This window comes from Podarcis melisellensis (genome assembly GCF_964234715.1).
Source record: "Podarcis melisellensis genome assembly, chromosome: 7".
In the NCBI taxonomy this organism is placed as follows: Eukaryota; Metazoa; Chordata; class Lepidosauria; order Squamata; family Lacertidae; genus Podarcis; species Podarcis melisellensis.
In genome coordinates, this window is record NC_138539.1 from 87,705,363 (window position 1) to 87,993,720 (window position 288,358).

At 44.7% G+C, this 288,358-nt stretch overlaps 2 protein-coding genes across 5 annotated transcripts; one reads left to right on the forward strand and one right to left on the reverse strand.

The window, feature by feature from the left end:
* Positions 1-1,981: 1,981 nt before the first annotated feature.
* Positions 1,982-142,633, forward strand: NRG2 (neuregulin 2). 4 transcript variants are annotated; one of them, XM_081917802.1, is made up of 11 exons: positions 1,982-2,443; positions 77,311-77,482; positions 84,657-84,775; positions 101,574-101,694; positions 112,669-112,727; positions 121,088-121,111; positions 132,495-132,597; positions 134,145-134,268; positions 135,769-135,896; positions 136,533-136,757; positions 139,050-142,633. In XM_081917802.1, the coding sequence occupies exons 1-11, from the start codon at positions 1,984-1,986 to the stop codon at positions 139,699-139,701; spliced, it is 2,187 nt and encodes a 728-aa protein (XP_081773928.1). In that variant the 5' UTR covers positions 1,982-1,983; the 3' UTR covers positions 139,702-142,633. The 4 variants fall into 4 exon arrangements, with proteins under 4 accessions (XP_081773928.1, XP_081773929.1, XP_081773930.1 ...); XM_081917805.1 differs by lacking the exon at positions 1,982-2,443 and adding an exon at positions 54,972-55,162; XM_081917803.1 differs by lacking the exons at positions 112,669-112,727; positions 121,088-121,111 and adding an exon at positions 112,328-112,404.
* Positions 142,634-147,012: 4,379 nt separating this feature from the next.
* On the reverse strand, positions 147,013-198,907 carry PSD2 (pleckstrin and Sec7 domain containing 2). The gene is made up of 15 exons (XM_081917778.1): positions 198,454-198,907; positions 185,511-186,099; positions 184,135-184,623; positions 180,569-180,763; positions 174,738-174,818; positions 171,447-171,559; positions 170,722-170,780; positions 167,232-167,321; positions 166,275-166,318; positions 159,833-160,023; positions 158,786-158,856; positions 153,307-153,464; positions 151,896-152,040; positions 150,589-150,732; positions 147,013-148,621 (listed from the first exon to the last, which is right to left on the reverse strand). The coding sequence occupies exons 2-15, from the start codon at positions 186,056-186,058 to the stop codon at positions 148,400-148,402; spliced, it is 2,550 nt and encodes an 849-aa protein (XP_081773904.1). The 5' UTR covers positions 186,059-186,099; positions 198,454-198,907; the 3' UTR covers positions 147,013-148,399.
* Between the last annotated feature and the right edge of the window lie 89,451 nt (positions 198,908-288,358).

The following is a 288,358-nucleotide window of genomic DNA, read 5'->3' on the forward strand; positions in this document are numbered from 1 at the left end:
CAAAGGCCACAGAAAAGAGGGGTGCCTCCAGCATATGGAGAACTTTGTACCATGCAGGTGCTAGACACACCTTTGTGGGGAAGTGGTTCCGCAATTTAGGGGTTGCCACAGAGAAAGTCCTCTCCCTGATTTCCATTCCCCACATTTCTGACTGTGGCAGAACTACCAAGAAAGCCCCTAAGAAGGTTGGTAGGGATACAGACAGTATTTCAGGCATTTGGGGCCTAAGTCATTTTAGGGCTTCATATTTTCACATAAGAGCATCAAAACATATTCCAAAGAATTAAGAAGTTACCTTTTCTTGGATCACTCCTGTTGATAGGATGATCTCTCAGCATCTTTCTCTCTGAATCTCTCTCTGAGGTCTTCATTCAGCAAGCAGAGATGTATGTTTCTTTTACTGCTGGCAGTGCTTCTAATCTAAATTCAACCTAAGTGTCTGGAGACACAACCAAAGCAGCAGAACCCTGCATTCCATTCTCGCTGTGGCTTGGTATGTTGAGCACTGGAATCGTTCTGAGACAAGGATGCCCCCATTTTGAGATATTCTAATAGTCAGAGGCTCTTGGGCAATGAAGGGAGGCAGTGCCAGCTTTCTCAGAAGCCAGTAGCAAGCCTTGGCCTGTGTCCCCTTTGGGTGCTCCCAGGCTGGTGCTTCCTGTGGGATCAGGGTTCCTCATGCACAAATCTTTCTTTCATCGGTTTTTATTTTGCAGAGTCCACATGACATTGCTGGCATCAGAATGCCAGCCTACATCACCCCCTCCCCCTAAATCTGGGCTGGGCGGCCCAAGACATTTTGGCACCTGAGGCAAATCACCAGGGAAGAAGGACTGAGCCAAGATCTACACCAAAGGCCATTGCAGGGGCACACATTCTGCGTCAGGCTCAGTGGAAGCAGCGCCCAGGAGGCAGCCCCCACCATTTCCTCCCTGGGAGTGGGAGGAGGCCAGTAGCATCTCCAACCACTGAGAGCCTGCTGTGGAGGCAGCAGGGGGGGGCAGTCTCCAAGGAGCACATCAGGGCTTCATGGTGGGCCTGGTCTAGGTATACTCTTTCCAGGGGAATTCCCATAAACATTTTTTTTTAAAGTAAGTAAGTAAGTAAGTAAGTAAGTAAGTAAGTAAGTAAGACCTGTTGCCAACCTCCCTTCGCGACAGGTTCAAGGCTGGTCCTCGAACTCCCAAAGTATCCCGCTGGGTTCTCATTCTCTGGTCGATCAGCCACCGAAGCCCAAGAGAATCTTCGCTTGCCCGCAACAGATGCAGACACGCGGGATCCTTTCTCGCGCGCTTGGAAGGAAAAGCCCCGCGCTGCACATCTCGCCCCGCCAGCGGCTGCCGGCGCCCCCTCCCGAGGCCTTTGCGGGGCTGCCGAGCCGCGGAAGAGGCGCCCGCCGCGGAGAGACGGCCAGGGCTGGCCCGCCCCCCGGGGGGCTCCCGCGCCGCCGGAGCAGCGACGTCCGCCGACCCCGGCGCGGCTCCGCCTGCCGGGCGGGCTTTTCTACCTGGCGGGGAGGTGGCCGTCGAGGGGGCGCCCGCGGAATCCCCGCGGAGGGAGGCGCGCGGGGGGGGGGCTGGTGGGGGCGGAGATGGGGTAGGCGCGCCCTCCGCCGCCCCGGTGCCCGGCTCTCGCTCCCCTGCCCCGCCGCCCTCCTCCTCCTCCTCCTCCGGCGCGGGAGCCCCGAGGGCAGGGGCGGGATCCGCGGCCCCTCCGCCGCTCCTGGCCGGTCCCCCCCCAGCTTACGCCGCTTCCGGTTCTGGCGCTGGAGCCGCGGCGGCGGCGGCGGCGGCGTCCCCCCATGGCCTGGCCAGATGCGGCAGGTCTGCTGCTGCTGCCTCGCGGTGCGGCGCCTGGGCGGCGACGGACGGCTCAGTGCGGCAGCAGCGGCGGCGGGCGCAGGAGCAGCTGGGCGCGGCGCGGCGGCGGCGGCGGCGGCGGAGGAGCGGCCTGGTGCGCGGGCGGCTCCGGGGCTGCCTCGGCATGCGGCGGGCTGCGACGGCGGCGCCCGGCTTGTGCGTGCTGCTCTTCGGCGTGTCGCTGGCCTGCTACTCGCCCAGCCTGCGCTCGGTGCAGGACCAGGCGTACTCGGCGGCCGTGGTGCTGGAGGGCAAGGTGCAGGCGCTGCCCGCCGCCGCCGCCCCGACGGGCAACGGGAGCCGGGCCGAGGAGGGCGCCGACGGCCCCCCGCCGCCCCCGCCGGGCATCCTGGTGAAGGTGCTGGACCTGTGGCCCCTCAACAGCGGCGGCCTGCAGCGCGAGCAGCTCATCCGCGTGGGCTCCGCGCCCGCGCCCTGCTCCAAAGTCAAGCGCAACCACCGCTACATCTTCTTCCTGGAGCCCACCGAGCAGCCGCTCGTCTTCAAGACCTCCTTCGCCCCGCTCGACACCAGCGGCAAGAACCTCAAGAAGGACGTGGGCCGCATCCTGTGCGCCGACTGCGGTGAGCCTCGAGGGGGGCGTGTGGCCCAGGGAGGGGGCGGCAGGTGCCCGACGGCCCTGCGCAAGGCCGGCTATTCCGGCGGCGCTCCTCTGCAGTGCTGCATTGGCGAGCGGGGCGCAGCCGGGGAGGGCGCCCGGGCGCCTGTCGGGGCCTCGGCCTCCTGGACGGGCGCCCTGAACCCCGCAGCCGTCCTTGAGGGGGCGGGTCGGGTGGAGAAGGAGGCCGGGGGCGCTGCTGCCCGCCTTGCCCCGGGCGCCCCTCTTGGCGCAGGCTGCGCTCCGTTGTGTAAGGCATCGCCAGCAGCAACTTTCTTATGTAAACAACGCCCCCCCCTCTGCTCCCCCATCCCTGGGTGTTAAATGGCTCCATTTGTTGCTTTGAGCCGCTTCGCGTTTCTCCAGAGAAAACAGCTGGCCTGGGGCAGCCCGTGGCCGCGTCTTTTGCGGGGAAATCCTTTCTGCCGTCTTTCTTTCTGAGCGGAAAAGGGCGCTTCTTGGGGCGCGTGCTTCTGCTGCAGATGCTGGTTTGCCGCTCTGGAGTTTGTGTGGCCCCGGGTTTTGCAGATTTTATGGTGCATTTCACAGGAAAGTTTGGATTTTGTCAGGAGCCACGTTTCTTTTGCTTGTGAGGCTGGCAGGGCAGATGCTGGCTCCTCTCACTGAAGAGCGAAGAGGTCTCTCTGCTGGGTGCAGGCGATTAAGGGGATACAACTAAGGTGTTGTCGCACCCCACCCCCTTAGGGTCAAGGAAGCGCCTGAGTTAGGGCCACAACAGATGCTTAGATCTAGCCTGATGAGGTTTTTTTTAAGCAACCAGGCATTGTGGACTTCCAAATTTGGTTAGATAGAACATCAGCACCGGTGGAGTGAGGCTTTAACCCCTTTCACTCCTTGCTTTTCCTTCTCCAACTCTGAAATGATGTCCTCTGATGCAATGCATGCCTGTGGCAGACAGAAACATTTTCTAATGCAGATAATTTATAAACTGCAGAACATTAGAACATTCTTCCCAAGTAAAAGCCCTCTGTGCTTCCCATAGCCTCCTTTTGAGCCTAATTATTTTTTTGTGCTTCCCTTTAGGGGTTTTTCTTTTTTTTAAGATAAAAAGTGTATATTTAAAATGATCATCTGGAAAATGAAGCAGTGGTTCATATTTGTATTTTTGGGTGGCCTGTTTTACTGTGTGGTTCCAGGAATGATTGTGGTGTGAGCTGACTGGCCGTAGGTTGGCAGATTTTTCTGAACTATCTAACCCCAGAAGCTCAAGGCAGTTGAAATAACAGAAACTCCTAAGTAATGGATTGTACAACTTGGTTGCACATGTGTTGACCTGGAAGCAAGGGACTGTAGCTTAAAAGGGAACTGACATATTCTAAAGCTGTAAGTCTATGCATGCTTAGTTGAGACGGTAAGCTCTACTGAACAAAGTGCGTCTTACTTCCACGTAAACATGTGTTGGCTAGTTTGGATTGGATGGCTGATTTAGCTTCATTCTCTTTTAATCTAAGGAAGCCATGATGAAATGAACAGGTTTTTAACCAAGTAATAGAGAATTTCTGGTTCTCCTCTTCAAACTTGTCCAGTTCAAGCCACAATATAGCTTTTGGTGGCTTAGGTGCCATTTATTTATATACAGTACAGTACTGTAAAAAAATGTAGATACCTCTTGATTTAGTAGAACCTCAAAGTGACTTTGATAAAAGTGCTAATAGGGTTGTTTCCACTCAGCTTTAGGACTGTCTTTCCTGGGAAGAGGCCTTCCTGCACAGACATTCACTGTATATGTCAGGTGAAAATGGCTTCATGCCGGCCAGTCCTGGGGTGCTCTCTGCCCCAGCTGCTCCCATTCACTTCTCTTTCTGCCTTGGGATTTTGGGAGGGGGACAAGGAAGTCTTGGGTTTTTGAGTTGGTTTTATTGATGTTTCATTGTGATCTTCTTATGCAAATACTTTGCTTAGAAAGTGTATAATAGTTTGAAGGGCACAATCAAATCAAAATTAATCAGTGTCAAACATTATTCCATTAAAGCAACGGGCTGGACTGTTTACGATTATTGCTGCTTCCTGATATTTAACTATGACTTTTCAGTACTTATATTGTTCAAAGTGATTAACACCCACAGTCTCCATAATTTCTCTCCCCTGAACATCTTTGCTATTATGAAATTTCAACATACACTCTCATGAATAATACAGAATTCCCCGGGGACAATCTTTATAACATAAAGAATGTATGAGCAAGCTGTTCTAATTGACAGCACATGGGCATTCATTGGGTTAATTGGATCATTTATTCATTAAGAGCTTTGTAGCATGCCAGTCATACAGATGTATGTAATAAAAGTTCTCCTCACCCTTTTTTACCTATATACTTCCAGAGTTAGTACTTTGCCATACAAGAGAACTGATAATAGCAATTAAGATGGTTCTTCACTTAATAATGATTTTTAAAAGTTCCTTTGGAGTTTCAGTTGCCAGCAAGGAATGAAGGTGAATATTAATACTCTGAAGCTGATGAATTGTCCATTAGAGACAGAAGTCATATATGTGAATGTTTCGGTTCCCAGATATAAGTTTTGGCTCTGGATATCTGATTGATTAATTTTGTTCTCTGTGATAGAGAAGGAATGTTGAAGACCAACATTTCCCATCGGGATCTGTGGCAAGCTTTTATAACTGGAAACGGTTGAACTACAGCAGGTACCCTGAGAATAAGTCATCACTCCTCTTTTTCCATGCTTCTGATTAGCTGAAAGTTTGGCATATCCATCCGCTTATTCACAAAAATGCAGCAGATAAAATTAAGAAAGCCAGTGATAGATTAATGTAAGAGGACTAAAAATTGGGGGACACACCACCAACTAACACATTTTTTCCTCTTATATTAGGAAAGGGCTCATCCTATGCATTTTTAATCTGAGAAATCACAAGTTAATTCTGCGAAAACGGCTCAGTGTAAAAGGAAGTTTATATTTGCACTTTAACGGTTTGAAGGAATGCCTTCTAGCTAAAACACTCTGTGGGGTTATCAGGAGCACTTTCTCAGCACAGCCATGGTGCAGATTGCAACATCCCCTCCCTTTTATCTCGCACTTCATTATAAGGTGAATTGCTGTAACGGGCGTCTTCTCTACCCTTGAACCAGTGGAGTGATGTTCACAGATGCCTATAATTCTGTCCTGCTCAGGACTAGACCTCCTCAGAAGTCATGGGATGTAGGATTCATTGCTCATTTGAACATTGTTCTGGATCCCACAATCCTCTTGTGCCAGGACGAAGACATGTTCTCCTATTATATTAAATGATGCCATTATAAAATAATTGGTGCATTTGGATGTTTTGAATGCCCACAGCTTTGCTTATAGTGTTAACCTATTTACTGTGCTGTCAACGTTTATGATCTCCTTTCTTGGCTGGGGCCTGAGGCTGCACAGGTAACACTCAATGTGGGGTGGGAGAGCAGGACCATGGCCAGCTCACTATGGAATGGGGTAGGGCCAGCCAGGCTGGCTGCAAGCAGAGCAGGACCATGGTCAGCTCAGTGTGGAGCTCAGAGTCATGGCACTCAAGAGCTAGTGTTCCTCAAGCAATCATCTGGAGTCAGTGGAGAGCCTTCCTCAGTCTCTACTCTCCAGATGTTTTCTGCCCATGGTCAGAGATGATGGGAGTGGTAGCTAAAACATGTGGAGAACACCTGGTTGGGAGAAGACTGTTTCAAGTAGTTTTGCTGTCAGATTGGTGTTTGAAGCTCCCCTTCCCCACACTGGGGGAATTGTTGGTGCTTAAAATAGATGTTCCTCAGGTGCTACCTTTTACAGACCTGGGCAGGTCACTGCCCCTGAAGGTAGTGTGATAGGGAGCTGCCCCTGGGAAAGAGTTGGAGGAGAAAGGTATGGACTGCCTGCTATGGCTACACAGGTGAAGACATTGCTGGCTTCTGGGATTTTTTCTCTCCTGGGAGTGCTAGGAGGCTTAGGGTCTTCTAGGGAACTTACCAGGACTGGTTTCTGCACTCAGTCTCCCCCTCAGAACTTCCCTCTGTTCCAACTCCTGGGCCAGATCATCATGAACTCTGCTATGTGCAGCCTTTGTGTCCAAAGTGTTGAGTAGTTCTCAAGCAAACTCACAAGAATCTTTATTGCCTGGGATTTTTCTTGTAAAATGTTACAAAGCAATGTTGAGCAGACCCCAGGGGAGATCTTGTATTCCTAGAGAGAATTGGGGGCGGGTAGTATAGTTTTGATCCAGGGCTAAGTCACCTTTTATGGTCTGGCTTCTTTTCAGGTCCAGACCATTTCTGCCATTCTGTTTCTTGTCTGTCATGGTGATATGCAGAGGGAAGTCATGTGCATTTGAGGTACATAGAGGTGATGCTATGGGCTTCTGCATTTTGTGCGCCAGTGATTTTTGTGCGCCAGGTTTGACAAGAGCCCCACGGGAAGGCCTCAGAAGATCTTGCTGGAACCCAGAAGCTGCTGTAGCCACTTCCCCTTACTTCTCAGGCTGCAATGATGCCCGTGGGTGGCATTGACACATGCCACTTTGCCCCCATGATTGAGGGGGCCGTGCGATGTCAACACGCCATGTGCACACACCCTGTGGCATGCGCGCATGACATCAGCATGCCCTGCAGCATGCTTGTGTGCATGGCAGGGCATGTTGGCGTATCATGCAGATGTCCTGTGGCTTGTGTGCGAGATACGCGCATGCCCCACGGCATGTGTGTACAGCCACCACAGAACTTTGTCATGCATGCCTTTGCATGGGTGGGTGGGTGTGCCTGTAGAGTTGCCCCTTGCTGCCTGCCTCAGTCTGCCTCACGGACAAGCTAGGCCTGCTAGTGCTGCTTTCTCTGCCTGTGTTTGCATTGGTGGAAAAGTGGAGTTTGGGGTGGATGATATACTTGCAGATTATTTGTTGGCAGCCAGCTGTGTGCCCTGGTTGCAGGGTCTCTTTTTGCTTGGATTGGTTTTGCTCTTATGGTTTTGTGGCGCCTCTTCCCTCCTCCCTCACCCACCCAGCAGCCTTTTGATTTAAGATGCTTTTGAAGCAATACAGAGAAACAATATATTGTTATCCATGTATTTTTGAGATTATTGCTGCTGCTGGGGCATGTATATGTGGGTGGAGCTGTGAAGGGATGGGGAGGGCTCTGTGAAGCCTTTCACAAAGACACCCATTTTCCAATTTTAATTTTTGGGTGAAGGAGAAGGAAGTTTGCAAGGAGCTGCCTGAATTCTTTCACATTTTACCTTTTTATTTCCTTTAGTGATGAGGGGGATTGGACATTCAGAAGCAATCACACACGTGTCTTTAAAACTTTCCTATTTAAGGATCGAGGGATAAAAGAGTTAGAAATATAATGCACCTTTCATTCAAGGCACTGAGGTGCACTACAGAACCCCCCCTTTCCCTGTTTCAGCCTCATGACAACCTGTGAGGTAGGATGCACCAAGAGAGCATGACTGGCCCAAGGTCACCCAGGGAGCTTCCTGGCTGAGGGGGGGTGTTTGAAGCTGGGTCCCCACAGTCCGAGTCCAACACTCTAACCACTACACCACACTGGCTCTCACAGGTATCCAAAGAAACCCTACAGATACTCTCCAACCCCCCTCCCTACCACTCGGGGGGGGGAATTATTTGTGTCCTCTTCAAGCCAGACACCGAGAGCAATGAAAATATTCAGAGAAGTGATGTGATAAAGTCACCCTGGACAATTTAAAAAAAAAAGAGGGGGGGGGGTTACATGTATACCTTGGGAGTCCCATTGCCTTCTAAGGGAGAGGCAGATCCAAAACACACAAGGGATTGTCTTCCTCTTTATTTGTGTTCTGCCAACATTGAAAACATTTATTTTTAAACAAACTGGGCTGCAGGCGAGGTGTGGGACAGCTTGATCACCCTGCATTTGGGGGCCAGGATAGGGATTTATTTATTTATTTATTAATATAATATTTTATTAAGTTTTAAAAATAACAACATACAGAAAAAAGAAAAAACACAAGAAAAACACAAAAAATACACAAAAGATACACAAAAAGAAAAAAGAAAAATCCCTCTTTTTAAATTCTCATCTTTGATTCACCTATTTTCCTGACTTCCTCACGCCTCCCTTTTTTGTATCCCTTTTAAAAAATTGTTCAGCAAATTCATATCCAATTAATTTATCTGTTATCAATCCAATCTTATTTTTTTCCCCTTGTTGCTAGAACCCCTTCAGTTCATTTCAATGTCATCAACGTTCAAAATTTTTTACAATATTTCTGTAAATAAATTTTAAATTTCCTCCAGTCTTCTTCCACCAACTCTTCTCCCTGATCTCGGAATCTGCCAGTCATTTCCGCCATTTCCATATAATCCATTACTTGCATCTGCCATTCTTCCAGAGTGGGTAGGTCTTGTGTCTTCCAATGCTTTGCGATGAGTATTCTTGCTGCTGCTGTAGCGTACATAAAGAAAGTTCTATCTTTCTTTGACACAGGATAGGGATTTAATGTCGCCCCCAAAGTGACAAGATCCCAGGATTGTTGAACCTGTGGCTTCAGCAGCAACCCTTGGGCTCTCCCTTTAGTTGACAGGAGGAGCCTTGGGAAGCTGGCAACACGAAACGAGGCCATAAAAGCTGTGGTGGCAGCCAGCCAGGGCCGGCCCACCCAAGAGGCAAGCTGAGGGGACCGCTTTGTGGCAGGATCCACAGGGGCAGTGTTGATCTTTCCTTTTCCTTTGTTCCTGATATTGATATTCATCCCCCCCCTTCCCTGGTGGCGAAGGGTGTGTGTGCCATTTTGTGGTTTGCCTCAGGTGCCAAAATGTCTTTTGCTGGCCCTGCAACCAGCTGTGTTTGCCTCATGGATAGTTTGAAACAGATCAGGAGCTAACATATCAGAATAAATTTACAAAAGCCTATATGCCCAGGATACTTCATACTATATGAGAGGGAAAGTTTAGAAAGGTTAAAGTTTTGTAAGAATTGTGAAATGTATTAAATATTAGACCTTTTAGGAGTTGTGACTAATTCTCTGTAGAAATCTGTAGCCTGATGATGCTACCTGTCCAGTCATGAGCAATCTTTAACAATTCCTCAGTTAATCAATTGAGCATTACAGTCCTTTACTTCCCTCCACAACAATTACCCAAATACTTTATATTTTTAAATAATGCCTCTAGATCCTGTTTTTACTGGAAACTCCTCCCTGGATTCATGTTCTCCTGAAAGATTATTGTTCCTACTGGTACCAGAAATACCATGATCTGGGAATATTTATTTGTTGTAGGTTTCCCTCTGGAGAAGCCTGGGGGGGGGTGGAGGGGGGAGGAGAGGATGAAGCTCTGTCACATCTACTGGTGTGATGTTGGATCTTGCCCAGTATTTCACAGGCACCTCATGCAGCCATCCTTTAGGCCAGAGGTGGCCTGGCCATTTCTGGCCTGTGCTCCAAATTCCCCCTTGGGCAATGCTCCAGGGGCCTTTTGCCAGCAGAGGGTGTGGCCAGAACATACTTTCCCATGCGCATGGGGCAACATGTGCTGGGCACACAGCCACCCCTCCTCAGAGGATCACTTGAGCAAATGATTGATCAGATGCTTAAGGAGTTTTTGCATCCCCGTTTGGGTTCTAGTGCAGGAGAAGAGGCAATAACCGTGCCACTTTTTAAATATATATTTACTTTTACCCCACCTTTTTCCCTGACAGGGACTCAAGGCGCCTTACAGACAAAAATACCAGCAACTAAAAACATTGGGGAAATAAACAGTCATTTAAAACTATTAATTAAACATTGATTGAATTAAAACTATATAAAGTATTAAAAACACAAGGGTAATTACAATAAAAACAGCACAGCACTAGCCCTTTCATTAAAACTTTCTATGTGTGGTTCCAAAGACAAAGGAGAAATGCCCAACACGGGTTGGATTTTCCTTTAAAAAATATTTAATTTCTCTGAGTACATACTTACATCAAAAATTAAAAGACAGTTATACAAGCAACTTCTGATTCCCAAGCTGACAGGTGAATAACTAGGCCCTTCTTCTGACATGCTCCCTAAGTGTTAAAATTAGATCTGGCCCTTTTATCTTGACCTGCAGATATTTTTCCTCTTTAGAGCATGTCTAAAGTGTCAGTGATCTTCTTTATATATAATGCTAAACCATAGTTTAGTGTTATGTATATGAGCCCCTAGAGCAGCTGCAAGGAGGTGGCTGCAAGCATTCATTTCTGTTCTCAACTAGCCACAACAGAGCTTTCCAAACTTTTAAAGTTGGGGACACAGTTTATGGACATGCATCATTCTGCAACACAATAATTCAATTTTGCATCATTTCGCAACACAGTAATTCAGTTTTACTAGCAAACCAGAGGTTAGGAGAGCAAGGAATGTTATGTGACACACCTGCACACTGCAGCCAACACACTAACGTGTTGCAACATACAGTTTGGAAAGTTCTGAGCCACAACATGACATTTTAACTGAACTGGGAAATGTGGTTAGAATAAACCAGGGCTTTTCCCCCAGCCGGAACTCAGGTGGACGCTATTGCCATTATAAGAGAACAAGGGAGGCGTTCATGGTGAGTTCTGGCACCTCTTTTTCTAGAAAAATAGCACTAGTTTAAATTGTGTTTTATCTGAACAAACCAGGGTCAGGGACTGTAGTTTGATCTTTGTTCAGATAACCATGGTTTAAATTAACTGCAGTGACGCTTTGTCCTCATTCAAGCAAAACAACAAACTGCAGGTAGTTGAAGATGGAAGCTGATGCTTCCAATTTTGTGGTTGTGCTGGAAGAGGAGCAGGGAACACACAAATGGACACCCAGTAGCGCTGCGCTGAGGGACAGCCTTCTCGTAGGGCAGAACAAACGGACTGCCTCAGGCAGCAGATGCTGAGGGCAGTGGTAGCCATCTCCCAGGCTGTTCATAGAATCATAGAGTTGGAAGAGACCACAAGGGCCATCGAGTCCAACCCCCTGCCAAGCAGGAAACGCCATCAGAGCACTCCTGACATATGATTGTCAAGCCTCTGCTTAAAGACCTCCAAAGGAGACTCCACCACACTCCTTGGCAGCAAATTCCACTGTCCAACAGCTCTTACTGTCAGGAAGTTCTTCCTAATGTTTAGGTGGAATCTTCTTTCTTGTAGTTTGGATCCATTGCTCCGTGTCTGCTTCTCTGGAGCAGCAGAAAACAACCTTTCTCCCTCCTCTATGTGACATCCTTTTATATATTTGAACATGGCTATCATATCACCCCTTAACCTCCTCTTCTCCAGGCTAAACATGCCCAGCTCCCTTAGCCGTTCCTCATAAGGCATCATTTCCAGGCCTTTGACCATTGGGGTTGCCCTCCTCTGTTCCTTCTGAGCCCTCTAGCTGTTCGTACTTGTTGCTTGCCTGGGCTGCTTGGTTGCCTTGCCTGATCACCTTCTCCCAACATGTCACAGAAAAAAGTGGGCAATGCCCCTTCCTGAGTAAGCAGCCTTCCCTTCCCACCCCACCCCCTCCAGCAGGCACTGCTCTGCTCACACAGTGCATTGTGATGCCACTGCATTGCAGCATTTGATGAAGCAGGCAGCAAACAGGGGCCAGGCAGTGCCTTGGTGTCTTACTCACCACTGGGGGAGGAATGGGCTTCTCCCCTCTTGATGGCGTTGTCTGTTTCTAATTTGGTGGAAAGTTGTATTTCTTTTTTTTACATATAATCCTGTGCAAGGGATGTAGGCTTAGCTTCAGTCAGGAAGCAACTTAGTCCACTTCAAATCATAATTGCAAGGGAAAATAGCTTCCAATTTGATTGGCTGTTTCAAGCAGAAATACTGTAGGTTGGTCAGTTAGAGATTATTGGTTTGGCAGCACACATTTCCTCTCTGTTGCTCTAGCCTCTTGGATTCCCTGTACTTCTGTGACATGTGGCTGTAGTTTCTGCCTCATGAGAGTTTGCAGCCAGGATTTCTGCTGAGACTAAATTTAACTTTCCTAGCAAATGCTGTCCATGTTGCAGATGGATGATGCCCTGTAAATTGAGAAGTGGAAGGCCTTTTGTAGCACTGCATATTATCTATATTGCTTTGCAAAAACTGCATTTTCATTGTATATTATTTGCTTTTATTAGAACTGGAAAACATGCTTTGTTAGAGAAAAATGACCGAGTTGAGTTTCCAGAACCTTCACATCAGCTACAGGTGAGAGAGATAGGAAAGACCAAAAGAAAAAAACTTCTGAAATATAAATGTTGCTTTGAAAAGAATTGGAAAAGTCTTCATGACCTTTTTCAGAATGTGGAATATAGACAACTGAATAACAGCTTCTGAAAGACACAAAGTGACAGGAACCCAAGTGGAACAAAATAAAATTGATAATTACAATACACATAGACAGCTAAAAATGAAAGCACATGTGGATATATGTGTATAAATTAAAGGATTACAAAACACAAATACAAAATTTTCCAAGCTGTAGCTGCTATATACCAAAATAAATAAGTTCTTCAACATTGCAGATAATAATTGATGCAGTCTCCAGGATTGCATCTCATGTCCTACTTCTTCTGATCACATTGGATAATTGTTCATGAATGGCAGACATTAATCCCCAGGTTATGTTTGTACATCTATGCAGTCCATTTTCTTCACTTGCCTGTTGCATGAGTGAAGATCTTAAGTGGTTCTGTCTGGTTATGGTGATGGTTGCCTTGCAGTCACAAAAATGGGGTGACTACTTTTGCACTGTCGCCTGTAACTGCTCTGAGTGAAAGCCATGGCTGCAGCAACTGAAGTCTGGGAAACAGAACTGGAGTTTCAGGGAGGTTTGGCACAAGTAGGCAAGCCCCCCTCCTTCTATTTTGGCAAAAGCAAACTCAAAACCTGAATGCCAGTTCACCTTAGTATGCGATTCTTGTCCTTTGGCAGCTGAATCAGCAGTATTGATGCCCGTGTTGTTTTTTCTTCCTGTAAATTCATTGCTATACCGAAAGGAGCTGACTATGACTTGCTAAAAGATAGGGCATGCCTGGGGGGCATGTCAAAGAAGTGGATCTGGTTTGAACAATCTCCTCCTCCTGTCACTATGCAGACTTTAAAATGTAGTACATTATATTGAAAAGGGATGAGGGTGGCGCTGTGGATTAAACGACAGAGCCTAGGACTTGCCGATCAGAAGGTTGGCAGTTTGAATCCCTGCGACGGGGTGAGCTCCTGTTGTTCGGTCCCTGCTCCTGTCTACCTAGCAGTTCAAAAGCACAAAGTGCAAGTAGATAAATAGGTACCACTCTGGCGGGAAGGTAAACGGTGTTTCCGTGCGCTGCTCTGGTTTCGCCAGAAGCGGCTTAGTCATGCTCGCCACATGACCTGGAAAAACTGTCTGTGGACAAATGCCAGCTCCCTCGGCCAGTAAAGCGAGATGAGCGCCGCAACCCTCGAGTCGTCCATGACTGGACTTAATGGTCAGGGGTCCTTTACCCTTTACATTATATTGATACTGTCCTGCATCAACTTCTTGCCTTTCTGTGGAGATGATGGAAGTGTGACTTTCTGTATCTAGCTTTAATTTTGGAATCAGAGCAGTGCCATTAATAGATTAAGTAGTGGCATTACAGGCCCTCTTATATTCCTTCTTGACTAGGAGGAGCTAACAGCAAACATGGTGAGGACCAGGCTGGATCTGGAAGGTTCTTCCCTGAGGAGCTGCTGTTCTGCATTTTGTCATGTGGAGCAGTGGTTAGCAGTTCTTCACAGAAGGTTCTTGACTGTGGGACTGTGCCTATGTCATTCACCACATGGGACCAAGGTCAGCAGTCTTTGACAATGGAGGAATCTGGAAGTCCTTTTGTTGTGGTGGTCTGTTTTGTCATGGAGCTGAAATACAAAATAATTAATTAGTTAATTTTGACGTCATTTCCCTGGGGGTACAAACATGGACAACCATAAGTGATATTCGCTGATGTTTTTGACTTGGTTGTCAGTGTCATTTTGATTTAAATACGCTGTCCACAGTTTTCCTATCAGGACATATTCTCAGGATATTCAGACACCCATCTTTGACTCCCAGGCAAATGAGAAGCATGTCTGGAAGGCCTTGGAGGTGTAGCCAGGTTTAGAGTCACAGGCAGAACGCAACTCGTTAAGCCACACACATCCTAAGCCACTGACAGGAACTATCAAGAGAGACAATGGGAAATAAAAACGCGGAAGAAATATGAGCTGACTCCTGCTCAAGCTGCACATTACAATCAGATGTAGGATCTTTCCTCCACCCCATATTATTTATTCACTCGTATTTATTTAATGCATTTATACCTATTTTGCAGGGAATCCTGCCCTTGTGAGAAGGCCCATAGAAAATGTTTAAAACATAAAAACACAATAGCAAAAAAAATAATAAAATACAATTCCATAATTAAAAGCCATCACCACAGGCCAGTATAATAATATATAATGCAACTCAAAATATGAGAGCTTGAGGCAATTTCTTTTTCATGCACAGAAAATGGATTCAACATGGTCCAGCGCAATGCAGAACAAACTTTACAGTATGTGATGGACGTAAGAAGAAGAAAAGACTCGTGGGACTTGCAGTTCAGTTCATCTAGTTGGGCCTTCGTGTTTGTGCTCAATCTTGAGTCGGTTGGTTCTGCCCACTCACAGGACCTGCATTCTGTTCCTCTAATGTGCAGAGGCACTGCTCTGGCAAGTTTTGCTTCTGGTGAAGAGACAGGCTGGCATTTCACACAGCAATTGGTACCATGGAGAACCTTCTCTGTACTGTTTCAATTTTCCTATCAGCTACATGTCTCCTTTTCTTCTCTTTTCTCCACTTTTCATTTCTTTAGTCCCCTGTTATCTACTTTGCATTTCCTTATGTCAGTCTTTGTGTGTTTATTTTCCCCCTGTCAAATCACATACTGATTGGCAGTGGCCCTTTGTTTTAAGAGCGCCTGAAAACAACCTCAGGGATCAAACAGCCTTTGTGTCCCATTCGCAGGAGCATCACTGGTGGTTCCCTGAGTTGGCCAGGCTCATTTGACAGCAACAAGAAACCAAGCCTGTTGTGTCATCAGCCCAGTCCTGTGCAATCCTCTGCCAAGAGAGATTCAGCAGGCGCCTTCTGTGCCAACTTTTAAACACCTGCTGGAAACATTTCTACTCTGCCAGGCCTAGACAGGCAATTAAGAGAACATCCTTCCACAATGGTTCATTGATGTCTGTATTTAACTTTTTCAATGGGTTTTCGTGTATGGTTTTATTTTATTGCTGTAAACTGCTTTGATTTTTTTTTAAAAAATGATGCAGTGGTATACAATTTAATTAATTAATTAAATAAGGCAGCAAGCTTAATGCACATGGCTGCTGATGTTGCTGTGCTGGGAAGGGTCGCAGTGCCACAGACTGACTCTATTTGGGGGGCACACTGTGGGAATGGGCTTTGCTAGCTGCCAGTTCCATGACCCAGCTTGACCCTGGTTCCAGTTTCCACCCTACTGTTCATTCCAGCTGGATACCCTCCCAGCACTGACCCACATGGAAAAGAAAGGAGCTTGTGGAACAGAAGTGCCTGAACTAAAGGAATGAGGGGGCATGTGAGTCAGGATGGTGGAAGGAGCTGGGCCTTTTCACCCAGGCTGAGCCCTAACACTGGATGTTCAGATGCCGCATGTAGAAGGGAGAGAACTCTGAAGTGACAGGGAAGTGATACTGAGACGGTATCTCAGCTGTGCTAAACGTTGTCATGGCAACCTGTGCCATGGAGGGCGGAGGCTTACATGATAGCAGCTTTTTCAATACAGAAGCCTTGTCTGGGTTGTCACACTGTTCCATTTCTCCACACCAGAACTCAACTTCTTAAAAGTTTGTAGAACAATGGATTACAGTCCATTCTTAGAGCACTCCTTACAATACAGTGGTACCTCCAGTTACAAACTTAATTCGTTCTGGAGGTCCATTCTCAACCTGAAACTGCTCATAACATGAGGCGCATTTTGCTAATGGTGCCTCCTGTTGCTGCTGCGCTGCTGGCACACGACTTCCGTTTGCATCCTGGGGCAGAGGCCGCAACTGGGAGCATCTACTTCTGGGTTAGCAGAGCTTGTAACCCGCATCGTTCACAAGGGGGACGGTACGTAACATGAGGTTCCATTGTACTGAAGACTGTTTCAGATGTTAAGGTCAGCAGAGGCGGCCTTCTCAGTAGTTCCTATGAAGTTTGGGGTGGCAGCAGCCCAGGAGAGGACATTCTGTGTGGCAGTCACCAAGTTGTGGAAGTTTTCCCCACTTCCACAACTTGGGGGAAGGCGCCCTTACTGTGCAGCTTTTGTAATATGCTGAAGACTTACCTCTTTGGAATAGTTTTGATACCCGAGAGATATATTTTCAGGGCCCACCCTATTCCTGTTTCTAATGTTCAGTTCTGCTGGTGTAGAGTGAGCACAGAATTTCAACACCTGGAACTGCCTCAATATAGCTTTGCTGGGCTCTGTTGAAAAACAGCTTCTCCATGCAAACCAGGAAGTGACCTCTTCAGACAACAGAATGACTCTTCTTTTCTTATCTCTGCAACTGCGATCTCCTGGGTGATGTGAACACCATTAGGCAGCAAATGTGCATTACTCCATCTGTTTCCCTCCTTCCCACCCCCATTGTGTGGCCCTGGGAGCTGGCAACCCATGCTATGCCACTGCCTGGGACTGCTGGTGAAAGGAAGGTAATACAAACACAAGCAACAGCCATAACCTCTTTCTTACTCTTCCTCCTCTTCTGGAACCATGGAATTGTAGAGTTGGAAGGGACCTCGAGAGTCATCTAGTCCAACCCCTTGCAGTGCAAGAATCTCAGCTGAAGTATCAATTACAGATGGCCATCCAACCACTGCTTAAAAACCAAAGAAGGAGAAGCCCCCACCTTCCGAGGGCAGTGGTGAATTTGAGTACTATAGTGCCCAAAATTTGTCGCACTCCTCCAGGCCTTATGTTGCCTTCCCAAATACAGGTAAGGAGGCACCCAGCTTTGGTAAGGAAGCGTAAGGGCTCTGGCAGGGTCCTAAAGCCCTCCACTTCCTTCCCAAAGCTGGGAAAGTGCTAACTAGGCTTTGGGAAGAATGTGTTATTGTAAAGCACCAAAGCTGCTGCAAGCAAAGGCTCTAGCAGCTCAGGCAGCTGCTTGTGGCTGCAAAGCCAAACAGGATGTTTGTGACTGTTGCCATGGAAACAAAGGGGCAGTCCATTCTGTACTGAGCACTGGATGTTAGCTCAGTGTGTGTGTCATATGACCCGTACTGGAAGTACATGGGTGGAGTCTATTCTAACTGCTATGGAGTGCAGACATGTTTTCTCTGTACTGATATGAAAGACAGGAATAAAAGATGTAAATAGATTTCTGTCTGCTTCTTTCCCCTCCCTGGGGGACACCAAAGGGGAGAGAGGAAGAACGGTGTGTTCTTCTCACACATCTGAGAAGAATCGCCGAGACCTCGGCTGCTTATCAGCAGTGTAGCAGCGGGGAGGTCGCCAAGGAATATCTGCCGGTGCCTAAGCTGTGGCACATACCTCTGACCATGGCAGAATTCCAACAGAATGAAGGAGGACTCTAGGACCCTGTCAGAGCCCTCACACCTTCCCTGCACTTTGCTTACCAGGCCCTCTCAGCGCCCAGTACATGCACACTGTTCACACAGCCCTAAATCTGTCCCTCCTGAAGCTCTGACTGTCAGGAAGTTCTTCCTGGTGTTTAGTCAGAACCTCTTTTCTTGTAACATGGACCCACTGGCTCCGGCCCTACCTTCCAGAGCAGGAGAAAACAAGCTTGCTCCATCTTCCATGTGACAGCCCTTAAGGTATTTGTAGATGACTATCATATCTCCTCTTTTCCAGGCTAAACATACACAGCTCCTTCAAGCAGTCCCCGTAAGGCTTGGTTTCCAGACCCTTAAGCATCTTGGTTTCCCTCCTCTGCACATGTTCCAGCTTGTCAACGTCCTTCTTAAATTGCGGTGCCCAAAACTGGACACAGTATTCCAGGTGTGGTCTGACCAAGGCAGAATAGAGTGGGACTATTACTTAACTTGATCTGGACACTGTATTTCTGTTGAATAGCATTAGCTTTTTTTGTTACAAGTATGGCAGCATAGCTTCTAATTTCCTCAGAGAACTAATAGTTCAGGAGGAACCCAGAATAAAGGCTGCAGAAACATTCTGAAGTACCGTAAATTACTAATACAGAACACTGTAGTAATGTCTGCCATTCATTACTAATACAGAGTAACCAGTAGATACAAACTGAGGGAGGTTGTTTTCCTGGGGGCCTTGTTCTCCTATTCTCAATTGTCTGCTCCTCCATTTGCTTCCATGATGTAGCTGACAAAAACCCAAGCAGTCTTGGGTACTGTGCTCAATAGAAGGTTGTCTGGGTAACACGGCTCATTCTCCTCCATTCCCCAGAAAAGAAGGAAATATGACTGAACGGTACACACTCTGTGCCTAGAGGAAGTGCAAATTGTTTTTGTTGCACACTTTCAGATCATACATGTGTGCAAGAGCATTTCACAGGTAAGGAATGGAGGGGAGGTTAGTTTCCTGCTGATGGAATATTTCAGCTGAAGCTTCTCTTTGGACACCCCAAGGTTATTGGCTCCCCAGTGAATAGGAAAGGTACTCTTCCCACACCAGCACTGTCACACAGCACTGAAGTTTCCCTTATTCAGTTTATGGCTTCTCTTTATCTTTCTTTTGTACACATGTGATGTTATGGTTCCCACATCCTGTGTTTTCTACCCTGAGATTCCTGAATAGGTGGGAATGTACACAACATGTCCCCCATTTTGTAGACCGAATACATGCCTGCTCTTTGAGGGCAAAACATGCAAAATGAAAATAGCCTTCTGGAGCAGCTGTATGACATGCCCAGAGCAAGAACCAAACCAAAGCTCCCCCCCCCCCGCAGCCCATTTGCGTTCAGTGACCTGGCTGCATGACAGACATGCCACCTCCTTAGCCCTGGCTTTAGTGCCTTACGTATGAGAGTTCTTCTAATATGTTCCTTCCTGGCAGATTGTTGGGCCACCTCCAGTGTGGGTCTGATGATTCTGCAGCCGCTCTTTCAGATTTGGCATGGGCTTTCCATCCTGCTCCTAATATGAAGGGATGAAGTGACAGCTCTGAGGCCCACCTGTCAGGGTCTGCAAGGGCCCACCTGGTCCTGCGTTTACCAGCAGGGCAAGGGAAAGAGCCTCTGCCCTTTGGCACTGATGTCCAGCCTAGGCTGGCAGGCCCCAGCTCTTGCTGCTTCCATTCCTCCCTGCTTTCATAGATCTCTCCTTGTGCTAGGTAAAAAATAAGCCATTGAAGGAACTTGGCATGGGATGGCTGGAGTGGTATTCAGAGGACAAGGAGTTGCTCGGACAAGGTATTAAAAAGCAACACCTGACAATCAAATTGCTTTGCTGTACTGAGCAATCTGCTCAATGTTCTTTTGATTTTTTAGGTAAAGGGGGCAACTGAGCTAGGCCATTCATGCCTTCTGGCTCAATTCTTGCCTCAGAGCAGGCATGAGTCTTGTTCTATTTCTGCAGGATTTTGCTGGGCTAACCACGGAAAAATGAAGCACACTTTAGAGAACTGTGCTCCGGCAACTTTCAGGTTTGTCTATAGTGATACATCATATTGGGGTGGGGGCATACCCTCCAAGGGTCCTGATTTTCCAGGGACAGTCCTAGAATTACAAAAGCCATCCCAGTTTCTAATTTAATCCCGGAATCTCCTGGTTTTCCCTTTTCCTCCCCTCCCCATCTCGATTGAAAGTGGTGGAGAGATGAGACACTCCAGCTCCTGTCCTTTTTGGAAACGGGAGACTTTGCTGTGTGTAGGTGCAAAAACTGAGTCCTGTTTATACAAAAATAAAATATCTGCACCGAATGAAGGAAATGGTGAAACTGCCATACAAAGCCTTTCCTATAATTTTGAAGGAAAATGTAACCAATTCACTTTAAATTCTTCAGCAGCCAGCCATTTTTAAGGAAATGTGTGGAGTGTTTATTTCTTTGTTGTAACTAGAGCCTTACACTACAAGCCTTTACCTATCTACTCAGAAGTAAGTCCCACTGTATTCAATGGAGCTTACTCCCAGGTAACTGGGTAAAGACTGTGCAGGCTTACACTGTAATCCTAAGCATTTTTACACAGAACTAAGTCCTACTGAGTTCAATAGGATTAACTCTCTGGTATGTTCCTGATCATTCATATCGTTATCCCGTCTTTTTCCCTGACAGGGACTCCAGACAGCTTACAGGTAAAATTATATTTCATTCCATTGATCTGTTTATAGTGTTGTACATGATCCCTCCCCTCACACATTTTTCCTTTACAACAACCCTGTGAGGTAGGTTAGGCAGGCAGGTGGTAATTGGCTCAAGGTTAGCGATGTATGTGGCTACATGATGTCTATGTGCGTGGCAGATCAAACGCGGGAGAAGCTTCCTGATGTAGAATAGAATGTCCCTACTTTCTTCAGAGAAACGTTGGCGGGTATGGGTTGGGGACAAGGGTGTTTTGCCTTTTCGAAACTGCATTGGTGGTTATGAAATACTCTCCACAGAAAGCCTTGCCTGGTGCCTAGCTTGATGCAGTTTTGTTGTCATACCAAAGCCTTTTTAGTCTCCCAGGCCTTTTAATTGTGAACTTCAATTTCTTCTTATTATAGGATTTTATATCCTGCTCTGCCATCTACTGGTTTAACATTTTATTGTTGTTGTTTTACATTTTCAACAGTGGTATTATTACATCTTTATCTGCATTGTAAAGCTTCTGTGGGAGCTTTTTTTTTAAGGCAGTCTATAAGCAGCTTCTATAAATATATTTCTAAATAAAATGCTCTGAAGTGGCTTGTCATCATAAAAATAATACTTGAATTATAACACAACGAAATGGCTGTTCTGATTACGTATCAGCACTAGGTGGCAGTGTTGCGCTCACCCATTTTGACAAAGCTGGTTATCCTCCAACAAGTGTCCGCAGGGCGAACCCACTGGCTCTCCCATCTGCTCTCTCTGAAATAAATGGGAACAGGTTTGCCACACTGCAGAGTTTCTGTGTCTTCCCCTCCTTTTTTTGAAGTGCTCCAGTTCACTTACAACATGAAGATACCATCAGTCAACAGCTATTTTAATTAAACTGTCTTCAGTTGGCTCTTCAGTTAGCCCAGTCCTATAATTAAAGGGAATTTAATAAACACTACAAAGCCTATTTAATTTTTCTGTCTCTGAAACTAAAGCTGAACTTTCCCGACCTGCTAGGAGCTGAGAAGCTGGCACCCCCCATTCCCACGTCTTGTTGCTTCTGCCGCGCTCTCCCCCCCACCCAACCGCTGCCTCATTGCGCTCAGGTGGAAGTAGAGAAGCCTGCTGTTTTCCTCTTGCCCAGGGCTGTGGCTCTTGATGGCAGAAGCCAGGCACAAGCAAGTAGGGCGCACAATGTTTTTCACTGCAGACATCCTCTTTGCTCAGCCTGGCCCTGAGGGGTGTTTGCACTGAAACTTTCCCAGATCATCATGCCAGCCCAGATAGCCTCCCTTCTTGTGGCTGGGCGGCTTCTCTAGCAGGAAGGCCACATTTTTCAAGCACTGGATATGCTGAGGGGATATCTTCGGCCTCGGTCCAGTATACCTGAAGGAGCGTCTCCACCCCCATCATTCTGCCCGGACGCTGAGGTCCAGCGCCGAGGGCCTTCTGGCGGTTCCCTCATTGCGAGAAGCAAAGCTACAGGGAACCAGGCAGAGGGCCTTCTCGGTAGTGACGCCCGCCCTGTGGAACGCCCTTCCAGCAGATGTCAAAGCGATAAACAACTACCTGACATTCAGAAGACATCTTAAGGCCGCCCTGTTCAGGGAAGTTTTTAACATGTGATATTTTACTGTATTTTTGGTTTTTATGGAAGCCGCCCAGAGTGGCTGGGGAGGCCCAGCCAGATGGGCGGGGTATAAATAATAAATTATTATTATTATTATTATTATTATTATTATTATTATTATTATTATTATCTTTTCAGAGATAGGGCATCCATTGCTACCTGTAGATCAGGGGTCCCCAAACTAAGGCCCGCGGGCTGGGTAAGGCCCAAGGGACTCGTTTATCCGGCCTGCGGTGACACCTGCCGCCTGCTCTTACTGGCACTGCGCTGTGCGGCTGCCCACTTCCAGGTCGGAGGTGCACCAGAAATAGCTTGTGTGCATGCGCAAGTGTTATTTCCGGCACACATCCGGGTCAGAGGAGGCCCGTGCACATGCACACAAGCTATTTCCGGTGCTCCTCCAACCCAGAAGTGTGCCAGAAATAGTGTGTGCGCACGCATATGGGCACGCACTCCCCCGCCCTCCGGCCCACCGCGCAATCAGCGCTGGAGACACCGGCCTGAGGTGCAGTAAGTTTGCAGACCCCTCCTGTAGATGCTATGCCCTGACATCTTGTCTGCAGAGGGCAGTGGTCAGAGACAGATTTAGGGACACAGAGTCTTGGGGGTGTTGCCGAGGGCGCCACAACTATACTTTAGAACGGAGCATGAGAGGAGGGGGGCAATGTTGGCGTTGCACAGGGGGCTGCTGAAGTTTGAAACCCCAACATCTGTCACTTCAATGGTCCCTTATTAGCACATATGTAGCTGCCTCTCGTGTCATATCATACATGCAACCTCAAACCGATGGATCAGTTCAAGTTCTGTGGTTCTATTAAAAATAGACTCCTCAACTTTTTTAAAAAGACCCCTCTGTATCAGCGTGGTATGACTGATTCTGTGATTCTGTTTTAACACTACTAGAAATAAGAGGGCAGGTCTTCATACTATGCAGACATATGAAACTCTTGATAGTTTCAAACCACAGTATCTTGAATACCATATTTTTTGCTCTATAAGACTCACTTTTTCCCTCCTAAAAAGTAAGGGGAAATGTGTGTGCGTCTTATGGAGCGAATGCAGGCTGCGCAGCTATCCCAGAAGCCAGAGCAGCAAGAGGGATTGCTGCTTTCACTGCGCAGTGATCCCTCTTGCTGTTCTGGCTTCTGAGATGCAGAATATTTTTTTTCTTGTTTTCCTCCTCCAAAAACTAGGTGCGTCTTGTGGTCTGGTGCGTCTTATGGAGCGAAAATTGGGGTAATCATTTTCAGGCTGCTTCTAGTCATCCACTCCCTAACTATATTATTTTGTTTCCTCATTATTGTTCTTTTACACTTGTACCCGAGCTAGAGGAGGGAGGGGGCTGCCCTTTTTTCTTTTATTTTGGGGGCTGCATTCTTGTTCTATTTGTTTTCTATGTGTTATTCTCTTGATATTGAGTAGAGATCTCTCTTTAAAAATAAAAATAAAAAATAGACCCCTGCAATTACTGAAGAACAGTCCCGCGACTGTTTTGAGGTGTTTTGTTTCTTAGCTGACTCAGTTGGGCTTCTTTGGGAGTCAGAATGTTGGGATGTCACCAATTTGTACCCACACCAAATAAAAATGAGACGAGACATTTGTCATTGTGCAGACTATGGGCTGTATTCAACCAAATAATTGTACAAATATTTGGAATGACTTCCACTTGTGCAATAGAACCCCCCACTCGCCTTGTCATTCCTACATCTGCTGCTCAGGGTTGGGAGAAAATCCAGAACCAGTTTTGGGTGCAGTGGGGGGCAGGCGAGGTCCCATTTCACAAAGCAGTAGAGATCATCCAGCATGCAGAGTTCAGGCGCCCCACCAACTCCTGTACCCTGCCATGTGGTTTTGTGTCTGCCACATCTGCAGTGCAGCTCAGTTCTCTATAGGGAGTCAACAGTATCTTCAAATCCTCAAGAACAGGAGGCTCTCATTTGTTTTTCCCCTTGCCCGAGAAATGCCAAGTTCCTCTGGCAGTTGGCCAGATTCCCTCCTTAGTGTTTGGCATTGCCGGTAGGTCCTGCAAATAATAATTTTTAAAACCCTCAAAGTAGCAGGCTCTGCTGCTTAAGACCGGCTCAGATGGATCTCACATACATAGATGCTATAGTACTTTTGTTTATAAGTCTTCAGCTCTGTTCTGGAAAAACACGACAGTATGCCTTAAAAAATAATTAGAAATCTGTAATTTATTAATTGACAGATTCCTGTGGTGATTAGTCAATTATTATTTTTCTTACCAAAGTTGCTATGTGTGTGTGTCCATATAGCAATATATGTCATGACACTTTATAAAGGAGATATCCAGTCCCCTCAAATACTGATAGTTTCAGGACCTACCTGAATTTTGCATGAATTTCTTCCACTCACTCATTTGGTGTGAACCTGCAAGATTTCTCATTTTCTCAGCCTTCTGATCTTTGGAGAGATTATTGTTTTTTGTTTTTAGTCAGATGGGGGGGGGGAGCCCTCTGGAAATAGACACCCGCCCCTCTCCAGTGGGAGAGAGAGGAGGGGTGTCAGAGAGAGAGAGAGAGAGAAAGAAAAGGGGGTGACAGGTCCCCACAATTGACTTTGTCTCTGCTCACTGCCAGGATGTGACCCCAACAGAGTATGCTCAAGGCAATGTAGCCCTCAGTGGATTCCACTCCCACACCAAATTCAGACATTTAACATAAGGTTGCCAGATTTTTTCCAAAGAATCCAGGGACACTTTGTTTTGGAAAAGAGAAAAAAGGGTGTTTTTTAAAATAAGTTTTGTTTTTTTTTAAATAAGAAGTAATATCCTTCCTCTGGGCCCCGGCCTGCTCTCTTGGAGTGCTAGCCACCATGGAATAGTCTCGGGTTGGGCCTGGGCTCGGTCACATCCCCTTGCCCACCCGGTGCTCTCCCACCTCTCCTCCTTAGTGGCGGTGGCAGTGGTGCGGCAAGGTCAGGGTTCTCCTCTTTTTTCTCCTTCCTCTTTCTCTCTCTTCCTTCTCCTTCTCCTCTCCTCCTCCTCCCTGTATTGGCTCCGGGGTTTTCCTGGCCCCGGAGCACCACTGGGCAGTCGGCTGGATGGCCGGTCGCTCTCGCTCCTGGCTCAATTTGGGTTGTGGGGGAGGGGGTCCAGCGGTTCCCCCTCGGCAGTGGCAGCGGCAGTCTCAGCAGCCCGGAGCCAGCCTGGTAGCACAGTGGGCTCTGGCTGGCTTCAGGAGCTGCCCGTTGCCGTGGCGCCCGCCATTTTGCCTCTTTGGAAGTCCCCATATGATGTGTCTTGTGCCATTGAACCAACCACGCAACATTCATTCCCTACTAGTAAATCTATAACACTTAAAATATAAATCCGGGGACATTAAATGAAATCTGGGGAAATTCCGGGGACGGATTTTGTCCAGGGACAGATTTGTAAATCCGGGGACTGTCCCCGGGAAACGGGGACGTCTGGTAATCATACATGCTTTGGATATGTGAGGGCAAGGAGAGCCAGGAGGCCTTTTGGGCCTGACTTTGATCCAGAAAACAGTTCTGTGTAGGAAAGGTCCTGGAACATAGCATTTTCTGTGGCTGCATGTTAGATCTTCATGGCTCAGGATTTCCAAGAGATCTTCAATTCACAGGGCTTTCTAAATGTGAAGCAATCCTCATAGTAATACATAGCTTTCCTTACTGTCTCACCTATAAGTAACAGTCATCCTAGCCTTGGAATTCAGGAAAGTCTCTCAGACATGTGCTGAGATGGCTGGTATCAGACACAGGTTATAAACTAGATTTGGCAGGGGCCATAAACCTCTTTCTTTCAGGAAGACGAAGAGGCGTCTGGTGTCAGGCTGACACAAACCATTTGACTGGGAACCGATTCCATCCCCCATAGGCAGGTCCTTATAGCTGCATTAAAATACAGAATGGCTGATAACAGGCCCTGTTAATGTTTATTGGCACTTGGTTTTCCTTTGCACCTCTCCTCAGACAGATTTGGGGTTTTCCCCACTGGGTGCCATGAGCCTATCAGCGAGTTCAGGCTTGTATGGAGTGCAAGGTCTTTGCTACCCTTTGGAATGTGAAGCTCTAGTGACACAACTTTAGCCCTGGCCTCCTTCATTCTGCAGACACTTTAATTTTTTTAAAATCAACCCCCCTTTTCTGCTGGAGGGAAGTGTTTCAAATGGAAAGGACCACAGAATGGATTTTGCATGTCATACTATACTACTGACTTCAGAATTTTCATTTCCCACTATATATGCATGGTTTGTTGTTATAGAAATTCCCTCTGGCTCAGTTTGACCAGGAAACAGGCAAGAAAAGCAAAAATGGAGGGTAGTTAGACTAAGCCTGTTGACTGAGGGAGGGCAAAGAGCAGGGAAACTGGTCGAGTGCCATTTGCTAACCACCCTGGGACTCTTGGTTCAGTTCCATGCTTCATTTTGGATAGCCACTGCCATACCTGGGAAATCACAAACCCTCAGTGCACCTCAATGTGAGGGTTATGGAGACTTTTCTCTTTGGGGTTGTCAAGGCAAAGCAGAAACACCCATAATCTGCCTGAGGCACATAAATTAATTAAATCTGAATTCAGATGACAGAAATGTAGGTATGGTTGGATCATAGCCTGGTGTCTGGAGACCATCTAGTCTAGCTTCCTTTCACTCATATGGAGCATGTGAGCAACAGGAATAAGAAATGGGGCTAAAGGAGCCTTTCAGATTTGGCTTCTAGAACTTCTACATATTGCAATAATGCTTGCATCATTTGCAATAAGGGAACTGCTCTGAAAGCTCTCATGGTGCCTACCAATCAGCATGTTTGATAATTGTGGACTTCTGATGCTCATTAATGGTTTGGACAAGCAGTCAGCATAGATCTGGAGGGGTCAGTAGAATATTCTCCTTTCTGGAATGGACAACATTTCCATAAACCAATGGCAATTTGTTTTTGTCATTTATTAAATTGAATCAAAGTGCTGAAGTTATGCAGACCATAGCAAGTGTTTATATTGGACAGCATTCTGCAGATGCCTGAACCTATGGTTGTCAACTGTACAAGGAATTTTGCTTGAGTAAGAATTAGGATCAGAGCCTTCAAGGTTTTTCATAAACCTCTGACATACCTCTGAACTCTCCTGGTCATTTTTCTCTTCCTTCACAATAGGCGGGTGTTAGATTGCTCAATAAAGCAAGATGTATCTGCCTTGATGAAAGGAACATAATTTAGGATTTTAATATTATTCTTCCCTAATCTGTGCACTCAGTAGAAACAAAGCAAACTCAGTTTGGACAAAAATGTGGTGCTAGGTACAATAAGACAAGCACATGCTGATTATTCTTTAATTTTGATTTTCCAAGGAATAATTCTTACATTGGATGGGGAGTTTCCACACCAGTATGGTATACTCCTGGTGGCTCTTGCACAGTGATTTCCTTGGGGTAGCTGCAACATGTCTGTAAGAAGCATTTTCCGTCACATTTGTGGGGGCTGGTGGCCAGGATGGTGCAGGTGGCCTCAGAATTGAATGCGCTGGGTCCCCCTTCACAACCTCCAGCCCCAGCTGTAGCTGGGAAGGGACATGTCCTTGTCAGAATTCTTTCCCAGTCATTCCAAAGCTGTTTCTCTTGCAGTACTCAGTGAAGTGACTCCCCCTTGAAACATTCCCTCACAGCCTGCCATATTGTTTACTTCAGGCAGCTGCTACTGTCTCATAATGACCTATTTCAGAAGTGAGAGAATAAAACCTTCACATTAAGAGGCATTGAGAACCTCTGGCTCAGTTAATCTCCCAAGCACGCCAATTAGCTCAGAAAGGACAGGGGTTAAGCACATGGGTTTACACAGTATCTCCAAGAATTCTGTCCACATAGTCAAGTTGTACAAAGTGAAATGCATTCATGAAAACTTGATAAAAATGGTCTAGAGTACCATCCAGGAGCAATTCACCCTGGAGTCCGAGACAGAATGAGCGCAAGCAATTGATCTGCGAAATGTCATGCAAACTGCTCATACTGAGTACCGAACTCCCTAGGGGGCAGAATGTCACAAGCCTCCTCACCAGCTGAAGTAATTCGCAGAACAGATATTGTGCAGAAGCAGCGATAGCAAAACAGAAAAGGACCGGAGGATGGTCTTGCCACACCAACACTCCAGCTGTCTTCCTTGCCACTGCGTCACTTTCAGCTCTTCAAAGAACCATGGAACTGACCATGGACGTAGCCAGGGTTTTTTTTTGGGGGGGCAGGCTTTTTGTTGGGGAGGGGGGCAGAACCACAGTTTGCTATGTATTTTTATTGATTTTTATTAATTTAGGGGGGTAGCTGCCAGTGGCGTAGCGTGGGTTGTCAGCACCTGGGGCAAGGCAAGTAATTTGCACCCCCTAACCCGTGGATTTGCGCCCCCTAACCCGTGGATTTGCGCCCCCTAACCCTAACCCCCAGAAGTTGCGGCCGGTGCGGCCGGCCCCCCCCTGCACCCCCCACGCTACGCCACTGGTAGCTGTCCCTCCCTGCCCGTCCTTGGCTACGCCCATGGAATGGACTGACCGAACTTGAGTATGCAGGAGAGCATTTGGGAGTGATCTTGCCAACCACCCAGGTCATTTCTCTACCCTAAAGTCGGCCAGAGCTTCAGCAGACCCCCCAGACCAGGCAATGCAGAGCTCCATCAGTCTCCCAACCGAGTGGATTTGTCATGTACTTGTCCATGAAAGGAACTATTTTAATTATTATCCAAATTGAGTCATTGAGGGGCAAGGAGAGGCAGCAATCCCATATGATTGTTTCTAGCCTTTCCTGGCTCCCACTCATGGACAGTATTCAGACTCTCAGCTTGGTTCTTGCCAAAAGCTTTATTTCAAAATTCATCACACTGCCCAGACATACACCAGGCTGCAGATTGCATAGATCAGGTTCAGATGTACATATAGTGCCATCTAAGGTACATGGCTAGAGATTAATGAAGAGCGGCATGGGCACAGCCATTCGCATGGTGATTGTCCCAAGCAGCGGGTGCTCCTGAGCATAGACTGGGTCTGGTGCTGCCATCACAGTCAACACTGTGATGGAGGAAGAGACAATGTGGCCCACTCATTGCCCGATTAGGTCTCAGGTGCCTCCCCAGGGAGTGCATCGCTGACAGGAGGCTGTGCTGGAGTTGTGTCAGGCAGCTCTTTCACCACAGTAGGAGCATTCAGTGGCAATGAGGTGGGAGCCCTCCAGAAAAGCCCACTTGGTCCATCCCCAGGTGAGCATCCAGGTGAGTGTCTTCCAGACCAGCAGGCCCTTCCCCAGGATGTGGCTCCATGTTCTGGCCCCAATCCTCCCCAGCCTCTAACCAGCCCTGCCAAGAAGTCTTCATGATGCACAAACCTTTTATAAAAGAATGGAAATGGTTTATTGAATATTAACAAACAAATTGGAAACAGATAAGAAAATTGGCAGGATTGTTGCAATAACCTGCAGTTTTATAAAAGAGTATAGTTTTAAAGTAGATGTATGAGTAAGTTATAGGGACGCAGGTGGCGCTGTGGGTTAAAGCCTCAGCGCCTAGGACTTGCCGATCGAAAGGTCGGCGGTTCGAATCCCTGCTGCGGGGTGCGCTCCCGCTGCTCGGTCCCAGCGCCTGCCAACCTAGCAGTTCGAAAGCACCCCCGGGTGCAAGTAGATAAATAGGGACCGCTTACTAGCGGGAAGGTAAACGGCGTTTCCGTGTGCAGCTCTGGCTCGCCAGAGCAGCGATGTCACGCTGGCCACGTGACCCGGAAGTGTCTCCGGACAGCGCTGGCCCCTGGCCTCTTGAGTGAGATGGGCGCACAACCCCAGAGTCTGTCAAGACTGGCCCGTACGGGCAGGGGTACCTTTACTTTACCTTATGAGTAAGTTAAGTTAATTTGGAATATGCAGAAAATATAAAAAATAAATTTAAGGAACCGCAGAAAGAGGGGGAAGGAAGTTGAGTTTTGAAATGTTAAAATGATTGTAAAATTATTGAAATGTATAAAACTTGAAAATCATAAAAAGAAGTCTCTGTGACAAATGTATTTTCTACTTCAATAGTGATCCTGTTCAAGGTGCCAGGATGAAGGGTAGTATACAAATTTAACAAATAAATTAATTTTAAAATGTTACTGGCAGAAGTGCCTATCCATTGCACAGGTGGCAAACCACCTGGATAGAAAGCAGCCACTACTAACTGCATCTTTAACACACGTAGGAATGTCGTAGTAAGATGTTTTGGGTATCTTAAAGCTTGCTGAAGGTGTCTCACTGTCTGCCACGGCCTTGAGGAGAAAGCAGGTGCAGACCATGAAATAGTGTTACTGCCAAAGGAAGAGGATTACAGAGCACACAATAACCAGCTCACAGGGGAAGGGGGAAATGGTGTGGTACAATTTCTCAGTCTATGCTTGAGAACCATCTGCAGCAGCTTCCTAATTCCTGTGGTTTTAAGCTTGTTTGATGTCATAATTGTATGCATTGAAACTGTTTAGTTAAGAGTTGTTAACGTGATTCTCTAGTTTTGAGAGTACAGTGGTACCTCAGGTTACAGACGCTTCAGGTTACATATGCTTCAGGTTACAGACTCCGCTAACCCAGAAATGTTACCTTGGGTTAAGAACTTTGCTTCAGGATGAGAACAGAAATCGTGCTCTGGTGGCGCAGCGGCAGCGGGAGGCCCCATTAGCTAAAGTGGTGCTTCAGGTTAAGAACAGTTCCAGGGTAAGAACGGACCTCCAGAACAAATTAAGTTCTTAACCTGAGGTACCACTGTATTGAAGCCATTCCAGTTTAAAATCCTCATCAAGTAAAACATTTACTGAAACAATGATTATTGAGATAGGATAGCTCAGTCATTAGAGCATGTGAGTTAATCTTAGGCTTGTGGGTTCAAGCCCACATTGGGCAACAGATTCCTGCGCTGCAGGGGGTTGGACTGGTTGGCGCTCTTGGTCCCTTCCAACTCAACAATTCTGCAGTTCTGTGACTTCTCTTTGTTGTGTATTCCTGGATTTCTGCTTCTTCTGGAAAACTGGTAGATCAGCCTTCCAATAGAGGGCCCTGCTTCCTAAACACTGCACTCATGTGCTCAGAAGGCACCATTCCAGCATGTCAGAACCAACATGGCAAGGAAGTGTATTGGTGTGGAGAGGAAGTTCACCTTTGGGTTAGAGTCCTGCTGAAGAATGAAGCAGTGGGTTGGATAAGAGACAGCACTCCTCTGCCCATCACCACTGTTTTCAGACACTTAACTCATGTTCTGTGGTGAGAAGAGCATCACAGAATCTCAGTTAAAGCATGCAAAGCATGAGGTTTTTTTAGAGCAATGTACTGATGGAATGACTGAGTGCCACGTAAAAGAAAGCCTCCAAATTTCAAGCTCTTGTGCCGGCCATGGGTCATGGGAGGGAACCCCAGCTGGATGAACCGGAGACCACATAGACCACGAGATAGGTTAATTTGTTTTCTTATGGCTAAAGCCAGGAGTCCTTCAAAGTCCACCTCCCACCCCCACACTTGGATACCTTTTGAAGATTTAAAAATAACATATGATATCAGGTTCTTACTCAAGATGCTTTTCTGTTTTGTCCACTGGCCAGTGTGAATTATTGCTCGGCTGCTTGACCTGTGGAACCCCACCCCACATTTTTCAGACTTTGCCATCATTCCCAAAGCAAAGTTGCTGGTGAACCTTCAGATGAAAGTGGCAGAGCCAACAGGTGAGGAGGAAGAGGAAGAAGAGGCCAACAATTCCCACCTGAGTGAAAATGATATTCATGTGAATGGAAATGGAGGTTTGTATGTGGCTGCCTTCGGACAGGTAGATGAAGATCATACCTTTTGTAAAGGGAAGGTCTGTACTGTACACTGGTCCTTCACAAGTACATCATAGCACAAAACAACGATATGAAATACAAGCACTATTCAGTAGTAAATATCTTGACTTATTTTTAGGTTATCAAGACCATGGGCTACAGAACTGAATGGAGCTGTGCAGACAGAGCCTCTAACAGGCGCACTAGAAGGAGTTCTGGCAACTGCAGTTGTCATGGAGAGAAACATGCCTGAAATGTATGTGAGAATCATCAGAGATGCACCATTACACGCTCCGTTGCACCTACAAAATATGCTTATTACCGTAATTGATATTTTTCATTGTATTATCGTGATGAAGGTTTTTTATGTCATGGACTCTGCGTAAAGATATCTTGGAGCTGTGTGAAGATCTGAGCATTTTGAAGAGTCAAGATGGAGTTCAAGAGCAATAGACAGCTGTTGCAATTCTATTTTGTTCCAACTTGCGTACCACACAGTGTCCCGCAGTGCAGTTTTAATGCTGCTGCTTTCTACATCAAAGTGTGACTCTTTGACATCACCTGTTCCACAGGTGTGCCAAATAACAGCAGGTTTTATTTACAAAATGTGTAAGTGCTGTCTTACTGTTAATGTAGCAGTCATTAAAAATAGTCAGCATTTGAGGGATTTTTTATTTGAACCCCACTTTTTGATATGCATTGAACACATTTTTAAAAAACATTGCTGAAATGCCATCTACTGCTGCAGCATAAAATGGATTCCACAATGTTCCCCCTGGCACTAATGTTTAATTGTTTATTAACACAATTTTAATAGTACAAAGCAAACCCCTGTACATCTCTTAGAGGACACATGGGGAGTCAAAAGTAAAATAAAAAAACAAACCAAAACATTAATCTGTCATCAAAACCCATTAGGAAGTACAGTTGTACCTTGGTTGTCGAACAGAATCCGTTCTGGAAGTCGATTCGACTCCTGGAACCATTCAAAAACAATCGGAACCCGAGTTGGACGTTCGGCTTCCAAAGAACGTTCGCCAACTGGAACACTCACTTCCAGGCTTGCAGCATTTGGGAGGCAAAACGTCTGAGTCACAAGTTTTTCAGGATCCAAGGTATGACTGTATGAAAATTCAAGTCCACAAGGTTGATAGCAGCCAGAAAGTTTTGTATGCTGTTGGTATATGCATTTGTATTTCCCCTTTGCTTACGTAAACAGCATTAATCAGATGCAGGTCATTTGTTAATTTTTCCAGCAAAGCAACTTGCCAAACCGTCTTGTACCAATTAGCTAACATGGCACCATTGAGAGGATTGAGCAATGTTCCGCCATTCAGACTGGAAAACAACAGCAATCAGAAATCCCCTGTTTATTTTTATTCCTTTTTCTTGATTTTTAATGTAAAATTATATGCTTTTCTGTGCTTAAACAGAAATATTTATTTTAGAAAGGGAAGCTTAACTCCTATGGAAGTTAATAATATGTAGAAAGTTTATTATGATCAAAGTTTACTTTTTGTTTTCTATGAAACTAGAAACAAAAAATAAAAGAAACATTAGAATTTTCAAAAATCTCAGGTTTTATTATTGCAAGTTTACACATTGAGTGCACACCTGAAATTAAAAGGAAACAAGCTTGCTCCCTCCTCCATGTGACAGCCCTTTAGATATTTGAAAATAGCTATCATATCTCCTCTCAGTTTTCTCTCTTCCAGGCTAAACATACCTAACTCCCTCAACCATTCCTCATAAGGCTTAGTTTCCAGATCCTGGATCATCTTGGCTGCCCTCCTCTGCACACGTTCCATCTTGTCAACATCCTTAATTTGTGGTGCCCAGAATTGGACACAGTATTCCAAGTGTGGTCTAACCAAAGCAGAATAGAGCGGGACTATTACTTCTGGACACTATACTCCTGTTGATGAAGCCTAGAATAGCATTAGCGATTGTGATTTTTATCTTGTGAACTGCCCTGAGACCTCTGGGTATAGGGAGGTATACAAATGTAAATTTTCATCATCACACTGTTGACTCATGTTAAGCTTGTGGTCTTCTAAGACCACAAGATCCTTTTCACATGTACTACTAGGAAGACCTCATGTCTTCAAGATTATAAACTCCATCTCCAACTCCTCGAAAGATTCCATCAACGGTGTCTCCAAAAATTTACTTGGGAAAACAGGCGAACTAATACCAGTATACTGGAAGAAGCAAAGATCACCAGTGTTGAAGTGATGATTCTTCAACATCAACTTCGTTGGACTGGTCATGTTGTGTAGTTGCCCGATTATCGTCTTCCAAAGCAACCACTCTATTCTGAACTTAAAAAATGGAAAGCGTAATGCTGGTGGTCAACATAAGAGGTTTAAAGACTGTCTCAAGGCAAATTTTAAAAAACGTAGTATAAACACAAAAAATTGGGGAACACTTAATTGCAAGTGCTCGAATTAAAGAACAGCTTTTACCAAAGGTGTCATGGGCTTTGAAGACATTCAAACTCAGGACGCAAGGGAGAAACATGCTAAGGGGAAGGCACACTTGGCAAATCCACACTGTGATCAACTCCGGCCGGGAAACCAATGTCCCCACAGTGGAGGGACGTGTGGATCCAGAATTGGCCTCCACAGTCACGGACTCATTGTTAAGACCGTGTTTATGGAAGACAATCTTACTCGGCTTCAAGTGATCACCAAAGAAGAAGAAGAAGAAGAAGAAGAAGAAGAAGAAGAAGAAGAAGAGGAATGATGGAAGCGGACACTCAATTTCTACAAATATGTATTTATTGTTTTGGGCTCAGTTATTTATGTTTCTAATTTCTGCCTTGTGATAGGGAGTTGCCAGATATGTTTTGAGACCTCAGCTAACTACAAATTAATAGTGGCCCTGGGATATCAATGAGAGCAGGATGATGAGTTGCCTTCCAGGATACAGCCAACTTGCAGTTCCAGGCTGGTCTCTCACCACTTCCATCTTCAAACACAGTGAAGATCTTACCCACGTGGGACATGCAAGGTCAAATGCTGATAGCTAAGGAACATTGCTGTCTTGATGGACAATTACCACATTTCTTTCTCATTGGTATTGATTAATTAACAGCACACAGGAACAAGCAGGCTTCAAAACTTTCCTGTTGTTGGCTGGTCCCAAATTTGTAAATGACACAAAACTTCAGCTTTTATTTATTTAATTTTTTAGAATACACACCATGCTTTTCACCACATGTCTCAAAGCAGCTTACAAAAAAGGAAACTTTAGTTTTCCTTGTCCAAAGCAAGGAAAAATGCGTTTTTGGGCAGGGTCGGTATTCATCCCTCCTGGGTGAAGTCCTATCTGCCATGACTCTAACCCAGCAGCATTTAGATGCTATTCTCAGCCTGGCATTTTAAAAAGCCTTTAAGTCCAATTCAACAAACTACTAACACTGCAAAGTAGAGAAGTTAGAATTATTTCTACCTTTTTGGATTTTTTTTAAAAAAAGTTTTACACTGTGGCAGGGTAAAAATGGGCAAACTGTTTTGGGGTACATGCTTGCAGCTGGTAGCTGGACAATTTTTTTCTTCTTTTCTGCTGATTGTCATTGTTCTCTCCCACAATGCCCCCAGAATGAGATTACATCAAGGCACAGCAACATGGTCCCAAAGGTTTTGGGGTTTTTTTGGGGGGGGGAGAGATAAATGGTAAATATGCCCCTGAAACTGCTTGAAGACTCTGTCACTACGCCTTTCAACCAATGTCAGCGACTGGGCTCAATAACTGGTTCTGCCCCAACTGGGCTAGGTGACTGGAGCACTTTCAGAAACCATCCAGTCCTGGAAAACAGGTCCCAGTGCACTGGACTCACAACTGTGCATTGTGAGCACCAGACTCAGAAGAGTATAAATAATGCGGAAGCTAGCTGTGAAGCATAACTTCTTTTATTTCTAATAGCTACTACAAACTAAAGAACTACCGGCTTGCTTGAATGTTACATCTCCCACTAAGCCATCTAGTCACTACTTAGATAAGACTCTCTCCACACACAGAGTATGTCAGGAGCGGAAGAGTAGAAGAGCAGTTTCCGCCCCCTCCTTTCTCAAAACATCAGATCAGGAGATTCTTGCAATGGGAGGGGGTGAAAATATCAACACTCTCCACACCCCATTTGAGGCTTGAGTTCTATATTTAATGTGGAAAATACCTAATAGATAGTAAATATATTCACCTCCCAATCGCATACTGACTCAATTTCAAAACTGCATCTCTTTAGTAAAGAAGAGACTCTTGCACATCAGGAAAGGTTAGCTACTACAGTACCAGACATTGCTGACACAGCAAAACCTTTGTGGATGCCATTCTCCTTTGCATCACATTCTATAGCAGTGAATTCCACTTTATGGCTACAAAATATGGTGAGGAGGACACCATGTAATGATGGATAAACTCCCCTTGGCTCAGTCTGAAATTGGCTTGGCACCCAGAATGCTGAAATATCTGGGACTTGTAACCAGAGTTGCCATGCTGACAGCATCCTTTCATTATATAATATTAAATTGTTCCTAAATGAAATAAAACAAATCCATTCTGGAAACTAATCAGAGCCCAGGCAGAGCTAAGCAAACCTCCTTTGTCGTCACCAAGTGTGAACTTTTATAGGCTCCATAAAACTCCAGAGCACCGGAGGAAAGGGAGACATGCAGCCCTCAAACTGACTGACCCCTAAGTGACTCACATTTTATACAAAGATATTTCATATGTACTCTCTGTCAGCCTTCCCTTTCTTCCAAAAGTGCCTAGCCCTTTTCAGCCTGAGGGCTGCATGGTGGGCCTGGCCAACTCACATTCTAGCGCATGCAGAAAGACAACACACACAGCCCTTCCATGCTCCCCAGGGCCACTGTGGTGTGCTTGCAGCAGTGCCCCTTCCCTTTCCCTTTCATTTTAGAAGGGCAAAAGTCTTGGTCCTAAGCATTTTGCCTGGCCATCCTGCCTGACCCAGGCTACCTCCGCTGCGCCTTTAAAGCTGCTCAAGGTTCCTTCTGGCTGCACTTAACTTTGTTTTCCTGGAACGGTCAAATCACATCAAGCCTCACTGAGTGCCATGGGGAGGAAAATCACTTCCACTCCATTGTTCGGATGATGCCTCTAAAGAGGGCATCCTTTCCCTGACTATAATGGTGCTGAGAGGTTTAAATCTCTCTGCCCAGCCCAGCACTATGACATTCTCTTCTTCTTTCTCCTCTTCTTCATGGAGGAGAGAACCTCTCACCCGCTCCGATGTTTCCTGAATTGACTTGGAACAGGATGACTTCTTGGGTTATTAGGTGTGTGGTGGCTGCAAATGCACCATGTCTCAGGACACGGAAGAGACAGTGGCATGGTTCACACATAATGCTAAGCCAAACCATGGTTTAACTTGAATAAGCAAATGTGCGGGTTCCAGGGTGAAGCTGAGAGTGCAGTATTCCTCAGCCAGTCCTGCTGCCGCCCCACTGCCTAGGGCGAAGTCGCGGCTTGGCTTGGCGACAGGTTCGAAGGTGATTTGTTAAACAACAGGCAGCAATACAGTAGTACCATTATGCAGGCTTACTTGGAAGTAACTTCCACAGAGTTCAATGAAGCCTACTTCCAGTGGTATGCATATAATTACTAAGGAAGGCTGCTGTTGTGTTTCTGAGTGATGTCACCAAGACAACCAGTTTTAGGAACTGAGCATCACAGTCTGGAATGAAACTATGAAACTACATCAACCGTTCAAACGACCCACCTTGGCAGCGGATCAATGATAAGTGTTTCACCGCCTTGCCTGCCGGGCAGACTTAAGCACAGAGACCTGATGAGGTTCCCTGTAGTTCTCTTTGGTTTAATTATCTAAATAATAGTGCACTACAGACGTTTGTGGTGTCGCTGTGTGTAAAGTCTCTTGCCATTCTAATGGAGCAGCTGTGATGTAATACAAGAGGGGGCAGAGGCTTGGCTCCTCTGCTGGTGGACTTGGCTGAGCAGCCTGGATGTCAAAGACAGGCTGAAGTGCAAAGGAGAGGTGAGTATCAGGGAGCCAGTGTTGTGAAATAGTTAGGAAAGGTTAGGTAAAGCAGGGAGAGCCCTGGGACAAAAAGGACAGCACTTTTAAACAAAGACTGGCAGAGAACGCAGGGAGGGCTGCAAAAGGAGGAGCTGGTGGGTGGGTCAGGAGAAGCGGCCGGGGGTGGGGGGAGAGGAGGCTTCTGAAAAATATACCATTTACTTTAATTTCAGACTGATATTTTTGAAGCCACAAAAACACTTTGAGTGAATCATTTGCCGCTGTTTGTTGCATGCAATAGTATCTTGAGGACCCTCTTGGATTCTGGGGTTGTTCTTTAGTCGTGTAGTTATTTCCAACTCTTTGTGACCCCATGGACCAGAACACGCCAGGCACTCCTGTCTTCCCCTGCCTCCCACAATTTGGTGAAACTCATGTTAGTAGCTTCGAGAACGCTGTCCCACCATCTCGTCCTCTGTCGTCCACTTCTCCTTGTGCCCTCCATCTTTCCCAACATCAGGGTCTTTTCCAGGGAGTCTTCTCTTCTCATGAGGTGGCCAAGGTATTGGAGCCTCAGCTTCAGGATGATTTGATCTTCTTGCAGTCCATGGGACTCTCAAGAGTCTCCTCTAGCACCATAATCCACCTGGGGCAGGAACCGGCAAGCCACTCCAGTATCCCTGCCAAGAAAACTCCATGGACTCTAGGGTAGGGGTTATAATTGAGGTTATAATTGAAGTCTTTTGACCAAAGTAACATGGCCAGGCTCAGCTGCCAGCATCGTTGCAGGAAGCACAACTGAATCTTAGCAACTTTTTGGCAACACTGACATACCTGCACTTGGGAGCTGCTCCAAATTTATGCTTAAATTTCTAATTGCACCTGTAGATCAGCCAAGCCTTGTGTTAACTCTTCCTGTGTAATTTTTATTGATGTTCCTTTGCTGGCGCCAGGCTGTCCCTGTTCCGCTAGGCTTAGATGATTCCTTAAGGAACCCAGCTTGGCAAGACATGGAGCATAATGAAATGCCCAAGGGACTCTGTAGCACTACTGCTTGGGGAGGCGGGGCTGCCCTATGTGGGAGGCTCTGCTGCAGAAAAGAAGGGAGGAGAAACCTGGGGAAGATGGAGCGAAAATGCTTGTTGTGCCTTTCTGCGTGCACTCCAGGGGTGGGAACAGTTTTCTATCTCCCTTGACGTCTCTCTGGCTGTCAAGCATTAAGTGCAAAACACTGTATGCATGAAATATACACTCCTTTTTATGAGTTGCACGACTCCTTACTCAGAGGAGCCCTGACTTCTAGGTGGCATCCTTAAAATAAAACTGTGTTCTGTGCAGTTCTGCAAAATTTATGCAGTATCTCCTACTCCAAACTCTTTTGGACATGTCATAATCTTCCTGAAAATGAAGGCTTCATTTATTTCAGTTTGCCTTCTCCATTTGCACTCATTTAAACAAAGATGAGTTGAAATCTAGGACACATCTTGCATCTAGGGGACAAAGAAATGCATGTCTGAGCAGAATGTCATCCCAGCTCCTCCCTTGGCAATAGCAGACCCTCCAAGTTTTCCAGGCACAGTCCTGTATTTACAGAAGCCGTCCCAGTTTCTGATTTGGTCCTGGAATGTCCTGCTTTTCCTTAGGGTGTCCTTATTTTCATTGGAGAAATGTTGGAGGGTATGGTAGGATGTCCGTATTTTCATAGGAGAAGTGGGATGGGATGGAGTTATGTGACCCTCAAGCCAAGGAGATAAGCAACTACACAACCTTTAGAAGACATCTGAAGGCAACTCAACGCACATCCCTCTATTTCCTACTTAGAGTAGTTCTTTTACATTTATGTAGTTATGCATTTTGGTCAGTATTCAACTAACACGTTGTGTCAGTGCAAGTATTTATGCTTGTGCAACAGAGCACCCTCCCACCTTTTCATTCTCTCTAGCGTTCTGTGTGTCTTCCCCAAATCTGCTTGGGCTGTTGTGTTGGGGGAACTCCTGGAACAGATTTAGCAGGCATGCAGGGGAGAATTGCATCAGAGAAATACTTGCATTGGCGGGACCTATGAGTTGGGTACCTCTTTGTTTGTGTGCCACCTGCTTACCAGAAATTGTCTAGAAAAACAATATGTGTTGGTTTATCAGATGTCATGCCAGAACAACTATACAATTATTTTATTTATTTTATTAATTCAGCAATATTGATGATTGTAGAAACAAATTCTAAGCAGTTTACAAGAAGTATTAAGATTATAAATAAAAAATTAAAAACTTTTTAAAATAATTAAAATTATCAGTAAAAGAGAATAAAACACACCAACATATATGTGTCTGGATAGGTAAAAGGTAAAGGTACCCCTGCCCGTACGGGCCAGTCTTGCCAGACTCTGGGGTTGTGCGCCCATCTCACTCAAGAGGCCAGGGGCCAGCGCTGTCCGAAGACACTTCCGGGTCACGTGGCCAGCGTGACATCGCTGCTCTGGCGAGCCAGAGCTGCACACGGAAACGCCGTTTACCTTCCCGCTAGAAAGCGGTCCCTATTTATCTACTTGCACCCGAGGGTGCTTTCGAACTGCTAGGTTGGCAGGCGCTGGGACCGAACAACGGGAGCGCACCCCGCCGCGGGGATTCGAACCGCCGACCTTTTGATCGGCAAGCCCTAGGCGCTGAGGCTTTAACCCACAGCGCCACCCGCGTCCCCTATGTGTCTGGATAGGCTTGCTTAAATAAAAATGTTTTAAGCAGGCACCAGATACAGAACAGCAAAGGCACCTCCCTGATGCCAGTTCCTATGTGTATGGGATACCAGGCTAAAAGATCCATTTATTACAATTGTGTAGGATTGCGTAGCACTTGTAGCAGTGCCAGTTCCACAGTTAAACAATCCTGGGCACTGTAGTTTACCCCTCGCAGAGTTACAATGCGCGGCAACCCTTAACAAACAACAGTGCCCAGAATCTTCAATGCAAAGAATGTGCTTCGAATGTGCTTTAAAGGTGTACACAGGTGTACACAGCTTAGATTTGGGTAGCCAACATCTGAGCTCTTGTGTGGAAGGACACTCTACAATGATTGAAAGGCTTGAAGAATACTTTGACACTCAAATTGGTACCACCACGAGTTGTCATGCTCCATAATAAAGTTGATGTTACTTATCTGTCAGGCCTTCACAGTTATGGAGCATATGTATTTAGGCATAGCATTATGTGCTATGTAATTGCATAGCATTAAATGATGTTTTGCTTCTGGAACTCTCTCCTCAGAGATGGGACCAAGTATTTTTTTAAAATGTGCTTGTGTCACATACTTTATTATTTATCCAGGGCTTTTACTTTGTCATCCGCATTTAGGGATAAATTGTTCTTTAGGAGCCTGTTTTGCTGTTTTTAGTGGGCTGGGGCCCAGGTACTGCACAAAGCATATACAGCCTTTTCTCTTGTTGCCCTGTTGTTCGAAAGACTCTGTTGCAACTGTGAGCTAGGTCCATCTGCAGTAGGGCTGCCATATTTCAAAAATTAAAAACCAGGGCACCCTGAACGTTGCTGAGCTTTTTTTTAAAAAAAAAAAACAAATGGGAAAAACCCCCACAACACATGCAATTTTTTGATTGACTTGTCAATGGTCCATGACAAAGCACCGCCTTTCAGAAATCCCCCCCTGGACTGCAGCCATAATCTTCAGTATCAAACCATACATTTCCCAGAGTTCTATGGAAAGAGTTCTGTGAGGGCAGTAGGGTCTTCTAGCAACTCTCAGAACCCTTAACAAACTACAGCTCCCAGGATTCTTAGAGGGAAGCCAAGGCTATTCAAAGTGATATGATACTGTTTTAGAAATGGGGTACTGGACTCCAGCGTGATGATCACAGATGCTACAACTCATTTCTCTTGGCTTCCTTCCTTCCTTCCTAATATGCCATTAGTGGCAAGAAAACTGCTATCTATAATTGATTGTTTCCCCAGCCTCAGAATAATTTTTTCCAAATATTATTTTGTTATGAACTGTTGTAAGGAGCAGAAGTACAAAACATGCACCAAAATACACCACAGTCCTAGTTTCTGATCCCAAATCTCCCTGTCCACAGCTCAGCCATTCTAGCCATGAAGCCACAAGGGAGATGAGCTGAAGGATCCTCTCCTTTGGCTTGTCCTCGTCTTTCCTACTTGGATAAGTTAAGTGCTGGCATTGACAAGACTTGTTGATTATGTGGGGAGGGCACAGAGTCCATGATCCCTTTTTCTTGAAAAGTATTAAGCATTGCCAGAAACAATTCCCCCCCAGACTTTTCACTCAGTGTGTTATGACTGGCTGAGTCCTTCCGCCACCATCAAAGAAGTTATTTAACAACTTATGTCAATCCCAGCTTTTTTTCTTTTTTTGTTTGTGTGTGTAAACATTTGCTTCCCTGTTCTTCCTCTAGAAACTTCTATATTCTTCCCCCACCCACTCCTGTGCCCCATTTTGACCTACCTGTCCTTGTGCCAAGGACAAGACTCAGCCTTGCTCCAAGAACCATATATCTTGCTTGAGTCAGGCAGACCCAGGCAGCTGTTTCCCTGACCTGGGGAGGCATAGCCCAATGAAGGTTGAAAAGCCCCGGATCAAGCTACTCTTCTTGGAAAAGAACCAAGTACAGGGGTGGGGTGAGGTGCTGGAACTTGGCTCAGATCTCAGGCTCAGGACTCATTCTGGGAAGGGATCACTCGCGGATGGCACCCGTATGCTTGCGTAGCCTTACATGCCTTCATGTCAGGAGTATTATAAACATCCTTTTCCATGCCCCCCCCCCATGTTTTGCTCTGGATGATGCTGGCTGAAGATGTCCACGGTGGGCTGGGTTCTTTCAAAGTAAGCTGGCTGGCGTTGCCAAACAGCTGCTTTGTGTCTGCAGCTCATTGGAGTAGCAGGACTTGTGCTTTCAGCGGCTGACAGGTCTTGGTTAACAACTCCCTTCTTCTTTTGTAAAAATGGGTTGCGCAGCAGCAAGTTTAGGCATGACCCATATTTTGAAAGAGGAATTTTTTTTTGTTTCTCCTGCAGTTTCATGAGAAAATCCCACTCTGAGTCAATAAACACAGAGGCTTATTTTCTGCGCAAGGAGGCAGGAAGTTTGTGTTGTGTGGGTGTGTATGTATATAGAATATGGATGGGTACATCTGCATTGCAAAGGGTACTTAGAGGGACCTCCAGGCTTACATAAAATTAATCTGGGATTATTTTTCTGAAAGATACACAGCACCTCAGTGTCCTGCTTCATCAGTACAATTGTGCTCTTTAAAGCAAATGTAATTTGGGTGCAGCACATAGACAAGGAATCACTTTTTAATACTGTATTTGTAACCTAGCCTTTTAAAAGGGGAGATTAATATTTATCTTCACAACAATGGATGGGACATTGGAATCTCTCCTTGTGTAGATGAGTAACCAGTTATCACCTATAAGTCCTATGTTTTTGAAATTTGGGGGAACGGCAACTCTACAGTTCTTTTTTTAAAATTATATTTATTAAAGTTTTATAGACAGAAAAAAGTTACAGAATAAAAAAGAGAAAAAATAAAAATAAAAAGGTACAAAAATACAAATGAAAAATACAAAATACATGAAAAATAGGAAACAATTAAAAACAGATCAATCTTTTCATGTCTTATATTTCATTTACTTATTTCCCTGACCTCCTCACACCTCCCTTTTTTGTATTCCAGTTCACATGGTTAATTCAGCAAATCCTTTCCCTCTTTGTTTTTATCTTAATTCTATATCTTAACATATTAAAGCTTCATATTTTCATCTGATTATCAATCCATTTTTACATATTCTTTTAACCTTGTTGCTAAACAAGCCGTTTCATTTCAATCCAACATCATTTTAACATTCATTAATTTTACAATGTTTCTGCAAATAATCTTTAAATTTCTTCCGATCTTCTTCCACCAACTCTTCTCCCTGGTCTCGGATTCTGCCAGTCATTTCCGCCAATTCTATACAGTCTATCACTTTCATCTGCCATTCTTCCAAGGTGGGTAGATCTTGTGTCTTCCAATACTTTGCGATGAGTATTCTTGCTGCTGTTGTAGCGTACATAAAGAAAATTCTATCCTTCTTTGGCACCAATTGGCCGACCATGCCCAGGAGAAAGGCTTCTGGTTTCTTCAAGAAGGTATATTTAAATACCTTTTTCAATTCATTATAGATCATCTCCCAGAAAGCCTTAGTCCTTGGGCACGTCCACCAGAGGTGAAAGAATGTACCTTCATTTTCTTTACATTTCCAACACTTATTATCGGGCAAATGATATATTTTTGCAAGCTTGACTGGTGTCATGTACCGCCTGTATATCATTTTCATAATATTCTCTCTTAAGGCATTACATGCTGTGAATTGCCTACAGTTCTGACTCTGTGACATGGCCAGGTCCCTAGCGTCTCTAGCTAAAATGGTCTCAGATAGCAGGGTAGCGGGGAAATGCTGGATAGCTGCTGCTGGACAGTACAGACAATACCCAGCTAGATGAAATAATTGTTTGACTCCATATAAGGCAGTTCTCTTTGTACATACAAACTCAGGTCCTCAACATGGGTGTAGTCGGGGGGGGAGGGGGGTGGTGGCAGGGGCAGCTGCCTCCCTAAATCAAGTAAATAAATTAAAATACTTAACTATGAGTAGAAATAATCAGAATATTTGAAATGTTTTGACAGATTTTTCTGAGCACTTGGGGTCAAAAGAAAGTAATCTAAAACAACTGTTGTTGAGACATTTCATTCTGAATCTGCTGTTCTGCCCTCCTCCCCCCCCCCCCCCCCGGATAAATCCTGGCTACACCCATGGTCCCCAAGATCTAAATTCAGCACTGTCCCTGCTGACAACAAGGGCTAAAAATAAATGAAAATTTGAAAAAGAAGTCATGTATAGATTCCACCAAGTAATTAACTGTGTAAGAGCAATGCGATCAAAACCTGGCAAAAGATCTGATTTGAATCCCAGTAACTGCATACTAAAACAGCCACCAGCAAAGAAAGCTTGATAAAGACCACATGTTTCATCCTAGTGGTGATGCTAATCATGCTCATACATTGCTATTTTAGTGCCCAGAAAGTTTCATGTTCGTCACACCAGTAATTTTATGACAGCTTTCCCCAACTCCCTGGATCCTTTTAACTGGAGCTCCTACCAGCCAAAGCCACCATAGCTATACTAGGGGGAGTTGATGGAGGCTGTAGCCCACATTATCTGGGGGCTGCCAGGGTGGGGAGGGCTGCTTTATAAAAACCCAGTAATGAAAATATGTTCATACATTTGCATAGAAGACTGCAGCCCAGGTATCGTGCCAGGAATGTTCATGTCAAGGAAACTTCACTGCTGTCTCCACGTTTGTTTGGCAGTTGCAGCAGCCTTAGAGTTGCCAGTTCTCAATGCTAAAAGTAAAACTAGAAGCTAGAGGAAAGGCTGTATATGCCTCGTGTGGCCTTTGGAACAGCAAGACCTTTGAAGCAAAGAACCTTCTCTGGGATCAGAGAGAGATGCTTACTTACAAGTGTGTATAGTGTATGCATATAGTAGTGTATAGTAGTGTGCCGAGTAAAAGTGAACTCTGCTAAACAACTGTTTAAGCTAAACTGCTTGACTGAAGCTTCCATTTGAGGGTGAGGATCCTGCCCCATTGGTAAGGTCCAGCTCGGGAAGTGCAGTCACTGAGGGTATTGATCTGGAGGTCTTGAGCGCAGGAGGACTGTGGTGGTTGTACCCAGTTTCAGTGGTGACATGGTTCAGATCTGGCATCTATGCAGATTGTGCTATTTGCTTTTGGTTCCACTGACCTCCTGCTCTCCAAGTTGGTGTTGACGTTACTGCTAGATGTCTGAGTCACGACACCGGTTGCCACACTGTAGCAGGTGCAAGAGCACAGTTGAGTTCAGGTGCACTCCCATGCTGCAAACCTGATCCCTCTGGAGTGGGAGTGGGGAGTGAAACTGTCTACAAGAGGCAAGTACACACCTCTTGAATTTTTAGGTGCTTAAAAATAAACATCAACTGAAACTCATGCATGCAGTTTCAACTGGATGATGCCTTGAATAGCTCTAGCTTGGATTTGAAATCAATAGTGGCTTCTGTTGAGCTTTCAAGAGTATTCTAAGCAAATCCAAAATTTGGCATCCCTGTAGAAAATAATGGTTCCAACAGCACCTGGCACTCCTGTTATCTTCTAGCATCCTGCATTCAAACTGGTAGTATGGCTGTTGATGAAAACCTACAAGCATGACTAAGCACTCAGATAACACCAGGTGCACCATCGGGGATGGGGTGGGGCCAAGTGCCCCCCCATTTTTTCAAGGGTGGGACAAGGACCCCTAATATCCTGCCGCCTGTGGCAGGCCTTCCCACTGCCCCATTGGGCCGACCTGTGGCAATGGCAGTCCCCATTGGGCTTTCCCATGGCCATGATGGGCCCTGTCTAGCCTCCCCACAGCTGTGGTGGGCCCCGTCTGGCCTCCCTGTGGCCGCAGAGGGCCTCATGGCCTCCTCCAGCCATGTGAGAGCACACAAATGCATGCTGCCCCCCCCCCCAAGTTGGGTGGCACCTGGCGCCTGCGGAGGGCACAGAACCTGTTAGGCATCCTGCAACTTTTGAAAATCTGCATATAAATGCATGAATGAAAACTCATTCTGTTTTGTGTGTGCTAACAGAATCATGATCACTAGCACCAATTCAAGTCTGGCATGCCTTATAGATTCGTTTGCAGGCTACCTTATTTCTCTAAGACCTACAGTGGAGTGCTGGGACCACAACAGGGCAGGGAGGATGTGTTCTTACACCCCTAAGGCCCTTCTGTCAGTAGGATGAAATAATGTAATCAAAACCTGATGGGAAATTTGAGAGCTTTGATACATTGAAGTCTGTTTGAATCCCTGTTCTCAAACAGTCTAAATTTCTGCAGAGCCCTCTGCGAGGTGACTTAGCCCTGCCTTAAAACATGCTTGACACATCCTGCCCAAACGACATGGTATTTAGAAAGGGAAAACAGAGCCCTAAAAGCACTTTCAGGTCCAAGTGAAGCACAATTAAGGTGTAAAAGGGCCTGCCTGTTAACTTCCTCTGCCACCCACACATAAATAGCTCCAAGGAGCATTTGGTCACATAACCACTAGGTTTGCAAAGGCCAGTTCTCATGTAGGAACATGCAGAAGAATTTGCATGAGGAAATTAGGCAACAAGCGATGAGAATCACCTTTGTTTTCCTGCTGCTGCTGCTAAAGTCTGCCCTGCACTTCTACTCTAAACCCTGCCAACTGTCCATTATGTGGAGCATCCGTAGTGAAGACAGAGATGTAGAGAAGGCAGAGGAGACTGAACTTAAGAAAACACCTCTTTCTGACAGATCCACACTCAAATAAAGAGGGATGGCAAATACAAACAGCAGTGCAAAAAGAAAAACTAACTGCTAAAATAGTAAAGGTTCTATGCATAGGAGCCAACTCCTAGGGGCTGAGGTTCAGCCTCCCAATGAAATATTTGAGAGGGCTGCTCCTCCCCAAAGTTGTTGGGCATTGCCACTCAAATTGCATGTGCTGCATCTCATGATCAATTAGGCGGGGGCTTACCTGCCCCCCTATTTTATTCAAGTTTCAATGCAAATGGATGGTGAAGTTTGAGTACAAAATCCTAAATCAAATGTTGACACTAGAGCTGTTCTCATCTTCCTGCATGTTTGGGACCTTTATCTGTAAAAGTGTGTATGCAGTTTTTTGCCAAGTGGATCCCAATGACTGAAAACAGCTGCACAGTTCTGAACCATTGTTCCTTATTACGGTACACTCACAGTTTGCTTAACTGTGCAACTATGCAGCTTGCACACTTGAGTCACTCCTATTTCTTTCTATGCCATTGATAATCTTCACAGACCTACTTTGAGATGCCTATCTGTAATTTATAATCTGTGACTTTCACTTCAAGACTGGAATTTCATTGATATCTGCAGCACCCTGTTACTGATTTTAGTCTGCACTGAAAAGGAGACACAGCAACCAAGAGTTTTGCAAGCTGCAACTTGTCTGATTCCTCAGCAGTGAGAGTTTTGTTATGAATGAACTGCATGTAATTGAATGGTACAGGATCATTAATTAGGTGTTGGTGCTAAATAATGAAACTACTTGAAAGATCCCAAGGGGCACATGGGCAATAGTCCTTAGCCTTTCCAGTATGTACAGGAGAAAGCAACAGAGTCAAATTTATGTAAAATAACATGGTCTCATGACACATGACTGTAAAAGTCGCTCAGATTCAGAAAGACTCCACTGTGGAAGCAAGGCTGGGGTGGAAGAGTGCTAGAGTACTGTCTGGTCAAGTTGCATGGGATCAATTCTAATCTGTTACCTCTGAGAATGTGGACAGGCTGATTGGACGAGTGAAACCAACCACTTGTCTCCTTGATCCTTACCCATCCTGGCTCATAAAAGGGAGCTGGGAAGGGCTGGGCTATGGGCTCTGCAGCGTGGTGAATGTTTCTCTCTGTGAGGGAGTCTTCCCAGACCCACTAAAAGAAGTGGTTATTAAAACCATCTTTGGACCTGGCCAATATGGCCAGCTATTGCCCAGTCTCAAATCTTCCATTCTTGGGCAAGATGATTGAGCGGGTGGTTGCTAAACAACTCTAGGCACACCTGGAGAATGCAGACCATTTGGATCCTTTCCATTCGGGATTCAGGCCTCGTCATGGACTGAGACTGCCTTGGTTGCGCTGGCTGATGATCTCTGGTGGGCTAGGAACAGAGGTGAGAGTTCCTTCCTAGTTCTGCTGGATCTCTCAGTGGCCTTTGATACCACCGACCATGACATCCTTCTGGACCGTCTAGAGGGGCTGGGAGCTGGGGGCACTGTTATGCAGCGATTCTGTTCCTTCCTCCTGGGCTGTGCCCAGAAAGTGGTGTGGGGGATGAGTGTTCAGACCCCTGGGCTCTCTACATGAAGCCACTGGGAGAGATCATCGGGGGTGGGGGTGGGCTGGGTCTTCAACAGTATGCGGATAATTCCCAGCTCTATATCTCCTTCAAATCAGAACCAATGAGGGCAGTGAAGGTCCTGTGTGAGTGTCTGGAGGATGGATGGAGACTAACAGATTGAGGTGAAATCCTGTCTAGACAGAAGTACTGTTTTGGGGGGGACTGGGGGCAGGTGGGTGTGGAGGACTCCCTGGTCCTAAATAGGGTAACTGTGCCCCTGAAGGACCAGGTGCACAGCCTGGGAGTCATTTTGGACCATCAGCTGCCCATGGAGGCGCAGGTCAATTCTGTGTCAAGGGCAGCTGTCTACCAGCTCCATCTGCTATGTGGCTGAGACTCTACCTGCCTGTCACCAGAATGGTGCATGCTCTGGTTATCTCCCGCTTGGACTACTGCAACGTCATCTACGTGGGGCTACCTTTGAAGGTGTCTCAGAAACTACAACTAATCCAGAATGTGGCAGCTAGACTGGTGACTGGGAGTGGCCACTGGGACCATATAACACTGATCCTAAAGGATCCCCACTGGCTCCCAGACTTTTAGAAGACATCTGAAGGCAGGCCTGCATTGGGAGGTTGAAATATACTCGGAGTCCTGTAGTGATTTCATGCTCTTTATTGCAGCTTGTAAAACAGTGAATGAATTGCCCCCCCAACCTCATGCTGTTATATACATTATTTACACAATGAGTCCTGTCTGGTTGGCTGATTCTGCTTCCCTCCTGGAGCCTGATTAGTCTTTTCCTGCAGGCCAATCAGTTGTTGCATTCTAGGATCCTACCTGCCTATTGTTCTAGGATCCAAGCTTAGTACATAACAGAGGTCTTTAATGCTTGGTGTTTTTATTATGCTTTTTAATATGCTATAAACTGCCCAGAGTGGCTGGGGAAACCCAGCCTGATGGGCGGGGTATAAATAATACAATTATTATTATTACATGACTCATGATATAGTGAACAAATTCTTCACCAGACTTGCATTAAAATGCAAAGGGAGTTAGGGATGCTGTAAATGTGTATAACCTGCACAGTAGAATGCACGTGTGTATTGTATACATATTGCAGCTTGGGTGAATTAGATTGAAAGAATAACTTACAGTTTCTGGAGTTCAAAGGCTTTATTCATGCAGGAACTGTTTATAGGATGAGCGGAGATGAGAGAAAGATATTGCCAGTATCTCGTCTGGAAAGAACACTGAAAAAATGGCTCCGCTTTTAGGGGTGGAGTTAAGTTAGACAAAGCAAAGACTATAAGCAAGTGCTGGCTAGATTGCTACATAAGCAGTGTCCTCTTGTGGTTTAAATTAATTCATGCATTAACTACAAACTCAAATGAAAGAAATGCATTTACTTTACTCCAACATATGTAAGCTAATGGGAGACTGTTTTTTGCATTTTCAAGATACAGCATGCAGCCACATGCAAATGCACAAAACCATTTTGACTAGAGGCTGCAGTAGGAGGAGAGAAGCAGCATCTGTGGCATGGTGTACCTTTCACCCGCTGAGACTGATGTGTCACCTGCAAACCTCTTCCGGATAGATAGCCTTCTCATAGGTATCCATGCTGTGAAGGTCCAGATTGGACAACTGCAGTGCATTGTATGTGGGACTGCCTCTAAAATTGCCAGGAAACTGCAGTTTCACCCCAAATTCAGCTGTGATTAACTGGGACTGATCAACGGGAATATATTATGCTAGTTCTTCAGCTGCTGCGCCATTTCTGAGAAAATTTTAAACTGCTGGTGCTCGCCTTCAAAGTCCTGCATAGTTTGAGACTCAGGTATTGTTTATTTATTTATTAAATTTCTTTCCTGCCCCTCATCTGAGGATCACAGGGTGGTTTACAGCGTCCTTCAGGTATCTGCTCCCACCTGACAGGGCCCATTGCAGCCGCAGGAGGGCTCAACAAGGCCCACTGTGGGCTTGAGAAGGCCTCCTTGGGGGGCCTCAGCCCCCCCATGGCATCCCTTCAGAAGATTATCCTTGCCAAGGCAAGCTGTGTGAGAGGCAGGAGTGGCTAAGAGTCCACTGCAACAGCTGAAAGCTTGTTCACATCTCCTAGCACTGCAGAGTCTCAAGTGATCAGCAACAGACACTAAATCCCTACCTAGAATTTTAGAATTCCTACTCCCCTAATACAGACCTGGAAGTCGATGGAAAGGTGGTCAGGAGCTATTCAGGCTAACTCAGAAAAGCACATACAGTCCAGGCATACTTTATCTCACCTGGCAAAGGTGCAGCTTGGATACATAGAGTGAGAGGAGACAAACCTGACTAACAGAATATGTTGAGGAAACCCACCCTTTGTCGAGGGGGGAAGGTTCTTTGAAGTAGAAAGGTGTCACAACCCTATCTTGGTGAAAGATCAATCTTTTGAAATTCCAGTTCTAACAATGAATTAAGTTAATTTGCTGCTTAACCCGGAGGGGGGTCAGGGAGGGAGGGGCTAGCTGAGCATTATTCACACCATCAGCAAATATTGCCATGGATACTGAGTCAGATGCCTGGAAGGAAAGCTTCCACTTGGTTATAAGCAAAAGTATAGAATAGGCGATACTAATTTCAGTTGATGTTGAGGAAAGATAGTGTACAGTGCATTTACTACGGCAGGTTCAGAATGCTTATCCTTGCCTTATTAATCCAAGGAGAGAACCCACATAGACAGGGCAGGTTTGGGGTTTTTTTAAATATGTGCAGTGGTTTTGGCAAAGGGGCCCTATTCCAACAATTACTAGCTATCATGTCTAGCCAGAATTTACACTGACATGTGCTGACGGATTTTGTAGCAGAAGGCAAATTCATATGTTTTGGGCACCAGGTACTTTAAGGATGACTTTCTCCCAAATGAACCTGCCTGCCAGGTGAGGTCATTATTAGCTGAGGGCAGCCTTGCTTTGGGGCATGTTACCGGACCCAAAGGACTGGCTGGTAGTGGTGGTGGAGGTGGAAGCTGCAAGTTGGTGGGGCTCCTCAGGGCAGCATTGACAGCAGCAGCAGCAGCAGCAGCAGTCCAGTCCCAGGCAGAAGGCCCTCTTACAGCAGTGGTGTGGGGGACACGTGGAGAGATGTGATGGGTGGTGGATGGATGGGAGGTCAATGTTCTCTAGAATGTTTTCTAACGCTTAACACTATGCACAGCTTAATATATCTGCAGGAAATTACCTATGTGCACACCCCTAAATTGAACATCCTACCCCCACCTGGAGATCCACTAGCCAGATACAGCAGTGTCACTCCATATTTAATACTTCGGGGAACTAGTAAGATCAAAATGTTGATACTATTGTAGCGCAGGAAATGTATACAGTTCACCACTCTCCTCTGTGATGGACCACCCATGCCTGGAGATCCACATGGTTTCGAGAACTCGTTAGTGGGTTTTGTAGAAGATCAAGGCAACAGCTCTGACGCTGCTCTAGTGGTGGCTTGGAACAGGAGGAGGACTAGGGTAATTGAGGGGATCATTTGATGGTGTCCTCTTCTCCCACCTCACAGGACTGTTCCAAAATGTCTCCCCCCAGTTTGCCCTGAGGCAGGGAAAGCTGTGTTGGTTGACCTTGCTTAGGAAGTATGGTGAGTTTGGGAAGCTTCCTTCTTTGGAGGGGAGCGTGAGCACTGTACTTAGCCAGCCCCGTCAGCCAGTAAGAGCATGAGCTCTGCTGGCAGGGACATGACTAAGCAGGAGCTGCCCCCAAAACGCATAATTATAACGTTTGGAGTCTGGGAATTAGTTTTGACCCAGCCCTGGGTTTTTTGTTTTGTTTTGTTTTTTACAAGCATGTTGCTGCACTGGGAGCTTTCTGTCAGTTTCACTTGCTGTGCAGGACCTGCCCCTTCCTGAACACAGAGGACCTTACAATGCCATGCATGCTTTCATAACCTCCAGGCTTGATTATTATAATGCACTCTACAGCCGGCTGTCCTTGAAGCTTCCCTTCCTGCAAATGCTGCTGCACACCTTATGGATGAGAGCCATCACAAACACATTCAGCTGGTTGTGTTCCAACGGCACTTACTGCATACAAATCGGATTGGATTCAAGGTGCTGATGCTCACCTATCTCTGGGTGATGCCTCTAGATTGTTCCCCCTGCCAATCCCTCCTTCCCCAGGCCCTGCTTTGAATGCCAGCTTTACTCAGTGAGATGCAGGCTTTGGGGCTGTGTACATAGTCCTGTTTACTCTGCACCCAGTGCACTCCCACCACAGGTGAGTCGCAATGCTGCAATGTAGTTTCTTAAGAAATACTGTGTTTTGATGCCAATTTCCTCCAACCGGTTTTGATCTGATTTGAAAACGCAAGCCATAGGAAGACATCCATGCCCCCTCTCTGGTATGGACAGACTGTGGGCAACTCAGAAACACATCCAGCCACATTGGCGTGTACAGCAACGTGCAAATGTGATTTGAGGCGCAGAGCAGAGTGGGGTGAATGCCCTTCCTGCATTTTAAGCTGGTAATGGGTACACTGCCTTTGAGTCAACTTCCCCAGGCTGTGGGGTGAGGGGCCCACAGAGCTTCACAATTTCTCATCACTACAGACCTTCCAGATGGGGTGCAAAACACATCGCTTCTTTGGGGCCTTCAGGTCAGCCGGATAGTTTCCCTTTTCAGCGCTGTTTTTAATTTTTTTTTATCTGTTTCATTCATTTTGCCTTTTTCATGCTGCCTGAAAAAGGCAAGCAAATTATTTTAATTATAAATAACAAACTGGAATATCAAGTGCATGTATTTTCTGCAAGGCAACCCTCAGTACAGTATCGATAAGGAGGGGCAAAGTTTTGCATCTGGTGCGGTGGTGGAGAGTAGCTGTGAAATACTAGCGCCATTTTCTTTTTCCAGTTCTGCACGATTTCCTGGTTTGCTTTGGGCCAGGGAGACCATATGCGCTACTTTGCAGGTAACAGCCGCCAATGTGAAAGGCTGTCAGAGAAAAAGACCCCTGTTTGTAGGGCTGTCTGCTCCAGGTCTGGTTTGAAGCTAAAGAAGCCTGGGTGGGGCTCGAAGGTTCCCTTCCACAGTTGGCACCTCTCCCAAGGACTGAGAAGGGGCAAAGGCCACTTTGCCATAGCCTTCCCACTACAGTGACATGTATGCATTGAAATTACTGCATTCAGAATCTTAATTAATTATAATAAATTATACCTATACATACACATTTGCACCTCCAAATCTGTGTACTTTTTCACTATGTGTAAGTGGCCTCTTTATTTTAGGTGCCAGTAAACGAGACACTCTTAGATTACACAGAGAAAAGTTTATCACTTGAGGGAAAACGCCTGAAGAAGAACCAAGAATGCGTTAAAAGGAAAGGCTGTTGTGGGAAGTGCCTTCCTGCACTGAGTGCCCCCATTTTGGGAGAGGCCATTCAGAAATGTAATTGCTTCAGTGCACTTCCTATATCACCTGTGGGTCTTGTGTGTATCATTCTGTGGCATACAGGCCACAGAAGGAGCAGAGCATAGAGGGGAGCCCTGAGTTCTTGCTGCTTCCTCTATCACACCTGCAGTATTTCAAGTGAGCCGTGCACTTGGGAGCCGCTCATGACACAGGAGGAGTTCCGATAGTGCTGGCCACCTAATTTCTCCATGCATCTCCCAGGCCCCCCAGGCCACAGAGCCCAGGCCCCATCCCCATGGGATCCTGCGGCCACTTAGGCTTGCTTCATTACTCCACTGTCAGTTTTGCTCTCTGCAGACCTTCGTTCATTTTCAATTCCTTCACACCCAGCCCTGCCTGCCTGCCTGCCTGCGGTCCCTGGCACTTCTGTCAGACAGCTGGGGGATATGAATGGAAATAGTTAAAAACCGCACTTCTCCACCCAGAAGTGGGTGTTGCCTGTGTGAGAAAACTGTATAAGAACAGTAGGAAGTTTCAGCTGGTGAGAAAAACCTTGAAGCAGCACTGCTGGGGCATTTACATCTGGCAAGAATTGCCTTTTCCTTGGGACTGTAAATATACTGCCTGTGCAGGATGTCTGAGAAGAAGAGGAAGGGCAGAGGAAGGGGCAGAAAGAACAAAGAAGGGGGGACAGAGGAAAAAGAAGCAGGCCCCACAGAAGGTACTTTCCATTTTTAGCACATTTTACTGCATCTGAACAAGAGAGCTTCTGAGCTAATGCAAATGTACCAAGATACGGTTTCTGTCTCCTTCAGAAATACATTCCTGGACTATTTAAAAATAGCAACAAAAAACTAATCTCAGCAGGAATCAAGGCAGGGTGTTTTCTGGAAATATCCATGGTCACGACTCATAAAGTGCTGATGTGCTGATTAGAACGTTTCATGCAAATAGGCTTTTTCTTGTGTAACATCCAGAAATTCCCTGGTGTAGCAGCTAAAGAAAAAAGAGTGTTTATGAGAGACAGAAGCAGTAATAGACCAAACATGACCCAAGTAACTACTCTTGTCAATGCAATTGTTTTCACAAATGATGTGCTTACTATAATTCTAAATGCTTTGGTGTAATCATTATAACTCCAGATTGTTCTGATCTGGTAATTTACTGGTGCTGCTATCAGATGTTGACTCTCAATTAGAGGGCTAAAGCGGCAAGAGGGTTGTGCGTTCACTGAACGTTTTCAGTGATGCAGAGAGAACAGTTGTGCAGCCTTAATGCTTCCTTTTTTGCCACACAAAAAACAGAGCAACAGGTTATATGGTTCAACAATGCCAGTTTATTTAGAAGGAAAATTTAAATTAGTAAAGATGCAGCAACAAGCCCCTCTCCATCTCTCTCCACACACTTGAGTGATGATCTTTTGAAGCAATGTATCGGTCTGCTGATCTATCAAGCTAATCATCTGTCTACACACACAGAAAACAACAATATTAGATTGGAATGGTGAAATAGTTTATTACTCTCCATTGTTGCTATATTTTTAACTTTCCATTCTTACTAATAGTTGCATTTGCAACACATGGTCTTCCCTATTTTATCACAACATCTCTGTGTTGGCTTGGCTGAGAGAGAGTAACTGTCCCAGGATGACTGAGTAGGCTTCATGACCGAGCTGGGGCTACGAAGCAGTCATGCTCCTTGGGGTCTCAAATTTCAACAGCACCTTGTGCGATGAACCCCTTTTTTTCGAGAAGTAAAGTACTGGTTGTGGCACCCCCTGTGTCCCCCACCCCAGGCTCCAGGCTCAGTGTGACTAAACTGGATCCGCCTCTTGTATGAAGTTGGATCTTCCTCGTTTTGAGTTCAAGACTGTATCTGCCACGCCACACTGCCTCTCTATTTTATATTTCTAAGCTCTCATCAGGTCATATCTTAGTGAGACTCTGTATGAGCCCTTTTGCTTTAACTCCCTCTGCAGTTCTCCCCAGAGCATAGATGCCTTTAGAGGGTTGCTCACGTCCACGTTCCTGCTCTTGTTTCACTGAGGCTGAAGAAGTGTAAGGGCAGTAATAGTAGCCACATGGCATGTGCTATAGGAGAATAATAGACACACCACAGCAGCTGCGAGTGTGAAATATGTGAAACTTCCCTCCAGTTCTCAGCCCCCACATGGTGTTCATAAAACATCAAACTTCCAGAGCGCTAGATTTTGTGTCATGCACTTCAGAATTCTGGGAGTGAGAATATTATGAATAATCTAAATGCCCTTTAGCAAAGGGAGGTGGTTTTTATTTTAAAAAAAGAGGATCAGCAGCTGTGCTAATGCCTAAAGTGGAGGCAGAGAGGAGACATTTATCAGCTGCAGAGGTGACTGGATTAGATGAAGGGCAGCGTGGCATTCTTTGTCTCCAAAGGAGCTGTGCCTTCCTTGTTCTCTGCAGGCATCAAGAGCAGGATTAGAAGGAACAGACAACGAAATATCTAACTCTGAGTCAACTAGATATTTTAAAGGTGGGGAGTGCCTTCTTCTTCTTCTTCTTTTAAGGAGAACTACCTTGTTTTGCATTTTTAGAATTCTCAGTCCCCTGGAGTGTGCTGTTGTTTGATGAAGGTCCCTTTGCATGTGGATCATTTGGTAAAAAACAGATTATCTGCATTTATTTCCTTCTCCCCAGCATGAAAATATTTATTTTCCTTGCCAAAGAGTGAACACCTGGAGGAGAGGAGAGTTTGAAGGATGCATATACAGGAGTGCCATAGGCACAAAAGACCAAGCATCACTGATCAGATATTGACAGAATATTGCCACCTCTAGCCCCCAACTAAAGCCGCCCCAACCATGATCAATGATCTATAGTCCACTATGGACACTGAACCCCCCCCCCACAGGCCTTGCTTGCAGAAAGCCCCCTAAAGAAAGCTACTGATTAGCTGGTCACATGCCTAGGCCCATGTTGCCTGCATCTCTGCTTAGGTCACGCTGTCCCGGGACCTATTCATGTCAGTCACAACATCCAGCTCATAAATATGACTGTTTTTTCATTTGCTTTCAACTCCACCATTTTATGATTTAATGATTCTATGAACATTCAAAGAGGCCACAAGGTGCTTCTTCTGAGAGCCGCATGCCAGTGGAGGGTAGCGCTTGCGGGGAAAGTGAGTGGGGCCACTTGGAAAAGTGGGTGGAGCAATTGCATTTGACACACATTTCTCTATTCCCATTGATCCCCTGCTGGTGAGGCTCCCGGAAAAGCAAAAATTTGACCTTTTCTGTTAGGCAAAGATCATAAGACAACCCGGATGATTGCCAGATTCTATGTACAGATCTGTAGGCGCAGACCATCCCCCAACCCAAACTAGTTCATTAAGAAAATCCCCAAACTCTGTTCCATGGGTGACTTTGGTTCATCTCTCTGTGGTAGCTTATCTTAAAGTTTTAAGTGACTATATGCTTATCGCATTTATAAATTTTAAATTTATTGCTGTACATTGTTTTAAATGTTTGCTTTCCTTCTGGGATTGTACCCCCAAGTGTGTTTTATAAGCTGGTCTCCAACTGTAATAAATTTATCTATCTATCTAGCCTATATCTGGGCATTTTAAGCTTGTGCCAATCAAGGGCACATTCCAGCCGGGCAAAAGCACTCCAGCAGGATGTGAAACAGGGCCAGTGGCTTGGCGAGAAGGTGTGGGGGTGCTGAGCAGAGCCCTGGGGATCGGGTAGAATCACTGCAGCAATTTTACAATTATTTAAGTTTTAAAATAATGGTCACTACCCTTATTTTTTCACTTCATTTGCTTCTAATCTCAGTGATTAAACACACACCCAAACACCAACCATATGTATGTATGTATCTATGTATATATATGTTATCTATCTGGTAACTTAGGATAGCACTTCTGATGAAATATACTCCAGGCCCAGACCCCCCCAAGTGTCCCTATTTTCCAGGGACATCCTTGATTAAGAGAAGCCATCTCAGTTTCTGATATCGTCCCAGAATGTCCTACTTTTCCTTAGGATATCCCTATTTTCATTGAAGAAATGTTGGAAGGTATAGAGTTATCCAACCTCCGAGCCGTCTGAAGGCTATCCTGTGTAGGGAAGGCCTTATGTTTAATGTTTTATTATGTTTTTATATATGCTGGAAGCTGCCCAGAGTGGCTGGGGTCACACAGTAAAATGTGTCGGGCATAAATAGTAAAATTATCATTATGGAATGGGACGTCCCTATTTTCACCAGAGAAATGTATGCAGTCCAGGAAAACTACCCCATAAATGTGTTCGTCTTTAATGCACCACAAGGTTCGTTAATTGTTTTTGTTTGCAGAAGATCTCTCTAATCCTTTTCAGGGAGAATATCATTCAGCTCTGGCCTTTGCGTTATGTTGCTAGATTAACCAATGTGGTTTATACAGGTAACATGTTTAGTTCCCATCTATTATTCTGTCTCTTGGAGCAGGGCCTGCTTTCCTTTCTGGCTGACAGGCACTTGTGTTCTCTTCCTTGAGCAAAGCAGGCTTTTGATCTTTTTATGCCTGAAACAAAACTTAAAAATTACATCCTCCTGCTCTGCAGCTTCCTTTTTTTTTTTAAGTGGCACATACATTGTTTCATCATCATGTTATTTCATGGGAATGCTGGTGTAGCCTAATAACTGCTGGCTTTAATTTGAATGCTAGATGTTTAGTGCCTAGGAGCAAAGGTGTTCCATAGCTATTGACAGACCTTTCCTCCATTGATTCCACCAACCCTTTTTGGTCCGTAAGAAAAATATACTCCCAAATGCCTGTTGCTTTCAAGTTTGCCAGAACTTTTCATGTGCCTCATTTTGGAACATTTTGGTTGCCCCTAATAAAGGTGTTTCCCAACCCTTCCAACTCTACAATTCTATTATTCTAACTGGGGATTCTGGAGTTTTGGTCATTTTAGTACTTCTTTGTATTGTTTTCCAGCTCTATTATACCCTTTTTGAGAGCAAAACTGTACATAGTGTTATGAGTATGGGAGTGGGGAGTAGGCAGAGACCCCTCTGAACCCTGGATCCAGCAATAGTTCAAAGCTCACCAAGCCTTCTAATTCTGGGAACTAGCCATACTAGCTTCCTGGTGAGGGGGTGAGGGATTAAGGGGCCTGGTGGGAGACAGCAATTGGGTTGGGTCCCCTCTCTCAAGTGAAAAAAGCAGAGTTGAGTTTGGGCAGTGAGGTGACCTAGATGTAAAGCAGAAAGTTGGAGAAAGAAAGTCAGAGCAACAGCTGAGAGCAATGTTTGCCTTCGGCTTGAATCCAAGGCTGTGGCTGTGGAAGAAACAAAACCATTCGGGGGTTTTAATGCTGCGAACCCCTCCATCACAGGCTCAGGTTGTAGATACGTGTAAATAAACCATATAGCATACAGACACCACAGCATCCGCTGTACCACAGACTCTTGAGTAAATGCCTGGAACCCCTGGAATCTCACACCGCTCAGAGATTGGGCAACAATATTTCCCCTTGTGATAATATAATGGCATTGTGACAATGGCTGCATCGTTTTCAAACAACTTCCTAAATCTGAACTATTTTCACTGCCACAGAACACTGATTTTCTAAGTGAGCTTTCCACGATGACTGCAAGATCTCTTTTCTAAATAAGTCACCACCAAACTAGTCCCCAAGCATGTCCATCTCTAAACCTCTTCCAGAGTACTCTAGTAAAACAGAACCAAAAGCAAAGAACATTGCCTGGTGTTGTTAGCAAGATCAATATCTTATTTACCCTCATCCAGACAGATTTTTCATCTTCACTCTGGTGTGAATTTAACATTTGTAGTAATGTGTATGTTAAATCCACAGCCTGTGGGAATGTAAGAATACAGCCTTGTTTAAACAAGACTGTGGGTGGTGATCTATCTTATGTGGTGTTATGTGGCATTTTTGTGTGCTCTGGCTTCCATCATGGTGTCCCATTGTGCCAGAAGCGGTTTAGTCCTGCTGGCCACATGACCCAGAAAGCAGTCTATGGACAAACGCCGGCTTCCTCGGCCTGAAGCCAGATGAGCTCTGCACCCCATAGTCAAGTTTGACTGGACTTCACCGCCCAGGGGTCCTTTACCTATTAACCTTCAAATATTTTCCAGGGAAACCATCATGCTTGGGGAAGTTGAAGGCACTGATGCATTTTTTGTAGAAGCAAAAAATGGTGTCTGCCTGCGCGCACATAGGCAAATTAAAAATGAATAAATCAGTATCTGAAGGGTGCAACTAATAAGGAAATGAGCCAACCTTCTAGAGAGACAAGAGCTGATAATAATCACTCAAATACTTTTGAAGGGAGGAAATAGTGAAATGTGTTAGAAGTGGCATTTCTTAATCTAAGCAAATTGCCTGTACTTAGAGTGCTCTAGCTCCCATATTGTTGAGATTATTGTATTTTTGTTTAAATAGATCTTTTGCATTTTGTGTCATGAAATGGTGAGATTTATTTTAATGATCGGTGCTTGTAAATTATAGTCCTCCTAGATTCTAACAAAACGCCAGACTGGTGGGCCATAATGCTCCATGTGCTTTCAATGCTACCATTTTTTGTTGTTTTTTTTAAAAAGCAAGAGAAAATATCTGCCAGAGTGCCTCCTCCCCTCCGTTGCCAGTCAGGATGTTATGATCTGCAGGAAAGGCTCCTGTTATTGTGCCAACTGCCTTGGAGGTGCTGGGAGGTGCCCAGGAGAGAACCTCTGTCCTGCTCCTCCTCAGCGGGAGAACTCCCTTCCTGTGGAGACGCACCAGGTGCCACATCTTTGCAGCTTCAGGCAGTTACTGAAGACACACCTCTTTTCCTGGGCTGCCAGTGCCTTCCTATGGCTTTGTTGATATGAGTTGTATTTTGGAGTGGGGCTTTTGTTTTTATCTATTTGTATTGTATTTCTTTTTCTATGGTTTATGAAGGACAGATACCAAATATAACTACAGTGGTACCTCGGATTACAGACGCTTCAGGTTATATATGCTTCAGGTTACAGACTCCGCTAACCCAGAAATAGTACCTTGGGTTAAGAACTTTGCTTTAGGATGAGAACAGAAATCGTGCAGCGGCAGCAGGAGGCCCCATTAGCTAAAGTGGTGCTTCAGGTTAAGAACAGTTTTAGGTTAAGAACAGACCTCCAGAATGAATTAAGTTCTTAACCCGAGGTACCACTGTAACAACAACAACAGCAGCAGCAGCAGCAGTAGTAAGTGTGTGTGTGTGTGTGTGTGTGTGTGAGAGAGAGAGAGAGAGAGAGAGAGAGAGAGAGAGAGAGAGAGGCTAAAGGTGCAACTGTAGAGGTTGGGCACGGCTGTTTTAGGATGAGTGGACATTGCTACCTTTGCTCACATCCATCCTTTGCTGTTAAAATTACCATCACCATCATTTTTACTCCACCTTTTTCTCCAAGGAGCTGAAAGTGGTGTACATGGTTCTCCCCATCTCAATTAATCCTAACAACCCTGCGAGTTCGATTAGGCTTACACTTGCACCTCCTTTTCCTTTCTACCCTTCTCATAATTTAGATTGCAAGTTCCTTGGTGAAAGAAGTAGCAACTGGTGTAGATCTCTGAGCCCGGGTTTTATATGCTAACCAGGCCTCCCTCCTGCCAGCAATCATGCTGCAGCATTCTGCACTAACTGCAGCTTCCGGATCAAGCGCAAGGGAAGCCTCAGATAGAGCGCCTTGCAGTATCCAGTCTTGAAGGAATGGCCCTAGCAGTTGAACCATGCCCTTTCCCAGGATACTCTATTTGTCTCTGGGAGAACTTTTCCTAAGTTTTCATTGAGCTATTTCTCCTCCCTAATGTGAATTAGAGTTTGTTCTGAATAAAATGGTTTAGGCATCCTCTGTGTAAACAAAAGAACATGTCTTTCACATACCTTGCTCACCATCTTGAGCAAGACACTCAGCTTAACCTTCCCTGCAAGGTTGTTTAAAAGAATGAATAATATGGATTCATTCTAGTGTGATCCCTGAAAGTGTGAGAAACTACAGGAGACTTGTAAAGGCTCTTGTGGTTATGTGCCTAATGTCTGGTGGGGCCTTTGTGGGTCAAAGGAGACTAGCGCCTGTTGGAGAACCATTCTAGATGTGGCCCCGGGGCAGTTCCATTTGTTGTGTCCACATGTCTGCTCTGTTCCTGCATAAATCAAGGGGGTTGGGGGGTTTCTAATGAAAACAAACAAAAGGGGCTTACAGGTGATGGGAATACCATGAGAATGGAGCAGAAATGTGAATAACCAAACATGTCCACATCTATCATGCCTAGATCCATCCTGATTTTCTGGTTGTTGCTCAAATGACTCTTTTTCTCCCCCCCCCCATTTGTTTCTTTAATTTCACAGCATTTATTTACATAGAATTTCAGAATGCCCAGATTGCTTCATATTCATTTCCTTGTTGCATCCATTTCAACTGCTGTGGAAAGTAGGTCGGAATTATTATTTCCATAATGCAGATGGAAGAGGCAGGATTAGGCAGAATTGGCTGCCTTAGGACTCACTTCACGGCAGAGGCAAGATTCAGACCGGGGACTTCACTTTCTTTCTTAGCTACTGTGCAACTTAGCTCTCTAGAATCTTGAATTTGACTTAAGTGAGGCTGGAATGACAATGCCAGATTAGGCTTGAAGATTCCTCAGGGTATTGATGACAGGATTCAGAAGGTTAAAGGAGCTTTAAGATGATCTACACTTTTGTTGATCTTCTGATACCTGCATTATGGATTTCTTTTGCCTGCAGGCTGAATATGAGGAATGTAGCTACATTTTACTGTGAAGCGGAAATGATATTTTACTGTCAAGTTTTTACGATTCTGTACATGTGCCTGGACTAGAGTTTCCCTGACAAGCAAATTTAATCTCTAAAATAAAATTTCAGGTTGCTTCTAGTAGAAATTCTGCATCAGATACCAATCATGGATTCAGAACAATATGGGGAACCTGCTCAAGATCCAGGAGTAGTCATTTGGGCTTAAAACTATTACGTGAAAAGTATGGTAAAAAATAATAACATAGACCAGGCTTCCTCAAGCTTGGCCCTCCAGATTTTTTTTGGCCTACAACTCCCATGATCCCTAGCCAGCTGAACCCATCTCACTGCTATCATGTAGGGGCTGGGGAAGGAGCTGGCAGGTGAAGGTGTATTTGGCTGGAGCGTACCAAAGGATCAAGACTCTTTTCGGTTCATTGGAGAGATGCTTATGCCTCCCTGTTCAAAATCCACTGGCCATTGTGTAGCAACCTTTTTTATTTTGGGAGAAGCACTGGAAGAATGTGTGAAGTCTATATGTCCCTTTGTTATTTTCCCAAGAGGGATAGGGAGCTTTGTCATTGGTAGAGATCTTTCCTTACATAGCTTTCACACAAGTTTCTAGTCCTGGGCATCCCTATGCAGGCTGGCGGAGTTTGGAAACAAACAGTTACAGAAGATGTTACGGCGCTGGTGAACAGTTGGTTTGGCTTTGCTGCAACCAGATCAGTAGCAGCTAGTGGTAGGGGCATGTTTCAACCTGATCACCTTCAAAAGTTGTTAGATAATTTATTAGATAATTTTTCATATTCTTTGGTTTGTTTTTGACGTTTGTTTTGTTATGTTATTGCTCACGGCTTTGGGCTTCCTTTTGGAAAAGCAGTGAACAAACATGAAATGAAAAGCTCTGAGTTCCTCCTTTTTTACATAATAGGGAAACTAACCTAAAAAGGAAAGCATGGGTTGGGATAAAGCAGATGGATGCTGTTCAGAAGAAATGAGTCAGCCATGGTATGCTTTGCCTCGGGCCCTAAGAAACAAAGGCAGGTCCGGAATAGGAGCATGTTGAGAACGTGGGTGCAACTGTTTGGATAGAAATGAGAAATAGGATCAGTCAGGGTTTTTTAAAAAAGCATTTCCTAACTGACATAGCAATCTTATACAGTAAGCCTGCAACTTACGCAACTTACGTGTGCACTGAGCTTTATGCATGTGGCAGCGAATAAATAAATCAAAGGGAGTGGGGCACTCAGGAATAATGGCTTTGGCAATCCTCCCTGCCATTGAACCCAATGGGTTTTGACTTGACGCAATTTTGCCTTTAGGCAGGATCCCTGGAATGTAAACCCTGTGTAAGCTGCGGGCTTTGTGTACTACCATCGCAACAGGGCCAGAGATAAACCCCTGTGACGTCACTGGAACGGTCACCATATCCAAAGTGTGCCAAGTTCAGGAGGTGGAAAATAGGAGAGTGGAAAATTCTTGTCTGCTGATGTTTTCATACATAATGGTTACTTTAAAGTTGCAATGTTTTGGCTTTTGGAGTGGTAGAGTTCAGAGACAAAGGATATTGGGGGGCTGTAGCGGAGGATAAATGTTGGGTGCTTCAAGACTGTTGCTATTTGGGCGTGGGACGCAAATCACATACTGGCAAATTCAGCTTCTGCAATCAAAGTTGATTTGGAGCTCTTGAACAGGCAACCCAATTCTCCACAAAATTTGGCTTTTTAAAATAAGAAAAGTGACACGGAAATGTACTAGAAAGTACTTGATGCAACATCGTAAATCATCTATGCAAACAAACAAATTAGAGTGAATATGCAATAAGCAGGTTACCTGGAAGCAACTTTCATTCATTTTAAAGGACTTCTTTCCCTCACTTTCTCCTCTAGCTCCCTCTGCTGATTCTTGTTTACAGTACTTTTCCTTCCTTCAGTTTCATGCCATTGCCACGTTTCCAGGCAGCATAGTCAGGTTTTGCTGGGAGTTTTCTCTTAAGGTAAGAACATAAACATAAGAGCCTAAGTAGAGCCTGCTGGATCAAGGCAATGGCCCACCTGTTCTCACAGTGGCCAACTAGAGGATTGTGGGAAACCCGCAAGCAGCACATGAGCAAAAGAGCCCTCTCCCTTCCTGGCCTTATATCAGGGCCCCTTGGTGCCACGGCCATTTCCATGACTAGCACTGCTAGCTGCTGCCCAGCCATCTCCAGATGACCCCTCACATGCCCGGGGCTCATTATGGGATTCCAAGATTGGAAGATGATGCTTTGGAATTGCTAGCCTAGCAGGTATACTAAGCAAAAGCAGTTTAGTTTATTCAAAGACCTAATGAGGAGAATGAAAATGTCTGCCAGCAGTCATCAAGTGCTTCCCTTAGGAAATGAAAAAAATGGGTCTCGTGGTTTCCTTGGCATCTGCCAGCAGAGATCAGAGTGAGCCGGTGCTGTTTTCCAAGGCACTTGAGTTAGGAGCTGTGAGAAACTCTGGGCATCTTCACACAAAATGGAATATAAGCTGCCTAAAGCACGAAGCATATTAGACTCCATATTACGTTTTGTATTTTATGGGAATTCAGAGTCCATAATTACCTGCTAATGGGTTCCAGCAGGATTGGGATATGTCTGGGTAAGTTTAATATCTAGCTATTCTCCCCTATGAACTTAGATTGGATGTTTTGGCACATATGTTAATGGGAATGGAAGGAGGTGGCATTCATCCCACACATGACGTACTCACTTCCTTCACTCAGACAAATAGAGAAGGTAGGTATCCATTCCTCCACCATTACCCGACAGTCTTATCTGCAGAAACACTAGTTTCTGGACCCAAATGATACTGATTAAGTTAGACCCAGTGGGAAGGAAACCCTGTTCCAAAAATTTCCAAGTAAAGGTTTATTGGCCCTCTAGCTTAAATCTACACAGCAATCTATCTCAATATATTATCTCAATATATTATTATTATTATTATTATTATTATTATTATTATTATTATTATTTCTAGATGAAAAGGTATAAGCCAAAATGTGAACTCCCCTAAACAGCATGTGTGTGACTGTGTAAAATCCCACCTTTTTCACTTCACTACAGGTTTACAAGTTTTGTGAAATTTCTCTTGGCGCTTATGTCTGATTTAGAAGCTCAGTTCCTAAATCTATTCATAGGGAAATTATCCTTATTCTCTCTTCCTATATCAGCCAGGACTTTTGCTGGCTGCCCTATGAGCAGAGACTTGCAGGCTGCTAGCACTCTGCTCAGCTGCAGAAAATTCTGTGCTGAATTCTCCTCACTGTCCTTATGTAGCCTCTCTACCAATCTTCCCCGTAAACCAGTGAGTCAGCTCTTTGGGGCAGGCTATACAGTCATACCTTGGATCCCAAACGCCTTGGTGCTCGAACGTTTTGGCTCCTGAATGCCACAAACCCGGAAGTGAGTGTTCTGGTTTGCGAACGTCCTTTGAAACACGAATGTCTGACGGGACTTCCGTATTATTATTTTTTGACTTGGTACATATGTGTGTTTGCCCCTCTTAATTTTAAAAGTTTATATTTATTGTGTAATTAGAAGCATTGTGGTCTTGTGGTTGAAATGCATGTGATATATGAACAAACTTAGAAGCTTTAGAAAACTTCGTTCTGGTTTATGGTAGTGGATTTGGAGTTGTAGATGCTCAGAACTGTTGTTATGAGGCATAATAATAAGGCATTTTTGAGTGCCTTCAAGCAAATATAACACATTTCAATATGTGTTATAGATTCAAATAAAGGATATATCTCATTGTATCAAATAGCATGTGACTAGTAATTTGTGAGAAATTATAAAGGCTATTTACATAAACCTTCCGCTCAGTTTGATAATAATGTTGTCCTTCCTTACTTGGGAGTGAGCACCATTGAGCTGAAGGGGAGTCGCTGCTGAGCAAAGAGGCAGAGGATCAGGCTGCCTGGGTTGGCTCTGGACATTGAAAAGAGGACGCATGCGTGACTTGTGCTTCCTCTTTCCACAGTTCCACATAATGTCTAAAGTCGTGCCTCCTGCTTCTTCCCCATTAGGCCATCAGGTGAGATTCATTTTTTTGTGTTATTTTATGGCACTGTCTAGGAATGACTTTCAATCCATCTATTACTAATATAGCACAATGCTTTACATTGTGACATTTTAAAGTCTCTTTCCTGCCCTGAGCAGTTTCCAATCTAAATTTCAGCAGAAGGGAGGCAGCTGAGGGAGGGGTTCCCAGCAGAGGGAAGAGGGGGCAAGGAGATCAAGAGGCTGCACCTACAACCATGCACTTACACATATTTAGGCTTTATTTATTTATTTTGAACATTTATAAACTAGCCATAATTTTAAAAAATGGATTTGAGGGTAGTATACAAAGAATTTTTTTTTTTAATATGCCAGAGTTCTGGCTTCTAAACCATTTTCAAGGACAGCCTCAAGCATTTTATTATTAGTTCAACCTGGAGGTTACCAGATCATGAGTAATGGAGATCAGCCTATCTCTGTTTGGATAAAAAACTGCAGCTGATCCAATTGCACCTTTATCCAACTCTGGTCTCAATGACATGGGGTTCCTTCTACCAACTTGGGTTGGCTCCAGTTGGTAAAAGGTACCCCATGTCATTGAGACCACTTGTATCTGAAGTGACAGAGTTGGATCAAGGAGCATCTCTAAGCTGTGTACCTGCTCCATTCAGAACAGTCAATACACCAACTATCTTACTGTGGAACCACAAACTCACAGTGCATCCATCTCATCAGCACTCAGCTTCAGTTTACTAACCCTTTCTCAATGCATTCCTGACTCCAGACAGCAGCTTATAGCTTAGCACTTTCACAGCAATGCTGATGATAAGAAAAAATAAGAGCTGGGTGTCATAGGAGTGTGTATTGGTCTCACATTTGGCTGAGTACTTGTGCATTTTATTTTATTTTTTGAAAATCTTATCTGTTTATGAATTGCTTTGTTCTTTTCCCACCTTGTTCTTTGTTCTGGGTTCTGAGCCGCTCTCTATAAAATGAAGCTCTCTGTTGCTCTTCCGCTATAACAGGGAATTTAAAAAACAACTATTACTTTCCACACTTTTGACCAAAGTGGGTTAAATTTACAGGCCCAGAAGTCTATATGCCATTTTCATTTTCTGCCAGAATTATTTTCAGAATGACAGGTATTGTGATTCTCCGGCAACGTCAGACTTTAACCTTTTGGGGTAGGAACAATAGGAATTGCAGGGGGTGGGGAAAAGAGCAGGGAGCCCACGGAAAGACTGGAATTGGGAAAAAGTCACACACATCCAGCATGACCTTGTTGCCCCAAAGACTATTGGTGGTGGTGGCGGCCTCTTCACTGATTTGGGGAGATCTTGTGAGAGAGATCTTTAAATATTGACTTGCATGTGGGAGGGATGGTGCAAAAATCCCAAGGGAACCCTGGGATGGGGGGAAATGTCACTCTGTTGCCCAAGTGTAGTTGGTGGGGTGGACAGGCTTCTGCCCCCCATGTTCTTTGAGAAGATACAATGGAGATACAAGTACCCCTCAGCCAGGACCTTGTTACAGAGTGGGCTTCTGCCCCTCTCCCCACATATTCTTGGGGATACAAAGAGGAGCTCGCTATTAACACACACAGGACCACATGACAAAAAGACACAGGCTTTAATACTTTCTCCAGATCACTGTGATTGGAGTGCCTTGGGAAATAATTCCCTGTGATTAAAATCTAGGCCTGTCTGTCTCCACTACTTTTGTCTCAGCCTCTGGTCATTCCCCCAATCAGGGGGGACATAGTGGATTTAAAGACCCAACTAATCTTCATACTTGGTTGGTATGAAAGATGGACTTGCTTACTGCACAAATCCACTGGAGAAAAGTAGTTCTGAAAATCATTCTTCTAAACACATTCTTCAAAGTGTATGTGCAGCTGTCTGCAGGAGTGTTGTCCCAGTCATCACTTTGGATGTGACACAGAAGTGTAGAAGGAGGATGAATCACACATGCATCATTTTTAGCACTTCCAGATAATGTCCAAAGCAGTTTGCAGAAGGGACATTGTAGAATATTCAAACCTTGTTTTTCTTAATTATGTACAAGGTAGAAAATATATAAACACTGGGAGAACATTCCTCTCTCTCTCTGTGCATGTCCATGTGTGCATGTGTGTGTGTCCATGGAAGGAGCTGAAGGCAGCTTATTTCCTTTTCTATCCTGGTGTTTTTACAAAAGTATCTCCCCTCCTATTGACACTACAGTTGCCCATATTATGTAAGGAATGCCCATATTATGGGATGCCAGGGTTCAGTTCTGCTTTGAGCCATTAAGCTGGGTCTCTCACACTCCGTGAGGGTAAAGGAGTGAGAATACACATCCTTGAGTGCTTTGGAGAAAAAAGCGGTATACTGATGTAAAGTAACAAGTAAATAAATAATAAACTCAGTTTGAGGTCTTTTGTAGCAGCCTTCATATGAAAAATTTAGTTAGAAACTTCATAACCAAGGACCAATAACTCACTCCTATCAGTTTAGATGGAATGGTGATTTAGGTTTGAGAGCTCTTCTCTTTCCTTCTTTCTTTCCATATGTACACTTATATGTAACTGTGTACAATGAGTATTGCTACTATTACTGATAAATGTAATCTGCATATAAAAAAGGTAAAGGACCCCTGACTAATATCCAATTTATATGTATGTACAGTGGTACCTCAGTTTAAGAACAGTCCTGTTTACGAACGATTCAGTTTACGAACTCCTTAAAACCAGAAGTAGTGTCCCGGTTTATGAACTTTACCTCGGTCTAAGAATGGAATCTGAACGGTGGAAGGGCACCGGCAGAGGGAGGCCTCTTAGGGAAAGTGCGCCTCAGTTTAAGAACAGTTTCAGTTTAAGAATGGACTACCAGAACGGATTAAGTTCGTAAACTGAGGTACCACTGTACAGGAGTAATGAAGTGACTGGCTAATGTGCAGAACAACCAGCCATTGTGCATTTTTCTGTGCCACATGGAGAATGTACAAATAATCTGTCCATGAAGAGGGAATCGTGCAGCCTTCCCGGTCAACATACATAATTCTCCAACAAGCCTTGGGGAAAATGCATATCTGTACATCATTTTACACATTCAAAATACATAATCTCCAACAAGACAGGGGAAATCTGCATATGTCAACAGGATTGTGTGCATTCGCCAGGCATTATTAGGATCTTTAGGTAAGCTGGAACAGGAAACTTGAATGGCAACTCATTGTTGCGACATATTTAACTGAGATGACTCTATAATTGTATAGGCCATGGCTGTTTTCATTTACAAGATTCCCATATATGGGAACAGGGACTGGAATCCTATACATACCCCACCTGGGGTACTGTGTCCAGTTCTGGGCACCACAATTTAAGAAGGATATTGACAAGCAGGAATGTGGTCAGATGAGATTGACCAAGATGACCAAGGGTCTGGAAACCAAGCCTTATGAGGGATGTTTGAGGGATCTGGACATGTTTAGCCTAGAGAAGAGGAGACTGAGAGAAGATAGAATAGCCATCTTCAAATAGCTAAAGGGCTGTCACACGGAGGATGGGGCAAGCTTGTTTTCTCCTGCTTCGGAGGCTAGGACTTGAACCAATGGATTCAAGTTACAAGAAAAGAGGTTCTGACTAAACAGCAGGAATAACTTTCTGGCAGAGCTTTTAGACAGTGGAACAGACTCCCTCAAGAAGTGGTGGGTTCTCTTTCTGTGGAGGTTTTCAAGCAGAGGTTGCATGGGCATCTGGCATGTATGATCTAGTTGAGATTCCTGCATTTCAGGAGGGGGGGGTCAGGGTCCCAATTCTACAATTCTATGATTCTGTTGATTCTGTGATTCTGTACCTTAGAGAAAGTCTTACTGAACTCGGTGTTACTTACTTCTAAGTAGAGATAGGATTGCACAATGAATGGACTGTCTAGGAAACAGGTCAAAACGGTGGGAAGTTTACTGAAATGTCAGGTTAGTGTGCTGTAGCAGTTTGGGCATTAGACCAGCTCAAAAATATTTGTTCATTTGACAGCTTTACCATCTGTCACATAGTTACTTTCAAAGAAATAATTAATGTTGGGTTTTTTTGGCGGGAGGAGGACTTTTTAGTCATTGGTGGTTTGGTACTTTTGCCACTTACAAAAACAATTAGGTAACTTATTTTTAAAGTATGAGCTTAACTTTCAAATTGTAATAAATTTACATGTTAATTATTCCCCGAACAAGCTTTTAACCTGGAATATTAGGGTTAGCCAAGAATTGCACACTTTTTAAAAAAAATGAAACAAACTAAGGCCTTTTTTAAAAGTACATTCTTAAAGGCAGTTGTTCAAAGCGGGGCTTATTCATCACACATTATCAGCATCATGGCTTCATGGAACACTTGGCAATATTTGACCTGTCCATTGACCAGAGTGCCCTAATATCTAGAATCCTCTGGTTTGCCTCATTGCAAATTTAGGGCTGTTGCAGAAGATACCATTTGGCAGCTCAGGTTGCAGTCCTGTGAATGTGTCATGGAACTCAGTGAAACTAACATGCACAGGGAAATAGGCTGCAAAATAATCAGGAGGATAGAGGGACAAATTCCTTTGACATAAATGTTAAAGGTCTGTGGGTTGTATCCCATGCTAGGTCCATTAATATTAGTGGCTGGAATTCAGGGCCTGCCCAAGACATTTTGGCACCTGAGCCAAAGCACTAAATGGTTCCCCCGCCACCACCAGGGAAGAAGGGCTGAGTGAAGAAGAGGAGGAGTTTGGATTTGATATCCCGCTTTATCACTACCCGAAGGAGTCTCCAAGCGGCTAACATTCTCCTTTCCCTTCCTCCCTCACAACAAACACTCTGTGAGGTGAGTGGGGCTGAGAGACTTCAGAGAAGTGTGACCGGCCCAAGGTCACCCAGCAGCTGCATGTGGAGGAGCGGGGAAGCAAACCCGGTTCCCCAGATTACGAGTCTACCGCTCTTAACCACTACACCACACTGACATACAATGGAAACAGTGTGTGTGTGTGTGTGTGTGTGTGTGTGTGTAAGTCTAATCAACTGTAGCTGATGGTTGAAGTTGGAATCAAAGGCTGTCAGAGGGGAAAGAGGTCTTGTCTGAATTATGCTGGGCAGGTGCAGGGCCCAGGAGACCCCAGAGAGGAGCCCCCATCATTTCCTCCCAAGGGGTGGGAGGAGACCAGCAGCACCTCCTATTCACCAAGAGGTCACTGTAGAGGTGGCGTGTGGAGACGGGAAGGGGGGCTGCTAAGGATGAGGCAGATCCAGCCTCCAAGAAGCATGCTGCAGTTGTTGTGGCTTCTGTGGCAGCAGCAGCAGCAGCAGCAGGCAATGCATTCCCTGGAGGTTGCCAGGAGCGTAGGAAGGGGCGGGCGGGGAGGTGGACCGCCCTGGGTGCCCTCACTGAGGGGTCTGACATTCAATGCGCTGCCCATCCACGACTCCCAAGCCTACCCCAAGCCGTTGGCATTCCCTCCTTCCCCCTTCATTTTGACAGCTTGGGGAAGACTTGGGAGTCATGGGTGGGCAGCGTGCTGAATGACTTCCATGGGTGACTCGCTTCGCTCCCAGCTGTAGAGCATGTGCACCACTCCGGGCACCCAAGCACCATGCCCCCCTCAGGAGCACATCTGCCCTGGGCAGCACCCGCCCTGGGCAGCCTGGGCATATGCTCCGCTGCTGTCTGTTGCCCCTGTGAATCCAGCCTCCCAAGGTGGTCACCTCATCTTGCCTCATGGGTTGGTCGGTTGAAATTCAATGTTACTCTGTTACAGATTTTCTGTCCTCACACGCATTTCAGTTTGCCAGGTGGAACAATTCCCCTTGCATGCTGCTCTGCAGGTTCTCCCAATGTCCCCAGGCTGGGGGGGGGGGCATGCAGGGGGAAAGCCCTGTTGCGCAGGGCATTGTGCAGGACTGCTGCTGATGGGGCTCCTTGGGTGAATCCTGCCCAATGGCTCTACTCTGAGCAGCAAGGTGGATACAACTCTGGTTTGGTTTTAGTTTCGAAAGAAGGCAACAATTAAGAGGACGGCAACATCATAGTCATTTATAGCACTATTCACATTTAATGAATTGTGTAGGGTTAAAGGAAAAGTTATTGTCATTTTTGACTAGGGCACCCAGTGAAATTTTCTGGCAGATGAAAGGAAGCACATCTTCACACAGTGCCTAATTAATTTACAACACTCACTCCAGTAGCTCGGGTGGTTGTTTCTAGGCTTATCAGTGGTTCTAAGTCAGGATGGCTGAGGAGAGACCTCAACTCTTTCTGCATATCAAAAGGAATGTGTCTAGATACATGGAAGCAGCCTCTTTTGTTGTTCATTAGGAAAGCAAATGCAAATCATCTGGATCATGCCTCTTCCTTGCACCGCATACCCGTTTTTGTCCTGAAAAAGAAAACGCATCTTCTTGAGTTCTCTGCATTCTTTCTGCTGGGCTGCTATCCCTTGGGTATTGTACATTATTTTTTGAGCTTTGCGGACGTGCTCAGGGCTGTTGCTAAAATATCTGTGTTTGTATTGATTATTTGGTAGGCTTCTGAATCTGCGCTGCTCAAACAGGAACTTACATAAGCTTTCGTATTCCCCAGGGTAGTTGTTTTCAGTCAGACTGAGCTGACTTTTGCCTGCACTGAGCTTTTGGGTTTCACAGATTCTTCTTCAGGACATTGAACAAAGCAATAAATAAAATAATAATAATAATACCTAAAACATATATTTTTTTTAAAAAAGCATGATGGTGGACCCTGCCTGACATTTGCCTGAAGTTTGCCCTGCCTGAAGTTTGCTGCTGCTGATAAATATAAGATGATTTCCATCCTTGATACAGTTCAATCTGTCCTAGCAAAAATATTTATATATTAATATTTATATATGTTCTAGCAAAAATGTAATTCCTATATTTATATATGGTTTTATACTAAAACATTCCCTAAGTCATTAATAAAATTAATAAAGATCATAAAGCATTCAGAAAAACGCATACATTAGTGAAAATAAGAAACAAAAATGTATTAGGGAGAATTGCTTGGAAAGCTTGCATGTTTGGCAAGGATGGATAAAATGCTTGTATTAAGGAGAATTTCACACTGAAATGCTGATGAGAGCTTTTAAAGATAAATAAATTGAAAATTGATATGGAACTGTGGGGAACTGAATTTAAGATTGGAAGAATGATTAACAGAGAATCCCAAACTGTCAGATTCATCCATCCCTACCACTAAGAGATACACAACACACAGAAATTATGTCTTACATCTGCACAAATCATACTGTGCCTACCCTTCTCTAATATCACTAATTCCATACCCCCCTGTACCTCATACACATCCGTAAACACTCCATCTATTTAATCACTCCAATATTCATTCTCTCTCCAATATCTTGTGCTCTGTCACCAAACCACTATCACCAACCACTTCTTCCACTCCACTCTAAAATATGCTGTAAAACACCAGGAGACAGTGGAGCACTTCACTTACAGAACCATATAAAGTATCAAAACAAATTTCTCCCCATCCATCACACAGATGTACTATATGCACCCTGGTGCTCCTTCCTCTCTTCCAGGAGAGCCCTCAGGCACCTTAGCCCATCACAGCAAACAGCTAAACTATGGGATAAATGGTGGCCACAGACTTGGGGGGCTTTAAAAGAGTAGCGGACAAATTCTTGGAGGAATTTGCCTCTGAATGTCAGTTGCTGGGAAGCACATGAGGGATGAGAACCGTTGTGCTCAAGTCCTGTTTTCAAGTTCCCCATGCTTGGCTCCTGTGAGAACAGGATGCTGGACTAGATGGGCCTGATCCAGCAGCCTCTTCTTATGCTCAGGAAGAACTTCCTGAGAGTAAGAGCTGTTTGACAGTGGAATTTGCTGCCAAGGAGTGTGGTGGAGTCTCCTTCTTTGGAGGTCTTTAAGCAGAGGCTTGACAACCATATGTCAGGAGTGCTCTGATGGTGTTTCCTGCTTGGCAGGGGGTTGGACTCGATGGCCCTTGTGGTCTCTTCCAACTCTAGGATTCTATGATTCTTACCCTTTTAAAAAACCCATTCTCAAGAAATCCTCCCAGGAGTTCTGCAGTCTAAGGTATATTGACATTTCTAACATTTTTATCTACGGTACGTTTTGGAACTTTTTACTACTTCCAGTACGTATTTTTATCATTTTGAAATTATTTTGTAGTGATTTTTAACTATCTTAGGGAGGGTGAGACAAGCAAGGCACAATGTGAATTCTAAGAATCTGACACTGTGATTGCCACTCCGAAAATATTTTGGTGTATGGTGGCCTTTAAGTCTGGTAATATCTTGAAGCTTAAATACTGAATTTGGCAAGACAGGGGAGAGAGGGAGGCGGGTGGCGCTGTGGGTAAAACCTCAGTGCCTAGGACTTGCTGATCGTATGGTCGGCGGTTCGAATCCCCGTGACAGGGTGAGCTCCCGTCGTTTGGTCCCAGCTCCTGCCCACCTAGCAGTTCGAAAGCACTCTTAAGTGCAAGTAGATAAATAGGTACCGCTTTATAGTGGGAAGGTAAACGGTGTTTCCGTGTGCTGCGCTGGTGCCGGCTCGCCAGAGCAGCTTCGTCACGCTGGCCACGTGACCCAGAATAGCGCTGGCCCCCGGCCTCTTAAGTGAGATGGGCGCACAATCCTAGAGTCGGACACGACTGGCCCCTTATGGGCAGGGGTACCTTTAGGGGAGAGAGAATGCATGAACAAAATTTCCCTCATTTGGTCTCACAGTTGCTGCTCCTTCAAAAAAAAAAAAAAAAAGCAGACTAAGCAATATGTTTTGTAAGAATATATCTTAGGCAATGCAGAATAAATAAAAGGAAGGTCATGCTAAGATAACTGACATCAGTAGCATGATTATTGACTTTTGACATGCTCTTTGGCATTAAGACAAATGAGGCCTCCATAATTTCAAAAGGAATTTTATTAGTAAAGTTTTATTAGCGAAGAGTAATTATCAGGAAGCTTGCTATAAGCCTCCTTTCCTTATGTGGCAGTGGCAGGTTGGTTGAGGAACATTTGAATTTGTGCATCCCTTCCTGGTGCATAGTTAGCTAAATTGCTACAAAAGCATCCAGTAAAGGTCATAGGCACAGCCGCCGCCGCCGCTGATACCTGATGGTCTGGACTGTTTATCTGGTGATGTTGTAAAGAGGCATCTAATTACCTAATTGCTGGATTTCTGCACTCTTGCGACCCAGAGCCCTCCTTGTTTATCCTCTTTCGCAGGCAGACTTTCCTTTGGGGGTCCTTTCTGCTATTGTTCAGTATGGAACACTGTCATTTGGAAAAGCCGAATGACCTTCTCAATTCCCAGTTACTTTCTCTACGGAGATGTGCTTTAGCATTTTCCCACTTGGCAGCAGCAAAGCTACTATATGGTACGTTCCCAGAATGAATAGGCAGGCACACGAGCATTAAAGAAACCCCTGCAGTGATTGTAGCTGAACTGAGAGGAAGAGAGTCCTCCTCCCCATCTCTCCCCTTCCTGTAGCCAAATGCTGCCATTCAGATCTGCACAGGCTGTGCAATCAACAGCATGTCTGCCAACAGCAGCAGAGGTAAGAGGGAGAACGCAGCGCAGGAGACTGTAGCAGCAGCAACGCCAGAACGAGGGCAGGAATCCTTCTCGGAGAAAGCCCTGCCTGAGTTGATGCTGCTTCCCACTTGGATGTGATGTGCATTTGTGTCTTTTGCGCATTTGGGGAGGAATGAGTGCTGTCATCCATGCTTAAGGAGAGTGGGGAGGTACCGGAATGAAAATGTGCAGAAGGAGTCAGGGGTGGGAAGTGCTGTAGAGCCTGAAACTCAAGCATCTTTTTATGCCAAATGCAAAAAGTATGAAATGCAGCTGTACTTCCATGCTTTGACATTTGGGGTGGGGGTGGGGAGAGCCTTCCACTGTTAATGATGACTTGTAGTTTGATAAAGGATCAGCTGCTCATGAAATGAAGCCTTTAATAAATCCAAAGACTTAGTGGTCAAGAGCAAGACTTGTGTTGTTGGTTTCTAACACCATATGCGGCTGGAGAGATCCAGTGGCGATCTTAATAGGGCTGCTTTTTCTCTCTCTTTGCAGCTGTCCGTCCAAAGCTCAAAAAACTGAAGAGCTTGAATGTGGAAGTGGGAGCAAAAGTTTCTATGAAATGCGAGGCAAGTGCTGGAAATCCCCAGCCATCCTACAAATGGTTCAAAGATGGCAGAGAACTGAAGAAAAGCAAAGATATTCGCATAAAATATGGGAATGGAAAGTAAGTACATAACTGCTTCTTTTCACCCTAAAAAATGAAAAAGATTTAATGTGTTGTTGATATAAATGTCATCTTACACCTCCATTATTGGGGGGGGGGGGAAACCTGGGTTAGCTAGATGATTTCTAAATAGTAGTGATCAGGCTGAAGTCTGTTACTTTGGTGAAAGAAATGCATTCATAACATGCTCAGACATGCTTGTTCTTATTAATGTCAGTGTTTTAGGGCTCAGATTCAGCATTTGTAGCATTCTAGAGCTCAGAGAAAGAAGTTTATCCAAGTTGAACCTGTTGCTACATATTGAGAAATACCAGTCTTCCTATAGTTTGCTACATTATGGAAGTTCTAGAGCAAGAAAGGTCAACTAAGGAAATATTTTTAATCATATCCCTTAGAAGTGGTGATTAAGCTGCAAGGAAGATGGCATAAATTGTTCATTAGAACAAAACTGAACTGTAAGTCTGACATTTGCTCCTGGTGTTTAACAATAGCCTTCTAAAAGCATGGTAAGGCCATCTGATATTGGCAAAACTTTATGTGGTGTGTCAGTTTGGGGACAAAAATAGGGAAGAGGAGCCAGCTCCATACGTACAAATACATCTTCCTTGATATTGTTTTTGATGTGTCTGGCCCTTGACTAATTATAGAATCAGAACAGGAGAGTTTGAAGGGACCCTGATGGTCACTGGGTTCAACTCCCTTCAATGCAGGAATCTCAACGAAAGCATCCATGGCAGATGGCCATCCAACCTCTGCTTAAAAGCTTCCCAGGGATGAGAGTCCACTGCCTCCCAAGGGAGACCATTCCACTGTTGAGCAGTTCTTAGTGTCAGAAAGTTTTTCCAATAAAAGAAGAAAAAGGAAAAAAAAGTTTTTTCCTGATGTTTAGTCAGAATCTCCTTTCTTGTAACTTGAAGCCATTGGTTTGAGTCCTATCCTCCAGAGCAGGAGAAAACAAGCTTGCTCCATCTTCCATGTGAGATATTTTAAGATGGCTATCATGTCTCCTCTCAGTCTCCTCTTTTCCAGACCCTTGATCATCTTGGTTGCCCTCCTCTGCATACATTGGAGCTTGTCAATTTTCTTCTTAAATTGTGGTGCCCAGAACTGAACACAGTATTCCAGTTGTGGCCTGACCATGGGCGTAGCCAGGATTTTTGTTGGGGGAGAGGCCTTTTGTTGGGGGGGGCAGAATCTCAGTTTGCTATGTATTTCTATGGATTGGGGGGCAGCTGTCCCTCCCTGCCCGCCCCCCTTGGCTATGCCCATGGGTCTGACCAAGGCAGAATAGAGTAGTACTATTACTTCCCTTGATCTGGATACTATACTTCTGTTGATGCAGCCTAGAATAGTGTTAACTTTTTGCTGCTGCATCACACTGTTGACTCACGTTAAGCTTGTGGTCCACTAAGACTCCTAGACGTTTTTCACATGTACTGCTAGTAAGCCAGGTGTCCCCCATCTTATAATGTGCATCTGGTTCTTCCTGCCTAAGTGCAGAACCTTACATTTGTCCCTATTGAAATTCATTTTGTTAGCTTGCGCCCAATTTTCCAACTTGTTAAGGTCATTTTGAATCTCAGTTCTGTCTTGGTGCTTTTTATACCTATATTCCCCACAAACATGGGCCACATGTCATCAGGAATATTATTTCCTGACGGTATCACAGTATATCTAGTCATCACTCTGTTACTTGATACACATTCACAGTTACTTCTGCTTTTAGGAGCACATCCTGTGGGCACTTGCATGATGTAAGGTAACATTTTCATGGCTGACTTAGAACAATGGGTTCTCAACTCTTCAAAAGCCTCTCTTCTGCTTAAGTTACACTGACAACATCTTTAATGCATGGACCCATGAATGGGAAGCACTTGAGAAGTTCCATCAGGAGTTCAGCTACTTTTAGCCTGACTGAGCCTAAAATACTGCACACTGCCTTTTGGGCAGTGCTGTTCAGTGGATATGTGTGCACCACCTTATGTCTGAAACCTATTGACCGCTAGACATATATTTCTTTCTTCTGGCTTCTACCCAAAGCATACCACAAAAGCCTCAGTCTACAGCCAAGCCCTAAAATACAATCAAATCTGTTATGACTTGTCAAAGGGAGACTCACAACCTATGGATTTACACCAGGCATTTATTAGACCCAGCAAATGAAGTGCGGAAGCAGGATTGATGGCCCAGCAATGACCTACTACTAGAAAGAAGAGAAAGTTACAAAACACCACTTGTCACCTATAGCTCCCAGCTAAAGTATCATTAGTGACCTACAGCCTGTTCTAGAAAGTGGTGCTTCGTTCTCACAGACTTTGAGTGACAGGCCTGATCTTACCTACAGCCACCTCCCACAACCTCCAGCAACAACAGGCTTCATAATGGAGACACAAAAGGTCCTCCTACAGGAAAACCAGAGATCATTATTTCCACCCAAGCACACTATTACAAGACCTAATCATGTCAGCCTTGAGATTCATTCATCAGCTCATCTTCACCTGTCTTTCTGCATTCTGCATAGGGCAAACTGGTTAAGCATAAAATAATAAATAAACACAGATTTCACATAAAAAGTGGTAATACTCAGAAACAAAAAGGAAAACATTTCAACCTATCAGGACACTCTGGAACGGGCCTTAAGGCTGTGATTCTTGAACAAAGGAACTTCAAAGGAAAGCTAGAGTATCACAGCTTATCAAGAAATTCAGTTCTATTATCTGTGTCCTTAATAGGGATCATACTACAGGGGCTAATTAGCTGACCAAGGCTACTCCGAAGATACTTTTGCTAATATCACACTGTGAATGGTCATTGTCATTATTTTTACATTTACACTTTTGCATTTCATTTCACTTTGATCTCATGGCTAACTCTCTCTCTCTCTCTCCCCCCCCCCTCCACCCAGCATTCCATACATCCAGTAAAGTAGCACTATCAATAATAATTCTACACCCAATACCTTAATTACTGGTAATTCAGACAGTTAATATGGTTAGCCGTTGTCTTGGAATTTGTTCCAAACCGTTGCAAATAAAACATTTTCAGGGAAACCAAACTGCTTGTTTACAAAGCTATTGTACTACCAACTTAACTGTGTGCTTGTGAAACAGGGATCACTTATAAACTCCATCTCCAACTCCTCAAAAGATTCCATCAACAGTGTCTCTGAAATTTTTTGCATATGACTTGGTAAGGCAGGCAAACTAATGTCAGTATTGTCTTCCAAAGCAACTACTTTATTCCCAATTTAAGAATGGAAAGTGTAATGCCAGTGGACAACCAAAGAAATTTAAAGATGCTCTCAAGGCAAATCTAAAAAGAAGTACTATAAACACCGACAACTGGGAAACACTGGCCTATGAGCAGTCCAGCTGGAGAATAGCCTCTACCAAAGGCGTCATGGACTTTGAAGAAGAAAGAAACTCAGGATGAAAGGGAGAAATGAGCTAAGAGGAAGGCACGTTTGGCAAACCCTCACTGTGATCAACTCCCTCCTGGAAACCTATGTCCCCACTGTGGAAGGACGTGTGGATCCAGAATTGGGCTCCATAGTTACTTACGGACGTTAAGACGGTGTTCATGGAAGACAATCTTATTTGACTACACGTGATCGCCTTCTTGGCTACAAGAAGAAGATGTGGGCTGTCAGACATTCGTACAAAGTATCTTGAAGTTTCTTGTGAGAGCCAGTGTGGTGTAGTGGTTAAGAGCGGTAGTCTCGTAATCTGGGGAACCGAGTTCGTGTCTCCGCTCCTCCACCTGCAGCTGCTGGGTGACCTTGGGCCAGTCACACTTCTTTGAAGTCTCTCAGCCCCACTCACCTCACAGAGTGTTTGTTGTGGGGGAGGAAGGGAAAGGAGATTGTTAGCCGCTTGGAGACTCCTGAAGGGGAGTGAAAGGCGGTATATCAAATCCAAACTCTTCTTCTTCTTCTTGGGCTTTATGAAATCTGGCTTTTGCTTAACACACTGTTCCACCTTCCCACTCAAAGTGAAATTGGGACTGGAAGTATGAAGCAGCCCAACACATGCTCTGCTAATTGGATCACCAATGCCAATATGTTTGTGATATCAGCTGCTCTCCTGCTTTCTTCCCTTACACATACCCCCATCATGAAAAACGGCAGCCTGTATGTCTCACAGTGTTGTCCTTCCATAACGTCTCACCATACCTTGAATATTACATGCTGGGATCAAACAACAGGAGTTGTCTGCCGCCATCATGTCCTGACTGTGTGGCTTCCAAAGGCATTCTGCAAACAGAATGTTGAACTGGGTGGATAATTCTAGTCTAGCAGAGTCTTTAAAAACAACACAGTTTTTGTCAACCAAAATTATGTAATAACTAGAATAGTGGCAGTCATGAAATTTTGACCATTGCCTATTACAAATGCTTGCCTGAAGTTCTGATAATTGAAAACTTAAAATAGTGGTTTTTAAGGCCAGTTTTAGTGACATTTTAAGGCCAGTTTGTGGCGAATGCCACATGTTATTTAAGACCCGTGTGCTTTCATATTGAGCAGCCTTCTCTGTTTCCTATTCCTCAAGCCCAATGAGTTTAACATCCCCTCCAGTAATGATGTGCCGTAATGGAACTGAGTACAGTGTTCTTCAGAAAGTAGCAATTACCTGTTTGTCAAATCTTCTCCTTTCCCATCAGTTTACCACTTGCACAGCTTCCTGGCGCCACTGGGCAGGGGAGTTGTCCTTTTCAATGAATGTTTGCCGGAGTTGAGGGGAAAACTCCTTACTTGTGAGCTGCATGTTCTGCCACTAATTAGCAGCAGGCAGAGGCAAGCCTGTCTTGCTCAGAACAGAAGGAGATTTGGGGAGGAAGATATTTCCTTCTGCTCAGTTTAGCAGGAATTATTATGTTATTACATTATTGCTCAAATCTTTTGCCATCTTATTCACATTGTAATTAGCAGAATACAATGTGATTAAGGTAGCAAAAGAGTTGAGCAATAATGCAATAACTTAATAACTCCTCTGTCATTGAGTACCACCATAGTTTTAATGATTAGTACAGCGAGAAAGGAATACTTACTATAGCAAATTTGAGTTATATACATTCACTGTATGCCCTCCCTAGAAACCTCAAGCCAGTTGAACCAGGACTCCCTCTTAACCAGACTAATTATTAGAGATTTGTTCTGTACACAGTTAACAAATCTGACTGTTTTCATTTTAACTGTCATTTTTTCAGAGGTGAATTTTTCATTCATATTTAGTTCATTCCTTTTTGTTTTTTCCATTGACTCCAATGGGATACCCAGCCAGTCTCCTTGGGTGTTTTCCACTCAAATTGCTATTGTAGAACTGCAGCTAATCAAAGAAGGGGCATTGAGTTTGGATGGATGCATTGTCTCAGGACATGGCAATTCTCTTCATGGTTGTGTTCCAGATTATTCCCATTTCCCTTCCTACCTAGCTGATCCCACCCACTTGGGTCAGTCTATTTCTCTCATACCCCCAACCCTTATCCCATTCATTTCCTCCTCATGCTCTTTTGGTTGTTTGCTGATGACTGGCAATGGTTTCCTCTTCCTTATGGCACTAGCATTAAAGAGGTGGTAAAATCTGCTAATTTCCCCTGTTGCCCTGTTGAGTCACAGTGACATTTGGACCATTGGGATGAGGGACACAATGACCGTTCCCTTCCTTCTGTTATATAAAATTCACCAGGTGTTAAAAGTCAGCCAAACAACAACAACAAAACCAGAACAGAAGTAATATTTATTTTATGCACAAATGAAACAGAAACATTCTGAAATCATAGGCAAATTGCTGTAAAGCACTATTAGGGATAGAAATGTCAAGCATGTAGAACAGCAGGACTTGTGAAAAATCAGCATGGTTTCTGCAAAGAGGAGTCTTGACTCACCAATGTTTTTGAATGCTTGGAGTCAACACAATTTGACAGACATTATATACTTAACTATCTACATGTTTTGACCATTTATTTCCTTTTGAAAGTTCTGATGAATTGTTGGGATAGCTCTTATTTTTGTTTTAAACTGATCATATTCGTAATAGAGGGAAATAAGCAGTGGAGTTTACCAAAGGTCTTTCTGGGAGCAGGTTCTGAATAGCAGGTTCAGTTTACATATTACCATCAGGACCTGTGGTACCAGACCTGCAGTCAGTCAGTTGGAAGACCAGAAGTAGAGATGGGTTTGTAGCTCAGGTAGAGCCAAAGCCAAGGACCAGAAAGGTGAGGGTCAACCAGAGAGGCCAGAGGCAAGAATATACTCAGGTCAGCTAAAAGTCAAGGTCCAGAGCAGTGAACAGAAATTTCTGCCCTCTAGAAGCCGCTGTTGTGAAGTTTTCCAAATTTGGTACTACATTCACAAGTTTGTAAATGCATCAAATCCCAGAGCCCTAGTCAAGCATTAGGTTTACTTGCTTTCAGATGCTGGCTCCACTTCTGACCTTTGTGCACTCAGCATTCTCAAGTGGGATTTTGTGTTTAGTTGCATGCTTAAAACCCCCTTCAAACCTGCATGCTGAATGCATGAAGGCTGACAGTGCAGCCATCAACAGTGGGGATGATGGCAGGTGGGAGCGGTATATATGACCCATTCTTTGAATGCAAATAGACCTTAAGGACATCACCAACAGGTATGTTATTGTCAGGGAACTGACATTGGAGCCAGAGGTGGAGGCAAGGCTCCCAAGCGATGTTGGAGAAGGGCCCAGCAGGGAGAGAGGGAGCTCATCGGCTGGGGAAGGAAATCAGCGTAACACCAGGGATAAAGGGGGGCAGTTGGGGCAATCGGCGAGGGGGCTCCAGGACTCCTCGCTGGAGACCAGCGGGGAGAGCACGGGTCCTCCGCTACCCACACCCACCCTGCGCAGAAGACTTCCGTGCAGAGAAAGTAGGCGTAGACTTGGCGTCAAAGAACTTCTTTGCTGGAAGAAGTTCAAGAAACGCCCACTGACGGATTCTGCTAGTGACTGAACAGCCACGAAGTGAAGGGCTGTCCAGCCAGAAAAGATTTAACCAGGCTACCTAGCCAGGAGTGGCAGCAACTTAAGCATGAGCAACCCCATATAACCATTACAGTTATGTAGAATTCTGATTCCAGAATTTGAAGCGCCCTGATGTCTCTGGTCACAGCTTAATGCCTTTCTCCTCTCTGTGTCTCACTCCTATTTGTTTGTTTACTTTGCAGAAAAAATTCCAGATTGCAATTCAATAAAGTGAAAGTAGAAGATGCAGGTGAATACACTTGTGAAGCCGAGAATGTGCTGGGCAGAGACACCGTCCGGGGCAGCCTGAATGTGAAAAGCGGTAAGTTACAGAGTTGAGCCAAAATGATCTATTTAGTTTAAGTTTTGCTGTTGCTATTGTTGAAGGGGAAACATTTGAAATTCCTCGTGGTATTTTATTCTGTGAAGCTCATGAGACCTGGGAACCAGAGAGAAGTGCTGTCTCTGAACATCTCTGAGCCTGACCAGATCTGTGAAGCTTCCCAGCCTAACTGAGCTAACTAGACCTGGATATAGTCACACATAGTGGCCTGGACTTGGATAAAAACCAAGAAACACTTTTGATCTCCATTTGATTTTTATTAGCTGTTTGGTGCAGCTATTGACTTGAAAATCCAAACTGAAAAAAGTTCTGCCCAGCCCTAGTTTCTTTGTACCTGCTTGCTGGTTGTTGCCTTTAATTCCTTCTACATATAGAGGGGGACATAAGAAGATCCTGGCTGCTGGATCAGGCCGAAGGCCCAACTGCTTGAGCCTCCTGCTCTCACCGTGGCCAGCCAGCCAGATGCCCGGGGGGGGGGCAGCAGCAGAGCCTGGGTGCAACTGGACTTTCCTCATTGTGATTCCCAGCTGCTGGCATTGAGAGACATCCTGCCTTTGAGAGTGGAGATGGAACACAGCCCTTGAGGCAGTAGCCATGGATAGCCTGATCTGCCATGAATTTGTCCAGTCCTCTTCAAAGTCATCCAAGTTGGTGACCACCATTACCTATTCTGAGAATGAATTGTGCAGTCTAAATGTGCTCTGCATGAAGAAGTGCTTTCTTCATAGGGGAGTTTCCCCATCCCCTTCATTGGTTGCATTTCATGAATCTTTTGGGGGGTGAGCTGACCAGAACTGGACACAGCATTCCAAATGTGGTTGCATCAAAGATTTGAATAACAGCATAATGATGTTGCCAGTTTTATTTTTTAGTCATTGATTTCTAGTATGGAATTCACCTTTTTCTCAACTTCCACACACTGGGTCAAAGACTTCACTACAAACCCCAAAGTCTTGTTCCTGGTCAGCCACGGCCAGTGCAGACCCCATGAGCAAATATGTGAAATTAAGGGGTTTCTCCCCTCCTTAATGTGCATCACTTTACACTTGCTTATATTGCAAGCTTATATTGAATTGCATTTAACATTTTATTGTCCATTCAAAATAACTTTTTGCTTTAACCTCTCTGAAGAATTTGGTATCATCAGTAAACTTAGCTTCCCTATGGCTTATTGCTGTCTCTAGATGACTTATGAGCAACTTAAAAAAAACAGGTTCCAGTATCAACTGTGGGAGGTCTCTACGCCCTTCCATTGGGAGAACTGTCCTCTTATTCCTCTTATTCTGTGCATCCCATTTCTTAGCCAGTTACTGATCTACAAGAGGACCTCTCCTCTTACTCCATTGTCACAAAGATTGGGTGCCACCCCCACTTTCTGCTGAGCAGTAGCAAGATTCTGGGGGGGGGGGTTCCAAGCACTCACTCAGAGTTTGTGCTCTTTTGGAGAGTTGAAGATGCTGTGGGGACTGTCATAGCTTTAAGCAATATGTTTTTTTCCACCTATTTACACCTTCAGTCTGCATGGAGGGAGTCCAGATCTTACAGCATGGTCTTCTCAAGTAAGGCTTCTTCCTCCCTAGCAGTGCAATCCTGGAGTCAAAGTAATCTCTCCCAGCCAGCTTGCCCAAGATGGATCTCTTCCTTTGTTCTCTCCTTCTTCTTCCCAGCACACCTTGCTAAAGCCTCTCTTTTCCTGTCATCTCTCATGTACCCCATCACCCTAGCAACTTCTGCCTTCCCAAGATTCCCCTTAGATGGTCCATCAACACTTTTTGCCATCTTAATGCCTCTATCCCAGGTGAGGTCCTGGCTTGGGAAGGAGGCTTAGCCTGCATTTTCCCACTGGCCTGCAATCTTCCCTTCAATACTCCAAATAATCAATATCCTACCATTTATTAATTTTTAGGGGGCTCCCCCCAAATCTATGACACCATGACTGCTAAGCTTATACAGGAGTCTTTTGTGGGGTACTTAGTCATAAGACTTTTGGAAATCTAAATACACAATGTCCACTGGATCACTGAAGGAATGGGTTTCCCAAACCCAAAACTGACTGTGCAGGCATTTTTAAACTGCACCAAAATCCCCATTTCTCCTTAGCTAAAATGCATAAACTTTAGCCATTGAGCAAATGCACAGCTCTCTCCGTTATCAGTTTGACGGCAAGACTGGCCTTGACTTTACCAGTAGAACAGACACAGACATATCTTATGTTCTGACCACAAATGATGCAGAGACCCAAGTCTGGGACTAACGCCAGAGCATGTTCTCGGAAGTAGTGGCCTTTTGCTCCAAGATAGGAGTAGGAACAGGAATATTCTTTTATGGTCAGGAGTGCAGGAAGGAAATCCCTTTTATGGTTGAGAGTACCAGAGCAGGAACATATGTGATGTCAACCTGCATACATAGGCTGACGTGGTAGGAAGGAGGGAGAGGGTGCCTGGAGGATATAAATACTGCATGAAACTTGTCGTTTCTTTGTACTTGCTGTGGACTCACCACGCAGGTGCCTTCTGCTATCCGGAGAGCAGAATAAACTCTTTCTTTGAACCAACCTCGGTGTCATTTTGACTTCCTTCCTCCTGTCCCAGAGCAACGCAGACCCAATCGGTGAACTCCAATAAGGGTACATCACCTCTGTCTATATGCTTGTTGACACTCTCACGGGTGTCCAAAGATACATACATTAAAAGCATCTTATACCACTTTAACCCCTTCATGGATCACTGCCTTGCCGTGGCGAAGGGGCTTGAAGAACTCAGAGAAGCTATGAACTATGCCGAGCAGGGCACCCAAGATGAACAGGTCATAGTGGAGAGTTTTGACCAAACGTGATCCACCTGGAGGAGGAACCGGCAAGCCACTCCAGTATCCCTGCCAAGAAAACTCCATGGACAAAGACAACAGGCATATAAAAGTTATGACGCTGGAAGATGAGCCCCTCAGGTCGGAAGGCGTCCAACATGCTACTGGGGAAGAGCGGAGGGCAAGTACAAGTAGATCCAGAGCTGATGAAGCGGCTGGGCCAAAGCCGAAAGGACGCTCAGTTGTGGATATGCCTGGAAGCGAAAGGAAAGTCCAATGCTGTAAAGAAAAATATTGCATAGGAACCTGGAATGTAAGAACCATGAACCTGGGTAAGTTGGAGGTGGTCAAAAATGAGATGGCAAGAATAAATATTGACATCCTGGGCATCAGTGAACTAAAATGGACGGGAATGGGTGAATTCAGTTCGGATGACCATCATATCTACTACTGTGGGCAAGAAACCCGTAAAAGAAATGGAGTGGCCCTCATAGTCAACAAAAGAGTGGCGAAGGCTGTACTGGGATGCAATCTCAAAAATGATAGAATGATCTCGATACGAATCCAAGGCAGACCTTTTAACATCACAGTAATCCAAGTTTATGCACCAACTACTGGTGCTGAAGAAACTGAAATTGACCAATTCTATGAAGACTTACAACACCTTATAGAAGTGACACCAAAGAAGGATGTTCTTCTCATCATAGGGGATTGGAATGCTAAAGTAGGGAGTCAAGAGATAAAAGGAACAACTGGCAAGTTTGGCCTTGGAGATCAAAACGAAGCAGGGCAAAGGCTAATAGAGTTCTGTCAAGAGAACAAGCTGGTCATCACAAACACGCTTTTCCAACAACACAAGAGACGACTCTACACATGGACATCACCAGATGGGCAGCATCGAAATCAGATTGATTATATTCTGTGCAGCCAAAGATGGAGAAGCTCTATACAGTCAGCAAAAATAAGACCTGGAGCTGACTGTGGCTCAGATCATCAGCTTCTTATAGCAAAATTCAAGCTTAAACTGAAGAAAGTAGGAAAAACCACTGGGCCGGTAAGATACAATCTAAGTCAAATCCCTTATGAATACACAGTGGAAGTGAGGAACAGGTTTAAGGATTTAGATTTGGTGGACAGAGTGCCTGAAGAACTATGGATGGAGGCTCGTAACATTATACAGGAGGCAGCAACGAAAACCATCCCAATGAAAAGGAAATGCAAGAAAGCAAAGTGGCTGTCCAATAAGGCCTTACAAATAGCGGGGGAGAGAAGGCAAGCAAAATGTGAGGGAGATGGTGAAAGATACAGGAAATTGAATGCAGATTTCCAAAGAATTGCAAGGAGAGACAAGAAGACCTTCTTAAACGAGCAATGCAAAGAAATAGAGGAAAGCAATAGAATGGGAAGAACCAGAGATCTGTTCAAGAAAATTGGAGATATGAAAGGAACATTTCGTACAAAGATTTCCATAATAAAGGACAAAAGTGGAAAGGACCTAACAGAAGCAGAAGACATCAAGAAGAGGTGGCAAGAATACACAGAGGAATTATACCAGAAAGAAATGGATGTCCCGTATACCCCAGGTAGTGTGGTTGCTGACCTTGAGCCAGACATCCTGGAGAGTGAAGTCAAATGGGCCTTAGAAAGCACTGCAAATAACAAGGCCAGTGGAAGTGACGGTATTCCAGCTGAACTATTTAAAATTTTAAAAGATGATGCTGTTAAGGTGCTACACTCAATACGCCAGCAAGTTTGGAAAACTCAGCAGTGGCCAGAAGATTGGAGAAGATCAGTCTACATCCCAATCCCAAAGAAGGGCAGTGCCAAAGAATGCTCCAACTACTGCACAATTGCACTCATTTCACACGCTAGCAAGGTTATGCTTAAAATTCTACAAGGAAGGCTCAAGCAGTATGTGGACCGAGAACTCCCAGAAGTGCAAGCTGGATTTAGAAGAGGCAGAGGAACCAGAGACCAAATTGCAAACATGCGCTGGATTATGGAGAAAGCTAGAGAGTTCCAGAAAGACATCTACTTCTGCTTCATTGACTATGCAAAAGCCTTTGACTGTGTCGACCACGGCAAACTATGGCAAGTTCTCAAAGAAATGGGAGTGCCAGATCACCTCATCTGTCTCCTGAGAAATCTCTATGTGGGACAAGAAGCTACAGTTAGAACTGGATATGGAACAACTGATTGGTTCAAAATTGGGAAAGGAGTACGACAAGGCTGTATTTTGTCTTCTTGCTTATTTAACTTATATGCAGAATTCATTATGCGAAAGGCCGGGCTGGATGAATCCCTAGCCGGAATTAAGATTGCCGGAAGAAATATCAAGAACCTCAGATATGCAGATGACACAACCTTGATGGCAGAAAGTGAGGAGGAAATAAAGAACCTTTTAATGAGGGTGAAAGAGGAGAGCGCAAAATATGGTCTGAAGCTCAACATCAAAAAAACGAAGATCATGGCCACTGGTCCCATCACCTCCTGGCAAATAGAAGGGGAAGAAATGGAGGTAGTGAGAGATTTTACTTTCTTGGGCTCAATGATCACTGCAGATGGTGACAGCAGCCACGAAATTAAAAGACGCCTGCTTCTTGGGAGAAGGGCAATGACAGGCCTAGACAGCATCTTGAGAAGTAGAGACATCACCTTGCCAACAAAGGTTCGTATAGTTAAAGCTATGGTTTTCCCAGTAGTGATGTATGGAAGTGAGAGCTGGACCATAAAGAAGGCTGATCGCCGAAGAATTGATGCTTTTGAATTATGGTGCTGGAGGAGACTCTTGAGAGTCCCATGGACTGCAAGAAGATCAAACCTCTCCATACTGAAGGAAATCAACCCTGAGTGCTCACTGGAAGGACAGATTGTGAAGCTGAGGCTCCAGTACTTTGGCCACCTCATGAGAAGAGAAGACTCCCTGGAGAAGACCCTGATGTTGGGAAAGATGGAGGGCACAAGGAGAAGGGGGCGACAGAGGACGAGATGGTTGGATAGTGTTTTCGAGGCTACCAGCATGAGTTTGACCAAACTGCGGGAGGCAGTAGAGGACAGAGGTGCCTGGCGTTCTCTGGTCCATGGGGTCACGAAGAGTCTGACACGACTAAATGACTAAACAACAACAACAACAATACCACTTTAACAGTTACGACTTCTCCCAAATAATCCTACTTCATGCTGTTTGAGAACTGTAGGTTACTAATGGAATTGTCGGGGTCTCTTAACATCTATTAGCACAGTTCCATGATTCTTTGGGAGAAGCCATGACTGTTAAAGTGATATAAGAGTGCTTTAAATATATGCTCTGGATGTATCTTTAACAAGGTTTTCTATCAGTTTTCCAGGAACAAACATCAAGACTTGAACTTTTCAGGTTCCCACCCCCAGATCCTTCTTTAAAAGTTGTTGTTACATTGGTCACTTCAAGTCCTCAGCTGATCTTTTAGGGGCAAGTTACGTGCTTTTATTAGAAGACCAGCAATTTAACATTTGAGTTGTTTAAGGACTCTCAAGTGGAGTCTTAAGATTACATTAAATTGAAGCCTGAATCAGTTGTAAAACAGGAAACTGAGGGGAGGGGCTCTTGTTCCAGCAAGACATGCTTTTCATAGTAAAAAGAAGACACAAGTAAATAAGAAAGGAATATTTATATTTACATTTTGCTCTAGTGAAATTCCAAAACATTTTGGGCTATTCAGTGATTGTATAAGTTGAACTTACGATGTGGGCCAAGCACCATCATCCTCTTCATGAAGGCATCAAACTTTTCTCAGACCTCATGACCCCCAGCCCTTATCCTGGGGCACGGTGGGTTAGTACGTTTGACTGTTAACCAGAAGGTTGATAGTTCGAGTCCACCCAGGGACAGCTGTGGACAGGATTCATGCCTTGCAGGGGGTTAGACTAGATGATCCTTGGGTCCCTTCCAACTTTACAGTTCCATGATTCTGTAAGTCCGAGATCTAGCTGTGGCAGCACCAGCATGCACAAGTCCAGTATTGCTCTCTCTCCTTTTCTGCAGCCCCCTTTGAGCACACCCCCCATGTGGATATATATTATGAGATCTTTAAGATGAATACAATCTTAAGAGCAAGCCTCTCAGCTTGTTCAGTTCTACTTCATGCTGTTTGAGATAATTAGCAAAGATTTGCAGTACATATATGATTTAATAGCTCTGCCATACATTTGGAGATCCAGCCTAATCCTTTGGTGAAGGATCTCCAACTGAGATCCAAATGAGGCTCACTCCCTAGTACCGGTAAGTGTGATTAGGAACGGAGACAACATCAGAGAATGGAGCCTAATGATTATAATACAGTGGTACCTCGGGTTACATTCGCTTCAGGTTACAGACTCCGCTAACCCAGAAATAGTACCTCGGGTTAAGAACTTTGCTTCAGGATGAGAACAGAAATCGGGCTCCGGCGGCGCAGCAGCAACAGGAGGAGGCCCCATTAGCTAAAGTGGTGCTTCAGGTTAAGAACAGTTTCAGGTTAAGAACTGACCTCCGGAACAAATTAAGTACTTAACTGAGGTACCACTGTATTAAGAAGTCTGTGAGAAAAGTGGACGGGTGTTAGTTTTTCATCAGCGCTCCTGCCCAATTTTATTCATCTCATTAAAAAAAATAAATTTTTTTTTATTAATTTAGATTTTCAAGATAGCCTACAAAAGAGAACCATAAGACACACAGAGAGAGACAAGAGCAAAGAAGCTGCCTTGGAATTGTTCACCCCCTCATACAAACACTCCCAGCAAGCCTTACATTTTAAATCTTTCCTAGCGTTGGAAGTAAAGCTGCTTACTCAGAAGTAAATCCAATTGATGTTTCCCCTTAGCAAGTGTGCTTTGGGTCACAGGCTGGGGGGGCGGGGTAGGAAAAACTGTTTGCCTTTCTCAGCCCCTTTTACTGTCTTAACTGCACCTCAGTAGTTTTGGTGAAGCTGGATTTTACCACAGATCTCTGGTTTTAGCTTTGCCATGCGTTCTTTAACCTACTTCCTTTGGCAACTTCCATCATCTTATTTATGTTCGGTGTATATTGAAATATACAGTCCATCATTTTTCCTCAGTCACCTTTAAGTCTTTTATGGCTTATTGCCTGCCAGATAGTACATTATATGGGACCACTTTTAACCTCAACCATGCCAGATGTATCTCCATTTACAACTTCATAAACTAAACCATTCATTCTGGTTGACTCCTCAACATTTCATTGGAATGTTAAAAATTCTAATTATCCATCTTTATCTCCTTATTTGAATAAGAAAGTCTGGGATGGTTCTGTTGTCTATTATTCCTGATGCTGTCCAGAAGATGTATCCTTTTTGTAGAAATAGTTTTAAGCTACAATGATAATACTGGGATCTCCATTTCTCAACCACTCCTTAAATGTTTCTTCTACTCAATCACACAAATGGCTTAACACTCACAAAACTGCTTCAGATATCACATGCCCGGCAAGGATTCTTCTCCAGTTCTAACATATGTAGCTAACTTTACCATTATCTTCCACTCTGCTAATGGGGTAGCTTGCTTCTTCTTTTTTTTACTGCTTTCTTACCTTAATTTCCCTAGGAACAATGAATGCACCCCAAATCTTATCTATTTCAGAATCTAAATTAGTTGTAATAGAAGAAAAGTGTAAGTACCCCTCCCCCCAGATGCTTTCTTTTAAATATTTTATAATTTATTTTGCTTTTACATCTCTCCGGACCTGTTCTTTGCAGCTTCCACAGAGCCTTCCCCCAAAAAGGATTTGATCATTAGTTAAGTGTCCACACAGGGGTGTTTACTACTTATATCTCTTGACATCCAAGTGGTTACTTTACTTGGCAAATGGTCTTTAGATGCTGTAGCACCCAGTGACTAAACAATGAACATTGTTTAAACTGCCTGCACAAGAGTAGTCTGTTGGCATTTATGGTACTCCTCTAAAGGGACGATTTGAGAACTGCACTTTTAAGCTCTTTTTCAGCAAAAACATTTTTATTTATGGAAGTAAAATCTGTTTTATCCCTTCCTTGCATTTTTAAAGATAGCCTCTCCTCTGCACCATAGCAAGGAACAAGCAAATAGAGCCAACACAGTAATTCAAAGAAGGAAAATGTAAAGAAAAAATCCCTTCATATATATATAAAATAATAAAAAAAATATAATTGTATAATTGTTTCAACACATTTTCATCATCATTTTCCCAAACCCCTAAACCCAAGTGAATAAATTCTGTAAGGAGAGGGAAACATGTTTCATTTATTAGTGAAAGTATTTTCTTTCTTTAAGATAGAAAAAATGATGTAATTATACATATGTTTTCATAAAGATTGTTTTAGATGTATTGTTTTCCAGGAGTGTTTTTAAAAACAGTGCAAAATGAAGTTGGATATTGTCACGGCCACCCAGGACGAGTCCCAGCTCACAAGAGACCTCACTCCGTTGCAGTTTATTTACAGGAAAAGTTTATTGAAGATTTCTGCTTCTCGTACAGTTCAGCATCGTGGCCGTACGTCTGTCACGTTAGACCGCTGAAGTCCCCTCTGACTCCTCCCCTCTTCCACACCAACTTAATAGCCTGGCTCTAGACCACCTCTTCCTCTCCTTTCTTTTCCGCAGGGTCTTCCTGCCCCCCTGGGTTCCCTCTCTCCGTGACTCGCCTGAGGCTGAATCCTCTGCCGCCTCTTCCCCCCTCCTTCTGGCTTTAGGGCCGGGCTCCTCCCCTGAGCTCTCTCCACTTCCGCGCGCCTCTACGTTTGAACTTGGCGCGCGTACGTTGCTGCTGACCTTTCTTTCGACCGCTACACCACCCCTTGTTCTGCTCTGCACCCTTTCCGGCTGAACACCTTGCTCCAACCCCCTTTCTCTGTTCTCTCCTAATCCTGCTCCCTCCGAGAGGCTGACGACTCCACCCCCTTTACTCCGTTCCGGCTGAGACGCCTCTTGCTGCGTCTGTCTTCCACTCGCTCTCCGTCTCCTCTGTCATCTCCTCCTCTCTCCCAGAAACCCTGACATCCATCCCCCCCTCGAAGCCCCCCCTTCCCCCCTCCCGCTCGCCGGGTGCAGGTTGAGGAAAACGTGGTTCTTCCGGGGTCGGTTCAGGATACAAGTTGTCCACTTCAACGTTCTCCTCTGTCATCTCCGTATATGTGTGTTCGAACTCGGGTTCCCCACCCACAGACCTCACCGTCCCTTCCTCCATCACTGCTTCTCCTGGCGCTGCCTGCCAAGGACCTACCATCCATCTCTGACTCCATGCCTCCCTTGGCTGATCCACCCACCAACAAGGGCCTGTCTCCTCCCCCCCCAGTCTCGGATCCCTGGTCGGGCTTGTTTCGGGCGTATGGCCCTCGGGTGAGGAGAAACCCTTGAACGTGCTGTCTGACAAAGTGGGCGTGAAAAGCCAATCGTCAAAATACTCCTCGGGCATGGGCTTGTGCGGAAAAAGTGCATGGAACTCCTCCTTCAACAGGGGTTCGTCCAACGCGTAACCCGACACCCAGCTATTGGCAGAGGCCGGAGTGCCTTCCCTGGCTAGAAAATATTCAACTCCCTCCTCCCCCCATCTCGAGTCCAGTATCTCTGTGACCTCGTTAAGAGGTTCTGGTCTTGGCGATTCCCCCCCCTCAGGCGCCCTCCTACGTGGCTCTGGGAGTGCTCCTGACTCTTGAAACCTGTGTGGGGTTTTGTAGGGAGTGAGCACCGACCTATGAAAGACCGGGTGCACCCTGGAACCCTCCGGAAGGGCTAGACGAAAAGCCACCGGATTGATCTTAGCCTCAACTTGATATGGCCCTAGCTGCCTGTGTCCTAACTTCTTCTTGGCCAATGACCTGGCCGGCATCGCGTGGGCTGCTAACCACACCCAGTCCCCAATCTGGATGTCCTCTCCCGCCCTCCTGTGCTTATCGGCCTGCACCTTATACGCCTGTTTTGCCAGCTCCAAATGCCTCCGCAGCTCCTCGTGCACCTCTTGCAACTCCGCTGCAAACTGGTCGGCATCTTGAGGCCCCCCCCCTCCTGGTGCCGCAAATCTCGGGAAGGTTCTGGGATGACGGCCATTGTTCGCGAAGAAAGGCGTCACCCCGGTGGATGCGTGTTTCGTGTTGTTGTAGGCGAATTCAGCCATCGGCAGATAGTCCACCCACGCCGCAGGTCGCTGGTTGGCGTAGCACCGCAGGTACTGCTGCATGATCGCGTTGACCCTCTCCGCTTGACCGTTGGTTTGTGGATGTCTCGCCGATGTCAGGTTGATTTTGACGTGCAAGATGCCCAGAAGCTTTCGCCAGAAAGTGGAAACAAACTGGCGCCCCCTGTCGGACAAGACGGACTGCGGAAGTCCATGCACTCTGAAGACGTGATCAATGAAGAGCTTTGCGGTCTGTTCTGCCGTCGCCACCTTGGCACAAGGGATGAAATGCGCCATCTTGGTGAACAAGTCCACCACCACTAACACCGCCGTCTTACCTCTGGAGCTGGGCAGGTCCGTAACAAAGTCCAACGCTACCCTCTCCCACGGTTGCTGCGGTGTCTCCAGCGGTTCTAGCAATCCCGCCTGCTTCTGGTGCACTGGTTTGGACCTCTGGCAGATATCACACCTGGCGACGTAGTCCGCCACCTCTCCTCTCATCTGGGGCCACCAAAAGTCTCTAGCCACCAACTCCATCGTCTTCTCTTTGCCGAAATGGCCTGCACTAGGGGCGTCATGCAATTGTTGCAGAACCTTGGCTCGAAGATCGTCGGTGGGCACGTAAAGGGCACCCTTACGAGTCAAAAGTCCATCTTGCAATTGGAACTCATCGTTGTCTCGCGACCCTCCGCGTAGCTCCTCCATCTTGGACTGTGCAAACTGATCCCTTTGCAACGCGCGTCGCACCGCGTCCAGGTCGACTGCGATGGTAGCGCACGTCCACGCCTGCGGTGCGAAAATGTGCTTTGCTGCGATTGGAGCTGCTTCCTCCAAGTATCGCGGCTTTCGGGACAGCGCGTCTGCAATAACATTGGAGTCTCCCGGGATGTATTCTATTTTGAAGTCGAAATCCGCAAAGAACTCCGCCCAGCGCATGTGTCGCTGGGTCTGTAACTTAGCCGTCCGCCAATACTCTAAGTTCTTGTGATCCGTGCGGACTTGCACCGTGTGCTTGGCTCCTATTAAGAAGTGTCGCCACGCTTTGAAAGCTGCATGAATGGCCAACAACTCCCTGTCCCATATGGTATAATTGCGCTCCGTCTTGCTGAGCTTCCGGGAGTAGAACGCACCCGGTCTCCAGTTGCCTTGTGAATCCTCTTGCAAAAGGACGGCCCCAACCGCTCTGTCTGACGCATCGGTCTCTACCCGCATGGGTCTGCCGGGATTCACGTGGAGCAGCTGCTCTTCGGAGGCGAAAAGACCTTTAAGCGTCCGGAAGGACCGCTCCGCTTGTTCGGTCCAGACGAACTTCTTCTTCTTGGAACTGAGGGTGTCAGTGATAGCCGCCGTCGCGTTCGCAAAACCTTTAATAAACTTGCGGTAAAAATTGGCAAAGCCGATGAACCTCTGGACCTCTTTCCGATTTCGAGGGCTTTTCCAGTCCAACAGCGCTTGAACCTTAGCCCTGTCCATGGCCAGTCCCTCGTCGGACAACTTGTAGCCAAGGAAATCAACCTCTCTGACATCAAACTGGCATTTTTCCAACTTGGCGTACAGCCTGTGGTCCTTCAGCCTCTGCAGGACCTCCCTCACGTCCTTATCGTGATCCTCCGGCGATTCTGAGAAAATCAGGATATCGTCGAGAAAGCAGACACACTTCTTGTAGAGGAGACCTGCTAGCACGTGGTGCATAAATGCTTGAAAAACGTGGCTGCCATTTTGGAGACCGAAAGGCATGACTCTGTATTCGTATGTGCCCAGAGGGGTGAACATGGCGGTCTTCCACTCATCTCCTTTCCGGATGCGGATGAGATTGTAAGCTCCACGTAGGTCCAGCTTGGTGAAAATCTTGCCCCTCCTGACGGTCGCTAAAAGGTCGTCAATCTTGGGCATGGGGAAAGCTTTGGGCTTAGTCAAGCTGTTTATGAACCTGTAATCCACTATAAGCCTTTTTTGGGGCGTGTTTTTCTTCTTCACAAAGAACACAGGGCTGCCACCCGCTGCTTTAGATTCCTGGATGAAACCTCGCTTGAGGTTATGGTCTATGAACTCCCGAAGCTCTTGCATCTCGTCTTCCGACATGGAGTACAGCTTGGCAGCAGGCAATTGCGCCCCTGGCACTAAATCAATCGCGCAGTCGTAAGGTCTGTGAGGCGGCAACTTGTCAGCTTCCTTCTCACAGAAAACCTCCAAGAAGTCCTGGTACTTGTGAGGCACTGTTTGCACCATACCCAGATGCAACTGCTGCTCGGCTTCTCCTCCCTGATCGGTCTGAAAGCAATGCTGAGCACAATACGATGAACAAAAGGTGATCTGCCGCTGGTACCACGCAACCGCGGGACTGTGCCTCTCCAGCCAACTCATGCCTAACACGATGGGTGTGTCCGATAAGTGGGTGACATTGAAACTAATAAGTTCTCGATGGTTGCCAATCTGCATCATCATGGGAGGGGTTTGCTGCACCACTTGCCCCCCCAGCAACTTCCTGCCGTCTACCGTGACCACGTTTAGAGGCGTCGTTGCAGGCAGGAGCGCCATGTTGTGCTGCTTAACGAACTGCAGTCCCACGAAGTCGGCGTTGCTTCCCGAATCGATCGTTATTGGAACCTCGAGGAGTCTCCCATCAGGCAACTGGAGTGTTGCTGTGAGCAGAACTGCCGGTCTGGGAGGCAAAGGGTCCACGCTCTGCAGTGATGCTGGGGGCTTGTCTACAGATCCGCCTGGCTGAGCCCCAGTAGCTCTGCTTCCAGCCAGGCACTGTCGTTTCCCTGAAGCTGCTCCCCTGGTTGCACCTCTGCTGTTACAGTTGCCAGTGCTGCAGTGTGCTTCTGGAGCCTCTGGGGGCACTCTTTCGCCATATGGTGCGCACTGTCACAGATGTAACACTTCCTGGTTCCTCTAGGAGGCTTCGCTTTGGCTGCACCAGGGACAGGGCTCTGGGATGGCTTCTGAGCCCTAGCACCACCAATCTCCATCGGCTCCTCGCTGTCCTTCCCCATTGGCGAGGGGTGCGCACGGCTGAAATCCCTGTGCACAAAAGGGAGAGCCCTCGCTTGCGCACGCGCTTGGGGCCCGTCCTCCTCGTGCCACGGACGTCCCTCATGTCGAATTCCAATAGCTAAAGCCCGTTGCACCACGTCTTCTAGGGTCTGGGGTCTGTCCCCCCTAGCGATCTCATCCTTGATGGGGGGGCTCAATCCCTCCCAAAAAAGATCTCTGACCGGCTTACTGTCCTTTGGCCAATCTAAGGCGGTGAGCAATGCAAAAAATTTAGAGTGGTATTGGCGCACAGTCGCTTTCCCCTGCCTCAGCCCGTGCATTTGACGGCGCGCAATGTCCACATCCACAGAGGATTGAAAACAAGAATCCATCGCTTTGATGAACGCAGTTGAATTGCGACGGGCCGGTCCATCTTCGCGCCACAGATTGCGTAGCCAAGCCCTGGCCTCCCCATGCAGGTGCGAAACAATGAACCCCACTTTCTCCTCCTCATCTTTAAAATCGTGACGGAGTAAATGCAGTGCATATACGACGTCCGCTCTGAAATTGGGATAGTCTTGCAAGTTGCCATTAAAATGCGGAACCAGGGCACCCCCCCTCCGTCCAAGCGCAATGCCCTCCGCTCTGGAACCTGGGGCCCCCGCCCTGTCCGCGTGTTCCCACCTTGCCTGCAAATCCTGGCACGTCTTCTCCAAGTCGTCATTCTTCTTCTGCGAAGCAATGACTGCCGATGTGAGAGCGGTAACCTGATCCCGCAGTGCAACCAGCTGCTCCTCAGCGCTCATGGCTGCTCCCGTTCGTGAGCTTCGCAAAAAAAATTTTTTGCTTTCTGAGAGGGGACTTACTGTCACGGCCACCCAGGACGAGTCCCAGCTCACAAGAGACCTCACTCCGTTGCAGTTTATTTACAGGAAAAGTTTATTGAAGATTTCTGCTTCTCGTACAGTTCAGCATCGTGGCCGTACGTCTGTCACGTTAGACCGCTGAAGTCCCCTCTGACTCCTCCCCTCTTCCACACCAACTTAATAGCCTGGCTCTAGACCACCTCTTCCTCTCCTTTCTTTTCCGCAGGGTCTTCCTGCCCCCCTGGGTTCCCTCTCTCCGTGACTCGCCTGAGGCTGAATCCTCTGCCGCCTCTTCCCCCCTCCTTCTGGCTTTAGGGCCGGGCTCCTCCCCTGAGCTCTCTCCACTTCCGCGCGCCTCTACGTTTGAACTTGGCGCGCGTACGTTGCTGCTGACCTTTCTTTCGACCGCTACACCACCCCTTGTTCTGCTCTGCACCCTTTCCGGCTGAACACCTTGCTCCAACCCCCTTTCTCTGTTCTCTCCTAATCCTGCTCCCTCCGAGAGGCTGACGACTCCACCCCCTTTACTCCGTTCCGGCTGAGACGCCTCTTGCTGCGTCTGTCTTCCACTCGCTCTCCGTCTCCTCTGTCATCTCCTCCTCTCTCCCAGAAACCCTGACAGATATCAAGCTTTTTGCCATTTTTTAATGAATGCATATGCATGTCAGTAATGTAAAGATGAAAAAGTCGTGAATTAACTAAGAAAATGGAAGTTGAGGCAAACTGCATGTCGTGCAGAAGAGCAATAGAGGAATTGAACAATTAAAAAATCACACCTCTTAATCCTGCCCTGCTTGCATATTTCTTCTTGTGTCCTGCATCAGATGGTGCCTCCAAACAAATATCATTCATACATACATACCTATACATGATTTTTGTCTACAAAATGAAGTTACAGTGACAGGAATTATTGCCAACTCTGAATCTGAAGTAAGAAACTGGAGTCTTTTGGAACTCCTGGAAGGCACTTTGTATAACTGCACCCAGGTGTCATGGTGGCTCTAAAAGGACTTCACACAGAGCACACCTGAGTGACTAAGTGACACTTTGACTTCAGCCTGTCATGGGCGACAATACAACTTATGTACACTATCATTATTGTAGTGTTATCTGGAATATGTTTGTTCGTTTATTCCCTCTCTTGGAATGGGGTAGAATGAACAGTGTGACAAGATGGTACAATTGTCTGCGATGGGTGGATGTTACTGTTGGGGCTTAGTGGTCAAATTCTTGCGTTGTGTTCTTTCACCTCCACACAACGACTACTGCCTCCCAACCCATATATTTTTAAGAGTGTGAGTCTGTGGCTGCTGTGTGAGACATGCTGCACCCCTTTGTATTTATCACTCAGTTTCTTGAATACCCTACAAGCAAAGTAGCTGCAGAGATGAGGGACTTAGACATGCCTGATCAAAACATTCATGAAAAGCTATGGACACTCAGCTTGCTTCTCTGGGGCAGCAGTGGTTTCCAGGGCTCTCCAGATGTTGTTGGATACCAGCTCCAACCATTAAAGAGGTGGTAAAAACCAACCAACATGGCCATTGGTCCGGGATGGCACCTTCCCAGGGCAATATAACCCTTCTTGAGACTCCCTGGGGAGAGTATGGTAGTGTCGGATGGTGCCATCAGAGGGACAGAGCCTTCTTAGTGTTGGCATTCTCACTGTGGAATACTCTCCACAGAGAGGCTCAACAGGTTCCTACTTTGATTCCATTTTGTCCCCAGGTGAACAGCCTCCATCGTGATATTATTTTATTCTGCTCTTTTAGATTTTGCTGGTTTTAATCTTCGGTTTGTATGTTTGAACTGTGTAATTGGTTGCTGTTACAATGTAAGCAGTCCAGTGGTTTAAAGATGGAGTAGAAATCTCCACAACAAATAAAGTCATAATTGTGGCCATGGGTGGCTCTTTTAAAACATTTCATTCTCACAGCCACTTAGCCCAAGAAGTACAAATGGCAAAACGAGCATTTAATGTGTGTGTTTTTTCTTCCCCCAGTCACTACAACTCTCTCCTCTGGGCCTGGACACACTAGACAATGCAATGAAACAGTCAAGTCCTATTGCGTCAACGGTGGCGTGTGCTACTACATTGAGGGCATAAATCAGCTGTCCTGCAGGTAAGTGAACAGATTTCTTTTTTCCTACACAAAAGAACCCTTGGAATCCAAGAGGGTAAGTGCTCTGTGCAAGAGGACAAGGTGTGACATTGCCTGATGGTCCCTTGGCAATGACTAAGAAGAGGAGCAGGCTTAGCTAACGGCTGTTTCTGTGGCGCCAGGCCATTTCCCCCATTATCCTTGGTGTCTTATGCACCATCAGCACTATAACAAAAGTGCACCTATGCTGGATGTAAAAGCAGCATCTCTCTCTTTCTCTCCCCACTCCCTTCTTTCTCTGTCTGCTGTCTTCCAGATTCAGGTAGGTAGCCGTGTTGGCCTGACGCAGTTGCAATAAAATAAAATTAAAAAATTGTCCAATAGCACCTTTTAAGCTATGTTTGTTCTGGTATAAGCTTTCGTGTGCATGCTTATACCAGAACAAACTTAGATGGTCTATAAGGTGCTACTGGACAATTTTTAATTTTTAATTTTTTCTTTTATTTTGACTGCTGTCTTCCAGTTTCTTCTAGTTGCAGGGAAGGATCATCCATTCTACTTTTCTTCGCAATTTAGAATCAATATTTCACGGTGCAGTTTGGCAATTTTAGAGTGTGAACTTAATTGCTTTAACCCAGCAACCCCCCTATAGATGGGTATATTTACTTTAAAATGGGATTAGCAACCCCTACTGGGTTTGGGGTCCCTCCTGCTCATCCTCCCCCAACACCTCAGACACTGTCATGAAGAGACTGTCATCTTCCAGGGTAAAAAGCCTGGATATTACCGGTAATAGGCCAGTGTCTACCATTATGTCAAAGATGCCATCAGTCAGCAAAAAGGGATGCATTTCATACTTTTCCATTTCTTGTGGTCCAAAGTGAAATAAATAATCATTTAGTAAAACCAGAGCTTCATTTTCTGGGTGCAGAGAGTGAAAATCACATAACTTAGAGGGCTATATGAGAAGAAATTATAGATACAGTATTTGCCTATAAATGACTACTTGCTATAAAGGCAAGTAGGAAGTGAAAACTGGGAATTTTGTGTGGCTTCTAAAGGTTGCCTAATATAGACCTTATCACAGGAAAGGAATGTTTTTTTCATTGCTAGTTTCCAATGGTAATGGGCCTATATTACACAACCAACACCATGGGTATTCTGAAGAGAAGGTTTGTTGAGAGAAAGGACTGTGGAGATTGCGGTTGCAGTCCTATGCACACTTTCCCAGGTATAAGCCTCACAGAATACAGTGTGACTGTACTTCCAAGCAAACATGTGTAGAATTGCCCTGTGAGCCACCTGGGAAAGCTGACAGGTTACAATCCTTTGGCAGGACATTAATCAGGATGGTTGTTTCTGCTTGTTGTGCCGGGATGGACAGTTTTCCCTCAGTTACTGGGATGCTCACCTCCAAACTTTGCCTCCATTCATGTTTGTGGCATTCTCCATTTCCATAACAGACAAGACAATTCCACATGCCTTTTCAACATGTCAAGAAATCCTTTTGGTTATCTAGGCCCATTCCATCTCACTACCATGAAGCAGTGCCGATGCAGTTGTAGGCGGTTCTGCCAGCTTTAAGTATAAATATACGTAATTACAGTATGCAAAATCTAGATGCCACAACTGGCTGCGTATTTCAGCCCATGCAAACTACGGAACTGGGTGCTGGTAATATTCTGTATAGACCTGAAAACCATTGCTTTGTGGCAGAGCTGGTGCTATCATGAGGTACAGTATAGCTAAATTGGTAGAGCGTGAGACTCTTAATCTCAAGGTTGTGACTTTGACCCCTGTGCTGGCCAAAAGATTCCTGCTTTGGACTAAAAGACTAGAAGACCCTTGTCGTCCCTTCCAACACTACAATTCTATGATTCTAAACAGGTACAAATATTTAGTTGACTAGTCAGCTTGCTATAGCTTCCTCACCACCTTGAAAAACTAAGCCTGCACAGTCCTTCCTTGCCTTTTGGAGGGAGAAGAGGAAGAAGGGTCTGAGCAGTTGCTGGAGGAGAGAGGAAGAAAAACAGGCAGGTAACTAGGGTTCCCATACGTCTGGAATTTCCTGGGCATAACCGGAAGCAGTGTCCAGGCAGAAATTGGCAAAAATGTCTGGTAAAATCCGGACATATGGCAAGCCATGTCAGCAGTGTCGTTTTTGCCAATATTCCTAAAAAGCAGCTCAGAAAGCTCAACAACTTTTCACTTACTGAAATATGGCAACCCTACTAACTGCATCGCTGTTCTATCATTCTCCTGTTTGCTTCCTGGTTTGCCTGAGAGAGAGTCTTTTGAGGTTCCTCTCAATTTGGGGAGACTGTGCTCATTTGTGATCCAGTCAAAAGGCGTTTGTGCTTGCTTCAGTTGGGACAGAGAGAGAATCTGAAGGAAGCTGGATTAATTTCTGTGCTGGTGTACGTGGGGAAGGCTTGAGGATTGGGCTGAAGTAGTAAAACAAAATAAGGTAGAGCAAAATATTTTGGGGACCAGGAATGAACGTGTGTAGTGTGTGCAGGAGAGAGAAAACTTGTAACACTACGGCATTTTTAATCAGATGTCTATTTTTGGAATCCTGCTCTCTTACTCCGTTTATATATCTTACAGAAGGCAAAGAAATGCTAGGCATTTTTATTTTTATTATTATTGTATCTTAAGATACATTTCTTTCTGGGAATTAGTAATTTGGGGATTTTCCCTAAGTACACAGTTCAGAAATTTTGGGATTCAGTCTCTTTACTTTAGTTTTGTGTTCCTTTTTGTTGTTTGCAGTTGGTACTAGGTAGTTGTGCTCAGCTCAGCTCAGCTCTGGAAGAAGATTATCCTTGGCTCTGATAACATTTTCAACTCTATTTGACTCCCTGCTTGTGGAATTACTATTATTTTTATTACACATTTTTATCTCATCTTTCCTCCAAGGAGCTCAGTGCAGCTTACAAGGTTCTTCCCCTTTCCCCATTTTATGTTCACAGAAGCTGTAGGAATTAGGTTAGGCTGGGGGACAAATAAGCTTCATGGCTGAGATTTGAACCTTGGTCTCTCCCCATTCCTAGTCCTTTGGGAAGAGGAGGCAGGTGACATAGTAACGTAGATGATGATGTTTGCTCTCCCTATTGATCTGAAACAAAGTTATTTCTTCAAAGTCACCTCTGGGCACATTCACTAACCAATCTTTGCAAATTGCTAAATTCTTTGCCACAATGTTCATCTCATGGCAGGAAGAGCTATAACTCAGCTTTACTCAAGCTAAAATACAGACACTTGCTCTGCAAGCAGTGTGACCCAGTGTCCCCATTTTAGGCAGAGTTTTCTGTAGATGTGCTAAGGCTAAACAGAGAAGGCTTTTCTTATATATTTTCCTCTTTCTACTCTCATTTGTCTCTCAGCGTAACTTTATGCATTTCCTGCAACTTCCTCTTTCCTCCTTTCACGCTTAAGTTCTACATTACTCTTTCCCTCTCCTCTTATCCCACTTGCCAGTTTCTTCCATCCTTCCTGATACTTTCTTCCTCTATCATCATCACCACCACCACCACCTTTCTATCTCCCTTTCTAATTTCCTTCAACACTTCCTCTCCCTTTCCCTTCAGAGGAGGGAGACCTCCTTCCCCCAATTTCCCTGCCTCCCAGTCACCTTTGCTCAGCATGTCAGAAGTTGGTGTGCTGGCATTGGTCCAACCAAAAGGCTGCTAGAGGGTGGAGCAGGCATGTAAGAAGGTGCTGGACAAGCTGTGGTACTGAGGCCCAACTGAAAGTGGTCCAAGGCTTGCAGCAAAGTTGGGCATGACTTGGGGAAAATGGCCTGATGGGTCAAAGTAGGGTCTCTACTTTGGTCTTCAGGGTTGAGGTTCACTGCCGATCAAATGAACAAACATCATTGTAGGCATTAAAAAACTGAAAGGCCTTTTTACCTCTGCAAAAAATGATCCCCAAAGACACAGAGTACTTCCCTACTGTGGCATACCCACCAGCCTATCATTAAAAAGATCATAGAAGTGTTTCCTATACTCAGGCAGTCACAATGAAGGCCCATACAGCTCCTGCAGAGCCCCTTTACCTGCATGGTTTGATTTCACACCATGGAGTAGGCAAGGGATGATGTTTCACCTGATGTCCACCACCCACCTGTCAACGTGGCTCACAGTGATTGTGGGAGATCAGGGTCCAGCTCACTAGCCGGATCCAATTTCCCACCCTTGGCCTTCTCATTAACATTACATTTTCTTGCACTCTCTCTCCCTCTCACTCAACTTAATTCGGATTTATAGACATTATTACCTAGTAGGAGTGGCCTAGTCTGTTTTGCTGCCTAAAGTGAAATGGGAAGATGCAGCAGCATCACTGAATGATCCCATATTAGTTGGGAACACTGAATAAATCAGGAATCAAGAAACAAATAAATCAGGAGATATTGCCCTCACTTTGACTTTTTGTCTTTGGTGATATCATCATGAAGCTGACTGTGTTGTGTTGTGATGTCACCCTAATCATTGCATGATTCCTGATTGGCTGGGATTTGCCATGTGATCCAGGAAGGTTGTATAATCAGAAGGGATAAGTGATGTCAAAGCAAAAGTATCTGGTAGAAAACAAGACACTGACTAGGACTGGATTATTTTCACAATCAGCATTTTTTTTGGGGGGGGGGGGACTTCTATCCCTGTCCTCAAGAATCCGTATTTCTGGCCTAAAATTTAAAACAGAATAATATTTATCACAATTTTACTCCATATACCCATGGATTTTTAGCAGAGATCGCCAAAAGAGAGAATTTCTGACAGGATATTTTAGCCAAACAGACTTCTTGCTGAAATACATTTGACTTTCTTCCAATGTGTATCAGCTGTTTGGTGAAACAATTGTTGCAGACGTGTTGACTGATGGCAAAGTAGCTTTCTTCATACTAACTGGGCACCTGAAATGATAGGATTGAGGTATGAAGCTGGCTTTCTCCCTGAGACAAGAATATATGAAGAAAGATAAGAGTTCTGTGACACTGAATGGACATTTATCCCGTTACTTGGTTGGCTTTCACTGAATAACTGTAGCTCATCTTTCAGGGATGGTTTTGGCCACTGTTTGAGGAATGAATGTTGATCTCTTTCCTTGCCCATCCCCCTGCTACCTCCTTCCCTTTCTTGCTTCCTGCCCATAGCTATTGCTATAGTATCTATTTAAAAAATTGGGAAAATCCTGAAAAATAATAAATTCAATATTTTCCATTGATGATGTAAGAGAATGAAATATTAGAAGGTCTGGAATTGGATTGTAGAAGATAGAGTTTGGGGATAGCTGCTGTTGCTTAGAGACTGAGAACTGCTTTGGGGTTGGGCTCCCTGCCTGTTAGCTACTTAACTTACATAAAATAGACAACTGTTACAAAAATACCATAAGTCTCTATTGCTGTATTACCCAAAGTAAGCTACCAATGCAATTGTATACATGCCTACTCCAGCTGGTGGTCCCACTGGGTTCAATGGGGCTTACTCCAAGGTAAGTAGGTATAAGATTGCAGCCTAAGTGGCTTTCTAAAACTCAAACTCCCCACTAGTTGGAGAAAGAAACTTGGAAACACCCAAATATTCCATTTGCTGCTTCTCTAAAATTAAGGAAGAATATTGCTCCACAAATAGATTTGTGGGAAAGGTATAAAACACGACTGGCTTTATATAAACTAACATTCCAGCCATCCAAGTATCTTTATTGTTGTTGTTGTTGTTAAATTGACTTACCAACTATCTGAATGCTCACCTTCCGTTATGCTAATTGGCCTCTATGGAGCAGCTGGCTGCCTGGGGGTGGGGGGGTCGCTGGTGAGTTGTCAATAGCCTCCCATCATGCTGCCATGGATTTCCTTGTAGGCCACAGGCAACATCTTGAACGACCTGGGATACTCTTAAAGTAAAATTGCCATCAAACCTCCTTCTAAAACAAAATTCAAAATTAATTTCATTAACTTTTTTTGAACAAAAATAATTTCAGTTTTCAAATGTTGCTTAGCAGGTTCCATATATCTCTCTTGTCTGGATTTTCCCTAAAGAGACAAAACAGCCAAGGAATTAAAAACAAAGGCACTCAGTTGCAGCAATGCAGACGCAGCATTATTTCATAATCTGATTCCCCCAATCTGACACAACCATAATCAAAAACAGGGCAAAATTACTGTAGATAATTTACAGAACAACAACAAAGCAAAAAAAGCAAAAAAAAAAAAAAAAGCAAAGGGAATAGAGAAAGATACACTTCGCAACCATCCCAGAATTAAGGAAGCCATCCCAGCTTCTGATAGGAACCTGGAATGTCTTGTTTTTTGGTCCTGCTCTCTGGGGTGAGTCATCTGGCTTGCACTAGTGCCGGACCAAAAGATGCTCATTTTTAGGTTCCACACTCTCGCATGATTCACCTGTCTCCCACAGGATCTCGGGACCAAAAAACAAGCGTCCTGATTTTTCTCAGTGGGATGTTGGAGGGTATGGAAAGAGAGGTTGTGTCCCAAGGGGCTTATAGGAAAAACAAATGTTTTGGGGGTGAGTGAGAAGCAAGGGTAACCAAAGGACCAACAATAGCGAGAAATGGAAGAAGTGAATAAATGAGATGCATATGAGCAAGTGATATCTGTTTTGGCTTTGTTTCATTGGAGGATGAGGACTAAGGCAGTAAACCAAGTGCTTTGAAGAAGATGTAGATTTTTTAAGAAGAATCTGAAGGAGGGATGAGTAAAATATCTTCTGACTCCTCCGATCCCCAAGAGTCTTGTCCTCCTGATCATGTGTCTAGTCAAGTTTCAACTGTTGGCTTTACACCACCCTTTTCTCCCTTGGTCTTGCTCTCCAAATTGCTCTGATCAGTCGCTAGGACACTGGGGAATGGACTACAGGTATATGACATCTGGGATTGTATGCCTGCAGTGATTCTGGTGAATAGGTTCTCACTTCCCATTTCTCACATACTGTCACAGCTGCTTTGTCTAGGGATGCAAGAGGAACTTTATATCTTGAAAATGAAGCTGTTAATTTAGTTCAGGGAGCCCTTAACGTGCATCTGAGATTTCTTAGAGCTAGAATAATATAAGAGAACCTCCTTCCTTATAACAGTAACCAAAGATCAGTTTTTCAAAGCCAAATTCTATTGTTTCACTGAGTGACAGCACAGGGCTTCTCTGCCAGTATGGATTGTGACTGGAACTTGAATATGCACTAAATTTTGCATGCTATTAAATAAAAAAATAGAGTTTTGCTCCTTCCAGGTTATCCTTTGCCCAGATCCTTTATTATGCAGATCAGAGACTTCTGTATTTCCTACACAATCTAAATAATAACCTTTAAAAAACTAGTTTGTACACAAATGATCAAAACAAATGGAAATATGAGAAAATTATTCAGGAATCTTCAGCAATATTTGACTTTATATATTAATTGGTTTAAGAAAGGAGAAATTAATTTGGACCAAAAGCATAATGGCTAACAACATAATTCCTCACTTGATGAAGGAAAAGTTTGCAGAGATGTTTTTCTAAATGCCAATGCCTTTTTAAATGCCAATGCCTTTTTAAAACAATTGCTTCCCCCACTGCTGCTTCTTCCCCAGATTGTGCTAATGGGGACTATAGCTTGATTTCTCCAGGTGGAAATAAATTCATAGCTAGAGTTTGTTTGTCACTGATTGGAGTTAACTTACCAATATGAACCTGGGGAAAACAATATGAGGGAGCAGCAGTGGCATAGCGTGGGGGGTACAGGGGGGGGCGGCCGCACCGGGCGCAACATCTGGGGGTTAGGGAAATCCACGGGTTAGGGGGCACAAATCCATGGGTTAGGGGGCGCAAATTACTTGCCTTGCCCCGGGTGCTGATAACCCACGCTACACCACTGGGGAGCAGCATCTGAATCAGGAAAGTCCATGCAAGACCCAGACTGATGCCCAGATGCAGTGGTGGGTTGCATGAGGGAAAATAAGTTGAGTTTGACTCCTGGCAAGGCAGAGCCTCTGAGGGTTTGTGGTTACCGTACCTCAGATATAGGCCAGCTGCCTGCCCTGGATGGGGTTGTATTCCGCTGAAGGAGCAGCTGTGTAATTGGGCCTCGCTCTTGGATCCAACTCTGTTGTTAGGAACACCTTCCACTAGAAGTGCAGAAGCAGTGACTGTTTTTCTGATGGGATGGCTTGATCACAGTAGTTCAAGCATTGGTAATTTCAAGATTGAATTATTATGATGCACTATGTGTGGGGCATCTCTTGTGGTCGGTATGGAAGCTGCAGTTTGTGCAGGATGCTGTAGCTCGATTACTGACGGGAGTAAGATCTGGCCAGGAGCAGTAGTGCCTCAACAGGGGGCGGTGTGTGTGTGTGTGCTTTGCCCCGGGTGCCATGTCTGGGGGGGTGACAAGAAGGCACCCCATGGGGGCTTGTCCCGTGACGGCGGCATGAGCAGCCATCGTGCCGCTGCAGCTGCATGTGGAGGATCCTCTGTTCGTGGCTGCAGCTGCGAGCAGAGGATCCCAGCGCAGTTAGCAAACTTCTATGTACAGCGCATGTGCAGTGTCATATGCATGCACTGTATGTAGCGACGCCGCACATGTGCTGTACATTGCGGTTTGCCACTGGCGCCGCTCGAGCGCCATACTGTGGTGGGATCCCTCCATCGCCGCTATAGCCGCATGTAGAGGATCCCCCGTTCATGACTGCAGCTGCGAGCAGAGGATCCCAGCACCAGCCGTATGGCACTGGAGCAGCGCCACTGGCAAACCGCTATGTACAGCGCATGTGCGGCATTGCTATGTACGGTGCATGCGTCGTATGTAGCGATGCCTGTCATGCACCCTATGTAGCGATGCCCGCCCTGGGTGTCACAACGCCTTTGCCCCTGGCCAGGGGATTACATCTGTGCTCAAAGATCTGCACTGGCTGCTGATTTGCTAGGAGCCAAAGCTCAAGGTCTTACATGTAGTATATAAAGCCCTTAATAGCTTGGGACCAGTTTACTTGAAGCATGGCTTTGCCCCCTGTGTGCCTCACTCAGATCTATGAAACTTGGACTCTTGCAAGGACTGCACCTTACAATGTTCACTCTACATCTGTAGGAAGGTCAGCTTTCAGTTTGGTCCTCTGGACCTTCCCACCTTCATCATGCTGTTGTAGACAGCTTCTAAAACCCATCTTGTTTTGGCAAGTCTATTTGGACATGTAAATGAGCTACGAATACCTGTTTTAAAGTTTTGCTGATTTTTATTTTTATATTGATAATTGTTATATTGTCTTCTATGGTAGACCACTTGAGGATTCTTTAATAAAACTGCCAGCTTGTACATTATTCTAAATAAAAAGAAATATGGGATGGCTTAGTACAGTATAAACACTCTCTGAAAGGCAGAGAAAGACACACGATCATCCTGTGTGCTATGAACTGTTACATCCAAACAGTACAGAAATGACAACTATTGCGTAGAAAGTGACTTCAGTCCCTTTCCCACCTCACGGAACTACAATTCCAGTGGTCAGTCCCTCTTCTCAGGGAATTCTGGGAATTGTGAGCAGCCGTAACACACTACACTTCCCAGGATTCTCTGGGGGAAGCTGCGACTGTTTAAAGTGGTATGATTTTGCTTTAAATGTATAGTGAAGATGGAGCCTTAGAAGTAAATCCAGCATGATTTTTCCAGGCATTCTGGGTTTAAAAGAACCGGGTACATGCAGCTTTGCCCACTAGATGAACGGGTGATGTTAGCTTCATTCCTTTCCAGTGCTTGTCCAAGGACTGCCTTTTCAGTTATTCCAGAGCTATGCATTGCAATCCTGTGCATATTTACTTAGAAGTAAATCTTCCTAATTTCAATGCGACAGCTCCCTAGAAAGAATGCACAGGACTGCAGCCTTGTGGTTAGAAGATGTGTATAGTCAAAACACGGGTATTTCCCTCCGACCATGTTGTAAGAGCATTCTCCTCCTCATTTGCTCACTTTGGGTTAAAGAAGATGACCTTTTGTTTTGCTAGATAGTGTCTTTTTGAAGAGATGCCTTTAGGTTTGTTTTCCTAGTCGGCATAACTTATTTTCACTTACTTATACTTTCCATAGCCAGCTAATTGTATTGACAGGTTGAAATTAGCATCAAACAATCTGAACAAGATACTGACAGTCCCAGAGATCATGACTGTATCACACATAAGGAAGAAAGATGAAAAATTGGGAACAGCACCCCAATGTTCCCCAATACAACACGTTTAGAAATGGGGGGGGTATTCAAATCCCTAGGCATGGACTAGTGGGCCTTCTCTTTTTTTCTCAAGGCTGAAACCAATTGCCCCCAAGGAGGCCTGTGCAGGGCTGGGGGTAGCTGGGTACACTTGCCCCAGGCTTCGGAGGGCTGAACTGTCCGGACTCCCCCACCAGGGGCCTGCCAGGCTTATGCTGTCCCGCCCTGGGCTTCAGACAAGCTCTAGCCTGCATATAAATTAGAAGAATAAAGCCTTCAGAAAGCACGGGGAGGGAAAAGGAGCTCGGTAGCCCCCATTTGACACGGCAAAGATTAGATCAAGGTGCCTTACATTAGCTGCTTTCATTTTTTTTAATTCACCGCTTTGCACTTTTATTTCTAAGCCTAGCCTCAAGGATGATGCCAGCCTTGTTCTGTGATTTGTCCCCTTTTCCTCCTCCAGATGTCCAAATGGATTCTTCGGACAGAGATGTTTGGAGAAACAGCCTTTGCGATTGTACATGCCAGATCCTAAGCAAAGTATGTTTGAAGAAAAAAATTGCACCATACTACTTATAATCTCCTGGGTACAGCGCTGGATTTAGAATGGCATAGTGAGGGTGTTCTTTTGAGTTAAGATCTGGGTTAAGGTTTAGGGTTGCAGGTAAGGGACCAACCCCAGGCACACCAGAGGAGAAATCTCGAAAGGGAGCTGATTTGGCAGCAGAAAGAGCCTCGTTTCAGTCTGTTTGGATGTCATGCTATCTTGTTTCTCTCTCTTTCTGGTTTTCTTTCTTTTGTTAGGTGTCCGAACGAATTCACAGGGGACCAGTGTCAGAACTTCGCAATGGCCAGCTTCTCCAGTATGTCTCTTTCCACTTCTCTCTTTCTCTGTTTTTATCATAACACACTGTGTGACACCTTTAAAGCAGCTCTTTTCTGAATAGGAACCTTCACTTTCCTGCTTTGTGCTTCAGTTGTTATTGCTCCTGATTCTAATCTGAACAGAACTCACCACTGATGTATAGTTCAGGCAAAATCTAAATGCAGCAAGGAATGAGGCTGTGTACGCATTGTCATTTATTCTGGCTCCAGTGTGCTCCTGAATCTGTGCACAGGCAATATTACCCACAATGTAGAGCTATCCTGTAGCTGGTTGAGAAATAATGCTGTTTGATGCATTTGGTCTCAACACAGCTTAAATCTGAAAGCAAAACGTAAGCCACATTCACTTCACATTTCAGCTGAGGTGTCTGTGTTTGTGAGAGCAATTGCTCATGTGTGTGCTTCATGAATAGAAATTTGGGGAAAATTTACCGGGGCTGGGAAAACAAAACAGGTTAATGAGCATTGAGTGAATACATCCCTACCTCACCTCTCGTGTGTACAACAAAATGCAAAAGCAACTTGAAACACAGTAGGAAGGAAGCAACTGCAGCAGGTTTTAAGCTGCTAATGTGTACATAGCCTGAGTCCAGTTAATCTGTGAGCTGCCCTGAAAGTGTCCAACCTGCAAGGAGGTCATTAGTTCATTATGTCACATAGCATAATGCAAGGGGATCGTTTTTCTTGCCCTCAGAGCTATAACAATTTGGCAATTAGATGAAGATTGCACCTAAGTCTGAACTTTAAAAACAAGTCCAGTTTTATTCTAAGGGCACTCCATGATGGCAACAGAGGAAGTGGCTGCCGCTAAAAAGACATGGAGAGAACCAGAATTCTCTGCTGTCATCAATTGACCCTATAATGTGTCAGCGTTGCCGATCTGAGGACTATATGATGCCATTTTGTTTCAAGACAATGACACTATTAGTGACCCAACCTGTAGCCATACCTGTGTTGATCCATCTGTTGCCAAATGCCTGCAAGCTAGCGTAAATCCCTTGTGCCAACATGGGGACCCTGCAGCTCAGTACCATAGAGCAGCGATCCACAGAACCAGGGCATCCTGTTATTTGCTTTTCCAGAAGTGTTGTTCACTATGAAATATGGGTAGGTGGCTGATTTTTTACACAATTTTGGAAAAAAATTAGAAGTCTTTGCTTTCAGACCCAAATTTGATATTATAGTTGATACCAAAAAGTTGGGGAAATGTAGGTAACAACAAAAACAAATTTTGAAAAAAGCATGTTTTGGACCTTCCAGTTTCACCTCTGCTGGATTTGCTGCTCAACGCCTTAAATGGCACTGCAGCCTATCACAGCCTGCCTTGCATGGTAAAGTGAGGACTAGGTGGAAGGGTAGCAATGGCTATAAAGGGAGGATGGCCGGAGAGCATACTGCCTGCTGCACAAGCTTGTGTATCGGCTTCTACACGAGGAAGTGCACTTTGGAATATTGAGTTTCAGGATGTGGCCTCCGCCCTCCCCCCATTTTTACTACTGGTGGTTTTTAGTGGATTGGGGGGATATAAATGTTTAAATAAATGATATTTTCTGCATACATGGCTAATTTCATTGCAATGCAACCTTCGAACAAATGATGCTTAAGAACAGTGATGCTCTTACTTTTAAGAGCTTAGGATAGGAATTCCGGCCATATAAGTTTTACACTCTGTCATAAAAAGTATTCAATAATCTGAGCCTTATGAGGTTTTGTAAACTATAAACGAAAACAAAACAAACACAAAACCCCCCAAAATAGTTTTAAAGTTCCAACAGAATACTTGCACCCATGCAAGTAAACATGAGTCTAAACATATGCATGTTTAGTTGGTTCAGTCGTCATATGCAGGACTATTTTTTTCTAAATTCCGCGGCAGTTTAGTTCAATGGGGGAGCATCTGCTTTGCATGGAGAAGGTTCCAGGTTCAGTCTTTGGCATTCCTAGGTAGGGCTGGGAAACCCTCCCCTCTGAAAACCCTGGGGGCCCTGCTACTGCCGCTCACGGCAGACAAACCTGATGGATCCAGGGTCTAACCCTCTGCACAATCTCAGTCCAGGGAGACTGGGAAGTTTTTAAATGAAAAATTAGGAGAATAATTTTTCTCTTACTTGGCCAGCCAAGAAGGAAAAGTGGAAGCTTTGGAAAAATCAACTTTTTTAAAAGAGGAAAATGAAAGATCCCTAAATGAGAGGGATCCCTATTTAAATGAACAATTTTGTCCCCTTTCAAGTTACAGACAGGAGTAGCGTTCCATTTATTTATTTGTTTTGCAATGCAAAGCTAAAGAGGAGTTTGCTGAAATGCAGGAGCAATGGTAAAAGTAACATTTCCATAGCAGTTTCTTTCATACAGCAATTTATAGAACACTGTTAGAGGTTTTCTAATATTATACAGGATGCAGGAAAATAAAACTTGTGGATTATGTGAGAGGAAACATAAATCCAAAATATTACTTGAAGGGGGGAAAGAATGAACCTTGATTGTTCTCTAAACCTTGGACAACCATTTCATTTAATGATTGTTTTATGAAACTGCTTTGCAATCTTTGTTTCAACATGAAGCCTCGGTTTATGGAACTGTAGCTCAAGGAAAGCATTAGTTAACAGTTACTTCAAAATATTTTAAAGAGGTGATCTAGTGCAACATCTTTCTAGAAGTGTTCAGTAGAAATGTAAATGAGAATGTAATAAAAGGAGCAAGCAGGTAAAATAAAAAGCCTCTTTCCTTCAAATATCAGTTAACATAGATTATAATGAAGCCAGAGACAACAGGTAGGCTTAATAGACCTGGTGGTGGAGAACCTTATGAAGAAAAGGAGGGCCATATTTGAGTTTCCTTAGACCACAGTCTGACTAGTTTACACACCTACATGGAGAAGGCTAGGACATCATTCCATAAAACAATTCATTTTAGCACACCCTTGTTTTCATCAGAGAAATGTTGGAGGGTATGCATTTAGCTATCACATATCTTCTGTGTAACAGTGACCAAGCCTTTCTGTATTTTTATCATGGCCCACATAGTGCAAAGAAGAGCCAGAAGATGCTATCTTTAGGCATGCATGGTCTAGAGAGGGGGGTGGGTTCTTTAAAATCATATTGTGGGAAACCTGGGCTCGAAAGAGGGCTTTTGCATTCCAGCCATGTACCTCCAGATGCTTTCTTGTTAAAATTCAAAAATCACAATTTCCTTATGGTTGCCCCGGGAGGTGCTTTGAGGTGCCTCAGTTTCTCATATTAAGCCCCCAAACAGCTGTTTCTCTAGCACTGCAGTGTGTTTGTTAGGTTAAAAGGTGTCAAATACAGAGGCTGATTAGTGTAGTAGATTAAAAATAGGGCTCTTTGTTGGAAAGATCTGTTAACAATATAAAATACAAGAAGACATTCCTAATAAATTATCTAACCCATAGAGGTAGGGCCCAAACCTTGACAGATTCAGAGTTTAAAGTCAAATCAGGACAAGAAGCAAATGGCCAACCGCCATACCTTTAAAGCATATTTAATCAGAAAACAGCAAGAGCAGACTAGAAATTATCTCCAGCAGCAAAATCTCCAAAAAAGCCAATAGAATCTGTAAATGATTTTCCCACTACTGGTCTAACCAGTTCCCCTCCAGTGTGTTTGTAGGCAAATTGGGCAGCGATCAGCTAAGCAGCAGGGGAAGTGGTAGTTATCTTCAGGTAGATTGTGTCCTCCCTAAAAGAGGGCACATGTTGCGGTGAGACCTGGAGACCGACCTCCTGTGTTGTAGGTGGGTAAGATTGGATAGCCACAACACCCGATTGGTAGGTCCCTTGATGTTGGGTTTAATCTGGCCAATGGGGCACAGTCCAAACAGATCGAGGGACCTATATATACCCATGCATGTGACCCAGAGCTTCCTCTTTCAGCTCATGCATTTGGAACACCAGCCCACCTCTCCCTACTTTTAGGGCATTTTTTGCAATTGACCTTGCTATGCTGTCATTTGTCGTCTGTCATTGGGACAGGGCCACAGCAGGAATTTTCCCCACTTGGCTGTTGCCATTTGGGTTTCACCTGCCGCATAGCAAATCATCACAACTTGTAAGCTTGCAGATAGGCACTGGTTCAGGTGATAGGGATGGGAGAACCGTCTTGCCATTCCTATGTGAAGGGTATTCTGTTACAGGAATCCAGGGACTCAGCTGGTTTGGTCAACCCCTGAGAGGGGGTTGTGCCCGTACCTGAGTCCAGGGGAGCATCTGGAGGGTGAACATAGTCTGTTCCTGGCTTTTCGCCTTCCCAGGTGTTTACCTTTGGCTGACCTATGCTGGTGCCCTGGGTCAGTGCTGCCTGCAAGGGTGCAGGGAGCTAGTTGAACCAGAGCCTATGTAGCCACTCACTTTCTGTAATCAATAAAGTTGTGGCCTAAATTCTGCCAAAAACCAAAACTAAAATTTGAGTCAAATGTGTTTTTATTTAGGGGGGAGGTATCTGGGTCTGAACACGCAAAAGCAAACACCTTACTCTTCATCAGTGAAGCGCCTATACAAATAGCAATATGCTCCTGGGTAACTGCACCCTGAGAATGGAGGTCTTCCACATGAGTGTCATCTGTTAAGTGCTAAGAAAGATGACTGGGGCTGAGAAAAGAAGATAATGTGAAGGATAAGTTTTTAGTGAGCAGAATAACTGAGTTTGTACAATGCATTCAATAGTTATGTGGCACAGACAACTTCCCAGCGTATGGGTGAATTTGTAAGCAGTTTAAATTTTCTTTTAATCTGAGGAGGGGTTGATTCCATAATTTATTTATATTTTGAAAAAAGAAATTCACAGAGTTATGTAAGCCCTCTGAAGGAAGGTGACAAAATTTAACTTCAGTAATAGCTGTAATTTGTTGAAAGCATTTCACACACATTGCCTGAGTAATTTTCACATCAAACCTATATATGGTAGGCCATTTTATTATTAGTCCTGTATGATCCCTCTTTTATTATTGACTTCAGAATTGTCGAATAAGCCAGGAAGAGTGTCAGGCATACCATCCAGTCTGTTATTGTTAAAATTAGGGTCTTAAAGCTGAGGAAGAACAGCTTGCAGCAATGCTGGCTTTTATCGTAGATGGGAAATGGAGTGAATCTGTGGCAGAGATCTGAAAACAAAAACCAGCAGAAATTACTTGAGGAAGGGAACCAAGCCACAATATGGATTTAGCATATCAAAAGCAATGACAAATCTTAAAGATAGGAAATGGAGACATACCGGTATATGACTTGGGTAAAGTAATCTTGCTCTCACATGCACATAGCATCTTTCCCCCCTCTTCCACCATGAAGTAGCAGCAGCCGCCGCCCCTCCCTTCTCCCCTATCTTGACTGTGTCCTGGTAGCTTGGGTCAGGGGTTTCCCTTCCACACCGTTCTTCTCATAGGCAGCTGGCTCACTGATTCTTATAACATTACTATTATACATTAATACAGATCCATTTTGTAAATTGCCAAGTACATTGTTTCACAGGCAAAAATAAAAAGGTCCCTGCCTCCAAGGAACTCTAGGCTCTAAAGGATCCTCTCAAGTTTCCAGTGTTTGTCATTCTAATGGAAATGTTCCAGACAGGGATGGAGCTGTGATGCTCTTCCTATGAGGATGCCCTACAAGAGAGGTTTCCTCTTTCCCCAGGCTGTATCCCAGTGCCTTGTGGTATTGGCTCCCTATTGAAGATTGGCTCCTTGTTTGGTTTTTCTGCAGTCTGAATGTATCCTCAGACCATGTTTTTCAAACTTTGAGTCAGGGTCAAACCTTCTTGAATCATTGGGATTCTTTTTCTCTTTTAAAAAACCCCAAACAACAGCAGTTTTGTGAAGAGGGTCAAGGCTTCCTCAAACTCAGCCCTCCAGATGTTTTGAGACTACGATTCCTATCATCCCTGACTAGCTAGGGATCATGGGAATTGTAGGCCACAAACACCTGGGGGGCAGAGTTTGAGGAAGCCTGGAACCGTTAAACACTCCTGCACATGCCAAAAGTTCAAATCATTATTCCTCCATTACCCACCCAACCCCATGACTGTTGTTAATTTTTAAAAGAAGGAGAACCCCCAGTATGGGACTCAAATATTTGCTTAACATCACTATCACTTCTGGTTTGATACTTAGACTTTTGTATTTGCTTTTAAGGTTGTTAAAAAAAATACATCATTCTTCATCTCCCTGCACTTTAAAACTTGGGAAGTTCCCTATGGCCAGTTATCAGAGAAGACATGGAATGGTTGAAATACCCTGATCAGCCAAAAAGAAGAGGAAAACATCAGATATCAATAAGCATCCCAGGAGTTATATGCAAATAGCCTGGGTCACAATCTGTAAAAGCCTGAGGAGAGATGGCTGGCTGGTGCTCAGGATGCTGCTGAGACTTTAGCTTACCTAAAGGCAGGAGCTTGCTTGTGGTGGCCCCATCTTAATTGATATGATTACCAAGGGGCTTCAACAAAATGGCCAGCATTTACTCTCTATGTCCACTTGCCCCAGGTTTTCCTTAACATTCAAACTGAAGAAGAGTTCTGGAGAACTCAAAGGTTTGCCCACTGTGATTATTGGATTTGCTAATCAGCTGAAATTACTGTACAGTGGTACCTCGGGTTAAGTACTTAATTCATTCCAGAGGTCCGTTCTTAACCTGAAACTGTTCTTAACCTGAAGCACCACTTTAGCTAATGGGGCCTCCAGCTACCGCCGCGCCACTGGAGCACGATTTCTGTTCTCATCCTGAAGCAAAGTTCTTAACCTGACGTACTATTTCTGGGTTAGCGGAGTCTGTAACCTGAAGCGTATGTAACCCGAGGTACCACTGTATATGATTTTTATGTCTCCTGTGTGCTGGGGAGTCAATGCAGTCTTATTGGCCACTAACAGAATTTAAGTTTAAAAAAACAAGCCTTCAGTCAGGAATAGGACAGGGAATAAAATGGATTCAGTTTGCATTTAAAGTGTTTATCAAATTTGCCCTTTCCAAAACATTGTAGGAACTGAAACACAGCCATCCATCAAAATTCTCTTTTATATGAAATATGCTATGCAGTTCTCCAACCAAACAACATTCACAAATATGTGTACATATTTGTGAACAAAGTGCACATAAACATTATATTTGTGAAAATAGCATACAAAAGGTCATCAAGTTAGATAAAATTGCTTGCAAAAAATTGTACATTAGTCAAAACTGCATGTTAAAATGTGTTTATGGGGGTGCACTAAAATGCTGAAGAAATTTCAAACCTAAAGGAAAATCACAAATTGCAGCAGAAATGTGGAAATATGAATTTAAGATTGAAAAAATGAAAAATTGAGAGAACTGAGATTGATAGATTCTGCCATCCCTAGTCGGGAACATTGAATCTGTACTTTCATATCCTCTACTTTCTTTTCCTTTCTCCATTTTCTGTATAGGTTGAGTTATTATGCACAAATAATATTAGACTATACTTTTTATTCTTTCCTTTGGGCAATAATTATATTTCTGGGCATAATTAATTGCCCTTTTTCATTTCTCCTGTTGTGTGGATAATGCAAACTCTTATCCCAAACCATTAATGTTTATAAGAGATAACACTATTTCTTAAATGATTCTTGGTGTTCATAAATGATTTCTTAATTTAGTGCAGACTGTGGAAAATGCCTTACAGCTTGATCTTAACCACATTCACTTGGAAGTAAATTGATTTCAAGAGGACTTACTTTGAAGTAAATGTGTTTAAGATTCAGCTAAAAATGTCTTGCATAAATTTCATTTCGTTGCAGATGTAACGGTATGTCCTGTTATGCTTCAGTCCTTCAGAAGTTGTTCATTTAAGCTGCAGTCCTGTACATGCTTACCTGAGCGGAAGTCACATTGAACTCAATGGGACTTACTTTTGAGTAGACATGCATAGGATTGTATTGTTACTGCTATATACTGCCATAGGCATGTGTGGCAGTAAAGAAGGGTTGTATACATGTGCAAATCTACTACCTCAATGTTGCAACAATAGTGAGAAGGAAAGATCTCTTTAGCAGGAATACACCTATACAGTACTTAAATAAAAGTATATGTGATAAATGCCTATTCTAAAATCAAATTCCAGGTGCCAATAGACATGCTTGCTTTTGAAAAAGCCCTTATTAATTACCATTGCAGATCTATCTCGGCATTCTTTTATATGGAATGTTTTAAAAATAAACTGGTGGTGACAGTTCTGTATGCTTTGATGCTTCTCTTGTGATTTTGAAAGCTGATGTATTTTATGGGTTTTTTTAAGTATTTTAAAATATTTGGTAATCTCTCCTACCAACCTGTTTCTCTTTTCTCCTTTCCTTCTCTGTTCTCTTTCTGCACTGGCAGAGCACCTTGGATTAGAATTAAAGGGTATGGACTCAACCATTCATTTGTTAACCAGATACCATTACGAGCTGCTGACAGTCCTTCATATTGTATTTTGATAGCTTCAGTGGGATGGTTTTAAAAATCAGCTGTTCTGTTCCTTGTTCTGGCACAAATTGGGCCAAACATAATACCTAAAATTACACTAAAGGAATTAAATCCTAAATAATCTGCATGGGTTTATTGCAGCACTTTTCCCACTCACCTTAGTGGGAAACGTGTCTACCTCAGGTGACATTAGTGGGCTGCAGAGACTGGTCTTTGTCACTTTTCACTTCCGTGCTCCATTATGTTTGGATGTAAACTGAAAAATTGATCGTGTCATTCTGGAAAACCATTGGCTTGTATAGTGGGAGCAGTGGACAAACACTCCAGTAAGGAAAAGGTTGGTGTGAAAAAAATTAGGAAGTTGAAGCAATTCTACAAAGCTACCCTGGCTCTGAAAAAATAAACATGGAAAAGTCTATTTTTATTTCCCCCTCTGCCTCACTCCATTATATTCCATGTTCATTTGGAAGGAATCAATTTAAAATGATAGAGCTAGGTAGGTCACGAGGACTTGCCCAATGTTGCAGAACTACAATTCCCACCGAAGATGACCAGTGGCCAGGGATTATGGAAGCTGTAGTTCAACAACATCTGGAGGACCAAAGGATCCCCATCTCTGAGGGAGGCGTATGTTGAAATGTAAGGCCCCATAGCAGCCCGGTCCTATTTCACCAACACTAGCACTAGGTTTAGATGAGTTCCCCAACAGCTGTTCTGAATATGATACAAAATAAAGTAACACCCTGAGGTGGTAGGTTTCTGGGCTGTACCGCTTCCAATTTCAAGTAGAGGGTATATTTAGCCTTAAAAAAAATACACAATTCACTGCATATACTGGATTTAAGGCCAAACTACATATGTAAGAAGGGACGCGGGTGGCACTGTGGGTTAAACCACAGAGCCTAGGACTTGCCGATCAGAAGGTCGGTGGTTCGAATCCCCGCAACGGGGTGAGCTCCCATTGCTCGAACCCTGCTCCTGCCAACCTAGCAGTTCGAAAGCACATCAAAGTGCAAGTAGATAAATAGGTACCACTTACTAGCAGGAAGGTAAACGGCGTTTCCGTGCGCTGCTCTGGTTCGCCAGAAGCGGCGTAGTCATGCTGGCCACATGACCCGGAAGCTGTACACTGGCTCCCTCGGCCAGTAAAGTGAGATGAGCACCACAACCCCAGAGTTGGCCACGACTGGACCTAATGGTCAGAGGTCCCTTTACCTTTACCTTACATGTTTAAGAGAGATTTATGAAAGACTCTTCTAACATACATTTTCTGCTGGTTGTGTGTAGTAGCAGGCCAGGGAGGATTGGGTCCAAATAGTGGCACTGGGGAAGAGAATATCCAACCTTTTTTTTTCTCTGAACAGTTTTTGTCATCTAAATGGTCCTCTTTAGTGAGGGGATAAAATACACTTTGGGTCTTAACACCTTAGACAGAAAATGATGCTGAACCTTTCTCTCCAGTATGCTAGTTTCCTATGTGGAAGGAGAATTTTGTATGGGGAAATGTCCAAAAATCTCCCCCATCTCCAAGTGGTACAGGCCAGAATTCTATCACCCCTTCACAGTAGCCTTCACAGAGCGCATCATGGAATAGTGTGAAAACACTTACTGGACATGCCCTTTAAAGGTTGAGTGTTCCATGTTAATGAGAACTGCACATGCAACTGGATTCCCAGCTGTACATGCATAGAGACCCTTTCTCACTAATGCTTGATGCTGGGTTGTCACTGCTGGGTGTGTTTTGCCTATGTGTGGTGGCATTCATTGCATGCAAGAGGGGCTAGTTTGAAACCCACCCACCGCTTATTCTGCATCATCTGTAGAATGGCTCTTGGGAAGAAGTACCGTACATGATCCCATTGCCAGAGGGACTGCGCTGGGGTCTGAATGTATAAAAAGCTAAACTTGGAGCATATCAGCAGTTTCTGTAGGAGGCTATAAAGCCATCTCTGATTATTATTATCAGCCCTGTAGTCTAACCAATGATCTGCTTCCTTCTTCTTTCCCCATTCACTCAATATAATAGCAAAAATAGCTTGTTGTGTTGGCACATTGCTGTAGTAATTTCTGAGAAGAAACAATTTCCCACGCTTAAACTTAACAAACAGGAAAATGTGCTCACACGTATTCAAAGCTAGATATCGTATCCCAAACATCTCCCTCTGAGTATCCTACTTGTTTCCTATGATCTACTCGCTTCAAGTGAGGTTTATGAGGCTGGTTGAAAAACAAACAAACAAATCCTTCTACATATGTCAGGGCTGGGAACCTCCCAGTTTGGCGCATGAGGCTGTTTCTCCCCAAATGATACCCTCTGGCCTCATATCTGATGTCTTTTCCCATGGGGAACTCAGTTGCACAGATGGCATCCCTAGCTCGGTTGGCCTTGGGAAGAGTGAGGACAAGGCAGGGTGAAGCAGCGATACCCAAACACCCAGCAAACTCCTGGCTATCGGGTGCTTGGGTGGTGTTGGCCAAGGGACCTTGATAGGCAGCTGGGTCATATCTGTGCTTGATGGACACAGAGGTTCTTGGAAGCACCCTCAAGTCCCCTTCCTTCTGCCTTGCAGCTGTTCTAAATCCATGCTCCACAGGTTTTCACATATTTCCTCCTCCTCTTGGCTATGTAGCACTGACACACGAATGAGGCCAGTGAAAAATTATAAAAGCATAAGAATATAGAAAGGGAATTACTATAACATCAGGTGTCTTAGAAAAGCACATGTCTTTCAAGCCTCAATGACAGTGAAAACCAAATGCTTGTGTTCAGAGAAAGTTTATAATAATACTTTCACTTGTACGAAACATGGACCTTAGTCCACAGTGCTTGGTTATCATTTACCCACACAATCAGTTTGCAGGACAGCCTATCTAGGAAAGAGCGGCAAGCGCTTTCCAGAAAGAGGGTATATATAGCACTAGTGAGCCTTGGACACCCCCCCCAACCTATTCCTGTATGGAGTGTTTGTCCATGTTTCCAAATTACTACTGAATCTTGCAAAATTTCATACTGATAGCACCAAATGGACCTGTGTGAATTCATTAACCACAGTACATTCTCATCAGGTTCCTCTTTGTGGTGGGAATAGTAATAATAACAGTTCATAGGGAACAGCTACCTCCCACCCGATACATCTGCTGACAAGAATGCTGTAATTGAAGGGGAAATGTGCCTACTTATGTATCAGACCATAATTGTCCATTATCAGGAGATCCACTTCTGTGAACGAACAAACTTTATGTAGAAAGTGGCCTTGAATTGACAGTGTTCCTGAATCAAAAACTCTTTGAAAAGACATTTGGAATTGAGGATTTTTGACATCCCTACTTAGCTTAAACTTGTGTTGCTTTTTTAAAAATGTATTTCTTTCTAGGCTCACTGTTATGCAAGAAATATCTTTTGCCATCCTGCCTCTTCTTTTCAGCCCCTCCCCCCAGCCATGTGTGTACCTGTAACGCTCCGTGGATGACATTTCTTCACATGCACGCGATTTCCTCTTAACAAATTATCGCACAAGATAATTTGTTATTTTTTAAAAATCACATTCTAGCACATGCATGAAATTGTTACTGGACCCTGGCTCAAATTTCTTACAATTTAAGTGGAATTTCGAGTTGCTGTTTACATTGCCTCATATTCTCACTGTACAAACCTGTATAAGTTTACATGTTATAAATTGTTTCATAGCTAACTATTTTTGCTGAACATTAAGGTCTCTAATTTCAAATGAAACTTTGTGATTCCAAAGTATTGTCACTACACAGTAATAGATATAACAACAAATGAGATTTGCAGCACAGGCCTAGACATGTCTACTCAGAAATAAGCTCCACTGAGTTGAATGAGACTTAGTCCTCCATGATTTGTATAGGATTGTGGGTGCTGCCATCAAATGTTTGATGTTGTAAATGGATGACGACAGAATTTTCATGCAGGTCTCAAATGGTGGATTGATCAGCTCATACTGGCTGCATTTCATGTCAGAGATTAGGATTTCATGTGAGAGAAATAAGATTATGGAGAAAATTATTACCTTGATAGTTTTGCTCCTCCAGATAGTTAACAATTCACTGTTGAATTCAAGAAAATTCCTAATAAATCTTGGTGAGGACTTAATTTTATCACTAGGAAGAGTTATATTCACCAATCTGAGAATCAACATTTGAGTTTTTTTCCTTCCTTCCTTCCTTCCTTCCTTCCTTCCTTCCTTCCTTCCTTCCTTCCTTCCTTCCTTCCTTCCTTCCTTCCTTCCTTCCTTCCTTCCTTTCTTTCTTTCTTTCTTTCTTTCTTTCTTTCACATCCTGCCTTATAGGAAACAAACAGATCCTCCCACAGCAGTCTACAATAAACATCAACCTATGTTGTTGCTGCTGCTGTTTTTAAAAAAAACTCACAACCAAGAAACAATATAAAACTATTAAAAGCCATCAGGATCCTTACCACCAGGCAGCTGGTGGTAGAAAAGCCTTGTGGGGGTGAGATAAGAGGGGGGTAATCCCAGTTGGAGCAGATCTGAGGTTGTGGTCATGGAATTTATTTTATTTCAAAGCAAAGTTAAAAGAACAAGATCACTAAAGAAATAAACTCACAGATAAATTATTGTATTAAATCTGGCTACTTTTGCAGAGTACCAAGATCCGTGGGTACAGCACTCAATAACAACACTCTCTCATAGTAAGACTTGTTAGCTATTTGTTGTAGCTGTGAAGAACAAATTTTCAAACTTTTAGAAATTACGCTAAATACGGTGAACCGTGTACCAATATAAAAGTCTTCAGTGTGCGCTTTCTTTCTCTCTCTATATATGTGAAACTTCTTCCATCTAGGCAGTCTCAGCATAGGGTTGTTCAGGGAAGGAGTGTTTAAATGTGCAGCATGAGTAACAGACTGAAAAAATTCCTGATGGGCAGCCTTTCTGTTTCTTGCAGCAAAACATGTTCAAGGCTGGTTCATATCCTCTAGTTTCTGATGAAAGCAATGTGAATCTTAGGTCTTCTTTAAATTGGTAGATGCCAAGGTTGGAGCAGCCTGATACCAGTTCAGATTTCTGGTGTCTATGATATAAAGTCAAAGGAGATGCTCTGCATTCTAAAACCATCGTCTGCAGTACGTTCATATGCCTGTCTAATATTGCAAAGTGTTGAAAATTTAGATGTGGCTCAGCTGCCAGGGCCCTTGCTGAGATTTCAAATTGTAATGTGGGAGTGGCCTGTATACGCTTCAAGAGAATTGGATCCCCCCCCCCCAATATATTTAATTAGCTAGTTAATTTATAGACCACTTCATGTTTCAGCAGAAATCTCTTAGTTCATGTATCACAAAAAAGGGGTACTTAATCTGTTCCGGAAGTCCGTTCTTAAACCAAAGCATTCTTAAACCAAGGTGAGCTTTCCCATAATAGTGGGGGACTCAATTTACAAATGGAACACACTCAACAGGAAGTGGAACATGTTTTGCTTCCTAGGCAAAATTCACAAACCAAAACACCTACTTCCAGGTTTGCAGCGTTCTTAATCCAAGTTGTTCATAAACTAAGCTGTTCTTAAGCCAAGGTGCCACTGTATTGGTATAAGAAATCAGTAGCTGAAGGTGGCACTGCTCACCTGACCTCTCTCTGGCTGAGTCGCTGCTGTATTCAGGTGTTATGTACTGAGTCGAATAGGATCCAAACTGCAGCAGTCTGATTGGTCCTAGAACAATAGGCTCCAAAAGGCAGCAGTCTGATTGGTCCTAGAACAATAGGCTCCAAAAGGCAGCAGTCTGATTGGTCCTAGAACAATGCAGCAGTATGATTGGTTAGCAGGAACCACCCAATCATGCTCCAGATAGAAGTGAATCCACAACCTGATTGGCTTACAGTAGAATTCCGGAATTAGCCAATCATGTGCAGCCCATTGTGTAAATAATGTATATAAAGCAGATACTCTGAGGGGACATTCATTCATTCCTCCTCACCACTATGAGCTGAATAAAGAGCAGGAAATCACTTTGCGACTCTGAGTATATTTCATCAGGGATGGCAAGTAGGCAGGGTGAGGCCAACGTGGTACAAACACCATGACAGGAGCAATGGATTGGCTCCAGCAGCGCATTTGTACTGCACCAACCTCTCTGCCCCTTCCCACCCTGGTTTTCAGCAGGAACTCAGCTGGAGAGAGGTCAGTTGCGGTGACTGATGATACTCTATGGCTAATAATTATTCTACCTACATCTCATCTTTGTAGCAAAGATCTTTTCCGATCACAAACCAGGCAGAGAGGAAGGGTTTGTGGACTGGCATGTACAAACTGGTGAAAAGGCACTTGCTTTCCCTGTTTCCAGCTTTGCATGTCCTGAGTATAGAGAGATACTCTAACATCTCAAGTAAGAAAAAGGCTTCTTATCTTACTGATAGTCAGTGGGATTTGCCCATTTAAGCCGCTTTGAGCTAGAGTTATAATAGCACATGCCCATTTTGAAAAGCAAAAAGTAGGGTTTGAGGGCCTAATGTGTGCCTGCAAATTCTGACAGCCAAAGTATAAACCTCCTGAGTGCTTATATACTGGAAAGGTAACACAGTAGTCAAGCCATATAATCCTCAGGTATATTCACACCTGAGGCTGAAAGTGAAATCTACAGTGCCCTTCAGTTCTCTGGCATCAACATGAATAGCAGGAGAGAGGCTAAAAGGCGCTTTAAGCCTGATATTTGAAAACACTCTTTTTAAGGCTAGGTTTGATACCCACTTTTTGGAATGGAATTTAAGCTGTAAATTGCTTAGGATGTCTTAGAAATCTTGATCATCACATTATCGAAATTTCCTTCCTGGTCCTAAAGTGGGCATGAGTTTTTCTTTCACCATTTGTCAGGCAGTAGATGCCAGCAGTGACAGATGATAAGAATCTCTGGTTTTGGTGCCTTCCTTTCTGAGGAAAGGCCAGATCCTGATCCATCCAGCGCCTCTACTTGGTTGGATGACACACAGAGGACTCTGGGAAGTAAAAGAGGGAACTGTTGGGGTTTTTTGTTTGTTTGTTTGCTAAATCCTAAAAGGAGGAGTTATGTAGAACACATAGTTTTCAGATGCCAGCAAGCCCAAAAGTAAAATGAAACCACCACTGCACAGAGAACAATCTTTGTGTTTGGATTGCTGCCTGATTGCACTGTAGCATACCTTTTAGGCATAGCTGTCAACCTTCCCTTTTTTTTGCGGGAAATTCCCTTATTTCAGTTTCCCGCTGCTTCCCGCTGCTATCCCGGATTGTTAGATATCCCGTAGACTGTCCCCGGGACAGGTGAGGCTGCTGATCCCTTGTTTTCGAGGCTGCTGATCCCTTATTTTCAAATATGAAAGTTAACCAGATACCATTACGAGCTGCTGACAGTCCTTCAGATGACAGCTATCCTTTTAGGGCATATTATTTCATTTATAGGTTCAAATTTCACAGCACAGCAAAAGCTTACCTGTCATACTTTAAAGTGCATTACTCCTTTATTTCTATAGCTGTGTTCAAATAGTGGAGCTTAGACTCTTATTGTGGAATAAATCAGAAGTTCATGGGCAGTGTCCCTCCCCCCACATTAGCCTCCTTGTTAGTTCATACCACTTTTTTGTGAAATAGCTTTAAAAGTGAAGTAGAATTCATATGGGCTGAAAAGTTACTCTAAGGATGTGAAAGAATTGAATTGATTTGTAAGACTCTAAAATAAGGGCCTGATAAAAATTTATGCACAGGTATGTGCAACAAACTTCAGCTGCTGGTTTGGTTGCAAAACCCCCCTCAAAACAACCCCCCCATACACAAAGGGATCATTTTCAGTGAGTGGTGAAAGGGTTAAGCAGTCCTCCCTCCTCCTGCTTCTGTGCTCTAAGTTGTCACTTCCTAAAGCAGCTTTTCTGCAACAAAAGCAGCCTTGAGAGTTTTGTGACACTTGTTTGCCCATAACATTTGATTAGGCCTTCAGACAGAGCTTTTCATGCCAGACAAGGTAATTGCCTTAAATTAGAATGTATGCATATACAAAAAGACAAAAGTGTGTGTGTGTGTGTGTGTGTGTGTATCTGTTTCTAATTCTATATAAACCAAAATATTCCATATACCTAAAATATTTGATTACTGCCTATAGTGAAGGGCTAATGTACTTCATTACAAAACTTCGGCTGGGAGGGGATCATTTTCAAGGTCATAATCTTCTCTCTTTTATGAAATTGTAACTTAATATTATGCGTGTGTACCCAACAAGTGTAACTTGAGAATTATTTGGCGCAGACTATGAACCATGCCTTCATGGATTTTTATAATTTATATTGCCTTATCTGCAGTCATTCCTTTCTCAGACCCTCCATTCCCAGGGAGACTATTCAGTCTCTCACCCCATTCACACTGGGCTGTGCAAGCCTGACCCCCATCAAATTCAGGGCCTGATTTGGTGATCTGGATCCAGCCCTGATTAATTTTGGATCAATCTGAGCCCAGTGCAACCTGATCTGGGACTGGAAATCAAAATCTTGTGTTCATGTTCACTTAAACTCTGAAATCAAAATGGCCATTACTTTTTTGTTTTTTTTCCACGTAGGTGTATGATATTGGGAGACATTGTAGCCTCCCAAGAGAGGATTAGCCTTGCCAAATTTCAGGCAGACATTTTCTGCTTGTGTTTAAGTTTGTATTCCCCTCCAAAAAAGAAACTAATGTTATTAAGACTGTACTGCACTGATGTATGTAATATTACCCTGTATGAGTGCTGCTTGTTCACTGACTGTGTACAATGTATTGGACTGTGTACAATGAAGTCACAAGACTTAGACATAAACACAGAAGACTAAGTATTAATACAGAAAGCAGAACACAGCTGTAAATAAAATGCAAACCTAACCTTAAAAACTAGGGCCAACATTTGGGGTAGCGGGGAAAACAACTGGTTATTTTGTGGAAGGCTGGGACTGGATTGATTGGGAAAGGATGGGAGACAAATAGGTATGAGAGATGCTAAGCCAACACTTCAGCTGGTGGAAGAGCTGCAACAAGCAAGCCGTTGGCACTCTGCTCTCGTATAAAACACCCCAGTGAGAGAGACACGGTTGTTGAAGAACCTCATTTCAGACAACATGGAGGCAGACACGCCAAACAAACAAACAGACAAACATGACTGGCATTAGAGACCAGATCTACCATTTCTAGGAAATTTGGTGACTGAGTGGATGTGAGACATTGTTAGACCTGGCCTCTGAGAAAATTATATTCCAGGTTTGCTTCTCTGTTGTTTCTCAGTGCGTGAACCTGCATCTAAACGCCACCTGTTCACTCGCAGTTGTAGCCCCCCATTCCTGCCCTGGTTTCCTTCCCTCTCCCAGCCTTTAACCAGGTGCACTTCTGCTCCAATTGACTTGACAGGCTCACAACACTGGGCTACACCTTCATGGTGGCCATATGCTACTCTAAGCCTGCCTACCAACACTGAGTTACTTTGCAGGGTCGACATAACCCATGCTTTATCAGCACCACTCCTACCCTCTGCAATATGAGCATAATAATGATGGCCTTTTTTGCATTGGCATTAGCCCAATAATTTTTTTAATGTTTACTAACTCAGAAAAATATTTTTTGTATGAAATAAGATATGACTCAGAAAAATCTTTGCTGCTGCCTTTGTCTTTGAGCTACTACACCTCAACCACAGCAACACTACAATTCTGGATAGCAGAATTGCTTTCTGTGGGGCAGAAATTGCTTCTCCACCATTAAAGACTATCAGAAAAATCTTAAGAACAAACCAAGATGTTCCTGTTTTGAAGACTATATCATTAATGTTTAATTCAAACCTTCTGTTTGTCTTATTGGCTAGATCTTCTTTCCTAAAAGTCAGTTATTGCTGACACTTCATTCATTGACCAAAAGGCTAGTCTGTCATAAATACCAATGGGCGAGCATAGTGCCTGCAAGTGGTGTCTCATATCTCGTGTCCCTCAAGTGCTAGGGACATACTTTTTTAAAAACGAAAAGTAAGCTGAGAAACTGGAGATTGTAGCTTATTTGGGGGGTGGGGTGGGGTGGGCAATTGCACTCCCTGTCTTCCCTGCAGACACCCATGCAGGCAACCCATTTCTCCCCAGCAAGTAATCACTTTCAACCATTGGTACATCTGCACAGCTTCTGATAGCAGAGAGGCTGGGTCTAGACACATCAAAGAAGCATTTCAGTTAAACGCGTTGTAAATTTAAACAGGGAAATCTGGTAGAGAAAAACAGGACTCCACAATGTTATATTGCATATACAACACATATAAATTGCTTCTTTTTTACCAGTGTAGCCGAGTCCTGGATACTCTCCTACTCCTCTGCTGTTCTTAGAGGCTCCAGTAGCCAAAAGATACACAGTGATTCAGTTTCTCTTCCACTGTCTTCTGGTTAGTTGTTCGGGTTCTGTGACTTCTAAATGCTACCAGAGTTAAGAGATACAGAGCTCAGAGCGAAGTGTATGTAGATATATATTTCCTTTGGCTACTTTACCAACAAAAAATGAAACTCAGCAAGTGTTTCCACTGTGGGTCAACATGAATTTTCTGCAGTATTGAAGGACATTTGTGAGTATGAAAAGACGCCACTGATATAGTGCCAAAAAAGAGAAAAGGAACAAAGTAGATCAATATATATACAATGTGTATATTGTTTTATGTGTTATATTTATTATTTTATGTAGACATAATTACATAATTTAAACAACTGCAATACATTTCATCATAGTGGGGAAGGATGACCATGTGATCTGAATGCCTGCTTACTCCACTGTTCAGGTGCTAAACGTTGATGGGCAACTTCAAGGCCCCTCCTTTCTCTTCTCAGGGTTGTTTATTTTTAAACCAGACTTGGACCAGATAGCCCTTCAAATAGAGAGGTTCTTCAAATGCAAGACCGCTCTCTGTAAAGTAGGACGCATGACCACTCTATGAACATGAGACCTCTGAGAATATGAGAACTGCTACGCTCTTGCTTGAATGCTGTCATACATCGGGTATTCTACAAATAGTTGTTCAAAAAAGAAGTAGGTTTGTGGGATTATTAGAAAACATGGGAGAGATGTCTTGGAAAGAAAAAGGAACCCAGTGTGAATTGTTTTTTGTTTGATTTGATTCACGTGAAAAGGAAATAGTAAAAGTAAAGGTTTGGAGAGAAGTAGAATATCTACACCTAATGTTGGGCTAGGAGTACAGATTTTAGTGTATAAATCAGGAAAAGAGCCCATTGGGTTCCGTCTCCTAGTGAGAGGGTTGGTATATTCAGAATTCATATTTTTAAACTGATATGCTTTTAACCGCTCATTGTTTTTATGTCATTTGCAGAAGCTGAGGAGCTGTATCAGAAGAGAGTTCTAACCATAACTGGGATTTGTGTTGCATTGCTTGTTGTGGGAATAGTGTGTGTGGTAGCCTACTGTAAAACCAAGTGAGTGACATTTCTTAATAGTAAAGAGAGCTTTTATAATGCATGGGCATTTTATGCCGTTCTTAAAGTTCCAATTGTTACCAGCCTAAAATACTGTTGTGTGTAACCTGAGCTCTGAGTGGCGTCACTGCAGGGATTCCAGCACTTACCCAAGGGTCAGTTTCACTGGACACATAGGGTTTTATTTACACCTATATGCAACCTTACTAAGCTTTAGGGAGGAAAAGGAAGGGAGTGAGTCTACTGTTTTCAGCAACTGGTGTAACATGCAGTTCCAGAGTGCTTTCAGACAGTGCTTTCAGCATAGCTACATGGGAGGAGGCTAGAGCAGTGTCCACTCGCCAGGACAGGAATGGGGCCGAGTGAGGCGGAAGTGAGGTCATGGGAGCTCTGGGTTCTTGTTGTTGGTCCCACAAGTGGGTGAATGCTACCACCCACTGGGAGCTCTCCCCACCTCATTGCCACCTTGCTCCGCTTCCATTCCTCAGGGATCAGCACCAGTGCTTCTACTCTGATACCCTCAGGCGCCATTGTTGCCACCCATGGTAAGTTACATTGTTAACAATTTTAGAAATATAGGCAAAAAGCTGTTGAAGTGTGAATTAGAAAATCTTTAAAGAAGAAAAAAGGAAAAAAACTGATAAAGTGGTGCAAACCAGAACAGTAATAGTAAAAGTTTACTGAAGTGTAGATGATATTATTATTATTATTATTATTATTATTATTATTATTATTATTATTATTATTATTATTTACTAATTGTTACAATTTTTTCAGCTGCTTTATCTCGCTCAAGGCAACCCAAAGTGATTTACAACCAAACAAAAAACCCCACACAGAGACACTGAAACCATATGTAAGCCAATAGGCTCCCTCTCTCAATACATCAATGCACACATTGAAAACCATGCCTTAGTCTAACAAGAACAACAAGGCAGGAGAGTGGTGCTAAGAACAATTCCCAGCTGAAGTAATTGTACTACTGTTCTCTTCATGCATCTCCAGTGTCTTATCTAATCTGATAAAGTTCCCATATGCAAACTGCAAAGATTGAGTGCAAGCCAAAATTCTCTAATTCCCAGCCGCTTGTCCAAAGGGGGACCCTGTCTTCCTTGGCAGAAGAATGCAGTAAAAAGAGCTGACCATTGTCAAACTTTGTATTCCCCTATTCTTTTTTTTAAAAAAAATGTTGATTTCGTTTTCAAAGGTTTACATACTTTGCCATCAACAATACGTTTAATTATTCCTTTGACTTTCCATCCCTCCCACCATGATGTTCTGTGCCTATCTTTTAATGCTGTATATTTTAACTTATGACACTCCATATATACATCCTATATTATTGGCATTAATGTCTTTCTACTGTTGCTCATATTTCAAATCCTACTGGCATTTTCATGCAATTACAATAGTTCTTTAGATATTCTACAAAAGGTTTCCAATCCTCAAAGAACATTTCGTCATTTTATTCCCCTATTCATAACTGAATATCTTTTCAGGATGAAGGCAAGCATCAGTAAAATGTATTAATCTCTTTAACTCTTTAGAAAACAGAGAAATCAAATGCATAACCATTTGCGGCAAAATATGTGTCCAGCCCATCAGAACAGAAACCTTGCAAATGGCCCTAGTCACCCCCGGCTGGACCCTGAGGAAATTCAGATGGCTGATGTAAGTAGCTTTTTTTAAAAAAAAAAATCAGGGTGTGGGAACCTCTGAAATGGCAATGGGGGAGGGGATAGATCAAGGACAGAGGGGCAAATGGTCATTTCCTCCTCCTCCCCCTCCTCCCCCCCCCCGTTCTATTTCTATTTCCCTTCTTCACTTTCTCCCTCTTGTCCCTCCCTTGGCTTTTTCCAGAGGCAGTTCATGTAGTAGTTTATTGGTGGGGCTCCCAGCTGCTGTATGTGAGGAAGGGGGAAAAGGACACTGAGACACAAAGGCACAGAGGCTGCTACTTCAAGTCCCTGCAGGTGCATAGCAGCCGAGTGGGCAAGCAGCAGCCCAGAGGGTCTACAAACACACCTGGTGTGTTTCCCAGGGATGGGGGAGAACTTTCATTGCATTTAGAGGCGGATCCATCAAATTCACACTTTCTAGAACCAAAACACAGAACCTTCCTTCAAAATTGGCAATTAACTGAATTTTGTGATGTATTTCTCCAATCAAACAGTGCATATATTCACAGTAAGGTTTGCATTAAGAAAGGAGCCTGTTAGTGGAAATAACATAAAAATGCATTGTATTAGGACAAAGCGCTTGTAAAACCGCATTTTTAAAAGTCGGTTTGGAGAAACTTACACAAGAATGCCGAATAATTTTCATTGCTGTGGAAATGTGGAGAACTGAATTTAAGATTGGAAAAAACGAGATACGGAGATCACTGAAATTTGCAGATCCTTCCATCCTTTGTGCTGCCCACTTTGACAGCCACGGTGTGTCTTCAGGCTGCCCCCCCCCCCCCCCGCCTTGCAATGCCTTCCAGTAAGGATAACGGGGGAGGGCCTTCGTCATGCAGCAGCCCCCACCTTTGGCTCAATTAATTGGAGGATTCCGGTTTGCTATTATAGTTGTTTCTTTTAAAGATTGCAAGTTCAGCTTACTGCTTTTTGTCATATGCAACGCTGTCCTGGGCTTAAAGGCTGGGTAGGAATTAAACATGATAATAAGTGTTAGCTTCATTTGGGTAGTCTGAGATGAGCATCTGTGCATTTCAGTTGGTGCTATTTGGTGTGTGGAAAGGGGTTTCATTCCTCACTGGCTTAGTATTTAAGCAAGACTTAAACGTCTCTAAAGAGATTGGTTTTTTGCTCGGGTGATGCAACCATTGCTCTTATATGCAGGTTGTCTCCTCCGGTGATATGTGTTGCTCTGCATCTTTAGTGTTCTGTGCTTTGCTGCTGGGGAGATGCCAGCCCAGAGATTAGCATCACAAGGTCATAAGCTTTTAAAAGCAATCATAAGCAGCACTTCCAGGCAGGCTAATTGTTTTGGAGGTTCTGAAATTGAAGAACAAAAGTCAAGCAAAATTAGGGCGATCTGAATTGGCTGGCCTAATTCTTATCCTCTGTAAATGGAAGCATAATGTAGTATGGTTCATAACAAGCCTATAAATAAAACAATGTTTTCAGCTTAAAATTGATGTCAGATAATTTGTGACTTTCCGCCCAGTATATGTCGAAAAACGTTCCTGCTACTGAGCATGTCATACGAAGGGAAACGGAGACCACTTTTTCAGGGAGCCATTCCTGCTCACCATCCCACCCGAGCTCCACAGGGACTCCGAATTCAAGGCAAAGGTACTTCACACCCCAGCTTCAAAACTCAGTTTTGTCTCAACTTACCTGCATAGCGATCTGTGCATATGCAGACATCTGGGAGTGCAGAAAAGCCCTTCGGTTAATGGCATGATGGAAATGTTCCTTGCAGGCCTGTGGCCTCATTTGCAACGTTTAGTTTCAGTAATTGACTTTTGCTTGTGCCTGTGACATTTTGCTTTCAGATCTCACCTCCCTCATGCTAGCAGGGTCCTCTCATCTTTCTAGAGACAGGCAGTCAGGAAGGGGTGAGCAGCCTGGCTCTCTCACTCTCAGAATCAGTTGTGCCCCTTGGAGTGTTTCTGTCCAGCTCTGAGCGGGTTTGAGCAGTCAGAAGGAGTGGTGGAAGGGGTGAGGTGCGTCCCAAAGAAAATGCTCCACATGGAACTCTGTGCTCTTAACCCCTGCATGCCCGTGTATAAGTAGAAACACAGCTGCATTCATTACCAGCCTCCTTTCTACCCCATCCTCTTTCTCCAAGAAGCTTAGAGCTGCATACATGGGATTAGCCCATTTTATTCTCTCACAAGTCAAGCCTGCTAAGTAATTTGTGTGGATCTATGCAGTATGAGGCTGCTGGGAGGGATCCAAAGTCACTTGCTCTGGTTTGATCCGCAGACATGGAAGCCACACTTGGAGCCTGGAGCAGACAGAAAGCCTGACTTCGGACTGTCAGTCTGGGATTATGCTGTCTTCCGTGGGGACCAGCAAGTGCAACAGCCCTGCCTGCGTGGAGGCTCGCGCTCGGAGGGAGGCTGCCTATGCCAGTGAGGAGCAAAGGAGGCCCATGATGCAATACAGAGACTCCGTGGATTCCCTTCGAGACTCACCACATAGTGAGAGGTCTCGTTTTCTGCTGTTATTCTCGCTTGCTGTTCCCACTTGCTTGTCAGTATGGATGGTGTTTCACAGACTTTCACAGACAATGTCCAGTCTCTCTCATGAAACAGTGAGAGAGAAGGAGGGGGATGGGGAGAGCTTTGAGTATCAATTCCAGAGTTAAGATGAATAAGCTGAGTTAAAGGGTTTTTTTGTTTTTGTTTTGCAACACACACACACACACACACACACACACACACACACACACTAAAAGGCCATGTGGCATAATGGCTAAGGGCTCGTCCACACTTACTTTTGCTCTGCATTTCTAGGTCTGGGCTTTCCAGGTCTGTGTCCGACAGTTTTGTTTGTTTGCCCCACTGCTTTCCCTGCAAAAACCTTGCTGCTTAATTGGAGTAAATGGCATTCTGCAGAAAATTTGAATTGCCATTTGTTCTGATTCAGCAATAAAGAGCAGATTTTCCTAGGGAAAGCAGTGGGATGACGAGGACAACAACACTTGGCCATAGACCGGGAAAGTGAAGTCCTGTGCCTAGAAAGTGTGGCGCAAAAGGTAAATGTGAATGAGCCCTAAGAGTCTGGATTAGGAGGCCCATGGTTAAAATTTGCCATAAATCCACTAGATAGCTGTAATCTGCTCCAGCCTCACCATATGCAACCTGGGGGAAACAGCACTGACTTGCTTTGCAGGTCTGCTGCTGTTGCAGAATTACGACCATATAATCTAGGTGAAGTGGTTTGCATGCTGTAAAGCACCACTGTGATCAAAGCCTGGCCCAAACCAGGAGCTTGCTATGTGCTTAGTTCTTTGGCTCTTAACACATCTTCCTCACTGATCTCTTTCCCATTTCCTCCAATTCTGCCACGTGACTTCCATCTTAGGCTCACACAGAACTGGAAACTGAACACATGACAGCAGCAGCCAGGCACCAATTACTTTCTTCAGTTGTGTCCTCGAAAATGCTAGAGAACATGCTGCTGTAATGAACTACGTTGTGGCTAATCCACATCCGACAGAAACAATGCTGAGGATTAAACTGCAGTGATGTGCACACTTGAGTGAAACCTAGAGAACCTATTGTACTCTCAATAAACACGCATAGCAATCCACCCCATGGGATAAAGAGGCTACGATAATAGGAAGGGACATTTAAGTAGAGGAGAGAGGCATGTTCGGGTTTTAAATGCACCGGATAGTGGTCAGCAGAATAACATACTGTATTTTTCGCTCTATAACACACACCCGACCATAACACGCACGTAGTTTTTAGAGGAGGAAAATCCGTAGGCATGCCACCCATAGGCATTCCCTCCATAACACGTACAGACATTTCCCCTTACTTTTTAGGAGGAAAAAAGTGAGTGTTATGGTGCAAAAAATACGGTAATTCACCTGAGAAAGTAGAAATGGTTGATTTTCTTGGTCTGAGCATAAGTGCAAGTTGCTTGGGAAGAGTGATCGCAGGGGTCTGATCTCTGACAATAGGCGGCAGCAGATGCTTCAAGGAAATAAAGAACATAATTTTACTATCATTTTCCCCAGAGCTTGTTATGTAGTGTTTTGTCCTCATGATTTTGAAATATTCCTTGTTAGAAGGATCATCTTGCATTGTTTCAGATACATGTTTAGGAGTACTCTCATTTTGACTCAAGAAAACCACCATTTTATAGTTCAAATTGGGGGAAATAAATACAATAAATGGACAGAAGTATAAAGATTCACAAAATGTTTAGGGGTATACATACCCCTGCGTCCCCCCAGGAAAAAGCATTGAATTATACCATTGTTATTTGTTGCTTGTTCAGCTTGACTTTGGGGTTTTCCCTTGCAAACACAAGTGGGGTTAGGCTTTTAGCCTTAATCTGCTTCACACTGTAAAATTTAAAAATCACTGAACTGTTTTGCTCATAATTGTTCTTTTCACATGTAAAGAAGTGATCCCATTTGTTTCCTGTGTGTTTTATCTGTGCTCCTAAGTTAAGGTCTGAGCCTGTAACTGAAAAAATACCCCCCTTATTGTTCATTTGACCAAACCCCATAACAATTCCCACCTTGCTCCTGTCGGTGTGGTAATTCTTCCCAGGCCCCGCGGACGATGACTGTCTCCTTGCCACCTCTTTCTATCTCATTGTAAACAAAACACACAGACGAAAAGAAAAAACATTTCTGTGCAAGTTGGGCTAGTAGAAAGCATTAACTCAGCCTGGATTTAAAGTTGTGTGCTAAAGGGGGGGGGGAGAGCTCTTCATTGTGACCCTTCAGCTTGATCCCAATGCCTTTGTTTCTCCTTCCAGGTACGTATCTGCCTTGACCACCCCAGCACGCCTGTCGCCGGTTGACTTCCACTGCTCCGTATCAGCCCACATGCCCACCTTTGAGATCACTTCTCCTAATTCAGCCCATGCAGTCTCTCTGCCTCCTGCGGCATCCATTAGCTTCCAGGTGGAGGAACAGCAGCCATTGCTCCGAAGGTACCAGATCCCTTCCCAAGATATGCAAAGGTATGAGAGTTACTACCAAAGAAGGAGCTACCTGAACGAGAGCACAGGGAGCTTGCCCTCCAGCCCCTTCCGCATCACGGAGGACGACGAATACGAGACAACACACGAGTACATCTCTGTGCTAGATCAGCCAAAGAGAACGGGCAGCAACAGCAGGCGGTGGAGGAAATCGAAACTGAACGGGCACCTGTCGCACAGGGGCAAAATGCTGAGAGACTCCTTTTCAGTGAGCAGCGCCTCATACAGTGAATCTGATGAGGAGCTGGTGGCCGAGAGCACGCCTTTCTTAAGTATGAGAAACACGGAGGCAATGGACCCCGATTCACCCCCTCTCTATCGCCTGGCCGATAGCAGGACTTACTATTCCTTCGACAGATGCAACACGCAGGGAGGGAACCAAGTGACACATAACAGCAGATCCCGCCAAGATTCAGCACCACCTTAGAGGCCACACCGGCTCTCCCTCATGCCCACTCCCATGAACACACCAGGACTGAGGAAGCGGGGAGGAATAACAGAAAAGACAAATTTTTATTTTATATATAAAAAAGAAAAAAATATGAAATGTTTTATTTTCATTTTAGCAATGATGTCTTATAATAGCTAATGGCAAAGACCTTTTTATAAGGAATCTCTATTTATACGTAACATCTTGATTTACAGCTTCTGAGAAAAGAAGAAATCAACAAAAAAAATTAAAGAGATGGGCCAATTTTTGACTACTTACAAATCATTAAAAAAAACAAAATTCGTGGTGCCTTTTGCTGTACGCTAATGCCAGAGTCCACAATGAAAATTACGTTTAAGCATTCTTGAGATCATAAGCTTTATGTTTAGGACAACTTGTTATGGAATATTTTAATAAGCACTTTTCCATTTGAACACAAACACCCTTTTAAATTGCTTGATATCTGGATGTTGGTAATCTAGTGCTTTTAAAGTGTTGCGCACACATACACTTTCTCTTTTGTGCTCTCTCTCTCTCTCTCTCTCTCTCACACACACACACACACACAACATACGTGTCAATGTTTCCATAAGTCCCTTTCCCTTTCAGGGAAAATAATATGTACTGGTAATTACGTTTTTTAATACAAGATAAGTAGGAAGTGAATAAAGCACACAGTAGCAACAGCCCTTACAATATATCGCTTAGTCTAAACAGATCCATGAGCAAGGGGAAACCAGATAATTAAGCAAATTAAATACTTCGAAGCAGTGTGGTTAAATAGGACTACTTCAAGAAATGCCGATTCTGAGATCTGCTTCAGCCCTGCTACTACTGAGCACAAGTGCTAGCTGTTCATCAGTGACTCTGAGCATCTGCTGTCTGTTCTTCAGAGCCAAGAAAGGTGCAGCCCAGATTCTGATGCCAGCTTGGTCATAAAACAACCGTGGAAAGTTCAGGGGCTGTTGATGACGTGTGCGCACCTATTTTAAAAGCCCAAAGTGAGCTAAGAATCTCCTGAAGTACATCGCCCCGAGCACTAGCTGTCTCCTCCTCCTCCTTGTCCCAAGTAGCGTCACCAGCATGCTGGCTCTTGCCGCTACCTCCCCCCCCCCGAAAGAAACAAAATAAATGCCACTACCAGTGTGCCCTGTTTTGTAAAGACAGTTGTTATTGTAACGTTCTAGCGTTTCATAATGACTTTCTTAAAAATATCTATCTATATATTTTAGCAAGCCGCACGGCATCCCATCGTGTCACTCGCAGCTCTGAGACAACTTCTTTGTACAGCTGGCAAGAAAACTCCCATGACAGAGAGAGATCCCTTCTTTCCTTTCCGTTCCTCGTGGGGCCCTCGGGTTTACATCCTAGCCTGCCTCTTTTCTTTTTCTCTTTTGACTTCTGCATGTCCTTTGCATTTCAGATACTGTAGATTGGATGCATGGAGAAGCTGTGACTGAGAAGATTAAAATACAATTGCCAGTGTATTTCTTTTAACTTTTAGCAATAAAGTACTTTAAACCCTTTGTTCCTCATCCACAACAGGGTCCAATAGAAACGCTGCTAATTTGTCATAAAGATGATTGTAAAAAACAAAACAAAAAAAATTGCTCTGGATTGTCTGAATGTCAGAACTCTTGACTGTTTAACACTTGAACTTTTTTAATATTATAAATAAAAGTAAGAAATGACTATCAAGATTCTAAAATCAATTTGACAGTCAGTGGTGAGAGAGAAAATGAAAGACTGGGAGCCATTATAGGAGGTCTCAATTGGATCTAGACTAAAGTTCTCTGATTTGCAATAACAGACCTGGCCTAATCACCTCCCTTTCCTTCAGTGAGTAGCCAGTTGCTCTGACCTGGGCTCCCCAAGCCAATTCTGACTCGGGATGGAAGGATCTATCAGTTTCAGATCTCTCAGTTTTTCATTTTTCAAATCCTGAATTCAGTTCTCCACAATTTGCAGGAATGTGTGATTTTTTTTTTTAAAAAAACACATTTTCATTTTAGTGTGAATTTCTCCTAATAAACACATTTTATACACAATTTTGACTGTTGTACACATTTTTGCAAGCAATTCCCCTTAATAAAATGTGTTTTCTTTGTTAGTGAAAATATTAATTTTAACAACAATAGTAATTCTGTGTACACTTTCCTGTAATATATCATTAAAAAAAAATTAGTTGGTTGGAGAATTGCATTGCAAAATTCAGATAAGTGCAAATTTCAAAGGATTTCAGTTTACATATTGTTCCAGAAAGTGTGAATTTGAGGGTTTAGACTTCCGACATGTACCAAATTCAATCTCCCCTCCATCCCTGGTTCTGACACACCAATAATTTGTCCCAAATTGGCATAAAATTGCAATTGCATTAATGCTGCAATCCTGTGCAAATTTCTTCTGAAAAAAATAGCATAGGATTTGAATGCACCTGCCATTTTATTGGTTGTTCAGCCAGTTTTTTTTTAAAAAAACTGGATTTTGCAAAATGAATAGCCTCACTTTTTATATTTTACAAACAATAAGCTTAAACCACAAAAGAAAATAAATACCCCTACTCCCTCCAACCTTCAAACATGGAAAGTCATTGTTCAAATGCCCACGTCATACAGGTAAGTATATTGATGTCTGGATAGCTGAGATGTCATGAGCCTCAGGAAGTCCATATTTCCTTTTCTGGTGTAGGTTTAACCTTTGAACAGGAGAAAACTTACAAAAATCTATTCTCAAATCACATTCTGAATCATGATTTTGCAATAAAATGCAGTTCTGTCTAGACTCCAATAAGGTATTGAAGCTCCATTGAGTTTCATCAACAGGGATCCTTGTTGCTCACACTGGGTAAAAGACACAGGAGCCGGCGCTGACCTCAGAGGAGGCTGTGCTGAAAATCATGAGTTTTGCAGGCTACAAGTCTCTGGACCTAGTGGGTGATACCTATCCAGATAGTAAACTGCTGAGTGTGTTGAAATGGCAGCTATTTTGTCATAACTACAACCAGATCCATCATGAAATTAATCGTTTGAAAGATGAGTTTTGTTTTGAGTAGCTTACTAGTGCTGCGTACACCACCAGCAAAATGTCTGTTTGTGTGAGCACAGAGTGCCTTTTCTTAAATCTGTGAAATGTTGGACAGTATGGAAGTGGTGCAGCCTTTAGCAGCAGGTGCAGCCCTAATAGCCATTTTTGGTATCCCATCCCCCTTTTGGCATTTTGTAAAAAGATGGACAGGTACATTGGGGTTTATTCTAGATTTATTGAGATTTTATGCGACTTCTGCTTTCCTTTGCGTGAAACATCATTTGCAGATTCATTCACCAAAGAGCCCATAAAGTTATTTTAATGTTTTCATGCATTTCTACATAGGTTTTATTACACCTACCTAATAAAACGGATTTCTTATCTGCATCTGCCTGATTTCTTTAACATATTGCCTTATTTTATTTTTTTATAACTGCCAAGAGTCTAGTTTTCACAAAAGCTTTGTAAGCGTTTTTCTTTGCTGTGATACAACAAGCATTTGCAGATTGCTTGTGCAATTAAACCAAATAAACACTTAGGAATGCCCACAACAATAAGAAGCCAGCAATTATTACATACAGAAATAAAAATGATTGCATACAGAGTCTAGCCAGGCTCCAGTAATCTCTCTCACACTCCTGAGGGGAAATGGGGCAGGTGAGCATGGCTCCCAAAACAGCCTTAGAACAAGGCTACATTATGGCACAGGGCGAAGGGAAGCCTGGAAGGAAAGCAGGCTGCTCCAAAAACCTGCTTGGATTTCATGGAATCAGAGAATTGCAGAGTTGGGCAGAGAGTTGGACCAGGGTCACCTGGTCCAGCTCTCTGCAATGCAGGACTCTCTTGGCCAACACAGAGCTTGAAGTCAAGGCTCTGAGATTATGTGTCTACCAAGAGCTGCACAACAACACCATCTCACTCCATGGGCTTTTGCAGGGTGGGTGTGTGAGAGGCAGAGGGCAGTTGCCAATAGGCAGTGCAACCTTTGCTGATGTCACATGGCCCCCATGTGACTCCTTGCGCCTGGGTTTGGGACACATTCTATTCCTTCAGTGGCTAGCGGGGGGTGAAGTTGAGTATTTGCAGGCTACAGAGGAGACTCTCAGTCTCCACTATGAACATGGAACATGGAACGCAATGGAGTCTGAATTTGGGATGGTGGTGCTGTGTGGGCTTGCCGTTCAGAAGGTCGGCGGTTTGAATCCTCGAAACAGGGTGAGGTCCCATTGTTCGGTCCTTCTCCTGCCAACCTAGCAGTTCGAAAGTGCAAGTAGATAAATAGGTACCACTCTGGCGGGAAGGTAAACGACATTTCCACGCGCTGCTCTGGTTCTCCAGAAGCGGCTTAGTCCTGCTGGCCACATGACCCGGAAGCTGTATGCTGGCTCCCTCGGTCAATAAAGCGAGATGAGCACCACAACCCCAGAGTCGGCCACGACTGGACCTAACGGTCAGGAGTACCTTTAAAAAAAATATGTAAGCTACCATATTTTTCCATGTATAAGAAAATATTTCCCCCCAAAAAATTTAAGTTTAAAATTGGGGGTCGTCTTATACACGGAATGTTGCAATTAAATATATAAACAAATAAATACATACCATCATCCATATTCTCCCCCCCCCCCAGCCTCCCCTCACTATTGGCCTTACAACAAACCCTGGTCTGGTACTCCCCTCCCAGCAGCCCCCACTCCGGACATTGTTCCTTCCACCCGGTTCCCTCAGCCGCCCCCTGGCTACCCAGACCCCCATTCCCCAAGCGCACTCACTCAGGCAGCTCTGGCAGTCACAGCTCCTCAATCAGCGTTTGCATATGCCGGCGCTCGTGGAATAAATACGGTACATACCGTAAATACTGAGACAAAAGTGCAACACACAGGCGGGAGAGATGGAGCTGCAGCTAGTGTGGAGTTACACTGAGCTGACAGGGGCAGCCCCCATTACACAGCTTGCCTCACTGTTTGATGTTTAAATATACAGGTGTTTTGAATATTTAATAAAATATCAAAGTTGTTCTGCTTAGTGTTCAAATTATTTATTTCCTAATTTGGGACTCAAAAAATAGAGGTTGTCTTACACATGGGCACATCTTATACACAGAAAAATACGGTATTTCCTGGTTTGGGGGGGCAGTTTATGAATGTTTGCCAAGTTTTGTTGTTGTTGTTACTTGTGACATTAGCCATTGTGGGAGGAAGGCCTGAATAGTCCCAGCTTTTCATCCTCATCATCCATTCTGAGTTTGTTGGAGTCACATTAGATATGGCAGTTGCCTTTTATAGAGAGAACATAACTAACAGCTCACCAAGTCTCATGAGCAATGAGGGGGTGGGCAATTCAGTTAATTCCCCCCACACACTCCTTGTTTTTCCTCCACCACTCTCCCTCCATCCTCCCATTTCTCAGGAAGCCTAGTGCCTCCATCAGAATAAAGGGAAGGGAAGGGGGTGAATAGCTTAGTAGAGTTCTTGGGCAAACTTGCACATGGTTGTAGCTTCAGCCAGACAGCCCCTAAATGGCTAACAGACATTTTCATTCTATCTCTTTTCACATCTCTGACATGATGTGTGAGATGCCCAGATAATTGTTTGTTCCTGCAATTGTGGGTTTTCCCCCCTTTGGGTGCTCTGGGGGAGCAATGTAATTGGCTTGTCCCACTGGCTCAACAGGTGTACACTTGTGGGTGCCTAGCTGGGTGTGTAAGGAGCTCCAGTTTCCTTGGTGCCAGGAAGTCTGGGGAAAAGGGCTTGCAGTAAGATGACTTTCCAGGGCCCTGCAGCTAGCCAAGACCAAGAAAGCACACCTTTTTCCCAGGATGGAAGAGAGGGTAGGAAAAGTCGGTGCATTTTGGACTCGCAGCTGTCCATGGAGGCGCAGGTCAAGTCTGTGTCCAGGGCAGCTGTTTACCAGCTCCACCTGGTATGCAGGCTGAGACCCTACCTGCCCGTGGACTGTCTCACCAGAGTGGTGCATGCTCTGGTTATCTCCCGCTTGGACTACTGCAATGCGCTCTATGTGGGGCTACCTTTGAAGGCAATGCGCTCTATGTGGGGCTACCTTTGACGGTGACCCAGAAACTACAACTAATCCAGAATGTGGCAGCTAGACTGGTGACTGACAGCGGCTGCCGAGACCACATAACACCAGTCTTGAAAGACCTACACTGGCTCCCAGTATGTTTCTGAGCACAATTTAAAGTGTTGGTGCTGACCTTTAAAGCCCTAAATGGCCTCGGCCCAGTATACCTGAAGGAGCGTCTCCACCCCCATCATTTTGCCCGGATGCTGAGGTCCAGCTCCAAGGGCCTTCTGGTGGTTCCCTCACTGCGAGAAGCCAAGTTACAGGGAACCAGGCAGAGGGCCTTCTCAGTGGTGGCACCCGCCCTGTGGAACGCCTTCCCAGCAGATGTCAAAGAGAACAACAACTACCAGACTTTTAGAAGACATCTGAAGGCAGCCCTGTTTAGGGAAGCTTTTGATGTTTGATGCATTACTGTATTTTAATATTTTGTTGTAAGCCGCCCAGAGTGGCTGGGGAAGTCCAGCCAGATGGGCAGGGTATAACTAATAATAATAATAATAATAATAATAATAATAATAATAATAATAATAATTACTACTGCTGCTGCTGCTGCTGCTGCTGCTGCTGCTGCTGCTGCTGCTACTACTACTACTACTACAACAACCAAACTGCGGGAGGCAGTGGAGGACAGGAGTGCCTGGCATGCTCTGGTCCATGGGGTCACAAAGAGTTGGACATGCCTAAACAACTAAACAACAACAACAATAATAAAGAAACTAAGAAGGAAGAAATGTGGACGTGCATGGTAGTCAGGGGAAAGTGGGAATTCAGTGCTCAAGGTCATGACCAGATGGCATCTGAGTTTGTGCTATCTTGGGAGCCTGAGAATTTGGGTAAGAAAATTAAAGTTGGAGAGTCTTCCCAACCCTAACCCTAAGTAATATTAGTAATAATCATTTATTACCCTCTATTGGAGAAGGGTATATGATAGTGTTCTTGTACATATTTGTAACTTGCACCAGACTGTTGTTCTTTCTAAACTCTGAAGTGGAGATGAAATACCCGGAAAACTGTTTAAACAATCCGCATCTCTTTGCAGGCTAAACGGAAAGGAACAATCCAGGTGACTCTTTCTGGGCCGGGGTTCTTCAGCCCACCCGAAAGAAATAAATGTGCAGTTTCCTCCACTGTGGAAAATCTCTCTATATGTGTGGGTATCGTTTCTGCTGAGTTGTTGAAAGTCATCAGAAAGAGGACCAGGTAGAGCTTTGGATTAATCCATTTTATTAACAGGTTCATCATCATTTGTACATGATTTGTAATTCATCATTTCAAATAAAACTATCAAACTGTACAAAAACAAAGAGATTTAAAAAGGGGGTGGCAAAACAGGATGGTGGCTTCCCCAGTGGTACGAAACATGGAAACTCAATAATTTATAAATTCTCAAAAGCTGTGAGAATCCAAACAAATCTCTTTATTATCTTCATCTTAAAAAGCTGCAAAAATAGAAACTGTAAATTACTGTAATTAGCAGCCACAAGATCCTTTAAAACTGGAACTTGATTAACTGTGAGCATGTCTAGAAAAGAAGATGAAAATGAGTCAATCAGTAAATAAAGTGCTGAAGGCCTTGAAAACGCAGCGGAGTCACTTCTACCACAGCAAGAAAAGAACAGTAGCACAACATCCCATTGAGCGAGTATATTTATGCTTACAGCAAAATGGAATATGTACAGCTATCTGTGATGAGCAGCTCGGTCCCCCACCCTCCCCACGCGTGTCGCTTAGCTTGCAGTTGCCTGGATGCCCATGAAGCAGAAGGGAAGGGGCACAGGAGAAGAAGCAAGAGAGAATTCCCTATTGGCGGTGGCTGCATGCATGACAAGAGCAGAGCCTGCACTGCAGCACAGCCAGCCGGGATTCAGTTACAGAAGAGAAAAAGAAAGGTCCATTAAGCTACTAAATGTTCAAAACGTTACTTAGCACTGCTAAGATCCCTGTATAGCAAAGTTATTTTCTTCCTGTCCATGTTTTGGGCACTCTTACCTTTACAAGGTTATATATTGGACACCAAGTTTTAAAACTGTACGTACATTTTGGCAGTAGAGCAGATAATGTAGTTATTGCAATACATGGGCCACTCATTGAGTTCTGGTGATAGCATTTGATTTTACATGTACACTGTTCACCCAGTTACCTGTAGAAATGCTGCCCATAGATTCTGTTTATCTGCTGTCCTAGTATTTCTTGACCTGTATATTGTAAGGACTGTGGCAAGGCAGCACCACTGGTTAAGGAACAGTTAAAGGAACAGATTTGGTCGTGTCTCCATGTTGCTACAGCACTGCAGCAGTTGCTCAGTGGAAAATCCAGCTGTTTACAAGGAAACGCAGCTGGCAAAAGAACATCCCAATCCTTGTATGGAAAACTTGTCCATTTATTGCATGCACAGTAAAGGGAAATGTCGACAGTGATAACCAGTGCAGACAGTCTATGATCCTGGAATACTTAAGCACCAGAAGAGAAGCTTCTTTGAATTCTTTCTGCTGTAGTATTTGCATTATGTACTTAATGCACACCCAAGAAACTATTGTGCTCATAAGTTTCAGTTGAGGAGGACAAGATACTACTTTCTGGTTACTTTAACCTATTGGTTACCTGACGTGTTCTGGTCTGTCATGTCTTTCTCTGCTTTGCTGTTTACCACAGGCAACTGCCCTTGGCTAATGGAAGGGCTGGAGTAGGTCTTCCTCAAGGAAATGTCTTCAGCTTCCATTGTGAAGAGGTTGGCTTCTATTTTTTCCAGATCATCTGTTCCGGCCTTTATCTTCGCACACAGAAGATTGATGTATGTCTCATAGCGGCTTTTCTGTGAAGGACAATGAAACAGACCAAAAAGCCTGAGAGAGAAAGTCAGAAATGACCAGAACAATAGACACAAGAGACAAGTGCTGGGGATTCCTCTTTTGACCAGGAGGATGTGTTTGCTTCAAGGATGGGTAAGCTCTGGCTCGCCAGAGCAGCGATGTCACGCTGGCCACGTGACCCGGAAGTGTCTTCGGACAGCGCTGGCCCCTGGCCTCTTGAGTGAGATGGGCGCACAACCCCAGAGTCTGGCAAGACTGGCCCGTACGGGCAGGGGTACCTTTACCTTTACCTTTAAGCTGTCAATAAGGGAGCGACTACAGGACCCTAATCTGGTTCATTACATCACATGAATTGACATATAAATCTGCTCCATCCCATATTTATCTGAATAATTTTTGGGAAACTTCTTTAAAAGTCCACATAAATTTAATTCTTTTTTTTAAAAAAAAGTTAAGTAATTAGGAGGTGGTTTAAGAGTTCTCTCTCTTCCCTGTTCCCCTTTCTTCTTCCTTTTTACACCTACCAGCCCTGTTTTCTGCCACAGCAACTCCCTGAGAGCAAGGACACAGCATGTCCCATCATGCGCAGGAGGAATTGTAGTGCATTTTCCAACACATGCAGCAGCAGGAGCAGCATGCTAGCTTCTTTGATGGTCTGGAAGGACTAGTGATGGGGAAAATGGCTTCTAGCTTGAGCTTCCATTAGTGTACTTTAGAAGTGGACTTACTCTTATGTGCATATTTTCTATCAAAATATGCATTTTGAAATACATTTTGGTACATTTTTGAACTGAGCTTTTGAAGAGGAGCTAAGTCTGGATCCATGCCAGGATTAGTCCAGGAAGGGGGATCAGATCCTTTCATCTTGGAATGCACAAATACTTAATTCCTCAAGCATCATTACATGCACTTGGGCTCCTGGCCAAAGAATTCTGTGAGGACAGAGAAGGTGTACCTCTTTTGGACAAGCCAAAAACAAAGAACAGCAGTAGTTCAGAAAACCCAATAAAATACAACTTCAGCAGAAGACCTACTGAGAATGGATAACACGTTGAGCTCATGCATTGTGCAGAAATCACATGGGCAGGCGCTATGCCCTGAATGCCTCACTTCAGGTGGATAATAACTTTGTTTATCTCAACAATTTGAGGACCTTCCTAAACATCCTATACTCATTTCAACAAAGAACCTTATTTATAGTGTTTTACAGGTATAAAGCTACTTGGGAGACGTGCAATTAAGTCTAATCAGGATAATTATATAGGGAACTGAGTCTTTTGACTGCCGGGAAGATATTGTAAGCCGAGATTGAGAGAGAGAGAGAGAGAGAGAGAGAGAGAGAGAGAGAGAGAGAGAGAGAGATATGCTTAGAGGTTTGCTTTGTGTGTGCCATTTCTGCACTAGGAAACCATGTTTAGGGCCCTACAAAAATATGTTCCCTGGGAGAGCATCCCAGGCACCATAAGCTATTGCTCATGCCCCATCTGGGGGCGGAAAGAGGAAGTCAGACCTAAGAGAGGAAGATCTGGCCCAAGTGGCTTCCCCACCACCACCACTGCAAAACCTTCTGTTCCCACTGCTTCACTGATGCTGGAGCTCAGACATTTGTAGAGCCTGACAAGGGTGTGGCAGGGACCTATCTAGTCCTCCAACACGCCCCCAAACCAGCGGGAAGACTATGCAAGTTGACAGGGTGCATTTTTTCCAGTGGGTAGAATGATGGAAAGTCCCTAGGAATGTATATGTGACCCTGCAATTCTACTTCAGCCCTGGTGTCATGAGCCCTGCAGGACACTGGAAATGGTGACTCATTTGCCCTCCAGTTCTCCCTCCTGCTGTCTGGTTGGACTGCTCCCTAAAAGTCTTTAAACAGAAAGAGATTATGAGCTCACCCATGCTTCCCCAGTCATTCTCTCCAGGTTTACCCTATCTTTGCCCCACAGATCATTTGTCACCTGGAAAGCCTCACCTCAAATATTAAGTAATGCTCTTTCAGGCGATATTCTTCAGCCTCTTTGGACTTGAGGCCTTTCACTACCGGGTGTAGTTTATGCTCTGTTAACTCATCTGCAACTTGCCTCATTTTATTCTCATGAGACTGCAGCTGCTCCTCCTGGAAGGCGAGGAGGAAGAGAGACTGAGTCAAGTTCTTCAGAAATAAGCATGTACACAAATACAAAGGGATTTACCTGAATTCAGACTTTGCACTTTTTCTGGAGACATATAGTTGGAACAGACCTGGCCAGAGTCACACATGCCTTTGTTAAAAAGAGTTACAATTGGATTCTCACATGGAACTGCCTTTGAAGTAGGACCAGATGCAAACTGCTGCAGCTGAATTTTTTTATTGTGCTACCGAGTGGATCATGTGACCACGTCATTACATTGACTTCATATGTCCATTTCCAGCACAATTCAAAGTGACCGTTGTTACCTTTGAAGCCCTGAATGGTTTGGGATCATTGTAGCGGAGCCCGCCTGCCCACCCAGGTCCTCAGGCTTTTCTATATCCTGCCACCAGCAAGGGTTCAGTTCGTGAGTACATATCAGATGGACCTCTCTGCAGTGGTTTCTGGACTCGGGAACTCCCTGCCCCAGGGGTTCTACCTGGCCTGCTCCATGAGAAAAGAACTTTTATTTCAACAAAGCCCATGGGCTTATTGGTTTCTGGGTGATCTCTCAAACTGGATTCTTTCTTCTGCTCATTTTAGACCGTGTTGTGTTGTATTTTTAATTGTGTTGATTGTATGCCACCTTAATGCTGCAGAAATATTTTTGGAAATATTAGATATGGATTTAGAATTAATATTTAAATAAAGAAATAACATAAACAAACATGGTGGAATGTAATGGGTGGCCTATCACCACTAGCAAGGTGACCCTAATGTCAAAGTTACCACAAGGGCATCACTCTAAGGGTGAGAGGGTAGCTGTGGGAAGATCCTGTCTCCCTCTTGTGGGGGAGCCATTTTGGAGGACTTGGAGAGGAAGCAAGAATGACACCACATGCCTCTTCCCTTTAACAAGAGTGGACAAATGTGGCAGACAGGTCAGGAAGGGCGAGGACTGAGTGCAGGCAGTTCGTTTTATCCCAGATTGCAATCTTGCTTCATTCTACCACTATTAGTGTGTGTGATCCTCAACGACTGTGCTAATGTCGTGAAGAAATTAAGAAAAAATGGGCCAAGATGAAGACTTCTGCATACATTCAGCACTCAGTTGGATTGCTTTCTGCCATATATGTACATACACACACTTTTCCCTTTTTCCTTTTACCTGACAAAGCTTGGTTGTTGAAGATGGCAAGAGAGGACGGCAGAATTTTTTCATGGAGCAAATAGCAGCTGGAAATGCAGGGGCAGAAAAAATGGCAGCCACCAAGTTTATTCTCAGAATCCAGGACAGCATTTCTCCTTTGCTTCTATGGAGACCAGGCAGGGTTGAAGGAAAAGGACCATTACACACAAGAGTAGGAGAGGCAGGATGTATCAGAAGTGGGGCGGGATAGAGACGGAGAACACACATGCCAATATGATAAAAGTGAAGGGAGACTCAATGCATTTCTCTTCCCACTAAGCAGCCTTTCTGAACTGCTGGGTGTGTATTGAAGCCTTTGCTAATGACTTGAGATCCAAGCAGTCTGGGACCAGATTATCTGAAAGAATGCCTGATTCAATATAGACCTGCCTACCCACTTTAATTGTAGCAGAGGAGGTTCTCTGGTCATCCCGCTTCCTGTGGGAATCCATTACATGACCACCAGGAAGAGGGTCTTCTCTGCATCCACTTTGTGAATTTAAGGTAAATTAAGGGGGTTGGAAGCCCAGGTGCAGTTTCCAAAATAGGCCCCCCCCCTTCTCCCCAGAAGGAATGCATGAAATAAGGTGCCACACAAAAGTCTTGTGGTATCTCAAAGATTAACACATTTACAATGGCATAAGCTTTCCCCTCGGTCACCCCTGTTTTTGCACCAAGGGGTTAAACCCTCCTCTCTTTCATCTAACCATGTCATAGAGATGTAAACCAGACAAGAACCTTCATCCAAAATCAATCATCTCTTGGTTTATGTGGTTAGTGGAATGCTTGATGGACAGTTGCTAGTGCCAGTTAAGTAGCCACGTTTGCAGGAGGCCTCAGAATAGGGATATAGACTGCTTGCGTCTTCTGAAGGCAATTGCCATAGCCGTATGCAAAATAGCTGGCCATGGGTCTTAGAATGCGGAGGCAAAACCAAGAGAGCCCTTCCACAGCCAATAGTACATGGGGGGGGGGGCTTATTTGGAGGTGGTCAGATCTTTCACTATTGGAGGGTGGGGTGGGAGACACATATTTGAGAAAGGGAGAGAAAGAAGTAGATCACACCCATATCTTATTATTCCAAAGAACTCAGTACCTTACACAGTTTCCCCAGAAGCTTACAAGGCCATACCTGCTTAGCTTCTGCAGTAAAACAGAGACATGTTCCTTCAGGTAATAAGGAGCTATAATGCCAACTAAGCAGTGATGTCCTGTTTTCTAATTCTGTCTTTAATAAGAAACACAATGTGACAAGGTACTTATGAATAAGCCCCCTGGAGACGAGGACTTTCCTAACGTCCCCCATGATGTGGAGAATGGCTGGGCAATCTGCACTTGGCCAAGTGAAAGGACAAGAGTAGGACCTCATGGGTTCTGCTGGAACACTTACGGCGCTTGGAAGAGGAACACTCTCCAGTCTGCAGTCTTCAGCTTCAGCACATTGGATTTTTTGCTATAATCGGAGGCTTTTGTGGCTAAGGCATGGTGAATGCGGATGGCATTCTTTAGATCAACTTCAGAAAGATCTTTGTCAGGTTTGTATTCATCCTGTGAAGGAGAAGAGAGATAACAGTAATAGCAACTCAGATGGAATCATGCTGGAAGGGACTCACTAGCTTTCCAAAACTGTTCCAGGCAGGTGTTTATCCAGTGTCTCCTTAAACACACACACATACACATCTCAAATGAAGAAAATAAAAGACAGAAGAGATTAATCAAATGACACCCACTAGTTGGGAATATTAGTCTCACAGGAAAGGGTAGAAGGAACAGTGGCTTTAATTCAAAGAACCATGAGGCGCATGAGTTTGTTAGCACTGCTCTGTGAATTATTGTTCTGGAATAAAGTTTGTGCTATGTTGCATCTTGAGTTGCATCATATTGTTAGAAACATACAGGTTGTAGTGTTTAAGTGTGTGGTGTATTTAGGTCCGTATAGTTAAAGCCATGGTTTCCCCAGTAGTGATGTATGGAAGGGAGAGCTGAACCATAAAGAAGGCTGATCGCCGAAGAATGGATGCTTTTGAATTCTGGTGCTGGAGGAGACTCTTGAGAGTCCCATAGACTGCAAGAAGATCAAACCTCTCCATTCTGAAGGAAATCAGCCCTGAGTGCTCACTGGAAGGACAGATCCTGAAGCTGAGGCTCCAGTACTTTGGCCACCTCAGGAGAAGAGAAGACTCCTTGGAAAAGACCCTGATGTTGGGAAAGATGGAGGGCACAAGGAGAAGGGGACAACAGAGGACGAGATGGTTGGACAGTGTTCTCGAAGCTACCAGCATGAGTTTGACCAAACCGCGGGAGGCAGTGGAAGACAGGAGGGCCTGGCCTGGTCCAGGGGGTCACGAAGAGGTGGACACGACTAAGCGACTAAACAACAACAACAAGTATTTAGGCAAGTGAAGAGCGCTGGGGTCGGGACCCATGCTGTTATATAAAATCAATGGGGTGTTGCAGAGAGAAAACGCGGGTGGCTGTGTACTGCAGATTTAGTAGATGCGATGATCAACGTTTTGCCCGACACATGAGCAGCCAGTTGCATCAGTGCCAGCAATACACAAATTCTTTGTTAGCCAAGAGTTAGGAGTATGACTTCACTGAAATGTGCACCACACAGGACAAATCATTTTCCTTCAATAAACTTTATTGTTACAGGCCAGTGAACAATTGTGCTCTATACAAGTGGAAGTAGCTTTTGTGATGCAGCTCTCCTGTTTGACACCCCCTAGTGCCATTGACATCAGTGCCTGTGTCCATGCACACACTTGCTCTTCTCCTCCTCTGTCGTGTTCCAGGGGACTCTTGCCCGGCCCTGACACATGGCGGTCCAGGAGGTTCTGCACCAACCCCTGGTGCACTGATCCATGACCCTCTCTCACTCTGCATGGGCTCTTCGTCAACGCCAGCCATTTCCCTCGTGGTGGTTGTGGCAGTTTCTTACATGGGTTCTCCCCCACAAAAGTTAACTGGTGTTTTCCTTAGACCCCTCAGCTCCTGTCCTCAATCGTGCATAGCTCCACTAACATTCAGAAGTCCAGTCCACATAGCCTTGTACTCTTGTATGGTTGTTTGATGCAGTTGGTGAACTCCTGGCAGATGGACCTCATCATGCTAGTGTTCTTCTCAATCTGCCTTTTTCTGGGCCCACACATCCATAATGATATGTGGGTGGTGTTGGGCATCTTTCAGCAGGTGGGCAGCGCATGCTGTATGCCTCAAGGGATGGCAAGGGATGCTTCTGGTGGTGATGACACATAGACATTTCTTGTCCTCCTATTATTGGTTACACCTAAGGCAGAAAGAATAATAGAAAAGATCAAACATGACACAGCCAGCTGGCATCTATACATTTTCTGAAATACATATACACTTACAACATTCATGTACACAAACAGCCCACTTATATGGTGATTCTCAGTACAATGTGCTGATAACTTACATTTCATCAAACAGGTTGTCCGTTCAGAGAAGTCCTTGAAGTCTTTGTGGTCATGCATAAAGTTTGAGGTGTCTTATCTGTGCATTGAATGACAGAAATATATCTGTAATACTCAGTACATAGATCAAGGAAATTATGCTAAATAGAAAACAATTAAAGCCAACGAACCATCAGATGAATAATTGTCATTATGCCATTAAGAGGAACTCCCACTGCAAAGTTTTTGCCAGGCTTCTGGAAAGAAAGTGTAGTACACACACAGAGTATGGAATTACTTGCAGAAATACACACTGTCATATTAATAGATGATTGTTAAGCATTGCTAGAGAAAACTGACACCTGACCTCTCTGAAGGCCAACCAGGGGATCCCTTCCACAGTAATCTCTGAGAAATGGGGAGAAAAGCGTGAGTCCAAGCAAAATTAAAGCAGAAATATTTGAAAGCATTTCCCAATCATAAATGATATTTTCCACATGGTGGAAATGTGTAATGATGTCAAAGAAATAATGGAGGATTTTTTAAATCACTTGATAAGGATTCTAAGCTATTCTATGAAATTCTGTAGGGCAGAATAATAAAGTACTAGAATCTTATATTTTAGTCCTTTATATGTTTGCAAAAACGTAGAGATAATCAGCACCACCCGAAATTAAAGAATAGGTTGGTAAACTGTTGGACTTTGCAGCAATGGCTAAGTAGACACATTTCCTTGGATTTTGGGAAAGAGAAGAAAGACAAGACAATAGCTTGATTAGACTGCAAAAAAATTATTAAATATAATGAAAGATGGGTTAATATCAAATATGAGTTATGGTTTTTGCAATGTTTTAATAATAATAATTAGGGACACGGGTGGCGCTGTGGGTTAAACCACAGAGCCTAGGACTTGCTGATCAGAAGGTTGGCGGTTTGAATCCCCGCAATGGGGTGAGCTCCTGTTGCTCTGTCCCTGCTCCTGCCAACCTAGCAGTTCGAAAGGACGTCAAAGTGCAAGTAGATAAATAGGTACCGCTCTGGCGGGAAGGTAAACGGCATTTCCGTGCGCTGCTCTGGTTCACCAGAAGCGGCTTAGTCATGTTGGCCACATGACCCGGAAGCTGTCTGTGGACAAATGCTGGCTCCGTCGGCCCATAGAGCGAGATGAGCGCCGCAACCCCAGAGTCGGTCATGACTGGACCTAACGGTCAGGGATACCTTTACCTTTACCTAATAATAATTAATTACAATAGCTAATAATGTAGCTTAAGATATAATAGGTATGCTGGCTTCTGCAGAGAATTCTTATTAACTATAAATGTAATCTCCAGTACTTTGGCCACCTCATGAGAAGAGAAGACTCCCTGGAGAAGACCCTGATGTTGGGAAAGATGGAGGGCACAAGGAGAAGGGGGCGACAGAGGACGAGATGGTTGGATAGTGTTTTCGAGGTTACCAGCATGAGTTTGACCAAACTGCGGGAGGCAGTGGAGGACAGAGGTGCCTGGCGTGCTCTGGTCCATGGGGTCACGAAGAGTCGGACACGACTAAACGACTAAACAACAACAATAAATGTAATATCAATTTGGGCTGTTTTTAAAAGAAATCCCATCTACCGTGAGTGATTAATGTTTATGTGAACCTCTAAAAGAGTGGATCTACTTTTCATCTGCAGCAGTATTTGTAAAACATATTTAACACATATGTGAAAAGTGTTCAGTTGGTTATTTCCATCTATCTTTGTTTTCAGGTTGTTCATAAATGTGCTGTTATGAAGTTGTACAGACTTTAATTTTATACATTGGGGTTTCCATTTCCAGCTGTGAACTTGTAGAGTCACTCCCCTGAGCTCTCCAAAGCCCCCCCCCCCATTGGAGATAATGGGGGGTAGCAGGGGATAGTCTCCCTCTTAATGCCTCTGATGAAATTTGTTCTGTCCCATTTCTGCAATAGTGTGTGTGTGTGTGTGTGTGTGTGTGTGTATTAGCAACAACTGTGGTGCTTTTATTCCCTGCTCCCCAATATCCTTTAAAGAGATAAAAGCTGCTTGAAGCATCTAACAAGTGTGAATTGCATGTGTGCACTTTGAAAACTCTGGTCCCAAGAGCTTCTGAGTCATCGTGAGATGGGGGAATGATGCGCTGACTTGCACTGTACGGGGGGAAGAGGCTGCCTCATACACCTATGGCAGCAGACATCTTCTTTGTGTGTACCATGCAAAGCATGTCCGACTCATCATCCAAATCACATGACTCATGGCAATTAGACGTGTTGTGTGGAGGGCAGATATTTTTCCTTCAGGAAGTACTTTGTTGCAGGGATGTTGCATTTTGCCAGCATTTGCTAACTGAGGAATATAATTGTGTAAGTCTCATGGGAACCTACTGCATGGTGCCAAAGACCTCAATAGTAGTGTCGTTTTCCCAAAATGCCTGAATCAATTAAAACTTTTTTGCTAATGATTATTTTAATCCCTTTTAAAAGTCATCTCTCCTCTTCTGTGACGGGAGTTTAAATTAAATATTGTGACACTTAAGACTGAAAGCATATGTCTAATCTTTGAAACCAAGCACGACACACATGAATGACAACAGCCTCTCCCCATTTGGGTGAGATTTCCTTTACATTACTTTCAGTTCTCTGAAGGATGTGGGCTTTCCCTCTTCAGTGCTGAAGCACCAATTTTGCAAGGTTCCAGCCTAACCTTCAGAAAAGATCCCTCGCAGCACTCAAGCAGGGGGATACAGGGGCCTGAGCAGGCTTGCAAACAGCAGCAACTGCCGGGTTGCTGAAAAGAAGTGGTAGAGAGCAAAGAAGAAGAGAAAGAATGGCTGCTCTGCTGAAGATGAGTGATCAGCCTGGTGCCCTCCCTGAAAATCAGCTGCGTCCTTTAATTCTTCATTTTAAGTGCACAAAAACGTTTAAAAGAAACACTTTTTGAAGGTCCATTTTCCTATGACATCTGCTATCTCATCCCCCCACAAAGGGAAAAAGACTTACCTTAAAAAATAGGGTCAAGGTAGCAAGTGCCATAGGGCTCCATCAAAGATGGAACAGCCTACTGCCCTCCCTCCATTTGAGAAGTGAGCGACGTTCTCCATGCAAATTCCCCAGGATCCCCAACGGCAAGAGATATTGCCAGTGCTACTGCCTGGTAGCACTTAACTTTCTTCTGGAAAGGAAGACAGACCTGGCAAGCTACTCCATCTTCTCAGAAGCTTCCCCACGACCTGGCCTGTCTCCCCCTTCACCAAGGAGACTTTTTCTCTTGGAATGGAACAGAAGGCATCAGAGAGCTCAGGAATATGAGCAGAACCGAGGTGGGGGAGCCCTTCACAGCAAGCTGTGCCCACTTTGTTTTTTGCCACAGGTGTTTGTTTTAAGTGAAAATCCTTGCACTGTGGAGAGTTAACTTGGTGGGATCTTACAGAACTCTCAGAGTGTTAAACATACCTTTTGCAAATACAAGATGGTTCCTTTAAGAACAGCATAAAACTTCTTCCACCCTCTTCTTCCTCTGGGAGCTGAAAAACATATAATTCTGTTGATTACAACAGATCCACAGAAATACAATTTTTGAACTAATCCACAAAAGACTGCAATTATGATGGGGTGAGGGGGGGTAATACAGTGAAGTGATTATCAATAGAAATGGGAGAGAAACTTAATCTAGTTCACATTTAAAACGGAATTTAATGTACAGTATTTGCACTTTCTGAAACAACGTGAGAGAACAAAACACACTTAGCTGACTTTTGTGGTGCAGTTCTCCCAACCACCAGTGTTTAGGAAAATGAAAATTAGGCAAAAGTATGCATAAAAGCAAACATAGTGTAAATAACATAAAAATGCATTATATTAGGAGAAATTGCTTGCAAAAATGTCAAACTGCATAAAGATACATTGGTTAAAGTAAAAATCCATGCTAAAATGCTGAAGAAATATCATGATTTTTTTTTAAAAAAACACACACACACAAATCGCTGCAGAAACATGAGGCATTTTAAGGAAAACTGCCATCATCAGCCTTGGCAAAGGTCTTCCCATTAGTTCATTTGTGGCCTGTTTATGCGCATAAGGACCTGTTTATTTCACACCCAGCAATGGTGTGAGAGTCACTTTCCTATGTGGCTTCTTCTCATGCTACTCCAGGAACACTGGTGGGAATGGTGGGGAGGAATTCCAGCAATTGCTTCCACCTAAGCATTGTCTCATCCAGAGAGAGCAGCATTTACATTGCAAGGAACCATACAAACAAATCCCAAAGTTACCAGTGTGGTGTAAGGAGAAGCCATGGAGAAGGGACTCCCATGCTATCACCAGTAGCTAAAACAACCCTGGAAAATATGAAGGGTGATGCGTCCCATGCGTCCTTGTTGTAGCCCATGCATGCATCAGTGAAAAGCCAGACTCTCTCCTTGAGCATAACCATTTCAACAAGCGTCTCTGCCACTGCTGCGCATCTCTCGCCCTTGTTGCTGGACCCCCTTCAATACGTACTTCTCTTCCCATCCATGTCCGCGTGGGTTTTCCGAGTGAGGATGCCATGCTTGTAGGTTACAGCATTCTGGGCCTGGGGGACGTCCAGGAATGGATTGCTGCCATCAACTATCCTTGCCATTTTCTTTGTGCTGGCACCAAATTTATCATCCACCAGTTCTGACAAAGACTTTCTGAGCTCATCTTCATCACTTGGAAATAAAGCGAAATAGAGAAGTTAAGCAAACTAAGACGGAGATGTGTGTGGGGGTTCCCTTTGAAAATGGGTGGGTGGGTGGGCAGGAAGTGGGGGAGAAGTCTCTATTGGCATTAATGGCTGTTGCTCTGAAGTCATCACTTATGTCTAAAGGAGTGTCTCTACCTCCATCATTCAGCCCGGACACCGAGGTCCAGATTTGATGGCCTTCTGGCGGTTCCCTCATTGTAAGAAGTGAGGTTACAGGGAACCAGGCAGAGGACCCTGTGGAACACCCTCCTATCAGAAGTCAAGGAATAATAACAACTATCTGACATTTAGAAGGCATCTGAAGGCAGCCGTGGAGAGGGAAGTGTGGTGTGTTACTGTTGTTCTTTGTTTAGAGAAGTTTTTAATGTTTGATGTTTTATCGTACAATATTGGCCTGAATAAAAGCTGCACTTTCCCCCCAAACTCCAATTGTGAAAAGTTAAAGTGGGGCTTATATTTGCAACCTTATGGTATTGCTGCTGTAACAGCTGCCCACGAGGGCCGTCAGGGGTGCAGGACAACTGCGCCCGTCCCAACCGCATCTCCAACCCTCCCCCAAGCCGCCGTAAGGAAGGGGAAAGGAGGGGAGGCCATCAGCAAAGCAGCCCAGGAGCGTGGGGCAAGGGCGCACAGCCTGCCCGCCGCTCCTAGTCATCCCCCGGTGCCGGCTTGGGGTGGTAGTGCCAGGAGTGCCAGGAGGCAGTAGTGTTGGGAATGGGTGCGCAGTGTGCTCGGAACCGAGCGCCAGCCACCACCCCACCCCCCGCACCCTGTTTAGGACAGTAGTGCCAGGAGGGGGCCACACCCACAAATAAGCCTTGAATTTTAAAGGTGTGGCTTATTTGTGGGTGCATCTTATATTCGGTCCAATACGATATTTTTAATATTCTGTTGGGAGCCACTGAGAGTGGTTGGGGAAACCCAGCCAGATGGACGGGGTCAAAATAAGTTGTTGTTGTTGTTGTTTTTGTAATTTGTTGGAAGATGCCTAGAGTGGCTGGGGCACCCTAAGATGGGCAGGAAATTAACAACAACAACTTGGGAAATGACTCCTGACTCTTAGGAGACAGGACAAATGTTCTCCATCCGTTTGCACATCAGCTGCAATCCAAAACTACACCCAGAAATAGTATTAGTAAAGGTAAAGGGATCCCTGACCATTAGATCCAGTTGTGACCAACTCTGGGGTTGTGGCGCTCATCTCGCTTTATTGGCCGAGGGAGCTGGCGTACAGCTTCCGGGTCATGTGGCCAGCAGGACTAAGCCGCTTCTGGAGAACCAGAGCAGCACACGGAAACAGCGTTTACCTTCCTGCCGGAGCGGTACCTATTTATCTACTTGCACTTTGATGTGCTTTCGAACTGCTAGTTTGGCAGGAGCAGGGACTGAGCAACGGGAGGTCGTCGTGGGGATTATCATTCTTTAATCCTCCCCCTCCCCCCACCCTTACCCTGAGAGGGAGGGGTTTTTTGCCCTTGGGACAGAGGGACTGGTGGGAAAGGGAGAGTAATACAAAACTAAAAATGAAACAGAAATCTAACAAGGATTATAAAGCAAACAGGAAAGATTTTGGAAAATCCCAATTAATTTTCAAGGTAAGTTGGAGGGGGCTTGCACATCTCTATTTAAAAAATGTAGTGCTCAGTCTGACTCAATTCCTCTCTGCAACTTTTTATCACTTGGAGAAGAGGGGAGTGTGTTCACACTATAGTTCTACGAAGATTCAGGAACTGTGAGGTTGTGTGGAGGAGGGTTTGCTGGCCTCTTCCATGTCTGTGCTCCTTAGCTGCTGAGACGAACAGCAGCAGCCTCCTCAAGAGAAAGAGCTGCAACAGAAGTATATCTTATGGCTAATGCACATATTGTGTACTATCTGGCAGAAAAGCATATCTGACAGCAGAGAGATAACCAGAGCATGGAGGTAGCGCTACCATCTGCTGGGAAATCTCTCTGCTTAGATGTTGAAATGTCCTAGATAGTGTCCTATTTTATCATCAGTTTACACCAAAGGGTTTCAGTTCTGGAAATCATATACCTGTCTTTCAAGGCTAATGAGTTCGTCACCTGCCTTGGGTACTTTTGAATGGTGTTTCTCCTCCTCCTCCTTCCTTCCTGCATGCATTTATTTATTTAACCAGATGCTCAGATGCACTTTTTTTGAACTCACTTATATAACACTTCCCCCAAATGCTAGTGTTTTACACGCAGCCAAATGGAGATAGACAGCTAGCTCCCTCCAGTGGATCTTTTAAATTAATGTTTCAGTGAGATGTATACTGCCACTCTCTCTCTCTCTCTCTCTCTCTCTGAAGTAAAACTGACTTTAGCAAAAGAAGACTATATTTTGACGATCCCACCAAAAAAACACAACACCTTTCTCTAGTGCTCTGAATACTTGAAACTACACATCTGCAAAACCTTCCTGAAAAATGTCATTAGCTGGGCATGTATTTCCTCAGAAAACCAGGCAACAAACAAATTTAAGCTTTTTTTTAGAGCCAACCTGTACAAATTGTTGTGACCTACCGGGCCATCCATTAGGCTGACAAGGAGAATGATCATATACCCCATTTTACAATCGCAGGCAATAATGTGTTTATTAAACTCCTGGTGGGCTGCCTTACCTGGCTAGTGGATGGCTGTTCGTTTGATGGGTCAGAAATACAGATGCTGGCCATTGGGTTGGGGTGTGGCCCAGTTTGTTCGGAAATTTGGGACAGCCTCATAAAAACCAAGGTGCAAAGCCATGCACCCTGCCAGCGGCTGTTTCTTTTTTTACAGTTGGTGGATTCAGGTTGTTGTGCTAAATTCCCTCAACTGCTGGCCCCACAAATCTGTCAGAATAGTTTCATTTTAAGCGTTGGCAACCCTAGTCCTAAATTGTGCAGGCCTGCCCTTTTGGTGCTATTAAAACGACTAGAACTTGGTTTTGCCTTAAAAGATCATTATGTAAAAGCTGCACACAAATCCCTGTGATGTAATACTAAGGCTATATATAGATGACTTTTTTCTAGTCAGATTGCTGATTGACCCATTTTCTTCCTATGGCAAATGTCCCTGCTGCCGTTTGAGTGGCTGTTACAACCAGCCGATTAGATAATGACTGTCATCTAACTAAATATGATATGCGGTGCTTCCCCCTCCAAAATAATGTGAGTGCCATATCTTCACGATATTTGGCACTTTCAGAAGGAAATAAAAAAACACTTTACAGTATCCTTCTCCACAACTGTACTCAAGCAGTCCTTTAAAATGAGGTGGCGGGGTGGGGTGGGGGTGGGATAGTGACCAAGCAAGATTGTTCCAACAACCTGCATTTCTTCAACATGTTGTTCATTATTTGCTCCCCTTTCCCTGCCCCCCACCCCATCTCAAACATAAACAATAACCCTCATCTCCTGCTTTTGGTCCCCAGCATGCAAAGCTGAAATTCCTGCAGCAAGACTTCTCTCCCCAACATTTGCCTGATTTTTGCAGTACATCTACAGAATGGGGTTCAAGTGGTGATAGTGCCATGGGGGGGGCAGCTATAGCCAGCCTGTGAAGCAAATCATCTCACAGCATAGAAATGATTCTGAGGCAGAGAAGGTGCAATCCTATATATTGCATTGCTGGACAGGAGGGGGAAATCCAGCTCTTAAATGGGCTTTTAAGGTTTTAAAAATACATTATACATGCCAGACTCTATTAATTCACCCTTGCATTTAAATCTAATCAAACAGAGAATGTGAACTGAATAGTCAGGAAATTTTATTTTTGTTTTGAAATACTCATTTTGGTTGAGGGAGAATGATTAAGTAAATTGTACTCGGATCACTCAAAACAAGTTTTTCTATTAGTTTTGTGCAAATGTTTCCCAAATACTCCATTTGACTTTTGTCCTCAGCAATGACCTCCAGAAGAGTGCTTATAAAGGATGCCGTCCTGGAGGGATCAGCAGTTTGCATACAGGAAAAAAACACTGCTTGCCTTTGCAGCACTGCATCAAGAACAGCTGCCATAGCAGAAGGACAACCGGAGGGAGATTCACGTTGTTCCCTAGAATGCTCACACGATGGAAGCCACCATCTTAAGTGCTTGGCCTGTGACTCTTCATTCAGTACAGAGTTACATATGATCGAAGATGGTGGTACCCATAGTGTAGACTCTCTGCAGGACACTTTGGATGGTCCTTGGAGATACTGTCATTGAAAACATAGCTGAAAAGGTCAATAGGAGTGCAGGGAGGAAATTGCTAGCACACCCCCCCCCGAAAAACAACAACAACTCAGTTCTGCTAGTGCAGGGGTGCTAACATGGTGCCCTTCAAATATTTTGGACTCTAATCTCCCCAGTCAGCATGGTCAATGGTCAGGGATCATGGGAGTTGTAGTACACAACCTCTGAAGGGCGTCACATTGGCTACCCTTGTGCAAGTGATGGCTAGGCTTCCACTGCAATGTTTCAGAAATAAGATGAGCTGCTTCTTCAGATGCTCCCTTTAATTTCTGCACAATACAATGTGAACTGATTTTAGTGGGGAGATATAAAGAGGATGCAGAACCCAAAACAGCTGGTATAGAGCAAGCAGCAACCCATTGCAGAAAGACCAATGGGACACGACATCATTAAAAATGTCAACAAATGAAGCAATAAGCAGCTAAATATAATAGCAGATCAGAGCAGGTTAAAATGATATTGTATGTGAGTGAATTAAAAAAAAAAGTACAGCTCCTTGCATCTGCATTGTGCTAACTGCCGAAATGTGGGGTGGATTTCTGTGGCCCAAAATACAAGGGGCTAGATCCAGGGTGTCAATTCTGCAAATGGAAAGGCTCCTTCCACTCACAGAAGGGACTCCAATTTAGCCAACTGCCTCTTTGCCCTGAAGTTCCTCGTGTCACAAATAGTCAAGGGCATGGTTACCAGATGTCCCCTTTCCTGGGGACAGTCCCTGGATTTACAAATCTGTCCCCGGACAAAATCTGTCCCCGGAATGTCCCCGGATTTCATTTAATGTCCCCGGATTTATATTTTAAGTATTGTAGATTTATTAGTAGGGAATGAATGTTGCATGATTGGTTCAACGGCACAAGACACATCATATGGGGACTTCCGGCGAGGCAAAATGGCGGGCGCCATGGCAGCGAGCAGCTCCTGAAGCCAGCCAGAACCAACTGCGCTACCAGGCTGAGCTCTGGGCTGCTGAGACTGCCGCTGCCGAGGGGGAACCGGGACACCCAGCGCGCCAACTGAGGGAACCCATGACCCAAATTGAGCCAGACACAAGAGCACCCAGCCACCCTGTCAACTGCCAGGCGGTGCTCCGGGGCCAGGAAAACCCCGGAGCTGATGCAGGGAGAAGGAGGAGAGGAGAAGGAAGAGAGAGAAGGAGGAAGGAGAAAAAAGAGGGGGGCCCCAACCTTGCTAAGCCGCTACCACCACCACTGAAGAGGAGAGGTAGGAGAGCACCAGGAGGGCAAGGACACATGGCCGAGCCCAGGTCCAATCCAAGCCTACTCCACGGCGGCTAGCGCTCCAAGAGAGCAGCCTGGGGCCCAGATTAAGGACAGAGGAGACCACAGAAGAGAGGATATTACTTCTTGATTTTTTTTAAAAAAAAAACTTTAAAAAAATACAGTGATACCTCTGGATGCGAACGGGATCCGTTCCAGAGCCCCGTTCGCATCCTGAGCAGAAGGCAACCTACGTCTGTGTGTCCTAATGCGCTGCTTCTGCGCATGCGCGTGACGTCATTCTGAGCATCTGCGCATGCATGAGTGGCGAAACCCGGAAATAACCCGTCCCATTACTTCTGGGTCGCCGCGGAAAGCAACCTGAAGCATCTTTAACCTGAGGTATGACTAACTTTCCCCCCTCTCTTTAAAAAGAAAGGGTCCCTTTGAAAAAATCTGGTAACCTTAGTCAAGGGTGTCGTGCTGTAGGCAAACTGGATTCAACCCACTGATTCAGCTCCCCTGCCAAAGTTGCCTGCTTCTTTGAACCCCCCTGTCCTTCCCATTCAGCAGAGAGCAAAGGAAGCTGCTCCAAAGACGAGCTCTATGCTCTAGTATGCATTCCCTGTAGATGGCAGTGCCTCTGACAACCTCTTCTACTGTCTACCTGATACCATTCAAGATGTCGATTACTGAAACTGTTTTCTGTCTTGGACAAATTCTAAGATACATTAATCCTTTTTACAAAGGCATATTATAAAACACTTAAAAACATACTTACATAGCCCATTCTAGCTTTTCGTTTTTTATTGAGTTATACAGTGCCTGCAACAAGAACACAAAGTCAGCTCTTAGTTGGTTCTCATAAAATGATTCCCATCTGTGGACAGTGCCCATATCAACCACTGTTAAATCTGCCTATAATGGTGAAATGTCGTCATAGCTATATTCTATCCCTGACTGATCATAGGAAATGAGCTTGTCCATCTTAACTTTTAATTAAATTATTAGAACAATAAAGGAACAGTTGTTGTTTCTTCTTGGCTTGGTCACACCTGGAGGCATTTGCAAAACTTGTAAGTAATAGCATAAGGAGAGTGTTGCTGGATTAGACCAAAGGCCCAGCTAGTCCAGAAGCCTCTTCCCGCACTGGCCAGCCAGACTCCTGCAAACAGGACCCATCACAGAACTAGGGAACCTTTCACAGCCCTAGGGCTACATCCGCTTTGGGGCTACCTGCCGCCCTGTCTGCCTCAGCCAGCATGGCTAGTGGTCAGGGATGGTGGGATTTGGAGTGCAGCAATATCTGGAAGGGCCAGGGAACTGCCTGTTCAAATTCTCTCACATAGGCAACGCTTCATCTTTGAAGACGATTAATGCATCAGACGCAGAAGCCTGGGCTTTAATCTTTCCCCTTTTCATGTCAGCTTTCCAAAGGCAGAGAATTGTGCCATCCCACAGCTGCAATCTGAAGTGGGGCAGCCTCAAGGAGGTGGAACCACATGTATTTATTTTCTGATCATGATATATAGAAGAGCATCTCTAAGAATGAATGTGAAAATAATCACAGCATAGATGGTGGAGCAGAGGCTAGGGTCCCCCCCCCCCAATTCATTCTTATTGCATGCATGTTCAGCACCTTAGCATAATGGAACTTCAGCCACAGACACTTGGAATTTCCTGCAATAACACTACACCCCATTTCTCCCCCACTGTCCTTTACTAGATATAGGATTACCTTCAACAGATCCTTTGCAAAATCCTTCCCATCATTCAGCCTGTCCAGATTTGCTGTAAACTGTTGGCAGGACATCTTTTTCCCAATATTCTGCAATGCAGAAGAACAGATACTTTATTTCCCCCATAGGTTTTTAATGCTACAGGCAATATATATATACATATGGAGATAAATGAAGTAAACATATGTCAAATGTACTCTTTCTTTGTAGCCCAAAGTAGAGCAGTGCCAAAGAAAGAAAGTGGAATGTTTTCCTTGCATAAACTGCCAGGCTTTGACTGAACCAGGTTATCAGTGTTTGCCTATGAATGGGAAATGAAATGAACAAGGCACTCTGCTGCGGACACCCAGGCTGGGCTATGGTCGCCAGTCTTGCTGCAGGGCTCCCCCCCCCTTTTTTGCAGGGGGGGGGAGAAACTGGGGAATTGTTTCCCCATTGTCATCTTACTGGATTTTTCTTTGCAGGAAACCTGTTTGAAATGTGTGTGTTAATGTGCGACACTGGAGATGCATTGTGGGGCACCTGATAAGAAAAACAGTGTGTATATATAGTCAAAGGATGCCTTGTGCAGGTTCTGAATTATGCTGCTCAGAGCAGAATGATTGTCAAAGCCATATTCTCTTCTCCTTGCCACATCTGACACAATGGCTGCTCCTGCACGGTCCCTGGTCCCATAGCTTTTTGGTTGAGCAAGGTTGTGCGATTTATCTACAATACTAATATCACACCTCTTGCTAGGGCAGGGGCATCGTTATGAAAAATTAGCCTATTAAATTGCAATACTGTACTTCCTAATCAATGGATTCAAAGAAGCGGATGTTGCTGAGAGTGGCAAGGGAACAATCATGAGACCTGGAGACCCAGTTTGCACATCACATTCAGCCAAACTATGGTCTGCTGTGAAAGAGAGGGCATGATGGTGCATGCTGCTCCCATTGCGCCCACCCGGCTCCTCCCTTTCCAAGCTGGAAGGGGGGAAAGGAAAGACTGACTTGGGTTTATGTGCAAACTAGTGCTTGTGGATTGTTTCTCCAAACGATCATGAGAGGAAGTCAATTTATTTCTTAACAAAGTTGGGAAGACATGCATGTTACACACATTTTCTTTGGTAGGTGTTGCTTTCCTTATTAACGCATATATTTTACAATTCCATGTGCCCAAAATGTACAGAAATGTAGTGCAAATTGTAACGACTGCACTTACCACCTGAGAAAGGGTTAAAGAGCAATAATAAGAGGATCCCGGAGCAGAAGAGGAAGAGAAAGGAGGAGAGAGGAAAGAAGAAATTAATGTCACCATAGCCATTGAAGGTTTACAGCTCTGAGATGCCTTCCAAATGCTTATCCTCACTGAACTTGCTGTATTTACCAGACCATTTCACCTACAGAAGAATTTGGGACTTTGAAATTTAATTTCCTGCCCAATTCTCCTCCTCCTTTCTCAGTGGTAACTTAGGCCTGGTTTTCACAAGCAGCAGGTAAACCTCTTTGGCTACTAAACCATTTTAGTACTGACTGGAGTTGCAGATTTACATGACTGAATGTTCCTCCACAGACAGAAAATAAAATCTGCACACAGGAAACAGGCATGTCACAGGGAAGAAAGTTCCAAGAAGCAGCTCTCCATGGCATTTCTATTTGCAGGTAAATTGTTGCGCAGGGAAGCATGTTGTTACTTGAGCCCCTTGCTCACTTCTGAAGTGGAACAGTGGAGAAATCAGTTCCCCGTGCCATCCAGGTCCTTTTCATGCATTCCTTTGGTACAATCCCCTCACTCTCCTCCATGCAGTGAGTGTATTCATGGAAAGATGTGTCAAAAGGCCTCTGCTGCTTGTAAAAAGTGGGCCTTAGAGACAGAAAACAGAGACAAGCATGCAACTGGTTTGGGTTAACCGAAGCCTGTTCGTCTTGTCAAACAACAGTATAAATGTTCCCTTTAAATGTGATTAACTTTAAATAAGGGGACGCGGGTGGCACTGTGCTCTAAACCACAGAGCCTCTTGGGCTTGCCGATCAGAAGGTTGGCGGTTCGAATCCCCGCAATGGGGTGAGCTCCTGTTGCTCGGTCCCTGCTCCTGCCAACCTAGCAGTTTGAAAGCATGTCAAAGTGCAAGTAGATAAATAGGTACCGTTCCAGCGGGAAGGTACACAGCGTTTCCGTGCTCTGCTCTGGTTTTGGGTTTCCGTTGCACCAGAAGCGTTGCGCACATGATCCAGAAAAACTACCTGTGGACAAACACCGGCTCCCATGGCCTGTAAAGCAAGATGAACGCTGCAACCCCAGAGTCGTCTGCGACTGGACTTAACTGTCAGGGGTCCTTGACCTTGAGCTTTATAACTTTAAACATGCTTAACTGGCGTACCTAACTCACTATGCTGACTGGCAGCTCCTTTCCACAGCTGCAGACAAGTGTCTTCCTCAGTAGTTGTTAGGCATTGTACCTTGGACAAACAAGGCTTGTGGCCTACCATGGAGCTACAGCACTTCAACCTAAAAGGATGAGTGCTACTGTCCGAATCAATGTAAGTTGCAGTGTTATTTTCTAAGCAATCAGCAATGCAGCAATCAGAATAATGCAGCTGGGTGCACATTTATCTAATTAAGCAAATCACAAACATAAATACTTCTTGGGTATGTGCCTTTGCCTAGTATATTATTAGCCACTTCACTCATTTGAATTTTAAGAAAGAACTAATTCTTCCAGTCATGTAAGCATTTTTGTTCAGCACGTACATTCCATGGGCAGCCCATGGCCCTCACGACACCCACACACCAATACTGGCACATGGAATGCAACAAGGGTCTATCCTGGCTCCTTTGGAAGGAAGGGTCGGATGTGAATGTAGCAAGTTGCCTCTCATGCTGTTTAACATCATGATAGTGCTGTATGAGGTCTCAGGTTGGTGATGCCTCCAATAGGCTTGCGATCAAATTACTTGTATCTCTCTTTTACACAGATCCTAGGCAGTCTTGGAGCAGCATCTGAGATCAGTCATGGACTGAGTAATAGGTGAACAACTGAAGGTTAATCCAGACTAGACCTGACAGGAAAGTGACATTTTTGAAGGAATCTAATGGGAGTCTTCATCATATATCTCAATTTATTCTGAAAATATACTCTTATACACGCTTATCTTAGTTTGCCCTACACAATCCCAGATGGATGAGACTTGAAGGATGAGGCTTCCATTGCTGCATACTCTCCAACATATCACAGAGGAAAATCGGGATGATTGTCTTTTGGGTCCACACTCTTGTCAGGATCCAGTCAGAAGCAGGGATGGCTTCTGTAATTCTGGGATGTGAGACAGTTGAGGGGTATGTTGCTTAAGCAGCATTTTTGCTGCATATAGAGCACAGAACTGAATGCCCTTCCCTGAAATTGTCTACTACTGCCATGACATCAGTTTTCAAAGGCATTTTCCAGATAGCAACAAATCTACCTGGAGAGCAAGAGCGCAATGTATGTCTTCTTCTGAAAATACTTACATGGCCATGCAAATCTGTGTTGAGCAGCATCAGGGCACAAGTGAGTGTGTGGATTCCATCTGGAAGATGCAAGTACGGTAATTTAGCCTCTTTCTAAATTGCACTAACAACTAGATATATTCATCATATTGTGGTCCTTGCCCTCACAAGGCAGGGGAAAATTCAAAAAGCCAAGAACAAAATTTGAGAAGGTCAGCTTCATTTGGCTCCAAATTATGATATTGTTCTACTTCCGCAACAGCCTCACTCCCACTTACTTTTCATCCTAATAACTATTTAGCTATTTGAACCAAATGCGGTTATTAAGCAGGTGGCATTATTCCAGGAAACCATCTAGTCTTTCCTTTCAGTTTGCTTAAAACGCAAAACTTACCATTATAAAGCTCATTTCAAGGGTTCAAAGTGCTGCTCTCAGGAATATGTACAAAGATCCTAAATAGGCCAGTCCAGTATTAATATTCTCCTGTGGTGCAGTTAGATAATTTTAGGCTCTTATTGATGGAGGGACGACTCCTCTTTAGATAGTAACGTGCATTTAATGCACTGCATTATTTCAAAATGTGGGAAGCCAGTTATTCTGTTTTTTGGGAGCCCTTCAGCTCATTCTGCATGTTTTCTGTTAACTTTTAAGGGAGATTTCACTGGCAAGCCTCTCAAAAAGCTAGTTATGGCAAGGTGCTGTGTGGGGCAAAAAGGCCCAGTTCTGAACCATAAGGTTGTGTTACCTTCTGATGTGCTCTCTTCTGGATTGCATTGGCAATATCGGTGTGAGAAATGGATGAGGACACGTTCCCGTTCCTGCGTCTCTCCCATCAAGGGGAAGGCTTTTAGGAATGTTCTAGACATGGAAAGGTAAGGAAGTTAGCAAATAAATAGAAAGGAGACCAAAAGTTGCTGATCATAGGCCGTGAGATACCTAAAATGGATGTGGCTCTGGGTCTTCTAAAGTCACAGTTTACTACAGTGGTACCTCAGGTTACAGACGCTTCAGGTTACAGATTCCGCTAACCCAGAAATAGTACCTCAGGTTAAGAACTTTGCTTCAGGATGAGAACAGAAATTGCGAGGCAGCGGTGCGGCAGCAGCGGGAGCCCCATTAGCTAAAGTGGTAGTTCAGGTTAAGGATAGTTTCAGGTTAAGAACAGACCTCCAGAACGAAATAAATACTTAACCCGAGGTACTATTGTATTCATTATTATACTATTATACTATTATATTATTATATTATACTATTCATTATAAATGTTAAATCTCCACGTAGCTGAGCACGCCAACACCATACCTGGTTTGGGGTGAAAAAAGGCACAGGACTGAGGCTTTCGGCGTCATTAACCATGGTGACCTCTGGGAGCAGCTCTGCACAAAGGGGATTTGGGGCACAGTGCGACAGGGGATTTGTCCCCAACTAGGAACTGCGTCTGACTACCGAGATGTGGGGAAAGTTCACATGTGTTGATCTTGTTTTAGCTTTCCAGTGATTTGAATTATCTTTTGAATGATTTTAGCGGTCCTTTATTGATGCCTTAAAAGTTTTATTCTTTTTGTAAACTATCTGGTGGTTTTATTACAATCAAACAGTATATAAATCTTGTTAGGTGAATGAATGAATGAATGAATCTATCTGACTTGATTCACAACTCCTGGACTAACATGTGAAAGGGGGAAAACTTCATATTTTGATACAGCTAAATACAGATAAAATACATTTAGAAATGTGTGCATTGATAAATAAAATATTATTTAAGTACAAAATGTTATGCAGATTTTATTTTAAAAATGCAGGTTAATCCAGAAATAGAATACATTTATGAATGAGCAAATGTGAAATTGAGAAGAACCAGACCCAGACCCATCTGTCCATCTCTGCCTCTGCCTGAACATTTCTATTGCAATCCAGAAGGACTGTGGGCTCTGGTTATGTGAGTGCCATGGATTAAACCTGGAATGCCACTTATAACAACCAGCACAACTCTTCTCACTGCTTCCCATTTTGTGTGCCTTCGTAACCTTAAATAATTAGTTTTATAGCCTGTGCAACCCTGAGGAGTTGAGGTGGATACCAAAGGCAGGAAGTCTCCAGCAAAACAGGGTGAAAATGTTTCTATGTAATAAAAATATAATTAAAATTCCTTCTGTCTTTGCCAGACTGAGACCCAGGGAGGGGCCACAGCACATGCTTTGTGTGCTGAAGGCCCTGTTCAATCTGCATCTACAGTTTAAAGGATCTGATTGCACATAATGGGAAAGACCACAGGCTGAGGATTTGGAGAACTATGGCTGCCAGTCAGTGCTCGCCCACACCTTGCTTGTCCCTTGCCTAGAAAGCACGGGTCCAATAGGTTTTCCATTTTTCTTGTGCTTTCTGTCCAAGTGGTCTTCTGTTTGCCCCACTGCTTTCCCCAGGAAAACCCTCTTTTACCACTGAATTGTAACAAACGTCCATCTGTGGAAAACTTGATTGACATTTGCATCAAATCAGCTGGAAAGTGTGGGTTTCTCTGGGTGGGGATGGGGGAGGTGCTGAACAAGCAGAAGTGTGGACAAGCACTCAGAGTTTTACTATTTTTATTATTATTTATTAAATTTGTACACCACCCTATACCCACAGGTCTCAGGACGAGAACGGTCTAAATGGGCAATCAACCTGGTAAAAGGCAGCTTCGTATGTTCCTAGGACCCAAAAAGTCTTACAACACATTTGGAAGATACTTGGGTTTCTACTCCCAAATGTGACTCTCTAGTGAGAGAAAGTCTCTCTTCATGTTCTTGCTGTCTTCATCTGTTGTACAAAGTGTAAAAACGAGCTCCTAATCTCAGATGTTGTAAAGGGTGGAGATGTCTGCGAGTGGAGATGTCTCCAAAGTACATTGGAGCTAAGCTCTTCAGAGCCATGTAGTTTAAAGCCACCTTCTGGAATTGTATCTGGAAGAGAACAAGGAGCCAATGCAGACATCATAGTACAGGCGTGATGTGCTCCCAGTAGCTTTCATTCATCAGATGGTGTGGGGTTGTACTGAGTGTAGCTGAAGCTTCCAGGCAGTCTCATTTGGCAGTTCAACACAGCAATTTTGAAAATATTTAGAAGCTAAGCAGGGAAATGCTCTCCCAGATATAGAAACGTCTGACCTGCTATTTCAGTGGGGAAATGTATGCTTGTATTAGATGACATCCAAATATACAGAAAGTAACCATTTGGACCAAGCCCAGCACCTGGCAGGAGGAGGAAGGGAGAAGTGGAACACACAGCAGAGAGAAACAGATGGGAATAGAGACTGAGAAGAAATGTACTCTGGCTAAACAGGCTGGGTGTCCTAAATGAAAGGACTAGAAGTCTGAAATGGAATCTGACTAAGTGTGGAGAATCATGTATACTGAAACCAGATGTCTTTTTATGGGGGGCGGGCTGCTTTGTGAAAGGCTTTTTCCAATGGAGAAATGTATTCCTACCCCTCTTCTCCTGCTGGAACTACCCTCTACTGGCAAACATACATTTGGAACCTCCATGAGAAATCACTCTTAAGTGACTTTTCTCTTTTGAAAGAGCTATCAGGCTATCATCACACATATTTGCTCATAATGTTTCATAAAGCCCTAAGGATTTTCAAAGGGAACAGAAAGGTAACAAAAAGGCAATGCTAATCTTCAGCTTTGATCGTTATTTCATTGAGGCAATATATGAGCCAGCCTTCCCAGCCTTCATACAAAGCTCAAAGCACCCTACCTGCAGATGGGAAGGGGAAAGCATCACAATATGAAGCTGTGTTATTTGCGACACTCGGCCTGCCACCCTGCCCTTTATCTGATGACCCAAAATGCGGCTGATAAAACTAACCTATTTAAAGGCAGTATTTGTAAATAAAGAGGAATCCAGACATAAGAGACATGCAATCAAGTTGAAAGTGCTTGATTTTGTTAGACTCCTGAGATGTCTGAAATTAAATGATGGTAACAGAAATGGGTGGTGTGGGGCCTTACCTCTAACTCACGCATTCGAGATCCCTGCCCTTGCAGCTCACCTGAGTGCTTTATCCAAGGTCAGTCCAGTGAAGTCAAAGAAACGGAGATATTCTTCTGCTACCAGTTTGCTAAATTCATTACTGTAATTAAAGAGGCCACAGTCAGTGTACTTCTGCATACTCTTCACCAGAGAATCTAATTCCACAATCCACTGAACATGGGTTTGTGTTCCTACATTAGATACTTGTCCCAGCACATCCTCCATCTGTAGTGAAATTGATCCAGCCAAATATGAGCTCTTTCCAGTCCCATTGGTTTTCAACTGCAGAGCCAAGCCATCCCACTGGACTGAAAAATATCCATGCTCCAAGTTCACTATGTATGTATTTTTGACTCATTGTGTGACTTGGACGTCCTTCCCCCTTTTAATGTTTGCTTCATTATTGCATTAATGAAGCAAACACTAAAATTCTCAGTGACCGGTGAATAGCAGTTATTAAACGAGCTGTCAGGACTTGGGAGCTAGCCAGGAGAACTGCTAGCAATGAAGGACCAAAGAACCAGAGCTGATGTGGTAAGCAAGGATATGGAATATTTTGTTGCAATGACAGGCTGCACTCCAAGATTTATGTTGTTAGCCTTTGAAGTCTTCCTCGTTCAGCTTACGCTTTTTGCATTTATTTTTGGAATGTTCCACTAAAAGAGAGAAGAGGTGGGCTCTTAACAGGTACGTATGTTGGATATTTGATAAATGTTGGCATTTACCAATAATTTTTAGCATTTTCAGGAATGCAGTGGGAAATTTCAGTCATATAATGGTAACTCTCACAACAAGCTTGCCTGGGTAAATTACCAGATTTTGTTCTCATTTCTGGTGCCACTCACTGGTGCAGGTTGAAATCCGCCACATCCAGATTGCTCTTTGCACATATCTACCAGCACTGATTTGTTGCAATAAATGAATTTTCAGATGGGTAGATCTCGCAGCAAAAAGAACAGAGTCTTATGACACCTGATAGACTGTTGTCTTTCTGTCTACCTGGAAGACTGTTGTCTATGACAGCTTATGAAAGCTTACGTTTTAGTTTTAAGCTGTCCCCTCACTGTTGCTTTTAACAAATGCATTTATTAGTATATATACAATTCATATGGAGAAGCAATATATGTAACAAAAGCACTTTAATTTCCACAACTTCCCAGCATTGCTGGTGAATGTGGGATTTAGCAGTAAGTGATAGAGATGAGAGTAAAAGTGAGTCATTTGTTGCCGTGCTAAATGCCTGTGAATAATCAAAGCATCTTGACCGCTGTTCCCCAGGCTATGCCAAGCAAAAGAGATGAACAAAAAGAAAACACTGTGATTGATGGGAGTGTGTTTTACATGAAACTCCAATTCACATGTTATGTATACTTGAAATCATGTTTGTTAACTCCTGCCGCAGCTCTAGTATTCCAGAAGGAGTAAGAATAAAAGTAATTAAAAGTCTTTTAAAAAACATACCTTCCCAAAGAAAAAACATTTCCATTCCTTTGAGTTATTAAATTTTCATATTGCCTTTCTGAAACAGCATAAATGCTGGAACAATAATTCTCCTAGGATATTTATTCATATAGCATAATGGGTTATCCAGGCCAGCTCTCTCAAGACCACCATGGGGATTATGGTCTGGAGGACAACAGCACATTCCTAGGCAGGGTGGGGCAGGTATCTCCAGCCACAGTACTTTTTCCCGTGGAACAGTCTGCCCTTTTTGGGATTCTCAACCTCCTAGATGTTCAGAGTGACACCCTTGCCTGTCCTTCCTAAAGAGTTTGTTTCCCCACTGGTTCTCTCTCTACATCAAACTGCTGAGTGGGGTCAGCCAGAGTTTTGGAGTATATCGTCAGCAATATTCTGATGACACACAGCTCTTCTGTGTCCCTCAGATGAAGGCTCTTGGGCCAGAATTAGCCAACCTTGGATCAAGCCATCTCATTTACCAGTCATATTGTGCAGTGTTTAAAGACAAGCAGTAAAAGCAGAAAGAAATTAGGCTCAGAAAGCACAAGCACAGCAGAGATGTCTCCGCTGCAGAGCAAGGCAATATCCTTTCCTCCTTGATCTAGTCATTTGGCATCTTTTGGTCATCTCGTGAGCAATTTCTTAGCTCAGTTGCTGTATTTCCCTTTCCAGAGAGCAACTATGAAAAGCAGAAAAAGTCATGATGGGAACCGATGTCTGCAGGGAAATCAGGACCGGCCAACCCCTGGGGCAGGCTGAAACAGGGTGCAGAGGCAGGGTGGCAGAATCCTACAGGGCAGTGCCCCCATGAGTGCCCCACCTGCCCCTGCTGCCACTGGGAAGAAGAAGAGTTTGGATCTGATATCCCGCTTTATCACTACCTGAAGGAGTCTCAAAGCGGCTAGCATTCTCCTTTCCCTTCCTCCCGCCCAACAAACACTCTGTGAGGTGAGTGGGGCTGAGAGACTTCAAGAAGTGTGACTAGCCCAAGGTCACCCAGCAGCTGCAGGTGGAGGAGCAGAGACGCGAACCCAGTTCACCAGATTACGAGTCCACCGCTCTTAACCACTACACCACACTGGCTCCGGGGTCTACTGGGGTTGTGTGGCTGCAGCTTGTTCTGTCGAGATCTGTGTGACCCAAGTAAGCGAGGCTGGGGTGAGGAGGCAGAACCTTCCTGTTTCACCTCAGGAGGCCCAATGGGTGGGGACCCCCTGAGGAAAATTTAATTGATTTTTTTTTTTAGTGCAACTGCAAAGAAGATAATGCTATTCTAGGCTGCTTTATCCTGCCTTAAGGGACGCGGGTAGCGCTGTGGTCTAAGCAACAGAGCCTAGGGCTTGCTGATCAGAAGGTCGGCAGTTCGAATCCCTGCGACGGGGCGAGCTCCCATTGCTCAGTCCCTGACCCTGCCAACCTAGCAGTTTGAAAGCACATCAAAGTGCAAGTAGATGAATAGGTGCCGCTCCAGCGGGAAGGTAAATGGCATTTCTGTGCACTGCTCTGGTTCGCCGGAATGACCTGGAAGCTGTACGCCGGCTCCCTCGGCCAATAAAGCGAGATGAGCGCTGCAACCCCAGAGTCGGCCACGACTGGACCTAACAGTCAGGGGTCCCTTTACCTTTATCCTGCCTTGGTTATACCACACCTGGAGTAGTGTGTCCAGTTCAGGCCCCACAATTTAAGATGGATATTGGCAAGTTGGAACATGTGTAGAGGAGGGTGACCAAGATAATAAAGGGTCTGGAAACTAAGCCTTATGAGGAACGGTTGAGGGAATTAGGAATTGGGAATGTTTAGCCTGGAGAAGTGGAGACCAAGAGGATATAAGATAGCCATCTTCTAATATATCAAGGGCTGTCACATCAAAATGGAGCAAGCTGAACTAACAGCTCCAAAGGAGATTCTGACAAAACATCAGGAAGAGCTTTCTGACAGCAAGAGCTGTGGAATGGTCTCCCTTGGGAGATTGTGGGCTCTCCTTCCTGGGAGGTTTTTAAGCAGAGGTTGGATGAGCATCTATCATGGATGCTTTAGATGAGATTCCTGCATTGCAGGGTATTGGGCTTGGTGATAATACTTCTCCTTTACATCTGCAGGTGAGGCAGTGGGTGAGCTGGACTGTTGCCTTGCTTTGGTAATGGACTGGAAGAGAGCCAACAAACTGAAGCTGAATCCAAATAAGACTATGGCACTATCAGTGGGCAGTTGCCTAGACCTGAAGGAGTGGGAATGCAGCTTGGGGGTCCTTCAGGATCCTTTGCTGTTGCTTGAGCCTCAGGTGGTCTCCGTGGCACTGATTGCCTTCCATCAGCCTCAGCTGGTGGCCTTGCTGCACCCCTATCTGGACAGGGACAGCCTAACTTCTGTTGTCTATGCTCTGGTAGCCTCTCTAGATTAAATTACTGAAAGACGTTATATGTGGGACTGCCTCTGAAGCTGGTTCAGAAACTTCAGCGGGTGTAGGAATCATCAGGGAAGACTGCTTCTGCTCCAACTGTATGGGCTGCCAAGTCTGGGCCCAAGACGCACTGCTGGTTTTAAACAATCTATTAAACTGTGGGGGTTATTGGGTTTGCCTGTTGCTCTGTTGTGTATTTTTGCATTTTTATATGGTAAACCACTCTGTGATCCTCAGATGAAGAGCTGTATAGAAAGGTGGAGTTTATATTTGAAGACTTGAACTGGCCCTAGTAGAACTGAAATCTCTAGCATATGCCTATTCCTTTTTGAGCATCAATCCTTTGCTTGTTTCTGGGGAATGCTTCCCTAGCCCTCTTCCCCATCATCTCTCTCCTTTCTCTCTTTAAACTAGAAACAAAAATGGAAAGCAGGAACACAATGTCAGGAAAAGCTGTCACTTCGAAAATCAGGTTCCTCTTTTTTCAGCAAATGAGGTCAACGTGCCCTTCGGGAGACATTGTAATAAAGCTATTTTCATGCTGTTTGGGACTTTAAATTAGTAGGTGCCCCTTCTCTCAGAAATAAGTGTTCTGATGAGAAACTGCACCATTTAGTTTCAAGACATACATTTGAGTGCAAAATATATTTAAATGTGAATGCTAATATTGTGGGATGGGGACAAGAACTATTGACCCTTTTCAGATTTACCATACAGCAAGCCTTAAGAGCAGAAGTACAACAAGGAACATGGGCTCAGTTTCCCCACATAATGAAATATTAGAGGGAGGGAGCGGTGCTGATCTGAAGCAAGCCTGGAAGTCACCCCCAAAGCCCTGAAAGACACACTCTGTCTCTAATCTCTGACCATAGTTTACTGCTGGTGGAAGTTGACTCTATTGGTGCTCAGGGAAAAGCTGCCGATGCATGTGTCCCAGGGCTAAGACCTCAAATAGAAAAGATTCCAAGATAAAGCCTTGAGTGAGCCCTGACACAATTAAACCCCATGCAAAGGGGTGAAGCTTTCCATGGAGGAACTGAATTTGGGGAAACTTAAACTTTTTTTTTTCACTGTGGAGATTGTCTAGATAATAATGGTGGTGGAGAAATGTTAGCGAGAAACCTTATAAATTCAACAAAGTTTCTCCATACCTTTTTCAACCACTGTTTCTCCAATCTGCTGCTGCTTGGGTGATTTTTATTATTATTATTATTTAAAGTTTTTCTAAGGCCACTCAGAAACCACATAGAGAGCATGGCAATGTCACATTGCAACCAGAGGTGGCTATGTTTTTTGACAGACTAGATCCATTGAAACTAATAAACATTTATTTAGTTAGTTAATTTATTGCATGTATATACTGCCTTCATCTTCCAAGGATCTCAAGGTGGTTTACATGCTTCTTCTTCTCCCCATTGCACCCTCACAACAGCCCTGTGAGTTAGGTTAGGATAGGAGGTGTGACTGGCCCAAGATCACCTACTGCACTTCATGGTTGAGGGCAGATTCAAACCCTGCTCTTCAAGATCCTCGTCCAATACTCTCACCATCCCACCACACTGGCTCTCTTAACATGACTCGGTTAAGCCCATTAATTTCAGTGGGTCTGCTCTGAGTATACTGTCTCTCTCCCACTCTGGCCACACTGCACTGGCTATTTAGTAGGCATGACTAGTTGGGACAAGGTGGGAAAGGATGCACATTCAGATCAATCAAATGGGGATCTTTTTCACCCATGTTGCATTTCCTTCAGTGAGCAGCTCCATCCACATTTTATGTGCAACTGGATCAGGGTAAGGGAACTGAGTTGCTCCAATTGCGACAAAAGCAGGGGCATGTTCTCTCTTCCTTCTCACTTCCATACCTTTGCAAGCGTTTTCATACTCTGTGGCAAATTACGGTAAAAGGGGGACACCCCTTTCATGAAAAGAAACCCCCCTCCCCCTTTGGCTCTGCACTTATCCTGGTTCTTTGATGATGGCACTTACTTCTTTCCCAGCTGGCGGGCTACGTCACAGTGCTTGAAACCTTCAAGGTGATACAGGCGTTTGGCCAGTCTCTTGGCAGCCGCGTTGTCTGCCTTGCAGCCATTGACAAGGGTGTCTGTGCTTCCCTGGTCAAGTTGTTCTGTGCTGCCCATATCAGAGTCTGAGTCAGAAAGGGCATCTTTTATGCTGGCATCACTGCAAGGACAAAACAACAACAACACACAGCTAAATAAGCAAAAGCTTAACAGGGTAGTGGAGCTATCGGGCACAACAATACCCCTGCCAATTAAACCATGTTGTTTTTACAAAGTACTATATTTTTGCCCCAATTTTACATTGATAAGTTGTTCAAATAGATATGAGAGTAGTATTCCCACAAGCGGAGACACTGCCACATTGGCAGACACTGGTTTAAATGTATTTTTTCTTACATGTCTTACATGTTATATGTTCGGATCATCAAAACAGGATTTTTCTGCCTTATCTTAAAACATGGGTCAGCAACCTTATTCAGCTGTGGGCCGGTCCACCGTCCTTCAGACCATGTGGTGGGTCAGACTATATTTTTTGGGGGGGGGGGATGAATGAATTCCTATGCCCCACAAATAACCCAGAGATGCATTTTAAATAAAAGGACACATTCTACTCATGTAAAAACATGCTGATTCCTGGACCGTCTGTGAGCTGGATTGAGAAGGTGAATGGGCTGCCTCCGGCCCCCGGGCCTTAGGTTGCCTTCCCCCTGTCTTAAAATGTCTGACGAGGACCTCAGCATTCCACATATAGGATGTTTGGGATACAGGGGTCACACTTCACAATATACCAGGATTTGGGGTAAGTCAGGAGCACAGCTTCAGTCTGTACAAAACAATTCAAATGATATGTAACCATTGTTTCTGTGATCTCTCAAGAAGCCAAAGACCATCAATTAAGACTTCCAGATTAATGAGTTGATAGGATAGTTTTATTATGAAGACAGCTGTCGAGAGTTGACAAATGTTAGGATTCATACTACTTTGGCCTCATAACAGGTTGCCTTCAGGTACAAAATATATGCACTATGAGTATGGTACGCTCAAGTATATTTTTTATAAACGATTGCTTAAAATACATGGAAAGAGATGAGCAGCAACGGGCTGAGCTGTCGCTTCCATGCAGGGCAGAAACACAACTGTCTCAAAACATGTTGCACTTGTCTACCTGAGCACAGATTCTAGTGTGACAATGTTGAGAAGCAGCCTTTAGAGCTGAATGTTTAAGGCCCTTTTAGGCTGTTATGATTAGAAATCTGTGCTCTGAACTTGACACATTTTTAGATATGTCCTCCTTTCCGTTCATCTTATTTATTCCATACATCTGGGATTTAACCTGGTTTCTGCCTTGGGACTGTGCACTGGCCTTATAGCGTCTTTACGATATATGGCATTTTGCAAATGAAAAAAGAAAAAAATGTACCTATCTTAAAGAACTTCAATCTAACTTTACTATAAGATAAAGATGTAGCCTCTTTATGGTCGTTTACTGAAAACTAACATTTTTAATTAACATTTGAAATAGAAAATGCACTTTAACATGAAATCCCATAACAACTTATATTTTGAAAATATCTCTTATTGCAGTAGCAATAAAACTACACCTTTCCTTTTAAGATGTATCCAGAATTCTCTTTCCTTGTGTAATGTTGATTACATTATATAAATTCATAAGTTTATATAGAACTGTAATATTCCATCTTTTATCTATTTTATATAATTTATTTTATATTCCATCTTTTATTTATTTTATTTTATTCAGTGGAATCAAACCGTTACAAATGTTTGCAGTTTAATACTAGAATCATAGCCATCATCTGTTGGTTTTAGGCACCCATCCTTTAGGCCAAACCCCACACAATATGCAACTCCTCTGGCTTCAAAACCAATGGTGTGCCTGAACAGAATCATACGAAGACCCCCAAATGCTACAGATACCCCAAATATCAAATCATGGAAGCGCAGGGTGTAAAAATCTGATTTCTGCCACTGCAAGCCACCTCTCAGCACTGCTACAGTTGTAATTTCTTCAACTTTAGACTATGAATTGTACGGAGCATGACATGACCTGCTCTTCCCACCCCACCAGATCTGCAATATACTTCATACCCATCAAGCTTTTTCACCTCTATATAGAACTGGCCAAGGAGTTATGTGACCAAACATATATCTGACATAGCATGTCATAGTCCCTGATTCTGAAGTGGTGTCCCTATGTCACCAAGAAGAAAGCCTCTTAAAAAAATTCCTTTGTACATAGTGCATCAAGGAGTAAGGCTTAATAAAAGCAAGCCCGTCATTACCTAGGGAATGATATTGTGCTAATGGGGGGATTGGTTGGTGGTAGACTGCCTATATTGACTGGCCATGAGGAGAGAAAGCAACAGTGACTTCCCTGCCTTGGGGACTTTCTTGCTTCTGGACAGCAGAAAGAAGACAGGCCCTCTGTGGCGTGTAAAGGAAGCCCCTGGCCAAAGTGGACTGGGGCTGATGAGGGATTTCCTCCCAATGCAAACAAACAGCTTCAGAAAAGGGGCTTTCCTAAGCATTGTAAGGTGAAAAGGGAAAGGACCCCTGGACAGTGAAGTCCAGTCAAAGGTGATTATGGGGTGTGGCGCTCATCTCGCAGTGGAGAAAACGAGGACGATTGTCCTCCCTGACTGTAGTGATCTTGGCAACTATCGGTGCCCACAGTAAACTAGTTAATCATCAACTCCCTAAAAACTTGCACATCAGATGCAAATTAAGACATTTGATATCACATCTAGCAGAATTCCTGAAGGTAGAGAGCATTTTCTAAAGCTGAATGAACAAGAAGTGGAGTCTATAGAAAGAAACCCTGATAATATATTTCCATCATTTATCTCTTCCCTCCTTCTCTCTCCTATAGTAAAAACTAAGACTGTAAACTCCTTGAGTCACATGCTGCCTTTCCCTCCTGATCCTGCTTTCTTAAGCACTGAGGCAATATATAAATAATTAGGGTTGTTGACCAATTATTTATATATTGCAAACCTATATTCAGTGCAAACCTATATTCAGAAATAAGTACCATTAAGTTTAATGGACTTTGCTCCCAGGTATGTGGGTATAGGATTGCCACTTCAGTTTATTAATAATGCAATTAATTAATCATTAATAATACAATTAATAATCTGTCCGTAACCAATTAATACATTAACTAGGGTTATATTAATTAGGAATATATTTGCATGTCATCAGAATCTCAGTACAAGTGTCTTCTGAAGATACTTATGAAAATGTGATAATTTAATAAACAAAATCTATGCATCACCCTCTTCAATCAAATTTAGCACCCAACAATTAATAAACTTACACTTTCATAGATTGATCTAATAACTGGACTAATTAAAGCCTGCAGCTCTATAAATACTGCAACAACAACATCAAAAATATGAAATAAAGCTGAGTTTTCAAGCGATTCATTAGTGAATAATTGGTTGAAACAGCATAGTTAATCAACTGCAAATATCCAGCTTATTGACAGCTGTTAGTATAAGAGGATCGTTTTACCTGATTGAATTAATAAGCCTTGTGGCATCTTCCTCTGGTCTCTCCATGTGGTACCCATTTGGGATGTTTTTCAGAGATACCCTGCTCAGCACATTTTCGGACCGGCTGCTGGTGATGGAATGCTTCAGGGGGCTCCCAGAGTCACCATCTATCGCCCCGGCCATTGTGTCTTCCTGCTTGTCTGTTCTTGTGGGCTCCAGGACTTCCTTCGCGTGAGCAAGGAGTTTCTGTTCTAAAAGTTCAGAGCTTTCCTTAGTTCTTTGCTGAATAAGAGGTGTGAGTGGAGCTTCAAAGCTAACACAGCTGTCTGTCTCATCTGTCAGTGAGAGCACATCCAAGGAATCCAGACTGCTATAGTATGTACCCTTCATGAGGTCAGATTCAACAATTTTTTCAAAGGTAGAACTGAATCCGTCCCTGATGTCTTTGAATGCAAAATCTTCCCTGTCATCATCACTGCAACTTAACTTGCATTCTGCACCAGTGAAGCTGAAATGAAATCATACCACTCAACAATAAAGAAGTTGCACTCAATGAATGTCATTTTTTTCAGAGATAGCATAATTTGTGAATTGGGTTTCAAGAGTAGAGATGCAAATCACAGAATATAGGAAAGCTTTTGCACCTGATCCTAGCATATAACTTTTGCAATAATCTAGTCAACCACTATAGCACAAGATGCTCTCTAAGACCAGAAAATGTCTAACAGCCTGGTATTTTCTTAGACACCTCCATTACATGCTGAAGAGGCAAAATGTTTTTGCGTTAATTTTTAAAGCAAGAAAAAGCAGTTTGCTTCTTTAGCAGAGAAAGGGGTGGAATGAGAACTTCAAAGAATGATAAATTCTTTGATAAGTAGAAGGATGATAAATAGAACCAAGAAGTCAGAATCTGGCTCCAAAATGGGAAACATTTGGGCAAGGCTGCAAGAAGCTTCTGACATACAAGACATACTGCACAACTCCTCTGATAATTAATTCCTTTGTGTCTGAATTTTGTGTCAAAGAGGTTCCACAGACACAGAACCCTGGGGCTAGCTCAGGCTATTCAGGTGAGAAATCTGAATCAGTCCACCCACCACCCAAGGAAGTTTACTTCCCTATGAATTCCTGTTGGAGAAGGCAGAGGGCACAACCCCAGGGGATGGCTCCAAGTTGGAGTACCAGCCCTTTAAATAAAAAGCTGACACATTGGGGAAAGGAGGAACAAAAGGGGCAGCAAAGGAAGGCGCCCTCTGAGCCAACGGCAGCCTTGAAAATGTTTCTTTGGTAGTGTCATTCCCAAACCTGGGTCCCAGCTTAAGGCAGCTTTCAGGAGAAACTCAAAGGCATACACACTAATCTGAGTATCAAATGAATGGACTACATTTCTGTTACCTTATCTGTTCTTCTCCATCCTCCGGATCAAACAGCTCTGCAACATCCTGCTGTAGATGCAACCCTGCATTGCTGAGTGTCTCGCTGAATAGCAACGTGTTCTTTTCCAAAGCAGCAGCACCAGTCCTCACAGTGGTTTGAGTCTGTGTCAGAGCTTCCCCCTTGCTGTAAAAATCTCTCTGTTCTCCAGACTCAGACTCTGTGTGTAACCCATTTGTCAGCACCAGGCTGCTGATACTGTCCCTGGCACTTCCTGACTGTTCTTGCTGTCCCCTTCCCTGCTGCAGAGCCTTCTCCCTCCTTGTGTCTGCTGCTGCTCCCTGATGTTGGGTTGCATTCTCCACACAGGAACCCTGATCTGTGCCTTTGTACATTGATCTGGGTGGCTCGTCAGCATTGTTCCGGACACTGGAAGTGATGCCAGGGGTTTCTGCTGGCTCTGTCGGCCACTTGCTCTCATTCGAGAGGACTGTGGCTAGCTGCATGCTTGAGGTATGTGGCTCATTGTATGCCGCTGGTGACTGTGAAAATGGAATATTTCCATTCATGTTCTGTTGGTTCTGGCTTGGCTCGTTGATTTGAATATTGCCTACAAAGAGAGAGAGAGAGAGAGAGAGAGAGAGAGAGAGAGAGAGAGAGAGAGAGAGAATATCAGAATCTCAACTGATTAATCTTTAAAATTAAATGACAGTATAATGATGAGAAGGCTTATTAAAACCTGGCATCTCCAGCCAAAAGAAAACCCAAGCACCAAGCACTGCATTGGCACATGTCCACCTTTCTCTCCCTTGCTGCCCCTGAGTCCTTTCCTCTCCTAACTCCTAAGCCTTTAAACAAAAGCATCATACTGTGTAAAGTGCCTTATCCATTGGTGGTCCTATATAAATCATTCAGCTGAAAGTATCACATTATGCGGTGTTGCTAAAGCATGGTGAGCTAGCATGGTAAAGTGCTAGTGGATCACTCTGTATATCTGGATCACAACAGCTTTACTTCTACAACCAGAGAATTGTACTTAGTAGAATAGTTCATAATGCACTAGCATCTCTTATGTTAGTGTGTTAGTGTGTCCAGCCGCTCTGGACAGCTTACAGCACATATAAAAACATAGTAAAATGTCAAACATTAAAAACCTCCCAACTTCAGATGTCTTCTAAAAGTTCTTTATCTCCTTGACATCTGATGGGAGGCTGTTCCACACCTTATGCTTTGAACTGAACTGTGTGGGCTCTTCTTAACCATGAACTGGGAAATGGTGACAACTAGAGAGCATGCAGACTATTATGTTCTGCTGAACTACTATCATGTGTGGCAAAATCCAAACTACTACTACTACTACTACTACTACTACTACTACTATTCTTCTTCTTCTTCTTCTTCTTCTTCTTCTTCTTCTTCTTCTTCTTCTTCTTCTTCTTCTTCTTCTTCTTCTTCTTCTTCTTCTTCTTCTTCTTCTTCTTCTTCTTCTTCTTCCCTTGCAGTTATAAAGTGGAATTCTTTATTTACAGCACCTCCTGCCCTAAAGACTCAAGGCAGATTATGGCAATTCCATTCTGAAATATAGATAGGTCTCTGGCAGCGTTTATAGTTTCGGCATATGAGAGAATATTTGTAATTTCCGTAACACCTTAAACTACAGCAAAAATGTGCAAATTTGCAGTTTTGTTCCTGCTGACAAGTTAGTTATAAATATCTTTCTCAGTGCAAGAGTAACACCTTTTGCTTCCCATAAATACTGCTGAGATGTATCACACCAGTGGGGTGATTGGAAATGTGAATTTACTGGTGTGTAATGAGGAAATTTCATTTAGATTCAAGGTGGGCTTTTACTGGCTGGAACCAAAAGAAGGACCATGCTTTTGGTATACATACTGTTTTGAGGTGTTTTTTGGGGGGTGGGGTGGGGGTAGGCTGTATGCCTGAGTCTTATATCCAACAAGGATCCAATTGCTGGAATAGGCATACAAGTTTCTTGCTAATGGCCCCTAAGCATGGGTCATTAAATAACAAAAGAAATGGCTCTCTGCCAGAGGACAAATGGGGGAGCCCCCTCCCTCAACTGTCAAAGCTAGAGTGGAGATGTGTCAACTAGAAGCAGGCAGCAGGCTGGACAGCTGAGAGACAGAGGACTCAGCTACCCTAAAAAAGAAAAAGTGCTTTATATGAGTTACAACACTGTGACACTAGATGGCACTGTGGAGTCCCGTCGTTTGCCAATGGGATTTCCCTTTAAGAAGTTTACAACACGTTTAACAGAATCGTGTTATTTTTGCTGTGTCTAGATCCAGCCAGAATGAGGCCTGATTTCTGCTGGAATTGAACATTATTAACTTCCTGTAAGAAAGAACTGGTGTGACAAACATAGAGAGAATATGGGGCACAACACAAACTGAGAAATAAGAGGCAAAGCCAAGACTTTATGTTGGGGGTTCATGAGTATTCTGTAGTTTGTTCCAAAAGAAGCTGATCTTTTGAAGGTGCTCAGTTTGAGCTGCTACAACTTGCCTGACACCTTTCCCACCTTCCAACATCCCCCCAATCTAACAACTTACCTTTGGGGCAGATGGCAGCAGAGGTAGCAGTGGGCACTTCAAGGACCCTGGGATGGGCTTAGAGGACTAGAGATGCTCTGTTGGGGCTTGCAAGCATCTGCCACCAATCCAGTTTTTGAGTTTGGGGCTCAGTGAAGGGGATGGCGGCTGCAGAGGCAAGATTTACATGAACAGAGCTGTGCTTGCCTTCACCCTGGTTTTTTTGAGGGCCCTGTTTGAATGAACATAACATCCCTACTTTTATGCCTGGCTGTCATAGGTGATGGCAATGTCATCAAGGAGATGGAAATGGAAATGGAGTGAGTAGTTTAGTTTGGTAGCTAGGCCTATTCATTCATTTTAAAGCAACTTCTCTTCCTAGAAATTTATGGAACATAGTTGCTCCTCATGTCCTCACTTTCAACTTGCCTCAAAAGAAGGATGGGTTTATCACCATCTCATAAGGTAAAGGTAAAGGTACCCCTGACCATTAGGTCCAGTCGTGGCCGACTCTGGGGTTGCAGCGCTCATCTCACTTTATTGGCCGAGGGAGCCGGTGTACAGTCATGTGGCCAGCATGACTAAGCCGCTTCTGGCGAATCAGAGCAGCGCACGGAAATGCCATTTACCTTCCCACCAGAGTGGTACCTATTTATCTACTTGCACTGGTGTGCTTTCGAACTGCTAGGTTGGCAGGAGCTGGGACCGAGCAACGGGAGCTCACCCCATCATAGGGATTCGAACCGCCGACCTTCTGATTGGCAAGTCCTAGGCTCTGTGGTTCAACCCACAGCGCCACCTGTGTCCCATCTCATAGAACCCTATAATTGTAGAGTTGGAAGGGACTCTGAGGGTCATCTGGCACAATGCAGGAATTTCAACTTCAACATGCTGGAAACTGAACTGTTTGTGTTTCATCAGAGTCTTCCTCACTTTGATTATGCTCCAAATCTTCTAAGATTGTCATACATTTTGTCACCTGAACATGATATATTGGTTTTATATCAGTACTGTTATAGACTACAGAGTTTGGTGTTTTTCTTTGTCTCCAATTTTCAAACACAGAGACACTTGAACATCTAAACAAGAGTTCTCAAGAACAATATTATAAATCATTTTCACTAATTTGTGTATTTTTGTCAACCCTAGTAAAAGGTCTTACATTTTTTTCTTTACTGGCCCAATACAACTTTTGTCTAATATGCACTTCATCCACAACAAATCACCTGTTGATCTATATCTATTATCTGCTATGTTCTTTGCTGTATCTTATTTTTCTCCTGTGTAAAAGATTGTTGCACATCAATAACATGGCACCTCCCACAAGAAAGTATTCCAGAACATTTCTACCAGTTCTTCCCATCCCCATTTTGCCTTGTGGTCAAATTGGGTCAGCTCTGCTACTTTTTCATTTTTGTGATCAGGACATGGCAAGAACATTCACCAAAGAAGCAAGAATTTGGCCTTGCTTTGCTTGTAATTGGAAACAAGACTGTAGTTGCTTTAGGAGCCTGTTTTGGTACCAGACCAGCTTTTCATTAAAACTGAATAGGCAGCAAAAAGGATTTACTTGGTAATTTTATTGCTGTGCTATTGGAAGGATTCCCACTGCTGGTCTGGACGTTGCACTAAAGCAGGGGGCAGGGATGACTTTGAATTGCCACTGCAACTGGTTCTGATCTTGTTAGCAGTGAAATGGAAGGAGGCTGCAAGGACAGTCAAAGCCTTTCTTTCAAAGACTTCTGCATCAAGCCCTTAAATTCTCCTTCTTCTGGCAATGGAATATCATTTGTTCCTTGCTAGAAAGGACAACATCATCAACAGCAGCGAAGTAGAATCCATAGGCACAAAATCAATGGGGATTACTCAGAGAACAGAAATACCTATTGAAGATTACAAGTTGAATTTGGGATGATTTATTATTATTATTATTATTATTATTATTATTATTATTATTATTATCATCATCATCATTACTATTACTACTACTATTACATTCCTTCCTTCCTTCCCTGACAGGACTCCAAGGTAGCTTACAGATAAAATAAGAGTAGCTAAAAACTTAGGGGGAAAAACAATAATTTAAAAACAATTAAATATACACATGCACTGCTGGCTCCCCTGTGACACACGTGCTATTTTTAATAACAATTTTATTAAAAGTTTTTTTAAAAACATTAAACAATAAAACTCAAAGTCATTTATAAGAAAATATGAAACACAATTGTATAGGGGAAAGAAAAAGAGAAAAGAATAGAGAAGGACTAACTTAGAAGACAGTTCATCACATGCATGTTGTGCATATCATATCATGTATCCACATAGAGCAAGGCAGATCCCCCCAGTTCTCACCTGGGTGCCTCCCTCTTCTCCCAGTCTCCCCCTCTGAGAGATCCTTCCTGCCCTGCCTTTCCTGCAGGTACCTCCCACCTCCACATGTCCCCTTCCTGTGTGTGCCCTCCTTGATTCGTAATAAAGGAATCTTGATATAAAAGATACTAAAATATATAAAAAGAAAAAGGAATTCCTGCTTCCCTGTCTGACAGTCATCTATAACAACTATTCTGAATATTTAACATATGCACTCCAGAATAAAATCCAGCCAGTTTCCCCTTCAGCAAGATGCCAATTTCCTAGATTCCCAAGTTGAGCCCTAAAATTTTAACCACTCGGACAGCACAATGTGACCCTTATAATAATTTTCCAATAATCCAAATTAGCATTCCTCCTGTTTCTATATCCAATTTCTTCTAAAGCCTCTTTAAAACAGTTCCAACAAATCTCAGCCAAGTCATGATCCAAAATTCTTGCCTATTTTAATGTTCATCCAATCATGCTGCTGCTGCTTCTTCCTCCTCCTCCTCCTCCTCCTCCTCCTCCTCCTCCTCCTCCTCCTCCTCCTCCTCTCTTCTTCTTCTTCTTCTTCTTCTTCTTCTTCTTCTTCTTCTTCTTCTTCTTCTTTTTCCTCCCCCCCCCCAAAATATTTGAACACTTTAATCCACTGCAGCGGAGCGGGGAGCACCTTGGTTCACTTTTCTCAAAGTTACCCTCCTAGGGCAACATAACTTGCATCATCAACAGTTTCAGGAAACTCTTCCATGCCAAGATCTCCCACGCCAGTTTAGCCAAACTGAGCATTTCCATAGAGCTATTTCTCTCTCGCTCCATTGCTCATACTGGCCGCCCATTCCTCTCTGCTGGAAGTCCCCCCCCCCCCAACAGAACTTTCTGGCACCTCCATCGAGTCATCCACAACCACTCCCAGTTCATGATCACAGTCCACTTGTTCTATTTTTTGCCTTATCTCTTGGGTCTCCTGTTTAGTTTCTTCTTCCCCCTTCTCACCATGTAATTCCAATATCTCTCATCCTCCTTGTCCATTCTCCAGCGCTGCTACAAGCTGCCCAAGGGAGGAGGCCGGCAGTGTGGCCATGGGACGCTCTCTCACCGCTGCCACTGCTGCCGCTGCTCAGGACCAACTCCAGCCTCTCCTCCTCCCTGGGCTCAGTGGCACTGGTGGGAGAAATGGGGACATTCCAGGATAAAATCAGAAGCTGGGGTGGCTTTCATAATTCCAGGACTGTCCCTAGAAAACAGGACACTTGGAGGGTATGCTGTCCTGCTGTAAATATTCCCTAACTAATAAATCATGGACGCCTGGAAGAGGCAAGTGGGTGAAGGTTAAGCTATGTGTGGTAGCTACTTTCACACATACCAACTTACAATTTTCAAAGATCCCTATTGGCAAAATATTTATTTTAAAATCCAGTCAATGCCTGTAGGGTGGGGGGAGAGGCCATCAGTTTCAGAACAATTTCTTGTCATAAAATTGCTATGTCTGACCTTGGACATCTTACTGTCCTTTGTCTTCCCATCTATGTCAAAGAGATTCTTTTTGTACTTGCTAGCTGAGTTGTTGCATTCTGGCAATCAGAGGCAATTGTTAAAATAGATTGGGTTGTTTCCCGTCCCTCTTTGTAGGCCCAGATGTAAAAGGAAGAAGCGGTGTGAGATATTCACAGTCCCCTTACAGAGATATTCATAGCTTTTTATCCACCTTCATTTTTTGTGTTGCTCTGTGAGGTTCCTCTCCTTGAATCCTTCCTCTTTAGCCCTTTCTATCTTCAAATCCCTGTCTGCTTCCCTCGTTTTGTTGTTTTCTAGCTACTCTTCCACCACTCTGTTCCAGGGGTACATACTCCATGGATTCAGTGACTACTTATCCCCCAGATCCGATTACTGAGAGAGCCAGTGTGGTGTAGTGGTTAAGAGCGGTGGACTCGTAATCTGGTGAACCGGGTTCGCGTCTCCGCTCCTCCACCTGCAGCTGCTGGGTGACCTTGGGCCAGTCACACTTCTCTGAAGTCTCTCAGCTCCACTCACCTCACAGAGTGTTTGTTGTGGGGGAGGAAGGGAAAGGAGAATGTTAGCTGCTTTGAGACTCCTTCAGATAGTGATAAACCGGGATATCAAATCCAAACTCTTCTTTTTCTCTTCTTCTCTTCCATCCCTTAGATCACATACAGCTAAGATATTCAGTGGTGCTTAGTAACTTAAAACTAAATTTTCCTGGTTTGAGACACCTACTTCCATCAGAAAAAGACTTTTCAGTTTAGGGTTGCCATACATCTGGAATTTCCCAGACATATCAGGAACACTGCTCAACAACTTTTCCCTGTTTGAAATTCGGCAACCCTATTTTCAGTTCCTTTACAGGACCTGCACTGTTAATCAACATGCTATCACTGCAAAGTGTGTACAGTAGTTAGTGGTAGCATTCAAGAATTGCTGTTGCAGAGAAACCACTCATGGCTCCTTTGCAAAATACTCCTTAGAGCAAAGATGGGGAGCTTGTGACCTTCCAGATGTTGGACTGCAACTCCCATCATCCTGACCATTGTACACACTGGCGGGGGCCGATGGAAGTTGGGAGTCCAACAACATATAGGAGATCAACAATTCCCCATCCCTGTCCTAGAAACACTTTAATAAAAGGTATTGACTTCTACTGAATTGGGCCATTGGCTCATTTAGCTCAGTATTATTTATCTACACTGACCAGCAAAAAGCTTTCCAGGGTTTCAGGCAGGGGTCCCAAATAAAATAAGTTGGGGGAAATCAGGCTCCAAACTGCTCCATATGGAGTTGCAGACACGGCATTTTGAGGTTTTTGGGCAGGTGGCTCAATTGTCCCCTTTCCATGCCCACTACTTCCTCAATGATTGTATTTCTTTTCCAGGTTGTAACTATTTTCAGTGCACTCTAGAATGGTGAAGCTTTTCTGTTTTCTTTGATCTCTCAGATTTGTACAAAACCAGAAAACAGCACAAGCAAATCTTTTGCACACTTCTTGGGTCTAATTGAAATGGAGGGAAAGTGGATTAACAGCTAAATGATGCTCAAATGTAGAGAAGCCCATAGTCTCCTGCACAACTTTAAAGGCAAGCAATGGCTTCTGATTGCAGAGATACAATGATGAGTATTTGAAGTAAGGAAGGGAGTTTCTACAGCTCAGTGAGTCATAGCTTGGCTATGGCTACCTAGCAGGCCTCAGAGACAACATTGGAGGGCACCATGTGTGCAACCCCAGCCCCTCAAGATTGGGGGGGGGCGAAGACACCTCAGCTCTGTGGAGTTGGCACCTATGGCGGGACTGCAGCTGAGGTGATGTTTGAACCAAGGACTTTCCAGGTCATAGCTTGTACTCTTAAGTAAGGCTGGACTGAATGCTGTTAAGATGGGGACACTGGCTCACCACAGCAGGGGGTGCCCCATCCAGGACTGGCCCAAGTCATCTGCGGTGAATCACAAAATGGTGTCCCTCCCCACAGGAAGAAGTGGTGAGTGAAGATCTACATAGGAATAAGGAGGGGATAAAGTTTTGCATCAGGAACAAGGGAGAAGTGACACTCTACACTGGGAACAAGGTGGGGAATCAAATCAGCCTTACTCAACAGTTGAAATGGGAATCAAAGGCTGTTGCGAGGTTGGGGAGGGGCCTGCTCTGAATTTTGCTGGGGGGGTGTAGAGCCCATGAGACCCCAGTGGGCCAGCGCTGGCACCACCTCATGTGACATATCTGAAAAAGCTCAGGCCTATTCTTAGCAATTATGCAGCATTGTTATGCGGGAAGTCTAGTTGTGAATAGCTGAGATGTGTGAATAGAGATAAAATTAAGAAAGAGAAAGGAGAGGTGCATTTTATTGAATATCATTCTTACATGGAATCACAAAGCCAAGCTAAGTCACATGTCCATTTATGCAAGGTGATGAATGAACAAAGTTGCATTTTGTGGTCAAGGCTTCCCAGCAATGGAGGCTCTCAATTCCAAGCCAAGAAACAAAGTGGCTGGAAATGACTGAGCTTTGTGGAGCTCTTCTAAATTAAATGTAATTTGGAATGCAGTTCCAAGTATAATTATCCATTGAAAGGGATGGGTCATGTCAGGAAGTTAAAGAATGGTTGCTCTGGCAGCAAACTTCATATGACGCCTGGAAACAGGAGGAGGGTTCTGCCGCGGATGCCCATAGATGGCTCCTGTGCCTTTAAATCTTAAGGGCTCCCAGGGGGTTGGTAACAGTGGCCTTCAGGCCAAAAAAGGTTAGGAGGGGGAAATCCAGCCTTCAACCAATGCAACAGTATAAGGGTGGAGGGGTGCTTTTGGTGCCGCCTCCCTTTCCATGGGATTTTTACAATTTAGGGTCTAGAGGTAGAAGCCCTGATATGATCAGTGAGGGGGAAATGAAACAAATCCATTCCTAGGAGAGATTAAAACCAAATCCTCTATGAAGGAGGGAAGGATGAAACAAGCCCTGGACCATGTTGAGCCAGATTCTCTCTAGGGAGACTCCCTCTCACTGCAGAATGTGAGCAGCTGAGCTGTAGCTGGTGGCCCTGAGTCTTTGTCCCTCACCCACTCTGTTAGTGGCACCTCCACCCCTTGAGTGACATGAAGGGCACCAGGGCAGAAGGATGCTGGCAAAGTGAGAGGAAAAGATCTGGCTCTGCTGAGGTCACCCTTCACCTCCCTTTCTGTTTCTGGGCTACTGGCAGCCCCTACAGGATGGGGCACAATGGTAGCCCTAATTCTTTTGTTTCGCATTTATTTATGCATCCATTTAAATGTTTCTCGCCTTTCTTTCCTTTTTTAAAATAAAAAATGGCTAACAATGAAAAGACAATATGGTTGCCATATTTAAAAAAGTATTAACCAGGACACCGCAAACGTTGTTGGCCTTTTTTTTAGACATCAATTCCAACTTTGAAATCCTGGCAATGTCCAGGAAAATCAAGACATGTGGCAGCCCTAAATAATCAAAACAACCATTGCATCAACAACATAGTGAGCATAGTGGATAATGTAGACCAGTGTCTGAAAATGCAATGTCTTGACTTGGTAGAAAAATTAAACTGGAGATAAGGCCATGACTGAAAAGGCCCTGCTCCTTCTGCGCATCTACTGTGCCTGAATCAATGGCAGAAGCTGGAGCAGGCTCTCTTCTGTTGCTCAGAGTGCATGGAGTGGAGGGTGGACCTTAGGGAAGAAGAAGTCCTTCAGATACCTAAACCCCCAAGCTATTTAGGATTTCAAAGGTAAGAACTGGCACCTTTAATTGAGCTCAGAAACAGATGAGCAATCAATGTTGATCAAAGATACTCAGAGTAATACGCTCCATCTAGCCAACACCAGAAAATCTACCAGTGGCACTGTGCACCAGTAGAAGTTTCCAGGCACTTCTCAAGCGCAACACTAGGGAGAATATTTTACAGTATTTCAGGCTAGAGGTTACTTAAACTTAGATGGATATAGGCAGGTCTGTTTTCTCCAGAATATAATACAGCTAGCTGAAGCTGATAAACCAAAAGCAGTGTCAGATCCAAGAGTACCCAAGCTGCAAACCTGCATCTTCAGGGAGAGTGCAGGCTATAGACCTATCTCTGGACCAACTCGTAACAAGAGTGTTTCTATCTTAACTGGATTAAGTTTCACTTTGATCACCCATATCCAGTCCCTCACTGTTCCAAGTTTCTACCACTTCCCTATAATCTTATAAATATGAGGTACAGTTGACTATCACTAACATGCTGGCATAAGTGCTGGATCCAGAAGGGCACTGGGTGCTCTCTAGACACCACAAAATTCCTGCTGAGGGAGCTGGGCACCCACAAATTATGGCGGCAGGTGCCCAGGGCATACGTGTCTGACATGAGCACACCTGGTGGCATGGGGTGGGTGGGTGCTGACGTCACTCCTGCACACCGCCGGGTGTGCTGACATCACCACACTTGTCCCCATGGGGTGTGGCCCTGGGGACCCAGGGTCACGAAGGCAAGCTGGCGTTGCTGCATGCTGATCAGTCCAAATATCTGAATAATTTCACTAAGTGGTTTTGTCTGGATGATCTGAAAAAAGGCTGAGCGGAGTCACACTCACTCTGTCTCCTGATGCAATTGTCCCCAAGGCTAATGTCGACCCACAACTGGGCCAGAAACCACGGAAAGAGATCTAGATGGAAAATTTGAGATGGGGAGTCAGAGAGGTCCAAGGTAATTTTTCCACAGAGTGTGTACTGCTGCTTGTTTCAGTGCAGTTGAAGGTATTGCTGTCCATGTAGACAGGCCCAACCAGGTTACCTTGATTTATTAATTTGGAGGGACAAGGGTCAAGCACATACGTGATCAGCCTCATCTCTGAATGAATCCTGTTCACATACTCAACTAGTATCCAGCTAGAGTGCAGATTGGCACCTGACCCATCATGAAAACATAAAACACCATCTTAGGTGGATTGCTTGGCCACAACTCAGGGGTCTGCTAGCAAATTATTTTTCCTAGTCTTGCAGATATTACTTACATTAAAATTTCCTTCCTAACACAATCCTTTGTATTTGACATGCTGCTGACAGGATAGAAACATTAAAAATAAAGGCTGAAATTGTATTTTACAGAGACAATGGAGATGCCTTCCTACTGCATTTCTCAGATGCCTTCAAATTACACATTCATTGTATGAGCACATAATGAGACCAGATTAAATCATAGGCAAAATTTGTGTGCCTATATAAAGAGGAGTCTGGTGGAGTTCCAGCTACAACAGAAGCATAACATGTCTGTGACATGAAACTGAATGCATTTCTTCAACAACATGAATACAGTTTTCAGGAAAAATCCTTTGTAGCGCATATTGCCTTAGGCAGGAGAAATTCTGCCGTATACATTATTCATTTCCTTCAGTAGCTGACACATTTCCTTTTACCACTTGCAAAATGTCACAGTCTGGTTTGTAAAGGTGAAACGAGCAGATACCGAATCTGTACTGTTAAGATTCAGAGAAGGGTGGGTGGGTTGGTGGAATTGGACTCAAGTATGGCTAAAGCAATTAAAATATTCTTTTGTTACAAAATAATACATCTGCATTGCTGCTTGTAGAGACATCTCTTTAAGATGTATTTGAATGCCAGCCCTATAGCTGCAGAACTGCCCTTCCTGTGTCATCTCCATTTCCAGTCTGACAAAAAAAAAAAAGCCAGATGTAAATGTTAATGTAGCAATTAAAATTATGATGGGATGTCAAAGCAGCCACATCCATTTAAGGTCTTAACCTTTTAAAATTGCAGTGGATCTTTCTAAAGTGGGGGAACCTGTAACTTAGCACAGCCTTTTTTAATGCACTAGACTAAAACATCACACACACACACACACACACACACACACACCACTACCACAGATCAGGGTGCAGCCTCAGAATCTTCCATGGTCCAGCTGCAGTCATATTGCTTCACCTTCCCTGCACATCTCCATGACAACCATGTAATTTGGATGCTATACTACTGAACTGATGCTGAAATACAGTTGTGCTATAAAATACAGAATGCATCAGAGTTCTTGTAAAGGAAGACAGTCCTATTCATGATGGCTGGTAACTTAAGATTTATTGGGTGTGGGCGTTTTAAAAAAAACAAAGCTGCTAAAGTGATTTGATTGTGTGTTTCTAATTGTTACCCACCCAGAGCCTTTGAGGACAGAGTGCGCTAAGCAGCCACATAATTACATGAACATAATTTCCAGGCTTCCTTCCCAGAATTCAGATATATAAATAATAATTAATCTCATCCCTGGATGATTCAAGGATTGTGAAATCAATTAGAATGAAATACAATTGTGCTTGATTAGGACAATAATCTTCACATTCCACATTCTCTCTCTAGGAACACACTCAGGAAATGCTTACCTCAGGACCCAAGGATGCAAACTAGATAAATCAAATCCTAGTGATTGCAGCTTTAAGCTAATACATCACATATGAATGACCATAACACTAACAAAATGCCATTCCAAGAACAATATTGCATAGGATGCCACAGAGATGCATGGATATAGGATGAAAATGAACACACTGCGATTCTACTTACCAGAGCTAAAAGGTTTCCCTCACAAGTGCAGCTTGTTTTTCCCTCAACAATCCATGCAAAACCGCCAGCAGCTACATGTAAGGAGACATTCCAGCCCCATGCCTTCTCAGGCTTCCCTTTATTGTCTCCCCCCTCGCCACTTGCAATGGGTTACGCCTCCCCAGCTTTCCTTCAGGTGTCAAAAGATTGCTAGGAAGCAGGTTGCAGGAAAGAAGGGAGGGGAGAAAGAGGAGGGGGTCGAGAGAGGAGCCTGAGCAGGAATGATGGAGCCTGCCTTCAGCGAAAGAGCAGGGGAGAGACCTGATGCTCAAGCCTTTGGGCGAATGTCTGCCGAAAGGCCAGCTAACACTTTAGAAAGAAGATGCTCCAGCCACTGTGAGCAAATTGCTAAGCATATTTAACATTTTCCTCAAAGATCTGAGAGCTGGCTCTGCTTCTGCTAGCCAATCAGATACATTGAAACTGGACCTTGGAAATCCCTGCCAAACAGGCAGGCTGTCTTTAAGAAAATGGGATGCATACGAACCAACAACCTCAATAAAACTCCCAAGAATATCTTTAGATGGCCTGTCCATCCTCTTTCCTACCCACCCTAACCACAAAAGAAAGCTTTGATTTAGCTTTTAAGGCTTTGTTTTCCCTTTGTGTTGTTGTTTCCTGTTAGGTTGTCTTTGTAAGCTGAACTGTGAACCTTTTCGCCTGTTTTTGAACACAGAACATTCATGTCCAGTGCAATTTCATCTCCACAAGATGCTGTATATGCGAATATTTTGCCTCACCTTGCGTACAGGGAAGAGAAAAGGAAGTCACAGGAAGCATCCCAGACTGTGTGAATTGTGCGTTCATTGTAGTATGCATGAAATGTGCACACTGAGAGTGACGCTGGACTGGAGAAGACTTTTTCCAAGAGGTAGAAAGGAACAGGGTCCTGAACATGAGCACAGCAGAGGAGCAAAACACTTCAAACACAGTGTTGCTTCTTCAAGGTATTTCATTATCAATGGCTCCATTTTGTCTTATCTCCACCTCAAAGTCAATTGGCTCAGCTGGATGGGATATTAAGGAATAGGGTAAATTTGGGCAGATTTTTTTATGTGTGGAAACATTTAGATGGTCTCTTCTTCTTCTTCTTCTTCTTCTTCTTCTTCTTCTTCTTCTTCTTCTTCTTCTTCTTCTTCTTCATCTGAAGTGACCTTTGAGTTATCAGAGGTCTTAGAGGCTTCCAAGTCACCCTATCTGTACCTCCCAGGCCTTTGGGCTTGTCCAAACTGCTGCTTGTCCCATGCCTAAAAAGCATGGGTCCGAGTGGTTTTCCACTTGTCATGCACTTTCTAGGCATGAGTGGCTTTGCCTTTGCCCCACCACTTTCCCCCAGAACACCTGCTCTTTAGTGCTGCTAATCGGAACAAACAGCAATCTGCAGAAAACCCAACAGCCATTCAATGCTTAACTGCAGGTTTTCTTGGGGCAAATGGAGGCATGAATAACCCCTTCCACTTCATGTGGCAGTAGGTAGTGAGAGACACCCTCCCGACGCCCATCCCAGTGAGCTACCCCACCCCCACCCTTTGGCCCTCCTTTCCAGCCTTGCCACTTTCTCTTCCTCATTTCCTCGTTTTCAAGTTGCAGCATGCATTCTGTTTATATTAAAACCATTCTCATATATTTGAGAAAGAATGCGTAACAACTGCTCAATGGATATATTTTTTTTCTCACTAGAAAACCTTGGTCTCAGATGGCAGCGGTCATGACCTCGAATGCACCATGTGGCAGCACATCTATCCACAGGCCCACTGTGGAAATCACTGAGGCAGGGGCCAAGAATGGGGAATGGCATACATATGCAAAGTACTGTCATGTCAAAGTTGTCTGTATGGGCTTCGTTTCACACCCAGAAACCTGATCAGTGAAGAGATGATATCAAGAAGCAATTTTGAAGAATCACAGTTTGGAAATCCTCTTATTCATTCATTCATTCATTCATTCATTCATAATAAAATCCATAACATTGTCCCTAGAATACTATTTATTTATCCATTCATTCATTCATTCATTCAGTCAGTCAGTCAGTCAGTCAGTCAGTCAGTAACCGAGTCATGCTTTGGGGGACAGGGGGACGGTGGGTGTGGGGGACTCCCTGGTCCTGAACAGGGTAACCGTGCCCCTGAAGAACCAGGTGTGCAGCCTGGTTAGTCATTTTGGACAGCTATTTATGATGGTACAGGTCAGTTCTGTGTCCAGGGCAGCTGTCTACCAGCCCATCTGGTACACCAGCTACGACCATACCTGCCTGCAGACTGTCTTGCCAGACTGGTGCATGCTCTGGTTATCTCCTGTTTGAACTACTGCAATGTACTCTGTGCAGGGCTACCTTGGATGGTGACTCAAAAACTACAACTAATCCAGAATGTGGCAGCTAGACTGGTGACTGGGAGCAGCCACTGGGACCATATAACACCAATCCTAAAGGATCTTCACTGGCTCCCAGTATGCTTCCCAGCACAATTCAAAGTGTTGGTGCTAACCTTTAAAGCCCTGTATATCTGAATAAGTGTCTCCACCCCCATCATTCTGCCCAGACACTGAGGCTCAGAGGGCCTTCTGGTGGTTCCCTCACTGCGAGAAGTGAAGTTACAGGAACCAGGCAGGGGGCCTTCTCAGCAGTGGCACCCTCCCTGTGGAACACCCTCCCATCAGATGTCAAGGAGATAAAGAACTAAACAACTTTTAGAAGACATCTGAAGGCAGCCCTGTATTGGGAAGTTTTTTTAATGTTTGATGTTATATTATGTTTTTATATGTGTTTTTATATTTGTTAGGGCAACCCAGCCAGATGGGTGAGGTATAAATAATAAAGTTGTTGTTTTCCTCTTGAATAAAATATTCTCAAGACAGTAGAGTAGAAATTAGGCTTGTCTGCCCCTTTACGCTGAGGCCAGAGAACGAAGCTGGTGTCTCACTCTCAACATCACCTGTTCCACTGTAAGCATTAATGCACATGTCTTCTCACCATTTACTAATGTTGTGAATAATCACTATGCTTATTTTTATTGTAAATTGCCCTGCGACCCTCGGATGAAAGGTGGTATAGAAATTAAATAATATATATAAATTAAATTTACACACACACACACATAATTTTATATATATATATATATATATATATATATATATATATATATATATATATATATATATATATATATATATAATATTTAACAGCCACAGATGCCAATCGTAGATACATTTTCTGCTTGGATGTTTTTTTTCCGAATCACGATCAAAGATGCCATCACACAACAGTTACAGATTCCGTTTTGCTCAATTCAAGAACACAAAACTCCTTCTCCACTGCAAACACAGCCATTTTGCCTGATTAGTCACATGACGTGCGCTATTGCCTACGCCCGGAAACTACAACTAATCCAGAACGCAGCAGCTAGAGTGGTGACTGGGAGCGGCCGCCGAGACCACAGTCTTGAAAGACCTACACTGTCTTGAAAGACCTACACTGGCTCCCAGAATGTTTCTGAGCACAATTCAAAGTGTTGGTGCTGACCTTTAAAGCCCTAAACGGCCTCAGTCCAGTATACCTGAAGGAGCATCTCCACCCCCATCCCCACCCCCGGACACTGAGGTCCAGCTCCGAGGGCCTTCTGGCAGTTCCCTTACTGTGAGAAGCAAAGCTACAGGGAACCAGGCAGAGGGCCTTCTCGGTGGTGGCACCCGCCCTGTGGAACACCCTCCCACCAATGTCAAAGAGATAAACAACTACCTGACATTCAGAATACATCTGAAAATAGCCCTGTTCAGGGAAGTTTCTAATGTGTGACATCTTAGTGTATTTTTTGTCTTTGTTGGAGCCGCCCAGAGTGGCTGGGGAAACCCAGCCAGATGGGCGAGGTACAAATAAATTATTATTATTATTATTATTATTATTATTATTATTATTATTATTATTATTATTACACTTCCCTCAGTAACGGAACCAGGGGTGGAGGAAGGGGGTGCAGTGGGGGCAGTTCACCCTGGGTGTCACCACGGAGGGGAGTGACAAAATGCCGGGCGGCATTCACTCCTGGGAGTAACGCAGTGGCTTGGGTGCGCACAGGCTCCACACTGCCCAAGCGGTCTGCCCGCTGCTTCCCCCCAGCTGTAGGGCGGCTGAGTGGGAGGAGGCAGGCAGACTCCTCAGAGGCCCCGCAGTGAGCCCTGCCCCTATGGGTGGCTTGCCCTGCCTGCCGCTGAGCGAAACACAAACCTTATAAGTACATCTACCTCACGGTTCGCAGTTGTGGTCCGTGTTATCGCTTGTTACTGTCTTACAGCATCTGGAAACTATACTTCATTATGTATCACCCTGTATATTTCTTTTATTGTTGTTGTTGTTTAGTCGTTTAGTCGTGTCCGACTCTTCGTGACCCCCTGGACCAGAGAACGCCAGGCACCTCTGTCCTCCACTGCCTCCCGCAGTTTGGACAAACTCATGCTGGTAACCTCGAAAACACTATCCAACCATCTCATCCTCTGTCGCCCCCTTCTCCTTGTGCCCTCCATCTTTCCCAACATCAGGGTCTTCTCCAGGGAGTCTTCTCTTCTCATGAGGTGGCCAAAGTACTGGAGCCTCAGCTTCACAATCTGTCCTTCCAGTGAGCACTCAGGGTTGATTTCCTTCAGTATGGAGAGGTTTGATCTTCTTGCAGTCCATGGGACTCTCAAGAGTCTCCTCCAGCACCATAATTCAAAAGCATCAATTCTTCGGCGATCAGCCTTCTTGATGGTCCAGCTCTCACTTCCATACATCACTACTGGGAAAACCATAGCTTTAACTATGCAAACCTTTGTTGGCAAGGTGATGTCTCTACTTTTTAAGATGCTGTCTAGGCCTGTCATTGCCCTTCTCCCAAGAAGCAGGCGTCTTTTAATTTCGTGGCTGCTGTCACCATCTGCAGTGATCATATTTCTTTTATACTGTACTTTAATTGAATTGTCACATACTCTTGCTTTTCCATTCCATTACCATTTCACCCCACAGTTTACAATGTTTTCTTTAGACGTGTGTGTGTGTGTGTGTGTGTGTGTGTGTGTGTGTGTGTGTACATATATTCCTGTAAACTGACGATAACACTTCATGCATCTGATGAAGCGGGCTGCAGTCAACAAAAGTTTATGCCCTAAAAAACTAGTTGGTCTTTAAGATGACACAAGACTCTTCATTGCTGCATCTTAAACTGGGTTCACAGCTGTGGCTGAGCCATTGTACTAAAAGAATATGACAAATAAAGTCCTGGATATGAGGCCTCTGTGGGAACAACAGCCTAGACACTGAAAGGAGTTTGCGCAGAAAGGGAAATGGGGAGTAGGCTTTGGGTAAATGGTTGAAGTTCAACTTGAATAAATTAATTCTTAAAAAATCTTTTATAATTTTGCTCCAGTGGTCTGGTTTCTTTGTTTCATTTTAAATATGTAATTTTTGGTTGGTGTTTAACCTCCTTCATAAATATTGCTTTCAGAACCAATCTCTTGGGGTTATCAGCAGCCTAATAAAGCCATTTCAAAGCGCCCATTTGCTCTTTCCATTTTTAGCTGTTGTGACCACCAGGCAGGCAGCATATCACTAGAATACCTTACATGGGACTTCAGTATGGTTCAAGATATAGATGCATACAAATTTTCTGAAAGTACAAATGAACAAATGGGGAACAGCAAGGTTCTGCTTCACGCCTGATCCCACTCATACATTATCTCATTTACATGTGTATATTCAGGTGGTGTTAAGCTCCCACTCTGTAATCTGTACACTGCAAAACAAGAGTATTGATCAGGTGAAAGGCGCCTAGGCATGCACACGCCTATGGAAACAGAAAATGTGAAGAGACTGAAAATGGGACCAGTGGGCCCAATTCCCTCTCCATGCCTTCGTATATATGTACCGTATATCCAGGAACTAAGGTCTCTAGTTTTATTCCACTGGTGTGATGATAATGGATAATGACAAGAATGACTTTATTGTTGTTATCCACAGCCTCCAAATGCAGGATCAGTATAAATGACATAGAAGAAGGAGTGAGAAGACTGATGGGCCTGGGAAAACCTCCTGGAGAGCAACAGTCACAAAAAAAACCTTCAGCATTATCAATGGTTTGTGCACAACAGGATCTGGTTTCCACAAATAAGCATGATTGGTTGGCCAATGACTTTGGTATGCTGAGAGTATAGAATAGCTATAATTAATGATTTGGATGAATCCTAAAATAATAGGCAAGTCTATAATAGTGCATGCAAATATGGTGTCTGCAGTACCAAGGACTTTCAAGGAGAAGAAGAAACTCCAGAGAACTCAAAAGATTGAGGGGGTGAAATAAGTACAAGGGAGGGCAAAACATGGCACACATTCCAGTTGAACATGTATTGTTGTTGTAACTAGGGATGGAAGGATGTGCCGAATTTGGTTCTCTCAGTTTCTCATTTCCCCCAGTCTTAAATGCAGTTCTCCATATTTCTGCAGCAATTTGCGATTTATTTATTTTCAAGTCCTCATGAAAATTCATCGACATTTTAGTGTGCAGCTCACCTAATAAACACATTTTGGTATGCAGTTTTGACTAATGCACTATTTATTTCCACTAACATGTACATTTTGATGCAAACTTTCCCCTAATGTATGCATTTTTGTAAACATTGGTTGGTTGGAGAACCTCATTGCAAAATTTGAAAAGTGTGAATTTCATAGAATAGCTGTGTTTCTCACGTTGTTTCAGGAAATTTGATAGTTTCGACTATAAATGCAAATCAAATCAATTTTCTCCCTTGTCTCTAGTAGTCACTAACAGGTTTACTCAGAAGTAGACTCTGATGGACTCCATTCCACTGAAAGCAATGAGGCTTAATTTAGGTGGGATGCATATGTTCTGTTGGTTTCAGTAGGATGTTGCCACAGCTTATATTAGCTAGAAACATGTCTCCTGGACAGTACACTTAGACTGCAATCCTAACCACACTTACTTGGGAGTAATTCAATAGCACTTCTTAAAAGACAAGGTTAGGACTGCACTGTTAAGGTAGTATATTATAACAGAGCAGCGTTTCTTAAAGGCCATGTAGGTAAAATCCATATCCTTATAGTCTAGCACACATAGGTTACCCTCCTGCTTTGCTCCCTGTTATTTCTCTGTTTAATTTTGATATATGTAACCAATGAAAATATAATGGCTATTGAAGCACAGAATTTTGAATTGTTACTGGTATTATTTGCCTGTGTTCACCAACCTAAACATCATGTGGTATTGTACACCATACAGTAATTACAATTGCTCTGGCATTTATTCTCATAACTCTGTCTACAAGTTAAAAATGATATTACAATCTTTTATCTTATTTAATTGTTATATGTTCATATGCAACGAAATATGTAAGTCTATGTAAATGTATTTATATTATTTAGAATTAAAAAGCAATAAAATATATTTTAGAAATCCATATCCTACTGTGCTGTTTATTATAGGTAAAAGTGCATGGACTTTTTACAATGAATCAAGACACAGTTTCTGAATGCCAGATGATTACCCTACTGCCATAATGTTTGTGTTTCTCATTGGAAACTTCTCCATGACAGAGAATGACAAGCAAAATTATTCAGGTGGAGCAAACAGTGTTGGCTTTAGGGAGCAAACAGATCACACAGGTCTTTAATTTGAGAAGACAAGCTGAATGGTTTAATGATGGAGATGGGGCTGCATTCATTATCCTTAGGTCCCCTTTGTAGGAGAGACAAAGAAGAATATGCACAACTCAATTTGCATCTAAGGCTGCTTCCACACTAGTCCTTTCTTCTGGAATCGCTGCCCTTTGCTCACCCACATTCTGAGAGTCCAGCCCCGGCCCCCCAAAACCCCCATCAAAACTTGATTGTGAAATTGTTGCAGTCCAGTGTTTTCTGTTTTGTTGTCCTGTGTTTTCCCAGACCTAATTTGTCTTGGCTTTTGGGGGAGAGCAGGGAAAGGGAACGCCAACCTGTCTAGTATGCACAGGCAAAGAACTGTTGAAGCTTTTTAGGGCTCCTGTGTCTTTAATGAAACATTTTCTGTTTGCAGGTCCTGCTCAGGTTATTGTTTGAATATTAAGGAAACTATAAATGTAAATATCTTTCTTGCTATGTAACAGATACAACAGGAAGTGCATATAGGTTAAGAATATATAGAAAGCACAAAAGAGGTGAATCGGAAATCAAAAGTATGTGTGAAGTTAGACGATGTGTTGTTAGTTAATCATTGTTAGTTGTCATTGAGGTGCTGTTCTTGTTTGTTTGTATTGTTTTATGTAAATAGTTTTGCTATAAAGTTAAATAAAAAATTAAAAGGTTATTGCTTCCTATTGATAGCAGTTGATGTGATGAATTGCCCCACTTTTGCCCACTGAAAAATCCTCTCCAAAATGCCAGTTCCCATGGGTGGTGGTGGGTTTCTGGGTTTCTTCCCTCTTTTTACACAAACATGGTTCCATTCCACTATAAAAGAAAATGGAAACAAGAATGCCAGGGTCCTTGACAGGAAATTATGCACAGAGGGCTTCTTTTGCCACCGAGAAGATGTGCCATGAGGCACCTCCTGTGCTTCCTATGCCCGGCACCTTCTCTCCTTTCCCAAAGATAAGAAATTTTGAGTTGGATGGAGGGAGAACGGTAGGTGTGGAGGATGGGAGCACAAGTCCCATTTTCAGCTTGGTTCAGCTTGAGGGAGAGCTGGACCAAACTCAAAATAGGCTTAACTGGTCACGTCCCCCCACCACATTTTTACCCTACCCCATCAATTTCAAATACTTGCTCCATTTGTATGACGGGTGTCTACTTTTTCCCCAGTCAAAAATGTCCGGATGATGTCTTGGAAGACACAAGTTCTACCCACCTTGGAAGAATGGCAGATGAAGGTGATAGATTACATGGGACTGGCAGAAATGACGGGCAGAATCCGAGACCAGGGGAGAGAGACAGCGGAAGAAGATTGGAAGAAATTTAAGGACTATCTTAAGAAATATTGCAAAATTAATGAGTGTTAGAATGGCGCTGGTTTAGAAACTGTGTGGTTTCCAGCCGAATTGGATAAGTAATAAGAAAAGAAGGGTTAAAAATGAAACGAAATTAAGGGGAAGGATTTGCTGAATTAATATAATAGAAATTGGAATACAGAGAGGGGAGGTATGGGGAAGTCGGGAAAGTAAGGTATAAGAAAAAAGGGAATGAAATTATACCTGTTCTTTTTTGTTTCGTTTTTCTATTGTCTGTGTTTTATTATTATTTTATTTTGCTTTTATATAACTATTGAAAACTTAATAAAATTCTTTTTTAAAAAAATGTCCAGATGATGACCTTGAGCTATTCCTGACCATGTTCAGAAGCAAGAAACACGAGATCATTGAAAAGACTACAGGTCAGTGGCATAGTATGGTGGCAGTGGGGCACAGGAGTTTTTGCACCAGGTGCAAAATTTTAGGGGCACAAAATACAGCTGCAAGCTTCTGTTCCTGGGCTCCGTTGAAAAATGCTTTCCCATGCAGACTAGGAAGCGACCTCTCCAGACAACTCACATTTTCTCTTCTCTGTGGCTGCAATCTCCTAGGTGACATGGACACAATTAGGCAGTTGAATGCGCATGCGTACTTCATCTGTTTCGCTCTCACTCAGCCCCTCCACACGACCCCAGGTGCTGGCAACCCATGCTATGCCACTGTTACAGATATATCGGTTCCTACCTGGATTCTTTAATCAATAAGGCTTGTCTATTTTTTCAGGTTATACACTTTTAACATGGGGTTTTTCCTTTAGCAGTAGCTCTCATGTGACTGGCTGATTGTGAGTCCTCCTGCTGCTGCAGCTGCCATGGGCTGGGCGCTGCTTCTCCTCCACGGCAGGAGAAGGAGGAAGCGAAGGAGCCGCCGTGTTCCTGACTTGTGCGACTGTGCAACGCCTGGGTGTCATGTGCAACATCACGTCCAGGTGTCGCACGATGCCCAGACGAATATTGAGGGGGCCCAGCCCCTCAACAAATATTGGAGGGTGGCTCAAAGGGGTTCATCCCCTAGGAGTCAGTGCTCCTACTTGTATGAAATGCACTTGTCAAAACTAGCTAAAAACCAGTTCAAAGTGCTGACTTCCAGGGAGAGTTAAAAATACTGATGAATCAGAACTGGATTTCAACCAGGAATTAAAATGGTTCAGTTCTCTATTCAGACACAGAATTCCTTATGTTACATGCCATCAAGTTTGGACTCATGTAGAGTCCTATTTAAGCTTTCAATTAAGCAATTGGAAATAATGTACTGTAGTGGATTGCAGAGAGCTTTACCGTTTCCCAGCCTCCAGTCTCTACCACCAGGTGTGACATAAGAAAGATGATAACTCCAGTACCTGAGACCAGAGAGGCCTAGGACTCATCCAGACTTCCTTTTGTGCCACTTTTCTAGGCACAAAAGCTCAGTGTCCAAGTGTTCCTCACCCCCACCCCACCTACTTTCCCCAGAAAAATCCACAAATGGCAATCTGGGTTTTCTGTGGATTGTTGTTTGCTCTGAATCAGCAGCAAGGAGCAGGTTTTGATGGGGAAAGAGCCAGGGCAAGAAAAGTGCTCAGACATGGAGCTTTAAAGAGCAAAGCTGTGCCTTAAAATGTGGCAAAAAAGGAAGATGAGGCCTTACTTTCAGGGAAGCTTTCAAGAAGCTTTGTCTGGTGCCCTGAGCTCCAGTGTCTTTTATAGCCAGAAGAAGAACTTTCCCCTCAGCTGGTATAGAATGTAGTGGCAAAGGCCAATGTGGACGTGAGGATTCCTGGCATTCACTTAAAGAGGCAGAGGCAGGTCTCAGAAGGTCGTGAGACTCATCATGCCAGCTGCATTCTCTTCAATGCCCAACAGAAGTGGCATTGCTGCTGTTAAGTTGTGGGTGAACATATCAGACGACACAGCGATTCTTCAAACAGTTCTTGTTTATTCACAGGCCAGGACGGAACTGAACTGAAGGGTTCAGTCAGCCTGCTTATATAGAGCTCCAGTACAATGTTACTGTAACAACTTTCTGTAACTATCCAATCACTGAACGTCACTTTCAATCCCTTATTTGCATAACTATCTACAGTATCCCCCTGCTGGCCCAGGGTGAAAACTTCAGTACATAACAGCTACAGTTAACAGCTGGTTTGGAATGTATATGGATTCCTACAGCTCATGATGCTTCCTCAAACTCGGCCCTCCAGATGTTTTGAGACTACAATTCCCATCATCCCTGACCACTGGTCCTGCTAGCTAGGGATCATGGGAGTTGTAGGCCAAAAACATCTGGAGGGCTGAGGTTGAGGAAGCCGGTATTACATCTATTGAACATGACAAAGAGAAGAATAAAATTAGAGCAGTTTCAAACAGCTACTTAAAACATCCAGGGAATAAGTAAAATCAAAGATAAACTAAAAACATGACAACTTTCTGCATGTCTAGATAGGCTTGCCTAAACAAAAATGCTTTCAGCGGGCACTGAAAAGAGAAGGGTGAAGGCAGCTGCCTGGTATCAACAGGCAGGGAGTTCCAGAGGGCAGCTGTTGCCACACTAAAAGCTTGGCTTCCTACAAATGTGAAATGGCTATCATGTGACCTGTGTAACAATGCCAGTTCCACAGTTTGAAGTGTTCAAAGGGGCATATTTATTTACTATTGTATGATTAAATTTCTGTACCATCCTTCATCCGAGGATTACAGGGCCGTTTACAATTTAAAAACACAAAAATACGTAACATATTACGAAACAAAACAGGTGATCTCGCAGGTTGTTAAGGGCTGTATATACTATTATGGAATATGTTTGCATGGATTACAGTTCCCTTCATCAGATGCAAGGAGCTGTTTTCTCCCCTGTTCTTTGTGGATTAGACCCTTTTAGTCCTTTGGAAGGATCTTTGGCCCCATCTAGTGTCCGAACTGGTGCATATCGCACCTTTCTGCTGTCTCACGCTGCAGCTATCAGGGGCCTGTGGAAATCTGAGGGAAGTCTTTCCCTGAAGGAAACCACAGGCTACGCTGGGGGTTCAGAATACTATTCCTGCACTTGCACAGGATCCTGATCTCACAGCAAGGAAGCTTCCCCTTCCAAGGCACAGCAGGCGGAACAATATTGGGGATGAGTAACTGATATTGGGAAGGGCCTGGCTAGTAGGAATCACAACAACGAGGCACATCAGGTTGTCTGTGTGGCAGGATGGGAACACAGCTCAGACTCAGAACTGACTGTAGAGTTGGAAGGAACCCTGAGGGCCATCTAGTCCAACCCATTCGATGCAGAATCTTAACACGCTGCCCCCCATCCAGACCAGACCCTGCTTAGCTTGGCAAACAAGAAGCTATGTGCATGCCATCTTCAGGTTTCTCACATCTGCAGTAAGGTCATGCATGGGGAAACTAGGGTGACCAAACATCATTCCCCGTGTAAATCCACGTGTCTTCACGACAGGTGGCGGAGTGAGGAGAAGAGGCAGCAACAGGGATCAGTCTAGAGTCGTTTCTTTAGTATTGGTGTTTTTGTTGCCCACAAATGCATATGCTTCGCCCACCTGCATCTCAGTGTGGCCTCGGGTCAAGCAGTCTTTGTAGGCTTGGGGGCTCCTAATGATTCCCACACTGAGTCTTTCTAAATTATTTTATTGAGACAAATCCTCTGCAAGTTTTGGAGGTGGGTCTGAATGACCTTGCAGTGTCTTTTTATAGCCCCCCCCCCAGCTTTAAAAGCAGTATAGGAACTGGATTGGCAAGAACCGTGCTTGTGCCTGAGTTAACTGATGGTTATCAACTCAATTGGTAGCTTGTGAATAGTCCAGAAAAGTGGGAACACCGTTCACCATTTTGTCCTGGGCAAAGGGAAGGGCTGAGTGAATTCACCTTGGGGTGAATTGCCCGCCTGACACAAGGGTTGCAGATGTTGACTGCTGTCTAGGTAGCCTGTCTAGGTAGCCTGTTGATTGTGCTGAGGAGAACTGAGGAGGGTTGAGTTTGGAACAAACCTTGTAAATAAACTTTTTTTAAAGTTTATTTACAGAAATATTGTAAAATTAAGGAATGTTAGAAGGATGTTGGAATAAAGTTATGTGGTTTTAGCAGAAATGTTATAAAGGATTAAGAAAAAATAGACTGTTAATTGGTGAAAGGAGGGAAAGTAAAGTTACATTATATTAAGATAAATTATAGGACAAAAACTGGGAAAGATGGAAAGGATTTGCTGAAATAGCTAACCGAACTAGAATACAAAAAAGGGAGGTGTGAGGAGGTAAAGGAAACAAGCAAATGAAAGATAGGTTATGGGAAGGTTTCTTGTGGTTTTTTTTAATTGTTTCTATTTTTCTGTTTTTTCTTTTCTTCTTTTTTATTGTGATGTGTTGTCTTGTTTTTGTGTAATTTGGTGTTTTCTCTTTTTTCTTTCTGTAACCTTTAAAACTTTAATAAATATTTTTTTAAAAAAAAAAAGAAAAAGAAAAAAACCGAGTATGGAACAAACCTTGCCCCTAAAATAAAGGTGAAGGTGAACAAATTATGAGCATTTAAATGGGGGAGAGGTAGAACGAGGCATTGAGAGTGTAGGATAGCAACTCAGAGAGGCCAAAGCACCATGGGTTAAGATACAAGCACCAAAAACATTTAGACAGAGGATGGATATGTATGTTTATATGCTAATGAATAAACCAAAACAGGTGAGCTGGAGTGCTTGGTCCCAGAAGACAGCATAGATTGAGGGCTCATCCACACTTACCATTTGCTGGGCACAGACCTGCACTTTAAAGCTCTGCATCCTAGCGCTCCTTGCCCTGCCCACCTCTTTCCCCAAGAAAACCCACTCTTTAACCCTGAATCAGAACAGCAGTTCAGGTTCCCCGTAGATTGATGGTCACTCCAGTTCAACAGCAAAGAGCAAATCTTCATGGGGAAAGCGCCAGGGCAACAACAACAAGAGATTTGGACACAGCACTTTAAAGCCTGAACTTGTGACTAGAAAGGTAAAGGTAAAGGTACCCCTGCCCTTACGGGCCAGTCTTGCCAGACTCTGGGGTTGTGCGCCCATCTCACTCAAGAGGCCAGGGGCCAGCGCTGTCCAAAGACACTTCCGGGTCACGTGGCCAGCGTGACATCGCTGCTCTGGCGAGCCAGAGCTGCACACGGAAACGCCGTTTACCTTCCCGCTAGAAAACAGTCCCTATTTATCTACTTGCACCCGAGGGTGCTTTCGAACTGCTAGGTTGGCAGGCGCTGGGACCAAGCAACGGGAGCGCACCCCGCCGCGGGGATTCGAACCGCCGACCTTTCGATCGGCAAGCCCTAGGCGCTGAGGCTTTTACCCACAGCGCCACCCGCGTCCCTGTGACTAGAAAAGGAAGGCACAAAAGGAAGTCTGGATGAGCTCTCCATGGGCATAATAGAAACCTGGGTGGAATCTACACACATATAAAAAATGTTCTGAAAATGCTTTTTTTAAAAGCATTTTTAAAAATACATTGACTTTTCCATGGCTCACCATCTATCGTCCCATTGTATGTTGTACTTAAAACACACTTAACACATTTATTTGCAGCTGTTTACCTGAGTCCCTGATGGAATGGAGAGAACTAGAGAGATCCTGTCCTACCTATGAACTTCGCAGGTATGCTGGAGGTGGCGCACATCAGAGAGGACATGGCCATATCCACACGATACCCTTAAAGCATACTTGTGCTACTTCTTGGCTTCCCCCAAAGAATCCTGGGAAATGTAGTTTGTTAAGGCTGCTGGTAATTGTATCCCTGTGAGGGTAAACTACAGTTCCCAGCGTTCTTTGAGGGAAGCAATGACTGCTAAAATGGCATAAAGTAGCCACTGTCCTGCAGTGGGCAGAGTGGTTAAAACCTCTCCACTCAGCCCAGGGCCCTGATGGGCAACGGCACTGACCCCAGCAGGGCCCGGGGGCCCACCATCGCATGCCACCCACCACCGCCTTACCTCTGGTGCTCTGGCGGCAACTGGGCCGCGGAATGGGCCTCCACCATGGGGCCTCTGTTGGGGCCCTCTGAGGCCAAGGACATGCTTCTGGTGGGCCTCTGTGGCCACAGCAGGACCCAACAGAAGACACGCAATGGAGGTGCAGGCCCAGGCCCATTCAGTGCCGTGGCACCACAGTACATGCCCCAACAGTCATGACATCACCATGTCACATGACGTCATGACATCATGGTGTGCAAGCTGGGCACCCACAGTCTGGGGCTCCAGTCAGCACCATTGCCGATGGGGTTGCAGATTGCCCCTTCCTGTTACTCAGACTGATCATTTGATGAATGGGGAAGAGGAAGTAGCCCCCTCCTCAGCTCCTCTGCATGAATCAGCTGGGAAGAGGGGTCTTGTAAATGTATTTAGCATGAAAATAAATACTGCCCAAATAAGCAAATCAGTTAATATCAGGTGATGTGGAAATTATAGAAAAATAATCAGTCATAAAATCTGACTACAGGATTGCTATTTTGCATCACGTAACAAATCAGATTATGATGCATCCTGAGTCTCTCCCTGCGTTTTTCACTCCACCTCTTTTTCGTCTTTGCTTGCTTGAGCAGACAGGCGACCTTCCGATTTTGCTAATGGCTGGGGCCCGGGAGGATGCTGCTAAACAAAGATCTTCACATTCCTATTAGTCCGGGGCTACAAAGGCCTCTTCTGAGATCCTCTTTCCGCAGATGGAATTGAAGGGGGTAGGTATCTGTGCACAGAGCACCACAGGATGTTTTTCCTCTCACCAACAGGCAACTGTGATCCTCATGCGCAGTGCAAACATCTGATAGGCAAGACACATTCTTAGCCTTTTCCTTTTGGGTAAGAGCAGTTGCTAAGCGACAGCATCCCTTGGGAGTCGGTGGTGCCAGCGTGCTGATCCCATTATGTCAGCGAGAGGGGATAAAACCACCCTGCAGCTTTAGGTAGAGATGCCAGGGAGGATGACAGAGAGGAGGGGAAACAGCTTGGGCCACGAGGCACAGTGCTGAGACAAAGACCATCCTTCGGAATCGCTTGTGGGGTCCCTGCTTCCCTGATCTGAAAGAGGATGATGAATCAAATGAGTCTTGTGAGGAGATGGAGGGAGGAATGGACTAAGACCCACCCACAAAACCATTGAACAGAAAGGGTCAACAGCAACTGTGTGCAAATAAAGTCAAGAGCCACACAGCCCACCATAATGTTCAGAAAGCAATAGCAATGCAATGCACAGTGCATGCATGCACACATGCAATGCAAAGTGCATGTGTGTAAGTACACACAAGCCAATGTGGTATTATGGTTAGAATGTCTGGCTAGAACCTGGGAGACTTGGGTTCAAATCCCCACTCAACCATGAAGCTCACTGGTTGACACTCTCAGGCTAACCCAGGCATACCCAACCTTTGCCCCCCCCCAGATGTTTTGGACTACAATTCCCATCATCCCTGGCCACTGGTCCTGTTAGCTAGGGATCATGGGAGTTGTAGGCCAAAACATCTGGAGGGCCGCAGGTTGGGGGTCCCTGGTCTAACCTACCTCACAAGGCTGTTGTGGAGATTCAGTGAGGAGGAGGAAGGGACCTATGTAAACCACCTCAAGCTCCATGAGGAAAAGATAAAGGGACCTCTGACCATTAGGTCCAGTCATGACCGACTCTGGGGTTGCGGCGCTCATCTCGCTTTATTGGCTGAGGGAGCCGGCATACAGCTTCCGGGTCATGTGGCCAGCATGACTAAGCCGCTTCTGGCAAACCAGAGCAGCGCACGAAAACGCCGTTTACCTTCCCGCTGGAGAGGTACCTATTTATCTACTTGCAATTTGCCGTGCTTTCGAACTGCTAGGTTGGCAGGAGCAGGGACCGAGCAATGGGAGCTCACCCCGTCACGGGGATTTGAACCGCCGACCTTCTGATGGGCAAGTCCTAGGCTCTGTGGTTTAACCCACAGCGCCACCCACGTCCCTCCATGAGGAAAGGTGAGATATAACTTTAATAAAGAAAGAGATGAATGACACATGTGTGGGCTGTGGGCAGGAGTTACTCAACACAGATAAGAACAGGCTGCGTTGTTACAAAAAGTGGACTCTGTCAGGACACAGCTTGTGTCTCATTTGCGCCATGGGGGCAACTGCAAGACCATGAGGAGCTATTTATCTTCTCCATCAGCAATGTCACCAGGCAAGCCTCACCATTTTGCCATAACTCCAGGTTGCTCTTTGGCTGTAGGAGTGCAGCAATGCTTGCCTGGTCACATGACTGCCATTGCTTGCAGATTCTGACCTTTTATTGCTTCCTGTTGACCACATCTGAGTTTTCCGTTTTTGTTGTTGTTGTTAATGTGCATGGGGGGCACACAGGTCCATTTTTTCTTTGCATACTTATGTACAAGTTCATCACAAACCCAATTCATCATCAAATCCATGCGGTCCAACTGTGAACATGCCAAAGAGCATTGTGAGGGTGAGCTTTCTAAATGTGCATGGTGACCTTTGGCTGGGAGCCATTTATCACCTCATCTTCCTGTTGGGAAGGTGCTCCTCCTGGGATGCTGGTCAGGCTGACCAGGCACACGGCCAAACCCACAGCTTTGCAACTCTAATATACTGGAAAGGTGCTTTTTCTTTTTTAATGGCCACAACCACAAATAAACAAATGGCTGCCCACAATTCACTTCAGTTTTCCAGAACATATGGTGAGCAGGGAAGTAATGCTTGAGGGGAGGGGACAACAGCACGCAGGGTGAATATATCCCATCAACCACCACCCACTACTGTGGACAGGAAACATCAAGGGATATTTTAGAGGCATAAAATTGAAAGCACTCATCTGTGGACAAACGTGCAGAAATGCACTCACTGAAACACCAACCCAGATATGCAGGAATACCCTAATTGTGGACCCAGCCTACTTGCTTGCCTGCACCTCCTCCTTTGCAAACCTCCATCCAAGCAACCTCCTCCGTTTGAGCTCCTGCTAAAGAAGTCACCCCTGGCCCACACCATCCATTCCACACTGTGTGTTGTTTCATTTTTGTCCTGATCCCCTGACCTACCTGGTAGGCGGACAGTGTGCCAAGACGAAGTTCCAAGCCCAGAGGCCAATTCACACAAGCAAAGTCCAGAGATCAGGAAATGCAGTCCAGGGTCAGTCCAAGTAAACCAAGATAGGAGCTCAGCAGTCAGGATACAGGCCAGAGTCAATCCCGAAGTACAGACCCACGGAGGTCTAAGGAGAATCCCAGGCGAGGTCCCTCAGTGTGGGCAGTTGATCAAACACAGCACCTCAGCTCTGCTGCCTTTTGGCCATATGACCTGCTCCCAGCTTGCCCCAGCTGAGGAATTACATGCCTCCTTCCCCACCCGTCCAGCTAGTGAACTAGGCTGCAGGCCCTGGTCTGCCTCTTCTTCTTGAAGTGCCCCACACGCTGTTCCCTTTGTCTTGGGACCCGCTGTGTTTGTGGGGATGGGGGCCTCTTTAGCGCTGGTGAGGGGGTCCCCCTGCTCAGCCATCATCCTCTGTCACCCTGTGAGTACTACCTACACCAACGTGTGACCCCCAGTTGCACCCCTCACTGAGATCCTCCTCCCTGAAGTCCTGCCAGTTCATGACAATTTGTTTGTATGGACAATTATTTTGAAAACAGATCAAAGATCAGCTGACCTTCTTCATGGGAGGGAGCTGGTACACACACCAACCTTCCATATTTTTAATACTGCAGTCTCAAGCACTTCCAGGCTGTCACTAATTTGGGGTGGGATTCAATCACATAACGGCAAAATGAGGTTTTGATCTGGAGTGTGGACTGAATCGAATTGTTCCTCCATTCCTAGCTGAGGGGGAAGCAGAAGTAGGGGCTGTTGTGGCAACAGTGAACACTCATGGAAACATCACCAGGCACATGACAGACTCCCCACCCAAAAATGTGCTAGTGAGTTTCCACACCAGGCATGCCAACTCCATACCCTCCAGCATTTCTGTGATGAAAATAGGGATATCCTATTCAATAACAACAACAATTTTATTATTTATACCCTGCCCATCCGACTAGGTTGCCCCAGCCACTCTGGGCAGCTTCAAAAATATATAAAAGGGGCTGCCTTTAGATGTTTTCTAGAGGTTGTATAGTTACTTATCTCCTTGGCTTGGGGTTTGCATAACTCCATACCCTCCAACAGTTATCTGATGAAAATAGGGACATCCTAAGGAAAAGCAGGACATTCCTGGATCAAATCAGAAACCAAGATGGCTTTTGTAAATCCAGGACTGTTCCTGAAAACTTGGAGGGTCTGCAACTATAGGGGGTGGAGGTGTTGTCAACCCCCTCAATATTCCTTAGCTGAGGGCTCAGCCCCCCAAATATTGAGGGGGCAGAGGAGCTGAGCAGAGCAGGGCAGCATCAGCGGAAGGAGACACTGCAGGGACTGGCATGTCCTGCGCACACTGGCTGCGTAGCGTCTCCTGACATTGCGCAGGCAAATACAGTATTCCGCTAGGCTGCGCCCGTCCGGCCTGCACAGTGTTGGAAGACGTTGTGATGTCACATGATGCGTGGAAGTATAATGGCTTACTTTTACAGTAGAGGAAAACCTGCATTAAATGTAGCAGAAATGTGGGCCTGCATTTTGATTGCTATGTTATGTGGAGAATGCAAAAAAATACGTACGCTTGAGCAGCATCGGTTCCACTATAAAGTCCCACCCAGAAGCAGATTTCTTCATATGGGTGAAAGTGGTTGTCAAGGTAACCAGGTCTCAAGCCCTTAAAGTTTTACAGGTTAACACCAGAAATTTAAATTGACTCCCAAAACAAACAGAAAACCAATGCAGTTGATAGAGGATCACCAGCATCTTCTCTGATCACCACACAGCAAACAACTTTCTAACCTCTGCAGTTTGTACCAGCTGTAGTTTCTGAATTGTCTTTAAAAGCAGCTCCACAGAAAGAGCAAACTGTGGTCTTGCTCCTTGTGGGGGGGGGGGCAAACCCATCTAGACTGGATTGACAGAACCTCTAACCAACCGTCTTTCCATCTTGTCTCGACTGAGTTTCAGTTTTTGTCTCCCAGTCTATCAAAGCTGAGCCCAAACCTGCCACCTTGATAGAAATACGATGCAGAGTGTCATCTGCAATACTGATGGATCTTCAGCTGAGACCTCCTGAGCAATTATCCTAGCAGTTTCTTGTCCATGTTAAAAAGCACAGAAAGCAAGATGCTTCCTCGTGGCAGATGGCTTGCCACAGGGGAGAGCACCACTTTCTGGGAGCAACTCTCCAGAACGGAGCAGAGCCACTGAAAAGGAGGGCCTTCATCCCAGAACGGAGCAGAGCCACTGAAAAGGAGGGCCTTCATCCCACCAAGATGACTGGTGACATCAAAATCTGCTGAGAAGGTCAGCAGAATCAGGAGACTCATCTGCCCCTGCCCAACCACCCCGTGGGTCATCTACTAGAGCAACAAGTGTGATTTAGTTCCAGAGCCAAATCTGGAACCCTAAGTAGATTTCAATCCTCCATCTAATCTGTCCATGTCCACAGGCTAATCAAACGGAAAGGTAACCATAGCAACCTGACCAGACAGAGCTATAGCTGCATCCGTCTCCGATTCTGCTATTACTGTGACATCCAAGTTGGGAAGGAGTCAAGTGATTTTATTTTCTTTTTCCTTTCCTTTTTGCAAACAGGTCATAGCAGAACAGGCTTTCCTCATTCTCCTTAATCGGACCCCACAAAGGGGCTGTAATTACCAAGTTCCTCTCTCCTTTCCCCGCCCCCTCTTCTTTTTATATTGCTATTTGCTCTTGCTGCGACCTTCGGAGAAGGTGCTCAGAGAAAAGCAGTCTGCCACTTCTTTCCTTGACCTTTGCCCACCTTGCCTCATGATATCCAGCAGGAGAGGAATGGCCAGCTGGGTCCAAGAAGCTACTTAAGTCTCCACTTCGGGTATGGAACTTATTCTTCTTCTTCCTCCTCCTCCTCCTCCTCCTCTTCTTCTTCTTCTTCTTCTTCTTCTTCTTCTTCTTCTTCTTCTATCATTCGTAGCCGAGTCAGATTGTCTTCCATAAACACAGTTTTAACAATGAGTCCGTAAGTGACTGTGGAGGCCAGTTCTGGATCCACACGTCCTTCCACAGTGGGGACATTGGTCGATCACGGTGTGGATTTGCCAAGCCTGCCTTCCTCTTAGTACATTTCTCCTTTGTGTCCTGAGTTCGAACGTCTTCAAAGTCCATGACACCTTTGGTAAAGGCTGTTCTCCAACTGGAGCGCTTGCAGGCCAGTGTTTCCCAGTTGTCAGTGTTTATACTACATTTTTAAAGATTTGCCTTGAGACGGTCTTTCAACCTCTTTTGTTGACCAACAACATTACGCTTTCCATTTTTAAGTTCAGAATAGAGTAGTTGCTTTGGAAGACGATCATCAGGCATCCACACAACATGACCAGTCCAACGAAGTTGATGTTGAAGAACCATTGCTTCAGCACTGGTGATCTTTGCTTCTTCCAGTACACTGGTATTAGTTCACCTGTCTTCCCAAGTGATGTGTAAATTTTTTTAGAGACACCGTTGATTGAATCTTTTGAGGAGTTGGAGATGGCGTTTGTAAGTGGTCCGTGTTTCACAAGCATATAGTAAGGTTGGTAGTACAATAGCTTTGTAAACAAGCATTTTGGTTTCCCTGAGAATGTCCAGGTCCTCAAACACTCTGCATTTCAATTGGAAGAAAGCCGCACTTGCACAGCTCAGGCAATGCTGGATTTCAGCGTCAATGTGGCCCCTTGTGGAAAGATAACTGCCCAGGTAGGAGAAGTGATCAACATTTTCCAACGTTACACCATTGAGTTGGATTTGTGGTGCTGCAGAGGGGTTATATGCAGAGGTAGTATGGAACTATCTAAGGAGTCTCACCCAGCATAATACAGTATAGGCCACTCCGAAGAAAACCCCCCTTGGCTCTGGCCACTCACAAATATCCCTTTCCCTTGGCTCAGGCTGTGCGGCTGCACAACTTGGATAAGACTTGGCAACTGCACAGTGCCATTTTCAGCGAGACAGACATCTTAGGTTTACATCTACTCATTTCAACTTTGATCCCTTGGACACCAGTCCCACCAGCTCCCGCCTCTGCAGAAAAGTTTACATTGCACCAAGCAGTCCAGCACTCAGCAAGGTGTTCTTGTACATCCCATGAAAGTGATGTGTTTTTAGCGGGTGGCCAGGGGGTTCCGCTCCCGATCTTTTGCACTGGGCCCCAGATCTCTTGCTCCTTTGCCCCCCTTCCTTTGCATTTTGTTCTGTGCTGCTGAGGATGCTTCAAGACGCAGGAGCAAAGTGAGACGCCAACCTCTCAGCATCTAATTCGCTCAGAGACTGGAATTTGCATTGATACACAGCACATATACAACTGTGATGCAGGCGAAGGGTGAGCTCACTCAGGCTGCAATACACAGCGGCAACAGGGATCTCTTGGCCATTTCTAAGTGGCTCCCATTCCAGCACAAAGGATCCTTTCCATGAGAGTGCCCAGGAAATTGAGGGTCAAGGGTCAGCAAACTAAGGCCCAGGGCCAGATCAGGCCCAATTGCCTTCAGGATCCAGCCCTCGGACTGTCCATGGATTGGCATGGGGATTCTGTTTGTTTGGGCTGCACCATTTTTTCCCTGCACCATTCTATTCCCCCACACAAACACACTGCGGTGGCACCTCCTCCCTCCCTCCTCCTGGCTTCTCCCTGCCCTGCCTAGAGGAGGAAGGGGGCTGGGCTGAGCTGGCTGAGCGCCATTTTAAGCAGCCCCTCTCCGGAGGCAGCCCTTTCGCGCCACTCATCTTCCCTCTTCTGTCGCCACTGCCGCCCTGGTGCTCCTGTGGGCCAGGGAGCAGAGTGGACAAGCTTGCTCTGCCTACCTACATGAAGCAGCAGCAGGGGCAGGGGCAGCAGATCCATGGAAGGTAAGCGCAGTGGTTGGGGCTGGGGGCTGGGGAGGACTACTTGCCCCCTTGCCTCTTCTTCCAGCTCCCCCCCCCAGTGCCGCTTCTCCAGCCCACCACAAGGTCTGAGGGACAGTGGATCAGCCCGCAGTTAAATTTTTTTGCCGACCCCTGATTTAGGTAATGCTAGAGCCCAGCACTGAGTGAGGTGTCCACAGTCTTCAACAAACCCAGTGCTGTGTCTCCGTTGCCCTGAATTGCCTGTAAGAGAGCTGAATCGGGTTTGCAGATCTAATCAATATTGACCATGTGTAGTGCAAATGGAAATGTGCATGACCTCCCGTCCCCTGGATCAGGGACAACCTGCCCACCTCTGGATCATTATCTAGCTGAGATTCATGCATTGGGGTTGGACTAGATGACCCGTAGGGTCCCTTCTAACTCCACAATTCTATGCTTCTATGGAAACATTAGGGGGCGGCCTGAACAGGAGGCAGGCAGTACTGAAATCACCAAGAATCAGTTTAACAAGAGGGCTGAGTACAGAAGAGAATGTTCTTGTTAGGTTTCAGAGTTGAATGCTTTGTCTTGTGGGGCCCTTGTAGAATCTGCAGTCAACTTGGGGGCACCTGAGCCTTGGAGGGGGGCATTGAGGTGGAATTGTAGAAAACTTGGTTTTACTCTTTACATCCAGGTATTACAGAGTCATATGCTGCCACCATGTGACCTTTTGTGGTGATGCAATCGCTACTGTAGCTCACATTCTTTTTCTTGCTTTTACTGTACAGTACTTTGAAAAATAAAACTCAACACTTTGTTTCAACTGATCAGTTCTCTGCCAGAGCGGTTCTCTGGAATACCACTGGATTTGCACAAATCTTCTCATCACCAATTCCACTGAAAGCTGCTGTTGTCGGATGAGCAATTGCGTTGGTAACGAGGTCTAGTAGCTTGGCTATGCTACCGGCGTTTCCAGCTGTATTTTAGGAACAAAATAATTCATTGTATGAGGAAGGACTTATAATAAAATATCTGATTGCTCAGTTGTGTTGGGTGACACTGTACTAGTAGGGGAAACATTGATCCCTGTTCACCTGTTCACATGCTCTTGTCTGGCCTTTCAATGTGCTCTTTCAAAGGGAGCTTCAATGTGCTCTAAGTCTGTCAAGGTTATATATTTGGATAAAGAAATAATGAAACTGTCTGTTTTATTCTTTCCTTATAATCCCTAACACTGGCTTTAACGTTCAGATTGTTTCAACTATTGCACTACATTCAAATGATCTTTCCCACCAGAACCCCATGATCTGTTGTTGTTGTTTAGTCGTTTAGTCATGTCCACCTCTTCGTGACCCCATGGACCAAAGCACACCAGGCATTCCTGTCTTCCACTGCCTCCCGCAGTTTGGTCAAACTCATGCTGGTAGCTTCGAGAACACTGTCAAACCATCTCGTCCTCTGTTGTCCCCTTCTCCTTGTGCCCTCCATCTTTCCCAACATCAGGGTCTTTTCCAAGGAGTCTTCTCTTCTCCTGAGGTGGCCAAAGTCTTGGAGCCTCAGCTTCACGATCTATCCTTCCAGTGAGTACTCAGGGCTGATTTCCTTAAGAATGGATAGATTTGATCTTCTTGCAATCCATGGGACTCTCAAGAGTCTCCTCCAGCACCAGAATTCAAAAGCATTAATTCTTCGGCGATCAGCCTTCTTTATGGTCCAGCTCTCACTTCCATACATCACTACTGGGAAAACCATGGCTTTAACTATACGGACCTTTGTTGGCAAGGTGATGTCTCTGCTTTTTAAGATGCTGTCTAGGTTTGTCATTGCTTTTCTCCCAAGAAGCAGCCGTCTTTTAATTTCGTGGCTGCTGTCACCATCTGCAGTGATCATGGAGCCCAAGAAAGTAAAATCTCACACTGCCTCCATTTCTTCCCCTTCTATTTGCCAGGAGGTGATGAGACCAGTGATCTTCGTTTTTTTGATGTTGAGCTTCAGACAATATTTTGCGCTCTCCTCTTTCACCCTCATAAAAAGGTTCTTTAATTCCTCCTCACTTTCTGCCATCAAGGTTGTGTCATCTGCATATCTGAGGTTGTTGAAGGCAACAGGCCCCTTCATGGATCACTGCCTTGCTGTGGTGAAGGGGCTTGAATAACTCAGAGCAGCTATGAGCAGGGCCACCCCATGATCCAGGGTTTGGTTATAGTCCTGGATATGTAAAGCCAAACTCACCAAAGTTCTGTTGCCACCCGGTCTGGAGATATAGTCTTGGAGATCTACACAGCATGTGTGGGATTTCAGAATCCCTTATTTGAATGTGATATGCAAAATTCAATACACATAAGCTGGAGTCATTGTCCACCGTGCTCCAGATCATTCCCTATTAGAATCACAGAACTGTAGAGTTTGGAGGCCCCAGAAGTGTCATCTAGTCCAACTCTCTGCAACGCAGGAATCATTTCCCCCCAACCTGGGGTTTGAACCCACAACCCTGAGATGAAGAGTTTCATGCTCTATGGACTGAGCTATCCCATGGTCATCACATTTTCTGTTAAGTACATCCTTGAAGGAAACCATGGTGAAAACTGTCCATTGCTAGCTGTCTATGGCCTGCCACCCTCTCCCACCCAGTCACCCCTGGCACTGTGCCTTCTTCATTCTGGCTGTCAGAAAGTCAGACCTGCCAAGGAAGAGAAGCCAATATGGTTGCCCTCAGGCCTGCTCTGGGGGGGAGGGGCTGCCTCTGTGCATTCCCGCTTCTGTCCTGCCTTATCCTTTTGGTACTGCTGCCTGCAACCTGTGAATGCAGGAGCTGCCCTTGTCCCTGACTCTGGACTTACTAATACAGAAAGCTCTGAGCAGTTTGGGAGCAGCTTGCTTGCAGGATCGCCCTGGCCACACTGGACTGCTTGGGTGTGTGGAACTTGCACTTCTCCAAGGGCCACATAATGTTTGTTCTGCATCTGTTTCTTTCCATGCGGCAGCGCCTATACTTAGGCCCCTGCTAAAATAATGTTTTTTCCAGCAAGTCTTGCCACAGACACATTATGCAGTTAAGTATACTTCTTTTTAATATTTGCTGATTATGTCTCTACATCATGGATCACTGTCTTATATTGTTTAAAGCACGCTGTTCGGTTGCATTGGGGTAGAGTATTAATCAGTTTATACATTTTTCTAAGTTAAATAATTAAGTGGCAGCCATTCAGTTTCTGGAAAAGCTAGGATTCTTGAATTTTGACTTTGCAAACCCCCATCCACTCAACTACTGCTGTCAAGCACCGATGAAGAACTAGGAGGGCTGATCCTGGGTCCAGTATTTACTGAAAAACAGATGTGATTGCCACCAGCACACTTGAACTCCCCTGCTGCAGATGTTTCATGCAGATGTTGAGCAGCAGGTAAGATGAGGGCACAGATGAGGGCTTTGAAGAATTCTGTAGCCCAGCTCCCACTGGGTCTGGGGAACAAATCCTCTAACTCGAGCCCTTGAAGTAGGGCTGCCATATCTTGAAGAGCAAAAAGAGGACAGCCCAAGCCAGGGAAAGAGGCACCTGGGTGCGCAGGGCTGCCGCCGCCACACCTGCATGCCTCTTTCCCCGGCTCAGGCTGGCAGAGGCTGTGGCATGCAGAGCAGCCCAAGCCACCGAAACCTGAGCCCCAAAAAACTGGACATTTCCTTTAAAATGTAAAAATCTGCCTGGATGAGCATGTTGGCCCCCAAAGAGAGAACATGTCCAGGTTTTCTCAGACATATGCAACGCTACTTGAAGTTGTCCCATGAGGAAAGAGCAGAGGGAGGGGAAAGTTGCACTCTGCCTGCCATACTTTGGAGGTGGCATAGTAGGACCTGTTTACTCCATTTGTACTGTGCCTTCCTCAACAAGTTCAGGCTGTCACATTCTGCAGATTTTCCTGATATCTCCAAAGCTGGGCTAAAGTTTCCACTGTGAACTTATTAGTGGAACTTCAAAGGGTCTGAGGAGGAACAAGAGGAGGGCAAGGGGGTGGGAAAAGAATTAGGAGACTTCCAACGGGATGACGAGAGTTATTGGGGGGAAAGCAGCAGTGACAAACTCCTCCATTTTTAGGGAGGGAGGTGCTTCTCTAGCACTTCCCAGGGCCCCTCCATCACCTGCGCTGAGAGACCCGTTCCTTCAGGCCCCTCCCTCTCTCATCATGCAGCAACCTTCCCCCAACTCTTCATTATAAGCACTACTATGGATCTTTCAGAATTGGCTCCAGAGTTTCCTTGTTTTCCTCTGCCTTCCTCACCTCTCTTTCCTGTTGTGTGGCGTCTTTTAGATTGCAAGCCTTTGGGCAGAGATGGGCCATTTTATTGATCTTGCTAATGAGGTTTTGGCTAAAAAGCAGGGTAAAAACACACACCTTAAATAAATATATAAAAATTACCCCCCCCCAAGGAATGCTCCCCCCATTGGTGACAATTGCACTCTCTCACTCTCTCTCTCTCTCTCTCTCTCTCACACACACACACACCCCTTAAACTGCAGGTGATTGGTAGCTCTTCTTCATTATGGAATAAATGTACCATGGTAATACTTCCTTTCTTGAATATCCTGGGTATAATACTGGGTCTTCACAGGGGTTCAAAGATGCCAGGACCTTTTGCTGCTAAATCCACAGCCTTTTGTGACAGCAGCATTTGCACCTTCCTCCTAGGGCTGCAAGCTGCTGGTGGCAGGTCTCTTGCTTATGATCTGAAGCTTCCCTGCTTAAATTTGCATCCGTTCACGTACCATTTCTTCAAGCTGTCCTAGATCAAACAGCACCCTCATTCAGACTGCAGTCTCATCCATGTCACATAATCAATTCCCTAGCCCAAATGGCAGCGGTGGTTCTCTTATTTTATGAGCCATACCTTGGGACATAATTAAGGCAATTAATCAAACTTTTACATTGGTAGGTGTCCCTTCATTTGTCCACTGGCTGCCTGAAGTGCCTTTCGGCTGCACAGTTTTAAACCTCCTCCTGGATCCTGGAGTATAGGACTGGAAACATGGAAGCTGCGGCAGCCAATGTTCTTCCCACGATTGTTGCATGAGTTTACCAGGTTATGGGGAATGGTGGAAAGGTAACCCTTAAACACCACCCGGAAACCCAAATGTTGGGTGCAGCAGAACTGAAACAAAGCACAGCCTCTCGCACTCCCCACCTTGCCCAATTGACCAATGGGTCCTTATACTGTATCTCTGTGCCAACAGAAGCAGCTTTAAGGGCAGGCTCAGAAAAGTTAGGAAATCCAAGAACAAGGTCAGGCAAGGCCAATGGGATCTGGAACACAATGCATTGTCATGCCTCGAGAGTGCTTGATTTATCTAAGTTAAAAAAATAAAGTTTATATACTGCTTCATTGTAACGTAACCTCTGTACTATTTGAAGAAACAGTAAAGATATCAATATAAAAATGGTAAATCAGCAATAAACTGAAAAGGAATCACAGCATGTCAGCATCTACATGTCTGGATAGACTTGCCTTAAACAGAAATTATTTTGCTTTGTATTTGTATTTAATGAGGCTTTCATTAATACTGTGTTTCAATATACCACCACAAATCCAGCAATACCTCACATATTTTGCGCCCTTACAATTGCCAAAAAGTGTCCTTTTAACTCAGCATGTTGCCCACCAATTTATTGATGAGGCTACTGGGTTGCTGTGGATTTTTTTGAGAGCGGAAGAGAGAATGAGCTCTTTGTTTTCATCACGAAACAAAATGGAGAATGCACAGTTCTTTTTTCCTTGCAGTGCCACACAACGATGGACCGCAAATTTGCTTTCTGCAGGACAGTGTCACCCTGGATTTCCTCCTGTGATCCCTTCTCAAGGAAGGCCCCCTCCCCAACACCTCCATGCCCAACAGGGGGCTTGGGCCACGGAAATGCTGGCTGGGGAAACGGCTCCGGCCTCTGCAGTCTGGCAAAGAAGCAGGACTGAAACCGGTGTCTGCGTGACACCGGCTGCCGCTCTGCTTGGCCTGACCCGAGGAAAGTTAAAAATAGAAAGGTCACTGCGGGGCTGATGAAACCGCCTGACAGCAGCACTGGGCGAAGGCTGGAACTAATATCTCTCCCCTATTAGTATTCTAACAGCTGCCGTGTGACGCAGCAGAGAAGCGTCGCCTTCATAAACTTAATGAGGAGAGGAGACGAAAGCCCTGAGCGTGGGACATCCGTGCCTCTGGCTCAGGTGCCTGCTTCTTCTTCCTCTCCGCCTCTCTCCCAACTCTGCAGCTGGCCATGCGGCACTTTGCAGCCTATCACAGCCCTTCCTGGGGAAAAGCTGCTCCGCCTGATTGGCACTGCCACCGGCTCCACAAAGGTTAATTGATGCTCTAACACTCCAGAAGTCCCACAGTCAGCACTCTGCCACAGCAGCCTCCCTCTGCCGGCTCAGTCTTCCCTGCCAGGAAGTTTTCTCTCCTGATAACCTCTCCCCCACCCGCCCCACCTCCCCTGAGCTCTCCTCCAGCAGATGGTTCCCCGCTCTGCGCTTCTGAAAGGCAACAGGTTCGCAGGCCCTTCTCCTCGTGGGCAGCGGGGTTCTCCCAGCAGCAACTGCTGCCTCCTGTCAGCCTGGAATCACCCTTCTTTGTTTCCATGCCTCGTCTTCAGCAGCAGGAGAAATGAGGCTTTTGCTTTTCTTTCCCTCTCTTTGTCCCCATATATACAAAATGCTGAGGGCTAGAACCAAGGACCCAGAGAGAGAGAGAGAGAGAGAGAGAGAGAGAGAGAGAGAGAGAGAGAGAGAGAGATGCACACACGCACACACACACACTTTCAGAAGAGTTATACACACAAGTTCAATCACGTGAGGCTTGCATTTTCCATGCACAGGTGCATGCTCCTGGCTGCTACTGGAAAGCCCCTCCCTTTTTGCCAAATCCAACTCCCAGGTTGGGCTCCTATGTGTGGCTTGGTCCTGGGATGCTGATCCCTATAATGGAAACTTAATGCCCCTTGCTTCTACTATCAGGTGCCCAAATGCACTGTTTTCCGACATCAGTGTGTCTTGGGCACCAAAGGGTGGGTGGCCTGTGGTTGGAGTACAGCTGTTGCCCTCCAGTTCATGTAGCTGCCTCTCTGCCAGAACTCCTCAGCCCTGCTCCCTTGCCACCCACATATTCAGCACAAGCTGCCTGGAAAGGGGCAGAGATGTGGGAGGCTTTTGCTACTGTGCCGCTTTTCCACAGAGCAGCCTCATAAGCAAGAATATGGAGGCCCCTGGCAGGGGCAAATGCAGCTGGGAGAGAGTTTGGAGAGGAAAACAGCTGGCAAGAGGGCGAGCTAAGTGCAAAGTGCCCCAGCATGCTCAGCGCAGTCCTTAGCGAACTAGTTTATGTATGCATATCTATCTAAGGCAATTTTAAAACATGCTAAAGCATATCAAATTTAAAAGGCTGGTGCTGAAGGAATAATCCTTCTGGTAACGAGAACAACATCCAGTGGTCGCTTGACTCGTTAAAACCACTGTTTATTGTACCCTGAAATAAAGAGCAAAGCAAAGGTGCTGTTTTCCTTTTAATGAAATGCTAGCAGCCACCTCTTGGATTCCTTGAAGATAAGTATAAGGGAAGCTATCAGTTGCAGAGCATTTGTTGTGATTACTTTCCATTTTAATAGCTAATCACAGGAACAGTCAAGTAGTCAAGAATTCTTCAAAATGCACCTTTGAAGATAATTCAAGGTGAAGAAACATCGCAGCCCAGAATACACTGAGGTCATATAAAGACTCTGACAAATGCTACTTACTGAAACCCTTATGGGGCAGTTCTGTGGTGTAGTTTTTGATGGGCTGGAAGTAGACAATTGTATGCTTGAATCACATGAAAACTCTCCAAACATATCAGGGAGAAGGCTAAGTTACCTGGTCAGAAGGACCTCTTTCCCTGGGCAGTTTTTGTTTCGTGTGAAACCTTTGCTTTAAAGCAGAAGCATTAGAAATATCGGGTGCTGACTTGTTCCACTCTGACCCTGGACCATCAAGCTCAGTCTTGTCTACATCGACTGGCAAAGGTCCTCCAGGGTTTCAGGCAGGGAGACTTTCCCAGCAGCCCTAACTGCAAAGGTAAAGGGACCCCTGACCGTTAGGTCCAGTCGCGGACAACTCTGGGGTTGCGACGCTCATCTCGCTTTATTGTCCAAGGGAGCCAGCGTACAGCTTCCGGGTCATGTGGCCAGCATGACTAAGCCGCTTCTGGCGAACCAGAGTAGGGGCCAGGAATTGAAGCTGCAGCCGTCTGCTCAGCCCTTCAAGCATGGTATGCCCCACACCCACCTGCAATCTGAAATGGTGCAGCCCTGCAAACTCTCCTACTAGTGTGCGCAGAAACTGCTCTCAAGGGTCAGACTCTTTATTACAGTAAATAAAAGAAACATTGCACATTGCAGTCTCTGGGGGCCTAAAGGTTTAACCATTTCCTTGCACATCACAGTCCTGGTGAAAATCTCCCTCCACCAGGAGAGAAGCTCTCACAGTTTGACCCCATCCTTGTCTACCAGGGACCTGAGCCTTATGCCCCATCTCCTATTTGGGGGGGGGCTGGGGGAGGGACGTTATATGGAGTCTGAATCTCCGTGGTGGCTGTCTGGAAGCCACTATGGGCCAGAATTTGAGCTTCTGGTTTTGGTGCTGCAGCTATCATGCCAATCCATGCCTGCTATCATGAAACATTTAGACTTCTCTAAGGTTTTCCAAATAACTCTGAACTTCTCAGCCACAACCTACCTGCCAATCAAAAGGTAAAAGGCTGTCAAAGGGGTGTCAAATGTCTCATGAGACAAATGCGGCCAATTCCCATTTATGAAACAATTCGAGTCCCATTGATTTCAATGGCAGAGGCAAGGATGCATTTAGCAATGCAATCTGATATGCACCTACTCAGAATTTAAGTCCTACTAAGTTCAATGGGGCTTACTTCAAGGCAAGTGGGTATAGGATTGCACCTTAATTCTCTCCCATTGAAATCAATGGGACTTAATTTCCCCTCTTGGTTTCTGAATATTTAGCATCCTGAGAAGCTTGGTGTTTTAGAAGCTTGGCTGCATGAGAAGAAGGAATATTAGAAACTTGGACTGCATCTTCAAAGGCTGATTAGGCTTTAGGAAGATCTCCAGAGGGAGAGCATAAAGCAAGGAGGACGGAGGCTGACAGCTGGAGCACAGCAAGCAGGCGCACCCACCGCTGGGAGAAGAGCCAAGCCAGCCTCTCTCCAGTGCCCACAGCCTTGCTCTGAAGTAACACAAGATGGTTTCATGGTGATCCCATTTCTGCCTGACAAACACTTTTCTGAAACCTGAGGACTTGCACACTCCCACCACAGCTTGCTCCTGCTCCTGCTGAGAAGATCTCATGCATTTTTTATCCTTGCCAAAGTGGTGCTTCACATGGGCTCAGACAGGGGACGGGGGGGGGCAGCTGCCCCCATCAAGGAAATAAATAAAAAATACTTAGCTAACTGACCATTCACATCACAGATAGCTCGGTTCTGCCCCCCCCCAACATAAATGCTGCTGGGGGCACAGCAACCACCCCAACCCACTGGATGCTGGTGATCTGGCTGGTGGCTACTCTCCTCTTTCAGGGCAAGGCTGCCCACCTCCAAGCGTGATGAGTTTCTTGGCAATGTTTCCGTCTGGCTCCTGGGACTGCTTTGGGGATGAAATAAATGTTGGTCACAGAGCAGCCTGGGTTGAGAGAGTGACGGGGTGACACACATCAAGTTGCTCCTTCTGCACATTTATGTAGCATCTGATTCCATCAGGCCATGAGGTCTTTCTGGATCCCCTGCCCGCTTCTAGGTTTTTACAGTAACTCCACTTCTACTAGGTGGAATAACATGGTGCATGGACACTGTAGTTTGACACCCTGCCAGCTATGTTAGGATGTCCCAAAAGGTTCTGAATCTATATTGTCCTCCCTGCTGTTCAACATGCAAGACATGTTGGGAGTTGGGTGTCACCCATATACTGATAACACCAGTTCTGTCTCTCGTTTACACCAGACTCAGGTCTGCTTCAGAGCACCTTGCTGCTGGAAAATGGGTGACTAACCTGTGACCTACAGGTAGGTAGGTCTCTGGCTCCTGATTTCTGGTGGCCCTGTTGAGGGCTATCTCAGTGATTGCACCCAATTGTGGAATTACCTCCCTCTGCATACTTATTTATTGATCTATAGGGTACTGTTATTGCTGTTCTTCCTGTTGCTGCTGCTGTCCCTGTTTTTATCTGCTGCTGTCCTCTCTCCCCCCCCCCCTCTCTCTCTCTGGCTCATCCACACTTCTGCTACCCTGCACCTTTTAAATGTTGATGGGGTTGATGTTGACATTTGCTCTGATTCTGCAGTAAAGAGTGGGTTTGTGGTGGGGCAAACTGCTTACTAGGCACAAGCAGAAGTGTGGACGAGCCCCCTCTCTCCCTCTTCCACCACCTCTTCGCTCTCCTTTGCTCTACCAGAGTTTGTTAACGGCCATGAGGAGTAGGCAAGTAAATAAAACACACGCTAGGAACACCATCCTGGTTTCTCCCACATCAGAAATAATGGGGACTGGCTGCTGCACTACCTCTAAAAATCCCAGACTAAAACAAGCACACAAACAAACAAAAATCCCACCACAAATCAGGTGCATCACCAGGATCAGGTGCAGTCAGATCCTAACTGTACAAGACACGCAGTGTTATGGCGGAAGTGGACTGCACTGCTTCGAATTGCAGCTGGAGGTGCTGTTTTTGAAAATACTCTCCATGTAAAATCTAAGGGTGTGCAGTTCTGACCCTCCTCCTAAATGGCTCCACAGAGAGAAGAGATCGAGAGCCACCATAATTATTGGTCTAGAGGATGACCAGTTAATGACAATTAGATATAAAAACACATGGGAAGCTTAGAAAGGTGAGCAGGATGGAAAAGACATCACATCCTGGGGTTCCCTGGTGTCTTATCTGAGGTTCCTCAATGAAAATATCATTGATCTTGGGCATACAATTTCTTGAAAGACATCTTGCTTGCACTTGCCAATCTTGTCCTGCCAATCTGGAAAATGTGAGCTATTTTCTAGGAGTCACCCATGGCTGCCTTCTCTGTGTGAATCTTTCATGCCCGAGAATTCTCTGTTGTGTATATAAGTGCCATAGTGCTATTGGAAGGGGGGGGGGGAGTGTGAAACTGTCAGAACTAGGGAGTTGTGGTGTCTGGTGTTCAGTCCGAAGACATGGGCATGTGTAAGACTGCAGTCAATGGAAAGAGTTGGGGATGGATGAAAGAGGAGAGATTAAATTCTTCTCCATCTGCTATCCAGAATGGGGAGTGCACTAGATCTTTGTCTACAATACAATTTATTGACATAATTTTGACCAGAAACATTCTGTAAACATTTGCAAATTCAAAGACTCTGCTTGCTTTTGAAGGTGGACTTCATGGCACAATAAGGCAAGCGCTTGGTCTCTCTTGGAGGACAGAAATGGGAAGACCCCTACAGTGCAATGGCAACATTAAAAATGGCACCTGACCTGTGTTGACAAAAAGCTGCTCAAATAATAACTCCAGTTCTTCTACTGCACTGCAAATAGCATTTGGCAAGCGAGCCATCTTAGAATGATGCTGGCCCATAAATTGTCAGAAACGTATAGACAGCCTTGACAAGCCTTGGAGGAGAACGGCACTGAAGAAACTGTGATCTGGAGAATGCTGCATTTCTGCAGTTCATTTGCAGTGCTGGGAGGGGTGGATTGGTGTGAAAACCGTTGCAGAGTGTTGTAGCAAAAGCGGAAGGCACAAAGAATGAGGTGTTGGCGGAGCTGCTTCTTGCAGCATGACTTTGGCTTCACAGCTGGATGCCAGTAGAATGAAAGCATTGGAGGCGCAGCCCCACTGGAGGGAAGGCAGAACCATCTAAAAGGAGGGGGGTAGCTGATTAAGATTTCCAGTGGTTTGAAGAGTGAGGCTTCAATGAACTATTATGCAAAATAGTAACCACTGAAAAATACTTCATGCAAAATCAGGGAAATTATGTAAATTTCATTTCTTGACTCTCTGTAATTTATGCAAGGTATGCATATCCAGCTTTTCTTGATGTAAAAACAAGATTGCCTTGAGTACCTAATTTTAACACCCCTCTGTGGCTCTTTTGCTGCCACCAGGACTCTAGAAAGAGATTGTGAGTCCAAAGCTCCACTGAAGTCATGTCTCTAGAGGCTCTTCCCTTGAGTCACGGATTTGTGAAATGTGGTGGGGAATACTCAGTAGTTGAGAGGCTCAGGAGCTGCTCATTGCTGGAAAAACTGGTCCTTAATTGAAGATCCTTGACTCAGTTAAGCCAGGTGGACCCCAAAAACCTCTGCCCAGTTTGTTCCTTTTCTGCCTGTTAACGTCCTGTGTGATTCTTTTGTGCTCCTGCTTCCATTCCTCTTTCTTTTCTGCCTGACCTACTTAATTCAGAGTATAAGGGTGGGATTCATATATGACACTGTGAAAACAGACCCAAGGGATTGTGAAATACATCTGGAGTGTGTGTCTACTAGCCAGCTCAGCTTGAGAGGACGCTCCTGGCGGATATTGCTTTTCTGTCCATGTATTTGACTTTGAATGACCGTCTGCTGATTCTGGGCGTCAGTGAGCTTTCACACAGGGGCTCCCTGGCTCCATATTCCCAAACTCTCCAACACATCAACACAATTTGGGACACATTTTTTTCAGACACTGTCTTCCCATTTTTTCTTGTCAGAACAACGGCAGCCATTTTTGAAGCCATGATCTTGCATGATTTTGTGCCGCAATTCCCCCTGAAAAATGCTTTTTCTGGGCATGGTGCCAAAAAATGCAAGTTTTGGGTGCCATGTAAGATCATGGCCTTAAAACAAGCACTTTTGGGGGGAATTGTGGCGCAGAATCACGTGAGATCATGGCATCCAAAATGGCCATGATTTTCTCACAAGAAAAAAACAGGATGTCCCTGTTTTTCCAGGACACTTGCAGGGTATGTGTCCCATAGGGTAGGGTAGGGTACCCACTACCCACTGTGGCTACTGAGGCCCTGGTGGTTTCATGAAGTCCTGGTCTTCAGATTTCAAAGCCTAATCAGCCACAAATGTCACGGGGCCATCTTGGATTCTTGCCAAACCATCAAGGATTGTTGTGAAGGTAAAACAGGAATAAGTCCCTTTTTACACCACTTTGGTCTCCTTGTGGAGGAAACAGAACAAATGTGCAACCAACTTTAAACTTAGTGAAAAGGCTGGGAAGAAATGCTTTGGTTCTCATTTCCTTAAGATTTCACTATGTAAAATCCGGTCATGTTTTAGCACAAATGAGGGAAAGCAGAAAATCTTCTCTCTTCAGGAGATTTGGGACACTGCTAGAATTTCAGCCATCTGTGATTGGCCCTTGGACCGTCATAGCCAATTTATTCTGCAGCCAAAGTTGTTCAGCCATCTGCTCAGGTGGAACAGCTTCCAGTATCTATTCCCTGCAGTGCTCCTCTGAGGGCAGGTGGATGTTTTCTCCCTCCAGTACAACAGCATTGCTATTTCCACACAGAAAAGCAGCCCACTCTCGCTGCCCTGCTCAGGGAAGTCTGCTGACTCCAGCGCAACCTGACCTTGAATTTTAAGCAGTTGATCAGGGAAGCGTGGATACTGTCTCCACCAAGAAAGAGTCAAGCTTTGAAACATCTTCACTGCAGGGTTGCTAATGAGACAGAGTTTTAAGCTGTGTTCATTAGCATTTTTGAGGGAGAGGAAGAAACATGGGACCAAACTTTGGCAGGCATAATAGCTACAGTTGATCCACATGTTTACTATTGTGTTACATATTATAGCCACCCTGACCGAGATTTGTATTCTGCAATGTGCCTGCTTGCAACTACATCACAGTCAGTCACAAAATAACCACAGGCTACTAACTAATATGCTGAGATTTTTTTCTTTCACTGTGAGCTACTGAAAGCCAAAGTGATGAGGAACCTTTGGCTGTGTTCAACTCCTGGCCAGCGCGTCTGTCATTTCGGCTCTGCTCCTCACAGGTCTTTCTGTGCATGCATACTTTCCCCTTCCATAAACTGGGGGGGGGGGGAGTAAATGCTAATTTTGCACAATGGCACCCATGCACACTTGCAGCTTTTGATAAATGTTTATGAGTTTGCTTGGGAAAGGTGGTTGAAGTGGGGGTAGGGAATCTTGAGATAGGAGTCGCAAGTGATTGGTCTCTAATATGAACTTCTGCTAAAACAAAGCAGTGGAGCAAAAAAACTAAATGAGTATTTACAGTCGCTCCCCCCCTCCAGATGTTTTGACCCATGGCTCTCTTCATTCCCATTGGCCTTGCTGGCTGGGGCTATGGAGAGTCCAAAACATCTGATGGCACCAGGTTGGGGAAAGGCAGATTCAGAGAATATATTGAACAAATTCAATATCAAAATGTGCTGTAGAAAATTTGGAAGAGAATGTTTGAGGGCAGATTCAGAGCCAGTGTGGTGTAGTGGTTAAGAGCGGTGGACTCGTAATCTGGTGAACCGGGTTCGCTTCCCCGCTCCTCCACATGCAGCTGCTGGGTGACCTTGGGCCAGTCACACTTCTTTGAAGTCTCTCAGCCCCACTCACCTCACAGAGTGTTTGTTGGGGGGGAGGAAGGGAAAGGAGATTGTTAGCCGCTTGGAGACTCCTTAAAGGGAGTGAAAGGCGGGGTATCAAATCCAAACTCTTCTTCTTCTTCTTCTCTCATTAAATGCAGCACCATGAATTGTGCCTTGAAGCTAATTGGCAGCCTGTGTAGTTAAGCTTCTAGGCACATGATGAACATGTTTGTGTCTTCTTGCACACACAAAGAGGTGTGCAAAAAGTTGTGTGTATCAGCTGAAGCTTCCCAAAGGTTGCCAAGGACAGCCCCACACAGAATGCACTGCAGTTATGAGGACATAAATTCTCAAACCACCAATTAAAAGCAACAAATACAGCCTAAATCTGGCTCAGTGGTATATTAGCAGCTCCTAAAGCATCAGTGTTATATGGCTCCCACCAGGTTGCAGCATTCTGCACTAGCTGTGGCTTCCTGACCCTCATTAAGAGCAGTTCCACATAGTATACGCAGCAGTAATCCGCATGTGAGGTGACCAGATTGTGGTGGGTGGGGTGAAAAAAGGCAGATTCTATGTTAAGGATCATTAGGAAATGGTTTTAAAATAAAATGCCGATGTGATAAGGCTGTTATAAAAATCTATAATGCAACAACCATTGGAATCCTGGTACAGTTCTGGTCTCTGCACCTTTATGTGACCTCTGAGGCCATTTTGTTTAGGGGCAAAAGGTGAAGGGGGTCATGTGTAAAATAGGCATGGGGAGGAGAAGGCAGGCAGAGAGCCTTTCTCCCTGTGGTGTTGGAACCAATGGAAAGCTGAATGATAAGAGATTCAGGATAGAGAAAAGCAGGTACCATTTCACAAGGTACATAATTAAAGAACAGGCATGGCTACCACAAGGTGTGGTGATGCCCATCAACTTAGATGGCTTTAAAAGAGCATTTGAAAAATAACAGTTGATGCAACTATTAGAGGCCATTAGTCATGACAATGATGGCTATAAAGTGCCTCCAGGATCTGAGGCCTCTGATTGCCAATCACTGGGAAGCCACCGTGTGAGAGGACTCTTGTCCCTCCACCCTGCTTGCAAGATTCCCACTGTTCTTGCTGGGTATTTGTGTGAAATTTCAGCAGGAAACAATCTCAGTCTTTATAAATTGTCAGTGGTGTGGTGAGCACCCCCATCACTGGAGACCTATTTTTGCATTTTAATCTAAGAGAATAGTGAACAGGGCAGTGGCTGAAGCATAGCCTCTGGGTTTAACAGTGGCGTACCGTGGATTGCCAGTGCCCGGGGCAAGGCAAATATCCTTGGAACCACACACTTATAGGCTGGAACAAAGGGACAATAGCTTGGCGACCTACCTGAGTGGTGTCCCACGTGCTTTGAGCACAATGGAGATTGGGTCAGGGGATTGGTCAGGATGGGTATATTTCTGAAGTGCATGCAGAAGGTGCTCCAGCAACCACCCGTCGCCCAAATCTGATTCTCAGTCCACTCATGCGTTTAGGGAGATTTTCTGTGTGAGGGGAAGGGCGCACTATTATTATTACTTTATTGGGCTTTTTTCCCAGGCAAAACTCACCAGAACTCATTTCTGGCACCTCTCAGGTGGGTGCCATTGCCATTATAAGAGAACAAGGGAGGCATTCATGGTGAGTTTTGGCACCTCTTTTTCTAGAAAAAAACAACACTGCTACTTTCTATTTTTTTTTTTTAATTTGTGCCCCTAATAATTTTGTGCCCAGGGCAGCTGCCCCTGTTACTCTGCCCATGCCACACCACTGGATTTTAGACAGGGACAACAGAGAATATTTCCTTAAAAGGTTGAGCAGATATCTTTTTCACATCTGGAGATTGTCGGGCTGTGCGGCTTGAATGTGAAACCCCAAAGCAATTATCTTCCAAAGCCATGCTTATGAAATAAGTTGACCCGTCTTTCCAACTTAAAAGTCAATGCTGTTCATTAGAGGTTTTGATCCTGTCTCTCCCCACCTCCACCTACCAGGAACGTCTGCTGGAGAACCCAGGCCCTGCTGAAGCAGCTAATGGACATGGGACAGAAATGTAGGGTGAGTTTAACGAAGCTCCTCTTTCCTGGCTGGCGACTGAGCCCTGAGATGCCGAAAGAATAAGGCCCCACCATCAGCAGCATCAGCAGCTGGAGTGCCTACCTGAAATGCTTTCCTCTCTGGGCTGCAGGAAAAACAACTGCAATCACTCTGCACAAACAGCCAGCAAAAGCAGCCATTAACCACAGACTGACACATCATCTCATTAGAGGACAGAGGTTTCCGCAACGCCAGGCTCCGCTGCTGTCTCAGCTCTCCAGATATCCCTGGAGGTAAAAGCCTGGTGAGGACGGGAGCAGTAAAAGCACTGTTTGAAATGAGAGCAGGATTCCTTGTGCAACTATGACAAAGGAGCCATTGGAAACAGCCAGATAGCATTGCATCCAGATTTTTAAAGTTGGAAAGGTATTTTTGGAGGCAATTTGGAGGAAAGGAATGATGCATTCTCACGAATAGTCCTGTCACGATGCCTAAGATGAGAGGGGAAGGTGGTGCCTCCTGTACTTGTGTTGCTCTATAGCACAGCCCTGCTCCTCCGGAGGCACCAAGTTGCAGGATTATGACCATGATGTAATTGTATATAGGTGTAAGAACCAGCCATGCCATTTTACACAAATAGCAAGTGAGATTCTCTTTTTCCACGCAATAAGGAATAACTCTTGAGACAACTCAGGGTTTGTCCACATTTGAGTGCTATTTAGCTGCTAATCCATTCCCCCTCCCCACTTGAATTACACCAGAGTAGTCCACACCCACAAGCTGGATGCTTGCCATTTCTGATAAAGGGTAGTGTTTATGCCCTTGTCTCCACTGCAAATTAGCTGTGTGTTGACTGTTGCCCTGCTGAATTACATTGCATCTGGCGTGCTCCCACAGCCAGTTTGGAAAGAAGTGGTATACACACGACATGAGCCACAATTCATATCTATCCTGTTGTCTCTTATGCAATGCTTTGTTCTGATGTGTTTTCCCTCCCAAAGCAGCTTCTATCTGAATTCAGGAAAATAACAGCCTTGCAGCATTTTTAACTGGTAATGTGTACCAAGCCCCAGTCTGTATGGCTTACCAGTGGCGTAGCGTGGGGGGTGCAGGGGGGCCAGCTGCACCGGGCGCAACATCTGGGGGGGCGCTCGCACTCGCAGCTCTCTGCCCCTACCTGGCTCACTCACTCTCTCTCAGTTAGGGGGCGCAAATTACTTGCCTTGCCCCGGGTGCTGACAACCCACGCTACGCCACTGTGGCTTACCCCCAGAATATTCCCATCAAGTGGGGAGTTTCTATACAATGACAGAGAAGCCCTTACAAACATGAGGAAGCTCGTGTGACTGGCTAAGTCCCTGTGGCTACTGAGTGTTACCACACAGACACGTCTCGTTATTGCCAAGACCAGCCTTAAAATGTTGGTAATGCATCTCTCTGTGTCCAACATTGTCAGACTCCCCAGACTGACAAATTGCTCAGAGGAACAGGGCAACTGGATGTTCAAAGGGGAAGAAGTATGAGGAAGTCAAATACGGAAAGCTAAAGTATGGCAGTAAGAACAAAATTGTTCCCCAAGTGCTGTGAAGAACGTCGGGAGGGACCAGCTGTCTGCTATGGGGTCACAAGGGGGTTTCATCACCAAGAAGGAAGAGTGCCCCCCCACACACACACCAGCATTGCAGAAAAGAGTAAGACATGTTCATAATGGTGGGGGGGGGGAGAGATTGCAATGTCATTAGAGCATAGGAACAATGATTCATGGCAACCACTGGTATACTTTTCAAGCAGCTGGTGAAAAACGCTTGGCCTTTCAAAATGCTAATATGAAAGCCCAGACAGCCATTCCTAGTCAAAGCAGTGCTTGTTTGTTTATTTGAAGGGGGAAGGCAAATCTACTCAGACTCTAAGCAGAACAGCACTTTCTCTTGGTGGGCGAGTGGCCCTCAGGCAACCAAAGGTCCCAGGGACTCCACATCTGAACCCACAGACACCTTGGCCTAATTCACAGGGGCGTACCTGGGGGTCGGACAGGTTGGTTCCCTCCACGGACACATGCCCAGCAGGGTGCAAAAATCACACTGCTTCTTGCAGAGCCTTCAAATGTCCCTGTTTTCAAGGGGCAGTTCTGGATTGATTCACAGAAGCCATCCTGGTTTCTGATTTCATCCTGGAATATCCCACTTTTCTTTAGGATGTCCCTATTATCATCAGAGAAATATTGGAGAGCGTGGAGTTATGCAATGTCTGAGCCAAGGAGATATGTAACTAGACAAACTTTAGAAGATCTCTGAAGGCAGCCTTGTATAGGGAACTTTTTTAAAGTTTAATGTTTTATTATGTTTTTATATATGCTGGAAGCCACCCAGAGTGGCTGTGATAACACATTCAGATGATGATAACAACAACCACAACCACATCCCTATTTTCACCAGAGAAATGATGGAGGGTATGTTCTTGGCTCCCCTTGGGCTGGTTCGTGGGCAGAAAGGGTTTTCCTGGGATGAAGCGAAACAGAGGCGGAAGAGGAGGATACAGTCTCAGCCTCTCTTGCACGTGGGCTGGAGGCTTTCCATTGGAGCAGTCAAAGGAGGGGCAGTGTGTGCTTTACCTGCCGCCAGGCATTCTGGTAGCTATGGCAGACCCTGCTGCTCATCTGCTCTGGAGCTCTGGGGGCCATGCCACAGCCCGGGAGAGAAGATCAAGGCGCTGAAGCTGAAACTGGTGAGTTCTGCTATGCCCCTTTTCTGGATTGCATGGTTTGAAACTCTCTCCCTTTTCTTTTTCTCTGAGCCTGTGACACTGTGTTCTTCTGAGTCAGACCATTGGTCCTTCCAGCCCTGCATCACCAGCTTTGATTAGCAGAGGTCTCTTCCCAGCCCTGCAGAGATCCTTTTGCTGGGAGATTGTGGGACCTTCTAAGCCAATGCCCTGCCCACTGGGCTATATGGCCTCTCCTAGTAGTTTCACGTCCTGAGATTTTTCTCTCAGGGTCCCCCTCCCCAGCTTCATCAACCTCTCTCTGTCTCTTCTTCTTCTGATGCAGAAGAGCTAAGGATGCCCTGACCTAAGAGTAAAGAAGCACCACTGGACGCAGGGGGACATACTTGCAAGTAAGCATGCATAGGGTGGCAGTTTGCACTCTCTCTTTCTCTCCACATATCCACATAAACAGACACATACTCTACAAATATGATGTGCGCAGAGGCTGGTGTAGTGGAGTTGCTGAGACTGTGAACAATGAGCAGAGAAGCTCAAGGCTCAAATCTCATCTCAGCCACCTGCAGTTGAGGATCATAACACTGGCCTGCCTTACAGGAGTGTTGTTAGAATTACTAAAAATAACGGCTATGAAACACTATGCTTTGAACACTATGATTGCACAGCATGCATGGCGAATGATGTTTGCAAACTTGATGAATCCCATATACATGTCTAATCCGAAGTAAGTCTTGTTGTTTTCAATGAAGCTAACTCCCAAGTAAGTGTGAATACAATTGAGCCCAATTTGGGGAAAATCTGAGAGGAATTATACTAACATGGTTGTCTGATATGGTCAAATCGGCTATGTCAGGCATGAGACAGTAAGATCTTTCCCTGCACTCTCAGGGCAAATTACTGGTAGATTTTACTCTCTCTTCTCCCCCAGGTTAGATTAGTTGGTGAGTGGAGTGAGGGGCAGAAGGCATTTCTCTGTCTCATTTGGTTTGTTTCACTGAACCTCTTCATCCTGAAGGCATCTCTGGTACTCAGTGGCACAGTGGTCTAAACCACTGAGCCTAGGACTTGCCGATCAGAAGGTTGGTGGTTCAAATCCCCGCAACAGGGTGAGCTTCCATTGTTCAGTCCCAGCTCCTGCCAACCTAGCAGTTTGAAAGCACATCAAAGTGCAAGTAGATAAATAGGTACCGCTCCGACAGGAAGGTCAACTGTGTTTCCGTGTGCTGCTCTGGTTCACCAGAAGTGGCTTAGTCATGCTGGCCACATGACCCGGAAGCTGTACGCCGGCTCCCTCGGCCAATAAAGCGAGATGAACGTGCAACCCCAGAGTCGTTCACGACTGGACTTAACTGTCAGGGGTCCTTTACCTTTACCTATAGTTTAGGTATGGCATCCCATAGGAAAAATATACACTCAGACAACTAAAATACATACATAAAAATGCATTTTTAAAAACCCCCAACCAGCTATAATGCCATGTCAGAATCAACCTTTCTGTTGGGCACTAAACACCATCATCCCGCAAAAGCTTCTGTAAACAAATAGGCCTTCAACTGGTGCCTGAGTGTTGAAAACTACAAATGGTTTTTCAAGGGAAGGGGTTCTGTAGTCAGGGTGCCACCACAGAGGAGGCCCCACCCCATGTCCCTTAACAACAAATTCTAGCAGGGACATCAAATTTGTTTGTTTGTTTGTTATTTGTTTATTCTTAATATTTATATTATTTATTATTTAGACCATTAAATTACATGGAACATTTAATCCATGAAATTAAAGCATTCACAACCAAATCGACAGTAATTAATTGCATTTAGATAAATAATGTGGCTGTTGCAGTAAAGTGATTTTTTTCAAGAAGGGGTGCCAATACAGCTTCTTGCCAGGAGCACAGGGGGCCCTAAGTATGCCTCTGCTAATTCATAATAAATCTCCAAGACATAGGTGCCAACTTGAATAAAATATTGTGGGGGGGGGAGGTAAGCCCCACACCCCATAATCAGTCACATGATGCAGTGCACACACATCATTTGAATGGCAATGCCCATCAAGAGAAGCTCAAGTGGCTGGAGGTTTTCTCCTTTCCAGAAACCATTCCTTTTCCTTCAAGGTTTATTCCATTTATTCCCTGCCCTCCCTTTCACCTTTGATGGCTTCTTGCTATTTTTAACCATTTACATATTTTCTCTGGCTTTCACGCAAGGCTCTCCTTCTTCCCCTCCTGAAAATGTTCCTGCAGCATTTCTCCTTGGTGAGTCATTCCTGACATTGTTCTCAGATGGGTTCCTGAACTGTGGTGCCTCTTCTTCTCCACCTGCTTTCTCTGAAATGACCCAGGGCTGGAAAGTTTGGCCAGTGCTCCCAAGTGGAGCACTGCAGGAAGAAGGCTTCTTGTCTTGAAAACTGGGGACTGGGCTGCATAGACACTTCAGCACCAAAACCATTCCAGAAATCATTGGCATTGCGTGGCTCAGATGTGCACCAGTGTGCAGCTGATGTTGAAATGGCCTGTGCAAAAAGCACTCATGTGAGCATGTCATTACAGAAGGAAGTATCATTGCTAGCTGCAAAAAGAAAGAAAAAAAGTGGTATTGGACCAAACCAGGGGCTGACAGGATGCAGCATTTGAATAAATGTCCTGACTGTGTAGACTACGTTCCTGGCATATTAATGGCACTTGCTTGAGCCATGGCTGTGGTTGTGCGTGCAGGCAGCTCTCGATCTCTGAATGAGTGCTCTGTTTTCCTCATTTTATGAAGCAGCGTCCCAATGTTTACTATCCGAGGCCCTTGAAATGCTTTTCAGCACCGTGCATTTGTTTGCTTTATGGGACTGAACGAAAAAGAAGAAATACTTGCATGATGTGAAAAGAGCTCGATGCTGTGCATGCACAAGGTTTTCTGCCCAACAGTCTACGCAGGGCGAAGAAGCTATACTTGTTCTGAATATATGAGTTGTACTTTGTTGCATATGTACAGATTGAACAAATGGGTTCACTGTGAGATGTGTGAATGAGAAGAGATCTTGTTTAAACACAATAGTAGGTGCTTCTTGCATCTCACTACATGCGGAATGGTCTTGTAGTTGCAGCTACATGCTTGATGAGAGACTTGTACAGACAGAAGCTGCAGATTGGTCAGAAGATGCCCGCTAAAATTTATATACTTATGAGGGTCTTTAAAAATGCTAGGACTTTGTCTGACTGAAGGGAACACTGCAAAGGTGTTTTGTTTTGTTTTCCTTCTGGATTTTGGAAATCTGAAGAAATGATTCCACCGTGTACTGGGTTGAGAAGCAGGTTAAAGTGGATACCAAGTGGATCCTAAAGCAAGAGACTGGACAAACTTTTTTTTTTAAGGGAAAGAGTGCAGTCTGTGGTCCAGCAGGATTCTCAACCAGTTGAAAAGGAATGCTATATTCAGTGGGGGGTTTTCTTAAAAAAAATGTTTAGGGGTACTCTCATTTTCCTATTCATATTGAAATATTGCCCCTCCATGAGGCCAAACTTAGATTCACAAAATGCATCTCCCCAGAAAAAAAGCACTGGGTATATTATTGACCACCTGCAAAGTCAGCATTTGCTAGGACTAAGTCCATACACAAGAAGCAGACAGATACACTTTTGTATAATTCTTGTTAAAACTCCAGACCAGAAGGGAGGAAAGGACCTTGGAAGGCCTGTCGTATGAGCAGATGTCGGCTCATGCAGTGTTGGGTATCACCCTTCATCTTTAATCTGTAGCTAGGCTTCCTCAGCCTGGTGCCCTACATTTGTTTTGGACTACAATTCCCATCTGCCCCGGCGGCCAGCACAGCCAATGGCCAAGGGTGCTAACCCAAAACATCTGGAGTGCTTCAGACTATGGAAGCATGTTTTAGTGATGCAGGTGTACTTGTTATGATTGCAAAGATGGCTGGTTTTTGTGAGATGAATTTTCATATGTATATGATTAAGCAAGACAAACAGAGTATTTTTTTTTTTAAGGGATGCTCTCTCCTTTATGCAGGCTCCTCTGGAGATCGTTTTCCTTGTCTCCCAGAGGAGGGGGGTTGTTATGTTGCCCGTGTCATTGTCCTTAAAGTAATTTTGAAGAGTTTTCAAGAGACTCTTTCTAGTTAATTGGTTTGTGGTTAGGATGGGGGCTAAAGGACCATGATGGGGGTGGTTTGTGTTTCCTTTTCTATTTTGAGGGTGGCTTCTACTGGGGCGTGATCTGTGATTTTAATGTTTCCAACGTTTGTTGCTTCTACTGAGGGGATCAGGCCTTGTGTGAAGACGGACAGAGTAGATGTACTTTAGCTAATCAGATGTTCTGACTGGCTCACTTGTTCAGCAGCCTATAGCCATAGGCACAAAGCAGGTCTGGTCCTACTTTTGCTCCTAAAATACAAAATACTGGTGCTGGGTACATAAAGCGTCCGAAGGCAGACAAGAAGAATACAAAGACAGAGAATACAAAGATTAGATGGACTACGAAAGAATTTAAGAAAAGGAAGTGACTGAAGAACAGATGTAAAGGTGAATTAGATAACCAAGAGACATGTGGTGAACGCGGTGGAAGTCTTTTATAATGTTTTAACTAGGATTTAAATATTGTAATGTTTGAAGTATGAATTTGGAATAATTGATTATGAAAAGTATTTTTTCTCTTCATTCTTTTTCTTATTTCTTTCTTTTATCTTTTGTCTTTCTTCTTTTCTAGTCTGCATTCTGGAAAATTGTGTAGACAAAATATTTTTATGTATGGTTATGTATTGCTTCTATTTCTTTTTTCTATTCATTTCTTGTAACATTTAATAAAATTTAATAATAATGATAATAAAAAGAAGGTGCCCACAATGAAACTTGACAAAGCGGTCTCTGTACATAGCAGAGGTTACTTTTTGAACCTGTAGTGGATTGATTTCTTTCTTGGGCCATCTGGGTTCCACCTCCTTCCAAAGTAGTTGAAACCAAATGATTCAGAAGCATTTTAAAAAAACACACAAAAAAACCCCAGCTATTCTTAGGGTCATGTTTTTCTCCCAGAAGGCTGAGGAACTTTTTAAACGAGCTTGGAGACCCATTGTGGGAGTCAGGGATGCACCACTGGGGGACATTAACAAACCATCCATCTTCTTCCCTCAAGTCATTCCTTGATGGGCAACATCCACTGATTTCAGCACCATCTTCTCAGAGAATTGAGAGGAGTGATTTTGACCTACTACTGAAGCTCTTTATTCTGGACACCTCCTGTGAATGAAATTGGCTAAAGCCAGGTGGTCCTAGTAATTTCACTCACAGTAGGAGCTACAGGTAAAATTCTTCCATGTGCAACCGAAAGGTGCTGTTCTGAACTTCCCAGCTGAAGCTTGGGAAAGCAAAGAAGGGAGACACGTGGACAAGAAGGGGACAGGGGCTTGAAGAAGAAAAAGAAGGAAATATAATAAGTTTGAGCACGGCAAATGTCCACACGCAAATATTGTTTTAAACAAAAAAACCACCCTATTTTTTGCTGCTGTGGTGCCATTTTTCTTTTGATTTTGGTTTCTTCAAGATGACTATCTGATTCTAGCCAAATAGGGACAGTGCACCATATGATGATGTCTTACACTGCATAGCTATTTTCCATGGTTATATCACAAAGTCAATTCAGGGAGAGGGCAGGAAGCCTAGTCCCATATTGCTCTGGCCCCTGTTGAGCCACCTCACAAATCGCTAACAGATGTGGGGTCGTGTTTTTCACAGCTTGAAACACCAAAGTAGCCTCACTCATCTTCTCTGGTAGCTCAGATCCCCTTGGTTTTGATCTTTGGGGTTCTTTCGTCTTGCCTAACTGGGAAGTTTGGTAAAAATAAAGGCAGATAGAAGCAAATTAGCTCCAAAAACTTCACAGTGCAGTTGCTGCAGAATTTTCTGTTGTATTTGCTTCTGCTAGATCTGCCCCGAACTTCTGGAGGAGAGGAGAGGAGTGGTGGTGGCTGCACCCAAATGCCATCTTTAAGTCTTAAATGCTGTTAGGATTATAAGCAAGGGTTGGGGGTACATCCAGGTTGCAAGAATTTCAGTCCAATTGTTTGTCCAGTTGAAGAAGTGGGCCATACAATATTTCCAAAATACCACCAGAGCACCTCAGAGAGTGAGGCTAGGCATCTTCCATTCTTAAGGAAAATGGGGTAGATGTGAGCACACCTGAGAAGGCTTACAAAGCGCCCTCCTCTGGGGAGAGTTCGCTGCACTCCTCAGACTGGCCCCTTGCCTGATTTTGCATTCTTAAGCTTTACATGCAGTTAAGGGTTTGTCCTCCAACTCTGAAGGTGGGGGAAAGATAGGGTTGCCGTACGTCCAGATTTTCCCGGAGATGTCCTTTTTTTCAGGCTTAAAAATTCTGTCTGGGTGGGTTTTTGGAATTCTCCAAAATGCCCAGGTTGTTGTTGTTGTCTGTCTGTCCTGTGCCCTGCCTCCTTGTGCTCCCGCTTTGCCTGGCCTGCCTGCCTTGCCTCTCTTTCTGGCTCCGTTTCTCCTCCTTCCCAGCCCTTTCCCCCTCGACAGGAGCTGCCTGCTGGCTGTGGTGCCTGGGCCTAGGCTGTGCTGTGCTAGGGGCAGACCCAGAAGGGGAGTGGAGGGAAGGGAAGCAAGGCAAGGCCCGGGACTAAGGCAGTGGCTGGCTCCCTCCCTCTCAATTTCCCCCCTCCTGCTCCCTCCTTCCTTCTTTTCCTTCCTCCCCCCTCAGATATATAAAACTATTTTCCACCCCATCGCCCAGTTTACGTGATCCGGAACTCCTATATTATTGCCTGCCATCGTTCTGCATGAAAGAGTTTCTATAAGATACCCCTCCTCTGCATCTGACCCCCCCCCCCGTGCTTTTAGTTTTTCTCTTGGGTGTCTTCCTTTTTGCTCTTCAGAATATGACAGCCCTAGAAAAGGCCATATCATCCAGCGTGGGGGGGGGAGCAATAAAGGACATTCCCACAGGATCCCTGCTTATTTCCTGTCCTGCCTTGGTTCTTCACCATGCCATGTCATGAATTACGGCAACCCATGACGAAAATGTTGGCGAATTTCAATAGAAATAGCTCAAAAACTCTTTTCTTTCCTTTTTAAGGTAAAGGTAAAGGTACCCCTGCCCGTTCGGGCCAGTCTTGCCAGACTCTAGGGTTGTGCGCTCATCTCACTCAAGAGGCCAGGGGCCAGCGCTGTCCGCAGACACTTCCGGGTCACGTGGCCAGCGTGACAAGCTGCATCTGGCAAGCCAGTGCAGCACACGGAACGCCGTTTACCTTCCCGCCAGAGCGGTCCCTATGTATCTACTTGCACCCGAGGGTGCTTTCAAACTGCTAGGTTGGCAGGCGCTGGGACTGAACGACGGGAGCGCACCCTGCCGCGGGGATTTGAACCACCGACCATGCGATCGGCAAGTCCTAGGCGCTGAGGTTTTACCCACAGCGCCACCCGCATCCCTTTTTAGATATGGGCAAAACTTTTTTTAAAAAAACCTCAACAACATTGCCAAAAAAACTCAATAACTTTTGAAACCCTAAACTATCTATCATCTATCTGTCTATCTATCTAATCTATCTATCATCTATCTATCTATATCTATCTATCTATCTAATCTAATCTATCTATCATCTATCTATCTATCATCTATCTATCTTTGTACAGAGAAAACCTGGCAATCATTACATCAGCTTCATCAAACAGGAACTGTGTGCTTATGTTTTTTGTGTTTGCAAATTTTTCATTTTTCAGACATTTTGTCCTTGGAGCTGCTTTCCTGGTTTCTGTGGGGCTTATGAAACTGCATGTGTCGTGATCAAGCATGGAAGGAAGAGGTGGGATCCTTCTTCTTGACTTTAAAAACAAACACTATGACACAGGATCCAGTACTAAGGCTGCTAAAAGGAAACAATCTTTAAAAAGAACTTGCAGTGAGCACTGTGGTGGGGGGAATAGGTTTTCTGGACAGCTCTCCCAAAGCTATCTGAGGAGGTGCCTGATGTTCTGCACATGGTCATAGGGGCTGATCTGGTTCTGTTCTTCACACTCAGGGCTCATTCAGATGTTTCTGGAGCTGATGTGGAAGTCACTTCATGGTGGTGGATACCTTCCTGCTCCAAATGTAATATAGAAAGGTCTGCATAGGTCTCTTTCTACGATGGCATTGCGCTTCCTCGGTGGTGTGGAGGACATTTTAGATGTACAGAAGTGTCCTTTATCAGCCCCACTGAGTTTCAGATTAGGAACTTCTTCACAGGTGGGAACAAAAAAAAATTCCTTCCAGTAGCACCTTAAAGACCAACTAAGTTAGTTCTTGGTATGAGCTTTCGTGTGCATGCACACTTCTTCAGATACACACACGAAAGCTCATACCAAGAACTAACTTAGTTGGTCTTTAAGGTGCTACTGGAAGGAATTTTTTTTGTTTTGACTATGGCAGACCAACACGGCTACCTATCTGTTCACAGGTGGGGTCATCTTAAGCACAACAAATCTTTAGTCTCCAGTAATTCTGGGCTCATCTACATGGGAGTTTAATGTGGGTTTGAAGTTGCTTGTGCTGCATGAAAATGAATCAGCAGGTTCAGGAGGCAGGAAAGAAAAGGGGGGGGTAAGAAGAAAAGTACTTGCTCACTCTCCACATCCCTTTCCCACAAAACCAATATCCCCTTGGCCATGTGTGCTTGTGTGTGAAATGTTCTGTTTATTTTCTTCTCTAAGCCATACTGACAGCTTGCTATGGTGTGTGGGTTTTTCCAGGGAGGGTCGTTCTGGAGATAAGATGGGCCCAACCATCTCCTGCCTGGTGGTTCTTCTCATTTGTGAGTGGCAGTAGAAGAAGCCTAGCCTCGCCTCTTTTGGCCAGCCTTTCATGGGGGGGGGGGGGGCTTGACAAGATGTAAACATTCGCCTGCATTCCAAAGTGTTTTGTCCCAACAAGTCAATGGCACAAGATTCCTTTGAAAGTGTTGGCCTGCCTTAGACTTGCCACATGTCAGGGAAATTCCTGGCATGTCCTGGTTTTTGGGTGTAAAAATGGTGTCAGGGGAATTTTGTCATGGAAAACCTGGATATATGGCAACAAGATGGAAAAAGCAGTGGAAAGAGCTCCAAAAGCTTAAAATCAACAAGCTCAACAACTTTGCGGGTGTCAGGAATTTTACTTTTTGAAATATGGCAACCCTAACAGGCCCTTGATGTTGCATCAAAACTTCAACGAAAAATACAAGGGGAAGTAGATGTTTTCAAGAGGCACTAGTGCAAAAGACAAATTTTTTGTGTGACAAAATCTGTGAAAAAGGAATAGCCACACTGCAAAATGGACAGAATAGCCAAGATACTAAAAATACTCTAGAATCCATTTACTGTGGTGGTAAAAACAATGTCACTGAGGAGATACAGTGCAAAGAATAACCACAAGGAGGCAGTAAAAACTGCAAACATCCTAAGAGAAGCCTTTCAAATTTGCTTTTTGTAGCATGCCCAGTGGCCCAATGCAGAGGGACCTTTAGGGGGGAGTGGATGATAACATGCTCATGGCAGGGCAAGGAGATCATGCTAAAAGCCCCATGGGGTCAAGAGCCAAACCTGTAGCAGACATATCATGACCAGTTCTGCAATAAGGAGTAGGTCGTTCTGTACAATGGCCGGTGCTCACTCTAGCTGTGGATGCAGGGAGTACATTCTGTCACAATTACTGGAATGTGCAAGTTCAGTTTCCTCTTCCAGTGGGAGAAACATCTGTGCTCTGGAACTCCCTGCCTAGTGACAGATCATTTCAGACACTTGTTAAATAGCTTTTTATTTCAGCAAGCTCAACCCGATGTATCATTTAGTAACCTACGCTTGTTTTAAAAGTTTTACTTATCAGTAGTTTATTGATAATTATCTTACGCATGCTTGCTTTTTAACAGTTTTGTGCGGTTCAGCTGCACTTCATTTTTTTATGCTGACTGTTCAGAGAGTTTTGTGGTTATGCAGTCTATAAATGTTTCTAACTAAAATAAATGGACGCCTTTCTCATCTTGTACATTTATATGTAAGTAAAACTAAGAAACCATTTGCTGTCCAGTTTACACAAAACAAGACCCTCAAATTAAAGGAATTTTCAAAGCTGTTGCAACAACAAAGCCGAAAAAACCACTATTGAATGCCTGAGTCTTTCACACTGAACTTTTGCAGCTTTTAGAAAACAAATTCAGGTTTGGGCACATTTATTGCATACAGCCCAGCCATCCTCCCTCGAGGCTGTGCTGTTGAAAGTAAATCACGTTTCCCCAGGACTTGTGTGTGCTATAATTCAGCAGCTGAGAAATTGCAGCTCTGTGCTGTGAGAAGCCACAGCTGCAGAAGACACCTCAGCCAGGACGGACCAGGGCCTCCTTCTGGCCATCCCACAGCCATGCGCCTGCCTCCACTGCCACCGAGTGGCGCATCTGCGTATTGGCATGGGAGGCCTCCTTCCCATGGGCATTTCACGGGGGCGGGGGCCTACAACTGCCACCACGAGCTGCCCCTGGGGGAGAGCAAAAGCTCATCCAGACCTTTTTGTGTCACGTTTCTAAGCCCAGGCCCATGCTTTAAAGCTCTGTGTCTGAGGACTTTTTTCCCCTTTGCCCCAGGATTTCCCCCATAAAACCCTCTCTTTATTGAGGAAAACAATTTCACAGAAAACCCAAATTGCCATTTGTTCCAATTCAGTGTTGAAAAGTGGTTTTTCCTGGTAAGTGTGGGTGAGTTCCAAGGCTTTCTCCTCCCGGTGGCAGCGCATGGGGTGGGAGCCTTGGGCCGGCATGGATAGCGAACTTGGGCTCCTGGAATTAATGGGAAGCCCAAGTGAGCAGCCGGTCTGGTGATGCCATACTTTCAAATACATGAATATGAAATTAAACTCGTGACGAGAGGGGCTGAACGCCACCTTCCCTGCTGTCGTAAGTGCTAGAAACATACTTAAGAAACACAACTCAGGATTGAAAGGTGCCTCATAAGTGATTCATTTCAACCAACAGCTTGATACAATTTTGCATGTTGACACACATTGGATGAGGTGCGGGCCTCGTGTGCAGCAAAACACAGGTAGCAGAAGGATGCGCAGCCTGTCCTGGAGTTGTTGTGCCCAGTGTGAATGACGGGTGGCTGAGCCAGTCCACCGCCTGCTTGCCTCTTCCGCTCCTCCTGGTGATTCTCACATGCGCTGCCAGAAGAGGGGAGTGCGCTGTGTTTTGGTCAGGGAAGCTTCCCCTGTTGTACACGAAAGAAGGGGAACCTAAACATTAATTTATCTCCATGCTGCTCCAGCGACAGCTCAGAAAGGACACGGTGGCAGGGGCAGAAAGCCCTTTTTGTTTGGCCATTCTGTTGTGCTAGACTTCTTCCAATGAAGCTGGCAAGAGTAGCCCTTTAAGTTCAGCGGAAGAACAAAAATGCAGGCCCGTCTCACAATTAAGCACAGCATCAAACTGAGAAAGGATCAATTGAGCCTAGAGGAGAAAGCTCCCCATGTGACAGATTCCAGAAAGTACGTGATACACCATGCCCAGAGCTAGTACATGCCTGCTGTGCTTCCCAGTACATGATTAATTTGACTCAGGGCAGCAGGGCTGCAGGCAAGGAATCTGCAGCACAGGCTGGAAAGTTTTAACTCTTGGAAGGCTGGATGCGCAGCTGAACAGGAAGCAGAAACAAAGAAAGGCAGGCAAGAGGGAGGGAGGGAGGGAGGGAAGGAAGGAAGGAAGGAAGGAAGGAGATTTTTTAGATTTTTGAATGATCATATCTCTGGGATTGGGGGTGGAAACAAGCTCCCCCCCCCCAAAAAAAATAGATGCACAATCTATTTTCCTGCCAGCACTTTTGCCCTTCCCTTCCCCAAAGTGGTCGGTCTCTCTCTCTCTCTCTCTCTCTCTCTCTCTCTCTCTCTCTCTCTCTCTCTCTCTCTGCCCCTTTGCTTTGAACAAAGGAGGAGTGAGCGACTGACCATTGTGCCTTTTTGGAGGACTGTCTCGTTTAATTCAAGTTGCCATTGTCTGTCCTCCAGCACTTCCTTGTTTTCTCACTGTGGGTGTAAGCAGGGGGCGGCAGGGGGATGGGGCCGGGCGGGCAGCGGGGTTGGTGTTCCTCCATCTACTTGCCTCGCTTTATAGCCATGGACAGATTAGATATAATTCATATTTTAGCCTCTTTAATTGAAGGAGGAAGAGCAATCTGGCAGTGTTCCTCTAAGGCAGATTGATGGAGCTACAGCACCAAGCGGAGACCGTGAAGTCAGAGTGGAGCAAATGTGTTTATGCTCCCGTTTGTTCAACTAATGTTACCCTGTGGTTGCAGGCAGTACTCGCCCTGGTGGCTTCTTCCACCTACAATATGCTCCTAGGACTGGGCAAGTGCAGGGTTGGTGTGTCCTTCATCCTTCCCTTGACAGTCATTTTTATTCTGAAACTACACCGAAGACAATTTTCTCTCCCCCCCCCCCCACTACAGGCTCCAGACCTATGACGAAAACACAGGACTGGAACCCAGTTAGTAGGGTGGGTGGGTAGGAGCCGAGATTTCTGGGAAGAGACTTTCAGGAGAACAACCGGTGTGGGAAGGTGGAAAAAAATTTTCCTGCTCCAATAGTGATACTGAAGCTGCTTCTCCCTGGACCCCCACATTTGAGTGCTTGAGAATCCACCTGCTGGTGACCCACCCAAATGAGCAGCAAAGACTATTGGGATAGGAAGGAGACAGTTCCCACAACCAAAATCTTGGGCCTCTCTAGATGGTTGGATGCCACAGATTCGCTTCCAGAGAAGCCTGGAAGAAGGTGGTGTCCCATTTGCCAATAGACCAGCTGCAGGACCAGATGGTGATAGTCATAAAAGAAATATGGAAACTGCCTCTTCCTGTCGCTCTTATTCCTGTGCCAAGGTGGCATTTCAGGGCCATGCCAATGTCACCAATGCCTGGTGGGCAGCTGGCCAGGTACAACGGCCGGACGATAAATGGGCAAATAAATCTGCAGCGACCCAAACCACTCTCCCAGATGTGGTCTGAGACCTTTCCCCATAACAGGTAATAGCCTACATGCCTTCAAAACAGTCCTCTGAGATTGGATCAATCTGCAGGATAGCCACTCCTGAAGCCTAAGAAGACCTGTGGAAAGTGAGACTGGAGGGGCATATAGATGGCAAATAATAACGTGCCCCCCACCCTTTGTCGTATTTGGTTTACCTTATTGAAACACTTGCTTTCCTTCACAAAAACTCCAAAATATTTCCTAAGGTGGGGTCCCCAAATTTGCTTCATAGTTCGTTTTACATGGAATTTCAGTTGAAACTCTAATAGATAACCAGAGATACAACATATCTCTGTGAAATCCCATATCCAAGCTGCCAAGGCGCTGAGCTGGCATCTCCTAAGGTGGTCATTTCTGCCTCAGAACACAACTGACAATAAACAAAATTCATAATAAACACAAGACCATTTAAAAAGTGATGGTGACTGATGAAGACTTATGTCCGTGGTGGTGAGCATGGTGTCCGCTCTCCTGGCCTCAGATGTTGTGGTTGCTGCCATGATGGCGGTTTCAAGTGAAGGCCTTCCAATGTTCCAGAGTGATCAGAGAAGATAACCCCTCTCCCCGCCTTCTGTACCCCTCCAAGAAATGTGCAGATATTTCGGCCTCTAGGGAGCTGGACGTCCTATAGCTCCTGACTCTTCCCTCTGGGAGAAGCGATTTGTGAAGGCTCCAGGGGGGCAATTATGTTGAACACCAGTTCACCCAGGCTTCAGGTGGAGCTGCAGAAGTGGGCTCCAGGCAACCAGGACCAGGTAGGGCCAGATCTTTTAGTCACTTGGGCCCTTCACGCACTCTCGTTAAAAGTCCCATTGTGTCAGAAGCCACTGGAAGACCTGAAAATTCCCCCCAAACATAAATGCACCCAAGCACATTTCCTTGTGCCATCTCTGACCCTCACTAAGTGTGCTGTCAAGGGAGAACCATGAGGTAGCCCATATTGCAGGGGACTATGACCTCCAGTTCTCTTCCCATGGTAATTATAGCTAGCGCTTTTTTTCAGCCAGAAATCACCAGGAATCATTTCCGGCACCTCTCAGGCAGGCGACATTGCCATGCTAAGAGAACGAGGAAGGTGGTCATGGTGAGTTCTAGCACCTCTTTTTCCAGAACGATAACACTGCTTATAGCCGGTTCAGAAGTCATTTGGGGGTATGATTGTGAAACTAAGATGTTTTTTGTCGCAAAGTACATCATTTCCTAAATTACCGTGAATTCATCTGCCAGTTGGTTATCCTTTAATTTTGGATAATTCCTTGGCCATCTGCTGAGGATGTTAAGATCTGGAACAATTTGGTGCCATCGACAACTCTTTGTTTTAAGTCACAGTGGCTGCCAAGCTATAAAATGGCTGCCAGAATCCCAGCAGATCACTACAGTGAGCAATGACCAGAGTACTATAAGAAATAATGGGTTTGTCTATGGCTGCTGCATGTATCCCTGACTGTGCCTGCCCTTTATCTCACTGCAAGGCTCCACGGGGCCTTCCTTCTGGTAGTGTCAGTGGTCACTAGAGGATGTCTGGCAGGCAGCACAGGGCAGAGTATGAGAGACAGGCCATAAGTCAGAACCAAGTAAGTAGTCCCCAAGTCGGAGAGATGTGAAAAGGGGTCTCGAGGGTCAGGAAAATGCAGCAGCCGGAGAATATGGATTGCAACCAGGCACAAAACTAGCTCAGTCTAAGGAGGTGCAGGTAGATGCAGAGGGGGGGAAACAGCTTTGCTTTTGGAGCCTGAGGGCTGGCTGGCTGGCTCCCCTCATCACACAGAACACCCAGATCCTAGTTCCTGGGTTAAATTTCTAGCTGGGTTTAATGTTGAAAAGTTTAGAATAGAGAACCAGTGTCTGCTCCCTACATACTCCCTATGTAGGGATTGCACCTCATATTAGGACCACAACCCATTTTAAAAATGTTTCCCTCATGGCTCAGTGGCAGCACATGTGCTATGCGTACAAAATGTCCCTGGTTCAATCTCGTTAAAGGGATCAATGGTAAAGGCATGTGCCGGGGGCGGTCAGAGGTGACAAGAGGCTATTGTTATAATATATTTATTTGTACTCCGCCTGTTTTCCTGGCAGGCACTCAAGGCAGCTTACAGATAAAACAGGAACAGCTAAAAACATTTTTTTAATCATTAAAAACCAATTAAACATTCATAGAATTAAAACTATATATAAATATAAAATATATATTAAAAATGTACAGGTAATGTCAATAAAAACAGCACAGCACCGGGCCTTTCATTAAGGGCAGTCATACTCAGGGGGTGAGTGGCCGGTCCTGGTCCAACGGAGCTACTGTTGCAGGAGACTCTGTTTACCATCAGGACATTTTGGTAAACTTCAACAATATTGTTCAAAATAAATGCCCAAACCAAAATACTTGGATTTAAACCTTACCTTTTTTTAAGGGGTGGAGGAATAATAGAGGTGGCAATTCTACTTTAACCAGATCAGCTCCAAAGCTAGTGCTGCCAGACATCCTACTTTGCAGAGAGCAATTCTCTGTTTTGAAGGTCTGTCTGAGGACAGTCCTCTGTCTGGAGGTCTCCTCTGTTGGAAGACTATCCAGCTGAAATTTGGTTTAAAGGTGAAAACTCCAAAACAGAAGAGCAGGGCCCATCAATAGTTAGCACACAAGTCACCTGCTCTCTGCCCCACTGGGTGGAGAGATGGATTGTAGTTCCATTTACATTATAATAATTTCTGGGTGTGCGTCTATATCAGTGTTTTTCAACCACTGTTCCGCGGCACACTAGTGTGCCGCGAGATGTTGCCTGGTGTGCCGTGGGAAAAATTGAAAAATTTAAAAAATTAAAAAATGAAGTATTTTATAATTTTTCATATTTCTGTTTACTTACTATTTCATAATAAAGTAATTATAAAATACTTTCTTTGTGTTTATTTGATTCCTATTCAAGAGAATTACTTTATATATAGTCAATATAGGCACAGAGTTAATTTTTTTAACATTTTCTAATGGTGGTGTGCCTCGTGATTTTTTTCATGAAACAAGTGTGCCTTTGCCCCAAAAAGGTTGAAAAACACTGGTCTATACAGAAAAAATGCCATATGCAAGTGAAAGGCAATTTTGTATCCTCTTTTGTAGTGATGCTAACCCTCTTTTTCTTTTGTTTCCCTTGGCAATGACCAGCCTACCAAAAGGCCAGATGGAGCAGATATTCTTCGAAAAGCCATGTTTTTACACTGCTATAGAAATCCCCGCTTCCCAGTTCCGACTTTTGCTGCAATGAATCCTCTCACCTCCTGAGAGGAAGGTGCTTGAGAATGCAGGATACAGCAGTAAACCAGCTTCAAGAATTCCTGGAAGCAACTGATTATCAGGACCTATTTCAGTCGGGCTTTGAGCCTGTTTTGGGGGGAGAAATGCTCTTGATCACCCTAGCAGATCGCCTTCTCCAGGAACTAAAAAGGAGTATTTATGGTACCTTTTTCCATGATTCCAGACCTGCCCCACCCTCCCAATTCAAAATGTGGGGGGGGGAGGGGAAGCAGGCAGGCTGGAGAGAGACTTTTTATTTTGTTTGTTCCAGTGTCATATCCTGGTTAGAGGGTTGCACTGGGACCTGGTTGCTCGGGGTTCACTCAGCCATGAGGCTCACCTGGGCCACTCACTGCCTCTCAGCCTAACCTCCTTCAGAGGGTTGTTGTGGGGATTAAGTGTGGAGGGGGGAGCTCCTTGGAGAAAAAGGTAGGATATAAACGCAAAACATAAAGTAATTTAATTTATCAGTATTGTGTTTATATCCATTCCACCTTTACTTTACACCATTGTTTTACACTTCTTTACATTGAATTGCATTTGTAATTTCAGTGTCCGTTCACTCAGTTTTGAGCCCGTTGTTGTTGTTCTAGTGACCCTGAACAACTTAATATCATCAGCAAACTTGCCCCCTTCACGGCTTACTTCTAACTAGATCACTGATGAGCACATTAAAAAGCACAGGACCAAACACCAATCTTGGGGGTCTCCACTTTCTACATCTCTCCATTCATTTATCTGCCTGTTGAACAGACCTGGCCAGGGCGGGAGATTCTCCATGCAATTTATTATTTTGTTAGCATTTCTTCTGGACACTTAACAGCTGGTTCTCAAAGAACAGGACAAAGTGACTGGGTTGGAGAAGATGAAGAGAGCATTTTGAGAAGACCTTCAGGGTCCTACTCCCATGCCCACATGGTTTGTGGACAACAATGCTTTCAGGGTTTCTAACAACCCCAGATGCAACCCACAATTTATGCTCTAAGAAAAATACTTAAGGGGCAGCTAAAATTAATTATACTTTTTTACTGTGCAAAAGCTAGCATACCCTTTAACATTTGCCTGATGAAAATAGAGGTGTCCCCTCCAACATTTCTCCAGTGCAAATAGAAACATCCTAAGGAAAAGCGGAGTAGATGGGGATTTCCAAATTGCTTTTAGTTGTTGCAGCCAGTTATCCACTTCTGTTGGCTTTGAGTTTTCCACAGGTAAATAAGCAAGGATAATGGTATTACATGAGAATATGTAACTGTAATTACATGTCTTTAGAACTTGCTCATTCCTGCATTTTGTGTGCACATGCGCTTCTGGCGAAAGGGGATATACAGATTGTCAAACAAATGATGCTGTACGCATATTTTTACTACACAAAGATCCTTTCAGGGTGGGACGGCTCTTGTGTGCAACAGCTTATCTTTCTGTATGTCTGCAGGAAAGGTGACTTCAGATTCCAAATATCAGGTTGAAAGAGGTTAAGTTGCATTTTAGGTGTTATGAAAATTACGGGGGAGGGCACATCTTTAAAGCTGTTAAATGTTACAAATATTATGCCTGAATGTATCCTTTCAACTTGACAGCTCAGGGAAGATACCTAGCTTTATAAATCATATAAAATCAACCCCTTTGCCAATTTCCTCCATTCCAACGCCATTTTGCCCTTGGAAAAATGACCTTTTCCCTGCCACCCCCTGCCATAATTGCTCACGCCTGAGGACATTTACACCCACCCCATCAGGGGAAGTGCCCAGGGGTGACAATTGCTGAGCAGTTAGTTTCCAAAAGCCCATCCCCTGACTTGCCCCAGGGTATGGATGTGCAAAGGGAGCTCTATTGTCCTTTGATGGTGGGTACTTGAGAGGTGTAGATAAGTACATCATCTTTACATCAATTGACACGTCACAAAAGGGGAGGGGTAGAGAGGGGCTACGCTAGTTCAACCTTGGCAAACATCTCCAGACAAGTCCTTGGTACAAGATTAGCATAGGCAAAACATCTCCAGGCACCTCTCAAGTAAAAAGGTAAAGGTAAAGGTACCCCTGCCCGTACGGGCCAGTCTTGACAGACTCTGGGGTTGTGCGCCCATCTCACTTAAGAGGCCAGGGGCCAGCGCTGTCCGGAGACACTTCCGGGTCACATGGCCAGTGTGACATCGCTGCTCTGGCGAGCCAGAGCTGCACACGGAAACGCCGTTTACCTTCCCGCTAGTAAGCGGTCCCTATTTATCTACTTGCACCCGGAGGTGCTTTCGAACTGCTAGGTTGGCAGGCGCTGGGACCGAGCAGCGGGAGCGCACCCCGCAGCAGGGATTCGAACCGCCGACCTTTCGATCGGCAAGTCCTAGGCGCTGAGGCTTTAACCCACAGCGCCACCTGTGTCCCCCTATCAGTGATGCTGTACGAACTATTCTGGGATATTGTGGGAAGTTTTAAAAGCCAATGTCACCCCATGCTCAGGGTTCCTTACTCCTGTGGGGACCTGTTGCACAACAATAAAGATCATGGTCTACTGACCGCTGTTTTGCTCCAAATTACTTGGCTGGAATTTCTTTCTTTTACTGACCGCATGGACCCGTGAGGGACTTGTACCCCCATGAACTGGGCTATTGAGTAGTCTCTCAGCCCAGAATTTTCCTCACCATAGGCACGTACTTATCTACATCAATGATTGCTAACACTTTGTTCCCATTTTGCAGAGGGTGAGTTCAAAAATAGAGGTTAGTGACTTGCCTAAGGCAGGCATAGGCAAACTCGGCCCTCCAGATGTTTTGGGACTACAACTCCCATCATCCCTAGCTAACAGGACCAGTGGTCAGGGATGATGGGAGTTGTAGTCCCAAAACATCTGGAGGACTGAGTTTGCCTATGCCTGGCCTAAGGAGATCAGCAGATAACAGAGAATAGAACTAAAGCAACTGCTGTACCCCAATGGAAACTTAAAAGGAGACCAGCCAACTGAAACAAGCCAAGCTTGTTTTGTGGGATTGGTTTTATTTTCCTGAGCCTTATCCTGAGCTTGCTTGGGAGAGTTCTCACCATCATTAATCAGATGTCATTCACCCAAGAGGTCTTAGACCTGAAATTGCTGATCTGTTATCAAAGATATGCAGTGTCATTAAAATTAGTCTCCTCACCATTTAATTTGAGGGACCCAGGAGGACTCGGTTCTAACTTCCCTCCCAGGAAAATGGATGCAAAACATTTCTAAAGCTAAAAAGGGAAAACAAACACAGGACAAGCCTTGCTGAGGATGAATCTGCATGACTTCTGCACCAACCTTTTCAGAACTCTTTGAGAGTATCGGTGAATAGAGCAACTGTAGTGATAGAAATGTTTTTAATATTTTAAGGTTCTGTTGTTATTGTGAGCTGCTTTGAGCTCAACGTTTCCTAGAAAAGTGGGATACAAATATTAAATCAAATAAAAAAAATTAGTTAAAGAAACATGGAGGCTGGGCTCCTGACCTGTGTAAACTTAGTAGTTGTGGGTAGAAAAAATAGGTCTTCTTATAGATTGGTAATCTGGTAAAGAAGAGGGAAGCATTGAATATTAAATTGTCGTGGTGGAAGGGAAGTAGGTAAAGCTTTTCATTAAGTCCCTCACCTTCTGAGTATGTGTAGGACCGGCCTGCTTATGGAGCAGGAAGCAGAGTGGGAATAAATGGAGGGTTTGTAAGAAGTGGCGTCCACCAAAGATCAGTCTTGGACTTGTGCTTTGTCACTTGTGCAGAAATGGTTTGTTGTTTAGTCGTTTAGTCGTGTCCGACTCTTCGTGACCCCATGGACCAGAGAACGCCAGGCACCTCTGTCCTCCACTGCCTCCCGCAGTTTGGTCAAACTCATGCTGGTAACCTCGAAAACACTATCCAGTCATCTCGTCCTCTGTCGCCCCCTTCTCCTTGTGCCCTCCATCTTTCCCAACATCAGGGTCTTCTCCAGGGAGTCTTCTCTTCTCATGAGGTGGCCAAAGTACTGGAGCCTCAGCTTCAGGATCTGTCCTTCCAGTGAGCACTCAGGGCTGATTTCCTTCAGTATGGAGAGGTTTGATCTTCTTGCAGTCCATGGGACTCTCAAGAGTCTCCTCCAGCACCATAATTCAAAAGCATCAATTCTTCGGCGATCAGCCTTCTTTATGGTCCAGCTCTCACTTCCATACATCACTACTGGGAAAACCATAGCTTTAACTATACGAACCTTTGTTGGCAAGGAAATGGAGAAATGGTAGTATGAAGAAAAAAGACAGGCATTAAAATGGCAAATGTGATTCAATGTAGCTAAGTGAAAATGATTCGCGGTCTATTAACCCTAACTTTACATATACACTGGTAGGGGCTGAACCGACTGTGACCCACTAAGAAAGGGATCTTGGAGCCATGGGGTACTCTCAATCCAGGTGTTTACTCTGGAATGGTCGCCGTTTGTCACCTAAGTTTTTACAAGTCTTCTACACAACATGGTAAACTTGCTTTTTCATTCCTTTTGAGAGCTCACAAAATCCAACCTTCTTTGTGTGTGGGTGTGCACAAAGTCTCATGCTGTGATTTGCCAGGATCTTAGAAACATTTGGACTTGAAACTGAAATGAAAATTAAATAAGTAAAAAAGTGAATAACCAAGCAAGTATCACAAATAATCCTGTCCTGTCCTATGGATTTCTGTAAATCCAAAAGCCTATGCTATTTCTTTGTGGTTAATATTTGCAGTTCCTTTTGAATTAACATTCAAGAGTTCACTTCCAAACTCTTCCCTCAAATTCAATTTTCCTGTCTTAACATTTTATCCCCTGGTTGTAAAGGTCAAACAGAAGGTAGCAAAGGTGGACCAAGGGGTCCCTTTGGGGTGTCCATACCTGGGCAGTGTAAGGCCCTCCGAGTCCCTTTCCCATTTTTAGTTGCTGCCCGGCCTCTCATAGGGTGCTTGGTTGCTGATCTGAATAACTGCAGCACATGGATTGCTTTATAAAGGAAAAAACTATCTATCATCTATCTATCTATCTATCTATCTATCTATCATCTATCTATCTATGCTTTCTGCTATGCTCCTAGAGTAAAATTCTCTTCTCAACAATCTGGATTTTAGTAGAATTGACAGAGTGCCTGGTTTTCGACTGGTCTTTCTCAGCAGGAGAGAATTTTACCCTTGCTAGGAACAAAGGAATTGTCGTCGTGGAACAAAGTAATGTCCAATGTAGGCTGACATCCTGCTTCTGGCAATGGCCTCTGCGAAATGCGTTCAAAGAAAATAATATAATGGGCTGGTGGTTTATAGATGGTAAAAACACAGATTTGCACCATGAACGGAAGCTTGTCTTCCTGACCTTGTCCACCTAACCATTTTCTCAGTGGCAAATGGCCACAAGAAATCCTGAACCATGTTGCTGGAATCCCATCCAGCATAAGTACTTTCTCTGCCCTTAAGCAGAACTTCCTCCCTTAAAATGACCCCAGTTTTACGCATGTATCTAACTTCCATTGTGATTATAAAGCGGGTGAATCGCTTTGAAGATTGCAATTTATTTCTTGAGAAGTTTCACAGAGTGAAACGACTGCATAAGACAAGGATTTCAATGGGTCAAATGAGATGGTCAAATCTTCAGGTGTTTTTCTGACATATTTTTAAAGCATTTTTTGTTCTAGTGTTTGAACATTGCTGAAATGGGAAAGTTTTTAAAAGTGGAATTAAAATGTTAAATTCAAAATGTGAATTCTGACACTTGAAAGTTCATTTGGAATTTCTACCAATTTTGTTTAAATATTGTTGCGCATATATATATATATATATATATATATATATTCCAGATAGAGCGCAGGAAATTCTGGTGCTACTTAAAAGTAGGGATTGGGGGGGTAGGAATAAATTTACAACTTCACAAATGTAAGGAAGTCCATGGTTCCTGTATTGGGAGTGGTGCTATTTGACTTATTCATAAATCGTCTGGAGTCTGGGATGAAGAATGAAGCAGATTGGAAGATGTCACTGAATTATTCAGGATAGTTAAATCCCAAATGGAACTGAGAAAGGATCTCTCCAAACAAGGTGAATGGGTAACAGAATGACAGGTGAGATCCACTGTAGGTAAGGGGAACACTAGCTCTATAAACACTACAATTTGGGGTCACCCAGTGAAGCTTGCACTTGTTCAGGAGAAACAGGAAGAATATGTAAGGAGGAACTCATTTATGGAATTAATTGGCACATACTACTGAGGTGACCACAATCATTAAAGGGAAAGGACCCCTGATAGTTAAGTCCAGTCGTGAATGACTCTGGGGTTGCAGCGCTCATCTCGCTTTACAGGCCGAGGGAGTGGGCATTTGTCCACAGACAGTTTTTCCGGGTCATGTGGCCAACATGGCTAAGCCGCTTCTGGCGAACCACAGCAGTGCACAGAATGTCATTTACCTTCCCGCCGGAGCAGTACCTATTTATCTATTTGCACTTTGACGTGCTTTCGAACTGCTTGGTTGGCAGGAGCTGGGACAGAGTAATGGGAGCTCACCCCGTCGCGGGGATTCAAACCACCGACCTTCCAATCGGCAACCCCTAAGCTCAGTGGTTTAGACTACAGTGCTACCTGTGTCCCTCTGACTACAATCATAGATGACTTTAAAAACATGTTAAACAGCTACATAGGTGTTTGAGCATGTAATTCCTTTTGTAACAGACAACTCACATGTTTTCCCCCAACAGTTTGCTCTTCTCACATCCACAGGTTAGAAGTATTCGCATAAAGAGTGGCAGTTGCATGAACTTCTATGATTGGAATTTTAATCTCTTAACTGTAAAGCAATGCAGACCGGTGCAAAAAAAATGGCCGCTTGAGATGTGCCCTGAAGTGGCAGTGAATGAGCAGAAAAGAGATCTTGGGGTTGTGGGTCAATGAAAATGTAGAGTTAGTGTGCAGCAGCTGTGAAAAGGGTGGATTCCATGTTAGGGGTTGTTGGGGAAATGATTGAATATAAACTGTTTATATAATACCATTATACCAATCTGTGTTGTGGACTAGCTGGACACAGAAGAGAGGTGGGAGGCACCAGCTGGGGACCCCCCAAGGGATGAAGGCTCAGAGCTTGGAGGTTGGGGGTGGGATGACAAGGAGTGGTCAGAGGGATCAGACTGGGAGGAGGAGGTGCCAGGAGATGAAGCGGTTTAGTGAGCAGGAGACTGTGACAGAGAACAGTCCAGAAGCAGAGGCAGACGCTGGAAAGGAGTGGGGCAAGATGCGGAGATGAAACAGGTGACTGAAGACGCCATGGAGGCTCCCCTTCCTGTTGCAACCAGCTCCCCTCTCCCCATGTCTCCCAGGACCAGAAGGCGTTTGAAGAGGTTGGAGCAGAGACAGATGCGTCAACTGAGTCTCAGATTGCATGGCTTGGGAAGGAACCAGGGGAGGAGGAGACTTGGGCAACTGTGGGAAGGTGGGGACTTTCTGTCCACACAACTGCCTCATTGAAGCAGGATCTTCTGGGAAGAGTTGCTGTGCTCACTAGACCTGATCTCCTGAGCTGCTTGTTTCTTTGAATAAAGAGTCAACTTCACTAACGCTGTGAGAGTTATTACTGACCTTCTCCTGGCAAGACCACACTTGCAATTTTGTGTATAGTTTTGATCACCAGCAAAGAGGAAAAGTCTCAGAAACCAGCAACTAAAATTATTAAAGGGTTGGAGCAACTCCCCTCTGTGGAAAGATTACAACATTTGGGAATTTTTAGTTGGGGGGGGCGGAAATGAGTAAGGGCTAAAATGCTAGAGGTGCATGAAATTATATCTGCTGTGGCAAAGGGGGACAGAGAGAAGCTTTTCTCCCTCTCATAATATTAGAACTTGGGTCCATCCATTGACACTCCATGCTGGAAGATTCAGGGCACACAATAGGATATACTTCTACACTGCATTTGGTTAAACTGTGGATTTCAACATCTCAGGAAGCAGTGGTGCCTACCAACCTGGATTACTCTAAATGCATGGCAGAGATGGCCATCAATGGCTACTTGCCCTGAGAGCTGCGCTTGGCCTCCCCAGTTGGAGGCAGCATGAACCCGTTGCTGAGCATCACAAGTAGGGAGATGGCCATTGCCCTCATGTCCTGTTTGTGGGCTTCCCACAAGTCTTTGCCACTGAGAAAAACGTACAGGATGTGGTGGGCTTTTGGCATGATCCAATAAGGTTCTTCCCGCAAGTAAGCTTGAATTTGCTGCAAGCCGTAGGTGCGTGAGAAAGAGGAATATGCTTATATGGTCCTAGTGTTTGTGCAGGCAGAGGGTTATAAAATAACTATTTGGCTGCCACTGTCAAGAGATGACTGAATTTGGAAGAAAGCGGATTTATTGGCGACACCTTGGAGATAATGACTGGCAGGAACTGAATCCCTGGGTGGAAGCTCCATCTTGGCCGTGTTCATGCCGTGGGGGTGCTAAAGCTGATCATTAGAAACAGAAGCTGATTCTGTTTGTCTGGCCTTACCTTAATTTCTTTAGGTCAGAAATGAAATAATTTTCCCCCCTTCTCTGACCCCTAGCTCCCCACACATCCTCTTCTCGGGTGTCGCTGCACACTTCTGAATGAGCCGAGTTTTAAATCACCTGGCCTCCCTTCCCATGTCCCAGATCAACAAGACCCAGCTTTCTTTGCACCAGCTCAATTGTGCTCAGGGGGAAAGGATTCTTTCAGGATTTTGGATGAAAAAGAGTTCCCCAATTTAGCAATTAGAGGGTTAAGTTTTCCCCGGTCTCGCTGCATTAACTGGAAAGGAATGAAGTGTCAGGCATGTTCTCGCCCCAGCAGGCTGTTAGAAAGCGAGTCCCCTCTCTCCACACACGCACACCTCCCACTGCTGCAACCAAATTATTTTCAATCCTCCAGAGACCCAGGATGCCAGACAAAATCTGCAGTGTGAATCTGATTCATTGCAAAAGGATGCAGATGTAATATCCCCCGCCTTTTTCCCTTCCTCTTCTGTGGTTCTTGCTGGACTTCCTGCCCTCAAATTCATGCCACACCTTCAGTGTTCAGAGGTCTGCAGCCCAGCCACCCACCCACCCACCCCCGCCCTCCACGCTGTCTTCCCAAACCCAGAGCTCAAGCTCACATCTCAGACAAGGAGCCCCCCCCAACCTGCTAATTAGTGCACAGCACAGAAGTAAATAGGTATGACTGGTGGTAATTTCCTGGCTGAAGAGGTAATTATTTGTCTTCAAAACAACCCCTGAAAGGTGAAATAGGAAACTAAATTCAAAGAGGTTTCCTTGTTGTCACTAAGCGGGACTGAAAAGTGGTTTGAAATTCCTCTCTTTTTTTTTATTTATAGTGCACGGTATCCATGGAAACCAACTGAGGAGGTCATGGTAGCTAGGCGTCCGTCTCACCCTGCTTGGGGAATTATGGTTTCACAGTGGCAGGCAGCCATGGAAGAAAGTGGATTCTCAGTTCCTTGCAAACAGTTCCCCACAACCATGAACCTTTAATTTTTGCTCATAAATCTCCTCTGAGACCTTAAAATGAAGAGAATTCTTTCCACTGGCCCCACAGAGAACAGCACTGAGTAAATACGTGGAGGTCCAAGTTTAACTGTCGCGTCTGCTACCTCATGCTCCCTTCAACTGTGTTTTTTTTTAATCATGGTGTTTGTTTAGTAGTTTCTCTTCCGTTACAAAACTGACACGAACTGTTCCACAGGGTCGCAGTGACTGGTTCATATGCCATGCGAATTCCATGTGAAATTTATCTTAACATCTTGAACTGGAGAAAGCTGGAGTGAGGCAGGCATTCCCAATAAATTCTTACACAGTTTACTTCCAGGTGCTTTGCATTCAGTTTTTATTCACCTCCCACCCCCCGTACAGATCCCATTTCACCAAACACAAGCTGTCACTTTGCCGGGAAAAAGAGGGACTCAAAATATGAGAAATGTCCTTCTGGCGGTGAAACAGTCAACATAGTTAAGTGGAATGAGAGATAATGAACTGAAGCTCCATCTAGACAAGACAAATATATTGATGCTAGGTGCTGCTTCTGTCTTCGGTCCTCAGTGGGTTGAACTTGCACACCTTAAGTAATCCATTTTTTAACCGGGTTAGATCTCATTTTATTGCTAGATGCCAAGGGGCACAAAGTACCTTCTACCAGGTGTAACTGGTGCACCAGCTCCTGAACTGAGACAGGCAGTACTTTGCTAGCCATGTTCTCACACTGATGACCCATTGCGCCTCCTGGCACTCACTCTTTGACCTTTTTGGCATCCAGCAAATGTTTTATTTACCTGGGTTTTAAAAAACTTTTTAATGTAGTTGCCATTCGCCTCCCTCCTATTAAACTCTAATACTGCTTTTAGACTGTATTGTGATTTGTTCATAATTTATTGTTTCATTGTTTTCCCCCCAATTACAAACTGCCCTGAGGGTTCTTAATTGAACCAAAAATATAATTATAATATTCTAAATAGATGGATAGATAGCTAGATAGGTAGACAGACAAGACAGACAGATGGACGGATGGATGGATGGAAACTCTTCAATAGTTCATAGAATCATAGAATCATGGAGTTGGAAGAGACCACAAGGGCCATCGAGTCCAACCCCCTGCCAAGCAGGAAACACCATCAGAGCACTCCTGACATATGGTTGTCAAGCCTCTGCTTAAAGACCTCCAAAGAAAGAGACTCCACCACACTCCTTGGCAGCAAATTCCACTGTCGAACAGCTCTTGCTGTCAGGAAGTTCTTCCTAATGTTTAGGTGGAATCTTCTTTCTTGTAGTTTGGATCCATTGCTCCGTGTCCGCTTCTCTGGAGCAGCAGAAAACAACCTTTCTCCCTCCTCTATGTGACATCCTTTTATATATTTGAACATGGCTATCATATCACCCCTTAACCTCCTCTTCTCCAGGCTAAACATGCCCAGCTCCCTTAGCTGTTTCTCATAAGGCATCGTTTCCAGGCCTTTGACCATTTTGGTTGCCCTCCTCTGGACACGTTCCAGTTTGTCCGTGTCCTTCTTGAACTGTGGTGCCCAGAACTGGACACAGTACTCCAGGTGAGGTCTGACCAGAGCAGAATACAGTGGCACTATTACTTCCCTTGATCTAGATGCGATACTCCTATTGATGCAGCCCAATTAGGTTGACCAAAACCAATTTAGCACCCCGCCTTTTATTCTGCATATAATATATAATGACACTGACAGATACATTTCCATACTAAAACAACACAGGGACAACGTAGGGAAAAAACATTCCAAATGGTGCATTTTGAACTTTCCAAACATGGTTTGGTTCCCCCACCCCATGAAAGTGCATCATCCTGAAAAAGGAAATATCAACAAAATGTCAAGAGATTTTTTTAAAAAAAAATGAATGGGGGAGAGAGAGAGCCCAAAGTTTTCCTCATGATACTTGTGTACCATTTAGCAACCAGAGTGCCAAACCTGCTGTGTCTGCCATCTTTTACTACCTGAGATTCAGAAGACGCTTCAGCCACATCATTCCCCATGTCAAGATAGTGGGTAATGGGGACTTAGGCATCTTCATGGGGAGCTAATTCAGTGAAGGTTCAGATCCTGTTGGAGAATGCCTGGACTGCGTGAGCCCAGTGGCATAGCATGGGGGGTGCAGGGGGGGCCGGCCGCACCGGGCGCAACATCTGGGGGTTAGGGAAATCCACGGGTTAGGGGGCGCAAATTCATGGGTTAGGGGGCGCAAATTACTTGCCTTGCCCCGGGTGCTGATAACCCACGCTACCCCACTGCGTGAGCCCTTTGCACCCTGTTTGACTGCAGCTCCACTGCCTGCGCTACCACCAGCATGTTATCTTTTCTGTCGCGACAAATGATGTACTGTTTGTTTGTTGCATTTATACCCCAATTTTTTCTCCAAGCAGCTCAAGGGGTCTACATGGCTTTCCCCTTCCTCATTTAATCTCCACAAGAACCCTGTGAGGTAGGTCAGGCTGAGATGCAGCAACTGGCTCAAGGCCACTCACCGAGCTTTGTGGTCTCCCAGGGCCTAGTCGGACACTCTGAGCGCCACACCAGCTCACAGCGCATCTTGCCGTCACCACTGCACTCTGCCTGAAGTGCAGCTTGAAACCAGCTTTACTTCCCTGCTCAGCGTTCATGGGCTATTTGAGGAAAGCCCAAAAGAATTCCGGTAGGATCTGACTCTGCCTTTGAAAACACACGGAGAAACCCCATCCAAAGGGAAAGTGCAAAGCGTGCCTTGCAGCAGAAGCAAAACATGTCAAGTGACAATGCAGGGGGGGAAGCCTGGAGAGACCCTGCAGAAAACCGAGAGGCAGGGAAGCCCAGCAGCCCTTTCCAAAGCGACTGCTGCTGCGCTGCCCCTCCCTGCAGCAACGTTTGATCACTTCAGGAAATATTTCAGAACTGCACTATAATGGGATGATTTAATAATGCCAGTGGTGTTCCATGTATTTTTGGAACATTTTATTTACAAACACTTTAGCAGCGGTTCTTGTTTCTTATACCCAAAGCTACAATATGAAGTCTCCCTCCCCAAGGCAGTTGTTCTCATCTGGAGTCTGATGTGTGCTTCATCGGAGAGGACCAGATCTCCTTCCCTGACGCGTTGTCTTGCTAATGCCCACACCCTAGTTTTGAAGGATTTTAGGATTTTCACCTCAGAAAGAGTGGCTCATGCAAGACTCCTCCCCACAGCCATTGCTGTGGAAGGTAGGAGAAAGAGTGTCGTCAAAGGGTCCTTTTTCCAAGGACCACAAATGTGTGAGGTTTTTTAGGTAAATCATCCCTTTGAAACGATCTAAATTCTGTGGGCATGGCATGTGTGAGAGTGTGAGAGGACCTGGGCTTTCTGGCCACCAGTGACACTCAGAGGCTGGCCAGTCAATGGGAGTAAAAGTGAGAGGGGCTTGTAGCAGGAACCTCCCGTCCTCTTATCGGTGCTGGGATTGGAATGAGTGCCTTTCGCCCTTCCTGAATTCTGATTGAACAAGCCAATTTCTTTTTTAAAAATTCTGGTGCTTGAGCATGTGTAGTCTGCTGCTGCAGCTTTGAGTTCCATCCATTCAGTTCCATCTATCCTTTTCCTCTCCTCATTGCAAATAAGCAGTCTTGACAGTTTATACACTGTTTTACCAGTGTTCACGTATGCTTCTGTGCAATGTCCCACAACAAATATCTTGATGCAGCCACAAAAACTGTCACATCAAGACACCTCTGATACTGCTTGCTGGAGATTGTGAGTAGGCAAAAGTTTATATGCTCCTTGCAGGCCTCCCGTGGACATGTGGTCTGCTCTCATGAGAACAGAATGCCTGACGTGATAAGCATTTGGTTATATCCATCAGGCTCTTAGAATCAGAGTTGGAAGGGACCCCAAAGGTCATCCAGTCCCACCCCCTGCAATGCAGGAATCTCAGCTAAAGCATCCATGGCAGATGGCCATCCAACCTCTGCTTAAAAACCTCAAAGGAAGGAGAGTCATGAGGGAGTACCTTCCACTGTCGAACAGCTTTTACTGTCAGAAAGTTTTTCCTGATGTTGAGTCGGAATCTCCTATCTTGCAACTTGGAGCCATGGGCTCTCATGTACAGTGGTACCTCAGGTTACATACGCTTCAGATTACATACGCTTCATGTTACATATACTTCAGGTTACAGACTCCGCCAACCCAGAAATATTACCTCGGGTTAAGAACTTTGCTTCAGGATGAGAACAGAAATCGTGCTCTGGAGGCATGGCAGCAGCAGGAGGCCCCATTAGCTAAAGTGGTGCTTCAGGTTAAGAGCAATTTCAGGTTAAGAACGGACCTCCGGAACGAATTAAGTACTTAGCCCAAGGTACCACTGTACTTCTGAGCTGAATTGGGTTGAGTTGAGATAGGTAGCCGGACATTGCAAGCCAGTCAGCGAAACGTTTGGCTGGGAAAGATCAATAGGCCCTCTCAAGAGACCGTTGGGTCCCTGAGCTTGGAGATACCATGTAACACCCCCAACAGAATAGCAGTGCTCTGCCTTCAGATAGGATGTGGAGAGCACTGGTAGACAAAGATTGTTTAGATTGCACAGATTGTTGCAGCGAGAACAACAAAGATTCTTGTGACCTCAAAGACTGGCACATTTTTTATTAGGGTATCCAATGAAGTGGCCCACAAAAACTTATGCAATCATAAGTTTGTTAGTCTTTACCATAAGATTCTTTGTTGTATGCACTCAGTATCGCCTCCCTTCTTCTCTTGTGTTTCCTCTTACTGTGTGAACATTGTGGCATCCTCATGCGCCTGCCTTCTGTGCCTGATCTTTCATTAAATACTGAATGCCACCTGGAAAGTAGGGCATTGCCAGGGGCTGCCTGCTAGAGCACGCATGCCGCTCTTGGTGCAGAGAGGGGGCTGTCACTGCCAAGTAGCAGCCAGGGGAGGGCGTGTGTTTATGACTCATTCTTAGCAAGTATTGGATTTCATGTATACCAGTTCCCTATCATGGCCCTTATCACAACCTCAGTACTTTCTTTCCGGTCCTGTCTTACTGAGCTCTCTCCCTTTGCTTCATAGAAGGGATTCGCCAAAGGATGCAAGGAAGCAAGACTTGATCATCATTATTTTAGAATTAAATAGTCCAATTCTAGAAGATGTGCGGAATAGGAGAAAAAAGAAAGATGTGACACAAATGCAGTGCTTTTTTTTTCTTGTACTCACAATGAAGTTGTTACAGTAAGTGCCACACTTTTAACATTTGAGATAAAGGTGTTGGTACTACAAAAAAATGCACTGTGAAAGCTGAAAGGGTTAAAGGGCAATGTCTTTTAGATGGGAGGGGTGACCATAGAGTTGTTGGTGGTTTTTTGTCCTATCACTTCACAGAACATTGAGGAACTTCAGGAAGCAGAGAAGTTCTGTACACAATTCACACAAGCCAGTGGTGAAGCTACCTGCTCCGGCACCGGGAGTGGCGTACATTCTGGAGCATAGCTGGCGCACATCCCAGGGGGCGTGACATGCTGCCCGCAGGGGCGTGGCACACGTCGGGGTGTGTGTGGCAAGTGGTGCGCATCCCATGGTGTGAGCGGCGAGTGTCCTGGGGGTGCACAGCGAGCGCTGAGCATGCCGGGGGTGGCCGCAACATCACCCCTCCCCCAGATGGCACCTGGGGGCAGCTGTCCCCACCCCACCTTCATCTGCCAGTGACTCAAGTATCTCGGGGCTTGCCAGACCAGGGGAGAAAACATGGTTTCTTGGGGGTTAGGTAGAAGCATTTGGTGGAAAAAGCAGGTAGCAGTTTTAGGATGAGATCAAGGCTATTTTGTCAGGTTCTCAGAAAGAGGCAATTGATAACGTCAAATCAGCAGATGGCAGAAATCAAGTGACTGCAAAGGACATTGAGCCAGACTGAGGCAGACAAGGAGGAAACTGACAAGTTATTTGATGAAATGTGATTTTAAAAAGCAAATCTCTCTCACCAGAATAAAATCCTGTTTCTTTTCTGTTGCTCCTGAGGGCAGAACCGGAACCACTGGGGTCAAACTGCAGGGGATCTTTCCTGAACATTAGGCAGCAGGTGCATCGTGAGGGAATGGCCTCCTTTTCGTTAGACAGTTTTAAGCAGAGACTGGTCTGCCACCTCCTCTCAGAGATGCCACAGCAGTGGACCGCCTGCATTGACAGGAGGCTTGACTCACTCAGTGGCCTTTGAGATCCCTTCCAAATCTGCGATTCAAGAGGTCACAGTGAATTTCTTTAAAATGCATTTTGCATATTATGCACACAGAGTTTCATGTGTCACTTAAAAAGCTAGGAGAGGCCTACGGTCCCACTAGGATGGCAAGACATGAGCTGCAGGTGCCAAGCAGAATTCAATAGCAGTCAAGAAGTGGAGAGCAGGGGTCATCTGAGCCGCACATAGGAAAAAGTGACACGTGGGCAGTGTTGTGTAGTGGTTAGAGTGCTGGACTAGGCCCTTGAAGACCAGGGTTCAAATCCCCACTCAGCCATGAAGCTCACTGGGTGACCTTGGGCCAAGCACTGCCTCTCAGCCTAACCTACCTCACAGGGTTGTTGTGGGAAAATAACGGAGAGGGCTCCTTGAAGGAGAGGTGGGATATAAATCCAGTTAAAGGAATAGACAGACAGTTGTAAATGTCCTACACACTAGATCAATGAACAGTGTCCATTTTTTACAAGAAAATTGTGTTTTCTACAGTTTTCTACAATTGTTGGACTGAGAAATGCAGAATGGAGTATATCAAAGAGCGACATATTTTAACAATACAAGGAACTGCACTTATCTACAAAGTGTCAGACTATCCATTGATAGTGATGACTGCTACCTCACTTTCTACCTCACTGCCTTGAGTCCATGGATTTAGGCTGCTGGGGGGAAGAGTTGCATTTGCACAGATTTTCACCTCAGCATTCCCAACCTTCCATCCTGTTCTGTCCAGGAATATCATTTTGAGAATGTACAGGCAAAGTATGCGATGGTTGTTTCCTGCAGCAGCTACCTGAGTTTTGCTCAGCTAGATAATGAAAAAGCAGGTCTTTGCCCACAAAAAGGTTGCAAGGTATTGAAGTACCACAAGGGGGCAGGAGGACCTGAGTTTTTCTAACCATATGGAAAGTGGCACCTCTGGCAAAGGAGAGCCTCCTAGGGATTTGGCTCAGTGTACACAATAGCCCCCTTCCCCCCCCCACTTGCTCATATATAGAAAAACACACACACACAAGTGGCAACAGGGGAACTTGCTGCAGTCTGTGGAACTTCTGTTGGTGCTGCATGAAGTCTGATGCATCTGCAGTAAGTTCCAGCTAGGTAAGTAGAGGCACTTTGAAGATGGTTAGTCACACTGCAGCATTCCAAGCACACACTCCTCCTATCTGTACAAGGCTAGGCAATCACCCAAAGATCCCCCACTAGCTCTCCAACCAACCTCACACCATCCTGGAATCTTTACAGACCATTTCACATTTGCAGGCAGCCTCACAGAGAGCGAGGCTGTCTGTCGTTCTATCCCCTGTGGAGTCAGTGAGCAGAAAAGCTTGCTCTGTGGCTTCCAGGTCCTTTTTCCTTTCCCCCTTTCTAACTATTACACCATGCAAATAAGAGGCTTTGAAATTAAGCAGCAGCCCACTTTGAATCAAATCAAAACAGGGCCTGAGGCCGGAAGGGGCTGCTGAAGTGAATGTTTGAGACGCAAATCCAACCTTACGGAGAGCACCAAATGTTCTTGCACAAATCCTATCCTCAAACCATCCCACCTACCCACCAACCCACCCCTCTCTTTCTGCCCTCTTGGTTGCTATGAGTGCTTAAATCTCAGAGGAGATGCTCGTGCGAATGATCCCCAGGAGTGGCAGAAACAGTGGGGCTTTAAGATTCCTTGCTTAGATTCCTTCCTAGCCTTGCCAAAGCGAGGCGATATCAGCCTGCCAAGGTGTGCGGAAAAGCCTTCCGTTTCTGTGTGAGGCAGAGAGCGAGGACTAGAGAAGGGTTAACCAGAGGCCTGCGATTTTGTCCGCAGGCCATGCTGCATCAGACACTTCAGCTTCTCTTGGCAGACGCAAGACTCCTGGGCTGGAAGAATCGGCTGACCATGTGACCCCGGAGAGTCCCTGGAATCTGAGGCGAGAAACAGGAGGAGGAGGAAGCCACTCGGCAGCTTAGTGGCGAAGCTCCAGAGCCAAGGAACTGACAAGAAGAGCAGCAAAATGGTGCTGGGAGGCACAGAAATGAGGCCGCTTCCTTCTCAAACTCACACAGCCTTTCCCTTTTATCGGGATTGTCTCTGATCAACAGAGATGCACACATGGATTGAGGTCAACATACGTATAGATTCAGCATTACTAGTTCCAAATGTCCAAACTAAGGCAGCGCAGGGACCCAAGAGTGTCCGTAAAGTGTGACTGTTGTGGGGTTCTAGGGAAGCCATGACTGTTAATGTGGTACAAGAGTGTTTTAAACATATAGTGTGGGTGTAAGCAGTGTGTGTGTGTGTGTGTGTGTGTGTGTGTATGTGTCTGGCTGCGCACATGCGTGCACACTCACACACATATGCACGCTGCAAGGTATCTGGATCTTGGGGAACTGTACAATTGCTGCAAATGTTAATGTAGTTGCTGCTGATACTCTCAGTCAATTCTCCCATAATTCCAGTGCATCCCAGAGAAGCAGGTGGAACCTATGACATCCCATAGGACAACTTCATATGTATATTTTTCCCAAATGGATTTTTTTATGAAATTTGCACAATATTATAAAATAATATCTAGAACAAATATAATCGAAAAGGCGGAAAAATTGAAAGAGAACAAGAAAAGAGAGAGAAATATATATATATATGAGCAATATATAAAGAGAATTCTAAGATTATGTTTAAATGGGAAAAGCAATAAAAATATGATATAAAAAGGGGGGAATGGAGGGGAGCAGAAGTTTCCCAATTCCATCTTTTGGTCAGGAAAGAATCGGACTGCTTATTTATTTTAAAAGTGATACCTTGCACTTTTCTTTTTCTTTCCCCCCTTTTTTTTTCTTTCATTCCAAAACCACTCTCGTAGTCTCCAGATCTGGCAGGTGGAACAGAAGTATTCCAGGGCTGATAGCTGCTGAAAGGTACAAGAGAATCAACAGGAAGGAACCGCAATCCCACTGTTTGCCTCCAGCAAAAGGTTGTCTCCCAGGGCGACAAAGGCCAAGGGCCCCTTGAACCCAAGTGTGGTCACTGGGATCTCAGCAGTGAGGATTCCACTACAATTAATTCATTGGGAAGATAATACCATGGCTCCCTTCGATAAGTGGATAGAAGATATGACAACTCTAGCAACATATGAATTGCTTTTAGACACAGATTGTGTATGGGTAAATAAACAATATTTGGAATCCATTCATAAAGAACAAAATGTCTTCTTAATAATAATTTTAATTTATTGGATTAATTGTATCACAGATGTACTTATAGGCTATTGTATACTCTATTGCATTGTGGGGGGGTTTTTTGTTATCCCCCCCCTTTCACATTACAGTGGTACCTCGGGTTACAGACGCTTCAGGTTACAGACGCTTCAGGTTACAGACTCCACTAACCCAGAAATAGTACCTCGGGTTAAGAACTTTCCTTCAGGATGAGAACAGCGGTGGCGCAGCAGCATTAGCTAAAGTGGTGCTTAAGAACAGTTTCAGGTTAAGAACAGACCTCCAGAATGAATTAAATTCTTAACCTGAGGTACCACTGTATTCACATTATTCATATTTCTTTCATATTCTTTTTTCACTGAAAATGTTTTAATAAAATATAAATATTTTTTTAAATGATGGGCCGCTGAATGAATAAAGCCCTCTGTTGAACAGAAAAAACTCTGCTGAGTGACATTGCCTTAAATGGTAGTGGAGAAGTAAGGGTGCGTTGCCTCCATCATTGCCACAAAGTGGGCTCTGGCCTGGGTTCAGCTGGACTTCTGCTTCTGAGCATCTCATGAAGCAAGTATTAATCGTTCCTGATGTCTGGCTGTTTTCTTTGCCAAGCCAAGCATGTCCTCCATCCCAAGCATTACTCCACCAAAGGAGCTTTCCTTCCTTGGAAAAATTAATAAAAATACCAGTTATGTGCATATTCCTATATAGCACCTTCCATCAACACATATCGAATTCCTTTCTTCTTTAGTGTTTGGAGTGGAGAAATGCTATCTTGCAGGACCATCTCCATGCTGACTCACCAAAAACCCATGCCATCATAAATTTGGTGATCTTTAGGGAGCCACATGACTCTTTGTTGGTTTTGCTGCAAGATGGCCACCACTTTGGGAATTGCATTACTTCCAGCCTTTTGCAGCAATGATCACTTGGTGATCCATTGGAGGAGACAAATTAGGATGCTCCAACTATAAATTTTTACAAATCCCAGCAAGCCTGTGAGTGCCTGTCATGGCACAGCTAGACAGCAATGGTCACGTTGATTGATTTGGCTGTATATCCCATAACCTTACCTCAGTGCAGATAACCATCAAACACAAATCACCTGTCCTCCCTCAGCCACAACAAAACTCCATGGCTGCCTTCCTTTGCACGTAAACTAGCTGATTCCTCCACAGCAAAACCCACTCAATATAGGGAGTTCTGAGCTAAGGAAATGGAAACAGTGGTATGTATGTATGTATGTATGCATGTATGTATGTATGCATGTATGTTTTTACTTCTTACCTGGCCTTCACCATAAGTTTAAGTTTAAAACAAGAAGGGGGGGAGGGCTAAAAATATATCTCTTGAGTGTCAAAGGCCTTCCATGGAGGCAACTCACAGAGCTGATAGAACATGTGAACTACAGTAGTACCTCTAGTTACAAACTTCATTCCAGAACTCCGTTATTAACCTGAAATTGTTTTTAACTACAGGTGTGCTTTTGCTAATGGGGCCTCTTGCTGCTGCTGCTGCGCCGCCGGCACACAATTTCCGTTCTCATCCTGGAGCAAAGTTCTCAACTCAAGGTAACTCTTCCAGGTTTGCGGAGATTGTAACCTGAAGCGTTTGTAACCTGAGGCGTTTGTACCTCAAGGTACCGCTGTATAGGGTTTGGGATAAGGTGTTAAAGAGCAGCTCTTTCCTTCTGCCCTGTGCCTTACCTCCACCATGAATTATTTTTCATAATCACTTATGTCCTAGAGAAAGCATCCAACTAATGAATATTACCCCCTCCATCCCCAGCAACAAAATTATTGTCTGAATAAAAAGATCTTACATTTCTTCTGGATTTTTGGTGGAGCATGGAATCATAGAATCATAGATTTTTAGAGTTTGAAGGTACCTTCAAGGATCATCTAGTCAACCCCCTTGCAATGCAGCATTCTCAACTAAAATATCCATGACAGATGGCCAACCTCTGCTTTCAAATCTCCAAGGAAGGAGAGTCCACCACTTCCTGTTGAACAGTTCTTACTGTCCTCTTGACGTTTAATCAGAATCTCCTTTCTTATAACTTGAATTCATTGGTTCAGATCCTAGTTTCTGGAGCGGCGGAGGGGGGGGGAGTTTGCTCCATCTTCTACGTGACAACCCGTAAAGTATTTGAAGATGGATGTCATATCTCCTCTCAGTCTCCTCTTATCCAGGCTAAACATACCCATCTCCCTCAATCATTCCTCATAAGGCTTGGATTCCAGACCCTGATCATCTTAGTTGTCCTCCTCTGCACTTGTTCCAGATATTCCATATCCTTCTTAAATTGTGGTGCCCAGAATTGGACACAGTATTCCAGGTTTGGTCTGACCAGGCAGAATAGAATGGTACTATGACTTCGCTTCATCAGGACACTGTACTTCTGTTGATGCAGCCTAGAATAGCATTATTGGGAAGGTTTTTTTAATGCCTGATGTTTCGTTGTATTTTTACATTCTGTTTGAAGTTGCCCAGAATGGCTGGGGCAACCCAGTCAGATTGGTGGGGTACAAATAATAAAGTGTTGTTGATGTTGTTAGATGATGGTGATGATGGTGATGATTTTGCTGCTGCTGCTGCTGCTCCATCACACTGTTGAGTAATGAGTGGTCTGCTAAGATCCCTAGATCCTTTTCACATTTACTACTGGCAAGCCAGGTGTCCCCCATCTTATATTTGTGCAGATAGTTCTTCCTGCCCAAGTGCAGAACTTTTTATTTGCCCATATTAATTTTTTTTTTTAATGTGGGCCCTGTTCTCCAGTATGTTAAGATCCTCTTGAATCCTGATTCTGTCTTCTACGCCTCCCACTTTGGTGTCATCTGCTTCATCCAATTCATTTATAGAGATGTTGAACAATGGGTCCAGGACCAAACCCTGCAGCACCCCACTTGTCACTTTCTCCCCACAGAAGTGTTAGGAGCACTCTTTGAGTTCAGTCAGTCAACCAGCTACAAATCCACTTAACAGCTACCTTGTCCAGTCCACATTTTACCAGTTTCTCCACAAGAATATTGCTCTGCAAGAATATTCAGTGTTTGCATAGAAGAGAACACTTGAATGACACTAATATATTTTGGATTGCCCCAAAATATCCCCCAAAATGTAGCTAATAAGTCTAAACACTTTGACACCACCATCTCTTCCATGGGTTTAAGTATATCAGTTCTGTCTGTGTAACTGGGCCTGAGCATGGAATGGGAAGTATTTCTGATCATCTTCAGCATAATTTTTTCCAGCCAACCTAAAGTTGACTCTGGAGTCCTCATGACTCCAGCCTTCATACCAGACAAATCATAATTCAGTCAACACACTCATCACAAACCCATCTCTTTATATACCTAATTATAAAATCCCCACCAGGACTTCTGCATTCTTAACTCCAGGAAGCCCGCCTTTATTGTGAGTGGATGCTAGTTAATCTCTTGAAAAATGGATCCCTTCTAAAGGATTGCTTTCCACTTCCTTAGAATGATCTCCTATGAGACCCTCATTCTCTGTGACAGGTGAAGAGCATAGGTTCAGGACATTTCCATCATGTCTCTGAAAATCTCATCTAAATATATCACTGCCTAAAACCTTCAAAGCCATTCAGAAACACCAATAATCCCTTGTGATCAATAGTATCAAAGATCACTGAAAGTTGGAGTACCCAGAGTTTTCCAACTTTTTCACCATGTGTAAATAAACAGCCAAAGCTATGTGCAATGCCATACCTCATTTGTAAACCAGATGGACAATCTGACCATATTCAGATATGGTGTTATTAAACCAGGTGTTGTAGAGCTTCTTCAAAAAACCTTCCTCTTCAAGGGAAGTAAGTGTGGGTTCTGAGGTCTCCTCAAAGCTATGCCAAAGTACTTTGCAAATTCATCACAGTGGACAGTATTTTTCTATGGAGCCCCTGGCTTCAGACTCTAAAAAATTCAAAACAGAGGCACCAGTACCACCCAGGCACCTTTCTTTTCCTGTGACACTTTCCCCTCTTCTTTTTGACACATTTTCCCTGAGCACCGCAAGCCCTTTGCTCCCCACTTAGTCCATCCTTGCATCTCCACTTCAACTCTGAAGAATGCCACCCCAGGCCCAACTGTTCCAGTGGTGGAGGGAATGAAGGTGACCAGATGCAATGAACTGTGGAGGCTTCCATGTCTTGACTTCTGTTTCCTTATTTCTGCTCGAATATCCTATCCTGTGCAGCCAAAGGTATATTATAATAGCCTACAATTTCCATCGGACACCATATGCAAAAGAGAACAATCACACACAGAGGACTGTGGTGAAGATGCAAAATCAATCCAGCTAACTAGGAACAGAGGGTAATTGGGGAAACAGAAATAAACCAAACAATTTACTACCAATTAATCTCAGCTTAAGTAAAACAAAATAGATCTTTAGCCAGCCCAGTTCATTTATTCTGGTGTAGCTCTCAATGGAAGTTTGGCTGTCTCTATTTCTTCAGTCACATTGACTCCAAAGATGGTGCCTGGGTCACTGTTATTCTTCACATTTTTTTTAACCTCACACTTCCTCCAAGCTACTCAGACAGACATACCGTATATGTTTCCCTTCCAGTTGCATCCTCATAACAACCCTGTAAATTAGGAGAGGGAGGGACTGGTCCAAGCTCGTCCCAACACTACACTGGCCAGTCCCTGCAAAAGGAGGTTCCTGATGTCTACCTGATCCTTCTGCACAGCCTGTCTTCTTGGATGACTCTGAAATATATACTTTTCAAGCATGGCTTATAGCGCAACTCTATACGCGTTCACTTGGAAATAAACCTTAAATTCAATAGTGCTTACTCTTGGGTAAGTATAAGTGGGCCTTATTTTGTGTCTGAAAAGAACATTGGAAAACAAAATGTAAGATTGTGTTAATCTGGGACTGGGCGATGGCCTTCGTGGGGTGGTGACTGCTTCCCTCCGTGGGGGAGCCTTCCCAGACCCGCTGAAAGAGGCGGTTATTAAACCGCTTCTTAAAAAACCATCTTTAGATGCGGCCACAATGGCCAACTATCGCCCAGTCTCAAATCTTCCATTCTTGGGCAAGGTGATAGAGCGAGCGGTTGCCGAACAACTCCAGGCACGCCTGGAAGAAGCGGACCATTTGGATCCCTTCCAGTCGGGATTCAGGCCTCATCATGGGACTGAAACTGCCTTGGTCGCACTGGTTGATGATCTCCGGCGGGCTAGGGACAAAGGTGAGAGCTGTTTCCTAGTTCTGCTGGATCTCTCAGCGGCGTTTGATACCATCGACCATAACATCCTTCTGGACCGTCTTGAGGGGCTGGGAGCTGGGGGCACTGTCCTACAGTGGTTCCGCTCCTTCCTCCTGGGCCGTGTTCAGAAAGTGGTGGTGGGGGATGAGTGTTCAGACCCCTGGGCTCTCACTTGTGGGGTGCCTCAGGGTTCTGTCCTCTCCCCCATGCTTTTCAACATCTACATGCAGCCACTGGGAGAGATCATCAGGAGGTTTGGGTTGGGTGTTCATCAGTATGCAGATGATACCCAGCTCTACCTCTCTTTTAAATCAGAACCAGTGAGGGCAGTGAAGGTCCTGTGTGAGTGTCTGGAGGCGGTTGGAGGATGGATGGCGGCTAACAGATTGAGGTTGAATCCTGACAAGACAGAAGTACTGTTTCTGGGGGACAGGAGGCGGGCAGGTGTGGAGGATTCCCTGGTCCTGAATGGGGTAACTGTGCCCCTGAAGGACCAGGTGCGCAGCCTGGGAGTCATTTTGGACTCACAGCTGTCCATGGAGGCACAGGTCAAATCTGTGTCCAGGGCAGCTGTTTACCAGCTCCATCTGGTACATAGGCTGAGACCCTATCTGCCTGCGGACTGTCTCGCCAGAGTGGTGCATGCTCTGGTTATCTCCCGCTTGGACTACTGCAATGCACTCTACGTGGGGCTACCTTTGAAGGTGACTTGGAAACTACAACTAATCCAGAATGCGTCAGCTAGACTGGTGACTGGGAGTGGCCGCCGAGACCATATAACACCGGTCTTGAAAGACCTACATTGGCTCCCAGTATGTTTCCGAGCACAATTCAAAGTGTTGGTGCTGACCTTTAAAGCCCTAAACGGCCTCGGTCCAGTATACCTGAAGGAGCGTCTCCACCCCCATCATTCTGCCCGGACGCTGAGGTCCAGCGCCGAGGGCCTTCTGGCGGTTCCCTCATTGCAAGAAGCAAAGCTACAGGGAACCAGGCAGAGGGCCTTCTCGGTAGTGGCGCCCACCCTGTGGAACGCCCTTCCAGCAGATGTCAAAGCAATAAACAACTACCTGACATTCAGAAGACATCTTAAGGCAGCCCTGTTCAGGGAAGTTTTTAACGTGTGATTTTACTGTATTTTTGGTTTTTATGGAAGCCGCCCAGAGTGGCTGGGGAGGCCCAGCCAGATGGGCGGGGTATAAATAATAAATTATTATTATTATTATTATTATTATTATTATCTGAAATTCCTTACCTTCTGACCCGCGGCAGCAGCAGGAGGAGCCGGAGTCGCTGTTGGGGGCTGGTGATGGGGTTAGTTCCCCCTTGTCCCCCTTCGCGAGACGGCCTTGCCGTCGCCTTCATCCCCTTCCTCCTCCTCTCTGTCCGTTTGTCAAGGCTCGCGCCATTGCCGTGTCTAAAAAGGATGCCAGACAGTATGATACCGTCCAGGAGTCTCCAGTGGTGATAAGGACATGAGACTCCTGCCAGATTCCAGATGGTTCATCACAACTGACATCTAGGTAGGCAACTGTGAAAAAGATCCTTGGATTATTTTATTTTATTTTCATTGGAGACCACAGTCTGTCTCTCTCTCTCTCTCTCTCTCTCTCTCTCTCTCTCTCTCTCTCTCTCTCTCTCTCTCTCTCTTTTTTTTTTTTTAACATACCATTTTCAACAGTAATTAAACATACTTTTACATCTTATTCAGTTTTTTTGCCTTCCATCAGTCCTATCTGAAAATTTTCCAATCTAATCTCTTAGTATGCATTTCTTATTTTCCATATTACATTTCAAACCCATAACCAATATCTCTATTTTTTTCTAATTTGTAACACTTCATATATTTCTCCTTACAAAACTTCTTGTAGTCCTACTAGTGTAATTTGTTGATTACAGTTGCTCTTCAAATAATTCATATACTTCTTCCAATCTTCTGTAAATCTCTGGTCCCGCAGGTTTCGAGTCCTTCCTGCCATTTTGTCCAATTCTACATAGTCCATTAATTTCGTCTGCCATTCTTCTTTTGTCAGAATTTCTTCTTGCTTCCATTTCTGGGCTAACAATACTCTTGCCACTGTTGTTGCATATAAGAACAATTTAACATCTTGTCTATTAATGTCTTGGCCTATAATACCAAGTAAAAATGTTTCTTCTTTTTTAAGAATGTATATGTCAACATCTTTTTCATCTCATTATATATCATTTCCCAGAAGTTCTTTACTGTTGGAGACCACAGTCTCAGATCTACAGGATACACCAGGCTCCATATTTCCTTTAGATTTTTAAAATAACTTTCTAATGAGGATGACTGATACTGTTATTGTAAAGGAGAGAGGTGATACAATGAAAACTTCAGAAATGGAGGTAAAAGACAACATTGCAGTGCAACACTTCATAAAATCAGAAAACCACGAGCAAATTCAAGTGGAAAAGAATGAAAGGTGTGCCGATAATAAAAATGATGTGCAGGAGAAAATTCAGATGAGCCAACACAATCTTTTGAAAAGGAAGAGAAACCCTTGAAAGATGAAGCAGAAAAGGAAAAGTCCATTTATAAATTGCCCAGGAAAATGTTATCAAGAGATTCTAGCCAAGAAGATACAGATTCAACTGGTATAGATCTACATGAGTTTTTAGTAAATACGTTGAAAAACAATCCCAGGGACAGAATGATGCTGCTAAAATTGAAACAAGAAATCTTAGATTTCATTGGTAATAACGAAATCCCTCAAAAGATATCCCCCCCCCATGACCTCTTACCACAGAATGTTATTGCACAGAGTGGCTGCTTACTTTGGACTGGAGCACAATGTGGACCAGAGTGGAAAGTCAGTTATAGTAAATAAAACCAGCAATACCAGAATACCTGACCAGACATTTTGTGTATCATTTTAAAAAAATAAAAAATTGCTTACCTTCTTCCACATTTTGTAGACTGTGGATTTTGGTGTAAATCTTACCTATTCTTGTTGAACACATAAACCTTTTATTCCTCTGCCTTACTTCCAGGGATGATCTTTGATTTAGAGAAGAGAAGTCAGGATGACGGCAAGCTATGCCAGCAGATACGGGCTCCAGAAATGCCTTCATTTATTTGAGTTTGTTAAATCCAGCTTTTTATTCCATGCAAGCAGCGCTTAAATTTACAGATATGCTGTATTCTTGTTATAGTATGTCATCAAAAAATGACAATGAAACCACACAAAACTTTAAATGAAAGTGAATACAATTGGATTCCATGAATCCGTGTCATTATTGCATTGTTAAATGAATGGGTTAAGAAGTATACCATAGAATCATGTCATTACATCTGCATTTGTACTTGAATTTGAAATGCTTCTCAGTTTCTTCTCTCTCACTTGCATTTGAATTATTCAGCTCTTGGGTCACTGAGCTCTGTCAATTGATGATGATGATGATAGGAGCCAACTCCTAGGGGCTTTGAGGGCTTCGGCTCCCCCAATAAAATATTTCAGGGAGCTGCCCCCCAAAATTAATGGGCATTGTCATTTAAATGGTTTGCATGCACCATGTCATGTGATGATTATGTGGGTTACCTCCCCCCCATATTTTATTCAGGTTGGCACCCCAATGATGATGATTTGTATTTATATGCCACCCATTCAGCAAGGTTCTCTGAGCAGTTCACAAAACAGTAGGTAACTCAGGATATACAGAAATGGAATGTGTCTCTGTTTCTGGTCAGCAAAATTACCTCATTGCCAGATGAAGAGCTTGGAAGGAGATCCGTTGTGGTTCCAAATTCCTTGGAACACAACTGCTCCAAGCCACACATTCAGCCACTGCCTAGAGAGATGGCCCAGGGTTCCACTAGGGCACCGACGGGTCTTGTACCTCAGGATGTCTGTCAAAAACAATACAGCTAGATCCAAAGACCACCAGAACTTCTTATTAATGAGTCTGAGGATGCCCCATGCCGTATTGCAATTGAATTTATATACTGCTCTATACTTGCAGGTCTCAGGATAAAATCAGAATATAAAACCACAAGGCACATAATCAAAATAAAAACAACAACCCAATAACAACAACCCCCCCAAAAAACCAGCCCAATAACCCCCCTCCATTTTGGATGAGGAGAAACTGTTAGAAATTGTTGTTTCATTGTCTTTGATAAAATTATTTCTTGAAAATGTCACACGCAGACAGTGAAAGCAAAGGCACAGAAAACCATTGGGGCATTGATGAAATTCTATTCAAACAATACAATAAAGGAGGGCAGCTGATTGAACCTACCCCAAAGACATTTGGTAGCAAAGTCCTTACCCAAATCTGGCATTGCAATCTGTGGCTCTGATTCAAAACCCATTAAAGCTTTTTAAACTGTGCAGAATCCCCCCCCCCCCCGAAGCTATACTCTCTACCATCAGGAATATCAGCAACTCTTCTTCATAGAGAATCTGGGCAGCCAACAATTAAGGCAAGAGCAGACTGCGCTCAGTTAAAGTATATTTAAATAATTGCTACTATACATGTTGAGCATTTTCCTGCACTGTACTATATGGAATTGGATGATAACCAACTCTCAGTATGTTTTAGACTAATATTATTTTCCAGAACTGAGCTCTGCTTTGACCTTGAATAAGTGTCAACTAAGGGATTCCCTCTTCGGGATGGAATCCAGGAGGAAACTGCAACTAGTTAGAAACAAAAAAATTCCTCTTCCTTAAGAAATACCTAAATTGGGTTATGTTTCCAAATACAGTGGTACCTTGGTTGTTGAACTTAATCCGTTCCGGGAGTCGGTTCGACTCCTGGAACAGTTCAAACACCAAGGCTGCAGGAGCTTGCTACACTCAATCGGAAGCTCTGGAAGCCACGTCGTACGTTCGGCTTCCGAAAAACATTCGCAAACTAGAACACTCACTTTGTCCACCGACTGGGGAAAAAACAGGAAAAAGGAGTTAGATAAAACTATAAATTGTTGTGGTGATTCAGAGATTTAATCTGAAATCAAGCTGGATCTGAGTTTATTGGTGTCTCCAGTAACCTGTCTCATAGATGTTGCCTCATATTATGGATGCATGATCTATACTGTTTTATTGGTACTGTTGCTGCAGGTTTATTATGACCTTTTGCTAGAACAATAAACTTTGGTGGCTGGTGGCTACTAACTAGTGTGCCCACTTGCTAATGTCAAACTAATGGAATCAGCTTAGCAGCTAGACAATAGGCAGTGAAAGCAAGGGAAATGTGGAGATTTTGCCACTGGCTGGCAAGATTGTTAGTTGTTTGTTTTGAGGAAGCTGGCGGTACCCCCCCCCCCATCCTCAACTTGTGTATTTTCAAATGAACAGACTTTTTTTTCCCCAGTAACCAGATAAGAATTCTCCACTGCTCTCTCCTCAGGAAGAAAGTGACCTTGTAAAAGACACCCCCTGGAAATTCCTGCTTTACAGAGAACTGTTTGCCTGTGTGTGTGTGTGTGTGTGTGTGTGTGCGCGCGCGCGTGCACCTATGTGATATGCAAGCCTAGGTGTTCCAAACAAAACAAAGTCATAGAGTCATAGAACTGTATCGTTGGAAGGGATCCCAAAGGATCATCTAGCCCAACCCGCTGCAATGCAGTTAAAGAATCCCTGAGAGATGGCCATTCAACTTCCATTTAAAAACCTCCAATGGTGTATTTATTTATAATGTTTATATATCCTACCTTTTGATTGAATGACCTAAAAGAGATTGCAGTAATATGAAGCAAACTCCACAATGGATCGGCTCTGAGTGGAGCAGAGCGTTCTTCCTGAAGCGGGGGTGGGGGTAGGCATCTCCTGGCGGCGGCTGCTTCTCTGAGCAGGGCAGGGGGCCGGTCTGGTTTTCCTCCGGCACGGATGAACTTCCTGGGTGGCTGGCTGCTCGTGGCTGATGGAAGGCGCCAGAGTGTGTTTCTCTTCAGTCCCCGTTTTATTTCATTCCAAATTCATTCGGGTTTGAAATCTTACCCATTCAAGCTGGGTGGGTGGTTCCACCAGTTGTTTGTCTCAGATAGACACACATGCATTGAATATAAGAACCTTGTGCATTAGTCTAAGTGCACTTCACACATTTCTGCAGATATTTTTTTCAAACGAACAAGCTCCGTACACTGGTATAATCACCATAAGGAACACATGGAAAGAAGTGACCAGCTTATAAGTACATGGAAAATGCAACTTACTCTTGTTAGCTTAAATGTGTGTGCTTAGATGGATGTTGTTCCTGTTATGTATCCATGTCTGTTCATATAAATTATATGAACTAATGGATTATATATTAGCTACGCACTATTCACAGTTGTCAGAGTTGCACACCCTCTATTTCAGCCGGTGGTGGATTTCTCACTTTCTCTCTGTGATTGCCTCAGAAATCTTGTGTTGTGTGTGTTACTCTGACCTTGACCTGGGCGAACTCACTGCAGAAACAGCTGCTGCAGGAGGAGGAGGAGGAGGAGGAGGAGGAGGAGGCGGCAGCGATGGAGAGAGAGAGAGCTCAGCAGCCTTAGCTTTCTGGCAGGGGTGGGGCCTGGGAGCCTCCACTCAGCCATTTTGCAGCCACTGTGGCCTTGCTAAAGCTTTATGCTGGCTTTTTAAAAGGCTCCCTAGATGATACACACGCAACGCAGGGATGCACTTAGCCAAAGAGAGTGTTAGGTCCCTGAAGGCCTCATCTTGCAGGGCACGCTGGCTGTTTTAAGCTTGTCAGCATTCCCAAAGGAAACTGTTTAAAGCCGTGCTGCCTCCCTTTCATACTGCCCAGACCAAAGCGCAACTTGATTTTGCTGGGTGATGGGGCTGTTTCCGGCCTCCCTTTGAGCCTGTAGAAACATGGTCTCCCAAACTCAGCTTTCGCACCTCCTGCTAGGGGCAGCCCTTCCCATTCAGCCATTACACTCCACTCTCTTTGCCTCGCTGATGGACAGAGACACGCGGTGTCTCAAGGTGCTCTGCTTGGGTCCAACTGCTGGGTGCCCTGAGCCTTCACCCGATGCAGGATCTTGCTGCCACTGAGAACCAGAGACTCCTGAAGATGAGACCAGATTTTGCATGGATCCCGTGACGACTGGAATCGGTGGTGCACAGGCGCTTCTCAGCATCGCTCCCTGGGAGAGAGAGGTGGTGGCTGCAGTGCTGTCACATTGCATCAGCAGTTCACCCAGCTCTTCTTTAGCTAGTGGGAAT

Coding starts and splice junctions, on each gene's coding strand:
- NRG2 (XM_081917802.1), top strand. CDS start 1,984: ATGCGGCGGGCTGCGACGGCGGCGCCCGGCTTGTGCGTGCTGCTCTTC. Junction 2,444..77,310: donor CATCCTGTGCGCCGACTGCG/GTGAGCCTCGAG, acceptor CTCTCTTTGCAG/CTGTCCGTCCAAAGCTCAAA. Junction 77,483..84,656: donor ATAAAATATGGGAATGGAAA/GTAAGTACATAA, acceptor TTTACTTTGCAG/AAAAAATTCCAGATTGCAAT.
- PSD2 (XM_081917778.1), bottom strand. CDS start 186,058: ATGAATGGAAATATTCCATTTTCACAGTCACCAGCGGCATACAATGAG. Junction 158,857..159,832: donor GGACATGGATGGGAAGAGAA/GTACGTATTGAA, acceptor TATGTTTTTCAG/CTCCCAGAGGAAGAAGAGGG. Junction 153,465..158,785: donor CCATCTTGTATTTGCAAAAG/GTATGTTTAACA, acceptor TCTCCTTCACAG/GATGAATACAAACCTGACAA.